We start from the raw sequence: 259276 nt of genomic DNA on the forward strand, positions 1-259276 counted from the left end.
CAGGTGGGCCGCCTGTCACAAAGCAGGCTTCAGAGATGTATATATGTATGTCCGAAATCAGAAAACGTGCCTACTAAACGCATTTACCTTGAAGGCCTTCAACTAGATGTACCCTTCACCCAGGCCTTCACTCAGGTGAAGGCCTGCCAGGTATACACACATGGAAGGTCGCCCACAACCAGGTGAGCCGCCTGCCACAAAGCAGGCTTCAGGGACATATGTACGTATGTATGTATGCATGCAAGTATGCATGCATGTATGTATGTATGTATGTATGCCCCAAATTGGAAAATGCGCCTAGTAGTGCCACTGCACTGAAATACCATTAAGCCACACTGCCTTTCACAGAAACACTTATGAGAAAACTGCAAAGTGCATATCGCCTTGTGTCAATCAAACCAGTGAAACTCATAAAAAACTGATAGAAAAACATTAGGGATCACTCAGTTATTCTCAGTTTACCACCTTTCAATTTGTGTTAGGACAACATACTCTGCAGTAATCTTCTGATGTAGAAAATCCTATGCACAGAAGAGCGATTCCGTGACAGTCCTAAAATTGAGGACACCATACCTACATTACAAATGTGCTCACACAAAAAATGCTTCCTCTACATCAGTACTTAGAATTTGGAAAAATAATAACTGACCACGCTATAAACTTTACCCTGTGTAACAAATGCACCTTTTTAGTCAGCACTATTTTTTTTAGAAAAATAGTGCCGTCATTAATCCACTAATGCTAAGTCTTTATGAGAAGACAATTGAGCTTCATCCACTGAAAAGCTGTTCAATGTGAAAAGCAAGAAGCTGTTTACCTTCAAGGCAACAGTGTGAAAACGCTGCACACACAGAATGAATAAATAAAACAGACACTTCATTTTCCATGTGACAAGCTTCTGTGCTTTTGCTAAAGAAATAACAGGTAACCAGCTCATTAGCTTTCCATTCATCTCAAAAATCGAATCAGTATGCAGCTGTGGAAGTGAGCAAGGAGCATGTGACTGAATGAACCTAAAAGAATGATGAGACATGCAGTGCATCGAGCAATACAATGTCGACAGGTTTTGTTGCCGCAGCTAGGTAGTATCTTGTGCTAAGATAGGGCCAAATAAGTAGATGAAATCTGCAAGCTTCACAGTGAAGAATATGTTACCTTGAAATCCAAAAAAAATTTAAAGTTACCAAATCTCTTCCTTTTGGTCTTACAGGTCCCTGCACCTGTCATGCCAACATGCCAAAGCCACTACTTTGTTGCTATTATACCTCTTCAGAAATTTTTAAAAGATATTTTTTGCTTTAGTTGCATAATACAGCACCTGTACCTTCACACCAACAACCTTTTTGTTATATATCAGGAAAGGAACGTTCAGGCAGACAAAAGCCAGAGGAATGTATTACTTGAAGCAAAGAGTGCTCAAAGGTCCACTGAAGAGGATTCTGAACTTGTCTTTTTGCCACGGGAACTCGATCTACACGTTCCTAGCATTCTTAGAAACTGCAACTTATTGCCCTGTATGGCCGATTTCCCTAATTAAATCAAATTAACGTCCGGCTCCCGCCCTTTCTTTTTAATTCTCCCTCGTACGATGGGCGGAGTCGACCAACGCTTGAAGTTCCTTTCAGCCAGCTCCGTGAAGGCTTTGCTTTTGCTTTATTTTGTTTTTTAGTTTTCCATGAATAAATAGTTTCATTCGCAGATAATAAAGCCGCAAAATAAGTCCGCAGAAATAAAAATACGCGCGGACTATTTGCTACTACAGACTACTACGTATTACTTCGCCGATGGCAGAGCGGCAAGCCCCAACGGGACTGGGTGAAAGGCACTCCACGCGTTGGTCGACTACACCCACCGTACGAGGGAGAATTAAAAAAAAAAAGGGCGGGAGCCGGGCGTTAATTCGATTTAATTTGGGAAATCGGCCATACAGGGCAATAAGTTGCAGTTTCTAAGAATGCTAGGAACGTGTAGATCGAGTTCCCGCGGCAAAAAGACAAGTTCAGATTCCTCTTCAGTGCATTAATAAGACATAGCAACATTAAAACAGCAACAATAGTTAAAAGGACAGAATTGAGAGCTTTTTGAATTTCAGAAGTGTTTAAGAATTCTGCTGGTGTTTTCGCCACACCACACTAAAACTTACATCAAGAATTCTCAGTGGTATTTTATTCTTTGTCACTTTTCACACCAAGCATGCCAAAAATAAATTGTGCTTGCATTGCAGAAGGCAAGAAGAAGCATTAAACTGATTTCGAGACAAAAATCAGTGCCAGGCTTTCTTTGTTTAATGAATGGAGGCTTGAGTTTGTAAAATAAAATCAGCTGGAAGACGTGTACATGTCATTTTCATCTCTGGTGCTGCTGTCATTTATACTTGGCATATGGGGTTTGGCTGATGGGGTTTAACGTGCCAAATTGACTCAGGCTATGAAGGGCACCGTAGTGGAGGGCTCCCGACGATTTCAACCACAAGAGGTTCTATAAAGTAAACTGATATCCCGCAGTACACGAGGCTCTAACATTTTGCCTCCATCGAAATGTGACAGCAGCGGCCGGGATCAAACCTGCGATTTTAGGGTCAACATCCGAGCACCATAACTGAGTCACCACGGCGGGTTGCTATCATTTATGCGCACTGTATATTTATTTCAGTGTGCTGAATCACCTCGTCCAAATCTAAACCCACAGTCAACAACCAACAGATTCTGGCTTCTGTCCTTTAGCACGGCTTTGATTTTGCAAGCACAACTTTCAGTTCACAATGCTGGGAAACTGAAAAATAATATGATTCCCAAATCAAGCTGGGTAACAAGACAGAGGCAGCCCTTCAATACACCCTAACAAGCAAGAAAAAAGTGGAACAAGACAAAGGACAAAAAAAAAAGTAAAATAAAGCAAGATGTTAGGTCACTGAATTATTAGGTAGATGGGTTATTTTAAGAATAGGAATACAACCCTTCTTTGAGACAAACAGACAAGAGGGGAAAATTAATTCTTAAGAACCAGACATGTGGTCATGCTATCAACTGCACAAATTTTTACTGTAAATGTGTGGTTCAGTAGTGCCATTCATAACAGTATGTCTAACATGATGTTGTCAGAATGATGCTTTGATTTCAGCTTGCTAATTTCCTGGTCTTTTCAGCTACCTTTGAAATGCTCACACGGTGACATTACATGGTGTAAACTCTGAAAACGGCGTTCATTTGGCATCAGTCGATTCAGATAGTGAGCACAATGGTTAGCTGAAATATGGGCGAGGAGGAAAGAGAGCTGGAAAAAGGATAAGGCACCGCTATTGGTAAAACAAATTCCATGATTTCAGTACAGATAGAGGGCAGACATTGTGGTGCAGTCTGAAGCTGGCGATGCAATCTCCCGACATCCGCCGATAACAGGCAGCACTATGAACCCATGGTACAGATAAGATCGGCAAAAACAAATGTATGAGCGTTGACAAAGAGAATTCATCAAAGCCCATTGTTTCTGCACAGACCTGTTTTATAAAGCCAGCAACTGAAATGGCAAATCAGTGCTCATGATATAGTGAAAATCATACTCTCCTTGAAACAAGCACATAGAATGGTTCTCATGGCTGACTACATCAGGAAATAACGACTGTTTTACTCAAAGCTGCATGGCCAGCAAAAGGGGCGGAGTGAAGGTGGAAATGTGGCACACGTTCAGCATCATTTGCAATGCACTCTTCTCGGCTACAATGCTGGCATGGCCCTACTGGCGAAATATGAGGCAGATGCGGTGACATGTTCAGCACAATGTGTGAATGGTGTAGTGACATTTGTCAGTGTAGGTCTGAAAATATTGAAGAGGCATCCAATGATGCGACATCTGAGGCATCTTTGACAAATTTTGACCAGAAAACACCTTTTTTTTATTATTATTAAAATTATTGTGCCTGTAAAAGGAACAACTTAGGCATGTAACACAACTCATAAATAAAGCAGGGCAATAAAGCATAAGAGCTTCATTTTCTAGCTAACAGCATGAACTAGCAGTGGGACAAAGAGGAAGTGCTGAAATAAAATATGTTCTCACTATAAGGTTATATATCTCTGCGTATCTCCTTATGTATCTCCAGCATGATTACACTTTCATTGTGCAACTCAGAGCACAATTGTACTCAAATTACAATGTAATCTCCAGTGGTCACGAAGTGGGTGCCAAGTAGAGCAGAGCACCATGGGTGATGTATTACTCCACATGCAGACTACTCAAAGGTTTCAAAGATGCGATTTAAGAAAAAAAAAAGTATGAGAGCACTTAGCAAGAAATCTTTACAAATCAAATTACTCTTTTCTTTACACAAACACTTATCAGTGCAAGACATGATGAGTACAGGATGGTGGGGAATCGATGCAAGAGCTTACAACACAGCAATACCCAAAAGAGGTCTTGTGCCCCCACCCCCCCCTCCCCCCACCCCCTTTATTGGTCCTGACAAATGCTACCCTGAATGCAGGGTGCCTTAGAACTGATTTCTTAAAATAATTTTTTTCTTTTTCAAAAATACAACAGGAGCAGGGAAATTAGGTGTACGATGCTCAGGTTTTTGCTGCTTCTCTCAGTTCGAATTCTCTGCTCAATTTTTCCTCAACCTGCACCTACCAAGGCTGTGGCCGGAGTCAATGTCCACAACAACCCAACTCCTGCCACTGTTTAGTGGTGGTATTGCCACTGGATGCATGTTATTGCAAATACTGATCCCCTTCCCCTAATGATGGCTGCAGTATTATGTCATTATGATGCAATAAAGAAGTTCTAATGAAGAACTCCTTACTAAGAATGAGTCCTTACTTCTATACTCCATATGTGAGTGTGTAGGACTGTTTAACTTGACCGAGGTGCTAATTAATAGCTGTAAAGTCTACCCACTGAATGCAGTAACTTCCCAACATCAAGGAGGGGTTGGGCGCCTCTTTAATAACTTGCATCACGTGCAACATCTACAGCCACATATTGAAGTGCATTCAAACAAGAAGTCATCACACTGTGCTGCACACTCTAAAGACCTCAAAGAGTGTAGATACATCAGAGCAGCAAGGTTAAGAAGTTGTTTTGGTTGAAAGAATGCACAGTAATAGAACAATTAGGCATCGAAAAGACACCCTTACAGCTTTTGCCTGTGTCCATTTTACTAGAAATTTTGAACTCCTTTACACCACCATTCCTTTCACAGGCGTATGAGGAGATGCGTCATGCAAATAATGAGGTCTTTACAAAGCTCATAACTTCACAAAGCACAGTATCTTGAAAGCCCCCTTCTCAACCACTGCCAAACAGTTAACAACAAGACCCTGTCTGGCTAGTTTTGCCACATGTCAGACAAGTCTGATGAACCATGAAGTCCCCATGTACACAGGGCATCTTTTCACTGGATGGCCACCCTGACGACATCCCTGGCTTGGTTTCTAGAAGTTAAGAGACCTGCATGGCTCCAAAGGAAGCTAGCAGTATTCCTCAACGGTAACAATTTTGGGTATCAGTGTATATGCTTCAGGCAGTGCTTTCATGAGAAAAGCCAGCAAGTGAAATACAGCTGAGTACCAACACATATGCTTGCCTACAGCCCCAGTTTTAAACCAGAGCCTTGAAACACAGTGCAAAGCTCGAGATCCACAACGCATAAAAAAAAGCAGTCAATTACTTGCAATGTTTGTGCATCATGAGCTGCTTGACGTGCCCCTGCAACGAGTGCCGCTCTTCACGGCAGGCACAACCAACCAAGTGGAGGGCATGGTTTGAGGTGCAGGCTGTGCCACAGGCAATATATAAAGGATAACTATTCTCCAGTGTGAGATGGTAGTGATGTCGATGATGTGGGAACACCTAATGTTACTACTGCGGCATGCATGCACGCGCTTCTGGTCTTGTCACGCTGTGATGAGGCTCTTCTCGATGAGGTTGTGATAGACGCCCTGCATCTGTATGAGCTCTGCATGTGTCCCCTGCTCTACAATGGCACCCTTGTCCATGACTGCAATGCGGTCAGCCACCCTGATGGCAGATTGTCGGTGGCTCACAAAGAGGCATGCACGTTCTCTCAGGCCATGTTTCACTGCCTCGAGGACAGCCTGTAATAAGAAATACCAGAAGTGCTTGTATAAAACTGAGAAGTCTAACTGTTAAACAGTGCATGCAAGTCATAGAGTAAAATGGGAAACAGTAATTGAGTTGGCCTGTGAGAATATGAGCTCTCATAACTTATGCTTCTTTGAAATCTTAGCTGGCCCACCAAGTTTCCACTACATTTTGCAATTGTTTGAAGAGTACTTTAAGTTCTTGGACTTTTTGTTTCCTTCTTTTCTGCACAGAATAGTGCCCAAAAGCAAGATCTCTGCAACTACAAATATATAGTGAACATTAGTCTGGCTGGGCACAAGCAGGATATGTCAGGCTTGACATATTCCATAAAGAGCATTTCAAAGGTGCAGAACAAGGCAGTAACTACTGCCAAATAGTAGATACAAACTTAATTCTGCTTTCTGGAAAAGGCTAGAAAAAAAAAGGGGGAAGAAGGGGACTTAGTTATGTATTGCAAAATCTCTGAACTTCCCATCAAAGCAGAATGAAAGAAAAATAACTCGCGGATTTAATGCTCTACTGTGCTCCATTCAGGTGAGTACTTCAGGTGTATGGACGTGGCTTGACACCACAGCTTTCTTCAACGACTAGTTTTTCACACTTTTTTTTTTTTGTCAACTGCGTTGAGGAATTGTTATGACGCCCATGGCTGCCACAGCTAGGCATGCTATTAGGGAAAGAAAACAGTTCAGTCGTCACTACTGCATTGCTGCATCTCCTTGTGTCAGCCCATGTTTTTATGGTTCTTTGTTTCAACAAAGTATGCTGCTTGCTCACAGACCCAAGTGCCTGAAATAAAAGGCCGCATACACCTGTAAAGGAGGAACCACAGCTAGAAGTGCATACCAGTTCAGCATCCGCATCCAGGGCAGAGGTGGCTTCATCCAAAACCAGAATGGCAGGATTGCGCACGAGAGCTCGCGCAAGTGCCACGCGCTGCTTCTGCCCCTCTGAGAGCTGCATCATGGCTGAGTCACCCAGAGGAGTGTCATAGCCCTGCAAACAGCAAGAGTTCTACGCTTTATATTCCACTACAGACATGAACTGCAGCGATGACATATTTCACTACATACATGAACTACAGTAAGCACAGAAGTTGAGCCTGTCCCTGTGGCTTCAATTCCATCATTCATATAGTATTTTATCGCGATAGCGTTAAGGGTTTCATGTTCCAGAAAAGCTAGCATCCCCGTCGTTGGCCATGGGCGAAAAATCCACGAAAAATCCCCAGAGAAGCAACCTACATGGCAGGTGGGCCAATTACATCACATAATCTTGTGATGGTTCAACAACCTGCTCACCGGGTTATCAGCAAACTGTCCACCAAGGCAGGATGCTCTTCAGTTAATGACTGGTCATGAGAGGTTGCTCGGGAAGAGCAACCTGGGTCTCACAAGTCCGACCAGTAGCAACACCTGCCCCTGCAGGGCAGTGGCGCATCGCTTAACCGCTGCATCACTGTGCCAGGAGTATAGTATGAGGACTCCCAGGGATCTATGACTGTTAAAGGGCCACTGACCAGGGTCCGGACATTTTTGAAAAACAAGCCCACTGCATAGATGAGGCATCGAAGATAACCTCTGCAAAATACTAGAGCCATGCGCGCCCCGAAAAGCTGCGAAAATTCAAATCAAAGCCCGTTCGTTCTTTCCTTCCTTCAAAAACGGGCCCGGCCCACTACTCTGCACCCCGCTGACGTCAGGGGGGGCTACTTTCGCTAAAGGCACTCCATTGGTGCATCGTTCTGACTGACGGGAGAAGGTTGGGCGTAGCCTTGGCGTCGCGTCGTCTGCACAACGCTTTCCGCAGCGCCTTCTGTTCTGGCTCATGCCTACAAACCCGCATGAAGGAACAAAAAAAAAAAAACTGCGGAGGGAGCGTGCGGCGACAGCCTTGAACCCTAGCCATAAAAAGTAAAAAAACAGTAAAACTGAGGGAGTTGGCTCGCCCCCCCCCCCCCTCCCCCCCCCCCCCCCCCGCCGTGATCCCGTCACGAGACGCTCTGCGTGCGCGCTCCCTTCTCAGTTTCTTTTCTTCTATGCGAGCCCCCCAAAACAAGGTTTTAATTAGTAGTGCAGCAGAGCCTTTCCCTCGCTCGCCCACTTTACCGCTCCGCACACATACCGCTTATCTTTCGTGCATCTTGCGTACGCCTTGACTCCAATGAATGACATATGCTTTGGAGCGGAGAAAAGACACAAACACACAGAACACAAACACGCATGGAGAAAAGCAAACGGGCGGTTGCCGGGTCCGCGCTTCGCCGTGTGTTTCGAACACAACCGACTTCCGCCCCTCCGCTCGTGAAACGGTGGGGAGGCCTAAAAAGAAAATGAAAAGGTGGCTCGTTAACTGGGAATGACAAACAGATGTATGAAAGGATGCGCTCGCTAACAAGTCTAGGTGGTCGAGCCGATCGCGCCTCTCGATCGTTCAGTGTGCGGAGAAAATGCAAAAACCAAGAAAAGAATTCTATTGAAGGCGGGGCCATGACGTCGCCTGTGACGCACTCCACAGACACCACGCCTCCGGCTTACACCGGAGAAGGAAGGGGTGATTTTGCCTTGCCGAGCCTACTCGACGAGGAGCGGGAGAGAAAAATTTCGAGGAGGGAGTGGAAGGAGAGGAGGCTCGCTGAAAGAGAGGTAGAGAGTGTCTGCTGAGCTGGGGTGGTCCGTGGCCCTTTAAGAAAGGCCTGACCAATTCCACACGTATAAGTATTAACCTATCAAAGCTATCGTGTCATACCATTAAGGTGCGGCTCAAATGTCCCCTGCAGTTTTTATCACACTCTTGTGCAGCAAAACGCAGGTGACAGACAGACTCAAGGCATTGTGTGTCAGTATGAAGACTACCCATCATTTCACGTGTGGTTCAGACTGAGCCAGCACTGAGGTGTAGACGCACCAGTGGCAGTTGGCTGACAAAATCGTGCAGCCGTGCCGCACGGGCAGCGTCCTCGAGCTCTTCTTGGGTGGGCACTCCCGAGGACGGGTCAAGACCGTACACCACGTTCTCCCCTAGGGTGCGATCCATCAGAGAGAGCCGCGGCCCACAGGCCACCACACACTGGCGCAGGTATCCTACATTCACCGCACGCACGTCCACGTCGTCCAGGTACTGCATGCAACAACGCAGGGAAGATAGGACTCAATTATGATGCACTGAATCCAATGTCACAGGGCAATTTTTAAAATATTTTTCGTTCGTTAACTCATTTGCCACATGAATTCTGGCCTCTTTTATTCGCATGCATACCAGAGATGGTGCGCATAACTAGGACCCCAGTGGCTCCATCCCCTTTCTTCAGCAAAATGTTGCCTAATGTCTTGGACATTATCCCAGACGCTGTCAAGTAAAATTTATGAATGCAGTGTCAAATGAGCTTGTCAGGACATGAAAGCAAAAGGGAAGGTACTAATGAGGTACAAAAAGATGACAAGATGACTCATTAGTGTCCACCTGAGCATAGGCATAAGGCTAATAAGAATGCATAGCATGAAATAGATTTCATGCATAATATCAGCGCAGTCATTATGACTTTTGTACTCTCAGCTGCATGGCCCATGTGCGCAACCTAGGAACAGGAGGCATCTCCCACAATACACTTTGGTGCTCTGCTGATTTATATTACAGCAAAAGATTGATATAAATTGGTTGCTATTGTGTAAAAATTATCCATTGAAACCAGTTGAATTGAACATACCTAATTTCCCATTCCATTGCCCATGATGCTGAACCACCTAGTGGCAAAATCTCAGGGTAATTTGTAAGCTCAGGTCTTGCCTCAATTCCCTGTCCTGCATGCTCTCTATTCATTGCATGGATGTGTGCATTTAAACACTATGCAAAAAGCCAGTCAAAAAGGTGGCAAAGGGGTTGAAGTGCAACTCACCACTTGTCCACACTGGGGGTCATAGAAGCGAAGCAGAATGTCCACCACAGTGGACTTGCCACATCCACTAGCACCCACCAGCGCCAGCATTTCACCGGGGCATATTTCAAGGTCAAGCCCCCGCAGCACTGTAACCTGGGGTCGGCTCGGGTAGGCAAAGGTAACACCTCTGAGTGACATCCGGCTTTTCACATCCTGCGGCAAGTTTGTGAAAAGGCAGGGCATGAGTTGACGCCTTGTCTACAGTTCCTTTGCTATCATTTTAGATGACTTGCACATAGAACTAAGGGCTGCACCAGAATAACGCAGGGCAGAAAAAAAAGTACTGGCACAGAATTTCTTTACTTTTGTTTCTCTGAATTCATTACTACCAATTATCTATTCACCAACTAAGCTATCATACCCTAATTTATGCAGCACAGCATTGATAACTCTCCACAACAACCCTGTCTTCAAATCGAGCACCACAACAGCCCTCACTATATATTACCCTCTTTCTGCTATGGTTTGAAGTCATTCACACACCTGCCTATAAGCGTGCTGTCACAGAGTGAATTGTTCTGTACCAGAGGAGCTGGGCAGCCCGAAAAGAGTTTCATGCAGTGTTGAAGCTTGCAGGTTCCTTGATGATCATTTGGTAATTTTGCTAAAGTCATCACTAGATGCCACTATTGTAACTGACTCAGCTGGATTTCAAGCACTTAAAAGCAGTAATTTTTGTACAGCACCTGCATATTTACTTCCTGCTGCTGTTCCATCTGCACTGTACCTGTATCTGCATTTTGTAAGTTTTGTGCTGTTTACAAAACTCACATCCAACCTTCAGGTTTTCACATGCATTACACCCTCATATCTTGCTTTGCACAAAAGTTTCTTGCTATACTTCTCACATTTCACTTTAGTTAAATGTACAGCTTTTCTTGTGGTCTCTTCTTTTTTTTTTAATGTACAATTCAATACTTGTCACATAAGCTTTGATAGCTGAACCCCCAGTTATTCACAGGAAATAATTTTTTTTTGCACTTCTGCGTAAAAAATGCATGCGTTTTTCTGCCCACCACCAGTTCATAACTGCTGTAACACATCTTTACTCCACTAGCTGTGCAAGCACTGTTGGTATTCCTGAAATTACAAAGACACCGTGCCTGTCGAGCTTGAAAGTGCAGTGACCATTCAGACTCACAGGCCGCATGCCCCCATCTGAGTAGCCATCAATCTCGGACTCTGCTTCAAGGAGGTTGAAGACTAGACCAGCTGAAAGCCTGGCCCTGAGGTAGTCAGGCAGCATGGAGGTCCACTGCCCAACAGACACTGCACTGAATGCCATCGTGAAGAACACCCTGGAACATGAAACACATGCACAGTGTCACAGCAAGAACTGTTTCCCAACGGCAGCTCATTAATAGTGTTTTAATACATGACATGCAAAGAATGATAAGGTGCTTGCTGTGGCAGTAAACAATTTATTTCCATAAATGCAGCCAGCATTCAAGAAACATTATCTGCTTATGAGGGCAGGAAAATAAAGCACAAATGCAGGAAGAGAAACTGGACTATCTGCCATGGCACAACAGAGTCTCTACTGTCATAGACACTACGACTGCACATGAAAAAACAACTATTCGATTTGCAATGACTTCATGGTGGTTGTTCTTACAATGCTGCATTTTTATTACTTCTTAACATACGTAGACCCAGAAACAGACCTACTAGCGGTCCATAAAAATAGTTCAAATACTTGTGGAGAGTATCTGATTGCTTTAAAACCCTGGTTTTACAAATTTTTCCAATTCAACAAACAAACCCTAGCTCCACTGCAGGTATCTGTGGGGCTCATTGGTTTCGTCATTCCAGAAGGACAAGATAGATCAATATAGATCAATTCAGCCTCATTTGATTTAACTTTCTGAACGAAACTTCTGGATGAGGAGGTCCCTGCAGAGCTGCATTGCCGGAGAGACTGGCCAGTTCAAAAACACTGGCATATGTACAATACACACAGTTAGGTATTGAGTTTCATTTGTATGAAACTCTGTGTAATGATGGCATCAGCTCTCCTGAGTTTTGAAACAATTTTGACTCCTAACTGTTCGCACAGACTACACAAATGCACATACTCAAGCTGCTGCTAAAGTCTGCGTGGGAAATAATTACAAGTTGCACCACGAAAGACTTTCTGTAAGCAAGAGCTTTTGAACTACTTCTCTGTCTGAATAAAAAGCTTTTCAGTATAGCGAGATGGGTTGTGCACAAGGGATGTTCACAAGGGAGGCAAGATGAGACGAGGCCAGAACGTTTGTCCCATCTTGTCTCTCTTGTGAATGTCTCTTATATGCAACCCATCTTGCTATATTTAATATAACCGACTTGCTCCACAATGCATCCGGCTGAAAAAGGTTTTAAATTTAACGAAGCTATTTTCATCGCATGCAATGCCTTCACCATCAAATAAGCGACCATTACTCAAGAGCAAACAGGATGCTAAGACTTTCTCTTCAAGCTATCAATGGCATGTATGTGGTCCCACGTGCCAAGGCAGTGACGCACCAGGTATCACAACAAGGAATTTCACAGTACTTTAGGCTGCCTTCAGTTGTTTACACACTAGCCACTGAAGCAACACCAAAACGGCCTAAATATGTTTCATTCTGGAGCTCCCAGCAAGGCAACTCATCGAATCCTTGGTCACGGCATTTATGTATTAATTTTTTTATCAGAAATTTATCAAGCTTTGACTGTGGGAACATTGTGGCTTGTTTTTTTCACATAGAGAACTGTATAATCAGGTTAACCGCATAAATTACAAGAATCACTTCAAAAGGCACAATCTTTACAAATGGCAATGAATATTGCAGGGTAAGGTGAAGTCATCGTGAACGAGAAAAGTAATCGGGATTGATGACAATTTTATTTTAGAACGCTCTTCCGTAATTCACATATAGCGAACTATTGAAACTCAAGCTTGCTGTTGCCTTCAGTATTACACATAGCACAACCCATTACGAGGGCAAAAGAAAGGCAAGGTATATACACAAGTGCTATCTTCCAACTTTTCTTTTTTGCCATCTTCCAACAGTTCATTGTGAAATTTGAAGATAGAGATCATGAGCCTTGTCTCTCTCAAGTTCTTGTATTGAATTGAGCTATAATTCTGAAGTCACGTCACATCAACGTTACCAAGCTGCTGTATTGGTGCTACCGCACAGTGTACACTGCATCACTCACCTGTAAACGTTTGTGGCGTCCATTTCTCCCCTGGTGACCAGAAAGGCACCCAGGCGGAAAGCACAGCCGTACACGAGAAACATGACGCCTTGTGAGAAGGCAAAGGAGAGCGCAAACAGGATACTCCGTTTCCTTGACTCTCTGCACAAAGCCATGCACAAGAAGCAGTGGTGACCATGAGTACCAAGAAATCCCACACGAGCTGTAATGTGTGCATTCTAGTTTGCAGTTACAGTGGACTCTCTTAGATTCATTCTCACTTAACGATGGCTTGGTTTCATTAACATCAAGTGTATTACAAAGGCTTCCTCAAAATTCACATAATTTGGACAAATTTTTGGCCCCCTTTAAGTTAAGTTAGAATTACCGAAAGCCAGCAGTAAAAAAAGACGATTACAAGTTATAGCCATGAAAAAATTGTTCTTAGTTTTGCAATCTTATGCTGATTACGTAAGTGCTGGGGGTAGTCTCTCATGTGTTTTCTGCCCTCCTGTCATTAGCACACAAAATACCGTATAATCTCATGTAAGGGCCCGTGTAAGGGTATCTCGCGTAAGGGTATAATAGGGTATAAGGGTAATCTCGTGTAAGGGTATAACCTCGTGTAGTGCATACCTAACCCGTGTACGGGCTGGACCCCCCGTTTTGGACTAGGTAGTTGAGAAAAAAAAAACATGGATACACATTTTTTATTAATGTAAGGGCTGCACCTTCAAAATTCATATCTGAATTTTAAAAAAAAAGTGCGACCCTTACACTAGTTTAAATGGTCTGCATGGTCTGCATCACAGTGGGTATTGTGATGTTCAGGGTGTTGGCAAACTTACCGCATTTATTCGAATCTAAGTCGATAGTTTTGAAAAGAAATCCTGGCTCTGAAAATAGCATATCAGCTTAGACCAGAAGATGCAGCTCATTAACATAATCCCTGCACCTTCCTTCAGTGTGGAGCTGTCGAAGTAATATGTAGCAATGTAGCTTTGCGCCATGAGCCAATGACTAAGCAGCCTCACTACACTAGTGCTTTGAAGCATAGTAACGGCGGAGAATTCATCGAACCTTTAAGCATGGAAAACAAAGTGTGAAGAAAACAAATGTATTTTTTTAAAGACACTGAACCTAATCAATGTTGCTGCAAAAGAAAAAAATCGCATTCTATATACACTACAAAGAGGCTATCACTATGCTGTAGAATCCAAAACAGCAAAGCTTGAATACTGTAGTATAGAGGACAGCGCGTTGTGGCACAAGGAAATGTATCGAGAAATATCCTGTGACAATGGTGAATGAACATTCACCCCCTAAACACATTGTTGCGGTTCTGTTTTTTTTTTTTTTCTAACAGCCTGCTTTCAAAAACACGTTCCTTTTTATTTGTTGGCTTTACAATTTTTCCAGGTTTTTTTTTTTTCTACCAGCCTGCTTTTGAAAACATCTTCCTCTTTAGTTTTTATTAGTTGACTTCGCGATTTTTACAGGTTGGCTGATATTTGAGGCCACCTTAGACACAAGTAAATACGGCAATCAAACAAGTCAGCCAGCCACTTAGCTCTAAGTGCCACTGCAGAGTACTGAAACTGATGGTCCATTTGACTAGCATGCACTCCCTAAACTAAGTATTCCATGTGGTGCTGCGTTCTGTCCCTCATTTTATCAATGCCTCCATCACATATTCATTCGTTCTGCAAAGTGAAGGTGTCATGCGAAGTCAGTTTGCAAAAATCTGCACTGCCCACAGAGTTGGTTCTCTCCGAGTGCAGCACCATCTACTACGTAGCAGTACATGACACTGACGGCATTGCAGTGATTGACAGAGTGGGCAGAAACAGACAATGCTGCTAAAGATACCATTGCCGGCCATTGTTTGCTGCTGTTGTCAAAGCTGGGAAGTGTATTCACAAAAGAAACAGCTACAGGTAAGAAATGGGTAGAGGGTCCACCAAAAAGCAGATATATATGCACAAATGTGTGTAGTGCGTTGCTTTGAGGCTGTCAAGATATCATTTGCTTTATGTGCACTTCGGGGACCAGAATGCTCACCGACAATAGCTGCCTATGACATACCTGTCCTTCATTTCTGACAGCATGCCTCACTGCTGTTTTGTTTGCTTAGAGATAACAAACGTGCACTATGGCATCCCACTGCCAAAGTTGGCAAGTAGCATTCACACTAGACCCATCGCGGCGGCTCAGTGGTTAGGGCTACCACAGTTCAAACCCAACCCTTTCCATGGAGGCGAAACACAAAAGGCACCCATGTGATGTGCAATGTCAGTGCATGGTAAAGATCCCCAGGTGGTCCAAATTATTCCCAAGACCTCCACTGCAGCACTTCTTTCTTTCTTTATTATTTCCCTCCCTCCTTTATCCCTTCCCTTATCCCTCCATTCGGGTGTCCACCAAGAGATATATGAGACAATTTCCTTTCCTCAAAGCCAAGTTTCAATTTCCAATTCACACTACATGCAGCGTAAAAATACAGAGGTCACTGATATACTTGGATAGCTCCAAGAGTCAGCCAACTGTTCAGCAAATTATTTTCCACACTGGCAGTGCTGAACACAGTTTGTAAATACTACATATGCTAGCATTCCCTTTACTTTTTAGACAGAACTGTGGCACCTGCAGTCTTTAAGAAGGCCTACCATGCATGGGACAGCTCAACTGCCAACAGCTGTGCAGACTCCCTCACCACTGCCTTAGTGCTTGGAATGCAATTCCTCTCGACTGTAACTAGCTTCATTACTGTTACCATAACTATGAGCCATTGAGCAGCTAGAGGCACATCACTGTCTCCATTAGAGTCCACAAGCATAGCAACTAGAAAAACGGCGGTTTCAAGTGTCTATTTTTGGATTCATGAATATTTAAATCTGCGAATGGCTACTCGCATCAACATTTTCTACTAGATTCAATCTGAGCTGAAATTTAATGATTTCCACAATTTTATTCATTGACAACTAAGCTTGCCATAAACTGTATTATGCAATACCTTCCCCACTACTTTCTATCCTTTCACAAGTTCTCTGGACTGGTACAGCTGACTGCGAAGTTGGATTCAGTTCATTAAAAGTAGTTTGCAAAGAACACATGCATATTGCAAGCACTACATTCAGAATAAGCCATAAGCTGATTCAGAAAAAAGAAAAAAAAAATGTCTTTCAGCGTTTAACTCACATGAATGGCACCAGGAGATGACTGACAAACAAGCCAAAGAAAGTGGGCTCCAGATTCAACTCTTGGACAGCCCTGATGTTCTCTATGCTCTCTGTGGTAACCTGCAGGACAATGACAAGAAAAAGGACAATGACTGTTAGACAAGGACGGTGCATGCTTTCAAGACTCCCAGGGCAGTACTGCTGTGAACAAAGCCTCCAGGCCATGGAGGGTGTTGGTCAAGGATGTAAGTGCAATATATCTGTGCAGGCTGGCTTCTCTGCTGCATTTTCTGTCCCTTCCCATCCTTTTTTTCCACGTCATTGTAGACAGTCAGCAAAAGATTTTAATAGGGCGACAAGGTATCGAGCAGACCTGAGACTCTTCACTTGCACATACATAATAACTTCACTACCACAAACAGAGAGGGTAGCTCTCAGTCAATGCATTCGTGGAGAAAATTACTATTTCTTTTCACGAATTTGGAATGCAAGGGCTCAGGAGCAAAAAGTGATTTTCTTTTGCTCCTGCTGCTTATATTTCTAGCCTACTTGGCCATTACCAAGACAGACGAACAGAAGATCCAGAGAGCACCTTATTAAGTTGCTATCGGTTAACCCATAAGTGGCTTTCAGGTTCTTCCCGGACATCATCCATCACATTGGTGAGGCTGTCAGGAAGGCAAAGTTTTAGGAGGCTGAACAAGTCATCTACACATATGAAAATTTGGATAGTGCACCCGTTTTCCAACCAGCCACATAGTTTCCCCAAAAAAATTGATAAAGAGAAATGGCATAGAAATGGCTTGATGTCCCTTCTCTCTGGTCCCTTGAAGTTTGAATTAATGAGAGCCTACAGTAATTCACCCACCTGAACGGCGTGACTCATCAGGTGTGCGTCACGGCGCTGGGAGGCCTTTTCAACGCGCAGCTGCAGACCACCTGCCAGAGCCAAGATGGGCACGATGGCCACCAGGGCCAAGGCTAGCTTCCAGCCAAAGGCAAAGGCTAGCGTAAGGCTCGTGCCGAGGGTCACCAGCGCCGTGAACATCACGGCCAGACGATAGCCGGCAGCCTGTGAACATACAGTGAGCTAGCGTCAGCTACCATCTAAAGGCAGCCTAATCGCATGCACTGGCTTTGTTCAGCTTTGACACACACAGAGTATATCACTGTGTTTCAGAATCAGAACGTAATGCCCTGCTGTTTGTTGACAGTGATGCTGTCATGATGGCCACCACGTCAGCTGAAATGTATGGCAACGCCTTTAAATGGGCCAGATTTAAGCTAAGGTTTGCTCTTGTTAGCTCTGTTTGTCATTTTCTTTGCTACACAGTTTCTTGTCTGATTTGAAGGTAAAAGTGTGCCCTGTAAAAGAAGATTTTGTACTCTTCATTCATTCTTTGCCACTGCGCTGTTACTCCCACATGGCAGCACTGAAGAATAAACACAGAGGAATTTTTTTGGCATGCTTTCAGCTTTCTTGTAATAACGAGGCTAACATATGGACAACAATCAAGATCGAGGAAACTTAGGTTTAAACATTATGGGCATAAGGCTATGAAAGACATGGTGCTCATAAATGATGATAATGGAAAACACAGCTCCTATGAGTTGAAAAGCATGTGAACACATGAGCAGCCACCAAGAATATTGCTTGAACAGGTGTTGCTGTAGCTCAGTTGCTCAGTAGAGCACTGTATGAGGCCATGGGTTTGGATCCCACTGGCAGTTGAATTTTTTTCTACTTTCTTTTAAACTGTCTCCCATCCAGAGGATCATTACATTACTAATTCCTCACTTTTATCAACACCACCAGTAAAAATAAACATTCCTCCAGGCTTTCCTTGGTTTTAATGACAGCAACTTCTTTCACATGTATATTATATTGTCACATAGTGGTGACTGCAGTCTGGAGAGCCTGGAGTCTGGAGGAAGACAGCGAAAATGGCTACTAAACAAAACTATTTATTTGGGCTGACTTGTACTTGCAAAGAACTGAACGAGTCAGTGGCGGCATAGCAACAAGTGTGCTTTGCAGTGGTCAAACCGAATGCCCGTCGCGTGCTCAATTTAAAGCTGATAGCGAAGTTTTGAGATAAAGCGTGGAAAGTTACTAGAACATTCTGGAACTACATAGAATCGGCTCCACCTGAATGCGATCAATCAAGATAAATCTGGTCGTGTCTTGCATCACAAACAAAGCGATAAAGCGGCGTGCCGGCAGCTTTGAAGAATGAACAAACAAACACTACAAAGATTCGCGATATAACCAGCCCATTTCCCAACCCTTGTGTGCTCAATCACCTCAAATTTTTAACAGTCCATAAGCGATTTTGGATTTCATCTGTATGGAAATAGTCCATAGTAGCCAGGCTTGAAACCACAACCACATGTTCGGTAGCAGGATGCCATAGCCCCTGAGCAACAGCAGAGGGTGCCATTTAGCCTAAGGTGTATTACTGGCAGTAAACACTGTAAAACACAGGAATTTTAGTATAAATATATGAGCTTTCCACCATTTAACATTGTTCTTCACTGCTTGAAGAATCAGGAAAGGGTACTGCACTCACGGTTTTGACAACAGGTACATCAGTAGCGAGCCGGGATGCCAGTTTGGCCGACGAGTGGGAGTCTTCATCAAACCAGCCAATGTGCTGCCGCAGTATATTTGCCAGCACAGCTACCCGTAGGCGGAATGTCAGATTTTCCCCAGCGATGCCCACACCAAGTGTCTGCACAACGCATAAGCCAAAATTCAAACACTGCTTCTTGCACGCTCAACATCAGTAATAATAATGCACAGTTTTGCCAAAATCAAGCCAGCAGGCATTCAATCGAATAATAAAGTATCTCACGATAGTATAATAATACCAGCTACTATGATCCAACCACGGCTGTGTAAAAATCTGTCTGTCCTAGGTCACATGGAACGGAAAAATTATCACACCTCGGCTGCATACAAGTAGGACAGCTTATAACAGGGCATAGCATACACCTGGTATGTTGCAATTTCAATGCACTGAGAAATGAAGAACTAAGAAATATGACGGCAACAAGGTTCTCACCCTGAAGAAGTGTCCCAGGCCACTAGCTGCCGCCAGCACCAGAAACATCATGGACCAGAAAAAAGCAGCATCTTTCATCTCCTCTCCAACCAAGGTGAAGGTCTGTGACAAGAGTGGAGATAAGATGCAGTAGCTAGTAGTGTTTTTTTCACTATGTATTATCTCACAGATCACAGCAAGGAGAATTACATCACACTGTCTACGTATTGCTTTGCATGTGTTACTGAAATAATTTCAAGAAAGTAAGGATATGTAAACATAGACTGACTGGCATCATGTCCTTCCCTCTTTTCTTCCCCTTCCATTGGTTAGAAATGCAAATATATTGTCATGTAGTGCTAACTGCAGTCCGGCGAGCAGGAAAACAGCGAGAATGGCTTCCAAGTGAACCTCTTTATTTGGGCTGACTTGCGCCTGCAAAGAACTGAATGACTCGGTGGTAACGTAGCAACAGGCGTGCTCGCGGTCTTCGAACAGAATGCCCACCGCTCTCAGCCGTACTAATTTTAAAGCTAATAGTGAACTTTCAAGATAAAGCGTGTGAAGTTACTAGATCATTCTGGAACAACATAGAATCGGCTCTGCCTGGACACAATCAATCTGGTCACGTCTAGCATCACAAAGCGATAAAGAGGCGTGCCAGCAGCTTTGAAGAGTGAACAAAACAAACACTACAAAGAATCATGGCAATATTACTACATATAATCTTCAGAGAAGAGGTAACTGCATTATGAAAATATATGGGACTTGGGTGTCCAGGCTAAGAAGCCCTAGAAAAGCACTGCTCCATTTACACAAAGACACAAGAAGAAAGGATGGTCAGGTAAACCAATTCCAGAAAAACATGCTAATGGTTGCAACAAAATGTACGATGAAATGTGGTTATCTTAGACTAAGAAATGACTTTGAACTTGAGAAAACTTGACTACATATTATAAGGTCACTAGCACCTTTTGGAAATGTTCGATTTAAAAGAATTTTCAGATGCTCACATGAAAGATTTCACTGTAGAAGACCGCAAACACAGGCAGGGAGGCTCCGACAACAAGAGACGCCAGAGAAACGAGAAAAAACCAGCCACAGTCTGGCCTCGCCTTTCGCAGAATCTTGCGGGCTGATGGCAGCTCAACATCCTCCTGCAAACAGCACCGCATTTGTGAAATAAATCGCAAAGGATTTGGAAAAGCACCATTTTCAGAGCATTTTGGTAATGTAAAAATTAAAAAGTGTTCACAGAGACAAAAATTAAAACTTAAGAACTAAAACAAGTACTAAAACATTTCAAGTAGGAGCCGTAAAACAAGAGAACACTTTAACAATAGTAATTCTGTAACAGCAGAAGACAAGGTAAGCAGATTGACCTTTCTGTTTCATGCATTCTGCATAAACTTTCAAAAGCTGGAGCTAGAGACAGTTTGAGATAGCAAGGAACAAATGCGAGTTAATGACATTCTAGTCGAAATCAAGAGGAAGAAAGGGGCTTGGGCAATGTAATGCCAAGGCAAGATAACCGCTGGTCCTTAAAGGTAACGAAGTGGATTCTATGAGAAGGCAAGCATAGCAGGGGGCGGCAGAAAGTTAGGTGGACGGATGAGAAGAAGTTTGCGGAGGTACGGTGGCCGCAACTGGCAAAGGACAGGGTTAAATGGAGAGACATGGGAGAGGCCTTTGCCCTGTAGTGGGCGTAGTCAGTTTGATGATGATGATGATGAAAAAATGTTCGTGGACAGGAGGGGAGTGAAAGGTCGCTAAAGGTCATGCACACCTAATTCTCCGTGAAAAAAATCAAACCACATTTCTCGAACTTAAGATTTGGAGATGTGCAACAAATAGCAGAGTGCTTACCTTGATGAAGTCATCAGCCAGACGGCTGCATTCACGATCGAACGGCGAGATGCTGTCCAGTAGCAGCGCCTTCCTCCGTCTCCGCAGCAACTCTTCTTCATCGTCTTCGTCCAGTCTTGCTGGAAGAGACTCGATGTCAAAATGGCTGCGTGCACAACAAAAGGAACAGCGTGTGGAGGGGATAGAAGTGCCCACTGATAAGTGATGTGTGAAGTCTTCAGCACAGATAGCTTTGGTCTATAGAGCTCCAAAACACTCAGGTGACAGCAAGAAATTATAATCTGCAAGGTCACAGGTCCAACTCATGCACTGCTTCTCAAAGCAGATTCAGAAAATGTGTCCAGGAGGCCGTTTTCGTGATTAGAAAAGGTAGAGTAATCAGTGCAGCTGAACCAGAGCCTTCCACAGCACTAGTATACATTTTTAAAGTAGGTGTAATCAATGGGTGCACTAAACTGTTAGTTAAAAAAAGCTACCTAACAAAGATATAGGATCGTCACAAAAAAAAATTGCAAGCTGAATAAAATCATTTGGCCAGCAAAAAAGAGGTTGCTGTTTCAGTAGCATTAAGCACCCTCATCTTCTCACCTGGCTTTTCAGGAAGAAAAAATAAAGGAAAGAAAACAAAGTTTCTTAAATGAGGATTTGTAAGCAAAAATGATTTCGACAAGTGAGTATATATAAATGGGTGAGTGGCTCTGGAGCTTCGGAGAACAGTCACGCAAACAAGAAGGTGGTTCGTTGGTTGACAGGGCACACTCAAATACTCAAGCGAGACTGAATGACTGAAGTGTACACAAATAAATGGCAAAATGGCTCACTTTCAACTGGCCAGAAAATGCCCAAAGCCAAATTAGTGACGCGCAACACAAGCCGTATTCCCAAGTGACCATTTTTTTCATGACGCAGTGTCTGGCATGGTGTCTTGCTCAACACACTGGCATGTTCTGTTAAATGTAACATACCAGCTGGCATGTATATAATCAAGCAAGCGAGCTTACCGATTGGAGGACAAGTTTCTGGCGGTGTGGCTGGGGGCTCGGAATCCTCGCTGTCTGATAGCTGGCTGAGCATAAGCTGAAAGTAGAATCCCTTCTTGGCCACCAGGTCATCGTGTCTGCCCTGCTCCACGATGTGGCCTTCATCCATCACATACACCATGTCTGCCTCCCGTAGCGTTGACAGCCGCTGCGTTACTATCAGCGTTGTGCGCCGAGGACTGCCCTGAAAACAGATACACCAGTTGCCTGCCATCCTATTCAATGACGTGTTTCCATGTTTTACGTTTTAGGTACACTTGCCAACTTTCCAACCATAATAAAAAACTTTAATTTGTTATCCTTGTGCAGGTCACACAAGTAATTGCAGTTGCTTTGAGAATGCACACAATTAATGACTCATATGGACTAAAGGACAAGGGAAGCTGACCTATGTTAGTTCCACTATGTAAGCCCTACATTATCAGAGGTCAATACAGTTAGTTTGTTGAGAAGTTTGTACCTCGATTAGAAATTCATACTTATGCAATAACGTAAAGGGAAGGACAAAGTAAAAAGACAATGGGGCACAACTAGCAACTGCCTGCTCCACTCCGCCACTGATGACGGCAGCGCGGAACACAAGAAAAACAGAGAAAACACTTAAAAACATACGATAAAATGTCCGCCGAAGTCCTATCAGTCAATTGCGATTAGTTGGTGCTGTGTTTTATTGTGGGGCTCTGTGTTCTCAGTTTCTGGGCTGGTTACTTGTGTGGCAACCGGCAAATGAACTCAGGGTTTCCATTTCCTTATTTATGAGAGCAAATTACAGGATGTATGCACTGTTTTCTAGATCGCATGCTATGAGGTTCTAATATCTCAAGTGTCAGCCTGTCTTTCGAGTACGCAAAACTGTTTCTTGAAACTTTGAAATACACTTCCTGCAACTTTTACAATGGTTGGCCAAATTTCCTGGTCCTGTTAACAACTTGCATGTGTTTTTCTGCTCTGCTAGCCTTTCAATGAAGAATCTTTCAACTTGGCTCATGTAGGCCTTTCTGCAAGAAAGCAGAATCTTATATACAACCCCAGCGGTGCATGGGATAAACTGATACTTGTGCTTAATGTTGAATGCCTTTGCATGACTTTGTGTCTTTTCTTGTTCACATACTCGCACAATCCTTTTAGCTTCATTGGGTATGACATCACGACTCTGACTTCGTGGTTTCCCGCTATGTTGCATCAACTAGCCCCCGCACAACCTTTGTCAATAAAGTGCACTCTCATTATTTCAGACTCACTTAATTCATACATTCAGTCAATTTGAACTGAAGCACTCTGCTGACATTTTGGTCCTGTCAGCATCAAATATGATATAAATAGGGGTCCGATTTTTCAGTTTTTATGTTTTGAAACTATGGTGCACTTTTTTTCTGTGTTTGTTTCAAAACATATAGCTTTCATTTATTTTTGCCTGCCAAATATTAATCTCTATGGATGAATTACCAGTATTTTTTCAGCAATATGGTGTGGTATTCCTGTGTAGTCAAAAGTCATTTTTTTTGCAAGCCTGAGCATTCAAATCACCAGTAATTAACACACAAAAAAATGGTAATTAATTACTGGTAAAGCACATATAGATGTACAAGCAGAAGGAAATGCTGACCCCAATAAAGAAAGGAACAGAAGTGAAATGATAGAACCGTCAGACAAAAACACAACTGGAAGTTGATGTCTGAAATGCGGTTTGTTATGCTGTCACTAGGCTGTAGTGCTAGGCTGAGCTAGAGGGCGAGGCATCAAGTGCTGTGTGTGTTCACAACAGCAATGGAACTGCTGCTTAACCATCGCAGTAGCCAGAACATGACACTTTTTCGTGATGCTTATGCATCGTTCATAGTATCCTTAGATGCAGTGAAGAAACCCACTTAACTAAGTAATTAACTGCCCTAAGCTAGTGATGACAGCAAAAAGTGCTACACCAGCAGACAATGTTTAGCGACGAGATGGTGCTTCCTAGTCTGCAGAAGCATGCAAGGTATTAGATGAGCAATACTGCAAAACGCACAATTGTATAATCTGATCCAATGGTAAGACTGTCTCTCCACTCCCCTGGCTTCTACACTCTGTTAATTTTTTGCTTTGACCGAATGTAACTCCCATTCAATAGCCAGCTGCTTATGTAGCATGCTTGTCAAGGATGCTGACCTTTTTCGGTTACAACCCAAATTCAAAAATTGATTTTAGCGAACTTTTATCACATTTTTTTCAGTTTAAACTTAAAAGTCCATCTCCTAGTTCTAAACATTGCCTTAATTCGAGAAGTCAAACAGATCTTTGGTCCCCTTCAAGTTCGAATTGTTGAGTTTATTTTCTTTAATTTCCATCTAGAACAGATGTGTTAAAATATTAGCTAGGTTAGATTCTCAACCAAACTGCTGTCACATTGAAATATGCATGTTTTAAGATGCTAGCAAAGCAGTTCAAGACTTTGGGAGAAGGATGGGGTTAGTTATGTGCATGCTACCTTAAACAGGTTCCCACGCACAAGAACTTCAGTGCACGTCAAACATAAGGTGGACAGAAATAATTTTCGCAGTACATGCCAGGAACAAACTTACTGAACTGGGGTGAATAACAGACAGATTTCAGAACAAACAACACGAGGCTTGGTTGTAGCAACCATCTGATACAAACAAATGCAGCATGTTCCATTGTACGTTCTCACCTTGGCAAGACACCGCAAAAGGTGGACTTCAGAGGCAGCATCCAGCGCACCCGTTGCATTGTCCAGAAGCAGAACCCTGGGAGTCTTCACGACTGCACGGGCAATCGCTATTCGCTGACGCTGCCCTTCACTTAGCTGGCAGCCCTGCTCTCCAACCTCAGTCTCATAACCCTGAGGAAAAATGAGTAAATAAAGAACAGGCATCAGACCCCATGTTATTCTCTAAAAAGTAAATATGTGCAGCACCAAGGAAGAGGGTGATTGCCATTGAAGAGCATCTTCAGGAGAACATGATGCATTACGCAAGGATGCATTATGCATTTGCACATCCAGACTGTTTTACAATGGCAACCTTTTTAGCCTGGAGAAGTTATCTAACAGCTCTCATGGAGAACTTTTTTTTCCTTTCTGCATGTTCCTATGCTCTCTGCCTGTATTTCTGCAAATAACATTCTAGCGATTCCAGTTAGTGTACCATTTTTTCGAGTGGCAACCACTTCTCTGAACTGTTTTGATAATGCAGCACCTATTACATTGCTCTTGCCATTTCTTCAATGCTTTCTAACCTCAATCACACAAGCACACTTCTAGGACTACAACTGCCATATGCTTCTCCCGAAACAGATGTGGACGACTGAGAGAAACTTTAACTAAACTCAGTGCTGATCTTTCCTCATAAGTGTCTGAGCCATGCCTAAAGCTCTGAAACAAAGCATATGTGACACATGCTGGACAGACATGCAAGGGCACTGAAGCAAGGTAAGATAAAAAGTGGTTAAAAACTAAACAAAAATGCAGCCAGGTCATTTGGTATAGTGTGCATCAACAAAAATAAGAAATGTTTAAAATGAAAGTGAGACTACAACAAGGTGCCGCAATATTAATCGTGAGAACATGCGAGGCACCCAGAATTCCATCTTTGCACTTGAAATAAAAATCATTAAAAATGGTGGTAAAAACTAACTGTTTATAGTGAGTACCAGATCATTTCAGCATTTGTCTCTTTTTTTTTTTGCAGAAAACAATGAATTCTGCTTAATGAAAACCTTTCACAGTATTACTGTAAATGTACAGGCACCAGGATAACTCGTATTTTCGTTGAGCCTCATGATAATGGACCTGTAATAACCAAACTTCCAGCCCCAACCATATAATCCGGTGTCCCAGAAATTAATTCTTCGACCCCCTTTTCCTGGTCAGCGTATGGAGACACCTAGCTGCCCTAATATAAAACCCCCGGCACTGCAAACTTGGCCTGTGATGTCGCACACCAGCTCCCATGGTGCCACATGACATGCCTTCCATTGCTGCAGCACAATTTGTGCTCTAAGATCTGGTCTATAGTGACTGTGCACATATTCCCACACCATGATTCGAGAAGGACCCTCTTCTCCTATGCTAAAACAGGGCACAGTGCATTCCATCACCTGCAGCACTTCTCCATGCTTTTCCTGAGCAGGTACTCTACATGGACATTTGGAATATGTTCAGCTTGGCAAAAAGCTCAGTCAGCCTTGCCTGCTGTTGCCAGCAGTCTTGTGAGAAGTTTTTGTCAGTACCAACATGAGGAACATAATTTTCTCCTTTTTGCTGCTTGTGCTATAGACAAGCTACACCATTATCACTTTTCATGGCAGTCTGGCTTTGGCACCGCTATGCTTCTTGGTTTCGGTGACTGTTGGCTTCTGTCATGTCTGCAGTACTTCGACATTCTGAACCATACATGTCAGCACATTGTATTTCATGGCAGTAAAAATCTCACAGAAACGAAAATTTTCACCTTCCCAGAAGACTTCATTTTTGAGGGGTTCGACAACTGTCTGTGAAGAAAATGGCTACGCACAGAGAACAAACAAGGAAAATTGACATTTGTGGGAGAAGGGTTGCACCAAACTACCAGCTATTGGAAAGCAGAGAGAAAAATTTACAAGACACGACCATTTTCGTTTTCATGTACATATCAAGGGAGCCCGTGGTAGACTTTACCTTTGGAAGGCTGATGATGAAATCATGCATGCCAACAAGTTTGGCTGCCTCGACTACTTCTGCCATTGTGGTGTCCTCCTGGCCAAACTGGATGTTCTCGGCGACGGAGTAGTTGAACAGAGTCGGCCTCTCACTCACAAGGCTCACCTTCGAACGCAGCCAACGTACACTCAGCGAGCGCAAATTCACACCGTCCAGAGTGATCTGTGTTGAACAGAGAGTAACAAGAAAAGCATTTCTTGTGCACTGACTTCTGACTGAAGCAATTTGTCATGTTCAGATTTATTCACCAAACATAATCAAATAAAAGCAACACTCAGTTTGACCATGAAATGGCACATGCAACCCACATTTCGAAACAAAAGTCATACTTTAAAGTAGTTCCCAACATGCACTGATTAGCCAAGGCTGAGAAACGATACAAAGAAAAGTTTTTAAGTGGACTCATTTTGTTTCTACATAAATTTGACATCACACAGTGCTCTGGCACAAATTGAAGATTAGAACAGTCTTCCGAGAGTTTCTTCCAAAAGAGATCCAACCTGAGTATAATTTCTCTTTCTCCAAATCATGCATATCCTCATGAGAACCCTGCCGATGAGAACTACGCTCAGGTGCAAATGCAATCCATCACTGCTACACAATCCACTTCTCATAGCAAAAAGTATACTCAATGCTTTTGAGCTCAATGGGTGTGGCATGTTTGATTGAAAGCACAACACAAACATAATGGTGTCGGGAAATACCCTAGGCTCCAACAAGATACCATACCAGCTTTTGCATCACATGAAAATAGTCATAAAACCTTCAAAGCTAACCTTCTTGGCAGTGATCACAGCACGTGGTGCCCTGGTCACATCTTCAAGGTGAGGTTTTCCAATCCCATTGTTTGACAGCTCAAAACTGACAAGAATAACTTTTTGGTCCTTTAAAGTAAGGACTATTATGTTGCTAAGGTATTATGACTCTTATGATGTTGTTAAGGTAGAAGTGTATGCTGCTTGTGGTCTCAGGCATGTGCTGCATATATCTAAAGCGTAGCTAAGGGCACAACACTCAGAACGTTTGTTTCTAGTCTTAATTCCTCGTTCTCCTTTAAATGCCTTATTGAGCTAACTACAGCCAGTTACTGTATACCTCTCCAAATAAAAATTTTACACTGGTTATCTTTCACAATTCCAGTGATTAATTTTTACAGCTATATCCTAAGCGCAACTTTCAGGTGAGCCACAATATTAATGAGCATGAGCAAAACAGTAATGCTCAAATGAAAACCCAAACACACGGCGCGCATGTCAACAGCATACTAAAGCAACTCTTATCAATGTGAGCCTCTCAAACTCTAAAAGCGTCATAATTACAATATGTTCGTAAAAGCATAAATGACAGCAAAAGTACAAAAAACAAACCACTACTTTATGATATAAAGTTCTGCATAAGTAATTCTAAAATAATGCCTGCAAATTCATGCCGATTTCTAGGAGTTTTTTCCAGGTCAGACCTTAGCTGGTCTGAGCACGTAAATCACACCCGAGTGAGGTTATGCAGATCCCTTGCCATGATATACAGACAAAAAGATTTTTTGCCATTGCATGTTAGGAAACAATTGTATTTCTGATTTATCCACTCTCACCAAACACACTGCCTGCCAATCCACTCTCACCTGATATACTGCCATCTAGTCTGGCGAACGTGCAACAAGGTATGTCCTGATTACCTTTCTTCCTCACAAAAAAAAAGAGCCTCAGAAGTTATATCTTCGCATTAATGCTCATCAATAAACTTCCTGTAATAGAGTTTGAACATATTACCATTTCTACAACTCTATAATTTTTTCTTTGCCACATTGATTTTCCGCAAAGTTAAACATGATCATGCCACCTTTTCAAACACATATTTAAACAAATATGTGGTGTACAATTTACGCACCATTTCACTGAAGGGGTTAAGAGCAAGAATGAAATATGGTACTAAAACCATACATAATCGAATAACTGCGCTCTGTAATGTATATCCATACTTAACTAAACTCGCCAAAGAAACCGTAACTATGCCTAATTTTAAAAAACTAGTAAAGCTACTCCCACTTCCCTCAAATGTATCACGGCTTTCTCCTGATGTCCCATCAAAGTATCCACAAATTTATTCACAATTTATATTGCATGATTCAAATTGGTGATTTGTAGCCTTGTGAAACACTTGCAAATGATTGTTATAGACACTGTATAACTGTCTTCACAAATAATTCTGTTCCAGTGACTTTATATGTGTTCATTCTTGTGTGCCTACCTGTGTAATTAGCTCTGGAATTTTCATTGTGTCTAAACATACAGTCAAGCCCACTTATAACAATATTCAAGCGCCATGGAAATACCATTGTTATAACCAATAATTGTTATAACAGGGTTGTGCCGAAAAAAAAGAAAGGATGACAAACTTCAGAGCATTTATTGACAGTAAATGCCCAGAGGGGTTTGATAATTCTAATGCCTGTAAAAACTCGTTAAATCGAACTTCAGGGATCCGGAACAATGTTCACCGTTCACCGATAACCAAAGCACCGCCATCACTGCGCCACCGGGAGTTGCGCACCTCCATGTTACAGGAATCAAGCCGGCTTTTTGGAAGCTATTCTTATGAGAAATTCAAGAAGTATGCAGAACCAAGGGTGCGGTGACAGCTGACAAGAGAACAACCGCGCTGGCTGCATGCACACGCGCTGCACTGACTGATTAGGGGTACGCATGGCGTGCGTAGCCAATGCACCAATGCAGCAGCTCTCCTGATGCGATGACGCCTGCCTCTTTTGCTTTCGTGGCGTTGCTGCGCCAGCTTAGTGCATTGGTCGGCCCCACACATGCACGCTTTTGTGTTGTAAGCATGGTTTTGCTGGTGTGGTTGTAGCATTTCTTTTCTTTTTCTGTAATGGTTGACACTCAATTACCAGATTTAATTGTTATAACCAATAATGTGCCTTGACAGCATTGCTATAAGCAGTTTATTTTACCATAGAACACATGGCAAAGCTGATGGTGCCATGACCGACCATTGTTATATCCGATATATTGTTATAACCAGTATTGTTATAAGTGGACTTGACTGTACATCTAGTGATTTTTTGCTGGCTGTCAGATGTATACGTCTGGGGTGAAGGCCTTGTCAGGAGACATAGGAGTCTCCTTTTGCCCTACCTCGTAAACATATTTCACATGTGTATTCACATCCAAAATAAAGTGATATTGAAATTGAGTAATGTCATGCCCTGCTATACAGCGTGTTACTTGTGCACACTGCTTTCTCTCCCCAGATGACTAGACCTCACTTTTATTTGGCCATCCCAGAGGTATCAGTGAGCAGGGCTTACCTCGCCATAGCAAGGGTCGTAGAAGCGGACAATGAGGTTGAGCAGAGTGGTCTTCCCTGAGCCACTTGTGCCACACACGGCCACCACCTGGCCCTCGCTTGCTTCCAAGCTGACATCACGCAGAACCTGGCAGTCATGGGGCAGCAAGTGCGAGCAAAGAATATAAGAACTAGGAACACCACTTTCACCAAGTGCTTTCCATAAAAATGTATTGGTGATCTGACATACCCGATAACTTGTACCTTTGTGTTTGTATTCTCAACAAAACTCTTTTGCAAGTCATGACTTTCATATGAAAACTGGCACAACTGATGGTGTTTCCCAATGGGTCAGTGAGTGGCTGTCAGTGTGGTGCTGTACATAATTTCTATTTGGCACAATATATTAAGGCACTGTAATTTCTTTTGCACTTCAGTGGCTTTCTTTGCACTTCCTTGACTTTCTTTTTTAATTGTTGGATTCTTCTGAATTTTCGAAGCATCCACAAGTGTGGCACCTTGTATCTACTTAAGAGAATGATTGTGATGAAGCATTTTATTATTCTGAAAGGGGCTAGGCAACACAGCTACAGTGCTGCTTCCCCTGAAGACCTCAACTGTTAATGCAATGATATCCATTAAAGCAAGCTGATTACCAGTGTAGAGTGAAGGGCATTTAAGAAGGTGTGATCTGAATATCTTCTCTTGTAAGATGAAATCGTCGAAGAGCAGCTGTACAGGAATGCAACTCAAACAATCCTTGTTAGATAAAGCAAAACCTTCCCAACCCACCATTGGTGACCCCATGCCAACCTCACAAATGAAGATATGCTACAGACTTCAAAGCCATGCAGTTATCCCTCATTCTTGTCATTCGTGCAGCAGGTAGCACTTGTAGCAACCAGTGTTAAAAAAGATATGCTATGCAATTAATACAAGTTCTTTCAACTGTGGGGACTTGCCCTTTTTCTCAAACCCACACAACTTATACAACACCATGCTTATTACAATGTTCTCATTATCAAAATGTGGAATATTGTTCAACACAGCATGCCAGAACCATTTTTTGCTCATCTGTTGAATGCTGAACAGTAGTTCCAAATGGCATGCAACTAGAATGTCTCTAGCTCAGCACAAAATCCTGAAATTTGTCTCTTGCAGCTCTCCAATTTTCATCTTGCTGAACCATACATGCAGACAGAAAAATTCTTTCTTGTAACTCTTTTTCCTTGGTTGCAAGCCAAGTGCATCTCTGAGAATTGTGATAAGATTTCGCCCATGTGCAGGTGAAACGTTGCTCAGTCTAAAAATATGAGCGCAACGGCTGCTTTTAGTATCATAGATCTTCTATATTCCGATTCCCTCAGAGGAAAGCACAACAACGAAAGTGGGAAGCACACAGATGATGCCTCAAAAACAAGATCCAAGTTGCTCTTGGTAAAACCTACAACAAAACTAATATCACACTGTAATATCAGGTTGAATGGACAAAGCAGAGGATACACTCTATTGATAAAGCAAATTTTGGTTAGGTCATCAATCCCTAAGCAAGCCAATGAAAAAGCAATTTATTTTTTATTTCTTTATGCTGAAATTACAGTATAAAGAGTGGCAACAGAGTCGCACAGATACCAGATGCCAGATATACAAGCAGAAGCATGCAAGTTAGAATGGGGAGACAGAGTGAAAACTTTTTGGCTTGGTTTTGTTGGAAGAGTCAAGCTTCCTCCTTACCATATGGCCGGGGCACCTGGGATAAAAAAAGCTGACATCCTTAAAGGATAAATCGGATGTGAACTGCTTTAGCTGCAATCCAAGCTCAGAGTATGAGTCAATATCAGGCCTCTGAAAAAGAAAAGCATACAAAACTTACATTAAGAATGTGACTTGGGTGTTGCCTAATAAAAATATGAATCACAGTCCAAAATTTGACATCAAGTACTGCAGTTAGAAATGGCAATCTCAGTACTCAATAATAAAAAAAAAACTAAATCTGAAATTTTGATGCCTCCATTCTTTTTGGCCAAACTTTGCTGTTTTTACAATCCTATAACCCATGCAGTAATCACTTGTTTGCACTAATAATGAGACGAAGATAAACATGAGAAAAACGTGAGACTAAAAGAAAATACGACACAGAGGGTACTGAAGCATCCAGATGAATGACTGAAAAGAAGTGCTCATAATAAGCAATGTATATGAATATAACACTAACTTTCTTTGACCTTTTGATTTGCATCTAATGATTTATTTGCTCTCTTTGTCACATACAACCAAAGGACAAAAAGGCCAAGTGAGGGAGTTGCAATCCAAGAATGAACTTCTGGATCAAAGCCGCTTACATCGGTACAAGAAAAAAGAAAGCATTCAGTTTAGTCCACGAACTTTGTCTATATCCCATAACATAGAGTGACATTTAATGCTTTCACAACAACAGTCCTCTGCTCTCAAGTAATCAGGACTGACTGATAACACCGAGTAAAGGCTGTTTTTTTTTTTTCAGCCAGTGAATTTTCACTCTATTCATTACATGGCAGAACTGTCACTGCAATGGAGGTCAATATTTCTTTTTAACTTCTTCAGCTGTTTCGGTTTAGCCAGAACCACTCTTTCAACACCGTTTACTCTAGCCATGACTCGTCTCGTCAAAGAGTTCACACCAAACTGACAGCCGCACAGTCAGCCAAAGCACATCACTTCCTAATGCAACATTTCTGCCCTGCAAAGGGGTCATTCTTGGTCCCAATACCATGTAAATAGGACTGCCCACATCTTTCATAAGCACTTGAGCATAGCATAAGCATTTGCATATACCTAAACTCCTGCTTTATTAAAGCTGAAACTTTGCAATGAAAGCATGTTGCAGTTCACTTTATTTGTGCAGTCTGCAAACACACAACAAATACACATATTAATTATTGTCTTGAAGAAAGAAAAGTGTCGTCGTTCACGCTACCAATAGTTAGGATTTACGTTGTCTGAACACAAAGCACAAAGGGAGACAGGATACAACCACCAAGGTTTCGTAACATTGTTCTTAATTTTTATTCTTGTTTGTTCAGTTTACTAGTAGTTTAGCGTCTCGCAAGACAGGTTCCCTCATACACACCTCCTCAGTTAAAAAAAATTGGCAGTGGTTTAGCTCTGGTTAAACCTGGAGGATTGCGAAAGCAACGAGGAGAGAGAGAGAGAGAGGCGATGGAGAGCGCGCGGCAGCAGTGGCAGCCCCAGCACACTAGCTATGCTCCGCTACAGTGCATGCGCAACTGGCGAGCGTGGCGGCAGCATCTATGAGTCACCCGCGCAGCCACAGTGGCAGCGTGCCAGCTGCGTGCCGTCCTTGCGCATGCGCAGTATAGCCTTGCTTTAGCTCCGTGAAATGGCTCGGCGACTCGCGTAGCGTTGCTTCCGCAACAAAAAATTGGCAATGGTTCAGCTCTCGTTAAACATGGAGTGTTGTGAAAGCAATGGGGAGAGAGAGAGAGGCGATGAAGAGCGCGTGGCAGTGCCGGCGCCCCGGCACACTAGTTATGCGCCGCTACTGCACATGCGCAACTGGTGAGCGCAGCGGCGGAACCTCTGAGTCACCCGTGCAGCGACGGCGGCGGCGCGCCAGCTGTGCACCGTGTGACGTCACTGCTCTTTGTGCATGCGCAGTATGGCCTTTCGTCAGCTCCGTAAAATGGCTCGGCGACTCGCTTAGTGTTGCTTTTTCAACAAAAATGCTCTTATTACTTTTCAAATATCGAGCTATACTCCCGCACCAATTTACACCAACAACTGATGAATCTAAATACAAAAAAATGAAGGGGAATGCTTTAAGCAGCTGTGCAGGAAGTAGAGGTGTCATCTTTATACTTGGAGCAGAATCGCTCTGGACCAGTCAACATTTACACACTTACATAAAGGCGTCTTTGAAAACTTTTTGTTGCAGGAAAAATTTTTAAGGGTCACAATCGAAGAATGAATTTCGCAAATACTTTTGTGCACATACACAAAGGATGCTAACCACATATATATACACAAATACATAATAGATACAACATGAGCATACATTACAAATATAAAACTGTGCACACAGCTACGTGTACTGCCACGTTCAAAGCAGCCTGCAACATGAGACCTTTGGCCTCAGCTTGCTTCACGAGGCACTGCATGCCTGGTACAACCCAAGGGTGATAGATTGGCTAATATATAATGGGAAAGGTTATCTCCAGGGTTTCCAACCATTTAGTGCAGTGCATCATGCAGCATTAGGCTATAAACCACTACACATGCCCTGGCTGCAGGTGGTAAATTTTCACTTTACATGCAATAAAATTAAAATGCACTTTGTGTACGTTTATGTGAGAGGTATCACGGGGTGCCAATCACCACCATTATTTGTTCCTAAAGCTGACAGATCTTTTAATGATAGCATTCAGTCTTCATTTCGCGGCTTATTATTTGTGCACATGGAATAGCGGGAGGTGTGCAAGCCTTCAATGGGCCATACCATGACTAAGCTGCCTTTTTATCCACTGTAAAGTTTTTGATGACCTCCTGAGTAAAGATGCACGAGTTAAAATTGATGGGAGGCTTTCGCACCTGTTACAACCATTTCTGCCAAGCCTCCAAGATTTTTTTCATTGTGGTTTTACTAGGGAGTAATAAAAAAAGGGAATAAAAGCAGCAACCCTCCTGAAAGCCTATGAAAATCAATACCAGCCATGCCATGACATAAGTATAGTACCTGCAAGAAGGAAAGGAAAGAGAACCGCGAGAGAGAAAAGGCAGGAAGGTTCAGCAGATGCGTTTTGTCAGCTACCCTGCACAGGGGAGAAGAGGATGAGAAGAGAGGAATGAGACATAAGCAGAAAGGAGAACAGGTACAGTGAACATGCAATGACGTGCATAGAGTTTATAAATGCCTGAAGACTGTGAGGCCTGAAGACTTAATTTACTGCAGTCACAGTCAAGCGGCCTACGGGTTGTGGACAAGTTGGGCCATGGTCTACGTATCCTAGCTTCTAAGAAAGATCCGGTGTCAGTTTCGCTTAATGATGTCCACAGGGCCCAGCATGGGGTGTAGAAGCAAGGACAGAGGCACAGGATGCTGTTTATGGTTTGTGGCTTATGGGGTTAAACGTACCAAAGTGACTCAGGCTATGAGAGCCGCCATTGTGGAGGGCTCCGGTAATGAATAATTTCAATCACTTGCGATTCTTTAACATGCACCGACATCGAACAATACACCGGATGTCGGTGCGCAATGGTTTCCCGATGCAAAGGTTTATCAATGTCAGGCTGAATTGCCTGCAGTAAATTTCTTTGGCATCGCCCGTCCAAATGGGATGTCGTAAACCTGTAGTCCTGTATAGGACAACAGCCCCTATTCCAGTAGGTGCTTGTTCATATAAGACTGTGGTAATCCATTTTACAAAAGCAAAGAAATCTTTCAATACCACATTCCTTCAGCCAAGTATAACAGACTGGGCACGCTTGTTTCTAAGCTAAAATCGTCTTGGTGGTGGTATCAGCCTTGCCTCCCAGGCTGTTTCAGGCATGAGGTTCACTTGTGCGAGAGGAGCTGGGTGTTAAATTGTCTCGTAACTTCCGTACAGACTACCTGCCCAAGCAGACGCAGCACATCTTAGAGAGCGAAGTCAAACTGTTTTGCTGTGTTGTGATACGGAAAAGCAACAATGCCAGCAAGCACACTTCTAAGCTCTTTTCATCATGTGTCCTTCACAGTTTCTAGAACTCTAATTAAGGGCTGCCGCGGTGGCTCAGTGGTTATGGTGCTCGGCTGCTGACCCAAAAGACGCAGGTTCAATCGCGGCCCCGGCGGTCGAATTTCGATGGAAGCAAAATTCTAGAGGCCCATGTACTGTGCGATGTCAATGCACGTTAAGGAACCCCAGGTGGTCGAAATTTCCAGAGCCTTTCACTATGGTGTCTCTCATTGTCTGAGTCACTTTGGGACGTTAAACCCCATAAACCAAACCAGAACAGCTTATTTCAGACCAGCACACAGACAGACATGACAGATGGGCGTTGACTCCAACTAAGTCATCATCATCATCATCATCATCATCATTTATTTACCCTTAAGGGCCCTTGGCTTAGGGCATTACATAAGGGGGGGGAAAGGTCGTTTCATAATCAGTGGTCAGTGAAATCAACAAGAAATACAAAGTACAGGGTACATGGTCAACATTAACATTATCAAAATATTAACATGAGAAAGACACAGCAGCTCAAGAACAACTTGAGATAAGAAAAAAAAACAAAAAACAAAAAAAAAAACAAAAAAAAAACACATGCACACACTCAAAAACACGACAAAATAACTCAGCCCTTGAAATGTGATGATAATAACTGCCTGAATTTAATGGGTTCTGTTTCAATAACTATGAAATCGGGTAAGTCATTCCACAGTGTAATGGAGCTAGGTAAAAAAGATTTATTAAATGAGTTTGTGGAGCCGTGAATGCGCTGCAGACTTAAAGAGTTAAAAAGTCGTCGTGAGGTGCGAAGCGGCGGGTGCAATACAGAGTTTCTTAGCTGTGGGAAGGTGTAGTACAATTTGTGAAACAAACAGAGCTGTGAAATGTTACGCCGGAGTGCCAGGGGTTGCAGATCAAGGGATGCCTTGATAAGAGTTACACTGTGTTGTCTGCCGTACTGCGATGTGATAAAACGGGCCGCGCGATTTTGGATGGCTTCAAGCTGATCGATTAGATATTTTTGATGGGGATTCCAGATCGCCGAGGCATATTCGAGTTTGGAACGGATGAATGTTACGTAGGCGAGCTGTCGGACAGAATGGGGTGAAAAAGCAAGGGATCGTCTGATAAACCCAAGCATTTTGGAAGCGTCTGTACAAATTTTTGCAATGTGCTCACACCAGGTTAGTTTGTTGTTTATGATGATTCCAAGATACCGGTATGATTCTGTTTCGGAGAGTGGTGTGGAACTTAATGAATACTGATAGCTGAGGTTATTTCGCTTTCTCGATACATGCATGAATTTGCATTTCGAAATGTTTATTGAAACAGACAGTCATATGTTGATTTAAAAAAAAGGCAGTGAGCACAAGCACATTTATGACCATAAAAACAAAACACATTGTAGATTAAGGAGACTAGAGAGCATATTATCGCATATCTTTAGTAATTTGAATTCACTTCCTCGCAGGGAGCCTAAAAAAATGCTGCTGCATGTGTCGCCTGTCTCTTTGATAAAAAGTGCTATGCAACAGCACTACTTCAGTCTCTCTGTGAGCAAGTGAATTCAGGTTACCAGAAAACAGGTGATAATATGCTCTCTAGTTTCCTTTATCTACAATGTGTTTTTTTTATGGTCACAAATGTGCATGTGCACACTGCCTTCTTTCTAAATCACTGTAGAAGTGTGTTTTAATAAACTCACGTATAGCCAGCGCTCCTCTTGTCACATCTGTGTGTGCTCGTCTCAGATAGGTAGCACTGAATTGCTCTTCTAGAAACCATTAAGTTTCTACACAGTTCTTAGCCTATCACCTATTGCGCTGAAACTTTTTCTGGCTTCCATCACGGAAACACCTAATGTTTGCTTCTATCCATGAACAAACTTTCAAGCACAGAGACTGGACATCTTAGTCTCACAAGTGACTGTCTTTTTTGAGACTCACCCCTTCAAGAAACATGCACCAAAGCTCATCTTGTGAACTAACCCCTCGCCACCATTAACCCCCATGTTTAAGGCCGACAAGGAAGAAAGTATGTTAAAAAATAAAAGGCGAATTGAATAGTGCAAACAAAACTAGACAACACAGGGTACATAGTATGTTAAAAAATAAAAGGCGAATTGACTAGTGCAAATGAAACTAGACAACACAGGGTACATAAGGCAAAAGTCAGGGAGTTTGTTTGTGAAAAAGTGATGCCAAACTAGGACAAACAAACACACACAAGATCAAAATCACGCAGACACAAGACAGTCATATACTTTGTCCATTCTCCAACTTCAGCGAACCAAATTCTGCATTAGCTAAAGCGCTCTACTTTGTCTTGTCATTCACTTGTCTTAATGGTAGGCATTATTTCTCGCTTCTTCAAATGTTAGTGATTTCTTATTAAGGTCAGGTTAAACAAAAAGTTAAAATAAAGTACTTTGTTTTATTACTCTCAATACTTGCTACAGCCACTGAAACTCACCCGGTCAATCACCTCGAAGGCACGCCCAGCTGCCATCTGTGCCACTGCAATGCTGTTGAGCTGTGGCAGTGCATTGCCCAGTGAGAAAGAGCCCACCATGACCGCAAAGAAAACCTGCACCAAACGCCAATGTAATTCACAAATTCCAGCATTTTTGTTTTCTGCCAGCAGGACAGGACAAGTCAGCATCTTTCACAAAGCAGAAAAGAAGCAATAGCAAGAGCCAGCACTCACAATAAATGCCCTGCCAGGGTCCAGCCTCGATGCTGCCACAAGGACAGAACTGTACCTGAAAGCAAGACAGCAAGCAACATGAATAAGAATGCAAAGCCTTCCCAAGTGCATTGTACCCACCCAAGTACACATTAAAATATCCCCCAGAGCCTGGTGGCAGATAATAAAGAATGAAATAAGAGGAGTGCCTGAGTAGAACGTAGAACGTAATTTCACTTTTTAGCTTCTAATGGTTTCTTTCTCCAGCTCATCAAAGGATGTTGCACTTTTCAAAATGACAGGACATCAATGCCTTGAACCAGGAGTTCTCAAACCGGTTTCCACAGAACCCTTGCGCTTCTACAAGAGCTTATGGGTTCCCCACACACCTAAATCCACGCATGCCTGAACCCCCAAGTTTCTTTTAAACCACTTTATCTCGGATTAATCATATCCAGGCACATGGAAGCTCATAGCTGACTATCACTTTACAGCCAGACATTATGAATTCAATTTAGACATCCCTTGAGCTTCCGTGTGTCTGCATGCTTCTTTTTGTGCACATGTCGGCCAGTAAGGAATGGAAACCAAGGTACATGGGGTTCGTCAGCACCTTGTGAAAGATGTTAGGGTTCCCCGAGTCTAAAAATATTGAGGATCCCTGCTGTAAACAATATATGTAAACACTTTACTTTAGTACTAAGACATTAGGAGCTACACGTATGTTGTCTTTAAAGACTTCAGCTGTTCAAGAACATTTCTGTTAAGAGGTTTTAGGAGGTTAACTAGTAAATGGACACCATGTTTCCTTGCATAATGAAAGCACCCACTATTTTATTTGTCAAAATACAAAATTTCCCTAATATAATATCCTGGGCTATTGATGCAGCTGCAAATTATTGTATACTTTGTTAAAAGATAAGCGCCTTTCATTATGCTTTAAATATAACATATTAACTCCACATAGGATGAAATGAAAAATTTGCAAGAGGCATAAGCAGCCTTGAAACAGCCTTGACTGCCAACTGCCCGCACATTTGAAAAGTTTGTAAAACGTCCATATTTCACACTCAGGCTTACCAGAAAGCAAGAGCATAGGCACCGTAGAGGACCACAAATGTGAGGCCAAATCCAAACGCCATGGCAACATACTTGCGTCGTGCAGCAGTCTTGCCTGCTTCTAGGGCAGTCATGTACCTGGGTATAAAGAGAGAGTTCAGTTGACGACAGCTTACACCAGCAATGCAAGACAGAAATCATGTGCTACTAATACTAGCATGCATGAGGGTACAGCAGCTCAAACCGAAATCTGCATTTGTTGAGATGCAAACTTCAGTGCACTGCTTTGCTACACACACTTTGTCAAGTGCATACGCCAGTCTGCACACAGCCTCAAAGAAAGGCATAGAAATGCTTAGGCACACATGTCAAACTGGCTGTAATTGTGATGCTACTGAGAATTGGATGTATACACAAACAAAAAAGATGGTGAAGAATTACAATTCCTGAAGAGGGGACACAGAGTAGTGGAGGCGTAAGAGAGAAGACAGACTGACCGTTGCAGCTCACCATACTGAGCGCAGAAGGCAGCGACCGTCCGGATCTTGCTGAGCACCTCCAGGGCCACGCCTCCAGCCTGTGCATACTTCTCTTGCTCCTTGGCTGCTGACTGGGACACCATCTGGACACCACACAATGTGGCACCATGGTAAGTTCCAGGGCACACAAGCTACACCATGCAACTAAAATCTCCTTTCGGTTGGTACTGCTAAAATTTGGTCCTATGAAGGAATTTCAGAGGTGTTGTAGTTGAATAATGCTAGTGCTCATTCACCCATCACGTCTGAGTCTGGCGACGCTTTTCTGGACCAGCACTCTTTGAGTGCTATTCCTTAAATATACTTAGTGCTGCAGTTTGATAGCACCATGAAGCGTTGACAAACTTGGAGAACAAAGTGACGAAGTTATTGTGTGTCAATAATTCACACTTTTGCAAAGTTTCTCCCCAGAAATTGAGTATTGTGGACGACACACCAGGTGCACACTGTAGATCGAAAATGCGGGTACATCACCCAACTGAATGCAGTTTTTACGTTTCACAATAATGGGCACAACTTCTCTTTCCACTGTCTAATATTACCACAGTGCTGCAGGCATTGTATTCTTCTTTATGACCTCGATTCCATTGCATGAACCTGGAGTGTATCTCTCCAGCATACAGTAGACTTCGCATCGACGCTAAAATGATATATATTCTTAATGGGTCCAAAGCACCACCATGTACGCAGATCACCCTCAGGACGTCGAGCTCATTATCAAAACGGTATCAGCTCGGGTAATGTGGGGACGCTGGTGCTCAATGGCATTTCTCCATCTGCAGCGACGCCGATTCGAGTGCAGCGCAATAAAACACACAAACACGACATAAATGTAGACGACCAAGCTTTGCGACGTGCATGCTACTTCGCATTCATGATAAACAGCACTAAATGAGCTTGGTCACGACATAGTCCTTGGCCGCCAAGACAATGGCACTCGTCAGAGTCACCTGATGCAATGCGAAGATGCTAAACACTCTCTGGCATTTTCCCTTTAGTTCAGTGATGTGATCAGAAAAGGGCATAGCAAGGATGCGGCTACCACAACTTCGTTACAAGTATATCTCATAGTATTCATAATAAATGGCCCAAAATACACACTGCAAACTATGAGCGGTCATTTTGAAACAAGTCCGTCACTGTGCTGCAGCGTCAGCTCATGAGGTTGCCGCATTGGCGGGTGGATGCATAAGAACACAAACACCAATGAAAGAGAGAAAAAAAAAGTAGTTTCTGTGCTCGCTCGCCTGTTTTCTATCTACAGGCCCAGTTCTTTAAGCGGTACCAAAACATAATGATATCTTAGGGCAAAAATAAACAAAGATGGAGCGTTCCAAGGTAACTTACGTTTCCTAGAAAGGCTGAGGCAAAGGCAAGCAGTGGTGTGACTGACATGATCACCAGAGTGAGCTCCCAGCTCTCGACGAACCCCGTGGCAAAGCCGGTCACAAAGGTGGACAGGTAGTGGATGAAGAGGCCTACTTTGTCGCCCATACCCTCGCGTAGACGCTCCATGTCCCTGAACAAGCAGGCAAAAACAAAACAATTTTCTATAAAAAAAACACAGCGTTCTAAGTTTGCATATATGTACGACAATTTTACAAAGCCATGAACAATAGTAACAAAGCATCAATGATAAAAGCAAATCGGACCTTCCAACGAGTGATGTGTACAACAAAAGCAAAAACACTGTGCAGTTCTGCCTTATTCAAATGTCATGCCTGCAGAGCTGTCCATCTATCCAGCAATCTATCTCATCCACAATCATGTTTTTGCCACTCTTTTCTCAAACAAGAAAGGTGCAGCACGTATGGCTTTAATTCAACACTGAAAGGTGACAGCGAATCTCAAGGACATGAAATACCTCATGATGCAATGCAATGAGGGAGAATTTCTGGAGGTGATGGCCTTTCCTTCTAGCCCTGTTTTATGTATAAAAAACAGTTTCCATTCTAATAGACAGAAAAAAAACTGAAGGGGACACTTAAGCTCCACTTGAAGGGTACGACGCGATAGCGTTAAGGGGTTAAAGAGCAACTGCAGCACTTTTTTGAGAATTTCGCGATATTCAAGGATCCAAATCTATATAGGCTGTAGGTAAAGCATGCCAAGTGTTTTTGCACTAGAATTTAAAATAGTGACGTTATTGACGATTAAATTTTGCACTTCTCCTCAATGCACTGGAGGAGTGCAGAAAAATTCAGTGTGACGTCACAGAAGGTATGATTTCAAATTACCGCTGTCGTCAGCCACACCCTACCCTGACTCTTTAGACGCTGCCAAACAACTCTCGGCAGGGTTCGGTGGCGTTGGTTTTTTCCTTCAAAGCAGGCGTTTGTGTATTGGAAATGTACTGACACCTTCGATGATGTCATCATGCGCCCCCCACTAGGCATTGTGCGCTGTGGAGAAGCTTGAAGGGCCTTCGGATTTTAATCAGCGATTACTTCACTATTTCAAGTGCTAGCCCAAAAAGACTTCGCACGCTTTACCTGCAAGTTTCACACATTCGCCCTCTTAAGATCGTTAACTTCTAAAACCTATGCAGTTTCCCTTTCATGCCCATATATGCGGAATTGGTCATTCTCTACTTTATATTCATAGACTGCAGGGAGTCCTCATACCACTCCTGGCACAGTGGTCTAATGATTAAGCGATGCACCACTGCCCTGCGATGGCAGATGCTGCCACTGGTGGGACTTTTCAGACACAGGTGCTCTTCCCAAGAAATCTCTTGTGACCAAACATTAATTGAACTGCCACCTGCCACGGTGGGCAGCTCGCTCACTATCCGGTGGGCAGGTTGTGATGACACCACGAGGTCACGTGACCTAAGTGGCCCACCTGCCACATAGGTTGCTTCTCTAGGGATTTTTTATGAATTTTTCACTCATGGCTAACAACGTCAACTTTTCTGTGACACAGAGCCCTTAATGACATTGCATTAATATTCACTATACTATTAGATGCGAAATGTTAAAGATGGCACCTCTGGTGGCACCCTTGATATTAGGTGCATGTAGGACAGCAGCTAATATTTATTCTCCCTTCAATACCAGGAATGGCCCTAAGCATTTTGAAGAAGGCTCCCTTTATAGTATTTTCTAGCAGAACTCCAATACTAAGAAATAAAGCACACAGGAATTTTTACTTTCCCAAATACAGATCCCTCTTGCCTGCAAGCAGAACAGAAACCTCACGGCGCTGATAGAAGTTATCAGAAAACTAAGTGCGTGAAGAAAAGCATTTTGGTTACATAAACCAGTAGTATCACAAAAACTCCTTGCACTTCTTCAATGACTATGACATATGACAATGACTATGACTTGCCACCATTCTGTCTTCTAGCTTGAATTCTTACTGCCTGGCTATTCTCAGTAACTGGTTTCTTTCAGTTTCATATATCCTGACTATAATCAATTATTATACAGTCCTTGACACGCATTCCCCCTCAACCGACTCCCCCACCACTAACGCAAAGACTTGAGATGCATACACAGTGTACACTGAACTTAAGCAGATGCAAGTGTGCAATGGCAAAGCTGGACTGCTCGCTGTCTGTCACGCTCATCACCCTTTTCATGATGTATATATAATTAATAAATGCACACGTTATGCTTTTTACATCAAGTGGCAGCTCCCACTATCTGGTGGCGGCTGTGTCTGCAGTTGGACGTTGGAATATCACTCATCAAAATCTCCATTCACAGCAGTGTGTAGCAGGTTTAATACAGTTCAGGCAACTGACTTTCGATTCTGATGCAGTTTAAAGCAGTTTCTAGTTCTAAAGCAGTTCGTATTTTAAAGCAGTTTCTAGGAAGCTGAGTTCAATGGACATTATTCCCACCAACACTTACTCATTCATTCTTGACGCGACTTCAGTAGCACGGTGCCTGTCAAACCAGGCTGCATCTTGCCGCAAGAGTGAGTAGAAAAGCTCCTGCCGCAGTCTGTAGAGCTGACGATCACAGGCTCTGGTCCAACACCACACCTGTCAATGGAAATGTACGCTCTCTTACAAATAAATGCCAAAAGTGAAACTGAAGCCAACAAGACAACTTGCCAACCAACAGTGCATGCTGAAACTAAAAATTCAAATTTAAAAGTACAAAAATCAAAAGTACAGGTTTTAAAAAATGGCTGCAACTTAAGTGAACAGCATCAACAGCATTAAATGCTTCTCTATAACAGCACTGTCTTGCTTAGAGTAAATCTCTGCACTTAGAGTAATACCTGTCACAACTTGATAAATAAAGAACAAAAAACAAAGGGCACCTTAGGTAACATGCCAATAACAACATTTTCCAAAGGTAAATAATTTAGGACAACTGTCTGCTTATTGGTTTTGAACACTACCCTGAAATGCCAAAGAGCAAGTGAACAATAAACCAAATTCTGAGGGGCTGGATTTGAACCCCGCGAATTAAGTATCGTATCAGCAGTCAGCTGCTTAAGAACATGTTGGCAACAAGTACAAAAGAAAAAAGAAATGAGAAGAGAAGAAAAAGAAGCACACCTTCCCGTTTTCTAGCACTGGTTATGAACATTTGGCTATTCTAACCTGTCCGGCTTGCAAGTTAGAGCAATGTGAAACATGCCAGCTCACTGAGATTAAAGTTTTCACGAACTAATCTTTCATGACCATTTTCCACACTGAGCGACTAAAAAAAAGGCAGATAAAAAGTTAATGTGAGAAACCGCTCAGCTGTAACAGACAAAAAGAGCTACTTTTTAAGAAGGAAGTAAACTGGCGTACATGAATAAACGAGGACACAAAGACGACCGCAGCAATGATGACATAGGTGAGTGCAAACTTGTTCATCGTATTGTTGTACTCGAGGATGGTTACGGGGTCAAACATGGACATTGCCCCGCTGCGCCGTATTGCTTCCCCAAAGGTCTCGGCAGGTGGCAATGTGGTAAAGTTGCTGCTGTCACCATCGTAGAAGCCTGCTTGTTGCTGGTGGATGAAGGCATTTGTCATGTGACCGAACACAATGGCCAATAGTGGCCAGCCGGCGCCATGCAGAATGGCAAATATGGTGCCCACGAACAGCAGGACGATGTCTTGTGCGGTGGCATAGCGAAACTGCGGTGCAAATGCAACAAGTCAGAGGTGAATCCAGGTGCAAGTTCCAAACTGGTTTAAAAACAATTGCCTGTTGATTCCAACCTAAATCAATTGATCCTAGCTGGAATCAACTGGGAGCTGTTCCATAAACCAGTCTGGAACATAGGAACGTAGATAGAATGTTTTCACCTAATGAAGTAATATGGGAAGGCCACACATCAAAATCCAAATAGGAGAAAATGTACACTCTTTGAGTATGTATCATGTAATATGCACTACAACGTTAGCATTACAACTTGATCTTGTGTGCGTATGCATGCAGTACGTAGAACAAGCCTGATAAACACTATTTCAAAGCTGCATCTGACAGAAATAATTTTTGCCCATAATCAGATATACCTATTACAGTTACCAGCTCGAAAAGCAAGAACAGCTTCTGGCTCGAGCAATTATGCCACACCACGTTGCATCCCCGGTACACTTGAACTGCCTGTGGCCGAGAAGCATCCACCTAGCAAACCAAAAACCTCTCAGAGGCGTCTAGCTAGACGTCTCTGAGAGGTTTTTGGTTTGCTGGGCAGTGATACAGAAGGGCAACACGGTAATTTATCATATTTCATTCAACGAGAATCAAGTGCTTGCGACGAACTCATGGAGATTCCACACAATCAGAGGCATGATCGACAGAACGAAGGCGACATAATGTGCACGCTGAAACCACGACCGTATGTGGCTCATGACTATCGCTGCTAACCAGATCGAAGTTTCAAGTTACAAAAGTCATTTCCTGCAACCTGCATTCACTCGCAGGACAAACTTGTGTCCAGATACAACAAATTCAACTTTGTTTAATTTTGATCGAGCCGCAGTTCGTGGCAAAGTTTGCCCAAAGGAAACTGCACAGCACGCGCGAGTATTTACCTGATCGCAAATGCTTGCCATGCCATGTAGAGTTACAGAAAATAAATATTAAACGGTCCATGGAGCTCACCAGTTTCCAGTAAGAGACCTTCTTTGGTCGCGGCCACCTGTCATTGTTCCTGCAAAGAGCACAGCACGGAACAGCTGCGTTACACTTAATCACGCCGAACCAAAACAGCTGCCGCTTTATTCCCCTCCACAGCCGGCTCGGTGGCGTCCTTCGTTGCCATGCCGACACCACTCTAGTACGAAGGGGCCTATGATATAACACTGCTGTGAAACCAGCAATATGTTGTAAATACAGCCATATACAACGCATCATATATAATTTAACAAAAATAACTTGGTGTTATCAACTTTTCGGGCAATGTTATCGTCGCGCTGGCAGAAACAGCCGACGGTGATAAGGCGGCGGCGCTATCGTCGAGCCGCCCGCGAAGTTTTGCGCGGGAAACAGCGTGTGGCGTGTTGCGGCTCCTCGCTCGCCGGCTGTTTTCGCGTGCGTCGGTGTTCAAAAATATTTGCGAAATACAGTTCACTTCGCATAAACATCATGGGCAAGATGAAGACTGTAAACGCGGCACCTGTGTCACCGGTAAAGATGGATACAAACGGCAAGTGCTCGTCGGACGAGGAATGCAACGGAACGGGCGGCGCCAGCGACGAGCGCGAAGAGAACGACGACAAAGAGGATCTATCGCCGCCGGCCACGAAACTTAAAGGCGGCAAACGCAAGCGACCAAACAAGGACGACGGCAAAGGTCAGCGCACGTTGACGGAGCTGTTTGGACAGATGGCGAAGCGTGTCAAGAGCGAGGACGGCCAGGCCGAGAAAAAACAGCAGCCGGTGTCGGAGGTGAGCTACGCCCGTTGCACGGACTGCCGCCAGGTATTGGATGCGGCGGAGTTGCGGTTATTCGAGGGCGACCCGGCGGACGCGGTTGACGAGTTTTCGGCGCTTACCGACCCTCGGTTGAGTGTGTTTAACGATGGAGAAGCCGACGACGGCGGCGATGACGTGATGGACACGCCGCAGCACAAGATCACGCAATTCGCTGTGTACGATCGGCACACACACCTGTGCCCCATTGACGCTGGCCTGATCGAGCGCGACGTGGAGCTCTACTTCAGCGGCTACGTGAAGCCCATATACAACGATGACCCGTCCCCCGAAGGGGGAATATGTACCAAGGCACTGGGCCCCATCGGAGCTTGGTGGACGGCCGGTTTCGACGGCGGTGAGAAAGCAGTGATCGGGTTCACCACTCCGTACGCTGACTACGTGCTCATGGCTCCCAGCGAGCAGTACGCACCTTTCATCGATGCCATCAAGGAGAAGATCTACATGAGTAAGCTGGTGATCGAAACTTTGGTGCGGGACCCGAACACCACGTACGAGGATTTGCTCAACAAACTCGAGTTGACGCCGCCGCCCCAAGGCATTGCTAAATTCACAGAAGACTCGCTGCTGCGAAATGCCCAGTTCGTGATCGACCAGGTGCAAAGCTTCGACGTTGGCGGCGATGACGACGAAACTCTTCTGATCGCCACTCCCTGTTTGCGGAGCCTGGTCAATTTGGCTGGTGTGACGTTGGGTCAGAGGCGAGCGATGCGCCGGGGTCGTCGCGAAGCTTTGCCCAAGAAACCCGTCTGTACGCTAGCCACAACAACACCGCTCGTGCGAGACGTCTTCGAAGTCCTGTTCGATGGTCAGATTGACGATAAAGCGACCAGCTCAACGATTCGCCGCAAGCGGTGCGGCGTTTGCGAAGCCTGCCAGTCGGCTGACTGCGGTAAGTGCAAGGCGTGCAAGGACATGGTGAAGTTCGGGGGCACAGGCAGACAGAAGCAGTGCTGCGTGGAGCGGAGATGTCTCAACAAGGTCTTCCAGGAAGCCGAAGAGGACGATGGCGACACCGCGGAGATGGAGGACGCCCTCGACCGTAAGGCTGTGGAGGCAGAGGCACCCGTTGCTCGCAAGACGACGCGGCGGGGCGGCAGCGACGTCCGCTGGGTGGACGACAAACCGGTCGCGTCTCTTGACAAGAAATCCTACTTCTCGCGCGCCGTCGTCAACGGCTGCGAACTGCGCTGGGGCGACTTCGTGCTCGTCACGCCCAAAGAAACCGGCACACCACTGTATGTGGCTCGAGTCGTCTACATGTTCGAAACGCCGTCCGGTGACAAGATGTTCCACGCGCACTGGTTCTGGAGGGGCTCGGATACTGTCCTTGGTGAGTCTTCTGACCCTCGCGAGGTGTTTCTCGTCAACGAATGCGAAAACCAGAGCCTTAGTGCCGTGAACGATCTGTGTACCGTGGTGCACAAAGCCGCGCCGCAGGACTGGTTTACGCGTGGTGGCCTCCACAGTTTGGAAGATGAGTGCGTGTTGCGTGGCGAGGACGACGGGAAGTCGTTCTTCTACCAGAAGGCATACGAGCCAGAGACGGCACGATTCGTTGACCCGCCTGAGTTGATCTGCCCTGAGGAGTGTGACGTGACGCAATCCTGCACCTCATGTCGTCACGCCGAAGCCGAGAAAAAACTGGAGACCCCAATGCCCGGAGAGGTCATCGAAGAAGAGAACGGCAGGTGCAGCTACGCGAGCATCTCATACCAGGGCAAGTCATTCTGCATCGGTGAATGCGTCTTCCTGGAACCGGATGCTTTCCAGTTTGACCTCAAGGCTACCAAGAGCAAGAACAAGGCAAGCACGAAGAAAGAAGATGTGGACGAGGATATGTATCCTGAATACTACCGCAAGCGATCCGAATACATCAAGGGTTCGAACGCCGACGTGCCTGAACCGTTCAAGATTGGCAAGATCATCTCTATCTACGGAAAGATGAGCAGCGGCGACAGTAGTGACAGCCCCGATATGTTCAAGCTGAAGGTCAAGAAGTTCTACCGTTCGGAGAACACGCACAAGCCCAATCATGATGCAGACCTTTGCCTGCTTTACTACTCCGAAGAAGAAGCTGTTGTCGAGCTGAGCCAGGTGCGCGGCAAGTGTTACGTCGTATACGGCGAGAACTTGGCGGAGGAGGTTGAAGACTACCTTCGGCGAGGTCCCCATCGGTTCTACTTTACAGAAGCATATGACAGTGAGACCAAGACCTTTGTGGAGCCTTCATCAAAGGCTCGCATGATGGGCTGCCTCGGAAAGGGGAAAGGCAAGAAGGGCAAGAGCCAGCACAAGACCATCAATATCGAGCCGCCCGAGGAGTTCTACGTGACGCAGCGTAAGCTACGCAGCCTGGACGTCTTCGCAGGCTGCGGAGGCTTGTCCGAAGGCTTTCACCAAGCGGGCGTCAGCGAGACGTGCTGGGCCATTGAGCGAGAAGAGCCCGCGGCCACTGCGTTTCGGATGAACTTCCCCGACGCCACCATCTTCACCGACGACTGCAATCGCCTCTTGCGCCTTGTCATGGATGGAGAGACGATCAACGAGCACGGACAGACGCTGCCGCTGAAGGGAGACGTCGAGCTGCTCTGTGGTGGGCCTCCATGCCAAGGCTTCAGCGGCATGAACCGCTTCAACTCGAGGCAGTACTCCCAGTTCAAGAACTCGCTGATCGCGTCATACCTCAGCTACTGCGAGTACTACCGCCCACGCTTCTTCTTGCTTGAGAACGTGCGCAACTTCGTCTCCTTCAAGCGCAGCATGGTTCTCAAGTTGACCCTGCGCTGCCTCATCAGCATGGGCTACCAGTGCACCTTTGGAGTCCTGCAGGCGGGTAACTATGGGGTGCCGCAAACCCGCCGCAGGGCGATCATCCTGGCGGCGGCACCGGGAGAGAAGCTTCCGTTATACCCAGAACCCGAGCATGTGTTCGCGCCGCGCGCTTGCCAGCTCACCGTCATGGTGGATGACCGCAAGTACCTGTCCAACTGCAAGTGGTCCTCGTCTGCGCCGCTCAGGACCGTCACCGTTCGTGACGCAATGTCGGACCTTCCCGAGATTCGCAACGGTGCCAAATTTGACGAGATCCCCTATGGCGCGCAGCCCTTGACTCCCTTCCAGAAGACTCTTCGTGGAGGAGGCGCCGTGCTTCGGGACCACGTCTGCAAGGATATGGCTCCTTTGGTCGAGGCACGAATGCGTCACATTCCCCTAGCTCCCGGTTCTGACTGGCGCGACCTCCCCAACACCGTTGTGCGGCTCTCGGACGGCGTCACATACACCAAGAAGCTGCGCTACACACACCACGACGCCAAGAACGGCAAGTCGTCGACGGGTGCTCTCCGAGGCGTCTGCCCGTGTGCCTCGGACAAGCCGTGTGATCCGGTGTGCCGCCAAGACAACACGCTCATCCCCTGGTGCTTACCGCACACTGCCAATCGGCACAACCACTGGGCGGGGCTCTACGGCAGGCTCGAGTGGGATGGCTTCTTCAGCACCACTGTGACCAACCCGGAGCCGATGGGCAAGCAGGGCCGTGTTCTGCACCCCGAGCAACACCGCGTGGTCAGCGTGCGAGAGTGCGCGAGGTCGCAAGGTTTCCCGGACACCTACCGGTTCTTTGGCACAATCTTGGACAGGCACCGGCAAGTCGGCAATGCCGTACCGCCGCCCATGGCACGGGCAATCGGACGCGAAATCCTCAAGTGCCTTGCTGATGGAAAGGCCAACTGAACTTGCTTGCTGTGACAGGTGCCTTTGAGATGCACACACCGAAACTGCAGAACGCGTGTTTGAAATTCAGTGCTTACTGTTTTAAGACTGTTTACAAGTTGTTTTATCTGCCTTGGTTTTGGGGGATGTGAGGGCAGTGTATCTTGATGTCATGGTGCCTTTTATAGCCATAGAGATGCATTTTTATAGCTGCATATACTGTGCCTTTTTTTTTATTATTGAATTTGTGGGGTCATGTATGCCATCTACTTTTACAATGAGCATTTTTTGTGCCATTTTAACTTTTTTAGGGTAATTTACAGAGACGTCAGACTTATTGTGCTGGCTCCTCTAGTATAGAAGGGATATGTTCCACTAGCGTTGAGAGCAATATCGTTATTTTATACATATTATTCACTCGTATTCAACAACATGCCATTTTCTTGCACAGCAACTCTTCAAGTGCTGGCGACTGCTTTCATTGTGTTGTTGTAGCGTACTGATATATAGTCAACCAAAGTACAATGGACCAGCTCGCTTATTTTTACCATGGTTCAAAATGTTTAGTGCCATAAAAATGCACAAGCCGTTGTGAGCAAATGCCACTGAAATGTTTATCAGCCTGTGTGTATGTTTAGATTTATATAACTTCCTGGAGTTTTTTTCAGTTGAATCTGCTTTTAACTGCTTCGTGTGCTGGCCTGAGTGGAAAATTGTTGCAAAGTTCAGCAAGAGTCGTGTTCACTGTTTTAAAGGTGCCAACACAGGCTTCATATATGAATATTTTGTGCATATTGACTTATTAAATGATCTCTAATTTTGAATTAGCTTTTGTCTTCCTTATCTTCTGGCAAAGTGCCAAGCTGTGCATTTCTGAACTTTCCAATACGGTCTAGTTTTTCTGCGTAGCTTCAAAGATGGACAGGAGGCGAAATGCACGGCTGGTTAAGGTTGTACTGTATCAGTGTCTACTGCAGCAGAAACAGAAAGAATAAAAAGGGACAGCTTTGATAACCCAATACTATATCATGACATATGGCAAGGGCAGGGATGTGGTGAAATGTTTTAAAAGGAAATTATGAAAAAAATTCATTGTGATGCACATTGCGCAGGAAAAAGCACTTTATTAGGGTTGCATATCACGCTCCCAGATGTCTTAGTGTGCACACACACACACACACACAAAAAAGAATTCATTTTCAGAGAAAGGGTAGAGAAGTCAACCTGAGCCATGACACTCTTTACCTGCTACACTACACAACTGGAGAAAAAGGGAGGCAAATCATTTTTATTCATTAAGTTTCAGCCATTTGTTTTTCCGACCATGTGTTGCTCGGCGACACCGTTAGGTACGGCAGGGAGACGGAATAATGGACCAAGCAGATTTATTTGTGCAACTGCTATTCTGCAGCACTGCTTCACGAACGAGTGGCATTGTGTAGATGCAAAGGAGAGTAGGCTTTGTCCTTTTTACGTCTGCTATGCTGACAATGGGCAAGCATTCTGACTGTTTCACTTGCTGGCACTAGCTTGTTTTTGCGTTTTCGTACCGTAGTATTGTTTCTCTTTCTCCCTCTCCCCACCTTTTTTTTTCCTCAGGGACGAAACCGAAAACTGGAAAGAATGGTTATCGATTTGACTACCTTCTTTTATTGGCACATGTAGGGATGAACAGGTTCTAACTCATTAGGAAAAGGGGAATTAATTGGTGCACTTGGTAGCCTGTGATTTTAACGATAGTTAGATGAAGGCCAGATATGAGGTGTTCAAATCAGTGGCTTCAAAAAGTTTTGACGGGTTTCACATTCATTCATATAATCATTGAAATGAGAGTTCGTTTCCAGGAATACTACGTCCGTCACCTCACAGGAAAAGCTGCTTTGCAGTCAGTCTCCTGACTCAATCCTGTTTGCCAGGACTACGGACTCTTGGGGCACTGATTGCACAATTGGTGATGACATAAATATCTCGTGCCCAAAGAATGTCGCAAATGCATTATTTGCGTCGTTTCTTTGTGTATCTGGTGCAGCCACAGACGCGCGAAGCAGTCACGAGAAATAAAGGAGTAAGAGATTCCCGAGAATTGCTCACTGCACCTCAACAAACGTGAATTCCGAAATGTCGGCATCATTCTTGCGTAGTCACAGCCCATAACAGCCACCTTAATTGTGCGCACACGAAAATTCAAAATGGAAATTGATTTTTGAGGAAAGGAAATGGCGCAATAATTGTCTCTCGAACCGCGCCATAAGGGAAGGTGGGAGTGTAAGAAGAAAGTGAGAAAGATATGCGGTAGTGGAGGGTTCCGGAATAATTTCGACCACCTGGGGTTCTTGAACGTGCACTGACACCGCACAGCACACGGGCGCCTCTTGCGTTTTGCCTCCATCGAAACGCGGTCGACGCGGCCACGCGCTGGGGCCCATGCAATGGTGCAGTGGGTTGGAAAACCCTGGTACTCTCAAGTATTTATAATTTTGAAGGCCCTGTATGGGATGCGGCCTTGTTCAATGTTCCGGCAGGCGCTCCGAGAGTCGATGATGATGACTCGAGACTCTGGATCCGCGGCAGCCAACGCGATGGTGCATCGCCTCACCTACAACCAGCGCAGGACGAGGAATTCACTATTACTTTCCCGTGAGATTTCCCTCCTCTACTAAAATTTGCACGGTCACGACCCCACCCCCTGTAAAGGCATCAAAAAGGCAGAGGAGCGCTGGCTTCTCCGTCTATACACGAACACGGTACTGTGCCCAGCAGTACATTTCAATCCGACATTCTCAGAGGAGTGCCCACATTGCGGGGAGGTGTTTGCGGACACCTATCACATGGTGTGGACTTGCCCTTCAAATCCTTCCTTCCCACCCGATCCCCACCCCACCCGAGAGGACTGGGAGGCTACCCTGCTCAGCTGCTCCGACCGTTAAAGTCTGACCCAAACCCTCTCTGTACATAGTTTAATAAAAGTTTACCACCACCACCGGCCACGCGCACGCAACTCCTTTTCCAGAAAACGACATTTTTTTTTTTTTTTGTCAGTAGGTGTACGCCAAGCGTTTCGGGAAGCCTGAAATCAATTTTTTAAATAGAGGCTTATATATGGCTTCCGCTGCATAATAATACCGGTGTTGGCGGGCATTATAAAAAAGTAAATCATGCTTGCTAGTGAGCTGGTTAACTAATTTCTAATAGTTAACTTTTACTATCACGGTTAGGCGCCTGATCGCTATTGAAGATTTGTAGCTGGCCGTTAGTAATAACCATATCAGTTTTTGGAATTTCGGACACGCGGTTACCCTCGGTGCTCTGGCTCAACAAATGTTGGCCATCTGGCGCCAAAAGAGGCGGGCTTTCGCTTTTTGGAGAGCTCGAAACAACGTACCGAAGTGGTCCGATTACGTATCACGCCGTGGAGCACTGCGGACGGCACAGTAAGGGCACATCGAGTCACGTGCGCTGGGAAGTGTTGTTTTGCGCACGCCAAAACGCGCGCCGATGTGTCCATTTGTTGATACACAGTAGCGAGGGTAATCGCGTTTTCGAAATTCCCAAAACTAATATTCACAATGTGAACAATCGGTGGGAAAGCCTCAGAGCGCTTGCCAACATTTCGAAATGAGGACTTGTCTTCACGATAAACAACCTATAGACATCATCATCATCATCAGCCTGATTACGCCCACTGCAGGGCAAAGGCCTCTCCCATGCCTCTCCAAGTAACCCTGTCCTTTGCCAGTTGCGGTGACCGTATTTCCGCAAACTTCTTAATCTTGCCCGCCCACCTAACTTTCTGCCGCCCCCTGCCACGCTTGCCTTATCTTGGAATCCACTCCGTTACCATCGGTTATCTTGCCTTCGCATTGCATGCCCTGCCTTCTTCCTCTTGATTTCAACTAGGATGTCATTAACAAGCGTTTGTTCCACTCTGCCCGCTTCCGATCTCTTAACGTTACACCTATCATTTTTCTTTCCATAGCTCGCTGCGTTGTCCTTAGCTTAAGTTGAACAACCCTCTTTGTTAGCCTCCACGTTTCTGCCCCATAGGTGAGTACAGGTAAGATACAGCCAGAAAATACGCCGTTTATAGTACAGGAGGATGACAGCAATGTAGTTGACATTTATTTCATAATCGCTAAATGATGGTGACAAACAGATTCCAGCTGAAGCGTGGCCTCACATTTTGCCCGACTAACAATAGTTTTAACGAGTATGAACTTCGCGATCTTAAAGAATTTCCGCGAAGAATGCGTATTAAGGAGCACATCACAGAAAAAAAAAGCGCAAAAAGAACTCGATTCTTAATTTATCTAAAACCTCTAACACGTGGTCAACACGTGTTCACCAAACCGAAGAGGCCAGCCTTAATTCTATCGCTCTCAGAGACTACAGCACGTGACACCGGACGCGGAACAGTCCCCTGAACAAGACTTGTATATTAAATTTGCTTCCAGAGAAGCTAAAAAAAAAACGAAGCAAGCTCGAAAGCGAAGAAACCTTTTCTTGATAGAACAGGCTGCTCTAAACCAGTTAAAGTCGGATACAACTTAAGTCTGCAGTGAAGCTCCGCCCACATTCAGCCTCTGCACACAGAATTCCTCCACGACAAAAAAGTAGTCCGCTGCTTAAATGTTTCGTGTTACCTAAACAAGAAGCTTATAACAAGAAAAACAATTATGAGCTCTATTATTTTGATACGTGGATTGTTTGATATAGTCAAACATTAAAAAGCTGATTTCGTTTACAGTTGCAATTGGCCGGCGGAGTAATACAAGACGCCACGGACCACGGCCCAGTGTTAGCAACTGCTGTTTTTTAAAGTTGTATCCTACTATAGCTTCTATAACAGATATAAGCCAATAAGCCAGCAGTCTAAAGTGGTAGCATAGTCATCGTGCCAGCCGAAAAATCCAAAAAAGAGGCTAACAGGCAACTATGCAAAAAACAGGTCAACGGGCAACTCAACAACCCTAGCCATTATAAGAAATTACATTCCGATTCTAATATAGTGTTCTGCAATGTAATTCTGAGCAAACTGGCAGACCTATAGCTATTATCCAGGGAACTAATAACGCAATCAGACTACAACTTCTTAAATCCGCCAAACAAACAAGCAGGACGCTTCTACATACTTCCTGAAATCCATAATGTTTCCGCAGAAGTCTTGTTTACAGCATCCCGGGCAGGCCTATCGTTTCGAACAATAATACGCCTGTAAAGTACTTGCCAATTTTTCTGGACTACTATCTTGTGGACATTCCAATTCCGTCCTTCCTTCCTTTGTTCAGGACACACCATACTTTCTTCTAATAATAGAGTCGCTTAACGACGCAAAAATTCCCAGCGGATAATGGTTACACTTGACGTCGCCGCTTTGAGCACAAATATTTCCATAACTGAAGGGATCGACGCGCTCTCGAACGCTCCAACTCAACACCTACAAGCATTAAACTGAAGTGTATCTCCTTCTACATCAGTTGGTACTCACGATCAACTGTTTTGAGTTCAATTTTTTTTATTACCTCCAAGTATTCGGAAGAAGTAAGGGCACTCCCTTCGCACCAACTTATGCAAGCATTTTTATGGGTTAATGGACTCTAAACCCCTAAATTAAGTTTTAGAAAAATTGCTCATATACTGGCGTTACATAGAAAACATTTTTATGATATCGGAACACAGGTCTGGGACCACAAGAGTTTTCTTCTCTCACCTTAATTCATTCCACTCTATAACGTTAAATTTACCTTTCACTACTCTAAAACGCGTTTATTTTCTCGACATTACCGTCCGTTTAGAAAGATAGACCGTTTAAAACAACACTCTACTGGAAGCCTACAGACCTACAGTCATCCAACACACTGTAAGCAAGGAATTTTTGTACGACAGGCAACGCGTCTGAGAAAAATTTGTACCGGCGACGACGACTATTTGAAACACCTCCACTTACTAAAAAACACCCTATTTGATAAGAACCAACCCTATAATAATGCCTAATAATGCTTCCCAACGAGCAACCACTCTAAAACGAGGCGATGTACTTCAAAAACGAACAAAAGTTAACAGTGAGCGTACCCCTGCACTTATAACAAAATACTCGAACGCCCTTCCGAACATAAACAGTATTCGGCGGAAATACCACTGTATTCTAACTATCAACGATCGTTTCAAGAAAATATTTCCCGACGCACCAAAGGTAACATACAGACGCAACACAAACCTGAATGATATAGTACACGCTAGGCTCAATAAGAAACCGCCGGTGACAGTAAGCTCATGTTCTCGACCTAGATGCAAGGCATGCAAACATTTACAAAGCAGCACTAGGTTAAAAGCACAGCAAGCGACTTCCTCTTCGAAATGAAGACTAGCCGTAACTGCGCGTCGTCTAATGTTATCTACATGCGTCAATGAATGCTCCTCTTGTTAGAAACAATACATCCGAGAAACTGGGCAGTCAATGAGCGCCAGACTAAATGGCCATCGAGCTCACAAGCAAAGAACATACGAAGACAGTGTCGGAACATTTTAATAAATGGAGTCACAACTTCAGTGAACTATTCATTCTTCAATCAGGCTTCAAATCTGCAAGGGATATATTTTGCAGGTGAATCAGTTAATCCTCTTTAGCAGCCGTCATGCCTGGACACGACTCACGCTCCTCATACTAAAACACTTCCCACTTCACCCCCTCCGCCCCCCTCACCGAGCCGTTCTGCTTTGAGTGAAGGCCCTATTTAAACCCCGCCAATGATGAACGCTTTGCCCAGACGTAGACGAAACGTTGGCAAACACCTTGAGGCTTCACACTCCCTTGTTCATTTTGTGCGTATCAAGAAACCATCTACCTAGCCCTCTCTCTACCATGGACTCAAAATCTAAAATGGCTATTACAAACGGATCGCTACACATTTTTAATTGCAACCAGGCGCGTAACTCTAATAGCTAAAAAGTTAATTACTAGAAATTAGTTAATCATCTTAGTAGTTAACGTGATTCAGCTGTTTTCTAATGTCCACTAACGCTGTTATTACTATGCCGCAGAAGCCGTCGTTATACCACAAACACCCTATTTAAAAAAAAAAAATTAGTGTCTTAGTTCCCTGAACCCCTCGTATAATGCCTACTACACGAAATGGAAGCACTTATTCTAGCCAGAATAACACATTTACAGCTGCACCCTAAGCTATGACGTTTTCCAGTTGGAAGCAAAAATCGTTTCCGGTTCAGTAATCAAGCTGGAAATAAAAATTAAAAAAAAAAATCTCGGATCTCTCGCCTAAAATCTAGGACGTCAGCTTATTGCGATTATATGAAGTGTTTACCCACGTGAGGAATAAAACATGCGGACAAACGTCCTTCCACGGTCTTCCCGGTTTGGCGCTATTAGTACATAGGACAAGCTGAAGATAAGGCCACAGTTTCTAAACGAGTACGTTATCTCTACAGCGAAGCTTGGTGTATTCCCCTCTACATTTGGAGACAGTCTCAGTGTTCCGGTCGTCACAGGCGTTCAGATCATATATATGCAGCGTTCGGCAGGGGCCTGACTCTATTTCAACGTAGCATATAGCTGCAGGTGCGAATTATACACTGTTTGGAACGAAGATTCTTGTACCAACCATTATATTGCAAAACAACTGCAGACAACGATCATGGGGCCTATATAGCAAATTATGCCAATATTTCAATACCCTATAAAGTAATAAGCAAGCTAACTGAGCGGATACCTAACTAGTATATTGAATAAAAAACCCTCAGGCCAAATAAACGCGCGGGAAAACAGGACGCGCCTAATGCTTTGATGATTACATTCCGAAACTAAAGAATCTACGATGAGGCTGTGACTAGTGCTATAGATTCTTTTTTAATACCGGATTTACGGGCCACAGATTTTCCTTCTCCCGCTTAACATTGTAAATTCCAGTATACAGCCTGTCAGCTATACACGTTTAAAAGTTAAAATTTTGGATCTTGCGGACTAAGTGTCCTAAGCGATTATATGTGCCGGGTATACGGGCTATTCCTCAGGTGCGTACAATTAGCAACAAAACATGGCAAATATATGGCAAGACTATGGGCATGTAGGCAGAACCTATAGGCGAAGTGACACGCAGAGGACCCCAGGCCGCTGAAGGGACCCATTAACACTTTCGTGTCACACCCTTACCTCCCCTTTCATCATCATCATCATCAGCCTGACTAGGCCCACTGCAGGGCACAGGCCTCTCCCATGTCTCTCCAATTAACCCTGTCCTTCGCCAGCCGCGGCCACCATATTCTCGCAAATTTCTTAATCTCATCCGCCCACCTAATTTTCTGCCGCCCCCTGCAACGCTTGCCTTCTCTTGGAATCCACTCCGTTACCCTTAAGGACCAGCGGTTATCTTGCCTTCGCATTACATGCCCTGCTCAAGCCCACTCCTTCCTCTTGATTTCAACTAGGATATCATTAACGCGCGTTTGTTCTCTCACCCACTCCGCCCGCTTCCGATCTCTTAACGTTACACCTATCACTTTACTTTCCATAGCTCGCTGCGTGGTCCTTAACTTAAGCTGAACCCTCTTTGTCAGCCTCCACGTTTCTGCCTCATAGGTGAGTACCTGTAAGATACAGAACTCCTATGTATACTTTGCATCGCTTCGAGTTCATTGGTAATTGATAGATTTCTAGTTTATATGGGCATGGTGACTGGCTGCTTGTGTGAACCAGCCCCCACCGCCCCAAAGCCCTCGCCAGTCGCTTCCTTACAAATACGGACGTTTAGTCCTTGAATTCCTGGTCACACCACTGAGATCATGAAGCACAAACTTGCGCACGTGAAGAGCCGACATTCGGGCCGTAGCAGGCCCGTTGTGCTTTGATCGGAACAGGACACATTTAGTTTTGTCTTTTTTTTACTAGTCCCACCACATTATTAGTCGGGCTGTAGCAAGACAGAGATTGCTCTGGATGACTTTTCTCAATCACTTATACGAAGACTCTATCGTTTCTGGCTGTTCTATAGGGTACAACATCATTTCAGTCTGTACGGTACAAAACATGGTGCAAAATACACAGGGGCATACACGCAGTTCGACCGCAATCTTTTTCTAGCATCCTGAGCTTAATTTATAGGCTACAACTCGTACCAACCAGGAAAGGCAAGCACACGCCCGGTATCGTGCACATCTGCGCAGACATCCCAGTGTTCCACGGAAAGATTAAGAGCTTTTTTTTTAATTGCCACTCCAATGCAGTTTCAGCGGCGACGAGCTTCTCATCAGCTTAATGATTTCCTTACATAATCTGTCGACCTCAAAAGTATGGGCAAGATGTGGCGCACGTATACCTCACTTTTCCTGGGAAAAAAAGATCGTTCAGCCTGGAAGGTCAATACAATATTGCTATAATTATTTTGAAACTTTAGGCTACCAAATTTCCTATCGTGCTCCGACACTGGCAGCTGAATACTGAAATCGAGAGTTGGACGAAAGCTCGTCTGGTCGGGGACAATCATATTAAAACGTGAAAGTGCAGACAGGAATCATAAAAGCAAGAAAAACAAAATAAAGAGGTTCCATCTTTTTCGGGCCGGTCGAAATCGTACTGCGGCGATTGTCTACATCGCTTGTTGGGTCTTGATTGATTCACTGTTTGATTTCTGACGAGATGCGAAAACGCCACTGTGCTGCGCAATGTCTAGTGCATCAATAAAACTTGGGTTTGGCCTAGTTGGTACATGGGTTTCTGTGTCTTTTCTTCGTGGTTCGTCCCGTGGTTGCGCAACCTACACCTTCACAAAATGTCTAGTGCATGGTTAAGAACCCCAGATGGCAGAAATTAATCCGAAGCCATGCACTATACGGTGACCCTCATCGCCCATGTGGAAAGTTAAAACAATGCAAACCATTTCACACGTCGAAACAGTGGGCTGTGGGCTCCAGAATAATTTCGACCACGGGGGGTCTTAACTGCGCCGAAACCTCAGCCACCACCACCACCACCATCATCATCATCATCAGCCAAGCTGCGGCCGCTACAGGACAAATGCATCTCTCATTGCTGTCCAACTGGAATTTCAGTACACAGGGGTTTTCGCATTGACACTTCAGATCGACATTACCCGCGCTATCTTCAAAGCACCGCTTGGCGCGAGTTCGGCGCATACGTCTCGAGCGCGGCGTATCTTGGTCGAAGAGCCGCTCCTTTCTCGGAAAGATGGACGTAGTTGTGTCAGCAGTCAGGCGTCAACAGTGAGTGTCAACGGCGGAGCGAAGTTGCCTTGCATAGCGATCAACGAGGGCTCCTGCACTGAGGAGGACAGCAAACGATAAGAGGAAGAGGGCGCGCGCACTTCGACCACCACCCAGGTTATCATTACCGACTCCCGGGAAGCCTGTCGAAATCTACAACGAGGACGCATATCTCAAAGCGCCGCCAAAATTTTGCATAGATGCGAGTACCAGGATCGCCCGAACACACGTGTCGTCATCTGGACCCCAGCACGTGCGAGACTAGAGGGAAATGAGGCTGCACACGCCTCAGCCCGCGCGCTCAACCACCGGGCATCGCCTCGACACTCGCCGCCTGAGGTATCGGAACCTAATCCGGCTATCACCTACAAAAAAATTATCCAATTTTATCAAACGCAGCACAGCTGCTTTCATCACCATGCGAAAGGGCTAACAAAAAGCGAGGAGCGTTGGCTCCTTCGCTTATATACTTGCCCGGAAGTGGTGCAATATTTTGATCCGGCTTTTAACGGGGAGAGTGCTTGCATTGTGGTGCGTGTTCTCGGACGTGTACTACATGGTGTAGGCATGCCCCTCTATCCCTGCTTAACCCCCTTTCTACTCATCTAGCCGAGAGAGCTGGGAGGCTGCCCTGCTCGGCTGCTCTACGTTAGAGAGCCAACGAGCCCTCGTCGATAGGGCCCGAGCTGCAGCGGAAGCCACAGAGGTGCCGGAATAGGGACCTCTCCTAGAATTTGTAAGGCCCTTATGGCCAGTCCTCACTCTCTTTTGTATATAGCCTAAATAAATGTTTCCACCACCACCACCACCACCACCACCCGGTGCATGCATCAGGACGCTTCTCGCAGACTAATCCCAAGCTCTAGACGGATTTCAACCGTCCGTGACGCTTCTTGTATCGTGCGACGACGCATCTGCGCATGCAACACTTTTTAAGACCTACTTTATTTCGCGTTCTGAAGTTCGAGCGCCCCCTGTGACCAAACATGGAACGTGCACATCGTGCTCGGCACGTTTGCAGAGCAGTTTAACAAGGAGCCTTTGCCAAGAACATACAGCCTACCGGGTTCGCACCTCGGTCGGGTAGCATGGCTCGTTTTGCATCGCCAGCGTTCTAAATTTCTCAGATGGGAGCCGCACTCGTCCTCACCCCTCCGAAGCTTAGGAATCCCATAGCCGGGTGCTGAGAGTTCCACACGCACGATTTAGAAGAAAAAAAAAAAACAGTACGGTTTTAACTAAGCCGAGCAGACGTGTGAAAGCAAGTGTTTAGCCTAATTGGCTCATGCTTTTGCTTTGCTGGGTCGTCGGCACGTCTGGGGACGATATTAGACTCAGGTTAAGCTCTGATAGGTTAAGCCGATCTAATCTGTTCGCGCCGGAGGTGGAATTTGATGAAGGCGATGATGTGCAGTGCGTAGCGCGAGAGTGTGTTGTCGTTTAACAAGAGTCCTGACCGGCTGCGGTGATAGCATAGAGTTCTCGTGCAGCGGCCAGCGAAGCTGATATCTTCGCGTCGCCGCGGGTTTGAATCCCAGTCGCAGAAATATTTCTTTATTCAAGGTAAAGGCTGAAGCGATGATCTGGATTTTGCAGCTTTGGTCGTTATGTAGAGCTTTCGCTCTTAAACCCTTTGTGGCCCGGTAATTTTTGAACTTCTTTGCACGCAGTGCTTAGTATTTTCTCAGTTTCTCAGTATTTTTTAATTGGTTACTCGATTTCATGGTAACAAATAGCGCAGTAATAGACGCGGATAGAGGAGGTACAGAATGACAGCGCTATTGCAACCGTAACGTAAAGTTTAGTCTTCTCCTTCCTCTGACCGTGTCTTTTACTGCGCCATTCGTTGCCTGAACTTAGCGGTTCTTGCCGACTGAACTGCTCTGGTTTGAGTACACATGAAGCCTCTACTGTCAAACATGGCGGCGAGCAGCAAGAAGACAGCTATTTAGCAGGCTTACTTGCATCCCGCTCCTCCTCCCGCTATGGTGTTCGCACTGGTCGACTCCGCAGGCGCGGTGCCTTCGGCCGCCATGGCGCCGCCGGCGCTGCTGTCGTAACGCGTGCCGTAGCTCTGGTGCCTGGGCCGGGTGGCGCTGGCCGTGCCCGGGTCTAGCAGCAGCAGCCGCTCCTCGTCCTCCAGGCCCATCCTGCCGCCTGCGAAAGCAATCAATCAATCAATCAATCAATCAATCAATCAATCAATCAATCAATCAATCAATCAATCAATCAATCAATCAATCAATCAATCAATCAATCAATCAATCAATCAATCAATCAATCAATCAATCAATCAATCAATCAATCAATCAATCAATCAATCAATCATCAATTAATTAATTAATTAATTAATCAATCAATCCGCACAGTACGGGCCTCTAGAATTTCGCCTCCACCGAAATTCGACCGTGACACTGACATCGCACAGTACACGTTAAAGAATTACAGGTGGTAGAAATTGCAAGTGTCTTTCCCTACTGTGTCCCTCATAGCCTGAGTCGCTTTGGGCAGTTAAACCCCCATAAACCAAAGCATCGTCCAATTTCCTCAGGCGTTCTTCATGTAATATTTTACTCTGAGCTTCCCGTGCCTCGAACGATGCCCAGCCCATGTCCCCCTGTACTACCTCGTTTGAGGTTTTGCCGTGCACACCTAGCGCTCATCTTCCAACAGCTCTCTGAATTATTTCTAGTCCCGGCTGAACTTCTGCCCTTAGGAACAAAACCATATTCTCAAAAGTAATGCCTGGCACCATTATTGCTTTCCAAATACATATCAGTACTTCCTACTTGTTTTAGCCCCATAAAACCATGTTTCATCATCACGGTATCTCTTCGCCCTTTCGACCTGACAGTCTATTCGTGCTTTTTCATGCATATCTGTCCTTCGTTTACCAATACCCAAAAATATTTGCATTCTGCCAGTCTGGCTATTTCATGTCCTGTATTGTAAGCACCTGATCAGTGCAATTGTTGAAAGTCATCAGACCTGACTTATTTGTGATAAAAGTGAATCCCAGAGCGTCTCCTTCGTCTCCACGAGAATTATCCAGATTCTGCAAATCTCCGTGGCTAACAGCTAATAGCACAATATCGTCCGCATACCCCAAATCGGGGTGCTTAAGGATGGCGACGACATGTGGAAGTGGCAAATAAAAGCTGTTGCGATATGTCGCCATTGTCTTCCGAACGGCGCTCTTTTTGCTTCTTTTACCTCTTAATTTATCTGTTGTATTCTTAAATCAACGGATCTTTGTTAATGCGTCTGTTTCACTAATTTTGTTGCCAGGCGGTTGTGCGTTTATCAGCAGTCTTAAGCACAGTTTACGCTATTGACCGCGAGTGGCGCGGCAATCCGTAAGCACCCGGATATTGGCCACCTCGGACCACCGTTTTTTGATATATGGATACTATAGGAAGTTTTGTAACTAGAAATATCGAAGACATGTGTATAAAATGTTGATACAAAAACATATGAAAGTTTCTCAAGAAGACCAGTGTCTAGACTACAATGTAATCTTGACTGTAAGCACACAAAAATCTCAATGTGTGGTGCTACTGCGAAGGGCTAACGAAGGGACGTGTAATAGAAGCGCAGAGTTTTTCATTATTACCCAGAGGTAAATCTGGCGCCACCGTCCATGCGAGTTTCTTAAAGAGCACTTCATCCACCGCGGGAATGCCGGGAAGACGAGGTTTCTTATTAGGCTTGGTAAGTGTTGAGCTGAAAACGTGGATTCTGCCTCGAAATCTGCAGCTGCTTCGCGAGGCTCTCGTCTGCTCACAGGTGAAATTAATTTAATATTGCGTTTTTTGACTTATTAATAAATTTAACTCATATTAGGCCGGATTGTAAACTTTCACTTTTAGGTTTGCCACGAGAAGAGTCGTATTGCTACGGCTGAATCCACATTTTATGCCAACAATAGCCTCACCAAATCCGAAAGCTCATCTTCCCGCCATTCCTGCGCCCCTCAATGGTGCATGAGGCGCAGCGCCGGTTCTTCCTCTAGGTAATATTAAGAAACTCCATGAATTAACTATCGCTGAACTTCATTCGGTGGCATTATTCTCACTCATCTGTCAGGCATATCCTCAGACGCGGCAGCTCCGGACAAAAGGGCTCCCTAGGCGCTGCCATATTGTTCCCTGGACTGCAGTGAGCACCTCGCGCTAGCACGGTGGAAGCGGCGAAACGCCTATCTGGACTGCCGGAAACCGGTTCCGCCGCCGCTTCCACCGTGCTAGCGCAAGGCGCCCACTGCAGTCCAGGGAACAATATGGCAGCGCCCAGGGGCCCGGGCCCTTTTTGGAAAGGTGTATACAAGGCGTATAATGTCTGGATTTGTCTGGTCGCACTCACGAGACCTTTCTAATGAGCGACAGATGCGAGCAACGTTCAAACAAAACACTTTGTTCGTGCTCAAGCAGTATACATTAAAAATATCACATGCAGAAGTAAGGTACTTAGAAAAAAAAAGTTTGCTTATGAATCTTACTAACGAAATATTTGTTGACGGCATGATAATAAAATGCTCCCGTTCGCATTGCACCAGCGTCATACGTCCTTGCACAGTTACACGTTTTTGCCCCTGCGTAGCATCTCTACCCTGTGTTGCGAACGGGGATAGTCGGCCAGCCTTTGGTGAGTAATGAGCGCGCGGCGCATCTAAGCGTCGCACATATGCATCGAGTTTCGTTTTTCACCAGCCTTTATCGACTCCTCCACAAGATCGATGACTCGATTCGAGCTGCGTACTCACTCACCGCCGGCTACCGGAACAATGGCCCGGCCTCTCGCGAACCACGCACAGAACGGGTACAAGAGTGGAGCGCTTGTGTTAGCACCGTGCGTGTCAACAGATGCTCCGGGAAAACATGTGCCACGTTTGGTGTGACGTCATGGGCGCCCCTGACGCCACGGAAAGCACCGAGCGGGAATTTGTACGTCGCACTGCAGGCGATTTTATCGAGTGAACAGACAAACGGACAAATAAACTGGGTGTGCGCAGAAGTCCCTGCTCCATACACCCCGTGCTATCTATACCCTCACCCGTTTAGACTGCGGTGCACACGCTTGCGGCCTTTGCCGCTCTCCGTCCAATACGTTTCCCCCCCGCTCCAACGGTCAGCTAAAAGGACCCGGTACGCGCGTCCTGCACTCTGGTTGCATAGTGCACATTGTTGATCGAGGCACGTGAAATACAGTGCGGAATACACTACACCGGAGCAATGAAGTCATGCTTGTTGATATGTGAAAAAATAAAACAAATAAATTGTCTCTACAACCGTGTTTTCTCATTGGAGACTTTAGAATAGCTTGCCCCTCAGGGTGGCCAACCGTCCCGGCTTTACAGAGTTCCGACTAGGACTAGTCGGGGCAGGAATGTGTTCTTGATTTGGCCATTTTTCCCGATGGCGATGAACTGTAATAAATTTGACGTGCTCTGCATGGCACATTGCCTAATCGAATGCTAGAAATTTCCTGATGACGTGGAATAAGTGAGTTTTGTTTGAAAGTCAGAGCACTGCAAGTTAGAGCACCGAAATTCAGGAACTGCCGGTTAAAGAACAGGTTTTTCGCTATTGTCGTTTTGCCTAAGCGCAATTCAAAAGAATAGCCTGGCTGGCTTCGGTTCTCATCATCCTTTACACGACGGAAATATTCTAATTCTGAAGTATTAATTCTTTAATGTTATATTTTTTTCACGTGCGAGGAAATCTTATTTCGCGACAAGGAACCATCAACTGAGGAAAGAACAGACTCCGTAGAAACTGTGAAGAAGGAAGTAGTTGAGGCGTCATGGGGATACCTATATATCCCCGGGGTCTTTGACCCATATAGTTTTCAGTATTGGTGTAGGCGTAGAGTCTGTGTTATACTCGTATACAACTCCAGGGAGTCGAACTAGAGTTATTTTGTTTACGACAAAAGGCAAAAAGGCTAGGGCTTAGATCTAATCATCTGGACAGTGTTAAATGGGCACTGAGGGCAAGTTGGCATGTATCGACAGGGTACCGCATTCTAATCACAAAGCGACAGCTCTGACTGAAAACAGAGCTTTCATAAGATAGAAAAGAACAAAAACAAAAACAGGAGGCGCCATCAGTGGCCGATTTCGCAAGTAAAATGCGTGCGTCGATAGCGTTTTCTTTTCGCCGCAGATTTCGGAGGCTACCCTACAGGAGAGGCAGTTACACCACATTTTGTGAAGCCGAACGTGAAGTCTCCCCCTCCTAGCTGGCCGCCGTCTCAACGCGTTTGCGTAAGCGCAGCAGACGCAGACGACGCTACCGCGCTCAACGCTACTATTGGCTGTGCCATAGGCCAAAGACTCCCAGTGGTCGTTGTGAAATCACGTGACTTCCGGCAGATTTTTTTTTGTCATGCAGCTCGAATAGCGAAGGCCTGTCATTGGCTTTATTCTTTCATGGCTACACAGAACCATTCTCTTCAAAACCGTTCCTTTTCGATAAGGACGGCACGAATTTGAACCGAATGGCGGGAAAAAATGTTTAAAATCCAGTTTTCCCGCCGATAAATGCGTCTTCTGCTGCCGGAAAAACGTCGACGTAGCTGTAGAAAGAGTCAGGTAATTAATTTTTGAAGATAAAAATTATTGGATAGAGTTGTGAAGATTCCTGACGATGTGTAACGACCGGTGGCTAAAAGATCCACCGAAAAAACAATTTTTTTTTCAATTTCTGCGCTTTAGCTCTTAGTTTGTGTTTTGCGTTTTATGTAGCAGCTTTGTCATTGTTGGGCTGCGAAAATTTGAGTCGTATACAAGACAGGGAGCGAACACAGGAAGCAAAAATGAGGGTAATCTCGCCAAAGTAATTACTATAGCAAAGACAGAAAGTAGGTCGCTTTGACGTACAAAAGAATGTCTACGAGGCATGCTGTGCTTTGACCACCAGAAAGGTGGCGTCGTTGTCAGCGTTGATCAGCTGCTTGAAAAGAACAATGGGCTGAAGTGAAGATGCTTGTTAATTTTACTTTTGAAGTGTTAACCTTCTGATAACATTGCCACTGCTTACGATTAAACTTATCACCAGACTGCATGCGGCGTCTTTTGTCGGATAGCTCTCTTGAGCGATAAGAAACGATTCGTGTTCGATCTTTACACCGCAACTGTATTCGTACAGCGAGTCAGTTCTTTTTCCCTTTCAGAAGAGAACTTTGAGTACACCAGAAAGCGCCTCTGTGTGTCTGGTGTAAGCTCTTACAGAGGTTCTTGGTGCTTTTTTCAACATATCTTCTATGGGCAAGATAAGATAACATGAGGTTGCCTAACACGAAAAGACCAACTTCTTTTCACGTCGCAAAGGGCAACGTCTTGTCGTAAACTTTGGACAAAACCAAAGTGCAAAAGTAACGATAAAAACCATACAGTACAAGTGTTTTCAAGAGATCTTGAACTGATTATTTACATGCCGAGATAAGGGGTGTCCGAAATTTAAGTCATGGTTATAAGCGACTATATAACTAGCCGAAAACCGTTAATTATCTTTTTAATTTGTTATGCCGCACGTTGTAATCAGTCTTGATTACTCTATTAAATCAAGACTCATCCAATTAACAGAACTTCGCAAAATGCAATAGGTCTTCAGATATTCATCAGTCAATTTCCTGTTTTTTATAGCACTTATAGTTTCGGAATGAGGTGCGAAAAAGCGCGAGTTTCGTGCATGAAAACAAAATGCACTTTACGGCGACCATGTCTCACGCATATAGTCGATAGAGAGGCTTTCATAGTTTCATGAATATGAAGTTGTGGGTGTGTTGTGTATGTCAAATGCGAGTTAAGGCGACACAAAAAAAATTCAGTAAAACGTTTTTGGTGTTTACATAACTTCCACTCGCCAAGGGCGTGCTTTACACAATGAAGTTTGTTGGTTTTATTACGCCACAGGATGTGCTATTTGCTTGCCGCAGTACACCGCGATACGCAAATGTTGAGCATCATTCAAGGTATACTCCACAGTGATGTTTCGAGGCTGCGTACGGCAACAACATAAGGGTGAAATCTTATCCGACGTGCACCTGAACGGCCTCCGCCAGAGAATGTCAGCAATCGGGTTTGTTCGATTATCCTAGCGATGCGCCATTGTTTTCTGTCCAGGCCGTCGATAGCTGAACGGCATGACGATATCCACATGTGATTTTATGTCGTTCGCTTGCTTTTTGCACTAGCAAGTGTAAAAATTGCGAGGACACTTTGGCATCTAAAGTGTTGAGAGGCGAAAGCCGAGGACACTATGCCGTGACGACTTCCGGTGGATGTGACGTCACACTGTTCCCGTGGCTATATCGATACCCAAATTATACATCTTTCGAGGATATTCAGAGTTAATTACGCTTAATTGCACATTTCTTCATCTAATTTGACACGAATCTGACGTTTTCCCGACCATTCTGTAACAATTTTCACTATGCCGTGACGACTTCCGGTGGATGTGACGTCACACCGTTTTTGTGGTTATATCGACGTCAGCGCTTTCGACATTTTTGCCTATAATTAATTAACTAATTAATCTACAGTCATCAAACGTGGCTTCTATGTTCACTGTTTCCTCCTCTATGTGAAGCAACCATTGGTTTTCCTGTATCGTTTTTAGTTCCCGAGTTAAACGCGGGTGACACGCTTTGTTGACGGACGGCAGTATGAGCCATTAAAGGCTTTCACCTTATAACGATTCAGTAAAGCTGAAATTTGGGCGAGTTGGTACGTGTTCGTTGTGCTCAAGCCGCGCATCAAAGACGAGATGGAACGGTGACAGAGAAAGTATGCTAGCCACCATAGAGAAAGAGCATGCCTGTGTATGCCCGTTCCGTTCCGTCTTTGGCGCGCTGTTGGCGCGCAGTATAAAACGATTCCTCTTCATCAAGAGTGACGAGAAGTTCTTTACTAGTTATAACGGTCTCCCTTAACAAGTCGTATGTAAAATTATACAAACATTTAAAAGAATTAAGACAACAATTCAAGCTTTACTTGTACAGTCATGACAGGCACGTGGAGTCCCCCTTAATCAATATTTTGGTTCTGTTTTCTGTCGACATAACAGCTGTCCGATGATGTCCTATTATACCTATATCGCCGAGGTGAATGAATCTGTCATTGCAGGAATGTTTTCCGACCGTCTTTGGGCACAGAGAAGGAGGAAATTGAATTTCTCTGAAATTGCACATTGATGAATCGGTGTCGTCATTAATAGTTTGCTAAATGAACTGAAGCAAGATTCCTTAAAGTCGATCGAGCGCACCTAGTTCAACCGCGAGTCAAAAAATTATTCTAATGTCAGCATCATGAAAATGCTTTCCCGACAGCATCATAGATACAGAGGGCTCAAGGATATGAGTCGATTATGGGAATCGCGATAACATATGCGCAAGTTGATTATGAAGCGCGACCTTTGTTACTGGTAACAGCACATAAACTCTTATAGTTGACAGCGAGCACAGGATCTTGAATGCCAGAGGTGAAAGTGCGGAAGACAGATGTAAGCAAGCGCAACTGCACCCTCCTTTGCACTCTTAAAAAAAGCTAGTAAAAAAGTTAATAATAGCGGGTGATTACTAAAACGGCTTCTTACTGCCTTGCTAGGGTTTGTTTTCTAACTTGAAATAGAGTCAATAAAGCGGTAAAGTTACTAAAAAAATACTAATTCTTAGTGCTTGTTCCTAACGTGTTAATAACGATCCGGTAAACGTTTGAAGAGAAGTTTATAAAACTTCCACTGTACATTGACTGATGCGCAAACAAACAGTTTTTTTAATAAAAGATGTTTGCAGCTTGATTGAAATTTTCTGCCCTCAATTCTGAAATAGTTGGCAGCTGGTGTAGATGGAGATCGAGCGTACAACGTTTGTAACACCCAGGTAGTATGAGGCCCGTAGTAGGCAATGCAGTATGTGCGCATATCGCCGTTTCTTTGTTCTTACTATTTTGTAGCGTTCGCTGAGGCTTTGTGTGTGCCGCGCAGGGCGCGCCTTCATCGATTTCATAGTCTCAAAAAAGTTTTATGCCCTTAATTCCCACCCTATGGGGGGGGGGGGGGGGGGGGGGGCTCATGTAGCAACGCGGCCTCCTCGTAGAATTTGTGGAGGGATCAAACTCACGAATAATAACTGCATTGACATTGACAATGTCGTTGTGTATTAGATAACGCTACACACTGTCTAGACAAGTGAAATATGTATTTTTTAAATAAAAGAATGTATTCGTACGTCTTAAAAATCGTGGCAGACATAACTGACACCAATGCTTCCATGTTATTGCGTATTTAATAAGTAAAGAAAATATCACACGAAGTCTAGAGCTATATCAGTCCGAAATCATCAAAGCAGTGCACGCCGCTCATATGAAAAACGTAAAGGCCATGAAATGAGCAAGTAGAGGACAACTACTTTAATGAGCGTTTGTCGTTCAAGTACTTTTATATTTTTGTGCATACGCATCGGCCAAAGAAAAATTTCAATGGCGCTGTCCTTCGCTCCAGTGTACTGTGCAGCAGCAGTTGTCACCGGTCATGTATTGTGAGTAACTGCACTGAAATTTTAGTTGCAACAGCGAGCGCATGAACAAACGAGGAGTTCTACAAAATATTTATTTATTTATTTATTTAGTAAGGAACCCACAGCGCCGTGGCATTACAGTGGGGGGGGGGGGGGGGGGGGGTGCAATGTACAACAAAGAAGCACACATGACACCTCCGCTCGCAGGCAGAGTTACAAGTATAAAACTTTCACCATGTACATCTCACTTCAAAAGAACACATCACAATCGCATCACATCATTAAAGAACGAAAGAACGCATCATTTGATGTCACACTCACAACATCGCTCGGTAGTCTGTTCCATTCTCTAATGGTTTTCGGAAAGAAAGACATTTTAAACAATTCAGCTTTTGCCGCGAATTAGCGGACTTTAAAAACATGGTCAACACGGTTGGATCTATAAAAAGGCTCCTGCACATACCTTTCGCGTTCAACCCGAACAGTTGAATAATAAACAGCATGAAACAGCTTCAGACGCAACTTCTTTCGGCGCGTGTCAAGCAATTCCCAGTTGAGTGCATCCTTCGTACGCGATGCACTGTAACTAGCCCCGCGTGTGCCAGACACGAAACGAGAGGCAATGCTCTGCACCCTCTCCAACTTATCTTTATCTCTAGCAGTAGGCGGGTCCCAGACAGTGCACGCGTAGTCCAGAACCGACCTGACATAAGTCTTGAATAAAATGTCACGACATGACAGTGGAAAAATGCTTGCATTTCGGCGAAGAAAGCCCAAGTTTCTGCATGCTTTAGCAGAGATATAATCGACGTGACGACGCCAGCTCAAATCAGGAGTAAAATAAACGCCTAGATATTTAAATTCGCATACCTGTTCTAACATTGTGTTCCTAATAACATATGAATACACATCAGGGTTTTTCTTTCTTGTAAACTTCATATGGACAGTCTTGGACAGTTATGATGGACAGTTATGATGCATTAGGAGTGCGAATATGAAATGGAGTATTAGAAATGCGAATATACAACTAAATAAGGGAAAAAAAGTGTCGCTGGAAACAAAGTCACTGTATGTATACACAACCTCGCAACAAGATATTCAAGTACACGTATGTCTCCATTAAATTTACGCATCTAAGAAAAAGTCACTCTATATAATACGTCAAAAGAGGCAAATAAACATCTTGCGCCATCACAGATAGTAAACTTTACACATGGAAAGACAGACGATCCAGGCAAGAACAAAACTATGACAGCAGAAGTCGCGATATGTACTTGGGCTATGCAGCGGTCGGTGACAGTTCAAAAAAAATTTCGGGGGGGGGGGGGGGAAGGGGGGTTGCTGGAGCCACATAAGCCCCCCTTGGCTACGCCTCTGGCTGGCCTGACAGTTTGTATTGTTGCCTATGTTGGTAGCGGTCATAGTTGTTCAGGCGAATATGCTCGACGTTTGTAACTTGTAACCGATTATTCCCAAGTGAACACTCCACATACTTTTTCTGGACGCAGAAAATGCACAGTGGTCGGAAATTCGGTTGGCTTTACATTTTTCTCAGACAGCCGGAACCAAGAGAAGAAGGGATGAAAAGTTCGAGACTTCCTTGATGCGCGTTCCAGGTTTGCAGCTTCTCATGATCAGTGATTAAAGTCGGATATGCTCCCTTTTCCTGTATACTCGTTCACTTTCATCCGTCGACCGCTTTCCATGCAGGCGACCCGATCCGTAGGGGATTGTCAACATTCTAACAAATAATTAACAGTAACAAAAAAAAATGCGGGTAAGTCCTCTTCGATCAGACTAGACTGTTGAGCGCACCGAACTCTTCATTCGCAAAAAAATATGCTGCTCAGGTTATCCGCGCATTTCAAAAATATTGCTTCCTGTGTCTTACGGGCGGCGAAAAAGAAAGACAAAATAAGAAAAGAAACACAGGGATGGAAAGAATCGAATGGGTTTAGTGAAGTGCCTGGGGTCGTTTTGATGATCGTTATTATAATCTTAAATTCTTGTCGTTTCTCGTAATAAATAAGACTCTCCTAATAAACTATGCCAGATTCAAGGTAATGGCCCGTAATGTATAAAAAACGAACAGTTTTGCGTTAATGGCAGACATCGTTATGAAAGCCGGAATTAAAGTGACAGTCCGCTGCGTTAAGTGTTCACTATCTGCCTGGGCCCATGACCTGGGGTGAGGGTAAGCAGATTGTCAGCGACATCACTTCTTGAGTACGTGCCTGAAACCTAACCTTTAGGAAAATTGGGTGCGAAGAAAGGAAAGGCGCAGTAACTGTCTCAACTAAGTGGACACGTCAACTACTTTGGGAGAGAAGCTATCAATGGAGGAAAGAAAGGAGGAAGAGAAAGAAAGAAAGAAAGAAAGAAAGAAAGGAAGAAAGAAAGAAAGAAAGAAAGAAAGAAAGAAAGAAAGAAAGAAAGAAAGAAAGAAAGAAAGAAAGAGCCGCTGTAATATGCGTGGTGGCCTCCGGATTAAATTCGACCGCCGGGAGCTCTTGAGCGTGCACTGACATCGCACAGTTGCAGCTCAATGGGCAGTGAAACTCCCTTAGATGTACTGTGGACGTTTAAGACGTCCACGGAACGCCAAATGTAGCTTCAGTGCCTGTAGTGGGAGCACTTGAGCGCCTTACGGATTTCGCCTCTATCGAAGCGCGGTCGCCTCAGCCGGGACTCGATCATGAGCGTGTTCCACGATAAACAACAGCGGAGAGAAAAACGTGGAAATAAAAGGAAAAAGGAAATCCTCGAGGAAGCTTTGCACGCGCCGTTCAATCTCTCAAGAAAGGTAAAATAAACAACGAAGAAAAAACAAACGGAAGCGTCATCGTCACATGTGTATTGCAAAACACACGGGAGTGGATGAATGTCGCGACGCCACCTGCAATACATCAAGCTCAGAGGTATGCGAACAGTCACAGGGCAGGCATTTGAATCTCACGTGGGTTCCGTACATCGGGATTTTGCAAATTAGTTGACTATACGCACTAATGAGTCACTAGGGTTCTAGACCCGTGCGGGTTTTGGATCACGGCTCGAGATCTCAGTTCAATGAAATCGAACGTGCACACTCTACCTTTCTATAGCGTGACGTCGAGGTTCTCTTCAAGTCGACACTGTTGTCACGGTGGCGGTGGAAGGCCGATGAGTTGCGTTGCCCAGGACACACCCCCAAGTCAACGCTCGTTCTCAAGCAACAACGTCTCGTGTTGTGACAACGTTCCGCGACACCGGCAACAAGATCCCAACGAACGGGGCGTGAAGAATACCGGACGTTTCTCCGCCAGCTACAAATGCTGCCCCCTCACCACCGGCGCGCAGCTTGCATGCTCGCGAGGAGATCGCGACGGCGGCGTCGACGTCGCAGTGGAGCCGCTATTTGCGCGGGTCGAAGATAAAACGGGTGTCCGATATCGGCGTTTTTCCCTTATCGGACGGCATCGAGACTTGCGCTTCTGGTGGAGCGAGGTTAGCGGATAAGGGGGGAAAGGGACGGGACCTGGGAAACGATAGGAAGCCGGACTTTTCCCCCTCTCGGTTTCTTCCGTTAAGCGCTGCCGGTGTGACGCGGATTTCGTCGGGAGAGGAGGCAAATAGCACGCGGTGTTCAGAAGTGGCGTAACGTGGGTCACATCGCGTCTCAGTCACGCCTGTGAGTCATGAGCGCGCCGCTCGCTTTGTGCCGTAGCAGGGCGCACGCGACGAAGACGGATGAGGTCACGCTCTGCAATGCGCGCGCACAGACCGAGCTTGCAGAGGTAAACGACGCAAATGGGAACAGCTGCACTGCTATATGCGCGGTGACTGAGGACATTGGCTGCGTACGTGGAGTGAGGCATGCTTCAAAAGGGAATTGAACTGGCTCCTTTTGGATGCGCTATGGCTAGTGACTCCTGCAGAAACGATCTTATAGGCCTCCATTGTGACGATTTGTGCTCAGACTGAAATGGAAAAGATGATCATTCATTGAGGCACTGCTGATTGCCAAAACCGGGCACCAGTGTGTCAGCACCCCTTCAGTTTTGCTGACTGACAAGGAATATGGTTTCCAAGAAAGATGTTAATGCTGACACAGCTTTTGCGTTTATGTAATGACTTTGCCTATGCATCACTCCTTTTTGCTCGTTTTGGTAGAAAATGCCCCGTGTTCGTTGCTTTAATTGCGCAGTTCTGACTCAGCTTTCGCTCCGTTCTGTTATCCTCGTTAGAAATGCTTTTGCTTATGTTATCTTTTCCGTTTGACTTTATGGTACGTTTTTGTCCATTTTTACTTTTGACTTTGCATTTTGTTTTTGGCACTGCTTTGGCTCGCGCTTTCAATTTTGCCAGTTTTTCTTCTTTTCTGTTATCCACCGGGCCTGCTGTTTATTGAATTCTTGCTGCGCACGTGCCAAACTTTTGATAAGCAATTGATGGATGGTGTCTTGATATGAAGATTTCTGGTGCCACGCGGGTCTTGGATTGCATTTAAAAAGCTGCTCGTTGCTCTCAATAAATTGTTGGTAGTTTGGCGCCTGTATTGTCAGCATCTGTGTCTGTCCTCATCTTTTGGCTCTGTTTCCTCTAGCCATGAAACGAGACCTACAAGCCCAAACCTCTACTTTAGCCGTCCCGCTCACTGCTGCTTTCTAACAGTATGAGTATGAGACAGTTTGTTCTTCCATTCAGTCATTCAGTCGATGAGTCAGTCAGTCAGTCGGTAGGTCCACAGATCCACAGGTCCACGATAGATCCACATATCGGTCGATCGATCGATCGATCGATCGATCGATCGATCGATCAATCAATCAATCAATCAATCAATCAATCAATCAATCAATCAATCAATCAATCAATCAATCAATCAATCAATCAATCAATCAATCAATCAATCAATTGAACCGCAACTAACTGCCTGCTTTATTCTGTGCAGGCCGCCGCGGTGGCTCAGTGGTTATGGTGCTCGGCTGCTGACCCGAAGGACGCGGGTTCGATACCGGCCGCGGCGGTTGAATTTCTTTGGAGGAGAAATTCTAGAGGCCCGTGTACTGTGCGATGTCAGTGCACGTTAAAGAACCCCAGGTGGTCGAAATTTCCGGAGCCCTCTACTACGGCGTCTCTCATAGCCTTAGTCGCTTTGGGACGTTAAACCCCATAAACCAAACCAAACCATTCTGTGCAGATAAGTGTGTAAGCTCTCATTTATTTCTAGCTATATTGCGGCTGTTGGACTGCTCCGTGCGTGAATGAAATGATGAGAGACAAGGCATCCTAGACTATAAAAGAAGTCGCGAAAGTACTCGCTGACATGTCAGCACAATTTGAAGCCAATCAGGTAGAGCTGAAAAAGGCCCTAACTAAGGTGATTTAAGATGAGCTCCAGCCAGTGCGCACATCCGTGGAATTCATTAACACAAACTTCGAGGAGCTTAAGGGCGAAATAGTTGAAATGAGAAAGGATCTGATAGACGTCAAGGCTGAAAATACAGAAATAAAGAAGGAAAAAAGTCGCCTGACGAAAGAGCTAGAGTCGATGAAGAAAGAGATGGTTGACTTGCAACAGTACAGCAGACGAAATAATCTGGAAATCAAGGGGCTTCCGATAGACCAGGATGAAGACTTTGTCTCCACTCTGAAAAACATATAACCCCATCTGCAAATTGATTTCAATGAGAGTGACAGTGATGCCGTACACCGAGTACCATCGATGAACAAAAAAAAAAGAGTGAAATGTTGTGATCAAATTTCACTCGCGTACCGCTAGAGACAAAACGCTGAAAACAGCCAAAAAGCACAGACTAAATGCATTTCAACTCGGTTTCATAAGTTCAGAAGAAGTCATACTGAACGAGCATTTGTGTCCGGCAAAAAAGTGCTGCTGGGGAACTCTCTGAAGAAAAAGAGAGAGAAGGGTTGGAAGTATGCTTGGGTCACAGATGGAAAAATTTTGATGCCGAAAACTGAGAACTCGCACGTTCTGCATATAACATGCATAGCTGACCTCGCCCAGGTTTTGTAATCAATTTTTCTACCCTGTATCTTTGCATGACTTGCACTTCCGGTCAAATCGAAAACAAATGGCTTGGGCGGGGTCAGGTATCCGGATTACACTGTAATATCCGGAGTGCAAGGAAAAATCTTGATTACTTGGTTGCTTATCTGTCACACTACTCACACCGTCACGATGTTATCGCGTTGACAAAGACTTGGCTTAAACAAGATGAAAGTGCTGAGCTTCCTGGTTACATTTTTCTTTCGCGACCACGGGGTGGTACAGCACGTGGTGGTGGCGTCGCATTTTGTTATTCGAAATGAGCTCGGTTACTGTTGCCATGATAATGCCCATTTTGACGAAAGCATTGCCGAATCTCTCTTTATTCAATTGAAGTGTGGCATCACTACTGGCGCTGTTTACCGCCCACGCAGCGCTTGTTTGGTTTATGGTTTGGTTTATGGGGTTTAACGTCCCAAAGCGACTCAGGCTATGAGAGACGACGTAGTGGAGGGCTCCGGAAATTTCGACCACCTGGGGTTCTTTAACGTGCACTGACATCGCACAGTACACGGGCCTCTAGAATTTCTCCTCCAAAGAAATTCGACCGCCGCGGCCGGGATCGAACCCGCGTCTTTCGGGTCAGCAGCCGAGCACCATAACCACTGAACCACCGCGGCGGCCCCAGCGCTTGTCTAAACACATTCTATTCAGTAATGGAAAGTATCCTGTAACCACTTGCGACAAGTAAAGCTGTGATTGTCTGTGGAGATTTCAATATTGATTTGTTGAAAGATAACTTCTGTGAATATCTCCTTCACTTACAGTCTTTTAAGTTAACAAATGTTATAGCTGAGCCAACTCGAGTCACTAATCAATCCGCCTCATTGATTGACCATGTGCTGTGAGACAAGGACGTAAATGTGTTTGTTAGTGTCTGCGACGTTGCCATTTCAGACCACAATCCAACATTTGTGCTTTATCCCTGTGACCCTTTGCGCTGTCATTCCATACCGCCTAAAGAACGCGCTACTCGAATCGATTACTCATACGTGCGATCGTTGCTTCAGTGCACTGATTTTGAAGGCGTATACGATAACGACGAAGATAATGAATGTCAGAATCTAGACGTAATTGCGACAATCAATCAATCAATCAATCAATCAATCAATCAATCAATCAATCAATCAATCAATCAATCAATCAATCAATCAATCAATCAATCAATCAATCAATCAAAAAGTCCTGTTGAACCTTTGAAAAGGCCCCAAAAATGTTCCGGCTTGGGATCCAACTTTGTTTTGTCATTCAAAAGCCTTCGGGAAGGGAGGTGCTATAATAGAGCACAACTTAAAAAAAGTAGTACTAAACAAATGGTCTGCACTGTGCTGCATTACTCCTCAAACCAATCGCAACACAAAATAATATCAATATATTAATGTACTGCTCAATTAAACATGTCCGAGACATAAAAACTGTTGCGCTTATAATTTTACATTCTGGTTAGCGTTCGATGTGGTTTGGTTTGGTTTCAAGGGGTTTAACGTCCCGAAGCGACTCAGGCTATGAGGGACGCAGTAGTGAAAGTCTCCGGATAATTTCGGCCACCTAGGGTTCTTTAACATACACTAACATCGCACAGTACACGGGCCTCTAGAGTATCGCCTCCATTGAAATTCGGCCTCCACGGCCGGGATCGAACCCGCGTCTTTCGAGTCAGCAGCCGAGCACCATTTCAAGCATTTCACCCCCGATAAGCCGAGCGGCGAGCACTAAGCCAGGGAAAAAACTTGCGCCCAAAATGTATATCCCGTGAGTACCAGGCAGCACTGGGGATCGAACCCCGCACATTCCGCCTATTCATTTTAATAGTAGTCTGGAGATGCGACAGGTAAGAAGGAAGCCTGAGGCCAGGTTAACCTGACAAATAAATTCACGTAGTGAACTCCAGCTCATAAAAGCGTGTGAATGAAACTTGGATGCTATTCTTACTCAGACAACACCAGAAACCTGCCAGTTAAAGAACTGACTTTTCAGGTAAATAATAGCTTAATATATTGATATAAGAAATAAATCACAAATATCCTAGCTTGCCGATTCTTACCAGGCCGCATGGTGCCGTGTCGCGCCATAACATGACATGAAAGCGACAAACTATTACAACAGTGAGTAAGCTGTGGTGTTTCCGGTGTTGTGAACAACCTAGAACATGAATATCAATTTGAAACATATCGCTTTCTTTTCTCTCTGAGTTTGCAGTTTTGGTGACATTTTTCAGTGAAAGCCACATTTACTCAGTCACCTCCCAGCCCTCATACGATAACGCCTTTCCCTTCCACCGTATCTGCAATGCTTATACGATCTTTACTCAGACAATCTCTTCTAATCCTCATTTTATTTAGTTCAAGCGAAGTAAACTTCAAGTCTGCTGCAGCTAATTGCAACTGTGCAACCGCAACATATTGCCGCGAATGTTTGCAGTATTTGTTCATTCTTCAAAGCTGCCGGCACGCCGCTTAGTCGCTTTGTTTGAGATGCAAGACGCGCCTGGATTTATTTCGATTGATCACATCCAGGCGGAGCCGATTCTACGTTGTTCCATAATGTTCTAGTAACTTTCAAGCTTTATCTCCAAAGTTCGCTATCACCTTTAAAACGAGCTCGACCGAGAGCGGCGGGCATCCTGTTCGACGACCGCCGAGCACGCTTGTTGCTACGCCGCCGCCGTGTGATTCAGTTCTTTGCGGGCGCAAGTCAGCCCAAATAAAGAGTTTCGTTTAGAAGCCATTCTCGCTGTTTTCCTGTTCGCCCGACTGCAGTCACCACTACGTGACAATATCAGGCTCTATCCCTGCTCCAAGCACAAAGTTTGCTTTGAGGGGCGGTAAACTGTTCGTCCATTACAGGGAACCCATGTTGGGCTGATGTCGATATTGCTAATTGGACCAGCATCGAGCCACTGTGGACGGCACTCCGGCATATTTCATTGGTCTTATTTCGGGCAGAGGTTGAGAGTCCATGAGGGGATAATGTTGGTGTTAAAATTCATGCCTACAGCAGCCCAATGCCCGCAGGTCCCTGGGCTCCTTATCGGTAGCCCGCATGATCCATATTTGGTCCACTAATACTACTAACTGGTCCGATCTTCGGCCCATGTATGCAGTCTAACTATAGTTGTCAAGTGGGTCAGATGTCGGGGCAATGTGGGCAGTCCACATGGGCTCCTGTAATTGGTTCCACACCGCGTCTGTTTAGTGCGAACCTCAACGTAGGCTGCCAAATGGCTGCCATGATGTGTGCCACTTCTTACAGTCTATAGTGCGTCCTAGTTGCGTGTCTGGTTATGTCCTGTGTCTGCTCGGGTAATTTCATGTGTTTAAAATGGCTGAGCTCCGAAACTATGCCTTTGTTCTGTTGAGTTGTTGAATTCATTACTTGTTGAAATTCTTACACATACGAACTTACAGAAGTCACTTATCGACATGCACGTATACAGGTTGGCCAGTGGACTTATGCAATTCACTGTGCGGTACAGGCAAGAAGCCTGATATAGGAACAACAGGGCTTTGACGTCGTCGGTCACACTTAGGGTTGCTGAAGAATTCCCTGCAACTGTATCTAGTCTGCTTTCACAAAGGCGACAGGGGACCAATGAAAGAGTTTGGAGCGAAAACGTGAGTCCGGTTAGGTCTTTGAATACCGAAATAGGACTGCTTGCGGATGAACTGCCAAAGAAAAGCCAAATGAGGGCTTGCCCCCCTCCCCCTTTCACACAAACGTTCTCTCCAGTGAGTCAGCGTACGCTTTTCTGGAGGATATGCCCCAGTCAAAGCGGCCCAGTAGCACCCATAGATTTCCAACATCTTGTGTTACCGCGTGTTAGTACAGCCAGGGTCCTTCAGTTGACATAGGCGTACCTCTCCCGCACATGCGCGTTTCGAACGACATCTAAATATGCATTGCCAAAGCGAGCAATAATCAAAAAGCTGCCACTGGCAGATAAGCGCGAATGCAGGCGCTTACACGCCCCTTTGTACCAGACGGGCGCTCATCAATAAGGCAGAGCAAGTGGCGAAAGCTCCCGAAACGGGTCACCGAGATACGCGACCATGCGTTTCCTGCTCTACTCACTAGATGGAAGCGCTGCTCTTCATTACCGGAAGAGCAATTTGCATTTCGCGACACACTAGCAGACGGCCGGCCTTGCGTAGATCGATTTTCGATGTCCGGCCGCTCAAATATTATCGATGCCGGGGATAGGCTGACGCAAAAAGTAGGGGGCAGTCTCTCAGTCTGGCTAGGCGTCGGCGGAAGCGGACGCGGCGACGGTTGGTCAGTGGCGTCACCTGGCGTCACATCCCTTCACCCGGCCATCGGTCGCACAGGGCAACACGATGCCGGCGCGGGACAACATGCCGTAAGGTGAGCGAGCCCGCGTCTTGTTTCACAGATTTCACGAAAGTTAGGAACTATCACATTTATCTCTGTATTGACAGCCCACCAGACTGTAGCTGACTGCCATTAACTGTGCAGCTCTCGTACCCTCGGGAGCAGGCGTCGGAGACGGATCCAGCAGACGACGCACGGCTGCGAAGCTAGCAAAGAAGTCGTCTGCTTTCAGAGCGTTTACTTTTAGAAAAATATCGCTTTGACTTAGACAGTAACTATTTCATAACTCTGTCCGTGTAGTTCGACCCCCGCAATATGCGTCAGGCGCGTTCGCGGCGCAACAGGGATTGCGGAACGTCCAAGTCAAACAAATTCGTTTTATCCTTATTATTCGCTGTGAAATAACAGATTTCGACGTTCATATGTTCCTGTAGCACTGTCCGAGATGTTCAAAATGTCAGTGGTCTAAGCCACCTGAGGAAAACATTGAAATCAATGCGTGTTCCGAAGAGCCTCTCTTCAGTGATACTCCCAAGTTTGCCACAGCGTCGCGATCCAAGTTACATGAATATACGTTCATACATAGTTGTTTCCCGGTTGAAAATGTACACAGATGCTTGTCAGTGTATTAGAAGTGATAAACGGAAACCTAATCTGCATCCAGAGCATTGATAAAATATTAAGCTGTGACAAAAAAAAAAAAAACGCTCTTTATGCGTACTACATGTCTTATGCTTAACTTTATGACTTACAAAAGCTTAGCGAAGCTTAACCGAATAAATGAACTAATTATGAGTCATAAACATGATGTGAGACAGAAAACAAAAACAAAAGAAGCATTTACTGCAGAACTTGTTCGCCATTCATAAAAACCGCTTGCAAAGCTACGTTTGAAATCGCGTTTTCGGACTGATAGACGAGTAATCTTAACATGCGAACGATAGATAAAAACAAGCACTCATCACGAACTGATATCGAAACGAACGTTAACTAAATTTTAAGTCAATCCTACACACTCTCCGCACTTAATATGCGCAGAATTTTCAAAGCTTCGACTAACATTTCTTTCGGCCCAAGAACTTTATCCCATTTTCCGCGACTCCTTTCCTATACCCTCCGTAGGAGTATTATTTCAGCATCGCAACTACCATCACAGTGTGTTAGTTGCTTGTTTTCTGTCGACGCCGACGTTTTGATGGCGGAGGATGGATGAGAAACCAATGCAACCTCACGCGAATAACGTGTTTATCAAGTTTCCAACGCCAATAATTGTGAACATAGTCGTTGTGATTAATTTACAGAGAACGCTTGGCAACGCAGACTGCGTTACGAAATTGATTTCAGTAAAAGTGATTGGCTTGTCGCACTCGGTTGGTTGCGACTGAGAGAAGAATGAAAAGGAAAGTGCACGGGCCTGCCAACTGGCTCAAGCCAAGCCACCACCACTGCCACGTGCAGATTGAAGTGAGTTGAAAGATAAGAGAGAGAGAGAGAGAGAGAGAGAGAGAGAGAGAGAGAGAGAGAGAGAAAATCTCGCAGTGCGCAAATGTGAATAGCAGCAATGAAGCGCCCAACGGTGTTGAAAAGCCTCGAGTTTATAGTCCTCTTACAATCCTAGGACTTGACCGAAATTAGACTTTCGACCAATGCCGATGGTTCTACTAAAACATCAGTCATAGAATACTTAAACTATGGAAGCACTATTACGCAAATAAACTGCGTATTTGTGTTTAGTGGCAAGCTATATACTACATGCAAATCTCGCCAAGTTTTAGTTGCATGTTACGACGGTTTCGTTCGCGATAGACAGCAACTCTAGTAACACGTTTCAGTGACCTCTTACGTGAGCACAGCACGCAAGAATTTTTGCCAGGTCGACAAACTTTAAGATAGTAAGGGCAGTAAGGGTAAGGGAAATGAGGAGAGGGAATGGTGGCGTTACTTGGGTGAAAGACGTGTTCTGGATCAGCCCTTATTTCCCGACAGCTGGGAAAGTGAGCAGTTCTACGCCATCCGAAGTTTCAGAGCAGTATAGTCAAGCGAGGAGAGAGTCTGAACTCTGGAGATTATGCGAGCTTGTTTAGACTTGAGGGAGAGTGGCGGGCTTCTCAGCTCCTTGATCGTTCGAGCAGCACAACCCAGGGTGATTTTTTTTTTAACATTTGTAGTTTTTTATTTCAAAACAGTGAGAGTTACATCAGTGCAGTCTGTGCAGGTGGATTTTACAGCAAGGCGGACGTTATGTACTCTCGCCGTCAAAAGAAAATGGAAGGCGACTTTGTCAAAAAAATTTTTTTTCTTTAAATCTAAAGCTTGTTGGTTCATGTTTGTTGATGCACACTGCAAATAGCACAATCACAATCAGGCTGCACTTTATTCAAGGATGCATGCTTTCAGGGGGCTGTGATTAATTTTTTTCGTTAATATTGCCTTCCATTCACTTCTGACGGCACCTGTACGTGATAGAGTCCAATTATGAGACGAATGATTAACATACACAATTAAATTTTTATTTTTACCTTAGGAGGCAAGATTATATTGCGAAATTGAAGGCTGTCAGCTACGAAAGGTGGACCCAGTTTATAAATATTCTTTATTGGCAATGCGGTTCGAAATACTGAAAGTCAAAATTATGCGTTTGAAAGCTCGTTTAAGTGGCTTTTCAGCGTTTCACATTTATAAAATTGTCTCGCTCGCATTTCTAACGTAGCAGATGCAGACGCCGTTCGTGTATTTTATGACTTACAAGCCGTTTATGTGATTTCGGCAAAGATACTACGCGCAACGACACCGTTTTATAAATATGCAACGTGCGAGAGCCAGCACAACGAGCTTTGAAACGCCTGAGTTTGATCTTAGATACTTCGAACCACATTGTCGATAAAAAAAAATTATAAACCGAGCTCACCTTCTATGTTGACTGCCTTCCATTTCGCAATATAATCATTTCCCCTAAAATAGAAAATAAAATGTTGATTAGTCACATTCACAGAGAAGAACAGCGCGGGAAGACGGGACACACGCAAACAAAGATGCAACACAAGCGTTGTTTTTCGCAATGAATCATTACCAACTCTCCCAAATTGCAGCATTACTTAAGTTGATTAGTGAAATTTATTTAAATAATCGTCTAATCATATTGTCCTCCGCGGTGGCTCAGTGGTTATGGTGCTCGGCTGCTGACCCGAAAGACGCGGGCTCGATCCCGGCCGCGGCAGTTGAATTTCTTTGGAGGAGAAATTCTAGAGGCCCGTGCACTGTGCGATGTCAGTGCACGTTAAAGAACCCCAGGTGGTCGAAATTTCCGGAGCCCTCCACTACGGCGTCTCTCATAGCCTTAGTCGCTTTGGGACGTTAAACCCCATAAACCAAACCAAACCAAACCAACCATATTGAGCCCAATTAGGCCTTGCAGTACAACTCTCCTGCAGAGACCGTACCGACGTATCTCTCACAGTGTTTAAAATAAATATCTGCAAAAGTGTACAGAAATCACCCTGTATATTAACGACAGTGTTTAATGGCACATCTCGCATTCTCACGTTGCTCAGCGATGTTAGGCGCACGTTATGAAAACATGGACGCACTATGAGGAAATGCCGCACACAATACACGTCGGCATATGCGACGGGAAACGCTGAACCTTGTGGAACACCAGGCTGGTGCGCAGATCGAGTCGGTGCGCAGGTGATTGAGAGAGCGGTGCTTTTTTTTCGATGGAACACGGGTAGAACACACGGGGGTGCAAATGCGACCCATTCATTACTCTCCCCGGATAAACCATCTCTTTGGACACGCGTTCTATTTCAGTGCGGGAAAACGTGAAACAGGGGGGTAAAAGCGGAAATCCGTAGCACAGAATTCAGTGCACTCAATCTTTTGTGCGTGTGTTTGGCGTGCCGTGACTTTTACGTGCTACAGTACTGCTTTTCAACGTTGAATTACGGCCACAGATTGTTTCCAAGCAAAAGTGTTACTGTACGCGTTTTTCAAATATGTCATACAGCATAGCGAGCAACGCAGTAGGGAAGGGGGAAGGCAGGAAAAGGACGTTGTGCCGCAGTGGTGATAACTTACGGGCATTTGGTATATGCATAAGGTGGTCGCAGCTGGCACAGTACTATAGGTTATATGGAAGCATATGGGAGAGATCTTTGTCTTGCAATGGGCGTAGTTAGGCTGACGATTATGATGATTTTGTCAATAATGGTGAGAATTTATGGAGAATGGTTAATACGTATTCATATTTGCTGCGCTACACCAAACTTTACACGATGTTCAAATTGTTACCGTACAGAAATCAACAAGCAGCTGCAGTTTACGGCAACGGAATCAGGAGTAAATGCTCCCGTTTTTCGAATGCACACACGGCTGCGGGAGTCCGTACGCTGACGTCATTGTGTGTCAGACTAAATGAGTGTAATCTTTTTCAACGAGCATTCTCGTGTATCTGCGAGCTCCATTACAGGAAATCAGTACGCTTGAGATCATCATCATCAGAATCATCATCAGCCTGACTACGCCTACTGCAGGGCAAATGCCTCTCCCATGTCTCTCAAATTAAGCCTGTCCTTTGCCAGCTGCGGCCATCGTATCCTCCCAAATTTCTTAATCTTGTCCGCCCACCTGTCTTTCTGCCGTCCCCTGCTACGTTTGCCTTCTCTTTGAATCCACTCCGTTACCCTTAAGGACCAGCGGTTATCTTGCCTTCGCATTATATGCCCTGCCCAAGTCCATTTCTTCCTCTTGATTTCGACTAGGATGTCATTAACCCGCGTTTGTTCCCTAACCCGCTCCGCCCGCTTCCGGTCTCTGATGTTGATCATAGAAGCTCCTTGGCGCAAAGTGAAAAGCCTTAATAAAAAAATACAGCATGAACTGCAACAAAAAAGTGTGAACCTTTTAGGCTGGACTTCGTTTTACGAAACTTCGAGAAACAAAAAAATTCGCTTCCGCAGAAGGTACACCCCCCGTCAGAATTATACAGCCCAAAGAATTTGCCTGCAAGGCCTTCAGCGTTCCTGGTTATGCATACTCAGTGACCGTAATCTCTCGATTGATAAATGGCTTCGAGTTCTCATTGCTCCCAAGCTTTGTATTGCTAGACGTTCCAGGGAGCCCCGTTAATGCACTTGGACTATGGTGCAATGACCATCTGTTTCTTATTATTCTTAATGCATAAATGCTTTTTACATACAGCTTGCACGCCACATTCTCAAACACTTCTGAGTCCTCACTGCAGACTTCGCGTGAATAACAGTCCAGTACCAATGTAGAGTGAGGGCAAGTGGATGGCTTCTTGACAACATAAAGCGAACAAGGGAGGGGAAGGCCTCAGGGCGCTTGCCGATGTTTCGACTAGAGGGCTTGTCTTCGTCCGGACAAAGCATTCATCACTATCGGGGTTTAAATATGGCTTAACTCCGTGGAGAAAACCCCAGTGAGAGGAAGAAGGGCGTGAAGTGGTAAGGGTGTTAGCGTGGGCAGCGTGAACTTGAAAATCGTGTCCTGGCAGAATGGCTGCTGAAGAGTGTGCTAAAGAGAACAACGAAGAGGGCTCAGCTTTAGTTAACGACAACGCAGAGAGCTATGGAAAGAAAAATGATAGGTGTAACGTTGCGAGATCGGAAGCGGATGGAGTGAGTGAGGGAACAAACGCTGGTTTATGACATCCTAGTTGAAATCAAGAGGAAGAAATGAGCTTGGACAGTGCATGTAATGCGAAGGCAAGATAACCGCTGGTCCTTAAAGGGACCATGAAAAGAATTAAAAGCCGCTTGTAAATGTTAGAAGTGATGCTCAGAAGCATTGACACCAAGTATGAGCCTTCGGAACTGAGCCGGAAATTTATTATGAATTTTTGAAAATCGTGTTTTTTAAAATTCGCGGGCCGCTTGGTGTCTTCGTAGGGAGCAATTCTGAAACCAAAATCGGGAAAACAGACGTCACTAGTCCCATGACGTCGGCAGGCCACCACACGCTGTCATTCGCTAGAGCCGCGGCAGCTTCGACGTCACGGGCACACTTCCGGTAGCGGTGAAAATCGTCTGCTCGAGCTGCCGCGCGACCCACTCGGGCAAGCGCGAGCCAGGGCATTGCCTTCGCGCATATGGTTTTAATTTACCTCTGCCGCCTCTTTCTGCCGGGAGTTCGGGAGCCACTCGCAGTGCCTTTTTCGACCGCCCAAGATGAATACGCCTTGCTGTGTCGTCGGCTGCAAACCCAGTGACTGGCGAGGTGTTGAACTCAGGCATGTTATTCCTAGAGACGTGCGTGAGCGAGCAGCCTGGATGGAGCGCATCGGACTGCCAGCGTCGCAATCCAAGAAAGCGCCGAGACAGGAGAGACGCTGCCGACGCACGCTGCTCCTCGGGAGTGCGACAACCGGAAGCCGTGAACCGAACGTCAACGAATGACGTATTCATGGGCGGAGCCCAGTCCCGGAGCTGTTTTCTTAATTTTTTTATGGTGCCCCGCGCGTACGAGTTGAGGGGGGAGAGGAGGAGGGTGATATTTAATCGCCTATAACTTCGTTGTTATTGATGGTAGCTCAAAAATTCTTGCGCTGGAGTGACGAGTGATGGATTGCCTATCTTTACATAATCTCAATTAATTTGTTTCATGGTCCCTTTAAGGGTAACGGAGTGGATTCCAAGAGAAGGCAAACGTAGCAGGGGGTGGCAGAAAGTTAGATCGGCGGACGAGATTAAGAAGTTTGTGGGGATACGGTGGCTGCAACTGGCAAAGGACAGGGTTAAATTCTAGAGACATGGGAGAGGCCTTTGCCCTGCAGTGGGCTTAGTCAGGCTGATGATGATGATTATGTGAGAGACCAGCCATTCTGCTTGGTCAAGATTTTCAAGTTTATGTTCCCTAAGCTAACACCATCCCCACTTCAAAAACCCCTTCCCTTCTCTGTGGTTTTCTTTTAAGAGTGAAGCCTATTTAAGCACCGCCAATGAAGAACGCTTTGTCGAAACGTGGATAAATCCTGTTGTCGAAACGTTGGCTAGAACTGGGCCCTGAGGCTTCTCCTTCCCTTGCTGACTTTGTGTAATCCAGTACCAAGTTCACCTCGCAGGCCTAGGAAATCTGGATTGGATCGGAATAACTTTATTGACCTATAAGATTAATGGGGTGGGATGAATGGCCCCCTAACGGAGGGCGACCATTCCCACCCAGTCCGCAAGCTTGGCTTGCGTGTTCTTCTCAGGCTCCCTCAGGAGCCTAAGCCAGGCCTCCCGGGAGGGAGCCTGTAGGTCTTTTGGAGATGGGTACCAATGGCACGCCACAGGGGGCAGTCCTCTCCCCCTTCCTCTTCCCAGGAAATCTGGATAAGAGCTTCTAGTTTGCACGGCTGCCACTATGCGCTGCTTGGCGCTGAACATTCAGAATCAGCGTTGAAATTTCGAATATTCAGTACATACCATAGATATTTCATGGCTGTCGGAAGTACTCGGTATGAGAACAGGAAGCATTTTATAGGTCAGATAGTCAGTTATAGGTTCGAGCACCGAGCAAGAGTCGGTCATGATAATTACCATGTTATCGCAGAATCTCTCCGGGCTCTCTAGTTTATCAAAATTTACAAGTTTAAAACATACCCAACAATTCTGGACAAAAGCGTTTTTGAACGAAAAACTGTTTATGAACGCAATTTTTTCACGTAATATAAGATTTCACTAAATGAACATATCCGCAGATCACCCGACGGCAGTCTTGAATTTGTTTCTGTGAACGTTTTTGCTATCGTCAAAAGCGTTGCCCATTGGTTTTCTATGGCAGTCTTCTATGGCAGTCTTTTTTAAATTTTCATTTTTTTCCGAGAATGTTGGACATGTATCCGGATATAGGATAACAGAATAGGACGATGAAGAGGAGGAAGGAGCAGTGGATTAAAAGGGGGGCTTCTATGGTCAATCCCAGGTAACTCTTTCGTGCAGTAGGTCCACCCAGCGCGCGGGTGTAAGCATGTTTTACCCTTACAGAAATTTTTCAGACAGTCTATAGACTTCTGTCTATAAAGTCTATAGGCTCTCTATAGACAAATACTATAGAACAGTATAGACAATCTGTGTTGTGTGCGATGTCAGTGCACGTTAAAGAACCCCAGGGGGCCGAAATTTCCGGAGCCCTTCACTACGGTGTCCCTCAAAGCCTGAGTTGCTTTGGGACGTTAAACCCCAATAAACAAAACCAATAAACCAATCTATAAACAATCTATAGATTTATGGCCGTACACGTTTTGTAGAATTTTATCTATAGACTGTCTATAGACTATAAATAGACAAAAAGAAATTTTTATAGGAAGGAAATAGTCTATAAGAAGTCTATAGACTGTCTATAGACCGTTTATATAAGGGATAGTGCTTTCAGCCTCCTTCCCCGCCAAATCAAAAGGTAGATGTGAGGCCTCTAAGAGAGTCACGAAAAGAAAGAAAGAACGGCGCATAACTGGCTCCCTGGCTCAGTGGACACCTCAACCGCGCTTCGAGGTACGTGGCGGTGGTGTCCACCTACAGAAAGGTTTGGTTTGGTTTATGGGGTTTAACGTCCCAAAGCGACTCAGGCTATGAGAGACGCCGTAGTGAAGGGCTCCGGAAATCGGAAATTTCTAGCACGTGGGGTTCTTTAACGTGCACTGACATCGCACAGTACACGGGCCTCTATAGAATTTCGCCTCCATCGAAATTCAACCGCCGCGGCCGGGATCGAACCCGCGTCTTTTGGGTCAGCAGCACTGTGCCACCGCGGCGGCTTCCACCCGCAGAAAACCGTGCTTTCACACAATATTTCGTGCTCAGCAATGCTAAACCATCAGCCATTTTTTTAACCCTTGCTGATGGAGGCAAGGCGTCCAACGCAAACACATTACTGACGTCGCGTTTACCGCGACGGCACCTACAGCGGACACACGCGAAAGCATACGGAGAAAGCGGACCGTCGGGTCGGTCGAATTCCGCCCCGGCGCATTAACCCGGGAGCGCGGCGACAGTTCCAACGGTGCGTGGCCCATAAAAGCGTTTGGCCCCTGCGTGTCGCCGCACTCGTACTAATGGTCATCGGCGCAGGAAGGGAACGCAGCTTGCGAGTCGACAGCCTATAATGCACCTGCGCGAAACGATCCCGCACACAGAGTCGCTACTCCTCTGCACCGCACAGAGCCGCGAAAGCCCTTATATAGACTTAGATTTGGGCGTGATATCACGCGCGGCGGTGCGATGCATCTAATTAGGCGTGCATACTGTTCATGCAAGCACTGCATCTTGTCGCACTCTCTAGACTACGGGTAAATAGTTCATTTCATTTCAATTCTTTGTTTATTTATTCATACCGCAGGCCAATACCTTGACTTCCTTGTCCATGTAGGAATTTAAGGCACCTTTTGTCGCTGGTCAGTTCTTTCGCACCTTTCGATATAGCGAGTTATATTGTCGAAGAGCTACAAGCAGCACTTAACCTGAGGCTTGGAAATCTCTCCAGGCAGCTCGGAGGTTCTTTAGCTTTAACCCAATGAGAGCCTCGACTCGCCGTGCTGATTACGCGCATTGCTAGTGTCTATGGGTATACCATTGACACTTCTGTTACCTTCGTCCCCCCAATCATACTCGGCTTTTTTTTCCTTTCTCCTTTCTCCCTTCCCCATTCCTCTCCTCTGTACATAGTAGCAGGCCAGAATAACTCAGGCCAACCTCTCTACCCTTTTTTCTGCAAGATGAACCTATCTTTCGCTCCTCCATTGCGAATCGTATCACCTCACGCATTCGAAATCCATCTCTAGCCCCCCGACGCAAAAGGCGCCCGTATGCTGTGCGATGTCAGTGCACGTTAAAGATCCCCAGGGGTGGTATTCTCCCGGTGTCGCCTTTTGCCATAGAGTTTCTTACTATTACCTAGAGGGAAAGCTGGCAGCCCGTCTATGGGAGTTTGCATGGCGACCCCTCGAGACCACTTCAGCCACCATGGGCGCTCAAAGCATCATGGGGCGGTGAGCTACTTGTTGCGGAACTGCAACTTTTGGCCAAAAAATAATAGAAAAATTAAGCTGTTTGATAACTACAAACGTCCTAATATTCAATATCTTGTATAATGATTGCAACAAACGAGCAGAAAAGCATTTAAGTGCAAAGTTTGCCCAAAATAAGAGACGACTCGCTCTCCTATAGGTGAGGTGCGTTTCCGCCGTCAACGCAAAGAGTCATGGGAAAATCGTCTGCTAGCTACTTCCGGTTCCAGATTGCTCAACTGATTGCATGCATCGCCCTATTCACCGCGTAAGTTGACGTCGTTTATGCGATAAATAACTCTTGGTACTAGTCACTGATTGCACTGAAGCATCGAAAGAGAAGCCCGTACTACGTATCTGCATGACCTGAGCGCAGAAATGGTCAATCTAGAGGGGTAAGCGTATTTTTTCATGGTTGATATATGCCGGCCGCCGTAGTCCACGTCTGTTGTGCATATGCGCTGAGGGTGATTTCGTGTGCGTTTCGACATGTTTAGCGCATAAGTCATTATACAGCCGTTTTTTGCCGTACTTTGGTAAACTGCAATCTGTGCAGCTGATTAGACGATGCTCGTATTTTCCTGACAGCGTGTAGAGCCGCCAGTGTGCTAGCAGACGACCCATATATGCCACTGCGCCATTAGGCTTGCGCGCTCCAGAATCGAGAGCGTATCTCAAAAACTAGGCTGAATTGCAGCTTAAACTTTATCGTCGAAGCAAGGTAAGTCATAGCTAAAAGCAACAACACCAGTAGTTGCTGGTAAACTTGCCGAACGGAATCGCAAGGACTGCTGAATTGGCTGAAGCGGGCGGCTCTCGCTTGGAAGGACGCCGCCATGTTTTTACGTTAAGGGCGCAAAAGCCGCAACTGCTGATTGCGTTCGTACACAAGCGCTATTTCCCCATTAGCGCTCTGCGCATGCGCACTCTGGACCCGTTATTCCGCTATGCACGCAATTACGCAAAGCCCGCAATACTAAAACTCTCTAATGTTCCGTTGTAGGTTTGTAAAAGTCGTCACATTGCTTTAAATCCTCTTTGGTTCGAGCAGACATTGTTTCGTTACACTAACGTGCATTAAAACGCCTTGAAGGGTCATATGGATGCGAGCGCAAGCGCTGTCAAGGCCATCTCGTCGCAGCGGGCAACGTCTGCTTTGTCGTCTGTTTACGACGGTGCAAAGTAAGTTCGCATGGCGAGCTGGCGAGTGGCAGCCCGGCTCAGCAGACGGTAGCCACGGTGCTGTGCTCGTTAGCAGCCGGTAATGCCCCCGAAAAGCTTCGTCGGTCAAGGCAAACGGGTCGCGATGTCCGCGGGCACACCACTCTTCTTCGCAACTCATAAACCAGGCAAGGAGAGTGGGATCGATGACGTCTGGTATCAATTTCGTAGCCCGTCGCCCGCGCGAACCGCTTCAGCACATTCCGTTGTTCTACTAAGCGTAGTAAATTGGGGCGACGTCACGATGACGTAGCAGGAAGGCGGATCCGTGTCGTCACGCTGCCGTCACCACGGCTCGAGCCAATCAGCGAAGAGCGAATGCGACATGTCGCAAAAGGTGACACCGGGAGAATACCACCCCAGGTGGTCGAAATTATTCCGGAGACCTCCACTACGGCACTTCTTTCTCTCTTTCTTCTTCCACTCCCATCTTCCTCCCTTCCCTTACGGCACCGTTCAGGAGTCCACCGTGATACGTGAGACAGATACTGCGCCATTTCCTTTCCCAAAAACCAATCTAATCTAATCTAATCTAATCTAATCTAATCTAATCTAATCTAATCTAATCTAATCTAATCTAATCTAATCTAACCCCCGATAGGGCGCCTCTTCTTCTCTTTTATCTTTTACTCCCTCCTCCACCCTTTTCCTCACGGAGCGGCTGAGGTGTCCACTGAGAATTGAGACACCTACTGCGCTTTTCCCACCCTTATAACCAATTCTTACATGCGTTGCCTACTATCCATGAGAACTCAGCTGTCGCGACTTCTCTTGACGCAGAATCCTTTCCTGTGTAGCAGGCGTCTGACATAACGTTCACACCCTCTGAGCCATCGTTATTACTTCCAAACATAGTATCCCATATAACATGTGCGCAGGTAAACAAGCACTTACTCATAACCCCTCGGATTCCGCATTGCTGTACCGACTGAGCCAGGCGCCCTGCACTCTTTGCATAAATTTCGCCACCAACCGTGGCTTCAGGCAGCAGCAGTCCGGCAGGCAGGCAGGCTATAAATAGGCCAGCCGCGGCTGATTGCTTCGAGCACGACACCATACCGCCGAGGGGCCGGTGAGAGAATGTCGTCGTGATTGTGGCCTGCTCTGAGACGGACGCAGTGCGCAGATTGAGGTACGCGTCGCCATATTCTGGTTGTGCAGGGTGTCCGACGTGACGTACAGTCGGGGACAAAAGTCTCTGGACCACGTGTTTCTCAAACGAAGCCGATAGCTCTATTATTTTCATGCGGCTGGAGACCATGCTTGTGGAGATGAAAGAACGAAATTTTGACTTTCACCTCCACAAGTGTGGTCTCCGGCCGCCGGCTAATAGAGGAGCTATCGACTTCGTTTGTGGAATACCCGGTCCAGAGGATTTTGTCCCCGACTGTACACACTAAACACGAATAGTCCTATATGGGAGTAAAAAAGGGAGTAAGGTAGTCTCTAGCGCAAGGGAGTGCGTTAGAAGACACACCTTACTGCCTTTTTACTCATTTCTGTTTTAGAGTGTAATGTAGCGTTAAAGAGCGAAAGGGATTGCGGAGAAGGGTAGTGTACGACGGCAAATCAAGTTTACTTATGTGGAACCGCGCACTTTAAAAATTGTTTAGAAGGAAAATGTCTCACGCGCGGCGCAAATGAAAATCGAATATTGTCTTTGTTAGTGGAAAAGGGTGCAGCAAAAGGGTCACTTCTGGGTGGACACTCGAACTGCACAGCGAGAAAGGGATGATGGAGGGACTGAAGGAAGATAAGAGTTGCTATGGTGGACAGTTCCGGAATAATTTTGACCGCCTGGGATTCGGTTTGGTTTATGGGAGTTTAACGTCCCAACGCGACTCAGGCTATGGGGGACGCAGTAGTGAAGGGCTCCGGAAATTTCGACCACCTGGGGTTCTTTAACGTGCACTGGCATCGCACAGTACACGGGCCTCATTAACGTGCACTGACATAGTATATAGCACATAATCTATATAAGAGAAAAGTCTATAAAAGCTGTACTTTGAGCCGGTACTCACCTATGGTGGAGAAACGTGGAGGGTAAGAAAAGGGCTCAACTTACATTGAGGACAACGCAGCGAGCTATGGAAAGGAAAATGATAGGTGTAATGGTGACAGGTGTTAAGAGACATGAATAGGGCAGAGTGGGCGAGGGAACAAACACGGGGGAATGACATCCTAGTCGAAATCAAGAATAAGAAATGGGCTTGAGCAGGGCATGTAATGCGGAGGAATGATAGCCGATGGTCGTTAAAGGTAACGGACTGGATTCCATGAGAAAGCAAGCGTAGCAGGGGGCGGCAGAAAGTTAGGTGGGCGGATCAGATTAAGAAGTGTGCGGGGATACGGTGGCCGCAGCTGGCACAGGAAAGGGTTAACTGAAGGGATATGGTAGAGGCCTTTGCCCTGCAGCGGGCGCATGCAGTCAGGCTGATGATGATGATGGTGGCGATATGGGGGCGGTGAGGATGATTATGACGATGACATAGCACAGCACACTGGCGCATTTTGCTTTACGTCTCCGTCGAAACGCGGTTGTCGCGGCGCGGGTCCTCCGGCTCAGAGTATAGCCCAGGGCCTAACCATTGATCCATCGCGGCGGGGCGCGGCCAAATTCTTTTGGCACGAACACATTATCATGAAGGGGAAAATGCGGTGTCTCGCTTTGTCTGGACACTTCATCAACCGCACTACACAGAAAGGTGTGAAAGGGAGGCGGAGAGAATGATGTAGCGGCACATATACCACGCACGGTATAGAACATGCTTCGAAACCGAACACCTAATGAAAATATACATGACGATTCCACATTCGTGGCAATGCAGATATTGAGCTCTAGCTGTTTTCCTTTCGTGATTTTACGATGGAAACTTTTGAGATTCATGCATTTGCGTAAATCACAATCTTGATCTATGCGTATTTCACCGGTGGTTTCTGCCTGACGGGCAAGAAGGTCCCGGCGACTCTCCCGGAAGGCTTCTGCTTGGCGAGCCCGTGCTTTAGGATCTTGCCATCTTTCACGGGGGGCTTGGAGCTCGAGCGCCCGCATCTTGCACGCTAAAAAAGAATGCGTCTATAAAGGAATAAAAAGAGAGTAAGCAGTACTCCCCTTTTAATCCTTTCTGTTTAGAGTGGGGGGTCCGCAAGCGCTTACGGTTGGCCTCGGACCACTCCTGTCGCGAGATATATTATGCATTGAATGTTACGGCCTTTGTTCCGCCTGCGCCTCTTACGACTTGCGAGTGCTATGCGCCTGTCCTTCACCCGAGCTTCTGCACGTTTGTTACTCTATGCGTGTGACGCAAGGTTAACTGGCACACGGCAGCTGCGGGACTGGCTTGCTGTAAGGCCGAGACATGGATGCTGGCGAAAGGGAATGAAATTCATCTGAGAGGAGCGCGGCATGCAACGGAAAGGGAAGCGAATGAGGTAACAGCAAGTTAGAGAGGGCAGGCTGGGTGAGGAGAACAAACAGTGTTTAATGCTAACCTAGCTGAAATGCGTATATACAGGGTGTGCTATGCGAAAAGAAGATAACGAATGGTCTTTTACAGGGTAATGGATTTGATTCCAAGAGAAGGTAAGCGTACGGGGGCGGCAGACGGTGGACGGATGAGATTAGAAAGTTTTTGGGGATAAGGAGACCGCCGCTGGCACAGGAGCTCAGGGGAAGAGATAAAGAGAAAGAGGGAAGGCAGGGGTGTTAAAGGGGCACTGAAGAGGAGTCTGAACTCGTCTTTTTGCCGCGGGAACTCGATGTACACGTTCCGAGCATTCTTAGAAACTTCCACTTATTGCCCTGTGTGGCCGATTTCCCTAATTAAATCGAATTAACGTCCGGCTCCCGCCTTTATTTTTGAATTCTCCTCGTACGGTGGGCGGAGTCGACCAACGCGTGGAGTGCCTTTCAGCCAGCTGCGTGGAGAATTTGCTTTCGCTTTATTTTGTTTTTTTTTTAGGTTTCCGTGAATAAATAGTTTCATTCGCAGATAATATAGGCGCAAAATAATCCCGCAGAAATAAAAATACGCGCGGACTATTTGCTACTACGGACTACTACGTATTACTCCGCCCATGGCAGAGAGGCAAGCCGCCACGGGACTGGCTGAAAGGCACTCCACGCGTTGGTCGACTCCGCCCACCTTACAGGAAGAATTCAAGAAAAAAAAAGGCTGGAGCCGGACGTTAATTCGATTTAATTCGGGAAATCGGCCACACAGGGCAATAAGTCGAAGTTTCTAAGAATGCTCAGAACGTGTAGACTGAGTTCCCGCGGCAAAAAGACGAGTTCAGATTTCTCTTCAGTGTACCTTTAAGCAGAAGGGTACTCTGTTCGGGTCGCGTGTACAATCGTACACGCAGCGTGCGAAGAGGCTCATGTTGAGTTTTTGGCGCCAGTCCGGGTTGGCACGGCAAAAAAAAAAAAAAAAAAGAAGAAGAAAATTCGAAAGCGCAATTCATAGAGTAGCGAAATTGTGAGCAAACCGAGTTGGAACAAAGTACGTACATATTTGATGCGTCCTGTTCAGTAGGGAGGAGTAGGAGAGGTCGCGTCGGCAACGCTAGAGTGCGCTGCCTGAGCTCAGAGGGTCGGTTAACGGTTCGCTTAACGGCTGGGGGGAACCACCGGCCCCACTCTGTAACTGCACGGTCACGCCTGCGGTCACGGCCTGGCCCGCATTCGCCGACATTACCTGCGCCACCGGTCGCGAAGTAAACACCGCAGCGGCCGTTAATTAGACAAATGGTCCAGGCTGCGGATGGGCGCCGACTGACGAAGGTGACTTCACTGGCCCGCTGAGCTTTGTCGAAAAAAAAAAGTAAAATTAAATTTGAGAACTAGCGGCTGTCCCAGCAAGTTGTTCAAATGAGACATTTATCGCAGGCGATTTTTAGGTGGCATGAGCCAAATTTATCGATTACATATTGAACATTTCACTCTCAGAGCAAAAATATCTAGCTCTGCAGGGAACTAAAAGAAAGCACGGAAAGAAGCTTTTTGGGCAGGCTGCTCGGAAAAGACTTTTAACACTCGCGTTTTGTGAGCGACGTGAATAAAATTTATTCATGGCACACGTTTTGCTCATATCGCTGTCAGAGCGGATGGATATTGAACTCGAAATTCTCGAAACAAAGCCCATGAAACCGGTCAAGAGGCTGATACCATATGGACTGGTGTGAGTATTCTACAAGCGAAATGTTTAGATACGAAATTAAACGAGTGCTTAAACTTCGTCACTTGTATCTGAAGCTACCGCCGTTTAATTTGATGCTTTGAATAACACTTTCGTTTTTATAATTATCAACTCAGTGTTTGGCGCCGTACAATTGTGTTAGTTTCATAAAATTAGTGATGTGCCCAGTAACACGCCTCCGGTCCAAACCCAATACCGTGCCCTACACTTTACCTTTTCTTATTATTTAGCAAGGAAGACCGCTAGGTTATTTTAAGTCATCGCTGCCCGCGACGAAGAGGAAGGACTACCTCTTGTTTCCGCTAAAACGTAAATGTAGAGTGTGCGACGAAGAAATAGGCCCATGATAGAGATGGAACATCGTATTGTCGCGGTCGACCAGAAACGCAGTGCGGATGCCTTGAGTTTTCAGGATGGCCCTGAGAGGAACATGACATTACCTTGCGCGAGTCAACAGGACAGGAGAGCTGGCTGTGTGGCATACAAAACGAAATAACTAGGTGAGAGACTTCTGCGGGTAGCCAACTGCAGGACTCGTTCTTCATTCGCTCGCTCGCTCACTCACTCACTACCTCACTCACTCACTACCTCACTCACTCACTCACTCACTCACTACCTCACTCACTCACTCACTCACTCACTCACTCACTCACTCACTCACTCACTCACTCACTCACTCACTCACTCACTCACTCACTCACTCACTCACTCACTCACTCACTCACTCACTCACTCACTCACTATTGGCTCAATCTTTCACTCACTCACTCTCTCTCTCACTCTTTCTCTCACTCTCTCTGTCTCACTCTTTCTCTCACTCTCACACTCACTCTCTCTCTCACTCTCTCTCTCTCACTCCTCACTCACTATCACACTCACTCCTCACTCACACTCACTGCTCACTCACTCACTCACTCACTCACTCACTCACTCACTCACTCACTCACTCACTCACTCACTCACTCACTCACTCACTCACTCACTCACTCACTCACTCACTCAACATGACAAAATACTCCACTTTTTACTCGATGAAGGTCACGCGTACTCTTCATACCACCAGAGCGCAGTCTCAACGTGCGCCTATTAGAAGCGTCACCGAGGCTCGGAAACTGCTGAACGGAGTGAAAAACATCGCTACAACTCATACATACCGCCGCCCGTAGCGTAGCTCTCGAAGCGCGCTATGTGCCGCCGCGGTGGCTCAGCGGTTATGGTGCTCGGCTGCTGACCCAAAAGACGCGGGTTCGATCCCGGCTGCGGCGGCTAGAATTTCTTTGGAGGAGAAATTCTAGAGGCCTGTGTACTGTGCGATGTCAGTGCACGTTAAAGAACCCCAGGTGGCCGAAATTTCCGGAGCCCTCCACTACGGCGTCTCTCATAGCCTTAATCGCTTTGGGACGTTAAACCCTATAAACCAAACCGAAGCGCCCTATGTGAGGAGACAAGGGATGTCCTGTTCTGTTTTTTTTTTCAACCTATCTGCATGCCCAGCTGAACTACATAACCTACCCGCTTGTCGCGAGTGAGCTCAACCGTTTGCTTCCACGGGGCTTGAACCGGGGCCTTTCAGGGCGGCCGGGACGGTTGTCCTCGCTCGAAGAAAATAGCAGGTAGCCCACCCACATCTCAGCTAAACCAAGGCGAAGAAAAAAAAAGAAACGCGAGAGAATTGCAAAAACTAACCAAGGAAAGCGGCCATGGCTCGGCACGCGATGTGAGTCACGTTACGATGATAACCCAGACGACGACGACGTTGCGTCCCGGTGATTGAAAAGAGCGGAGAAAGCAAAATGTCGCCAGGGAAAACCAGACCTCTATGCATGACGGGGAGGAGATAAAGAAATAAAGAAATACGCAGGCACTCCATGAAGAGAAAAAATGGAGGGAACAAGAAAGCAGCTGATACAGAAACTATAAGGCTAAATGGATAGGTAAAGAGAGAGAAAGAAAGAGAGAGAGAGAAAGAAGGGGACGATGGCTGCGTGCATGTTGCTGCCGCGCAGAAATTACCCGTGCGTGAATGGCAGAAAGCGACGGAAGAGGAGAGGGAGAGGAGGAGGGAGTGGGTGTGTGTGCTTCCTTCACGGGGTCCTGCGTGGGCGTTGTCCGTGTCGCAGCAGCAGGGCGGCAGTGTCAGGGCCGCGGGCTGCGCCGAGACCCAGGCCGACGTGACCCCGGCACGAATCCCTCCTGTCTCGCGTCGCGTGGTGTTATACGTGCTGTACGCAAGCGGAGGGGCAGTACGCCCTGTCATCCAGAAGGGACTCGATGTACAGCAGGGGTCCCTTACGGAGCAGCAAATATTCTTTCAAGAAAAAACTTTGACATCGCTGCGGCGATCCGCATTGGAGCAATGAGAAAGCAAAACGTCCACATAGTTTATCGACATCAGTGGCTGTCCTGACGTCCATGTACTATATCGACGTCCAAGGCTATTTTGACGTCTAAGCGTATTTTTTCGCGTTTTTTCGCGTTCAATTAATGAAGTAATTATACCTCATGAACCAAATTTTTCCCACGTCAATCGCATACTATCACAATCACAATTTCACACATTTATCTTCAAAGAACGACGTAATCGGGTGGACAAAATTTGCGGCCACTTTTTGCTGACGCGTCAGAGCCATATAGTGCTTTCGCATTAGTAATCTCAAATGGATCTTTAACTGCAGTTACAGTCTTCCCCACGGATTAACCACTCGTGGCGAGGCTTAAGTGCTGCAGTTAGTCAATTCAGGTCGAAATGACGAGGTACAGGAGAAGAAGCATTAAGACAGCGTTACCCTGGAATTGTTTGATTGACACCGACGCGGCTTAGCGCATGATGGAAATGAAAATACGCATGAAAATGCTGTCACGTAGCTTTGACTGCACACACGGACGCACTCATGGTTCCCTGAAAAACGAACTATTTATTTGAGCGAACTAGTGTCCTAAAAAAAAAAGCATAAAAACACGCAGCTTGCTGTCAAGAAAAGCAACAAACGCACTCGGCGGTTCAGAAAGTACCAGTACTTTTGGCCGCACTGTAACTAAATATGAAGGGGGGCTGTCCAGATAACGTATCTACCAAACTGTGGATAATCTTGAACATCGCAGAAGCTGTCAGTCCTGATAGTGATCTGATGAAGAGGTGGAAGTTCGGGATAAGTGGCTAATTTAAAGAGGCAAAGCAGCGCTAAGAACACGGACGACTGAAGAAAGACAAGTGACCTCTTCGGAGCAATTTGGTCGCGCAAAGAATACTTTTTATCAAAAAGAAACTAAACATAATAGGGCATTGCAGCAATACAAACTCGACAGTGAACGGGCCGCTGCTATAACACTACGCTTTTCCTCGCAATATCACACTACTCACTGAACCATCAAGTGCTGGTGGGAGCAGCGCCTCCTCGATTTCAAATCCTGCCAGATCAGGCGATTTCCGAAAATCAAACCATCTCCTGCTACCCTTCCTCCCTCTCTCCCGTTCTCCCGTTGCACGTCAGTGAGAGGGAGAGAGCTCCCGTGACTAGCGACGCATCGTGGGTGACTGGCGAACTAATTCGTGCTCTATTTTCCTTCGCGAGGCGTGGCTTTACAGAGGAACATTCGCCAGCCATGCCAACAGCTCGCGCTATGACACAAGCCACCGCTCCCTGTAGGTGGCGCCACATGGCGACCAGTAAACCAACAGACTGTGGCGACCAGTCAACAGACATGGCGACCAACAGACATGTCAACAGACATGGCGACCAGTAAACCAACAGAGTCGTCACAGGGTTCCATTGCGAAGTGGGCAGAGTGGCTGGCATTGAAATGGAGGAGGCGTTGATCAGATTTTTTATTTGGAACATCCGTGCGCTCTCCGCCAGTGCGTCACAATGCGTTACACTGATCGCGAAGACGCGGCAGGGTTCCGAGGGGTACGGATACATCTTTTATCGAGGACGTGCACGAGAACAAAGATGACGTAATCACGCATGAGTGCTCTTGGTCACTTCCTCCCTGTACGCTTTCGAACGTGAAATATCATCAACTAGCTCAGGCTTCTGTTAAGCTGGCTGGAGCACGAATAGCAGGAAATGACAAGCTATAAAAAATAAAAATACAGAAGGGAGATATTTTACAGGTTGGCGAGTGTGGTGGACAGTAGTTGAACCGCGCCTTCGCCGCGGGTCGGCTCACAGTCACAATTCCCTCACACGTCGTGCGTAAATATATCATGTTAATGTGGTGTCGCAATGTTTACGAGTTCATGTTCGTTCCCGCATAGAAAAAGCCAAAGCCGCTACATATACCGGGTGTCCCTGCTAAATGTAACCAAACTTTTAAAAAACACGAAGTGTCCTTGTCCAGTGAAACCAACACAGGGTTGTTCATAGTCGCGTGGCCTAGTCTTGAGTATTTTTTTCGCTCTTCAAAGTTAATTAATTGGTTAAGTTTAATTAGCTAACTTATTAATTATTGATTTCAGGAAGAAAGTGTCAATGCAAAAGTTTTAGATCGCCTCGAAAAACCGCTAGCAGTGCTGTTTCCGTGAAGTTACGATTTACGTCGCTTCATTTATTGACCTTAAAAAAAATTGTCACGTGACCAGCTGCTCGCTCACTTCTCTGCCCCACTGTGCACCCAAAGTCTCATCGAGGAGAGGACTTCAGAAAAAACGGATTTTGTTATTTAAGGCGCGTCTTGGGACGTTGAAGTGGCACAGTTGTCATGTGGAAGCTTTTTCTTATTGTGCGGGTTATGGTTAAAGGCCGGTAAAAAACTACTTCACGTAAATATTACTTTACTGCAAATGTCTCAGTAAGCTGTTTCTCAAAGCGACCTACAACTTTTCCATTGAAACTTCGTTCCTCAAGGCGGAAATAATTAAAAAGTTAGTTCATTAAGCTTGACTAATTAGTCCACCTTGAAGAACGAAAAAAATACTGCAGACTAGGTCACGCGACTCTAAACAACCTTCATTTAGTTTCAGACGGCTAGGATACCCCGTGTTTTTTAAAATTTTGGTTACATTTAGCTGGGACACCTGGTATATCCGTAGCCGCATCCATGGATTCTGTGTGTATCCCACGTTGGCTGCCCGTCGTCAGCAAAACGCCGTCGGCCCCGCACTAGAAAGGCGGCACCTTTCATTCTGCGCGGTCACGCGGCCACCGGGAACGGCCAGATCGATGGCTTCCGTCTAGCGCGAAATGCGTGCACGTCATAGCCGCTGTGGGAACGCCCCCCCCTCCACGGGCACATGGGGGTACGCGGAGACCTCGAGGTGCCTCCCTCATGCAGCGGCCCGGACTTGGCCCCATCTTGAGGGACCGTCGTGTGGGTGGTGGCTGACTCGGCCAACGCGTCAATACCGAAAAGTGTGCCCTCCCTGTTTTTGCCTGCAAGACAGATTAACTGCAACTATATCATGGTGATAACCTTGGGGATCAATATGAGAAAACATGATTTGGCAGCTTTTTTTCCTTTACCTTTCAACGTGAACGAGGGGGGAGGAGAAAGCCACTTTCTATTTTCGAAACTTTCGTTACCGACTCGAATTTTTTTACAACATTGCAACTTTAAGTGTTGCACTGCACCGTACTGTGTGCTGCGTGTGGCAGCTTGCAGCTACATGTCATGCCGTGTTCTACGTCATCATAACCGGGACGAAAAACCGCAGAAAACACGGGACGGAAGCAATGCACAACACGCAACACAAACTACGGTTTATGATCTGGGAGGGTTTAACGTCCCAAACCGACTCAGGCTATGAGAGGCGCCGTAGTGAAGGGCTCCGGAGATTTCGACCACCTGAGGTTCTTTAACGTGCACTGACATCGCATAGTACATGGGCCTCCAAAATTTCGCCTTTATCGAATTTCGACCGTCGCGGCCGGGATCGAACCCGCGTCTTTCGGGTCAGCAGCCGTGCGTCATAACTGCTGAGCCACCATACGGCGCTCAACAACACAAGCTACCTTGTGTTGTCCACTGCCTCCGTCCGGTGCCTTTTGCGGTTTTTCGCCCCTGTTATAAGTTACCAACTGGCCTGTAACTATCCCCTCCTATGTTGTCAGTTTGTGCACGTTTTCGGACACCTGTGCTGTGTGACTATGGGAGTAGCCGGCGGCGTTATCTGGCACCAACTTCAAGGCGGGCCTTGCGTTCTGCGCATGCGCGCTCAGACACCCCAGACTTCTTGGGGGCATCAAAGCTTGGGGCCCGTGTTCTAAAACTCCCCAGTGACTCGCAGGTGCGCCAAATGTATAAAGCGTCGGGAACGCGAGACGTGCAGTCTTTGTCAAAAGTAACCAAGCTGCATGGTTTGCTTCTCATTCGTATAACAGAGCCCTCATGGCTTCCTTAAAGATTAAAAAGATTAAAAGGGCTTTGAAGGTGAAAACAGGGGTTCTTCTTAAGAGCTTTAAGGCTGGCATAATAGCTTTAATATACGACTGAGAAGAAAAATGTGCAGCCTGGCTACTTTTGACAAAGACTGTACGTCTTGTGCGTTTTATAACTCGCGCCGTGCCGGTTCCTCGTCAACCGATGTTGTATTTCGCGCCAGTGTCGCGTGTACCCTAAATTCTGGTACACAGCCCGCGGTCTATGCATGCTGAAAAGTAAAAGATTTTGGGTTTGCGACTATACAGAATTTTCGTTTTCAATATCGCCCATATACACTCTAAAGAGAAACACACCTGTACGGGAGTGAAAAGGGAGAAAGCTGTCCTCTAGCGCACACATTTAAGGGAGTGTGCTAGAGGACAACTTACTTTCTTTTTACCACTTTCTGTTTAGAGTGTAACATGAAATTCCCAACGTGATTTGTGCACCGCTTGCGACCCACCGCGATGGCTCAGTGGTTAAGGCGCTCGTCTACTGAACCGGAGTCCCCGGGTTCGAACCCGATCGCGGCGGCCGCGTTTCGATGGAGGCGCTGTGCGATGTCAGCGCACGTTAAATATCTCTAGGTGGTCGAAATTATTCTGGAGACCTCCACTACGACACCTCTTTCTCACTCCCACCTTCCTCCCTTCCCTTACAGCGCGGTTCAGGTGTCCACCGAGATATCTGAGACAGATACTGCGCTATTTCCTTCCCTCAAAAACCAATTTACACCGCTTGCGCGCAATGTTGTCAGTTTTTTTTTCCAGACAAAATTGATCTTTTCGGGTATGGGCGTCCCTTCTATGTAGACGTTGAGTTTTAGGTCCTCGTTGGTTGGGACGGTCCGGTTTTGCTTGCCTCTCCAGACTCTCAGCAGTTCCGATTTCTCGGTCGAGCATGAGAGTCCTCTTTCTGCGAGGTATTGCTCTACACAAGAGGCCGCTTGCTGTAGCCTTTCTTCCTTCTCTCCGAGACAGCCCGTGTTTGTCCAGACTGTTATATCGTCAGCATACATTGCATGCCTGATGCCTTCGATGTTCTCTAGTTTTCGAGCTAGGCCTATCATAGCTATGTTGAAGAGTAGGGGTGAGATAACTGACCCTTGGGGTGTTCCTTTGTTTGGAGTGCGAATTTTTTCCGATCGAAGGTCTCCTATGTCGATGGTGGCAGTTCTATCGGACAGGAAGGCTTTGACGAAGCCGTGGATTCTGCGTCCGCAATCCAGGTTGTCTAGGCCCGTAAGGATCGCTTCGTGGCTGACGTTATCGAATGCCCCCTTGATGTCCAGGACCATTATGACATTTTCTCCCGTCCGAGGTACGTTTCGCAGGACATCTTCTTGTATTTGGAGGAGAACGTCCTGCGTCGAGAGCTTCGCTCTGAAGCCGAACATGGTATGTGGTACACAGTCGTTGTCTTCCATATAATTTTGCAGTCTGAAAGTCACAACCCGTTCGTAAAGCTTGCCAAGGCACGACGTGAGTGATATAGGCCTGAGGTTTTCAATTTGTAGCTTTTTACCAGGTTTAGGTATCATTATTACTTCGGCGTGTTTCCAATCTTCGGGAACCGTCTCCGCCTCCCAATGTTTGTTAAGAAAGGTGACGAGCTCTTGTATGAGGTCGTCGCTCAGGTTGCGGATTAGGGCGTTGTCGATTCTGTCCGCTCCGGCTGCCGTGTTTCTGGTGGTGTTTCTTATGGCCGCGTAAACCTCTTCCACAGTTATGGGGCGGTCGAGTTTCTCGTTTTCGGCTCCTGGATACGTTCCTTGGTATCGCGGGGGGTTGTGATCGCCGAAACATTTTTCTCGTGCCTTCTCCAGTAGGGCGATGTCTGATCCCTCGAAGGAGTGGATGAACCGGTGGATGGCTTTATTGTTTTCTGATTTTATTTTGGTCGGATCGATTAGTGCTCTTAAGAGATTCCAGGTTCTGGCCGTGCCTAGAGTTCCCCTAAGTGAGTCGCTGAGTTGTTCCCAATTTTGTTTCGCGAGTTGCGTCGCGTATTCTTCCGCCTTTGCCGTAATTTCTGCTATCTTTAGTTTTAGTTTCGTGTTGTGTTTTTGCTTCCGCCATCTTTTGGTGAGACTGCGTCTCGCTTCCCATAGTCTGAGGAGGTGGGCGTCTACTTCAGGCGTTGCTGTCGTTCTCCTTAGACTTTTTGTGCATCGTTGTCGCGTTTCTCTCAGCATGCCGCTCCATTCCTCCAGTGATTGGATACCGCCTTCAGATTTGTTGCAAGCCCCGCGAAACGCGTTCCAGTCAGTGATTTTCGCCTGTCCAATCTGGCGTCTTATGGTGTCGGATGCTATTCGTGTCCGGAGGATAAAGTGATCGCTGCCTAGATTTTCCATCATGTTTTCCCACTGTGACTCCCTGCTGTTCCTTACGAAGGTGAGGTCCGGGCATGTGTCCGTGCTCACGCTATTCCCGATTCTCGTGGGGGTCGCAGGATCTGTGATTAGACTGCAGCCAAAGTATTCCGCTACTTCCACTAATGTTCTTCCCTTGATGTCTTGTTTCTGGTATCCCCAACTCCTGTCCATGGCGTTGAAATCTCCTACGATGATGAGTGCATTTTCTTTGGCCAGCTTGTGCGCTCCATAAAACAGTTCGAAGAGTTTGGCTTTTCTTTGTCTCGGCGGGCTGTACACGTTCAGTAAGAACGTGCTGCGTCCCTTTCGCTTTTTCGGAATAAGTTCAACAAGCGCGTGTTCAACGAAAAGACAACAATAAGACAACAATAAGAATTTTGGGCATGTGGGTTCAATCCAACCAGCGCAGTACTCACACTTTTACTTTACTGAAAGCAACAACGCTACAAGTCGCACGCATGATCACCCGCATCACCAACAGGCGACATGGCATGCGTGAAGAAGACACACTAAAACTAGTCAGAAGCCTAGTAGTTAGTCGAATCACGTACAGCCTACCCTACCAGTGCCTCAACAAAAATGAAATACAACAAGCGGATGCCCTGCTACGCAAAGCGTATAAGACAGCGCTCCGACTACCACGCAACACGTCTACAGAAAAACTCATGGCCCTGGGATTACACAACACCTTTGAGGAGCTACGAGAGGCGCAGCTTGAGTCGCAAAAACTCAGGCTGTTGCAAACAACGACAGGAAGAGCGCTCCTGCAGAGGCTCGGATACCGCGAGCAGATGCGAGAAATGTCGAGGACGGCAACGATCCCCGACGAGCTTCGCAAGACCCTCAAGGTAGCGCCAATACCAAAAAACATGGATCCCAACCTCCATCGAGGCAGAAGAGAAGCGAGGGCCGAATTCATCGAGAAAACATACGCTCCTCAAGCCACGACCGTGTATACAGACGCGTCTTGGAGAGGAGGAGATACCAAAATCGCTGTAGCGGCGGTGGTCGATTCGTCTTTACGCGAAATGACCAGCGCGTCTCTCCGAGGCTGCACAGCTGCAGAGTCCGAGGAAGTAGCCGTTGCTCTAGCGGTGGCGGAGGGCTATAGAACCGGGCGGTCACTAACAATACTTACGGACTCTCAAACAGCCTGCCGAAATTACATGAATGGCAGGATAGGTCGTCACGCGCTCCGTATACTCCTCGCAGCGAGTGACAGAATTAAAAACCGGGAAGAACAAAACGACAAGATCCGACACAAAATTGTGTGGGTACCGGGGCACACGGGGGTGGCAGGGAACCGAGAGGCCGACAGGATAGCTCGAGGATACATTACTTTCCGAGCTTCCGACGAGACCGCGGAACTCGCGCCAGCACCCAGGGAATACTCGGCCATACTACAAAACTATAGAGGCAGAAGAATGCGATATCCTCCACCGCACAAATCTCTCAGCAAAGAGGAAGCTGTCACTTGGAGACAATTACAAACAGGCTCTTTCCCAAACCTACATATACTAAACAAAATGCACCCTACGATATACACGAACAAATGTCCCTGGTGCGACAAAAAACCTACACTATACCACATCACATGGGCCTGCCAAAACATAGACGTGCTCCCCAAAATACAAAACCCGAGTGCGGAGCAGTGGGAGACTCTGCTGTCCAGCGACCGCTGCGAAGACCAACAAGGTCTGGTACAGCGAGCTCAACGGGCGGCAGTGGCCAGCGGAGCCCTGGACTGAGGGCAACCGACCACTGATTAGAGGCGGACGACTTCGACAGAGAAGGCTCCTGGGGGTAGAACCAAGACGTCTCTGAAGATGCCCCCAAACCGCAGGAAAAACCATTAGTGTAAATAAAGTTTTCCCTTCCCCAGACAAAATTGAGCCCTAAGTGCGGACTATATGCCAGAAATTACGGTACGTCTTCCTCCGCGTGTGCACCTTTGTGTTTTTCATCTCTTTCATTGCTGGTGTCGTGCCTTTTCGTTAGCAGCTCCATAAAAACGATATACAGAAGCTTATGTCTCACATATACGTCCCTCCAAGCAGCTCCGTAAGAAAGAGCAAGGCCGACTATACGTTTGCATGAACGACCGGAACGTCAAGAAAATGAAAAGGCATTGTCGCAAGCGCCGTGACAGCGTGTTTCGTTCAGCGACATCGCATCCGACGACAAAGAACGAGAATTTCGAAACTGCGGCACTTGACGCCGTGGGTTGCGTATTCAGGCTCAGTGTCTGTGTGTGCCAACATAACTGTGAGAATTTCTTGCAAAGACCTCGTCATCCGCAGCTGTTTACCGTCAGCGTCTTTCAACGTTGGCGGTGGACCTGTGTTGCTGAACGTAAATTCTAGTAGAGTTCGATACACTGTACTGCAGCTGCTACGTTTTGTTATAAAAGAGTAAAGAAAAAGAAAACAATGTCTCTCGTGTTTAAAAGTTTCATTGACCCTAAAAGAACGCTAGGAGATGGAACCAATTTGGAGCCATTTAATTATTACAGGTTATAAGTGGGACCAACAAAACCACAATTCGTTTACTTTTCGGCGACAGAAGTGTGCCTTTTAAACGAAATGGGTGTGTGTAGTCTAAACAACCGATCTTTCACAGATTCCGGCAAACAGAGGAAATTATTCTGTTACTGTTAAAAATATCCTTTCCTGAAAAGCGGTAGTGGTTGTTCGGTATAATTATTCATGTTAAAGCAGGTTTCGTTCCACAGGGAATCCGCAACACAGACGGTACAGATTGAAAACGCAGTACCACAGAGCGGGTGTTTGTTCCAGGCGCATTCTGCCAGCGAGGCGACATGACCTCGCATGCAGCTGCCGACCACGGTGTGCGCATGTATGAACATGTGCGGCATGTGAGCGCGAAAGCACAGCTGCGGGGTAAGCAGGGGACTGGGCGCCTGAGTTCGTTCGGTGCGGAAGGCGAGTGTAGATGAACTCACCCACTCACTCTGCTCCACTCACTCATTCACTCTGCTCCACTCACTCACTCACTCATTCACTCACTCTGCTTCACTCACTCACTCACTCACTCACTCACTCACTCACTCACTCACTCACTCACTCACTCACTCACTCACTCACTCACTCACTCACTCACTCACTCACTCACTCACTCACTCACTCACTCACTCACTCTGCTCCACTCACTCACTCTGCTCCACTCACTCACTCTGCTCCACTCACTCACTCTGCTCCACTCACTCGCTCGCTCACTCACTCACTCACTCACTCACTCACTCACTCACTCACTCACTCACTCACTCACTCACTCACTCACTCACTCACTCACTCACTCACTCACTCACTCACTCACTCACTCACTCACTCACTCACTCACTCAGAGCCGCCGCGGTGGCTCAGTGGCTATGGTGCTCGGCTGCTGGCCCGAAAGACGCGGGTTCGATCCCGGTCGCGGCGGCTGAATTTCTTTGGAGGAGAAATTCGAGGCCCGTGTACTGTGCGATGTCAGTGCACGTTAAAGAACCCCAGGTGGTCGAAATTTCCGGAGCCCTCCACTACGGCGTCTCTCATAGCCTTAGTCGCTTTGGGACGTTAAACCCCATAAACCAACCAACCAACTCACTCACTCACTCACTATGTAGCTATTAAATTGTAGACTAAGTGGTTTATATTTGTACGAATAACAGGACGTTAACTCATTTACTGCTTGGCCGAGCATGGAGTGCCCGATAGGCTGAGTCATTGACTTGCGAAATTATTCTATCCTTTCCTGGGACTGCTTGCACCGATATGATTCACAGTAATGCACAATTATATATGAATTCGATTCACAAAAACATGGATGTGACCGCAACGTACATTTCAATTACTGACGTCATATACTTCCCTCCTAGGAATTCTCCATAATCGAAGCTGCTATGTTTCCTCGCTTAATGGTCGTAATAAAGATATTGATAACGGGGTATGCTTGGGCCATTATTTTTGCCCCTTTGAGAGAAAATGATGTCGTCGGGATTCTTTTCAGACTCAGCTCTTATTTCTCATCAATTTTGGCGCAATATATGCGCTCTTCCATGACCTGAAGGCGCGTGCTTTCAATGTTGCATTAGAGTCCGTTCCTAGCAACACCTTTAATGATATGCCGCAATACGCAACTTGACCACCGCGGCTCAGATCAAAGGCTTTCCATTGGCGCTTTGTTTCAACGCAGGAGAGTACATAGCTGGTCGTGACACGGATTTCCTGGTGATGTGGTAATTCTGGCGGAACATGGACGAAGCGTGACGGTCAGGCAGGGCTTGTATCCACACAATTTGGAGGAGACTGTGTGCAATACGTAGAAACAGCCGCTACATTCCTACGGTTCTCGACCTGTGCCGACATACGCACAGATTGCGTGGAGGGGAACCGCAATGAATTATTCAGTCGGTGATACGGCGGTCCCAGACTCTGTGCGTGTTACGGACGGGGTGGTTTCATCGAGGTCGCCCTTTCACTTGAACTGCTCCCTTTTTCCCGTATTCTCTGGTGGGGGGTCACTTCCGAGAAATTCGAGCTACACGAATTCGCCGCAGTGTCTATACCATTCATACAAAGCGCCATTATTTTGCTTTCTTTTATCAGCCTCCAGAAAGGGAAAATGGAATTCACTTGATTGCTGTACGCAGTGAACAGATAGAGCCAGCCTGTCATGTGATCGCGATGGTCGCGATCTATGAAGCAGGCGCTATTTTGCGGCCCAGTAGACTTGGACTTAGACAAACTTTATTATATCAGATAATCAGAACGGCGGCCTCGCCATCCCGTCCTTGTCAGACGGCCGAGATCCCTTGGGACCGGGCGGCTTCGAAGGCATATCTGATGGTTTCTTTTTGTTCTTGGAGGTCCTGGCTGCGTAGCAAAACCTCCCATGACTCCTTGCAATTCACTAAGCAGGCTTCATTATGATAAATTCAGGAGAAGCTTCTAGTTACCTTTACTGCCACCACGTGGCGCACGGCTTTAAACGCTCAAATGATGATGATGAGGGTTAATTGGAGAGACATGGGAGAGGCCTTTGCCCTGCAGTGGGCGTAGTCAGGCTGATGATGATGATGATGATGAAGGAGGCCCCCTACTCCCCGTCCCCGGCACGCAGGCCTGGGTGACGGGGGCCGAGACCTCCGCGATTAGAAGCAGGCAAAGAGGTCTTGACTCCTCGCGGCTTCTTCCGCCAGGCGGATGGCTTGTTGCTGTGGAGCAGGGGCCTCGCTCCACAGCAGGGCTTCCCAGGTTTCTCTACAACTTATATTTGCTTTAGCCCCTGGGGAGCTAGCGCATTCCCAGATTATGTGCTCAAAAATAGCGCGTTGACGTCATTCGTGACGTACGAAAGAAAAAGAATGACCGAGTGGCTGCAGAACAGAAGGTGATAGGCCGCTAGGCTTAGCGACATTGGCTGGACGCCGTCCCTAATTTCCGGTAATGGATGCTTCACGCTTTCGGCCTACGTTCAAATGGAGTAAAACGGAGATTATAGTTAGTAGTGAAGTCGGATGAAGAGTAACCGAACAGTTAATATTTCTGAAACCTGAGTTTACAGACCTTGCGTAGTTTAGCAGGGTGGAGTTTGGAGGAGTTCCCCAAGGAGTTTAGCCGACTGCGAGAGACGCTTAGGTGCCGCCCCCCCCCCCCCCCCCCCCCTTGTGCACCTGCATGCTACATCATGAACGCAGCAACTGTCTCACATATCTCGGTGGACACGCGAACCGCGCCATAAGGGGAGAGATAAAGGAGAGAGTAAAAGAAGAAAGGAAGAAAGAGGTGCCGTAGTGGAGGTCTCGGAATAATTTCGACTACTTGGGGATCCTTAACGTGCTCTGACATTGCACAGCACACGGGCGACCGAGACTTCGGCGGCCGCGTTTCGATGAATTCGAAACGCGGCCGCCGAAGTCTCGGTCGAACCCGGGTACTGCGGCTCACTAGAGACGACCACCTTAGCCACTGAGCCATGCACCGCGGCGGGTCAACTACATCTTCGAATTTCCATTATCTCCGACGACGACGCGGTTAGTAGGCAAGACAGCGGTGTTCCGTCTAATGTAGGCGTAACTCGTATATGACTTAGTGAGGCCACGCGCTGGTCGTTGCAGCCGAACGATCGAAACCTCGGAGGACAGGGTTGTTCGAACAAAAACAAGTTATCTATGCGCTTCCGGTATGACTGTGCCGTTAGTGCGCTTTCTCATTTATATTTTTTTCTTTAAGCGGGTGGGGATTTCATTGCCCTATGCAAGGCAATGAGGAAAGCTGGAGGTTGATATCCGGAGAATGGTGGCCGGTTCCTATCGTTCTAAACAAAGCATGTTAGCGTGAGCCAGGAACGCTGGGATTGAAGCAGTTTGTCGGTTTACCTACACAATCGAGTCCCTCTATTCCCGGCGTGGACACAGCGTACGCCTTGAAGGCACGGAGAAAAGAATAACAAGTGAAAAGGAGACTTTCCGCTTCGCATTGAATGAAATCGATACGCGACAGGCGACGTGTAGGACGGGAAAGGCCGCCGCCACGAGACACGTCTATTCCCAGCGCGAAAGAAGAACGACATGAAGCAAAGCAAACTCAATCGAAGTTTTCCACTCGAAAGCCCATTCCGCGACTATTCTAGTCCATGGGCGGCGAGCGCGTGCTCGACTGTTGTTCGCTTGTTCGGTTGTGAAGGTCGCATTCTTTTATCTCCGGCGGAAAAAAAAAAAAAAACGTTGTTTGTCGCTGGACGCACCTGCGTATAGAGTGCACTAGGTGTGTTATTTAGCTGCCTTGCCCTACTTTTCTATAGCTGCCTTGCCCTTGCCCTGTTATGATTGTTTTACGTTTAGACTATCGTGACAAAGGTTGAGCTAAGGTGGCAGATACACTCTAAACAGGAGGGTGTAAAAAGGGAGTACAGTCTTCTCTAGCGCACTCATTTTTATTAAGAGAGTTCGCTAGAGGACAGCTTATTCAGTTTTTACTCTCATATAGGCGTATTCGTGCATAGAGACTACGTGCTAGGACTCGCAGTTACGCAAGGTTTTGCTACTAACGGGTACTTCTCGGCAAGTGTCAAGGTCGTGAGTTTGATTCGTGGTCGCTCAGGTGTACGAAGTTAAAGAGAGCGAACCACAGAGGATCCACTTTTATGGATTCGGGTACTCTGCCCCGTGTGGCTCCAGTGGTTTTGGAGTTCGGCCGCTGATCCCATGGCCGCGGGTTCGAATCCGGCTGTGGTGACGACTGCGTTTCGGTGGAGACGAAAAGTAATGACGTCGCTGGGCTCTGCGATGTAATTGCACGTTAAAGAACCCCAGGTGGTCTACATTATTCCGGAGCGCCCTCCACTATATACGCCGTCCCTAATATCCAATGTGCTGCTTCGGGACGTTAAACACCACATAACACATCTTCAGAAGGATTTTTACTGAAATCGATTGTTATGCCCGCCGTTGATTAACCGGATAAGCCTCGAGAGGGCTATGTTAGGTCTAAATTAAAACTGAATTGAGCTGTACGGAAGTTCGTGTGTGCGGAGTGTCTTGGCTGGTTAGTCTGCTCTATATCGAATGGCGTCTATAGCACTTCGAGAAAAAAAAAAAAGAGACGCTGTTGTTTCTAACACAGACTGAAACACACAGCCTATTTTTCACAAGCAAAGCGAACTGAATCCTGTTGCGTGCATGTGCGCACGCACGCACGCACGCTCGCACGCTCGCACAGAGAGGGAGTCTGTAGACTATCCATAGACTTCTGTCTATAAAGTCTATAGACTCTCTGTAGACAAATCTTTGAAAACAGTCTGTAGGCAATACAAATGCTATATACGGTCTACAGAAAATCTATAGATTTACGGCCATACACTTTTTGTAGACTTTTATCTATAGACAGTCTAAAGACTATGAATAGACAAACAAAAGTATCTATGGGAAGGCAATAGAGTCTGTAAGGAGTCTATAGACTGTCTATAGACCATTTTTACAAGGGGAGGAACATATAGCGGTTTGTGTGCAATCAGGGTTTTGGGTGCTATTATGCCAAAACTTTGTTAGTTGTGAATAATTAAATCATTTTTCTGTTCTCGAGCTGTATCATGGGCTGCGACTATTAGCCACGCAAAAGGGCTCTTATAACGCCCACCCAAATCTCAGCAAACGGCTGTTTCCGCATATCGGCTCCATACATAAACGCGGCCGTCCTATAGCCTCGTAACTAAACAGTGCCGTAACGGTACGCCGGAGCAGCTGAAACAAAGCGACGAGCAATGTACTCGGTCAACAGACGGTGCAAAGCACACGTGTTATCTGTAGCAGGGAACCTGCGCGTAGCATACATTATGCTCTAGCGCATCGGTCAATGAACTCATCCTGCGTTTCAACGTATGCGAGAAAGCACGTTAGGATTGTAAAAGCTGCTGACAGCGTTGATACAGGCGGCATTACAAAACAGCTTGCAAACAAAAAGGATGCTATTAAACGCTGCATGCATTTTACAGGCGGCGATTGACTGAAAACTTTATTTAAAGAATGACAATTATTGAAGCCTTCGGTGGTCCGCCTATTCCTGCAGCCCTCTGGCCTGCGCCGCAGCGTGGGCCCTGCGAACCAGTCCTCGTTGCTGGTCAGGGTCCTCGATGTGCAAAATGGCCTCCCACTGCTCCATAGTGGGATTCGGAAGTCTGTCTATGGCAGGATTGAATTGGCATGCCCACACCATGTGAAAAGCTGTAGCTATTTCTCCACAGTGTAGGCACTGTGGTTTGTAGAGTGAGCGGTACCATTGGTGGGGTTTAAGTGGTGTTACGAGAGTGTCTGTTTGTAGTCAGCGAAGGGTGTGTTCTTCCGCCTTGTCTAGAGCTTTGTGAGGTGTGGGACGTATGTCTGCCTGGACTGTCTATAGGATTTTCAGAAATGCAGTCCTGTTTCAGAACATCAGCATAGAATTGACGAAGAAGTAGTGTCCCCTGAAGCTCACAACATTAATTTAGCATCGCGTTCGCTTCATTTCACCTTTTTGCGGACTTGAACCCGGTGAGACGTTCAGAAGAAAACTCAGGCAAACGGCTTTGAATGCGCAGCCATTGTGAGGAATACGCAGGGCACCAGTTTTGTTCACACGGACTTCTTATTCCAGAGGGCTCTTGTCGCCCTTTGGAACTTGTAGCCCCTTGGAGTGGGGAGGGCGACAATTTTCACCTTCCACAGGTTTGGAGCGCTGGCGATACAAGCCACACTGTACGATCCATGACCAGTGAAGTCTACTGGTGGCCGCTAAAAAAAGTGTACTTGACTAGTTCATAGATCTAAGTGCACGCGGTTTGGCATTCGTCGTTCGGGAATCGCAAAGCACACGCTTGGAGTGGCAGGTCGTGTGAAACGTAGAGAAGATAGTCGGTTGTCTCTTACGTAGAGGGCCAAGATTGATAGCAGAGGAAATGAGAGGTGCATTATCGAGGGCGCTATAAAGGTTCAGGTACACTCCAAACACACGAGTGTACACTATAAACACGAATACGCCTATATGGGAGTAAAGAGGGAGTAAGTTGTCCTGCAGCGCACACTCTTTTTTAAAGGGTGTGTTCTAGAGGACAACTTTACTCCCTTTTCATTCCTTTCTGTTCAGAGTGCAGAGTGATGACCGAAGTTTGGAAGATTTGCGGCAGGACGATGAAGATGGAGGCAGAAGGAGATTATTGTTGTGCCGGCAGTAAAAAGCCTATAGTGTCTGTCGCCGGAAGAATGCGCGTATTTTGTAACGAGATCTACATTACCCGCAGTCTCGCCGTTTCGCTGTGGGCCTTCGGCCCCACTTGTGCGCATGCGCGAGGAGCCGAGTGACGTCACAGCTGCAGGCGAAGCTCGCCTCCGACCGTAGCCATGACGATAAGCAAACCAACTAGACGTAACCAGGGATATACCGTACCTCTCGCTACATATATCCTGGCATGGCTGAGCTAAGCCACTGCCAATATTTTTTAACTTTATTATTTTGGCATAAAAGAAAGGGTGGACAGCGCTAGATGGTGCGTCAGTCGGCGAGGCATATATATTCACAAACACGCTGCGTGAAGGAAGCTCAGGCAGCTGTGTACTGCTTAGCTCGCTGCAAACTTCAATGAAAAAAAACAACAACAATAGGTTCGAGTAAAATAAGAAAATAAAAAGCAGAGATCGAAACTGCAGGCTTCTTAAAGCTTCACTATATAAAGCTAACGATTAGACTCGATGGCATAGCGTAAAAAAATAGACTACCACATCACAGAAATAGTAAAAAAAAATGAAAACAAAGTTCGACCTACGTATAGCGCACATCTATAAATGAGGTCCGAAATCAATCTGAGTACAGGCCGCAGTAAAGAGTGCTCATGAATCGTGCACGCCTATAAGGGGCACGACCCAGGAGGTTTTCGTTTTCCCACCCATATCCGTCATAAGTTCATGGCAAAAGGTCACGAACATTAGCGCAAGAATTTATTTCCGTTGTATCCACGGCATTATTTGCTTCGGATGTAACGGTGCGTTGCGTAAAAGGCGCACTCAGAATTAATAACAATAGCTTCTTTTAGTTCCATCACTGATGGAGGAGACTGCGGGTAAAAGTCGCATTATAGGCAAGTGACTTGACTAGAGCCCGCAGCCTCCTTTTGCAAGGCAAGCAACTATTGAGCAGGGAATAGATATGCGCAGCAATTGACTTCATATGAAATATGCACAAAAACGATGAAGAAAAAACGCAAATTATTTGAAGTATGCTCTTCATTTATATATTGTTACGTGGCGGCCAGCCGAAGAATGAGACGTGGTGAACCATGAGCAAGAGATGATTTAATGGCCGCTGGCCTAGCGCGAGCGCTCCGTCCCGCGCCACTGCCAGCTTCGTCTTCGTCACAATATGAATGGGTGACAAAAAGTTAATGTAATGCTTGACAATAAGTTTGACAAAAGTTTGCAAAATGGTTTGACAAAAAGCACGCAGAAGGACGCAGATAGGTGAAGATTATACAGACAAGCTGTTTTCTATCGTCTTAACCTGTTCAGTATCTTTCTGCGTGCTTTTTGCCAAACATGTTTTGCGAACTAGCCCAGACCTCGCCTCCTTCTCTCGTTCTTCTTCAACTCCCTCTATCGCCCCTTCTCTCACGGGAGGGCGAGGTTGAGGTGTCCACTGAGAAGTGAGACAGTTACTGCGCCCTTTCCTTCCTTCAAAGCCAATTTTCGTTTTTCAAGCCGACGGCAGCGTCCCTACTCTTAGCCTTGCGACCAAAGGAAGCATTTTTGAAGCGGTCGCTTCCTTAGAGTGCCCAGGCCCATACTTTTCAGAATTCGGCTACATATCTCTCACTCAAGGTTGCGCGCAAAGACGGAGATGATATAAAATTTCCTTGCTAACTTTGTGTTCCACAAGCTTTCTACGATGACGGGGCACCAGTTTTAATCAACAACGTGCTTCAGTAAGTTGAAAGAAACCAGCGATTTCAAAAAAGCTATATCCTAACTAAATTATTTATTACTACTCTCTTCAAAAGCAACGTTCGGTGTCCATATAGCTGCAGCTGATGTGCTCTGTGCGGTGACCGCCCTCTCTCAGCGTTCATTTCACAGCATACGCCAAACACGGCAGGAAACCCGCCTGTACCATCTGCTGGAAGCTTTCAGCAACATACATCAGGGTCTTCGACCGCGCCCACTTGGAGCGAAGTATCACCGGTATTCCCCCTGCGGACTGAACAGGCTGAGTTTAGTTAAGTTCAGGTTGTTGTAAGCTACTGACGGGATTGACCTCGTGGTTATTCTGCTGTTATACAGCGTGCAACCAATGAACTCGCTGTTACAAAGCTCAGATGCAAGTGAAGTAAGCCAGACAAACTGACCCAACCAGTTTCTTGTGCCAACGTCCAGTGCTGCTGCGCTTAGTATTATATATTTTTTTTCCAACTTGTCTATCTTTGTGCTCTGTGCTGTGAGGCTCCTGTGGCTGCATTGATTTCCAATGTCTCTTGCTCCAGCAGTTAAGAAGGCGTACGGGCTTTGTACACTTCGCTAGCAACCATGTTTGGAATCTAAGGCTCAAGGACTGACGACGCCGATCTCTCGATCGGAAGGCAGGAGATACACTGCGCACTGAAGTCATAATAATCATAGTAAAAAAAGGAAAAAAAAAACTGCCGGAGGCACTTAAGAGTCCTTACGTGCTATGAATGCAAAAGCATTGTGTGCTACTGCTGTTTCCGTTGGTGCGCTTGTGCTTGATGACGTCGGTGATATTCTGTGTGCCTGTGTAACTTTGTTCGCGTTGGCCGCCAAACCGCCCACCATTCGCAGCTGCGCGAGTTGACGCCCGTATAGGCAGAACTGCGCATGCGGGTTGTAAGTGCGCAGGTAGAGCGTTCGATGGTAGCGGCAGCGTTTACGGTATGCGGTAACGTTGCGCTAAAACTCTCTATTACTCCTCAAGGCGCACTCTTGCGCTTTCGGCTCACGGGCGTTCCTAAATACAGAGGATATGATTGCAAGCTTAATTAGCAGTGTGTGGATTTCTCCGCTCCATTATACTTGGCGGATTGGTGCTGGGCAGTCTGTGTTCAGACTCTGAGAGAGCTTGGCTCGATAACTCCTTAGCACTTCTTATAAGCATTCTGCACCTACGCACTGCCCCTCCCCCCTTTCCCTTCTGCCCCTAACCGATAGCGCCACCGTATTCTAAAACTCCCTAACGAAAGAGAAACAAAAATGAAACACTGGTGCGTATAACTTGTTTTACACGCATATTTTAGTTATTTTACTGCGTCAATATTTTTCCCAAGTTCTGCTATTGCAGCACGTCTTTGGCAGTGCGACATGAGTATACCGTCAATGCCAAAATTCACTAGGCAACGGGGCTTGTTCCGTAACCGTATGTAGCGGAGTGTGGCACTCCTTAATCTCTAAACCTGTGTGAGGTAACGAGGCTTGTACTTCATTTTTGCTCACAGCCCACCAAAGACGGGACGGGAAGGTGTAACACGAATAAGCGCTATTACACCTTCGTCGTTCTTCCCGTCTTTGGTGCGCTGTGAACAAAAAAGAACACGTACCAACTAACCTAAATTTCTGCTTCGCTTCTACTCCTACTTCTACCCTCGGTGTACTTCTTGTAGTTCTCGCTTAGCGCATGCTTTTACTACTTAACGTAGCTTCAATGCTGGAGACCACAGTTCTCTCTTTCGCAATGGACCTCACCTTCTCCAACGACGTCAATGCTCACAGCTGGGCGTGGATATTCTCTCGCGATGCTGATAGTTTAGCCGGCGTAAATGATTCACATGGCGGCACTGCAGCATATCCGCAATACTCTCGCGATTCTACCCCGCAGAGTTTGGCTAAAGCGCATGCGCACAGCGGTGGGCGTGGCATCGTCAGATGCCTACACGTCAACACCAAAGCCCATCTAACCGCATCCAACTGATGCGGCCGGTTATGAACCCTCTCATTCTTTTTATACTCGGGCCACAGGCATCACCCCCCCCCCCCCCCCCCTCATTTAATCTGCGTTCTTGCTCCCTGCAGATGCTGATTAGGTAACAAAACAAATATGAGGAAATAAGCAAAACAACGAGACCGCCGTAACGAGAACGTTACAACTCCGTGTGAAAGAAAAAAACAGATTTTCTCTCTTTGGTTTTCTCTCCTTGTCTACGGCCGCCGCGGTGGCTCAGTGGTTATGGTGCTCGACTGCTGACCCGAAAGACGCGGGTTCGATCCCGGCCGCGGCGGCTAGAATTTCTTTGGAGGAGAAATTCTAGAGGCCCGTGTACTGTGCGATGTCAGTGCACGTTAAAGAACCCCAGGTGGTCGAAATTTCCGGAGCCCCCCACTACGGCGTCTCTCATAGCCTTAGTCGCTTTGGGACGTTAAACCCCATAAACTAAACTAAACTCTCTTTGTCTACGCGTGATTTTTTTTTTTTAGTTTGCTGGGCGCGTTATATCTCGTTACGTCTCGGAGTCGTAAATATCGTGCATAAGAACTTACCGTGCAGCGAGAGTTCATGTTGGCGATCTGACGAGCTTTCTATTCCAAAGAGCACTTCGAAGTCCAGTTAAGCGTCGACCACGTGTCGTGTACGGTACTCCGAAGACGAGCCCGCTGCTTTGCAGTGCAAAGTCTGCCTCGTTCCGTTCTCACCGTTGTGGCACAACTGAACTCGCGAAGCGCGTTGATTCCCGAGCACGCGACGTTTAGTCGCGATCGCAGGTGCGCAGGGGAATAGCGATGGTGCGCGCGTTTCATGCGCTTATTTCTGTTTTGTCCCGGAAACGAAGCGAATAAAAGCCGGGTCCTTCAAAACACCTGCCACGTCCTGGCAGGTAGAGATACGTACACGCGTCATGTCCCGCCTGCGGATCGAGTGCGACTCTGTGTACACGGCCGTGATGACCCTGACGGTACTCTCTTTTGCCGCGCGCGACACATATTGTACGCGTCGGTTAGGGTCCGGCTGATTGAGGACAGAGAAAGGCGTCATCTATCGAGTCACTGGAAAACAAAAAAATAGTCTAATAGAGTCTAATAGAGACTTTTCACTTCGATTACGAGTTTTTATCAGTTTTACTGTTTAATCTCTGAAGAAACATGACTGTATACACACATTTGACGTCATATCATACACAGAAGAGGGTGGAACGCACGCGCTAACAAGAATGAAGGAAAAACAGGTAGAAACTAAGTGCGCTTACAACAGCCGAAGATTACTATTCTTGAGATAGTCTTCTTGAGATAGAAGCGCTTCGTCTCCTGTGTGTTCGTCCCTTTTCCGCGTTTTTATAGCGCTCACCAATTCCTTCGAATTATCAGATTTATAGCCCCCCAATTCGAAGTGGATACCACTGCAGGCAAAGAAAACACGCTGAAGCAGCGTTAGAATATTGAAAGAATATTGCGTCATTAGCCGCCTTCGTTATTTCCGGTGCAAATTTTTCGTTATATCCGGAAATCTACTTTTTGATGGCAAAGTATACGTTTGATACCACTTCGAGTGCCCTACGTCGATTAGCAGGGCCGTAATGAACGTTTGAAATTTCAAGAAGTCACGGTTTGGGGAACCAAAGGTCGTCGGTGCGAATCCCTGTGATATGCTACGCTTTGAATCGACTAGTAATGCTATGCTCCCTAACACGCTTAATCTTAACGCGCTTAATCGCTAATTAGGTGGTTCACAACCTGTGCACCAGGGGTACCACCCATTGCTCTCACTTGAATGATTGACCTTGTGTTTTATGCTAATACGACATTGGGTAATGCGAGTATTAGAGCTAACGCTCAAAAAATTATATCTTGACCTTGTGAGGAAACGGGCTTTGCAAAAGCTATCTTCCTGATTGAGAGCACAAAACTGCGTGCGTGTGAGAATGACATGCAAAATTGTAGCGATAGAGATATTAGTACTTTTCTTTGTTATACGACAACAGAAAAAAATGTAAAAAAAAAAGTTTGTGAGTGAGGGGCGGGGGGGGGGGGGGTAGCTTATAAATGCATAGCGAATGTGCGGGTTTAAACACGATAAATGCGTCAGTGTGTTTGAAAGCGTTGTAATTAACTTTTATCTTTTTTTTACGAAACAAATAATTGTAGCCGGCATTTATGTTGCTGCGGCCTCACATGTAACGGAAGGGAGATGGGGCGAGGGAGACAGACAGCGGACATGAGTCATCAGCTCTGACTGAGAGGTAAAAATAAGGGAACGAGGTAAGGAATGCGGCAAATATAAATGGCAGGTACGAAAGAGTTTCTCGTACACAACGCATCACAATCACATTGGTGTAATTGCCTCAGGTACGGTACAAACGTGAACTGATTGGTGCATATTGAACGGCATTGCTGCTTCATGGTATTTAGGGGCGAGCTTATTTCGTCTTCTTATGGCAAATTTGCACCGCCTCCACCCTCCTCTCCCACTTAAAAAAAAAGCTTCACGACTACTTTGAAGATATTTCGAGTTTGCAAGTTTAGTATGATTCAGTTTCAAGTCGATGCAGGTTCCGTTCAGTAATCTCAAAGCTGGAATGTTAGCGCACGCACGCACGCGTACATTAGCAAAGTACGAATAAACCCCGCGATACGAATACAGCGACACGAATATAATATCGCTTAAAACATTTTTTTTTCGTATGTCGTGTTCTTTTACAGGTGATACCGGCGGGGACGGGGCCTTGTTTGTCTTCCGGTATCGTCCCGTCCCGGCACTAAATTGCTCCTCTTGCTTTACGAGGTGCTCCAAAAAAAGTTCGCTCCGCTCCTTGTTGCTATCGTCTGACTGGAAAGGACGGAAGGAATTCAACGAGGAAGGCTGACATGTCAAGAGATGACCGATGTTTGTTCGCAAGCGCAATCGCGCCTTGCGCAGGCACGCAGCCAGTCACTCTGGACGAGTGACACCTCTCCTAATTCTCTTTTCACAAAGACGTCAAAGCGCGCCGCCTTTTTCGACACTGCACTGCATGACGCACCTTTCGACGCTTCTGCCTAGAGCAGAGAAGATGACAAGTACGAAACTCCCGCACAGTCTCCGTACAGAACTGTCTACAATTTGTCCCAGCTAAAATGGATCCAGATTAAGAAGAAAACGACGTTCTTTCGAATTAAAATTTGCATTCAGCAGCCGCTTTCGCTTATCTCAGAACCAACTGCAAAAAATTCAGGGGGCACTCTGGCTCTCTAAAGTGCTGTAAGGCGAAAGCCTTTCCTGGCGCACTGTTTGGCAATGACTGCCAGTCTGTTTGTGCTGTACTATAGTGCTTTATTTGACTACACATTCCAACCACACACTTTGACTGCCGACTTTGACTGCTTCTTTAGCACGACTCTCTCTCTGCTTCGATGAGTTCGGTTTTATCCATGGCTCTGTTCGCAGTAATGAGGTATGTAATGTGGTCACCCATGGACGCCTTACGCCCCCTGTCGGAGCGGACAACTATTTTATTAGTTGTCGTGTGCTCCAAAAGGGGGCGTCAGGCATCCATGGGTGACCTCATTACTTCGAATCCGCGCACTCTGACGTCATAACCATTTCGACCAACCGAAAAGTGTGACACCTCTGCTGACAACCTTCTATCGACAACGATGAGGCATTAAAGGCTTTCGCCTTAGTACAAAGCTCTGTCGTGAGCAGCACAGAAAGCGAAAATCTGGCAGCGCGTTTCCAAGTTGCAGATGAGAACGCTGTAATCGCGGCGCATTCGGGCGCACGGAGTGCGCTGCCACTTGATATTTTGTTTAAAATTTCGTGGGCTTTAATTTTTCCTCACAAAAATGGATATTGAATTTCTGATATCATTATGATGGTGAATCATCACAAATTAATCACAACGGCCACAAATGTGTTTTCGCATCAGCCCGACATCATATATATTCTTAATGAGTCTGTGCATTAATTTTCTGTACCTGAATGACACCATAAGTTCTTGATGAATTTTCTCATTAACTTTTAAGGACCGGACTGACAACATAAATTCTTGATGTCTTTTTGCATGAACTTACCTGATGAAAAAAAAGGAAGTTTTTGTGATGCGCGAAGACATCAGAGCAGTATTTTTGTCAAACACCGCCCGAGAAACAACTGGTTCGAGCTGCGTCATTGACACTTCAGTTTTGCTTTATGAGGCTGAGCGGATATTTCTTTCACACCTACTCTGATCAGATTGGTGATGGTTTTCTTGGAGCCTTTTACGCGTGCGCCTCAGCAGGGAGGGCTATATACGTCGACTGCTTTCACCTGATTAACCAGTTGTAGTAAGCGCCCTTGTTCTCCTCTTTCTTGCGTGTGTCTACGTTGCGCTGAAAAACCCGATAATATGTCTGAAAACCAACTAGCTCAGCAGTTAACTCGCTTAAAGATGCCCAGACATGGCAGACATACCAGCCGCGATGCCCCATAGCGAACATTCTGGAGCGGCTAAGAAATTATCCTGAATGAAACACCAAGCTCATGCCATGACGCCAGGACGGCTGTCATGCGCTTAACCAGAGGAGGCTCTCATGTGCGGAGAAGCTGGGTTGGTGGAGTTAGAGTTAGCCAATTAGTCATCAGCAAGTTAAGCCGCTTTCGAGCGGGAATTTGGTATAGAGGCGTATCGAGAGTAATTTTATTGCGTGGACGTTCCTGAATGCGGGAGTGTTATCAAGGTATCCCCATATGTCAGCAACAGTGGCAGCAATTCCACGACTTGAACTCGTTACTGTCTCCTTTTCTGGAGTCCGAAGCGCCTACGGTACAAGCTGTCTGCCCTGCATATACCCGCATAACATTCTACAAGGTCGATCCTTAGTTCTGTGCAGCAAGTGCACAGCGGAGGCTTCTCTATACGTTTCCAGTGCGTACCTTCGCACGTAGGTGTCTCGGACAACGAGGTGGTGGACAACCTCGCCTACGGAGCCTTGTTTGCTGAGCCGTCAAGAAAAGCCCCTCAAGATGCAAACGGATTTTTCAAAGAGTGCTCAGCCATTTTAGATACATGCGGTGCCCTCCCAGTCAGTCGTGTGTGACCAAGGGATTAAAGAGACTTCGAGCCACCCTGCTGCACCACATTCGGACAGGTTCTGCTCGTACCCCAGCGTGGAGGCATAAGACTGGGCTGGTATCATCACCGCCGAATACATTGTGTGGTGTGCTTGTGCATCTAGAACATTACCTTATGTGCTGCCTGGATTACAACAAGGAGAGGTGTGCCCTACTCGCTTCCCTCAAGAGCCCCACATGGTTCACTTCACGTCATTGTTCATCCGCGTACAGTCCGTTTTTGTAGGAAAGAGGTCTTCTGTCTTCTCAATTTCCGTCGAGACTCTGATCTGGACTCGAAATAGTGACAGCAGCAGCTGACGGCTATTAGGGGTGTTTTTGTGCGTGGTGGCGTAGCCCTGTTAGGTCGCAGATCTGGACCCAAACTCTTGCATTTAATTAATATTTAAGTGTCGCTATGCTGGAGCAATTGCCGTCAGAATAAACGAAAGGCTAACCCCACTAGTAACTTACAACAACGTTATCTCAACTTAGCTGAACTATGCCACCATCCTACCGCTTTAGACATGACGTATAGTGCGTGGATTTTGTGTTGTAGCAGCAGGTGCGGTGCGTTTCCTAACGTTCAGTGTTGTTGTGAACGACCTCTTCAGTTATGCTGCGACCTCCATGGAATGGTATGCACTTCGAGGTCACAAGCCTGAACTCGTTTAGGCCCGGGGTTTAACGTCCCAAAGCAACTCAGGATATGAGGGACGCCGTAGTTAAGGGCTCCGGAAATTTCGACCACTTGGGGTTCTTTAACGTGTACTGATATCGCACAGTACACGGGCCTCTAGCATTTCGCCTCTATCGAAATGCGACCGGCGCGGCCGGGATCGAACCCGCTTCCTTCGGGTCAGCAGACGAGCACCGTAACCACTCAGCCCCCGCGGCGGCTTAAACTCGTAAGGGATTATTCCTTCAGCCTTCATGAATGGGAACGAACTGTATAGCAGTTTCGTGCGGCAATATTCTCAAGATGGTAGCTGTGGCAGTACAGCAATGAATATTTCTTTTTTTGTAAACTGCACCCAGTTATCGCTCAAGAGCGCCTTACAGTTGAGGTAAATACGACGCCCGCAGAATTTATGCCTGCATATGGCGTCATTTCAGTCACTTTCGCTTGAGCAAAAATGAACTGGTGCAGTGGAGAGCTCTTTGCCACTTGAATTTTGATTAAGTGTTTCCTCTGATTACGCTCACATTAGCCCATGAGGTGTGTTCATTATCGGTTCACGGCTTGGCTGTCGTTTCGACGGCTACTTTACGAATTTGGCCAGTCCGAAGCCTGCTGACAGAAAAGCACCCTCACGTATACGACTAGATAACAAGGATAGAGAGTTGAAGGACCCGTTAGGATTTATGTATGCAAAAGAAGCTAGCAGTCTTTGAAACCAAAGGAAGCATCTGGGAATGTTACTTTTTCTTATGACAGGGCTATTTATAATAAAATTGCATAGTTGTTTTAGATAGCCGCTAGTTACACAGGCTGAAGAATAAGCCAATGCAACCGAACCCACGGCATTGATCGTGCGTTCGTGGGGCCACTGGTGGGTTCTGTTTAATGTGAAGTTATATCCTGTATCTCCTATTATAACCCATTTATGGCCGCTCCTAGCTCATCATCATCAGCCTGACTACGCCCACTGCAGGGCAAATGCCTCTCTCATGTCTCTCCTATTAACCCTGTCCTTCGCCAGTTGCAGCCACCGTATCCCCGCAAACTTCTTAATCTCATCCGCCCACCTAACTTTCTGCCGCCCCGTGCTACGTTTTCCTTCTCTTGTAATCCACTCCTAGCTAGCACCAGCATAAAAGCAAATGTAGCGTACCCCATTGCTTTCCTTGCTTTTAGTGACTGTTGGCGTCTTTAGCATGCGTACGTAAGCGAGCAGGTTTTTGAAACACACTGTTTCTGAAAAAAAAAAAAAAAATGTCTGAAATTTCTGAAATACGTAAAATCGAACGGAAGTGAGCGGCGCGCGCGTAGGAACGAGTTCTTCGGTACCTATACAGCGCACAGGTGTTGGGGAGATTCCGGTTTCAGTCAGCGCATATGCCTCTGGCTGCCTTGTGGCCTCATTTATCTATTTACCCACAGCACCATGTACAGCTGATGCCGGAGGCCCGGTACGTGGGACACCGAATATACTCGCATTATCGCTTAAAAGGCTGTTTGGTGCAGTAAGTTGCCGAATTCAGCCTTAGTACTGAAACATTTCACTTTTTTTTAATGAACTATACCAAAGGCAGCTTATTAAAACGAATCCTCATCCTCGCCGCCATATAGACGGAACTCGTGAGAGTATTTAGCGTGAGCAGTCACAGCCATGCATGATTGCCACAACACGTGGAAGACTCAGGCGATGCGCTTTTAGTACTTGCGGGCGCTAGACTGACGCCCCTGATCCCTATAGTCATTTTTTTTACACAGACTTGTAGCAGAACACTTCAGAGTGGTGCACCTGCAAGAAGATTGAGCATAGAGCATACGCGGTGCCTACAATTCAAAGGGTATGTGTCTGTGTCTGATTCGTAAACAGAGCAAATGCCGGTGAGTAATAATTGCGCGTCGTGGCAATCGTCGTCGCGCTTTTTTTTAATTTTTATTAGTGTACAACACCTCAGAGCCTCACTCACGACCTTCCTGCATTGAATTTCAACTGGCAAACTCTGGAGAAACCAAGAACACCATGGCAACAGAAACGAAACAACATTGATTGGCCTCTCGGTTCACCTTTGTTCGCGTTTTGCAGCTCTGTAAAGGCGTAAACCTTTTCTGTTAAGCCGGGCGCCGCGGCGCCGAGGATTTACCGATGGGGGGTGACAGAAGAGATCAAATCGCAGACATATTCTTTCATTAAACCTAGTCGCCTCTTCCTTCCTGCTCTCTTTGCAAATCTAGAACATTGTTCTTTTCCCCCGTTCTCCATATATATCACCCTGTCCACTCCCTTCGATCTATAGACGACAGCATTGCAGTCGTCGGCGTTTCTGGAAGACCAGCTCGTCTTAGTCAACCAGGAACAAGTTCTACTGAGCGCTTGCTCTGTGATCCCGAATAAAATGATTCCCTATTTTTCTCTCACTTCCTGCCATCGCTATCGCTTCAGTCTACCAGGCCATGGCATGAAAAACGCTGCGAAGCGTTTAGTAAGTTTAAAATAACCGGCCACAAAAGACAAGGGACAAAAGAAGGAGTGTTCACACCACAACGACTGGTCCAGTCGTTGTGGCGTGAACACTCCTTCTTTTGTTTATTTATTTATTTATTTTAATGCCCTCAGGGCCCGAGGACGTTACAGAGGGGGGTGGGGGTTACAATGCAGAAAAAAAAAAACACATACAAAAGTACAACGAGCAGATTTGTTAACGATCACAATGGTGCAATTACAAAACAAGGTCAATAAGTGCTGATTTGAAGGATGGCGGATCCACAATTGAGACAATGGAGGGGGGAAGGCGGTTCCATTCTGTGCAAGTTTTGGGTAAAAATGAGTTGAAAAGAACATTGGTGCGGCAACAGGGAATGACCGGAAGTCTTTTGTGACTGCTTATTTTCAGTTTACAATGTACCAACTGGCTTCAACCCTGAAGCGTTCAGGTATAGGCGGCGTCATTGACTACTCACTGACCATTGATGAAGTACACCGGATTGGCCCCCGCCGAGCTCCGTTGGGCCATGGTCGGGCCTGGTGAGTGACAATCCGAATCCATGCAACAAAGTGGCACACTACTGATCCAACCGGGGCTTAGACGCCGTCCTGATCGTCGCGGCCGTCCGCCGAATCACGCCGGTTGTACCGACGGCGCGTGCTCACACGATGGGGCCAAGGCCGGGGCAGCAGCCGGCAGTCCTGTCACGGGCAACGGCGCAGAGAGCAGCAGCGCTGCAGTAGTACACGCTGAGTCGCAGTCGTCCAGCGGCGGCATCCCAGCCGCATGATCGGTGTTCCCGCTCGCAGACCCACTGGCGCGCTCGCTCGGATGCACGCAGCCGTCGCAATCCCCGCCGGCGCAGACACGATCGCGGTAAATAAGATGTCCTCGCGGTGCCCGGGAAACAGCTGCTGCTGCGGGGCTCGGTTTGCCGCGAGTGAAACAGCAGCAGCAGCTATACGGCGGGGATGCGACGGGCGGTCGTGTCGAGCCGGCACATGTAGCTTAGAGTCCGACGGGTTCAATTATACAGGGTACGTGTTTCATCTAAGACTTTACACAGCTTTTAAATATAGGCTTTCTCAGTTAGAAGAGCGCTAAAGCGTGCCAGAATGCATGCGCTTTCGAGAAGCTTGCAAGCAGCCTCTCTGCACGTAACTCGTGTTATTTATTGGTGTTCCTGTTGTCATTGTGTCGTCTTTACCGAAACCGCCGGGCCCGGTCCCTCGAGCCGCTTGTCCGCTTTGACGGTCCGGATTATTGTATTCTCCACAAAGTGGCAATAAACATTTATTATTATTACTATTATAATTTTCGTAACTGTTGGTTCTCTTACATAACCTTTCCGTATGTCGATGCTTACTCTTGCACCCTCGTCCGCTGTCTCTGCTGGGCCTAGTCCCTCAAGCCATTGGTGGCTTTGACAGGCTCGCTTCTGGAACTTTGTATAATTTTTGTGCAATAAAGCATTATTAGTGTAATTATAATTATTATAATTATTAACCACAATGATAGAGGTGACAATAATAATAATTATTATTAATTAACTATAACATTCTATTATTATTATACTTTATTATACTACATCCACATTATATTGCGCGCGCACACACACACACACACACGCACGCACATTCTTTGATGGAAATAGCTTAACCTGTGTAATAACTCAAGCAAATACATGGCTTAGAGGTCTGTCGTCCTGGCTCTGTTGCAATCAGCTGACCTTGAATATTGCGAAAACAAACTACATGTTATTCCGTCCAAAAAACATAGCAGCTGATGCCTTTGTCAATTTCGTTTTTCAAGCGAGACCGCTGAAACGAGTGAGAGCAGACAAGTTTCTGGGAGTTTATTTTGAAGAATATCTGAACTAGACTTACACGTCGCGCTTAACTATGACATTTTAATATGGGGCATTACAACCAGAACCAATCCTGAAAGACTACACGTGGTGCAAAAGAAAGCTATAAGAATAATTGCAAAAAAAAAACACGATATGAACACACCAAACCAATTTTTCAGAAATATAAGGTATTGGCACTTTTCAACATGTTTCGGTAAAGCCTCGCTGAGTAGGTGCACCATACAGCGACAAATCTGTCGGTTCAATATTCCTTGCATCCTATAGATATCAGAATTGTACTTATATTTTACATGAAGGCAATTATGTTAAAACAAACTTCGGAGAACGTACGCAACACAGCTAGCTAGCCATCAATTTCCCGAACTACTCAATGCTTACTCCCAGCTAATCGACGCCTTATCCGAATCTAATTCACCGTCTGGGTTCAAGAAACGGACGAAACATTTTCTTAGTATATATAAAGTATATATAGTATATATATGGGAAGAGTATATATAGGAAGTGCTACAGTTTCGCTGTGTGCAGTGTGTTCCTGGTCCTGTAACCATGCTTAAAATCACGTCAACCACAGTTTCCGGGAAAATCGTGATCTATAAAAAAACTGTAAATCATAGGTCATTGTACTCTCTAAGTGCAGATCACTTGTATGTATTCGTATTTTCTGGTCGTCTTGTTTTTCTTAGTGCGTGTACGAAATCATTTGCTAGTGAACCCAATCAGGACAAATCAGCCTTTTTTGCTTCTTTATTTTGTCCCATCAGTGCAGAGTATTTCTGATCGTCGCACGGTTGTCTGAAGCGTTGTGCAGGTTCTGAGGCCTCGTCAGGCATTTGAATACGCCTTTTACCTCGACTATCCAGGCAGGATGAACAAAATAAATGTATATATATGCATGTACACCCTTAGCTGATTCTGTCGAAAATGAATGAATGAATGAATGAATGAATGAATGAATGAATGAATGAATGAATGAATGAATGAATGAATGAATGAATTTGTAGCAAGGCTTCAATGGCGTCTAAAATCGGGAGGTCGCATCGTTCCTGTTGGTATGCCATCACCTGAAAAAAAAAACATTGCTCGGCATCCAGATACACAGGTTTCATAACATGCATCACATGACAGTGAGCTTTGAATCTGCGCTGGCACATAGAGAGGGCAATGCTAAAGGATAAATAAAGAACTGAAGCTTCCTGCTGCGGCAGGATGCAGCCGACGTTTCCCGCATGAAGGTCGAGCTTCGTGTTATCAACCTCGCCTTCCGTTTGTTTGTTTCCTCGGCTGTATAAATATGACGCACTTAGCGGCTATATAACATAACGTATCACCGGTCCTGCATTGCCTTTTCACTTTGAACAGCGAAAGCAATGACTTTCTTTTGAAGGTGACCTGGCGGCTTTGTAAAGCTTCTGACAGTGTACTCGCTGAAGCAATAAAGTCAAGAACAATATCGCCCTAAACCGCAGTACTGTTTGCAACTTATTTCTTACCGCGACTGTGGCGTGCGGCTCATATTTGCTAATATCTGATTGCGTTTTTGTGTGTGTATGAGAATAGTGGATATCGTCACGCACAGTGCTATTAGGTCTTTAAGCCGGACACTTGAGCGCTATACCAGGGCTCTGCTTTTTGCAGGCGAGAATCGCTCTTAAAGCACTCCGACACCGAACCCAAGGTGAGTATAGCGGGTCAGGACCACAGTTCATAGCTTTTCTTTCATTTTATTCAAACACTTGCCATATGAACATGTTGAATGTACTTATGTACTACAAACATTCGTGTTCAGGGCGCAAGACCGAAACACGAAACCTACTCACTTGAGTAGCATACGCTGCCCCTTAATGGGAGTGCGCTTTAGAGGACAGCTTACTCCCTTTTTGCTCCCATAGGCTTATTACGGCGAAAGTCTTTACTGCCTCATCGTTGTCGACAGAAGGTTGTCAGCAGAGGTGGCACGCTTTTCGGTTGGTCGAAATGGTTATGACGCCAGATTCGAAGTAATGAGGTCCCCCACGGATGCTTGATGCCCCCTTTTGGAGCAGACGACAACTAATAAAATAGTTGTCGTCTGCTCCGACAGGGGGCGTAAGGCGTCCTTAGGTGACCACATTACATAAATCATTACTGCGAACAGAGCCATGGATACAACCGAACTCATCGAAGCAGAGAGTGAGTCGTACTAAAGAAGCAGTCAAAGTGTGTAGTTGTAATGTGTAGTCAAAGTGTGTAATCAAATAAAGCACTAGTACAGCAGCACATACGGTCTCGCAGTCAATGCCAAACAGTGCACCAGGAAAAGGTTTCACCTGGCAGCACTTAGAGAGCCAAAATGATCCCTGAATTTTTTCTTGTTTAGGGAGCAAGACCGAAAATACTTTCCGTCCTGTGCCCAACTTTTTGCTCAACGTGATCATGCGCCATGTTACAGGAAGACGTCTGCAGCAAGGTGGTGCCCGATCCGGCTCCCTAGCCTGCAAGACAGCGGCGGCGGCAGCAGTGTAGGCTGGGGACATGTCCCTCAGCAGCGGGCCTCCTGCTCCTCCCCTTGCCGGATGGCTGCACCGTCTCAAGGCATCGCCGCCAGGGCCATGGCCCAGAGACCGCGCTCTTGCTGCTCGGCGTCCCGCAGGCCCCGCTCGGCGGACAGGTCTCGGCCGGAGGCTGGGGACCCTCTTCCGGCGGCCGCGGCGATCGAGGACCACCGGCTGCCGGCGTTGCCGCCCCAGGCACGGCCGCTCTCCTCTGCCGCTGGTCACGGTCACCAGGGTGAAGGACGCAGGCAGAGGTCGAGGTTTGTTCGCTTTTCTAGAAGAAGTAGAAGTGTGAACCCATCACCCGGGCCAATCCCCCTCCGTGGGTGCGTGCTATCTCTTCAGAGGCAACAACAACTGCAAAACGTTGCTCCTAGACGTTTCTACTGCCACTAAAGCGGTGGGTCTGAACTCGTCGCCAGCTTAAGACGTGATATCGATGGTCTTCCAGACCTGAGTCCTTTTTAGATTCCGAGGGCTAAGCTACAAGAGCGCTACAGCTGGGACATAGACGTACCACTTCTTGCTTTGGTCGATTTCGCCTTCTCGCCCATGAACCAGGCTGTTATCATTTAGAAATTTATTCTAGCAGAGAGAGAGAGAGAAAGAGAAACTTTATTGTCCACCGATATAGGAGGCACCCCTACCTTCCAAACTCAGGTACGCAGACCCGGGAGGGAGTAGGGGGCTCCGCGCCTAGAGGCCTGTGTGGCGAACCGCTTGGTTCTTCGAGGCCTCAGTCGCCAGGCGGATGGCTTCAAGTTATTCTGGCAGGACGGTGGTCTAAAGTGATAAATCATCGCATTCAATGCGACAATCTGCTGCTGTGACTCATGGCGATCAGTGCATATGAGGGTTTCAGAACCCTCCGTCCTGCTCCCTCGGGAAGGAGAAGGAAAGGCGGGGAGGTTAACCGGGACAAGAAACCAATTTGCTACCCTGCACTACGGCAAATGGATAAAAGCATGAAGAGTGCGCTGGGAAGAACTCCTCCCAAATAGCAGCGAACCATAGCCAGACATTCTCAATAAGCTCATTTTGCTCATTTTTCAATGGGCAGTTGTTTGTGAACGCATTTTTTTTTTCATGTATCGTACGATTTCACTATGACAATCAATATATATATGCGTAGATGTCCCCTCGGCACGCTTTCATTTTTTTTTTGCTATGTGAGCGATGCGTAAACTTAAAAAGAAAGATTTTGCTAAGCATCGGAAGACTGGAGCATTACATTCAGTACTTCCGTAACAGTACTTTATCAAATTCCAGGGTTGCCTGACAATTAAAATGTATGTCCAAGAATCCTAGACTTGTCCGAGTCTCGTAAAACCAGGCGTCACCTTCCTTCCTTCCTTCTTTCTTTCTTTCTTTCTTTCTTTCTTTCTTTCTTTCTTTCTTTCTTTCTTTCTTTCTTTCTTTCTTTCTTTCTTTCTTTCTTTCTTTCTTTCTTTCTTTCTTTCTTTCTTTCTTTCTTTCTTTCTTTCTTTCTTTCTTTCTTTCTTTCTTTCTTTCTTTCTTTCTTTCTTTCTTTCTTTCTAATTCTAGAGGCCCGTGTACTGTGCGTTGTCAGTGCGCGTTAAAGAACCCCTGGTGGTCGAAATTTCCGGAGCCCTTCACTATGGCGTCCCTCATAGCCTGAGTCGATTTAGGACGTTAAGCCCACATAAACCAAAGTTTTCTTTCTTTCTTCTTTTTTTCTTCCTTTCTTTATTTATTTATCGCTTTTTTCCTTTTACTCTCTCTTTCTATCCTTCTTCCTTCCTTTCTTTCGTTTGTAATGGCAGCTCTATCGATAAACAGCAGTCGGCAGGGAGCCCGTGAAAGGCAGTAACAGCTGCTTTTGGCGCACACGGCCTTATTTTTCACTGCCGCCGTGCTGTCCCTGCCTGAATGTGCAACGCGTCGTTCGCGCACGAGTGCTGTTTGGCCCAGGAATAACAAGGCGGTCCACCGGCCACCGCTCGCACGCTCTCCAGTCCGGCGGTCAACGGCTGACTGATTTACGACAGCTAACGCTGGCTGGACATGGCGCCTGTGCAGCTGTGAATGGCGTTTCCTCTTGACGTAGGCGTTGTACTCGATGCTGTGTGATATAAACACAACAGCAAGGTGGCTTTCCTGCCAGACGTCGTAGAAGAAAAAAGGCAGTTTGTGTCAATCACTGCCTGAAAGGAATGGAGATTAAATTTGTAGGCTGCAGAACGCTTTCCGTATGTTTCCTTCGAGCGCAGGTAAATTACAAAAGGTACGCGATGCAGAAAAACATACTTTATTTCGATTAAATTATACACTACTGCCCGAAACTACTGCATAGACGCTATGTCATGTTAATTAGCGCAAATTAGCTTTGAATGTTTGTTTTAATTTGTTGTTTGTTTTTGTATAGGAGGGCAGGCCTTAGTCAGGTGTTGTTTAACGCCTTTTGCCTGCTCGTCCTTGGTTTACGTATGCATTGTAAACCAAAAATAAACCAAAAAAAAAAATAGTTGTCGTTGAGTAGCCCTGGTATATTGTCTTCCAAGGTTAATCACACCGTAAGCTGTGATTAGAGCGAAAAAAAAGGCCACCCTTAAATCTGATGTCTCGAATTGCTGAATTCGAGTGCCTTCCATCATTTGAAAGAAATTTTGTTGGCTTTTTGTCTTTCTTTCTTTTTGCAGTTTCTTTAATGACTCGTTTAACTCATCGTTGAAATGAAAAACATCCATGGGCATATCTGCTGCAAGTAGCGACAACTTGCATCACAAACTAGCCCCAGTAAGAATCGGGCACGACGTGCTTTCAGCTCCTATCCTTGGCTATCTAGTTGAATATCGTCCCTAAACTAGAATGAAGTTAGTGACAAAAGCAACGCCCAAACTGGTTTCGAAATTTACATCCCAAGTGCATTCATCTACGGTATAAAACTTTTCGCACCGAGCTGTATTCAACACTCTGGTGCGGAGCGATCAGCGGGTGTGACAACGCCCTCGCCGCATTTGTACGAGTAATGTTTGTAAGTAGAATGGACCGTCCAACTAGCTAGACACTAGATGGGCGCACTAGCATTTGCTAGAGCCACATGGACTGCGTCCATGCTCTTGAGATGCTAGACACTTGGTTTGTAAGCACTGAATGATGACTATCGTTTAGTGACAACGTGAGACATAGGTGGCGACACCTGTCCCACTGGGGCAAAGGACTAGCGCAGAGAGACATCATCATCATCATCATGATCATCCATTACCACTCATGTCCAACGCTAATACTTCTTGTAACGTATGTTCGTTCGAGAATCGCGAAGCGTTTTCAAAATGCGGAACGCTACGCTGGTCTAAGGACGGAGCTGAGAAGCGCTCGTCTGGTCGGCAACTGTAGCGTTTAACCGAAAGCTCAACGCCACAGTTTTAAATAGATATCGTTTTAAATAGTTTTAAATAAATATCGGGACGTGGCTTCAATGAGGCTTTTTGTCAGCTAAAATGAACGCATTACTAAGAAAACTTTGGTTACGGTAGGGTTAATGAAAGTGCATGAAAAAACAGTTCTGTAACGATGAAAAAATTCCTATTTGAACGAACGCTTCAGTTTAATACTACGATAGACGAAAAACGCTAGCTAATCAGTTTTACGAGGTTCGCCGTAAAGCTGCACACTTTTTTAGCATTCATACTCTACTTTCCTCATTCAACGTAACACAATACTCTTCGCCCACTTTTTGTACACGCATATACTGTTGGGCTTCCCCTGAGTCTCTCTTTTCCTGTGACTCGCACGTCCTTCCTTTGCGCAGTGTGTAAAGCAAACCGGATTTTACCCGTTTTTACCTTTCCTCATCGCTGTTGACTCTCTGCGTCTCGTGCAATGGGCTGCCAGAGGATTATAGCCCAGCGGAATACTCTAATACCCTTGCCACACGGGAGCGCTCAACCTTAGTTAAGCTATAGGTAACCACTGTAACCACGGTCTTCGCTAATCGTGGTTACCTTAACGAAAACCGTGGCTACATTAACCGAGGTTCTCGCTAAGCGTGTGGACTGCTGTCCACATGGCAGAATTGGGTTAATTCTGCCTGGTAAACAGCAGTAACCACGCTTAGCGAAAATCATAGTTACCTTAATGAAAACCGAGGTTACACTAACTGAGGTTAAGCGCGCACGCTCGACAAGGGTGTAAGTCAATGATCTTTAGCTTCACGTGGTTATAACTTTTCTTGCCGCTCCAGAAAACTCTGGAAGCGAAATGCAATGCTCGTTGACGATATACTTGAGCGGCTAATTTGTTTCGTTTTTGAGATTACGCTGCACAATTTGCAGAGCTTTCCCCTTCCTTATTTTACTTCCAGGAGCATCGAATTGCAGGAGCTGACTCTTGTTCCCCTTCCTCGAGATGAAGCGCAGAGGACTAATTCCTCCAACCAAGAGACCAAAGGTAAGTGATTGTTAGCGTATCGATGGCACATGCACATCAGTGCTTCATATGAGTGTGACATATACCGTTGCCGACACATACGGTATCGATACACGCATCACACCGTCGCGTGGAGCGTGCGTGGTCTTAGGACAACGCCTACCTTTATTCATTTAGATCGCTCGCTTCGCAATGGGACCGATTCGGACGCATTGGCTCGGTTACTCGTCACGATGCGGCGCCACTTACACGAAGAGGTAACTGGCATAGCGCGATCTGCTGGAATTACTGCCAAATTTTGTAAGGGGGTAAAGGTCTCGTCAAGCAGCTGAAACGCAGCTTTTAAGAGCGTTCGCTCTTACTCATCACGTTTCGGGATTTCGTGGGGTCTGCTACCACCTTGAGATCACAGCGCCATCTGTGGCAGAAACTACTCATCACGTTTCGAGATTTCGTGGGGTCTGCTACCACCCTGAGATCCCAGCGCCATCTGTGGCAGAAACTAGAAAACAGCACATCTCGCATGGTGACTTGTAGCGCCATCTAAAAAGCATTGTAGAAACGTTGCAACATGTACAAGTGAAATGTTCGTGAGTGTGTTTATCATATGGGGAAATAAACGTACAAATTCATATTTCCATTGGTGTACTTCCCTTTAATCTCATTCATATCAATTCTAGTAAACCAAACAGCTAACGCTCGTTACTTCAACGTCTTCCAGATGGTGGCGGTATTTTTTCTCTGATCCTTCACGTCCTTATGAGTAAATGCAGTAAATGAAATGAGTGCTCCTCTTTAAGGAACCGTCTCACGAACAAACGAGAATAAAGATTTGTATGCATGTTTCGTTGTAAGCAGGGTCACTAAGCGAAATTTCTCTTTTAATTGTCTGCAGCAAAAAAAAGAAAAATGAACAGCCACTGCGAAGTTTTTGTTTTGCTTCTTAAAGGGCCTGTGACCACCCCCTGGAAGCAAACACTCTCTACCTCTCTTTGAGCGAGCCTCCTCTCCTTCCATTCCCTCCTCGAAATTTTTCTCTCCCGCTCCTCGTCGAGTGGGCTCGGCAAGGCAAAATCACCCCTTCCTTCTCCGATGTAAGCCGGAGGCGTAGTGTATGTGGAGTGCGTCACATACTACGTCATGGCCCCGCCTTCAATAGAATTCTTTTCTTGGTTTTTGCTACTGGGTCTGTTCGAGGGGGGGGCGTTGCGGGTTTCCTAACACCCTCTCTGTTTTGCTCTTTGGGTCTCCTCGCGGTGTTTCGCCGCGTTTTTTTTTTTATCTGTCCTTCCTCTCCCCAGTTGCTGTTTTTTTTCTGTTTGAAGCTTTTTTTTTCACCTTCGCCACTCCATTCCCTGCCCTTCCTGTTTGGGGGTGCAACAAAACTGCTCGACCCCTGTTACCGGCCTGTATTCGTCCCTCGCTAGACTTGTTAGCGAGCGCATCCTTTCATACATCTGTTTGTCATTCCCAGTTAGCGAGCCACCTTTTCATTTTATGCGAAGCATACTAAAATAGCCCAACCCAGCTCCTCGTGCGCGGCTGTGTCGTTACCATTGACCTTTCGTGACCTCCATGTCATACCACGTGATGCGTGACGTCACAGCAGATGAAAAACGAGGGAACCAACTCCCTCAGCTTTACTATTTTTTACTTTTTATGGCTAGGGTTCAAGGCTGTCGCCGCACGCTCCCTCCGCAGTTTTTTTTTTTGTTTCCTCATGCGGGTTTGTAGGCATGAGCCAGAACAGAAGGCGCTGCGGAAAGCGCTGTGCAGACGACGCGACGCCAAGGCTACGCCCAACCTCCTCCCGTCAGTCAGAACGATGCACCAATGGAGTGCCTTTAGCGAAAGTAACCCCCCATGACGTCAACGGGGTTCAGAGTAGTGGGGCGGGGCCGTTTTTGTTGAAGGAAAGAACGAGCGGGCTTTGATTTGAATTTTCGCAGCTTTTCGGGGCGCGCATGGCTCTAGTATTTTGCAGAGGTTATCCCTCATCTATGCAGTGGGCTTGTTTTTCAAAAATGTCCGGACCCTGGTCAGTGGCCCTTTAAGACACAAACTTCCGGCGTGAGCCACTTCACTGCGCACTGTTCCGTGCCTGACGCCGATGTTCAGTCTGGTTCCGGCGCCGATCGGCTTCCCGCTCTGCAAACCGCATTGCAAGGCAACGACGGCTTGAAGCTGTTGGGCGCGGCGGCGGGCGAGAGCTTCTTTGGTCATAGCGTTAGCGGAAGTACAGTTGGCGCGGGCTCCTCGGTGGTTTTATAAACATGACAGCGACATTTCGCAACCTTCTCCTCTTAGCGCTAACTTATGCCATGCGATGGTTATACCATCGCGCTTGCTGTGTCGTCGGCTTACACTGAAGCTCGGCTCAGGGAGAGCTCCGTAAAAGGCTCTCGCCGCGGAAACGAAGCTTTCCCGTTTCTGCAAGCGGGAGTCGAACCAATGCCGAAGAAAGACGAACAGCTTCTTTTCCTGATATCAGACCAACGAGCCTTCACTGCAAGGTAAATGGTTGTATAGACAGCTCTACTTGAAAGTGCCAAATTCGGCTCGTGTCGAACAGATGGCGCCACTTTGAGCTCCAACGCGAAATCACCGCTCGTGTACCGTAAAGGCTCCAAAAATACAGGTGGTGCCCTATAAGCCCTGTCTATTAGTGTAACCCACCGCACTGTTGTTGAAAATGATCGTTGGTCAAATTGAGTATGAAGCCCGTGGTTGGAGCCCCCACCGCACTGACACAAAGCACATGGGCTTTGACCTTGATCGCCCTTGTCGACGTCATCGTTGTCCTTCATGCCCCCGATCTGCACTTCCAAATGCTCGGCAGCCGTAGTCTTGCAGCCGAACGAGAGAGAGAGAGAGAGAGAGAGAGAGAGAGAAAACTTTATTTCAACAGGAATTCGGGGCACGTCCCAGGGTCCCCGCACGACCCCACTGCACTCAAGTGTTTATGTTCCTAAGGTCCATAACACTGGCAGCCCGGCTGGTGGCGATGGTCTGCACGGCCGAGTCTTCCGAGCGCAGCAGGGTCTCCCAGTCCTCCCAGGTCTTGAGGTCATCTTGGTCCCGCGGGGGAGGGTCTGCCGGGCAGAGGGAAATGATGTAGAGGGAAGAGGCGAAGGGTTCTGGGCATAGGGCGCATGCCGGAGTGGGGAAGGAGAGATGATAGTGGGCTAGGTTAAGGGGTGACGTAGTCAGATAATTTTAGAGCGATATGAAGCGCCTTGTAGATGGGAATCCGACGCAGATTTTACCCCCCCCCCCCCCCCAAAAAAAAAAAGTAAAGAAAAGTGTGTGGGGGGGGGGGTTCGACTATGTCTGCTATAGTAGCTGTATGTGTTGAGATGGCAGCAGATGCAGCCGAACACGTCAGTAAGGCGGATGAAGAGTGACCGAATACTGCAAGGCGTCAAGGAGTAAGGGACGCTGAGGGCACTGCTCAACGCGATAGAGAGGAGCGACTAAACGTGGTGCGACGCCAAGTAGCGAGGGACCTTGAGCGCGCTGTCAATTTGGAAGAAAGGTAGCGCTCGTCAAGCCACGAAATAAGCCGGTGAAGCCAAGCACGCTGGCCAGCTCGAAGAAGCGGACGATGAAGGCGACACTACAAACCACCAAGAGCCACCAAAAGGAAAGTTCGAATGTGCTCTCCGCTATTCAAACTTTCATTTTAGACACGGAACGGCTGCCATCCTGGGATCTTTCTCATTTTCAAAATTCATCTGTAACCAAAGCTTCCAAACATGACACGTTTAGCCCCGTTCCCACTTTCAGTCAACGGTTTTACCCTGTTTGATTTGTTTATTTAAATCAACAAACCAGCATTCCTTTTTAGTTACAAACTATAATTATTGTTTTATTAACTTTTTATTTTTTATTTTATTTTTTAACGTTTTGAGCACGCACCTGTCAGTCACCGCCTGTGTCTTGCCCAATCAGTTGGGCTGGGCTCCCCCGCTTGCCTGGCGCATATTGGAATATAGCTGCCGATGCGAAGATCCAACTCCACGCAACCTGATTTGGGCCCCCGGTCACCAGGGCCTCCAGGGAAACGAACAGGCCGATCAGGCCGATCAGGCCGCCCGCGCACTCTCTCCCCGGGCTATCTCCCTGTCCTTGGACGCCTACTCCCAATCAGACAATCTGGCCCTTACATTCAAGCACATCACCGATTACTACAAGGAGGAGCACCGGCGCTACCCGGCCCCTTGTAAGGGACTGGATCGCGCTGACGAGCGCCTCCTCATCAAAATTCTTACTAACACTGTACTGTGCCCGGCGGTACTTAAACATTTCAACGCATCCTTTGATGGCGCGTGCCAGTTCTGTGGGCAGGTGGCTGACACCTTCCACATGGTTTGGGCGTGTCAATCAAACCCATCTATCCCCCCCAACCCCAACCCCACCAGAGAGGACTGGGAGGCGGCCCTGCTCGGCTGTCAGGACCTAAAGACCCAAAAGGTCTTAGTTCACCGGACGCGGACGGCGTTGCTTGCCAATGGGGCCCCGGAATAGGGGCTCCACCTAGTATTGTTAGGGGAAAGGGCCAATAGGGCCTACCCCAATCACCTCTCTGTAAATATTTATTGCACTATAAATGTTTTTCGCCACCACCACCCAGAGAGGGTATGCGTCATTTACAACCTGAGGATAGCAACAACTATAGGGCCGACACCTATACAAAAGTGGAGATAGTACCATCTATGAGTTGTCCGATAGAATGTACTATGCCGGTCTTTTAATTTATTTCATGCCTACATCTGTTGTCGACGTCGAAATAGACTGCACATTTCTAAAATTTCTAAATTGCACTTCGGACGCTTGTTTCTTCAGTACGTTTTCTTGTTCTGCACTGTGTGTTTCTTTTCCTTCCACGCAGTCACTCCTAGGTGTATAATAGTATAAAGTGGAAACAGCCAGCTTGGATCGTGCAATGAGTACCACTGTGCGACTGCCTAAAACGTGTGTAGAAGTGACTTCCACTTGCAGTACGAGAAATCTGTAACGCAAAGAGCCCCACCTATAGCCAGACACCGCACGACGACTGCCATTTTAATGAAGCGCCTTCGAAGTAGGCTATACAACGTGAACGTCCTGCGCACGCATTTTTCGGCATAATTGCTACCTCCTATCAAAAAACGCGCCCGGCAGTGGCAGCATGCTCATATCGGTAGAGACAAAGAAGAAGGAGAAGTAGGCGTCAGTGACAGTCATCGTAAGTCCCCCGTAGTGGGTATGTGCCATTTTATTTGAGGCCAACTAACCAATTCAATAACAAATGCGGCGACTGTTGGCGGCACTGCTTATCGCGGCACTGTCGACGGCGGGGGGTGCCCAGGAACCCCGCGAGTGGTACCACCACAACATGAGCCTCGTACCCGACTACCGTCTAGTGGCGAGGCAACCTCTCAACGCTGTGGACAAGCCGCTGCTCTTCGCTTGCTCGGCGGCCGCCCAGGATGCCGTGCTCTTTCACTGGCATGTCGATCACCCGGACGGAGTCAGCGTGTCCTACGGCCCGCGCGCCCGCTCGCTGAGCGTCCATATCGACGGCCGGGATCTGTACGTCCGCGACTCCCTGCTCAGCCTCCGGTCCCCGAGTCCGCATGACGGCACCGTACACTGCACCGTACTCGGCCCCGGCGGTCGAGAAGCACGGGCACGCATGAGCGCCAACTACTCCACGGTGACGTCGTTGAGCGCCGAGTCATGCGACGTCTTCTGCCTCCAGGAGCGCACGCGCTGCGTCCCGGACAATGCCGAGGGTTTGGAGTGCCGCTGCGTCGAGTCGTTCCCACGCCGCGACCCCTTCCACGGCGTGTGCTTCGCTCCTGCCAAGCTTGGCCAGTTGTGCTTGTTCGACCACGAGTGCGAACCGAAGGGTTCCTGGTGCCAGGGCGGAGTGTGCTCCTGCCGTCCCTCGTACGCGCCGTCTGGGCCGTTGTGCGAGCCGATGGCGCGCCTGGGTGATCTCTGCCCTCCGGCCCGGTGCGCTGGGCCCTGCGCCGAATGCAGGGACGGACGCTGCGTCTGCGGCAAGAGCTGCGACGACGTGGATGGCGTGTGCATAGCGTCGGCGGCGACAACGGCCAGGATCGTCGGTCACCGACCTGCGCCCGTCTTCGGCCCAATGAACCTGAGCGGGTCCACGGTACTCATGCTGGTTGTCTTCTGCGTCCTCCTCGGACTCATCACGATGTACCATACGCTCATGGACTTCCGCTACCGCCGGAGGCCCTGAGGGCGGCCCACTATACCCGCGTGCTAACACGGGCGCGGTCTTAGGCCTTTGAGGGACTCGGGCTGAAGACCGCCTTTGTTTGTTTCTAGCTGCGGAATACTATAGAAGTGAGCGGAAGTGCTGCTCGCATTGCAGCGAGTTTGTGCTTTGATATCGTGGCTCTCTGCAAATTTTCGGTGAAAACGACCCAGCAGAAGACATAAATCAGTGCACTGTCTTACATTACTGCGAACTACAGCTGCGCATGTAGCACACACGCGTATTTGTTTCGCACTCTGAAAAAAAAAAAGCATGGTGAGTGCACAGGTGCGATATTATAGAGATGCCGCTGAACATTTTTCACCCGTATGTCAAAAACAATGCTTTTCTTTCTATAAAAAAAAATAAACTAATGTGACAATCACCCGAAGCTGAGCCGGGCGTTGTTTTTTTTATAATGAAGTGCCCCATGTCGGCTATAAGCTTGCATCCGCCGCGGTGGCTCAGTGGTTATGGTGCTCGGCTGCTGACCCGAAAGACGCGGGTTCGATCCCGGCCGCGGTGGTTGAATTTCTATGGAGACGAAATTCTAGAGGCCCGCTTACTGTGCGATGTCAGTGCACGTTAAAGAATCCCAGGTGGTCGAAATTTCCGGAGCCCTCCACTACGGCGTCTCTCATAGCCTGAGTCGCTTTGGGACGTTAAATTCCATAAACCAAACTAACAGCTATAAGCTTGCTGACAACGTTCGAGATTGCTTGTGTTCTGCATACGACGCAGTCATTTACGCATGACGACAAACAGCATCGCCGCCCATCGTTCATCTCTGGTCGCTGTTGAGGTCGTCTGCCATGGATTTGATGTTTGCCGAACATCTCCTGCTGAGCAGCGAATCGGAAGAGGTAACAGGAGCCAGAGTTTTTCTTGGTAGTGAGCATTCGATGAAGTTTGGGAAGTTTTGCTCTCTGCCGACACGAGGAAGTGGTGGCGGTATCTGCGAGAGGGAGCCGCTGATCGCTACTAATTCGTCTCCAGGCTTCAACGGCTCCTTGTGCGCACAGTCATGTTCTTCTCATAAGGCCTTGAGGAAGGCAGCGTTAATGACATTGCCACTGACTTTGGAGAGGTGTGGAACAAAGCGAGATGTTCCTGCACGTTTATGTTTTGGCTGCCCAGCGCCTCGGAGAACGCGCTAATGAATTGTGAACACTTTAAATGCTCGTGCTGGTCGCCTTGAGAAAACAGTGTTGAGCTTCGAAAGCTTGAATTCTCACTTGATGAAAAAAAAAATGCAGCGGTTCAACTCTGCCGAACCACGTTTCACGTAGCGAATGCTACATAAGCATGATTAAACATGGTTTAGCTTTGGTACATCTTTTATTGTTCCTTAATTTCCCCTCACTACTTTGCAGCCGCTTATTCGTCTTCATCGATTGGCTTGATGGAGACAAAGACCGATCGATGGTCAGGTCCATGCCAAAGACTAAGATCTTGACGCCATTACCACAGCCTGACGAAGGGAGCATGGATGGCTGCACACGTAGAAGGACTCTTAAGCGCGCTGTCCTTCTCCAATAGCGTCTAAGTTAAGCGCACAGCTCTGGCTATACACACCCCATACCTGACGTCACAACTATGAATTGAATCACGTGACACAAGGTGATTACCACGTGGCTTTCTTACTGCCTCTGCCGACAGCTTGCAGGGTCAAAATTCAAGGTCAAATTTTAAGATCAAAGGTCAAGGTCAAAGGTTAAAGAAAAAAGTTGAAGGTCCACTAAGTAGACCACACACGGTTAGGTGTATGTGCGTAGCAACCCTAGCCATGACTTATATCAAGGCTGTTTCAAGGTAATTCGGAGGCTCACGGCGAAATGCGTCCCAGCTATAGTAGTGTAGCTTTCGCTACAAAAAAGCTGTCTGCGTGTCCACTGCTCGCTCTTCTCACCTTTTCACCGTGACTGTCCAGCTTTCGAGCAACGCACAGAAGTTGAATGGTGTGTTCCTTCTCTCCACCTCAAGCAGAGTCAGCATGTGGCAGGTGCCCGACAGTTCGCCTAGCAGATAGCATAATTAGACGTAATCAGGTAGTTGGTGAGTAGGCCAAGATTAAAGTACCCTGCACCTACAGTGCATATTGGAGCGCCAGAAGGAGGTCGTGAGTGGCTTGCCCAGGATATTCTGCAGTCTTTTTTTTTTTTCAATTCTTTTTCTTAGTCCCATCATAGTATTAGGTTATTTGTCTGCAACGGTACGTACTGGCATGCTACTGTCTCAGGGCGCGGCTCACGTTTTACTACCCTTATAATCTTGGGTGGCGCTCCGCATCCCGCACTTAGGGCTCCCTATTGAAACTTCTTTGCGATCTAACGTCAAAACACAGAGTAATCTCCACCGCACCCATACCGGAGCTTAAAGTTGTAAATTGCGGAGTTTAACTGCCCGAAGCGACGAACTAGTTTATAGGGACGCCGTACATGGAGGGCTCCTGTTAGATTTAGACCACATAGGGAACTTTAACGTGCGCTGACATCACACATTACATGGGTATTATTGTATTTGGCCTACATTAAAATACGGCCGGCGTGGCCGAGATCGAGTCCGCGACCTTGAGATCAGCAGCAGAACACCATAGAAATCGAGCCACAAGGGTGGTTCGAGCTTAAATCAAGATAGTTAAGTAACATTTATGGCCGGCACGGTAGCGTTAAGAAAATCGCTCTTTATGCGACATTTCTAATTATGCGAAAAATGCATAAAGGAGCAAGATGGAATTCGTTTTCCTCATTGCAGGTTCGAGCCATACATCGGAAAATTTCAGCGAGCTGTCTGCAATTTCCAACAACGAGGTAAGCTGTGGAAGTACGGCCAAGCTTTGCAAGACTGTCGGCAATGATCTGTTGGGGTTATAATGGGGGAATGAAAGGTCGACGTAGCGGCCTCGATTTACCATATCGAGAAAATAAAAGAATAAGGGTCGCAGATAACGTTCACTTCGCGAGGCCTAGGTGCATCGCTTACGAGAATCTCTCCAGAATACTTCAAAGTGGTACTGCGCTTCCAAAATGTGCCTCACCTTCTACGACGTTGCCGAAACATTTAGAAGAATCAAATCAGCTAGCGTTTGTAGCCTGCAAGCAGGCTTTTTCTCAGTCCTGACGACTCTTGCAAGAAAGCTGAACTGCGAAAGAAACAGTGAGTGCATAGCTCGGAGCGTTCAGACTCCTATTGTTATAAACTCTATTCCCTCGTGCTGGATAGCTTTTTTGGTCGCTGCTTTGCTGTTTTTGCCGTCGCCTCGTAGCCTCGTCGTTCCAAGCAAAAACAGCCACGGCACTGCGCGCGGCCTCGATGCTATGTGGCGAAGCTAGCTCAGAATAGTAAATGGATGAGATCGAATAACAGTGACCTAGGGGGAAAGGGAGGGGGGGGGGGGGGGTCAATCAGAGTTTTGAGCACGTAACAAGGGTGAGGACTGCCACTGCGAATGCTAATAGTCTGAGGAATACTAACGAAAGTGCAAGGTAGTACTCGGTTTCCAGACTGATTTCTTTTCTGACCACGGTGGCATGCTAACGCAGTTTGTGCTTTCGCACTGTTCTAGGTCTTCAGTGCCTTGTCATTTGCCATTGTACAGAAAGCGGATCAGCTTTTAAGCAGCCTTGGCGATAACTCAAAGCAGTTTTGTAACGCGCAAAAATTAGCGGGAACTGCAGAGAATTACGTACTGTGAAAACAAGGAAACTCAGCATCGCATGAAACCCATTGTTTCTTCACTTTTTTCACAACTTCATCAAGAGTTTTGATTGTCTTTTTTACGCGATAAAATTTGCTTGCAACAAGTATCACACATGCCGCTTTCCTCAGCCTCCGAGCTCCACTTGTGTTATCTTTGCCGGAGTGCGCGGCCTGTCAATTCCTAACGCCACTGGAAGCAAGCAGGGAACTATTCTATAGACAAGTACTCATTGTGCTAACTTTTGAGATTACATTTGCTAGTTGCGCTCAAGTGTTTGTGTCTCGTTGATGTTCGTTTCGGCGTCTTGGGTCATTTATGCTTAGTGTCGGGCAAGGTCTTCAGAATCTCCGAATTCCTGTCACCTTCGGCGTGCAGAACGGCACCACCGCCAACTTTCCAGCAAAGAACGGCGGCAGCGTTGCGACGGCAAGCCTTTTCCAGAAGGTTGAAAGGCTGGAGCGTGAGCTGGAGTCGACGTCCGAGCTGCTCCGCCAGGCCAACCGGGAGTTGGCTCGCCGAGAGGCCTCGCTGGCGCAGCTGGGACGCCACAACGACAAGCTACGGGGCCGAGTGGCGCGTCTGGAGTCGGACGTGGCCGTCTACAGGACGGCCTCTTCGGCCGCCACGTCCTCGTCTTCGGGTGAGGAGGACACCGTCGTCGTCGCTGCCGGGTCGCTGCACCCAAAACCTCCCCGCTGCTGCTCCGCCCGCGACAGGGAACTCCTGCGCACCCTGGCAGGCATCTACGCCAAAATAAGGAAGATAGACTCTAGCATGAGCAACACTGGGGACCAGTTAGTCGGAAAGGGTCAGCACGCTGACCTGACCCACACTCTTCCGGACGCCCGCGTTCTGGAGCAAGTGTTCGCTAACTTCTGGCAGGAGTACACGAGCATGAGCGGAGAGCTGGACAGCTGCAAGCAGGTCATCGCCAACCAGGAGCTCAGGATGCGGTACCTCGAGGTGCAGGCCGAAGCGGCCAACAGGATTAAGGCCGCCGACCTTCTTCTCAAAGATGGCGCGCTGAAGAGGGAAGATGCAGTGAGCGCCTGCGGCGCTGGGGGGCAGCGGAGTGTTCAGTCGTCCTGCGTGTACGACGGTGATGGTAAAGACTGTGATAGAATGGTGATTAACGGTGGTGACGCGTGCAGTGCGCCCTCTGGCTGCTGCGCCGCGGTGGCCAACGTGGAGCGGCGCGTAGCCGAGGAGAGTCACTTGCTGGCTCGCCTCAGCCGGCTTCAGCTGGACAACAACAAGTTGCAGGTCCTTAACAGGGAGGCCCTCACCAGGGAGGCGGCCGTGAGGAAGGAGCTGCAGAGAGTCCAGAACAAGGTATGGGATAGTCGCTAAAGGCTCAATTCTCGCGTCTTCTCATTTTATAATGAGCCGCCGCGGTGGCTCAGTGGTTATGGTGCTCGGCTGCTGACCCAAAAGACGCGGGTTCGATCCCGGCCGCGGCGGCTAGAATTTCTTTGGAGGAGAAATTCTTGAGGCCCGTGTACTGTGCGATGTCAGTGCACGTTAAAGAACCCCAGGTGGTCGAAATTTCCGGAGCCCTCCACTACGGCGTCTCTCATAGCCTGAGTCGCTTTGGGACGTCAAACCCCTCAAACCAAACCAAACCAATCATTTTATAATGAGGCAGCTATAAGGTGAACGCTGTCAGTCAATGCTTTTTGTGTTGCTTATATCGCTGGTCAGATCTTTTCCCTTAATTTTTGTTTCACTTATTCTTTCTGAGCTTCATCTTTTACCGGCGCCATGGTAGCAATGGTGGCCCGGTTAGTGCACGGAGTCTTTTTCGGTGTTGACATCACGACTTCGAATCGATTGGTTAAAAAAAACAAACATTGTTCCATATTTTAATTCCTGTAAGCAACGAATTAATTTTACTACAAGAAAAAAGCATCAGCATTACCAAAAAGCACCACACAAGCAATTTTCACGGAGAACAAAAATTTAAACGGATCTGTTCTCAGCGCGCCTTTAAAGCCCCATTTCTTGTTCTCTGCCTCGTTCCCGTCACTTTTCTCGCGGCAAAGTTTAAAGGTCTTTTGAATGCATTCAATGCTGTTGCGGTGATTAATTGCTGTTTTTCTGTACGGCTCTGATTTCGCAAAGAGTACAACGACCACAAGTTTCGCTTCTTAGGCAATCGACTGTTGACGCCTACAAATCACGTGTTCCGAAGCGAGTGCCTTGAAACTTATTGATCCGGTTGGACAACGCCGTTTAGAAGCCTATAGTGAATGTTCCTTGAAGACCGTTTGTTTGCCGTCGGTGAAAACGAAACAGAAAAGATCCTTACTGCTATACTAGGTCGACTGACTACGAAGTCGAGGCTTATGTAACTGCTTGTCTGTGGTCGCCTGTGAGCAAGCTTCTTCGCTGCTTCTATCCTCCATTCTTATCTTTCCTCCTCTCTCTATCTGTCTTCAGCTGTCCAGCTTCAAGGTGGACTTGGCTCGCGCTACCAAAAAGATCCTTGGCAGAGAATCTAGCTGCACATTTCCGGCCGAGGTAAGTCTGGCCCCGCGCCCCTGACGGCTGCTATGGAATCATGTCCAACATTCTTCGGCAAAAAATTTGAATATTGGAAAAGTGTAAGGTACTGTTATGAAAAGATTGAACGTAATGGTCCTTTCTTTCTTTCTTTCTTTCTTTCTTTCTTTCTTTCTTTCTTTCTTTCTTTCTTTCTTTCTTTCTTTCTTTCTTTCTTTCTTTCTTTCTTTCTTTCTTTCTTTCTTTCTTTCTTTCTTTCTCTCTTTCTTTCTCTCTTTCTCTCTTTCTTTCGCTCTTTCTTTCTTTCTTTCTTTCTTTCTTTCTTTCTTTCTTTCTTTCTTTCTTTCTTTCTTCCTTTCTGTCGGTCTTTTAAAGTTTTTTCATCGCTCGCGTCGAGCAGAAGACTACCATAGAAAACCGATGGGGAATGCTTTTGGTGGTAGAAAAAACGTTAATAGCAAAAAAAATGCAAGCCTGCCTACGGGAGATCAGCGGATATACTGATTATTATAGTGAAAGCTTATTTCCCGTTAAACAAATGCATTTGCCAAGAATTGTTGGGTATGAGCACCCGCGCTAACACACTTTTCGCTTATCTTTCACATTTTTTTTGTGTACCACGCGTATGATGCACATGCTTGACTGACATTCATCCACGCAGCCGTTGATGATGGGAAGACATGTACAAGCCTTATTACTTATGAATTTTAAGCGTCTTGTCTTTCTTGATTTCTCGGCGCAAGTTTTTAACATAAAGGCAAGGCAAGAGAACACCCATGAAAACCCTTTAGAAAACAACAAAACTGTTACCTTCTCAGTATTTCCAGAAACGATGTCTTCATGTTATTACTGCGGATGAACCACGACATCAGCCACCTTTTTTTTGGTTGCGAAAGCAACACTACGCCAGCCAGATCGGCTCGTCGCGTGGTCGCACTTCAGCCGCATGCCGTGGCCCACGAACGACCCTGAGCCGCCGTTGCCTAGCAACGCCGCAGCCGCGCTCTAACAGATGGCGCTGCCGTCACCGCTCGCCCCACCAGATGTGCTCCGCTGGGGTAGCGGGAGAGGAGGTGTCGCCTCGCGGGGGTATATATATATATATATATATATATATATATATATATATATATATATGCGCTTCACCTCAGTGGATTCTAGTCGTTATGGAGAGCGCGAAAGAGAGGCAACAAGGAAAGAACGAAGCGAGGAAGAGACAAGGCGCTCAATTGATTTTGCAATTCAACTAGGGTTAACCAGAGCTAAACCACAGCCAATTTTTTTCTCTTGAAATTTAACTCAAGACATTGCACTACACAGTTTCCCTTCCCATGTACACCGTAGTAGCTTCTTGTGTGCTTGCGTCAGTATCCTCACTTGTGACAACGTTCCTCTTTTTGAGTTTCCTGCACATTTTTGATTATTTCTTTAAAACAGCACAAAAGACAGGGACACAGATAGAAAACACACACACAGCGCTGAGTCCTGTGTCCCTGTCTTTTGCGCTGTTTTAAAGAATCATGGTTCACTAACTAGCCTGCACGTCTACCCTTGTGACCTTTGATTAGTTTTCGCACACATGCTGGTGTAATACGATGGGGGTAAACGCGCAGGTGTCGCTACGCATCCTGCTGGAGGAACTGGTGTCCCTCCGGCGCCAAAACGGCAGGTTGCAGATGGTCCGCCAACACGAGGACCATCATCGTCAGCAGCAGCAACAGCACAAGGCCAAGGGGCCCGCTAAAGACGCGGTAAGAGGGGAGAGAGAGAGACATAATAAGTACTTGCACTCGTGCATTGTCAGGTTCCAGACCACGCCATTCAGACAGATACAGTATTTGCTAAAAGTAGATAGCCCGAGCGGTTCGCCTCTGGGCCGTATTGCGTTGCTCGTTACGTGTCACATACTCTTGAAGAAGAGACGAACGCCCGTTCTCACTTTACCCTTCAAGAGTTAGGGCTTCCACGGATAGTACAGGAACCTTACTACGTGGCTTAGGAGCAAACTCTTTGGGCGTTTTACTTTTGAAAGAGATTGTCTATGCATGCAACGATAATTAGCAGCCCCCTTCTCAGGGACGATGACAGTTGTGAAATAGCTAATAAGCAAAACTCGTTGGATGCTTTTTCATTGAAATTGCGGCAGTTCTCTCTTTCTGGCCGAATTATTCCGTCGCCAGCCTATATTAATTCTCTAATATTCTTATTCCCGCTATATAAAAACTGCCTCCACATTTGCGGCCTATAAAACTGAGAACGTCTTGGATTGTATTTTCACAAACATATTAGGAAAGTATCCCGTACCGACTCATGTGTTTTTGTTACGTTTCTTGTTTCTGTCGTTCAGTAATCACGCGTTTTTCTCACAGTCTGATTATACGCGCATTAGATGAATGTACGCATCCGTGATTCTAAACCTGCCGTGTCTTAGCAAGTACTTTCGCTGCAAAATGCATTCAATGTCGCCTTTGAAATTTGGAACGAACCAGTACTTCTGAGCAGCATCAAAGACCCTGCTCGTGAAAAAAAAAAAAAAAGAATCTCACACTTTCTCGTCGTCGAGAGTAAATGTAAGCATGAATTGTTTTGCACTAACTGGCTATAGTCGGATACAACTTAAGTCTGCAGTGACCACCACACTGAATTCCTCCCTCATAAAAAAGTGGTCCGCTGTTAAAGCGTATCTTTTTTCCTAAACAAGAAGCTAACCACCAGAAAAAAATTTATAAACGCGAGAATTTGAATGCCTGTGATTTGTTTGATATAGTCAAACATTAAAATCTGACTTCGTTTACTGTTTGGTTTGGTCAGCGGAGTAATACAGGACTTCGCAGACTATATTCCATTGTTACCAACTTTTTATCCTATTACCATTATCATCATCATTATCATCATCATCCTGACTACGCCCACTGCAGGGCAAATACCTCTCCGATGTCTCTCCAATTAACCCTGTCCTTTGCCAGCTGCGGCCACCGTATTCCCGCAAACTTCTTAATCTGATCCGCCCACCTAACTTTCTGCCTCTCCCTGCTAGGCTGCCTTCTCTTGGAATGCGCTCCGTTACCCTTAAAGACCAGCGGTTATCTTGCCTTCTCATTACACGCCCTGCCCAGCCCATTTCTTCCTCGTGATTTCGAGTAGGATATCATTAACCCGCGTTTGATCCCTCACCCCGATCTCTTAACGTTACACCTATCATTTTTCTTTCCATGGGGTGGTTTGTATACAATGCTGGCCGAATTCTTGAAATAGGTCTCGCATATGTGAGTAAGTCACGTGCATCATGACACGACGTACCGCACCACGAATCGTTTTTGCCGCCGACATCGTTAAAGCGCAGAACGAGCCAGAGACGCACGAGCTCACCAAGCAACCACACAGGCCTGTAGCTAAACAACCACAGCATCCGCGGCGCCGCATCACCTCCTTTCCACCGCCCTCACTCTTTCTCTTCGTGGACACCCCGCGCATTACAGCTTGCTAGCGAGCATTAAAGCTGCGAAGACCAGATGGAATTGCTGTAGCCTACAGTGTTACATCGCTGTCATCGGCAACCCGATGACGCCTTGACAGCGTAGCCGGCACAACGCGCTTCCGCCCCAGAGAGCTCGGACGGCAAGTTTGGCTAAGTTCGCTTTAGGTACGGCGTCATGTTCGCCCTTCGGTTCGCCATGGTTCCCGGGCGATGTTCACCAGAGTTTATCGAGAACGTTAGCTAAAAGCATTTCATGCCTGAAAACATGTGAGAGTTAGAGAGGTCGTTTTGCATGCTTGGTGACAACTTTCTGCGGTTGTGCAGCTAGAGTTACTTGTGCAAGGCCATGGATTCCAGACCTGTGTGGTAGTGTGACTCAGAATGTTTGATAGTGAAGCACTATACGGGTTATTTCACCGAAGACTTTACACAGTTCTAAAAAATAGGTGTTTTGAGTTAAAAGAGCAATTTTTTACGCATAGCATCGTCAGCGGTGTAGTACATCAGAATACAGCTAAGACGTGGTAACTAAGAACGCTGGTTAACAATATTGAACAGTTAACTTTTTAACTATTGCAATTAGGCTCCTTAATTACTGAGAGGCGCGAAGCCCACCGTAAGTAATATTGATATCAGTTTCTAGAATTTAGAAAACACGGTTACATTCGGTGCTTTGGCCCTACAAATTTTGGCAATTTCGACGTGTTACGTGCACTGGACAGGTTGCTTTGCCTGCAAGCTTCTCCAAATCGCACGTATCTTGGCGCGATGTAGCCAGCATTTGTTGAGCCACAGCGCCGCGGGTGACCGCGTTTTCTAAGTTCTAGAAACTGATATCAATATTAATTACGATGGGCTTCGCGCCTCTCAGTAATTAAGGAGCCCAACTGTAATAAAAAACTAGCTATGCAATATTAGTTCACCAGCCTGATAGTTAGCACGCCTTAGCTGTATGCTGCTGTACTACACCACTGATAATGCTATGCCGAAAAAGCGCTCTTTTAAGTGAAAAAAGCCTACTTTGAAAAAATGTGTCAAGTCTTAGGTGAAACACCCTGTATTCGGACCTTACCGTAAGGTATACGCTAATGTCAAAGCAACTCCTGTTTGTCTGGGACGTTGTGAACAGCTGCTGGAAGTTCGTGCTACCTCTTCCAACGTGCCTGCTCTAGGTGCACAAACCAGCCCAGCTAGCAATATGGCGATATCCAGGGAGCACTTATTGAGAAAGTCTATACAGAGTGCTGCATTTTATTCATTACAGAATCAAGGCATGGCTCATGAAGCGTCTGGTCAGGCGGGCATGTTCCGCAGGATTTTGTAAATGATTATTAAGGCGAAAGCCTTTAATGGCTCATACTGTCGTCCGGTAGCCGAGGGTGTCACACCTTTGGCAGCGTGTTAACTCGGGAACTAAAAAAGATAGAAGAAACCGAATTGTTGCTTCAGAGAGAGGAGCAAAAAATCAACCTAGAAGCCAAGTTTGATGACTGTAGATTAATTAGTTAATAATTTTAGGTAAAAACTTTGCAATTGCGTCGAAATAGCGCGGACGTCGATATAGCCACGAAAATGGTGTGACGTCACATCCACCGGAAGCTGTCAGGGCATAGTGAATGTCACAGAATGCTCGGAAAAACGTCGGATTTGGGTCAAATTAGATGTGTAATTAAGCGTAATTAGCCCTTAAGATCTCCGAAAGATTTATAATTTGGGTGTCGGTGTAGCCACGGGAACGGTGTGACGTCACATCCACCGGAAGTCGTCACGGCATAGTGTCCTTGGCTTACGCCTCTCAACACTTTAGTTGCCAAAATGTCCTCGCAATTTTTTTATTACGTTGATATAAGACGGTCTAATTGCCTTTTAATGGTCTTTTAAACTCCTTTTTTGAAGCCAAATTTTTATTGAAGGAAAATAAATGCCGTCGCCATGCGCTCGCAGCTTTTACTGCCTAGCTAGGTAAAGTTGTCTGCGAGTACGGAGTGGCCAACGGTGCAGGCTAAATACAGACGAAGCCATTCACCGCGCCAGCTGCTCCTAATAGAGAAACGACTCGTTCAAGAAGAGAAGGAGTTCCACAAAGAGAAAAAAAGGGGCCCCGTTTTGACTAATGACAGCAGAGCAGAGTGGTTATGGTAAGCTGACAGACCCGGAGTGCAGAGATTGAAAGTAACCCAGCTTCCAGTTGCTTTCTTTCACTTTCGGCTTAAAAAAAAAGAAAACAAAAGTCAAGAAAGGCAATGGTCCTGTCACACTTCCTTGTGGTTCTCGTTGTTCATGCGCTCTTTTTTTTTTTTTTTTTTTAAGTCTGCCATCTGAACAATCGTGCGACGGCTGGCCTGGCAAAGTGTCCCCCATAGCGAAGGAGTCTTTATCCGTTTACTGCCGTTATTTTTGTAGTTTTTTTTTTCGCAAGTCTTATACGTCGCGAAGAAAACACGTCAGGTCTGCGCGACGCCGGACTGCGTATCGCTTTTGAAAAGTGCTCTGGACAGAACCGGTAGCGGCATTTCTCAGCTTCTTCTTCGGCGAGCCCTGCTTAAGAGGAGGAGCGCGCGGAAGTGAAACGACCTCGAGTGAACCCAGAGACTTCCGGGCAGCTTTCACTTTCACTACGTCCACAGAAGATTGTGTGTGTATGTGTGCGTGCGTGTGTGTTAGTACCGGCGGGGCCTGCGCGGTTTCACGAAGGCGAGAGGGATCGGCATCTGCCGCTATATCGGTCAATGCCGGACCGGTTTTTTACGCCGCTGAGGCTGCTTTCACCGCTCCGCATCTGCTTGGCGACGGCCTTCTGTTTTGTGTGTATACTATATGCATGCACGGGATCTTCTCGCCTTCAGCGGTGTGATATCAAACGTGGACGTGAAAATGCGATCGAGGCGAGGAGAAGTTCCGTTTGTCTTTCGAGTTAAGCGCAGTCTGAGGGGGACTCGTCTGTCTGCGCTTTTTATTTTCTTGTGGGGATCCCTTAGCGCGCTGTGGGCGAGAAAAGCGTCGGCATGTCTCGAACGGTCGCTCATCCGGTAGTTATTTCGTTCTGTCGCTCCCTCCCTCCCTCCTCCCTCCCTCCCTCCCTCCCTCCCTCCCTCCCTCCCTCCCTCCCTCCCTCCCTCACTCACTCACTCACTCACTCACTCACTCACTCACTCACTCACTCACTCACTCACTCACTCACTCACTCACTCACTCTCTCTCTCACACACTCACTCACTCACTCACTCACTCACCCATTCACTCACTCACTCACTCACTCACTCACTCACTCACTCACTCACTCACTCACTCACTCACTCTCTCTCTCACACACTCTCTCTCACTCTCTCACACTCTCTCTCACTCTCTCTCACACTCTCACTCTCTCTCACTCATTTTCTTTAGAAACATTTACTGTGCTATGTCAATGCACGTTAAAGAACCTAAGGTGGTCGAAATTATGCGGTGCCCTTCACTACGGCATCCCTAATAACCTGTGAGTCGCTTCGAGAGGTTAACCCCCTTTCTAAACCAGATAGGGCGAATATGGCTTATTGTCGAGTAGACTTTCCAAAAGCTAACCTGATCCTTTGGTTGAATGAAGTATAAGGTTGATCTAATATCGATTAGCGATTACCTTAGTAAACATTTTTTAAACAACGGACAGGAAACTGATCGGCCTTTCATTTTTCAAGTCCTTGAATCCCCTTTTCTTATGAATTAAGAGGACGTTAGCGTTCTTCCGAAATTCCGGTACTGTCAACATCGTAAATTCTTCCTTTAGGGCAGTATCTCCACTATACATCAACAATACTGCAGTTACTTGATCCTCACCAGCCACTTCCCTCATTTGCATTGCATATAAAACTTTAGTTAGTTTATGGGGTTTAACGTCCCAAAGCGACTAAGGCTATGAGAGACGCCCATATAAAACTTTACTGATTTATAAAACGTTACTAAGTAAAGGAACTGGACACCTCATCAGTAAAGCATATAAAACTTTACTGATGAGGTGTCCAGTTCTTTTACATCACTTGCTTCGTCATTAACACCTGATTAATCTGGCCGTGTAGAGATCTGTGTAGGCACAGATATTCGGATATTTTAGCTATTTTATCCATGCAGGTTATGATAAAGGCCTTTTTGTCTCTTAGGTCAGTCATCTGAGTTTCTCCAATAGCTAATTACTGACCGAATTGAACCTATTTCCCTTCTTTACAGCTTGCTGGATCCCCTCCATGTTGTACTTCCTTACTTTATGCTTGCTTGTAACATTTGGCAGTTCTGCCAGCTATAGTCTGTCTATGGGGTTAAGGGCATTCATACTTTGCCATTTCTTAATCATGTCTTATGTCTCCTGAGAAAGATTGCCAGTATCCTGGCCACCTACCCTACCTTTACTTCTATTGCGCTCTCCATAATGATATTTGTGAGATTATCATTAATTTCCTAAACACGTTCTCCGTTGTAGCGGAAATCTTGTTCATGAGCGAGGTCCTAAATTCTTCCACTGTCCCCTTACCGCTAACTCGCTGATGTACTGCTTCCTCTCTATCCTAGTTTCCCCCGTTCCTTGTTCACACGCTGGCTAATTCGAGACCTGATCATCCTACACCTCACTTGGCCGAGCACATCTACATCCTGCACGATCCCAGGATGCGCGCACAACACGAAATCTATTTCATTTGTTTTGTCGCCGTTAGGGCTCTCTCAATTCCATTTCCGGTTCTTCCGTTGGCGCAAGAAGGTATTTATGACCCGTAAATGCTTCCGTTCAGCGAACCCTAGTTCCTCTCCCCTGCTATTTCTAGAACCTAAGCCGTAGCCTCCCACTGCCTGATGGCTTGCTTGCTTCTTGCCTACCTTGACATTGAAATCACCAATCAGGAAAATGTACTGCGTTTTCACTATACTCATTGCCGATTCCACGTCTTCATGGAATCTTTCGACTGTATCCTCATCTTGACTGCATGTAGGTGCGTAGGCCTGCACAACCTCCAATTTGTACCACTTATTAAGCTGTAGTCCGATAACTTCCACCCTCTTGTTACTGCTGTATAGTTCTTCTGTGTTGCCAGCTGTATCCTTATTGGCCAGGGATCACAGACGTAGCTCTCGCCGGTCTGCTAAACCACGATAGCATAGTAAGTGACCACCATTTGACACCATATATGTTTCATCTGTCCTTGCAACTTCACTAACCCTATGAGACCTCATTCAATATTCACCGGTTCCTGGAACAGCGTTCAAAAAGGTCCTAGCATTGTAGTTTGTAGCTATACACAATACGCAAGACAGCGCAGTATACAAATGCGAAGCGCAAAGGAACGAGTGACGTTTCAGAAAATTTCACGGATAAAATGTATAGCAAGTTTACCTGGACATTGCATTAGGTAAATGGTTTCGCCATCCATTTTTGCCTCCTTTTGGTCGCAGCGTAACTTTCGTTCGTCACGTCTTGTTGTTTTTCTTCTCTTTAACTAAGCCACCCCGGCGGAAACGATTTATGTTTTGCATTTTTCGTCGCCGCCACTCGTTAAACCGAGGTCGTCGTCTGTTTGCTTTATTTTCCTACTTTCGTATTTAGTCTGCAAAAAGTCCGCAGAACTGTGCAAACGCCTAGGGTTCGGCTGAACAGTTTCCTGCGAGTGTTTTTGCTCCCTGGGTTTTCCATTTCTTTATCTCTCGTTCATCTTTCCGCTGCCCGGCTGCCCTTTCCCAACCTTCCTCCTTCTGGTATGGTAATATAGCTAACCGGATATTCTGTCTCGCTGCCTTTTATTCTGCGTTGTTGACTGCGCTGCCCTTCTGTAGACCCTATTTCGTCATTGCATGCAGATCTGTATAAGCTCTTTAAGCCTCTTAGCCGACGCCGCCTTCGCACTTTCCGATCGCAGAGCCCTTGTGTGACTCATACGGGCGTAGTACGTGGCCACAGTCGTTGCGCCCGAGGGCAGAAAATGTAAATTGTGAGCGGGTGAACTCTGCCCGTTCTTCGAATAAGCCGCAAGTTGCTTAACTGCGTGTACAGAGCACTGCAGCAGCAAAATTAAAATTTATAAAAAAAGAAAAGGTATTTGAGGAGCGTTCGTGCTGAGCACAGAGAGGCATATACACGGCAATCTGCGTAGTTATAGTATTAGTAGTAGCAGCAGTAACAGTAGTAGTATTAGTAGTAGAAGAAGTAGTAGTGCTAGTAGTAGCAGCAGCAGTATTAGTAGTATCAGTATCAGTAGCTGTAGTAGTAGTAATGGTAGTGGTGGTTCAAGAGAATACAAAAACGTAAAGAAAAGATGTTCCTGGCCGTGCCAATTGCTCTCTCATATCTTAAGCACCGATGCTCTGGCTGGCGGAAATAAGAGAGACAGGGAGAGAATGGCGAGCTAAAGTACAGCGCTTAGCGATAGCGAGAAAGGAGAGGGAAGGGTCATGTACACTATTCACAAAATATAAGAAATGAAGGTCTTCTGCCACACGTGCGCGAATGTCCAAGCACCGTTCGGAATATTACTGCGGACGAGCGGTCATTGCAAATATTTACTACACATAAAACACTGTACAAACAAAGCCGAGCGCACGTAGTGTCCCATCACTAATGAATCAAACACGCGGCACCCTGCACCAGCAGCCAGGGTGGAGCTCCCTTCTGCATATCGTTCAAGAGCAGCACACGCGAAGCGTATACTCGCCAGTACGCGCACTACCTGGCAATGAGCGAACGGGACGCCAAGCCTGCCTGCTCGATGAATGCACAGGCTCGCCATTGTTCTGTCACGGGTGCGCGCACTGCCTAGAGATCACAGGAGCGTCGTAAGGTTGTCCGGGATAATTCCCAGCGTTCTGTATAGGCCGCGGGCATCTCACGACGTGGCTTTGCGAAAGCGGCACAGTGTAGGAGCCCGTGCTCCACTGTACGCGTCGCTGAACGAAAGTCCGTGGAGCACCCGTCTTTGCCCGGTCTACACACACAACCGACACGCAACAACACCTATAGCGATAGAGTCGCGTTAGTGAGCGCTCGCCGACGACGAAGATGCGCTTTTCTAGCGTGAGGTCCGGGTGTTGTTGACGGAGGCGGTAGTCGTAGATCACCGAACGCACGTCTTCCAGGGCGAGCGGGGGGACGTCGCTGGGAGAAAGCTGACGAGCGGCAGTGGAGAGGTCGTCGGCCTCTTCGTTGCTCCCGATGCCGAAGGGACCGGGCAGCCACTGTGCACGAACGCTGCACCCGCGCTGTGCGAAACGCTCAGTGCCTTCGAATATCGCGCACAACAGCAGGGTATACCACGGCCGGGTGTTTTTGAAGGCGGCTCGGGAACCACACAGCAGAGCACACATTGCAAGAAGCTCGAGTTGAAACTTAAAAAACGTGTTGGTAGACCGTTTCCCTCTATAGTCAGATACAACTCAAGAACAAAGCGGAAGATGCCCCTCGAAGGAGCCCGTCCAGCCAATGGCGTCGAGCGATTCTCATGACGTTATGGCTAATCCATGGTGATCCTCTTTCACACTAGCTGAATCCCCTGTCACACTAGCGAGAAAGAAGATTATGCACGGATTTACCAGAGCGTCATGAAAATCGGTCGACGTCATTGGCTTGAGGGGATCCTTTGAGCAGCGTTTGCTACTTCGTTCTTGAGTGGTATTCGACTATAGCCATATTATCGGCCAGTCGAATCTCGATAATCTTAACACGAAGGAAGTCAGAATTTTGTTCCCATTATGCGGTATTCGAGCTAAGGGGAGGCGATCGGGCTCTCTATAAGTACGTTATAGTGACGGAACTAAAACACCAGTTTTAATAAAGTGGAAGTTAGAAATAAGCGAGTTCGAGTTATTGAGGTGCCCGTGTACCGCCCGCGTTTTCACTTGTCGGCCACACGTTTTCTCCTAGTTTTGCCCTCGTTTATATAAAATTCCTCATGTCCAGCTCGGCGTATCTGCAGGGCGCGCGAGTTTATTTCTTCTAATTTTTTTTCGCCACCGACACGTTCGTCACGAAAACCTTATTATCACCGCCGTCGTGGACTCCATTAAAACTTTCTCCCGTTTCTCTAGCGTCCTATCGCCTTCACTGTTACGAAATCCTCGTGCTGGGGTTGACGTGGGTTCATAATGCGATTCGAGGAGCGTTAACGGGGACGGGGCCTCACGACGCGTGAAAAATTATTGACCGCGCCGCCGCAGTATGTAGTCGTCGGTGAGCGCTTATTTCGACGCCTATAGCCGAGCCGGCTTCACGAAAGCATCGAGGCATGTAGGCAGGCAACCAAACAAAGGCCGAGCATTGTCCGTAATCTTGCTTTCATATTCTTTACCTGGCAGACCGCGCCTGTAGTTATAGGCTGGTCAGCTGGAATTGAAACGATACCATTGTCCTAGTACGCACCTACCTACAGTGCCTGTCGTGACGAGCGATAGCCTTTGTATGAGTAAATCAGCGCGTGAAATTACCGACTCTGGTTGATAAAGGGGCAGTGGCAGATTCTTTTTTTTTTTTGTACTGTGAGATCTGGTTGAATATAGTGGTGCTGACAGTTTGTGTAGACAGATGTACATTACAACAAGAAGGACACGCGACAAGTACTAGTTCTTATAATACTAGTGCTAGTTCTTATAGGTACTAGTGCTCATATTTTTTTTTTATGCTGTAAAGTTCGATGTTTTCAGAGCGTAACGTGTGCTACTGTCGTTTCTAAAAGAGAGCAGGTTGCTCTGCAAACCCCGAACACCGGATGTTTGTGGTGTAAATGGGTTTCGAGCGAAAGAAACATTTCGATAGTTCGTTTTCCAAATGCCTTTAAGATAATGGCAGACCTGTGTGACATGATTTCATAATTTTTTTCAGGGTGCACGTTATATTAACAGATCTTGCATACCAAGAAATCGCGGACAAGCGCATTTAACGTCTGTGGCAGTGTCACGTTTAACATTTATAGACCACAGCCGGTACTGCTTGTTTTTATCACTCATGATTCTGTTTTTCTGCTGCCATAAAATACAAAGGGCCGCCACTATATTTAAACAAAGGGTGGGAGGAGTTTCTTCTGGCGACATTTAAATATATATTTGACTTTTTTTTTTCTCCATTACAAAGGTTTTTTTGCGAATTCCATTAGGCTGTGTTTACCCGGACTAACTGACAATAAGTTAGGCGCGAATAGATTAGTGTATTATAGAAAAGAATTTGAACCTTCGATCGTAAAATATATCTGTCCGTTCACGGTTGTCCAATTATTCGCGACAGTTCTAACATATTATGGTCTACGTGGTGCCCAAGTCAAGTTTTTGCCCAAATAGACCACAAGTATTCGAAGCGTGTTCAGTATGGTCCGTATCGATGCTATCAATGTATCCATACCAAGCGGCACAGGGTAGCATTCGTTTTCTAAGGTTTATTATTAGTTTTTTATGTTCAGCCTATATGTCTAATTATACAAGCGCTCTATTCGCTTTGATCAGTTCATTCAGGGTTTCCACAGAGGATAACGTCGCATCATCTACGTGAATGGCCGATTTCATCATGTGATAAATATTAAAAATGGGATTTAGGGACAAGTTAAATGCAAAGGGGCGGTGAATACCGCCTAGGGATTCACCTGCATAAATAGATAATGCCTCAGAGTAGTACCCTTTTAAATACACGTATTGAATGTAGGGATTTACATGTGATGTCAGTAGCGGTAACGCCGTTCCACCGAAACCATACGTTTCTAGTTTCTTCTTCAGCAGAATAGAGTGATTTAAGTAATCGAACGCGTTTGTTACCAAGCATTTGTCGGCCAGACATTTTCGCAATGCAAATTCTAGCGCACCCCTAACAATACCTCTTACCATTTTCATGAAATCGCTGCCACACCTTCAGCAACAAAGAACCCAGACGCAAGCGGAAGCGACATGAGTAATGCCTGCTAGACGACCTGATCACGGCCGTGCTCGCACTGGAAATTTACCTTTAAGAACAGTTTCCAGTCAGACAACTTTCTGCGCTTCGCCCCGTTCGATTTCCTGGCTACAGAGTCTGTATTACGGGCTTCTATTTTGCATTTATTCCTGGCTGCAAACTTTGCAAGTCTTGTCTCGCACTATTTAACTTGGCTTCTTTCTATACGTGCGACCTGCGTCCATCCTTATCCCAAGCGATCGCTTCCAGTCACGTTCGACACCGTTACTCCGGACCTGTGGCTGCGGCGAAGAGTGCGTAGTAGCGCGCTAGGGGTGGTAGAAAAAGAAAGTAAAGAAAAAAGACTCGAAAACGTACTACGTAGTGCTCTGCAAAGTATATACGGAAAAGAAAGTGGTGCCGCCAGTAGAACCGCTTTCTTGCCGTCTGCCCGACGCTCTTTCTCCGTATACTTTGCACAGTCTCCGCAAATGCATTCCGTGGCACCTACGATGCGAAGCGCGCACTGGCGGACAACTCGGCGACCGTCGAGTGTTTGGGTAGGCCCGTTGTCCCCGCGATCCTTTAGTTGTTGGCGTGTTTGTCTCTTTCTCCTTCCCTCCCCCCTTTCCAACTCTCCCCTACGTATACGCGAACGCTGGTGGTGGCTGTGAGTGTGGTAAGCGCAAGAAAGCTCGTGCACGCCTTGGTGGACTTCAATTGCACCGGGCTCAATTTTCGCCCGGCCGGCTTTGCCCCCATTCCTGCGAGGCTGCGAGAGTGCGTGGACCACCACGACCGAGCGGCGGGGTCCCCCTCGTCCTTGCTGGCTGCATGCGAGAAGCGGGATCGCATTGTTCCCCCGGAAGAGCGAGGCGGAGGTTATGAAAGCGGGGAGTGACTCAGTGTTAGTGCGTAACCCGCTACTGCGAGAATGAGGCGAGACCGAAACCGTGTACGGAAACCGTAGCAGACGGTTTCCGAAGACACCGCTGTGGTCTGTTTTTGTCGTCTGCACGGTCGTCTGCTTCAAGCGGCGGCTGCCGGCAGTGCAGTGAGGGAGCGGCGACTCCGTGGCAGCAGCAGCAGACGACATCGGCTGCAAGCGCAAGCGAGAGCGGCAGTGTTTTGTCGTCTGCTACAGCGTGGCACACGCGTGGATGATCCTCGGCGCAGGTGTTTAGCGCTGCCTGAATCGCGCGTCATCATCGCCGCCCCCGCCTCCTGCTTTGCGCTGCGTCCGCTGCTGCTTCAAGTTTCGCCAGTTTTTTCAGAGCCAGCGATTGCAGCAAAGAGCAGCGTTGTCGGCAGGTGCCGTGAAAGGCCGCGTTTATTTGCCTCCCTTCCCCCCCCCCCCCCCTTCCCCTCTATCTCTTCTTTCTTGCCCTTTTTCTCTCACGTTCGCACGCGCGGACACTGGAAGAGCACCGCTCAGTCGTCGTGTGCTTGTTTGGTTGCGTTGGTGCGAATCGCCGTCAGGTCTGCGTCTGGTCGTCTGTCAAACCGACCCGTGAGCTCGGAGTGTGTAGACCATGAAGACTCGGTGCCGGCTTCGAGTTTTCCGACGGAATACCGATTAGTGGTGTTACTGTGTTCTGCCGATTGTGTTTTGCACTTCGCTTCTGCTTCAATGAGCAGCTGCAGCAGTGTTTGACGCAACAGCTCGGCCTTTTTGCTTCTTGCGTGTCTGTGTATGTGCGTGCACGCTCGCGCCAGGTGCTGAAAGGTTGCCTCAGCGTCTTGTACGACTTGTTCCGCACGCATGGCTCTCAACCGGCTGAAGGTTGGTCGCGGTCTTCAGCCGGTTCCCGAGGAATCTGCGCCCAACGGGACGCAGGCTGACAGCGGCCAGGATGACGGAGCCACTCCGGTGAAGCCGACGGAACAGCGCCTCAGTCGTGAGTGCCTTATGTTTATCTCTACAATGCATGATGTACATTATACAATTACCTTTTTACTTCCCTGTGTCCGGCCTACGATGTTCTCTCATTTTTGTTTGTCCCTTCGTGCGCCAGTCCGCACAGGTGCGCACCTGTGCAATGATCAATCTAGCTAGACTGTACACCAGTGCAGAAGTCGAACGTCTCGAAACGGGCCAATGTCGCTTATACGTTTAGCACTAATACGTGAATTTTTTGTGGGATCCCACATTTCCAATATATATCTAAGGTCACTTGGACAACAGAGTAGCATCAATGTATTCACAAGTGTAGAGGACAGCCTCGAAGCATACATGAACATCTATAACAGCTCCGGTAAGGGAAGCTAAACAAGACTTCGTAACGACTGCGTAAAATAATTTCCTAATCCAAAAGTAGCACGGATTAACCTTCTACGATTTTTTGTTTGTTAATTTCGAAATGAAATGACAGCGCTCCGAAGCTTCTTAACATTCTTGGAGAAATAAACTTCTGCAAACCTGCATAATGGTTCGAAAATTAGTCATTTCAAGCGCGAACTGAAAACTGTCGAGTGCTGAACAGTCAAGCGGAGTGTACGCAGCACCTTAATCTTTCCCCAGCAAACAATATAAGGTAGAAACCTTGCACGAATCTACTGACACGCAGTCAGGCTTGCTGCTTCTTTCGGCTATTGTGAAAGCCCTGACGCTATAGATATTCAAACGCAACTGCCGGGATAGGCGGACCACCCAAGGCTCCGGTAATCGCCATTCTTTAAATAAAGTTTCCAATCAATCAATCTTGATGGCTTCGCAGCATTTGTTTATTAGGTTGGGCCATGTCGGATGACAGCCTATATACGAAGCAATAAGACCCCGTGTGGGCCCATTGTGTCGATCGCAGTGGACTTCTCCGTTCGGCATTCATCATTACAGAAAGTAGCCATCGCAACTACTTTCTGTAGCTGAGAACAGCTGTGACCTACTTCCAGCTCCCAGCGCCGCCGGCATCTAAAATCTTTTCGCTCGCACTGGTCGCATCTGCGAGACACAAGGTTTAACTGTCAATCAGCGTTATTAACACGATTTTTATCCCTAGTTTGGCGCAGTGTTCTGCAGATAAGTTCCTTCTTACGCGCCATTTCTGTTCAAACCAACTGGAGAACGCGCCTGATTAGTGTCAACACGGCAAGCATGTCAATGTCATCGCGGAATGCGCGGTATTGCAGCGAGCGAACTAACTCTAAAATTGAATTGAATACTTGTTTGGACTGAATGCAGGGGCGGATTTTTGGACAATTCTTTTTTTTCTTTTGAAGGGGGAGGGAGCGTTTGGGAGAAGGAGGTGTGGAGGACGTTTTGTACAATGAATGACTTGGTTTTCTAACTGAAAAAAAAAAAAGAGAACGCGCTCAAAGCGGTTTTTCGAGACAAAATTTCTCCCTCTGCCTTCTTAAATCCGCCCATTTCTGAATGTACGAGTGGCGATGTACGGTCTGTGAAGTTTGCTTTATTAGTGCTTGCTCTCCGTTATTTAATTTTGCTTTACAGACTGACATTATTTTGTTGTTTTATTTTAGCACAAGTATGCTAACTGCTTTGCATATACTTAGTGTATACATTTCCAATTCTAGTAGTATCCGCTTACTGTGCATAATATTTCTGCTTTGTATGGAAGATTACTGATTATTTGAGAGTGCTACCTCAGTACGTTTTTTGTACAATGAGTTGTTTAGCTTTGAATGTGATCATTCTTTAGTTTTCGGCGTTTGCTGCCGATTCTGTACACGAGGGGGCTGGGGCCTCCGCAGGCATTCAAATGCCTTTAGTTCCAGCCTATACTCGTACCTCAAAGGTAGAGAAAAAATTGAATCCTGAAATCCTAAGGTGGCGCAGCCCAGAGCGACTAGTGGAAGCTTTTGCAATAGCGGACACTAATCTGTTCGCATGTTTCGAGAAATTTGCGCATGCTTGCACGTGAGGGCGCGGCGTTTAATTTGCTGCAGTGATTTTTGGCAACTGCATTTGTCTCGTTCAGGTGTCGCGTGTTCCCTCGATTAGAGCAGCCTCGGTATACGTGTCGCTCCTGCTGCCCCACGCTGTCAGGAGCCGGATGTTTTTCCCATATACCAGCAACACCTGCGCGTCGTGTGGTTCTGACCGCGCATGTCGTGTATACAGAGGGCTTGTGCCGTGACAGATGATTCGGCGCATGGTTTCACTCCGCAGCGCACAACATGGGAGCTTATTCGCCGTTAGCACACTCTCGTTTCAGTTGCACCAATGTGGAAAGCATCTCAGCAATAGAGAACGAGTATATAGCAAGGATATTTCAATGGATCTTGAGACAGCCGATCGCAAAGCGCTATAGTTTGATACAACTCAAGAACCAAGAGGCTTTTCCTCTACAAAGCACCCCCTTTGCAGCCAATAGTGTCGGCCAATTCTCATGAGCCTGGTAGTGTGACAATGCAGCCCCCCCCCCCCCCCCCCCCCCCCCCTCCTTGCTATAACGCCGCTCCCTCTATGCATTGTCACGCTAGCAGGCTCATGAGAATGGGCCGACTCCATTGTCTGGAAGGGGGTTCTTTGACGGGGAAGAGCCTCTTGGTTCTTGAGTTTCATTCTAATATAGGCTACCGCGGCTGCCTGGTCATCTCTCGGGCAGCCATATTGGTTTCTTGATGGCGCCCTCTGTAGCCCGTGAAACTTGCGAACAGCCTACAGATTTCGTGTAAACCAATTACTCATGCAATGCTGCGTACGTTGCCGGGCTAGTTGGCTCTGCATGTTAAATTCTGAAACAAGGCGCTACATTAGCACTCACAAAAAGAGAGGACGACAGGCGCCCGTGCTTGTAGTCCTGTCATTTTGTGTGTGGCTTAATGTAGCGCCTTGTTTCGCAAGTTAAAAACGCTGCGTCTTTTAACGCGCGCAGTCTGTGAGCAGCTCACAGCAGCTGGAATGAAAAGTGCCACCGTTAAGGGCCTAGCGTTGAATGATACCGGAAGTCACCTAACGAAAGATGTCTCTGTACAGACGCGATTGCTTTGCGTATTCTGTATTTGGAGATTGTTCACTCAGGAGCTTCGTTCCAAGTCAAATAATGAGTAGAAAACAAACCTCTATTACTCCAAAAACAAAAAGAGAAAAATTCACTTCCACAACATAGAGCCGTTTTATCCTGCCTTGATTCTCTGTTCCGCTGGAGAACGATGAAACAGTCTTTCGCTCGCGTACAAGCAAGGGGAAGGTGCTAGGTCAGTTCGGCGAATGGTGACAACTGTCACTGGCACCGCATCTGCTAAATGCCAGCACGTTCACGAGCGAACGACCTCTCTCGCGCGCTGTAGAAAACGTGAAACGCGCATTCCTTGAACTTAGTCCGCTTTGAAGTGTTTTCTAAAGAGGAAGTGACTTTCAAGCCCTCGCAGCATCCGGAAGAAAGGCCACCGGCGAAGGAACTTTAAAAAGACAAGGGTACATCACTCAAACCTTGCTTTAAAATGAGCATTTTCTGCACGTGTGTTTCGTTCATCTTTATTTTTTACCCCCTCCGGAGTAGCCTGCCAGATTGACTACCAGGCGAAAATCTCCAGTAGACATTAAAGTATTTTTTCTCCTCCTCCTCCTTGCCGCATTGATGTCCCGTTAGAAGAATTTTTCCTCTTTCAAAGAATGTTCGGTCTTCTAAAATTGGACTTAAAAGCAGCCTTCAATGGTTACCCTGGAGCATCAAGAACTTTAAGATTGAAATTGTTTTCTCCTAGATGTAGTACAGAGCAGTGCGAAACGGCTCGATAAATTGTGACCGATAATGTCCTATACCGATGATGCTGCCGACGTTCACGTTGTCTGCAGAACGTTAATAGAACAAAAAAAAAAAAAGTGAGGGGTGAGGCGCATTCCTTCGCGCTTCTTTACTCTCGTTTTTTTTTTTTTTAATTTGCTAAAATGCAGGCCTATATGCGGTGATGCGTTTCCGGTGGCGCCGCCGCATCAGCGATAGGAGATACGCTGTGGCGGTAACCTTAATCTCGCGTTGGCGTGGCTCATAGCTTTCGTTGAGCTCCCTACACGACATTCAAAACCTCAACTTGATTTTTAATTTCCAGCTCTCGATGATAGGGCGTAGGCCTATTTATTTGCGCACCTTGGGTGCCCACAAAAAGCATTCTTTCTCTTTTAATCCGGTCTATACCTTAAAAGATGTTACAACCTACTATCAAGATAGTCATCGCCTTTACCATCGCCCATATAAAGTCCTCAAGAAGGCGGATGAGCGGCTCTTTCTCCGCCTTCTCACCAATACATTGCTGTGCCCTGCAGCAGTAAAACATTTTGACCCCTCCTTTAACGGCACCTGCGCGCACTGTAGTGCGGTGTCTTCGGACACCTATCACATGGTGTGCGCCTGCCCCTCCAACCCGGCTATTCCCCCCATCCCCAACCCAACCCGGGAGGATTGGGAGGCGACCCTGCTCGGCTGCCATGACTTGCAGGCCCAACAAGCCTTAGTCGGGCGCGCTCGGGCGGCGGCTGCCGCCACTGGGGTCCCAAACTAGGGACCTCCACCTAGTGCTTGTAAGGATTGGTCTCTTACGGGCTGATCCAAACATACCTCCTGTCCCTTCTAAATAAATGTTTTCACCACCGCCTGCATCACTATACAGCCTATAAAAAAAATTTACATGGGTACCTAATTAAATTATATGTTGTCATTGCGATAGCAGTAGAAGGTGTTGATGCCTTTACCGAAAGTGACGTCGCTTCTGTCCAGCCAATAAGAATTGTCTGGTCTGGTGACGCAACTTCCCTCCAACCAATAGAAGTTATCCGGTCCGGTGACGTCAGTTCTCTCAGCCAATGGGCGAATTTTATGATTGACCCCGCATTTTGGCCCCATTAGGCTTCTATTGCGATCGCATTAGAAGCCTGCTCCAGTCCTGCCATGGTCGGACAAGCGTGAGATACTTGTGACCATAACATAATATTTTAAACACATTGACACAACACCATGTCCTTCGAAGCTATTGCGAATAAAAACATCTACAGCTTCATTGTTGAGCAAAGCATTAGTATCAAGTCTGTTTTGAATGTACGAAGAAGGAGAGACACATTTCCGGCAATCAACGTGCGAGGGCCGATGCTTTCTTCCACTTTGCTTGAGCACTGTTTTTGAGTGTAGCGGTCAGATCAGAACAGAAAAGTGGTCTGTATTAAAACTTTTGTTCAAAGGGATCGGCCAATTTGGGAGTAAATACGGCAGCCTTGTTGAGCTTAGGCTCACACGAACCTGAGTTCTAAAAGTCACGAACGATACGAGCCTGAGCTAGTCACTTATGTGCTTGTTTCTGTGCTTCTATAACAGGAAGTTTAATCTGATTAGGAAGTGCAGCCTAACTGAGAAAATCCTGAAACTAGGATCTTTCTTTTTAACACGTATCCTTAGGTGGTGATGGCAGGGAGCTTTTCATACGGGTCGCCCCTACTCTCAACGTGTACTACTTGGCAAATTCCTGCACTTTGATCTTCATTAATTCCGATGAACGGCAAGAACGAATGAAAGAACACTATAAAATGGCGCAAGGAAGATAGCAGGGTTTTTTTAAACTACTGCAGGAAAAAAGTGCCCGAAAGAGGTATTTTTTTACCTATACGTAAGAGGATTTTTGTTACGGCTCGAAGTGTAACTGCGTTGCTGGCGTGGTCCACAATTTGTATGAACCCGTAAAATGCTAAAACAAGCTATGGTGGTGGATTTAAGGATTGAATGAATTATACTGGAGCGTTTCGCTCTGTGTTTGAAAAATGCTAACATTGATTGTAGTCTTGCCAGCTCTGAGCAAACCTTGTGGCAGCTTACCCCTCTGTTGACACCCTTTGCAGATGCTGACAATGTGGCCAGGAACAAGACGACCACCACCGACCGTCAGTTCCGAAGTTGGAGCTTCGATGACGTCGCTTTGGAGCGGCCAGCGGACGGGGTCTCCGAGAAAGAGTACCGCATCTGGTTTCCCCGTACCGAAGTCGCCGACGGAGACCCCACCAGCCGCGCCTCGAGCGACTGGCGAACCTTCCGCGAGTACCGGTACACCGAGTGCTCCCGGGAAGGCCTCCTGGAGAAGAGCCTCTCGGTGGAGCAGATCCGCACCAGCGGGAAGGACTCTCCGGCGACCGATGCCCAAGAGCCGGCATTTCCGTTCCACTGCGTCACTTGCTCCATGAGCGACGAGGACAGGCATGCGAAGCTTGGAGGAGGAACGTGCAGGATGCTGTCTTCGACCAAGAGCCAATTGTACAGGGAGCATCGGGGACGACTGCTGTCCGGGCTAGAGGACGACATCTCTTCGGCAGTGCCACTGCCGAAGACCGAACAGAAGCCAAAGCTCTCGAGAGCCTCAGGGGAAACGGGTTGGGAAGAAGGGGAGGAGTCAGAGTGCCAAACGCAGTCCGAGAAGAATGAACTCGCGGGCAGTAGCGATGATGCGAATAGGGGTGCAGAGGTTTTGCACCCTAAAGAAGGAGCGGTTTCGACGTCAGCGGAGTATTGCCTTTCGGGCGACGAGAACGAGCCCAGTTACGTACCAGGGAGCGCGGGCTTCCAGGACACTAGTCTCGTGTCCGAGGACGAGGACGATGACTTCGACGACCGGAAGTGCACTTACGTGAAGGTGGACAGTGTGGACGCGGAAGTGGGACAGGGGGATCGTGTTGGTAAGGAAACTGTGATAGGGGGGCCGTCGCTGGATGATCTGGGTTACATAGCCGAGGAGCCGGAAGATGAGCTTGAGGAGAGTGCCGTCGATGATCCTGGAAGCAAGACATTGCCCGGCACCTCGACCAAGAATGCGGATAAGGAATTCGAAACCAAGCGCACCTCATCTTTAGAGTTGGAAAGACGTCACCAAGAGCAGGTATCTTCCCAGTCGAGTATAAAAGAGGAGTTGAATGCAGCTGGAGAGCGGACGGACGCTTCTATATGCGCTCTAAATGGGCAGTACTCTGCTGCCTTGGTCGATATGGATGAGCCTGCTGTTAGGGTGACCTGTGAAGCAGTAGACCCTTCGAAGCGTCTGGTCGGAAACATAGAAGACGCTTCAATCCAGGACCAAAATGCGAATAAAGAAGGTCACAGCCCGCGAGAGGCGAACGGTGTTACTGAAGCAACGCCACCTCTTGGTCACTCGTTGCCTGACACAGACACCAACCAGCTTTCAAGTGGAACAAGGTCGGTTAGATCTGTGATTTCACTCCAGGATGAAACCGTCCCCTCAGCGAATACGCGTGAAGAAAGTGTTGACGAAGAGCTTACAAACACTGCTGTTGAGACTGAAGGTGAGAAAGAAAATGGTCTAGGAAGACGAGAGTCATTGGCTACCAGCGAGAGTACCATCCAAGATTTGTTTTCAGGCAAAGTTATTACTCAAGGTGCCTCAAAATATGTATTAAGAGCAGACGAAGAGCTCGTTGAAGCTGCAGAAAATGGTGCCACAAGACAAGAATACAGCATAGAAGACCCAAAAGAAAACTCGAAAGGCATGTCAACCTTCGGTAGTGACTCCGTCATCAATAGCGACGCCTTTGATAAAGTGACATCCAGTACCGTGCAAGAAATCACGCAACTACGAGAAAGCGCAGCCAAAGTTGAAGAGAAAGAAGAGTTTCGAAAGGATCCCCCCAAAAGTCTTGATTTTGCGGTAATTGAAAACAGCGAAGTCCTAGAAGTTAGCCCCTTGTTGCATCACGACGAGGTAAAAACGCTAGAGCAAAGGCGGGAATCTGTAGCATATGCAAGTACGTGCGTCGTGGAGCCCAAGGAACATCTAGAGGAAACAGCGGAAAACATTTTGTCGAGTCTAAGCGATTCAGTGACACAAAAAACCGTCCCTGACGTTGAAACAGGTGTCGGGGATCAAAAAGACAAAAAGCAAACGGAAAAGAGTGCAGAACGAGAGCAAAACAATACCCAAATGAGCAAGGAGCAGCGTCCAGAGATTATTACAGTCAATAATTTTGAGCGTCTGCAAGAAAATAATTCCGATTTCTCAGCAGTTTATACCTTGACAAAGAGGTTGGCAAATGGGGATCATAAATCTACGTGCTTGACGGATGTCAAAGAAATTGCACTTACCACACAAGAATGTAGATCAGCGGCCGTGAACGACCCAATTCCTGTCAACGACGTAACTGGCGATACAACGGCCAAAGTTCAGGAAGAAAGCGAAGACCAGCCAGATAATGTGAACGTTCGCTTTAATGTCAATGAACATCCGGGAAATGCGCCAAAGGTGCCACTTGAAGACACTCCAGAATCAGTTATCTTGAAGGAAAACAAAGTCCAGAGGCTCAGTATTCTTAAGCGTATTACAGGCGTCGAGGAATTTGTACGAGAAACAGTCGAAGTCATTTCATCGACCCTCACTGATTCGCTGTCAGAGAAGAACATTGTCGGTGATCAGTCGCTCCGTAAAGTGAAAGATAATGCTAACGAAGAGGAAAATTTAATAGAAACAGAACTGCATAATCTTAAAATCGACACTGCCGAAGCTACAGAGAGCCGGTTAACTAAAACCACTCACGAGGTTCGTGAAGTGGGGACAACTGACGATATGCAGTGGTTCGAAGAAAGTACGGCACAGCCGCCTGGTATAGCCTCATCTGTGCCGAATGAAGAAGCAGTAGACTATACGGCAAATGTCTCCCATTCGTTGCCGACCGATAGTCAGCTTCTTATAGATCTTGGGAACCCTAGTGCACAAGACAAAGAAAACGCAGAAGCTGCCGAAGCAGCTCATGGTGTTCCAGTGGCAATGAAAAGCGTAGAGCAAGACGCTCTGTACTTCCATCCACCGATGCCGAACGTCGTCCTTTTTGAAGAATCGCTATCGGCATCGATAGAACCCGGCATGCTGAGGGACGTCATCGCACTCACCAAGATCGACGACGCGACGAGTGTTGACGCGTCGCTTCAAGATGACAATGACCAAGGTTTTGAATCGCTTCCTTGCGATCAGGCACTTGAACCAGAAGACTTAAACGAAGCGCAGTCAAAGGATGAAGTAGGTGATAAGCAAGAATCGCAGGTTGATAACTCCAACAACAAAAATGTGGATAATTTGGCCACGCTTTTAGACAACCTCATCGGTGGCGAAGAAGACACAAAGCTTATCTCTTCGAGCGAGGTAAGAAATATAATAGCTGACACAACTGGTCAGAATAGCGAGTCGTCTCTTACGCAAACTGTAGAGCCGAACTATGTAGCAAGCGCCGATCATTACGACAGGCAGGAAAAAAGTGGACAAGACGCTGAGAGTAGACATGTGGAGGAAGTTGAGCGGATGATGTCAGCAAGCAACGCTGACGACTGTACCGTACACAGAGACAAAGAAACGACAGAAAGCAAATCTACTGAGGGAATTCTTCGAGCGCCTGATGAAGCAAGCAACGGTTCTGAAACTGAAAATTTTTGCGAGGCCAGCAAAGCCATTGCGGATGAAGGCCCAGAAGACACTGCAAGCGAGAAACCGCAGTGTTCCATCATTGTGCCCAGTGAGGCTGATGAATTGCGGCAAAACGAAGGACTGCGTGAGAAAGGGGAAGAAAGCACACAAATGGAAGAGTCAGAAGATTTTGCAACCGAAGAATCGACAGGCCAGGGAACTATCGATAACAAGGCCACACGTGTGAGTACGGATACTTCAGCTAGCAAAACCGTAGAAAGTGCAGAGGCTGGTGAAACGACGACAGGTGGTGAGACAGCCGACATAGGCACCGACACCGAAGTAGCCTCGACAGTGCAACCACAAGGCACGAAAACGTCCGTCACAGAATTAATTATTTTTGATGATATTGTTGCACTGGAGAAATGGAGAGAATCAAGCGAGGAAACAACATGGAGACAAGAGACGGCAGAGGAACTTGCTAGTGCGGAACATCTCCTCATCGACGCAGAAGGTAACGAGGCCCCTGAAACACATGCGGATGCATCTGGGAACAAAGAACCAGAGATTTCAGAACCTGATGGAGCCAACGAGCATCGCGAAATTGAACACGTTGACAAGGCAAGCGAAGAGCTCAAGGAGAGCAACCTAGACGAAGAAAAGTACGGTGATAGTGAACATCCAGTCGACTCCATTGTTGAAATTATTTTGACTAAGCCGCAGGATTCACTTCAAGAAATAAATGCTGAGACCACAATGGACAATCTGCATGCGCATGAAGGTTCTGTTTCCAGTGAGGCCACTAGAAAGGATGCGAGTGAATTTGAAAGCAGATCCCAAGAATCTGCTGAGTCCTGTCCAGCAAAGAGAGGTGTCGAAAGTGAACAGGCTGGAAACTTTAGCAGTGCCATCGTTGAGATCGAGGCAGAAGAAATCACCGGAGTCGCAACACCTCTGATCGAATTGCAAAGTGCGGATACACTTATTGTGCACGAACAGTCGCTTCACGACACGTGTGTCGCAAGCACTACCGTTGCTAAGCTTGCAAAGCAAGAGACTGTGAACCTAAGTACCGATGATAACGGTAATACGACTGAAGACGCCATGATTTCTGAACACGAACCACTACCTGAGGTTACTGCTGGTATTGACGACGCAAGCAATGATTGCAATACTGCAAAGCTTGACAAAGACGATGAAAACCTCACAAACTCTTCTCTAGATAATATTGGAAGTCAGAACCCGGAGATAATTATAGACGATTACAGCAACCAGTCACCAGCGAAGGACACAGATCATCTGTATGAATCGAATTTATCCGAGGAAACGATAGCAGAGACTGGAAATCAACAAAACATAGTCGAGATAGAATTATTTGAGCCTACTAGCATAGAGTTGAAAACAGCCGAAATCATAATGACCGGCGGCAGTGATACGGCATTTCACGATGCCGGCAACGATAGCGAAAACAGCTTAGCCGAAGCATATAATGAGCAGGTTACTGGTCTTTCAGAGAATGTTTCTGTAGAACGTGAAGATGAAGACACTGAGTCGACGCTACGAGCCTACGCAGAGGACATCGTTGCGACCGTGCTCAATAGTTGCGTTACGCGTCTAGAAGAAAACGAGCAGAATGCCAGTGGCGTTGTGGTGGCGGAAAGCAATGACACCGAGTTGGACGTTAATGCCGAAAGCACGCGCGAGGAGGCACTGATCAAGGCTATTACCAGGGTTGAAGAAGTGGAGCTAAGAGCTTCCGCCAAACCGGAAGTCATTAGTCAAAGCTCTTCAGGTGGCGTCTTCTGGCCGATTGCCACAAGGCAACCTGCATTCGAGGAAGCAGTGGCGCCTGCTGAGCGTCCAGATCAACTCGTCATCGCTGAAATGAGCCAGTCTGTCCTCTCGAGCATTTCGGACGAGAACGAGGAGCCGGTTGACGAGACACCTAGCCCTCCGAGCGTGAAAGAGCGGCAGGTCGAATCAACCGGCAGCGAAGAAGCGGACAAAGCTCCGGCAACAAGCTTGGACTCAAAATCCTCGACGATCGGTGGTATCAAGGAGAGCGAAAGCCTCGATGGACCGTTCAGCCCAGGATTGGTTAGCTCGCATGCAGTGCAACTGACCACGGATCAGCTTCACGTGGACAAAGACGATGTGGGCGGAACGGTACCCGACAGTAGTAGTACTAGTTCGGAGCAGATCGAACCGGCAAGCGCCGATATTGTGCCCGATGCGCTGAAAACAAGCATAGACTTGGTTACCAAAGACGTTGCCCTGAACAACGCTTTCGCCGATGCCCCGTTGAACTCAAGACTGGAAAACTGGCACGCTCTACAACAGAACAAAGAGCAGCTTGATGTGGACAAAAGAGAGAGGTGCAGAGCAACACCTGACAATATGAGTGCTGGTGCTGAGCATAGCGAACCGACCAGCACCGATAATGTGCCCGATGCTCTGAAAACAAGCGCAGATTCACCTCCCCAAAGCGTTACCCTTGGCATCGCTTACACCGATGCACTGTTGAATGAAGGACTGGAAAACTCACACGCTATGCAACAGAGCGAAGAGCAGCTTGATGTAGACAAAAGAGAAGGGGACGGAACAACACCTAACAATAGGAGTGCTGGTGCTGAGCATAGCGAACCGACCAGCTCCGATAGTGTGCCCTATGATCTGAAAACAAGCGTAGACTTGGTTGCCAAAGACAGTGCCCTGGACAACGCTTACACCGATGCACTGTTGAACTCAGGACTGGAAAACTCCCGCGCTATGCAACAGAGCAAAGAGCAGCTGGACGTGGACAAAAGAGAAGTGGACGGAGCAACACCTGACAATAAGAGTGCTGGTGCTGAGCAGACCGAACCGACCAGTGCCGATAATGTGCCCGATGCCCTGAAAGCAAGCGCAGATTTGGTTCCCAAAAACGGTGCCCTGGACAACGCTTACACCGATGCACTGTTGAACGAAGGACTGGAAAACTCACACACTGTGCAACTGAGCAAAGAGCAGCTGGACGTGGACAAAAAAGAGGCGGACTTAGCAACGCCTGACAATAGGAGTGCTGGTGCTGAGCAGAACGAACCGACCAGCGCCGATAATTTGCCCGATGCCCTGAAAACAAGCGTAGGAACCAGCTCGGCTACCAACGACGATATCCAGGACAACGCTTACCTCGATGGACTGCTGAACCCGAAATTAGAAATCTCTCGCCCGTCGAAACTGAGCGACAAGCAACATGACGTGGACAAATGCGAAGTGGACGAAACGCCTGACCCTCTGAGTGCGAGCAGGATGCAGGGCGAACCAACAAACGCCGAGGACGTGCGCGAAACGCTGACATCGAGCGAAGATGCTCTTGCTGTGGCTATGGAGAGTGTCCTGAGTAGCCCTATCCACGGCACTCTGCTGAACACAGAATCGGTGAGCGCGCAACTCTCGCCACTCACCAACGAGCAGAAGCAGGGGTCCGAAGAAGACGCGACCGAGAGTGGAAGCGTCTCCGAAGTCGTCACAGAAGAAGTTGCATCAAGCGGGACTGAGTCAAACCACACCTCACATACGTTGAAAAGAAAAGGAGAAGCTTCAGAGGTGCACGCCGAGGGCGCAAGTCACGAAAACGGGAAGGCAGGCGAACGAGAACGAGAGACTGATGCAACTGTCGGCGATGATCAAGAAGACACAGCGACACATCTCCACATCGAGGCTGAGAGAGGTGACGACGAGAGTGAAGTTTTGAACAGTACGGAAGAAGCGAAACCTAAAGTGCTTCAGGAAAGTGAATTAAGTGAAGAAATGCCTTCTAAGGTTACTCCTTCTGTCGAGAGAAAACCGGAAGTCCTGACATCTGACACGGAATTGTTGGAAGAGGACACTGTTCGAGATGGCGAGGACGTTGGCGACGAGATGGCTGTCAACAGTTATAGCGAATCGTCAATAACCACCGTATCGGTGGGCGCGAAGGAATCGGTAGAAAGTGTTTCGGAAGTGTCTACTAGAGAGAGCGAGCAAGCATCAGAAGCCGTTTCGTTCGAAGCAGTTACAATAGACCATGGCAGCGATCGAAGGAAAGGAGAGGCAGAATCTAACAATGAAGCTGGTGTAGTAGATCCATCAGAGATGACAGCTGCTGTCGCTGGGACAGAGGGAAACGTTACAGCTGTGATGCCAGAAAACATTCGAGAACAGAAAGAGGGCACCCGGTTTGAGGAAGAGAACGGGGAGCGTGACGATTCGAACCATGTTCAGAGGCATCATAACATTGACCTCCAGGAGTTGAGGTACGACAGTTCTGCTTACAAGCCCGCTGTGTTGAAAAACGGAGGGAGCTTTTCGCGAAGCAAATATACTGAAGCATTGTTAAAGGAAGAAGTAGAAAATAGAACAAATAACCCGAACTTTGACAAGGATGCAGAAGAACCTGCAAACTTCGATGACGAAGACGATGATTACATTGCCAAACACGAAAGTACAACTGTAGCGGATAACGAGAAAGACAGCTTAGGAGCTCTTAGTACAGTATATGAAAGCTCACTAGAGTACGCTAGGTCTAGTATTGAGGAAAACTTCACCACGGCCGACGTCAGCCACACCGTAAGCAGCGATCACGAGGCTCTTGGCACCACTGTGCCATCTTATGAGCATCTTATTCGGGATAATGCTATTGTCGTTGGCGGTGTTTTTAAGCAGGACAACTACAGTGACGAAAGTGATGTAAATAATACAAAATCCACCATTCACGAATCAAATACTCGTGATGAAACGCTGCCAGTTGAGCACACCTCAGATAGAGGGCGTCATGTCGACGGTGGCCGTGAGGATTTGGAAAACAAGATAAACGATCCAGGGAAACACATTTCCTGCTACGATACTGGCGAAAGACCGCCGCGAGAAATCGATACCCTATGCGAACAAGGTGGTGTTGCTACAGAACTGGACGGTGAAACAGCAAAATGTGCCATAAGAGAATCAGAAGCAAGATATGTACAAGATTTAAAAGATCCTCAGTCCTTACTAGAGGATTTGAGCACGCATAACTCAGCGGAAGCTGGTCTGAACAATCATTTGCAATCGCGACGCCAATCAGATGAAAGTCTTAGTCATCATCAGAGTACTGGCGAGAGTGTAGCTCCAGGCACTGAGAACGTAGCAGACGAAGAAAGACATAAAGGTTCAGGAGCAGAGGTCCCCAGCCATGAATACAGTAACGGCAGGGAAGCGGAAGTAGCGCATCTTGTGGAACAGCACGAAACAGGGACTGGTAGCACGCATGAACAGTTTCGTCAAAGCGACCACGTGCTAGAAGAACAAGAAGAAGTGGCGGCCATGGACTTCTCAGATGAAGAACTGCATTCCTTGGAAGATATGCACCCACAAAACTACACCGTTGTTGCCGATGTCCACGTCAGCGCCCACCCCGAATTGCACGACAGTCAAGATGGAACGCGGAAAAGACAAAGTACTCGTGACGCAACCGTGCTGACTAAGATGACAATCGCTACCGACGACGACAAGGAAGTTGCAAATGAAGCTACAGTGACAAACGAGACAGGCACAAGAATGCAAGAGCAAGCGGTAGAAAACGAAGCCCAGGAGCCAAAAGACGTCAGCACAGCAGGCCATCCTGAGGTCCCAGGCGCAGAAGATCCGCCCGACAAGCTACAACCGACAGTGGGAGCCTTAAAAACGGCAGTGATGGTCCATGAGGAGACGAAGTTAGAAGCGCTGGAATGCAGCGAAGAGCTCCTGCACAGCGTAGCCACCGAAGCTGACTTCTCAAGCGACGTCTACGAGCACACAGACGATGGGCAAGAAGGTGCTGTTATTGCCGAAGTTAATGGTGAACAGCCATCAGAGAAGATTTCGAGCACGCAAGGTGACCAAGAAATCCCGCTGGAAGAGCCGGAACCTATTGACAGTGGAGAGGCAGCAAGTGAAACCAAAGAGTCAGGTGAGAAAAAGGAGGTGCCATCACTAAAGGGAACGCCATCCAGCGATGCTGTTGAAGATGTGATTGTCCCGGAGCACATACCAAGCCAAAGTGGAAAATCAAGCACCACGGAAAGCGATGAAGGATCCGGGAAGCGTAGCACCTCAGTCAACGGTGACTTGAAAGAAGCCGTCGAAAAGTTTTCTACCTTGGTCGCCTCTGACGATGCCAAAGGTAGCGCTACAGTCGTCACGCCCGATGGGCCTGTATCCCCAGAAGTGACGGACCAGAAGGTCGTTTCAGAAGAGTCGAATGATGAAGTTCAGGACAAAGATCGTCCGCACACAGCTGCTAACGCTGAGCCGGACGGCAGTGCAGAAAACGAAGACAGCATAAAGACGGATTCCAGTGAAAGCGTCCAGCTCCCAACCACTGGTGGAGAAAACGGCTTCGGGGATGCAGGCACCAAACAGGTCAAAGAGGACACAACGCACAATGTGACCGAGTCAGTCGAGCAGTCGGAACGAACCGAAGGAGGTGAAAACAGCGCATCTCGCGACACGGTCAGGTCTACCAGGATCTTCCAGAAGACTGTGTTGCGCACGGAATCTACGCGTACCGTGAGGAAAACGCGGTCCTTCCTGCCGTACTTGAGGAACAAGGACCGGGACTCCGCGCGTCATGCCTGGCAGGACTTCAAGAGTGAAGCGGACGTTGAGCCGGTAGAAGAGGCAGTCGTGGCCCGTCAAGCCTTCGACGCGATGTCCATTCCTCGCCGCGGGCTGTGCCCGATGTCGGAGTCGCCCAGTAACGTATGCAGCGTGGCTGTCCAGGCGTTGCCCAGCACAAGGGATCAAGAGGTGCAGGTCGAGTTCGACGAGCACGACTGCATCACCAGGCTCGTGGAGCTTCAGATTGTGAGTACAGAGTTTTTGTCTTCGAGAATTCTGTGTTCGAATGGTTTGCCCGTCCAGGATAGCCTACAAAATTCGTTGCTGTTGCCATCAAACGAAAGATAGCACTTACATACTGTGGGGGTTTGGCCATGACTCGGGTGGCGACACCCATGTGCTCAAAATGCCTTGCGAAAGTGCAGTTAGAAGGGGGAGACTGAATTATTGAAGTAGACATTGATTTCATTTCTGTGACAGAGATGAGTAGTCTAATAAGAGACGAGGACTTCAGGTGCCGAAAAATTGAAAGGCTAGAAAAGAAAAATCAGGATTAGTTCTGGTTCAGCAGTCTGGTTCACTTTTCTCTCAACGTCCTCTTTCTCTTGTTCTTCTTGTTTGTCTGAGCGCTGCTTCACAGGAAGGAAGGTAGCTGCCTGGATTGTGTATGTTGTTGCTACTTTATTGTCAGCTGTGAAAAAAAAAAGTTTCGGTAAAGGGAGCACTAAGTCCACTGTATGACGGGATTCCGTCTGGCCGTGGAGATACAATAAAGGAAAAAAAAGCATCTACGCCGTTTTGACAAACGGCATAAAAGGAGCCACTTTGGTGACCATATCATTGTGAACAAGGCAGCCGTGCTGGGAGCTGAAAAGCCATCCTTTTTAACTCAGCTGGCCGGTTTCCGTGTTTATTTCGAGTAGAAGGGATTTTGAGTTAGTGCAACGTCGCGGCAACATGCTCTAGGGAACAGTCAAGTATTTCTTATGTTTCACAAGTAAATATACTGAATACTGAATCAGCGATTGTGGCCACAACCTCCGCTGACACACACATTCACTCTAGTGTCAGCAAGTGAAGACGAAATGTTTGAGGTCTTGCTTAAATCTTATGACGTCAGGGTGCCGAACGTAACTTCACGAGACGTGTGGTCTCTAGCGAGACACGAGGCTGATCTTGGTTAAGTGTGGTGGTTCTGCCGGCACCACCACTCATTTGAAATTCCGCTGAGCTGAAATGAGGCGAAGAAAACGCAGGCATTCGTCTTGCAATGTTACAAGTGCAATTTTTAACAACAGAAGCCGACTAGCCACCCATCGTCAGTAAGTTGCACGTACTAGCTACCGTCGTAATTGGTGGTGCGGAAATTCGCCCATAAGTTTCTCACATGGAGCTTTCCACTAGAGCAGAGCTGGCCAAGCAGTGAATGTTACAAACGTGTTTATAGATTGGGAAATTGTCTTTCATTCCTCAGGCCATGAACGAGCAGGAGGAGGTCCGACGCCAGGACATGAAAGCCGCCTGCGAACTGGTCGAGAAGCTGGAAGCGATGCAGCTCTCCGAGTCACTCATGAGGAGCCAAGTAAGCACGGCTTTCTACACTCTTCCTCCCAGCCTTGCCGCTTTCTTCAGAAAAGCTAGTTGCAATCGCAGTTGGAAACGTTCGCTTTGAAACGAAATGTGGCTCTGGGCCAGCGTACCGAAAGCATGCAATGATTCATTGGGGAAGCTAGAGAAACTTATGTAGTTTCTTTAAAGCGAGAAGTATCTCATTATTCTTTCTTCAATGCCTTTTAACTGAGATTTCAACATTTAGCAACAGACAAATACACGCTGGGAAAAGAAACTCGCAAAAATACCTCTCACATTTGCCGCAGGCATTAGAGCGCATTTTTTGTCGCCTAGCAAGGAAATGTTAATTACCAGTATTTTTAAATTATAAGGAAAATTTTCTCCTCTAAGAAAAATTACTCACCCTTGCGGTGAATTATTTGCTATTGTTGACTGCTTTGTGTCTTACAGTCTCGCACCAGCATGGTGCTGCAAAGTAACGCAAGAGAGGCTGCGGCTAATTATACCGCTCTTAAAGGTAAATTGAGGACTAACTGAAGTTGGCTTGTATCGGTAGTCTACGGCATACTAACGACAAGAAGACCACTCTAACCGAAAACGGAAGCTTTTATAGACCTTTTCGCATTTGCCTTTTTGAGTGCAGCCGTATTTCTACCGGGGCTGTGCGAGCAACGTTCTCATAGGCACATTTCATACAGGCATCTACTGCGCATCCGCAGCACATTCCAACACGCATGCGCGTTCAGTCAAGCTTTAAACCACGAAAAGGTCTATAGAAAGTAAAAAAAAAAAAAACTGGAAACAGGTGTCGCCACCAGCGGCCGATTTTGCAGGCTATGTTACATCGCCCTTCACTTCAGAACAGCGGCCACCAGAGGGCGCCACGAGTTTGAATCGAGTGGCTGGAAAATTTTTAAATTGAAATTTCTGAGCCATAAACGGTTTTTATCTTTTCTGCCGGAGAAACGTTAACATACCTAAACAAATTATACTGAGAACAATAATTGAATGCAGTTGTCCTCAATGCCCCTTCAAAGGTGCACTAAAGAGGAATCTGAACTCGTCTTTTTACCGCGGTAGCTCGATCTACACGTTCCGAGCATTCTTAGAAACTTCGAATTATTGTTCTATGCGGCGGACTTCCCTAATTTAAATCGGATTAAACGTCCCGGTTCCCGCCTTTTTTTCAACTCGCCGCTGACGGTAGGAGGAGTCAGCCAACCTTTCAGCCAGTCCTGTGTCGGCTTGCCTCTCTGCCATCGGTGGAATGATACGTAGCGATCGGCGAAAGCAGAGTCCACGCGCATTTTTTATTTCCGTGGCCTAATTCGCAGCTGTGTTGTCTGCGACTGAATCTATTTATTCACGGAAACCTAAAAAAAGCAAAATAAAAGCGAAAGCGAAGCCGCCACGTGACTGCCTAAATGGCACTCCACGCGCTAGTTGACTCCTCCTACCGCCAGCGGTGAGTTCAAAAAAAGGCGAGAGCCGGGACGTTTAGTCCGATTTAAATTAGGAAAATCGGCCGCACTGGACAATAATTCGAACTTTCCAAGAATGCTCAGAAAGTGTAAATTGAGTTCCCGCGATAGAAAGACGAGTTCAGATTCCTTTTTTGTGCACCTTTAACAGTTTTTTTTTTTGTCGCCAGATCCACACCTTGAGTAGCAGCAGCTAATGCATAGCAAGGTATTACGTAGCTGTCGCTTTATATGTAAAGCGAAGACTAATCCATACGCGCAGCTGCGTGCCATGGACGCCGAGCGCCGCGAGCAGATGGCGCGCGAGGCGCGCCTTCGGGACGAGCTGCAGGCGTGGCAGGAGACGGTGCAGCAGCAACAGCTGCTCCTGCAGCAGCTCAAGGAGGACCTGGACGACACCGAGGACACGCTGGCCGCCCAGAGGCAGGAGGCCAACAGGCTCAGGGAGCAGATGCTCGGTGGGCGAACACTCCTCTCTTTATAGCGAAGCCCCGATTTTACGAATTGCCCCGTCTGTAGTCGCATACACACTAAGAACAGCGTCGCCTGATTACTACTTCTTGTTTGTTTGTTTAACGTCTTGAAATGACACATGAGTTACGAGGGACTCCGCAGTAGAGGGTTTCGGATTAATTTAGCCTATGGTCGGATACAGCTGAAGAACGAAGAGGCAGATGCCCCTCAAAGTAGGCTCTCCGTCCTTTAACAGAGTCCAACGTTCTGGGGCTTCGGACACAACCTTCCTCACACAGGAAAGCGGTGAAAGCACTCCTGAGATTTTTAAGGGACTCGGGGTTGTATTCCCGTCTATAATCTTTAAGTTTTCAGTGCGCGCCCTCTGTCCCCGTGACATAGTGGTCGCTCGACACTTAGAAAACTCATTTCATTGCTGCTCTTTTTCCTTTTTTCCCCTTTCTTCCCCTCCCCAAGTGTAGGGTAGCCAACTGGGCATCGCCTGGTTAACCTCCCTGCCTTTCCGTCCTTTTCTTTCTCTCTCTCTCTATCTCTCTCCAAGCAGTGGCCCCTACCAATTTTTATGACTCCATGGTTAATCGGATTAAACCGTGGTTTTTCCCCTTTAATCTGCCACCCACTGAAATTTCAGGCTAGCAGGTCTAAAGGGATTGGTCAAGGGGGAGAATCGGACGACGCCATTATCTGGAGCGGCTCCTTAGTGGGGAATCTGCCGCTTCATTCTTGAGTTGTATACGACTATATCTTGAGATTTAAGAAGGAGAGAGGGGAGGAGGTGACGGGTTGCCAGCGGGACACCGCGGTCGCCAATCAGAGACCAGGGGGGGGAGAGCGGGGCGTGTCACATTGTTGTATTGGATCGAGAGAGTGGAGCAGGATATGGCGAGTCACACGGTGATTGACTGACTGGATTACGCCACCCGCTTGAACGTACAGAGCCCTTCAGTGGCTGCTCCATGCGGTGGGAACATGTATTCTAACGCATACTTTTCCGCATGAATCGCATTGATCATCTGTGAATTTTGTAGTTAACGGAATTCTGATTTTGACAAATATATTGTATCTTTTTATTATGTTCTATCTTGTAATGTATTCTGTCTATTCTCTATCTCTATCTCCTAATCTGTTTTATTTTATTTCTATTCCCCGTGCAAACATATCAACTTGTGTTTTAGCGTACCCATAGCGCAGGTGTGACCACAATGGAAATGCTAGACATGCGCCAGCAGTAATTTCATCGCACGCTACTGCGGGGAGACTGCAGATGTTGACAGGAATTGTAAGAGTTTCCCGAAAGCAGACGCCGTGGTTTCTGAAATAAAAGCCACTGCTGAATAATGGAGAGGGCATTTTGAAATAAGGATGGAGCCATTACGGACTCTGTAGGTTGTACCACACAGCCTGTTCAAACGTGAACACGAGAACATTGTTTTATTTGGCGGTACACCTGTCAAATTTATACCAGCATCAGATGGGACTTGATGATACAAGCCGACGGCATCGGTGGCACAGAGGTTATGGTGCTCGGCTGCTGACCCAAAAGACGCCAGTTCGATCCCGGCCGCGGCGGTCCAAATTTCGATGGAGGCGAAATGCTAGAGGCCCGTGTACTCTGCTATGTCAGTGCACGGTAAATCCCTGGTGGTCGAAATTATCTGGAGCCCTCCTCTACGGCGTCCCTCATAGCCTCAGTCGCTTTGGAACGTTAAACCCCATAAAATTAAAATCAAATGAAGTTATGAGACATGTACCGTGCTTACTAGCTGCTATGCTGTATAATGCGTGAGCGCAAGGCTTTGTGTCTACAGTGACGTATCGTAAACATCTAAACCATGGTTCTCAATATCCATGAGGCATTCGCATTGAGGAGAATAAAAACACGCGCGTAAATATTCGCGTCAGCAGTTTTATCGGATCGGTGGGCTTCCTTTGTTCTGCCTTCCCCGTCGCCGCTTTTCTTTTTTTTTTTGCCTTTCATCCTGCTCATGTCACCAGCTGTGTAAGTCGTATCTGACGCGAGGAAACAATGGAGACTACCTGTTAACGCACTCTGTCGCGCGTGCTTCTCTTCTGACGTTCAGTGAACTTTTTCAGTGCTTAGCAATTCGAGCTCAGTACTCAATGCAGGCGGGTTGTTTGGCATAGTAATAACTGAGCTAGTAGAGGTAGCGTAGCTGTCAGAAATGTTTAAACCGAGAAACAAAACTAAATAAAACCTATCCAGACTTGCTTTCCATCATCCTTTGTTCGTCCTCATTTTTGTAACATTTGGCACATTATTGTGCTTTTGGGGCTAAAAATTTTGCGATTACACCGGCAGCGGCTTTAGACGAAATCTAAGACTAAGATCGAAGGACTGTTAAACGAACAAGCACAATGTAACCAGCAAAGAAAACTTTGTCTTACGTTCCCATCTTCGTTGTTAATTACATTATTCTTGATCCGCACTAACTATCCCGCATAGTTACTCTTACACGTCTTTTTTTGTGAGTTAGCATTAGAACCCCCACTGCAGCGATTTCTGCAAGGCGTTGGGCTCTGAAGTCTCCGAGAAAACATAAACAAAAAAAAAACTTACCATACTTATGGCTTCGAGCTTCGCTTGCCACTGCTTCAGACCACTTGGCTGCCTCCGCAGCCTTTCTCCCCGTGCGTTCATGCAATTCGACAACATCCCAAATTATTTCAAAGAACTGGAAAAACTGCAAATAATTTGTCAAGCCGAAACTTTGTCATTGGTGCGAATGAATTCAATTCGCCAGCACAAATCGGTCACTAAACCGGAGCCCACATGCTAACGCATTTCCCTTTGCATCTATGGCATTGGTAACTTGTAAGATCTTTTTATTTTAGACGCTTCCTATCTAGAGGCGCATGCGAAAACACCCGTGTATTCAGATTACGTGAATACGTCAATTTTTCATTTACACATTCGTTGCGATGTGCCCTGTGTTTGACTGAACGATTGATTTAGCGCTTGGTCCTGTGCCTTTATTTTTCCACTCTTGTGCCCCTAGGCAGAAATGGCAATTATTTTGGGATGCAAAAACTAATATTATTATTAGTATTCTTAACCTAACTGTTGTATAGTCACGTGCATGTATCTATGATCGTCATTTACTTTTTTTACTTGTATAGATGTGCCATCACCAAGATCTACTGGTTTGTTCCGAACACTTCTAAGAAAACTTTATCGACTGATCGGTGGACTGATTGAGATTGATTGAGTGATTGATCAATCAATAAATCATTTATCTGACATGCTCTTTGCACCCTCGTGCGCAGTGCTCCAAGAGAGTTGCGATAGCGGCCTCCTCATGGTGGACGTACTGGGACGAGCCGACAAAGAGGTCCAGACGCCGGACGGAGGGCAGCACCCACTCTCCAGTTCTTCCTCCGGCAAAGGAATCAGGTATACTATACGTACACTTCGAGAAGCCACGCCGCGGATGGCGTTGTAGTGTTTGGGATTGGCGTTGTAGAGTTTGGCGTTGTAGTGCTTTGACATGCTTTCTCTACACAACACTTCATTATACTACAGCAATAAAGCTTTGTCGTCACCGAGTTGCGCGAACTGATTCTGCACAAGCCACGCTTTTACTGTCGGCGCCTCTTGACGTACAATGCTGGTCTCTGGCGCAGGATGGACGACTCCTCCCCGGTGTACCTCGACCAGCTGGACCAGCACCGGCGGCTGTCGGCGCTGGTCAGCTCCCAGCTGGAGGCCACCGCCAACAGGATCGCCCAGCTGCGCAGGGAGGCGCTGGCCAACAGGACCACCAGGGCCGGAGGGGGAGGCACCGTGGACGACTACATCCAGGACCTGGCTGTACGCACCGACGCCCCGCCCACGTCCTAGGGCGCTTGCACACACACACACACAACGCACTTCGCAACCACTTTAGACAAACACCTAACAGCAGGACGTGCATTGTGTAGACTGGGACCAACAGCTACATGCCAAACCAGCAACGCTTTGAGACCAAATGGAAACATCTGGATAGAGCCGGAGGACTGTGCCAGGCTTACGTAACGTTCAGCGTTACACTTGACAGCACTGCGGAGGATCGCAACATTGAGAAAACGCACGCACACACACGTGCACTCGGAAGCATGGGCGCAACAACGAGGGAGTCAGTAGCGAAATTGTCATCCAGGCTGACATTACAAAAGGGATGAAGCCTGGTGGTGTTCCGTGTCGTCATCTTCTAGGTTAATGCGGCAAACAAGGGTTGATCACAATTCAGGGAACACCGGTGATCATCTCGGAAGGTGCCTCGAGAAGAACTGCAGAACATTCTATAAAAAAAAATACAATAACATATGGCGTGCCTTTAAATCTCTGATTTTTGACTGGCTATGTAATTTAGAGGAACGAGGGCAACAATTAACTGACTTCAGTAATAAAAGCAGGCAGGATCGCAAGAACAGAAAGCGAGGATGACGAACGGAGGCATGGGGCAGCCAGCTTAAGGTAAATAAATGTGAGGAAGTGCTTTTCTGTTTGAGACTGAAAACCGCTTCATGTTGAGTGCACGCCTGAGCAACTTTTATTTTATTTGTAGACTTTCGTACGATGGTGTGTAAGTAGGCAGTGCGAAGTCGACGCGCGTAACTCTCGCTTTGGCTTCGAGTGATTTAGTCGCGTCACTTACATAGCTCTCAAACCGCCAAAAGCTGCACCCAGGCAGTGTTTTCGTTTACTCAGCAAGTCTTCATTGACTGCTTGTTCGCCACGATGATTTCAGTTTACAGTTTTTGTGGAGTGGCGTCTGGTGGCAAATTAATGGTGCATGTTTCTACGGCGAAGTCGATCGCTAGTAGTGCAGCCGTCATAACGTGAGATTATGTTCCTATTGCGAGTTTGTGTGCTCGCATTATTTCCTTTGGGTGATAACCTAGTTGCACACGTTGTCCGTTATCTTAATCGCGTGAAGGCCCGCCCAATACACCGTGTTGTTATTTGCTGCCATTGAAATGGGCTTTTAACAGCACACTTGCAGCCCCGCTGCCATCGACAACTCGCATTTATTTTCACAAAACCAGTTTAACAATAAAATATATATAGGTAAATCCGATGAATGCTTAACTGCTGCAAAATGGAAAGCAATGCAGGTTGGGACAAATTAGCCTAAAATACTTTCTTGCGAGGATACCACTACATTGAATTAAAAAACGCATTGTGTAATAGCCCGAATCTGGCTCCGTGGCAATATTTTTAGCAGCATGACGGCCATCAGAGAAGGGGCCTTTTTAGTTTTGTGTTTGAGTAGATGAACAGTTGTTAGTTGAAAATGTTTACATATGATATTTATCAACTGGATAGTCTACGATATGAATATTGTTGATTTTGAAATAAACACCTCGTTTCAAAAACGTGACATAGCAGACTGGCTTGAGTAGAGTGTTTCTTGCCGCTGCCGTTGTTTTTCAATGCTGTGAAGAACTGCGCCAGTGGAAAGTGAGGCTGCCATTGTGATTGAGTCGAGCAACTTTCTGTAGCAGTATGGAATTTCACCTTATCTTTTGAAAATCTTGGATAACATACCTCCTGTCAACTTATCGAAGTAGCTTATCCACTGCAATGGTCTGATATCCGGCTCACCGTCCAATAAAACCTCCAGGTAGCTCAATTCGTGGTTCAAAGAAGAAGCCACATCTATGGCCACTTGTGCTGCTGTGTCTAAAGAATAACGGGATAACCCTGAATGTGTAGTAGTAAATGCACGTTTGCAGTGGCGTAGCACGTATTAACGCTTTATTCCTCCGATTTTGCATACACGTAAAGGTACCTCCCCATCTCATCCATGACTGGATCACGGCTCAAGACTGACATTCTAAAATTCCACCCTGACTGAAGTAGGGCTGAACTTTAATTTGTCAAGTCATGTATTTTCTGCTTAGCGGCCACTGATTTCGGTGCAAGCGTAACTTATGTACGAACCTATAGCGCAGCCCACAAAAAACCCTTGCGGACAAGAAAGCTACTTGCACCACTTCGCCTTTATAAGGAGGGACGGTTTTAACAACGACCAGTACCCTCTAAAAAGATGCGGATAGCCTTGGGACCACGGTATCAGTGAGCTAATTTTTGAAAGCTTTCTTATAGACATGAAGCCACCTCCGTTGCAGAGAATTGTTCCCTGACACAGGAAACCACGGCCGCTTCCTAATGCCGCGATATTTCAATTTCATTAGTCTAATGTAATATCAGTCCTACGTCATACAACACAAGATTCAGTGCCAGATTATGTGATTTAGTTATTGTAGGTGTCGCTACAGTGGAGCAATTGCCGACAGAAACCGCAAGGCTAACCCCACCTGTAGCTTACAGCATCTGAAGTCATCTCCACAACTCCAAAATAACACTCATAATAAGGTCTTCGAACTCAAGTTTTAAGCAGCTTGCCTTATGTGTCGCTCTGATGTAGCGTTCTTGTTGCTGCGTTCTCCGCAACAGCTGCCAAGGAGACTTTAAAGCGCATCTTCAGTTCCTCTCTCTCTCTTCTTTTTCCTGCCTGCATACGTCACCACGCAGGAGAAGGAGGCGATCGTCAATCAGCTCCTGCTGGAGCAGCAACAAATGGACGAGCTCCTCTCGGAACAGTAAGACACGCTCACGGCGCACCATAAATCCCGCCCAGGCACCGGCACCGCTTCGCTCGTCAGACCTCTCTCAGCCCAATTTTGACTCCGCAGCTGCAATTTGCACACGAAGCAAAAAAAGCACTGTTCAGTTCCGCTTGTCTGCCACTCTTGATTTTCTCCGCACCGACACTGTTCACGCCTCTGCCGTCAACAGAGAGCACCCGCTCATAAATAGCACCGGAGCTTTTTTATGCCTTGATAGATCTCCCCGCGCCCGCGTTTGTATATTTTTGTTGCGTTCGTTCGCGAAGCTATTTTCGTCCACAGTAGATAATGTCTTCGCACCGAGGGCATTGTTCTCCAGACACCCATGCCGCTTCAATTGTATACACTCGGTTGGTCCATTATCTCAAGAAATGAGACACCTATCTACAGGCACAGCGACCAGCATGCATCTTGGTTCTATCCAGCTCTATTTACCAGCTTGTCAATAGATTCGATGTAAACTTGATGTCTTGTGATAGACAACTCTTGTAGAATGGTTGCTTATGCCGCCGCACTGATGACTGCATGCACACCATGGATGATACTCGGGCAACAAAGTCCTAAAGTAAATAGGCCTTACCCAGTGAAGAAAGCATATATGGTGCGCGATAACGGAGGGACCACACGAAGTTAATTCATAGCACGCATAAATTATCTCTGAGCTTTGACTGCATGCGTGGAACTTTTTTTGTGTGTGTATTCCGCCCCCTTTTACACACTCCATTCTGGCCTACCCTATATAGTTGTGCAAGCTCATAAGAAAAATTATTTAACGGTCAACGTCTCGACATATTTGGCATTGGGGCGTTACGCTCAAGCTCAGTCGCCGGCGATAATGCTTACAGCGCGATGAGCGCTACCTTCAGGTTCTCCGATATCTTATCAAGGATACTCCCTACATTAGTATTGTTTTCAGCGTTGACATGACACCGTGATACATCAATATGATCCGACGAAAGCTTACTGCGGCTTCCCATGTGTTAGACGATCTAGACGGTTTTGCAGATATGGTTATTGCGATGCGAGCTCCTTGGACGGATAGGGATTTTGGGCAGGCTTACTTTTTCCACAAAGGACGCCCTAGAGCCTTCCCTTGGGCGCAGTACCCTTTATTTCGATATCTTAGCAACTGGTTTACGAGAAGCGCTCCTCGGATGTACTGTTAAAACCTTTCCGCTGGCAGCGAGACCTCATGTAAGTCTTCTTCAGACGCCTCGCCAGTGTTGAGGACCCGCTGTTCGCCCTTGCTTGCTTTTCCTCACCGAATATGCGAATGCAAGTACATAATCCTGCCACATACACAAGTACTGCCGCAACGAACTTCCGCGCGTGGCTCCCTGGTAACCCGTCAGATAGGGACCGCGATTCATTTACCTCATGACTTCTTGTGGTATAGGACGAGAAGGTCTTCGCAAGGTTTAAATTCCCGACCGCTTAGGGGACATTTTTATCGAGGCGAAATGACAAAACGCCTCTGCGCTCAGCTTGCGTAGTGTAAGGTAAAGAACTGCAAGTGTTCGGAATTAATTCTGAACCGTTCACCGCGGAATGCCTCATAGCCCTGGTGCAGCCCTAGGAAGGGAGACGCCGATAAATTTTTTGGTCTATGTTGAACTTCTTCCATGTCATCCAAGACACCTGTTATAACTCTTCGTCGTGATGTAAGCAGGCTCATCTTTTCTGAATGTAAGACCTCTGGTCTATGTTCCCAAATACTGCTTACAGCCCGCAAGAAGACTGCATAGTGCTACGGGTTGTTAGCGGCAAGAACCACAGCTACATCTGCAGTTATGGGGAGGAAGCAGCTGTTTGTCTCCACATTTGCCTGTGAAGCCCGCTGTGCAGCGAACAATGCGCCGCATGTGCTGATAGCTACAACGCTTCTCTGACTGCCTGCGACGCGCATCGACTTTTTTTTTCACCCTCATGGCACATTAGAAGCATGCTGGTGAACGGTCCAAGAAGACATTTGTCATTAATGGGGACTAGTAAAATGCACATTAAAAATAACCATTAAAGCCAAAACCTTACAGAGACGATGCCCTCTTTCTAGCCCTCTTGCTCCGCTTTGCTAGTGCTGCAGGTAACTGAGGGAGTTATGAAGGATCGGTTACGGAAAGTTGTCAAAGACAGATCAAAATATGGACTAATTTTAAGAATGGACTAAGAAGGGAAGTTTCTAAGAACGGACTAATTTTAAAAAAGGAAAAAAAATGGGCGGAGGGGGCGATACTTTTGAGGAAGGAGAACTGCGGAAAAAAGCCAATGACATTCATCTTCCTAACGAATTTAGGTAGCGAACAAGGAAAGGAAATCTGGGAGCTTAACTATTCGGAGATCCGGTTTGCTACGAAGGACTGCACTACTTTAAGGAGAGCCCCGGTATGTTTAAAACCATATCCGAAGTCTTTTCATAAATCCGGCCCGTTTTGAGGACTCCGACAAGTCATATTTGTGATTTTCGACGTACATCATAGTAAATTTCGTAATCATGCTAATGTTCTGCAACTTACTCGACCTTTATAAACAGTAATACAAAGTCTTGTCATTATTGCAAATGAGAAAGTGCGACCAGTACTGTCACGATAGCTTATTCGGTGCCGCTGCGACATAGCAAAGAGGAACTTGAAGCCAGATAATTCGGCTAAAAGTAAAGAAGACGGGGAAGGGCCAGAAAGAAGTCATACGAGGTGGCTCGGATTAACTTGACGTGGCCGCCAAGAATGACGGTTTCTTCGGGTTCTGCAACCTCGCTCAAATCAGATTAATTTCGTTCTTATCATTGTGTTTCACTACGTCAAATGAATTATCTTCAATCGGCATGTAGTTTAATTCTGTATTAACTAAAGTTTGCTTTAAATGTGCACTTTCTCATAGTTTTTATCTAACGCCCGTGTAAGGAGGGACAAGAAGATACGGCGAAAAATCCGCGGCCGAGCCCAGCATGGTCATAGGATCGAATCCCACCAACGGCAGCTGAGTTTCTTTGATGGCGAGACACAAAAACGCCCGTGTTGTATGACGATTCCAGCGCACATCAGCAGTGGTCGAAAATAATTTATAGCCCTTCATTAAGGTGGCTTTCACATCCGACACGCAGATTCGGAGTTGTAATCCACATACCCCGTGCCACTAAAACAATGGAAAGTTCAGGATGAAGATGGAAATGTAACCACCTAAATGAGCGGATTTTTCTGAAAGCAGACGACAATAAACGTTCGTTCAACTTATTAACTTATTAGTTTCCTACATGAGCTTGCTACCCCAAGCTAGCTGAAGCCGTATCCATGAACACCCGACGGCCTCCTGGCCTGTCGTGAGAACACGGCTACAAGTGCGGGAAATGTCACACCACCGACTTCAACATGACGTCGCTATTAAATGAACGGACGGATGACACAGTGTGGAAAGCTTGTACGCGGGTTCTTTTCACCCATCTAGCGACAAGATCTTGACTGACGGCCGGAGGGCAAGCCTGAAGACCAAGGAAGGCGACATGACTCCCACCTTGCAGACAGAGGTGAGATGTCACATAACGTGGCGCCTTGTGCATCGAATGACTTCAAAAAAGACCTCCTGGCGTAGAAAAGTGCATATGCCGTGTGTTTAACTCTAAGCGCATGGAAGCTGACACTTCAGCACTCCAGGTGTCATTATTTAGAGGGGTGCCGCGTAAATTATAAACGCTAAATTCGAACTATCTGAATTTAGCGTTGAATTGTTAAATTCACACTCTTGTTGCCAACAACGGAAAAAAGAAGTGAATGATAAGGACGCAATGCGGGTACATGAGTGCGTTTGTATCCGCTATGCACCCTGGCCAATACCTCGCCGTGGGTATGTGCCATTATCCTGAGGACATCATCATCATCATCAATACGGATTTCGCAGATGATTGTAACCATTAACCATTTTCTCTGTGTTTTCTGCACTCATTTTTGTTGGAGAGTAAGTGATAATCAAACCAGAAAACGTTCACTGTTGGATCGAAACGAAAGAGAGAGCCTTAAGATCACGCAAATCGTACATGCCGGCCTGGTCTTTGATATTTTTTTGGAGTATGACAATTGCTAAGCAACAAGTTTTTTTGCTCCAGCAGGTAACTAGACTACTAGCAGGCACAAGTTGCCGGATTGATAACTTCCCATCAGAGCTCAGATAAAAGCACATTAAACAACTGGCGCCGAGGAAGGTCCATTCTGAGGCAACACCAGGCGGCACGAAATGAAAACCTCCAGCACTTTCATATACCAAGGGAATGTGGGCGAGGCTGGCCGTCAGCTCGTTGCCTAAGACACACGTGTGCGAAGGTACCCACTGGAAACACACAGAGAAGCCTCTGCTGCGCAGTTGCTGCACCGAGTGTACAGAAGTAAGGGTCGACCGTGCAGAAGGGAACCCACGCTCTAACTTTTGAAGGGAAGATTTCGAATCCTTCGAGGAGACAAGTAGCTGGGGCGTAAACGACCTTAGCTTCTGTGAGGCAGCCATAATGACAGCGTTTTAAGCCGAAACTGCGCGAGTAAGGCCTGCATACCAGGCAGAATTAAAAGATGGAATATGGAACGCTGTTACGCTAGCTCCGCTGACCTTGTCTACTTAACCATCGATGAAAGTTTTCGAGCACAAACTAATGCACTTCCGTGAAAGCTGTGTTTCGGTTAGCATGAACGTGTCTTTCACGCGATTTAAACCAGAGCGGCGGTAGTTCTTCTACGCGCTCAGCAATATTTCTTTGTCATGCGCGTGGCAACAAAAGTGATCCCCGACTTGTGGTCCCAGGCTCGTGGAAAATTCGTCACTGAGCTGCAGGAAGTTCGGCCTCAAGATATTTGCATCTCTTGGGAGTTGTCATTCCTTGAAAGCCCAAAGGCGCTCTTGGCCCATCTCCACACGAAAGCATAAAACAGGCCTGATTTGCATGCGCTAACTAGCGCACCGGCCTCCACGCATCCGCTACTCTTCACAGTGCCTCGCGAGGACGCGCGCCGTCCGGACAGAGTCTGGCCTGCGCTAATTGTCACCACGTTCCAGATGGCCTGACCTGAAGGCGCGGCGGCCATTGTTTCCGGCCGGCCGCCATTGCCGTCATTGTTTACTTCCATCAAAATGAAAAAAGGAAGGAGCAGCTGACGAGGCGACTTCCTGGACACGCCTCCTCTCGAACCTCACACGCCAGTGTCATTAGCCGGGCACTGTCGAGTATGCCCACCTCTTGGTTTGATATCTGCCTGGAAGCCTTGCGTGTGCAGAAAGGCCTTACTCCTGAAAGGTTGTGTCCTGCTTCGATGGGCGGCGATCTAAATCTGTCCTCTACGGTCAACGACCCTTCGCGTCGTGTTTGCATATTAGGAGCCCAGACAACAGAAGCACTTCCAGCATGTCAACGTGTAAAGTCTCAAAAGATCGCGAGGCTAGTGCGCAGTAGGAGAGAAGAATTGGTCGCCTTCAAGCGGCGGCGTATTCTTTAAACTGCGCAGGAAAGTGAAAGGTCTTAACTGCACAAACAGCTACAAGTGATGAGTGTGCGTGGACGAGAGCCGCGCGAAAAACTGATATCGAGTAGCTCGCGATGTCACGTATGCTGTTTTTTTCTGCGGATGACGAAGAAAGATTCAGCACTATGTCACTCCAGACGCTCCACATCGTGAAAGCATTAAAATAACAGCAGGCAAAAGAACACGATACGTGTTAATTAACATCAAATCATTTCCAAGAGTGATGATGACGATAAGGCTATGCAAAACTTAATTGTAATACGCAGTCTTTTTTTTTATTGTGACTGGGGTTTTTTTCTCTTTAAATGGCAGGCTGCGTGACAAATGCAGTCTTCCTGTTGTATGAGATGAGTGTCAGATGAGTGTTAGATGAGTTCGATCGCTAGATGTCGGCTGCCCTCGCCATCATCGCCTCCTCTCTGCTGGGACGCAGGAAGAGAAGCTGTGCTTGGTGGGTGCCCGCTGCCTCCACGAGAACCACCCCGAGCTGATAGCGCGCCAGGCTCGGCTGCTCCATCGCCTGCAGGTGGACAGGATCGGAGGTAAAACACGCACATGCATAGGCAGACTGGGATGCTCTTTACCGTCAGCCCACGATGCGAAATGAAGAAGGCCGACAGAGAGATACTCAGGGGCTTTTATTTAAGTTTGCTCTTTTCCAGGTCTATGCACATCATTCACCCATCAGGCTACGCATCCTCATCCGCGGAATAGAAGCACTTTCATTTTTCGCTAAGCCTACCAACATGGAGGGCTGCTATTGTTTCAGAAATGTTTATTGGAAGATTATCTGTTAGAGATCGACAAACACGCGGTAATAGTGGCACTTATTAAGGGAAACAACGCAAAATATTAAAAGCCTGTAGTTATACACATCTTGATCCGCAATCTAGTGCCAGTTCCTGCCAGTTCAAAAACGCTTGTTTTGGAACGGGTCATTTTGTCGCAGTTTCCAAGCGGGTTGTGCACCAGACCCGCTCCTGGAGCGGCTATTTCCTAATGACCTGGAGAGACGTTTTAGTTGCTCCGCAACGCAGTGATTAGTGTGTCAAAGAGATGCGACGCAAAGGTAGGTGCACATCATTACATCATTACATCATGTCTGGCTGAAATGTGCGTATCAACAAACATCGTGAGGATTGAAGCGGAACACTGTGACAGTATACAGTCTCGTTCAACTATAAAGTAAATACACTTGCTCTATAAACAGCAACTGCGCTTCCATGCATGTCCACTCCCTCCACCTTCTCGCTAACCGGAGTGCTAGCCATTATGGTAACGCCTTTCGATAGCCAGCCGTTTCTTTGGGGATCAAAGGGCATACAGATCTGCCAGCAAATTTTATCCAGATCACGTGGTTCTAACCGGCACCATCATGGCCGCTATACCATGACACTGAAACTTGCAGAGAGAAGTCATGCGATGTTTTTTAGCTCAGGGCGCTTAGAGGCACATGAATGTTCTCTTAAACAGATTTCAACGCTTGTTGAAGCAGGTGGTTGTTAATTTGGTTTGGTTTGGTTTATGGGGTTTAACGTCCCAAAGCGACTAAGGCTATGAGATACGCCGTAGTGGAGGGCTCTGGAAATTTCGACCACCTGGGGTTCTTTAACGTGCACTGACATCGCACAGTACACGGGCCTCAAGAATTTCTCCTCCAAAGAAATTCATCCGCCGCGGCCGGGATCGAACCTGCGTCTTTCGGGTCAGCAGCCGAGAACCATAACCCCTGAGCCACCGCAGCGGCCCCAAGGTTGTTAATTTAAGTTCCCGTTGTGTGCAAGCAATATTGCCAGTACCGTGCTAGTGCCGCAGACACTATCGCGGCCTCCACAGCGAGCTTTATCCCTCTGCGTTCTACAAACAGAAAACTTTGACTAGAGACAATAAGCATAACGACGCTGATTACTCGACGATGCAAATCTTTTTCTCAGTGTTCCGGTCACCGACCCCCCTCGACCGGTCGTCAGCGGGTTCAGTGCCAAGGAGACCTGAGCCACCGCGAAGGCCGTACCACGCGCTTCTTACTCAGTACCCTGTGAGTCTCTCTTTTCCACTTCTGGATTGATTCTCATCAGATGCTTCATCCCGTCGCGCAGGCAGACATTTCAATAGAATATTCACTCTATGAACACTTTAACCGTTATGTGCCTTCGTTGTTTTTCTTTGTTTCTATCTCATTTTTGAGGCTTAGAAATGTGCTTTTGAATAGACTTTCTATGCACCCCGATTCTTGGCCGATGCTTCAGAGTTTGTATGCGCCATTTGATGTTAGGACGAAAAGAACAACTAAACGCGCTGTAGTAACGACACTATTAACTGAACACTGGCGCTCTAATGTGCTTCTGGTAGATAACCCAAAGGTCGTGGTTTTGTTCTGTTTTTTTTTTTTTTGTGTGTACATGGTTAGATACCACGGACAGCAGGAAAACTTTCACACTTTTTCCAACTGCTGGAGGCGACGAGGCAGCCGTAGTTGCAAATGTCTGTGAATGATACCTGTCAACTGCGCATGTCGCCAGTCGTTGAATCCTTGGCGTCACCGAAATTCATGAAAGCCCAGGACAAGACTGTCATATGTCAAAGCTGTTTCAGCTGCCCTGCCGCGGATGACTCAACAGGCGTATTCGTTTGCAAGCACTTTCTTTTATTATGTGCACCATCAACTGATAGCTCAGTGAAGTATTGGTAGATAAGTAAGGACAGAAATACATTTGCGACACAGACGACAAATTTGAACTAAGCATTCATATAAAGCGCAGTAGTAAGATTAATTGAAAAAAGCATACGCGTAGAAAAATTTTTTCACTTCCTTTTACCTTTTTTGAGCAGAAAGCATGAGACGATGGCGTCTCCCGGCGAAATCCGGTGATACCAAGGAAGCATGATTAACGCAGTGCCACGTGTATGTGTCTTTTTTGAAGAAGATTAATCGACTTATTTTTTTTTTGTCATAGCCAGAGAGCTCAGACAGGAATCTTCCATCTTATGAATGCAGAAAGCTTCGAAGATTTCACCTGGTACTTTTGGCCTCAGCAAATGGGGCTTGCAACCACCAGCTCATAACAAAGCTACACGCGTTGCCTGCAGGTCGCGTGTCCTGGGGAATCTTGCTTTGATAGTACGGCAAGCCCTCACAAAACCCCAAACGGTTGCGTGGAGGCAACTCTAAACGAAGACCTTCCCCAATACCGCGATATATGCTCGCATCTACCCTGGGGTGCACTCCCCTTCCTGTAAACTATGTGGCCAACATGCCACTCTATCCAACATACTCTGGACTTGCCCTCGGGACTCCCCTCCTCGAGGTTTGAAGCTCTCGAATCCAGACCAGTGGGAAGCAACATTGCTCAGTACCGACTCTGGCACACAGATCCGGGCTGTTACAAGAGCCCTAGAAGGCGCCGAGCGCCACGGGCTCATGACCACTTAAAGGGGCTATACCCCCACACCATCTCCTATTTTTGTTGACCAAAATAAAGTTTATTCTTCCTCTCCTTCAGCAATCAATTTTGTAGCAAAGGGTACACTACTACAGCTGCAAAGCATTTCGCCGTGAGCCTCCGAATGACCTTAAGACGAGCTTGAGATAAGTCATGGCTAGTGTGCTATGCACGTCTACTACCTAACCATATGTGGTCCATTTAGTGGAGAACCTTTGACCTTGAGCTTCAACAAACTACACACATTTCGGCGTGAGTCTGAGAATGATCTTGAAACGACCTTGAGAAAAGTAATGTTTGCCCATCTTCCTTAGCATGTGTGGTCCACCTTGGTTCTGCACCACTTGACCTTTGACCTTTCAAGCTGTCGGTAGAGGGTTGTAAGAAGCCACGTGGTAATGGCGTGGTGTCACGTGATTCAATTTAGTGTTGTGACGTCAGGGTATGGGGTATATAAACCGAAGCTGTGCGCTCTGCTTTCGACTTCAGAACTCGGTTCAGCAGAGTTGAAGCACTTGTATTTTTTATTATAATTCTCAGGTCAAAAGTGCAAGGTGAAATCTTCGAAGCTTTTTGCATTCATAAGATGGGAAATTTCTGTGTGAAGTCTAGTTCTGTGGGTGTGACAAAAAAGTCGGAGATCTGGAAATTAATATTCAGAGAAGGACATTTAAGCTCCGCCTTAAGGGTATGACACGATAGTGTTAAAGACTCCCTTCAGCATCCTGGGATCCTCTTTGCATATCAATTCGCAGGCACGGACTCTGTCGGACAAAACACACGATGCATCCCTTTAACGAAGCCGAACGAACGCGCCTCGGTGACCTAAGGGCACGGGTTCGATTCCCATCTTACTGCAATTTTATTTTCTGTGCAATGAATTTATTGTACATTCTTACACGTCGTAATGACGTTTGAATCATGTTGAGACCTTATATCCACAATTTATGTCATGTGTAAATCACTTTTCAAATCCACCGTTCCACGTGATATGTCATAACCTTTTTGCTCAAACCGCACTTTCTCGCCCGGGTGGCGCCGGCGCCGTACATATTTCAATACATAATTACATGTAACAGGCATTTCATTTTGCATGCAGTAATTGAGGGTAGAGACACGAGCGAAAGGAAATTACTCGGTATCTTGTACAGTGTAAAGTATTAAAGAATACATCGCGACCAGGACGTAAACCTAAATGCATCAAACATAAGCTTTTAATACAGGACAGAAACCTAAGTTACTAATACAGGACACGATCTCCAACATCAACACGCAAAGTTTTTCCTGTGACCTTAATTCCACAGAACCGAACGCGCCGTTCATGTCTTAGTTTTTACTGAAGGCATCGGGGCTTATCCGTGTTCAACGAACAATTCTCGCCTCCCTTTCCTCTCCGTAGGCGCATCGCCTCGGGCCGAGGCCTAACGCAAGGCCCGCTGGCGTCGGAGGCTCAGCAACCGCAGCTGGGACCACCAGCAGTAGTGTCGGTGGGTCGGACGTGTCTGGCGGCAGGGGCGGCGGGGTTGGACGCTCGTCGACAGACCCGCGGCGCATCTCTTTCTCGTCGGCCTCGACCGCGATGACCTCGAGGAGCAGCAGCCACAGCGTGCTGCGGTTCTCTCTGCGCCAGCAGCACCAGCAGGCGCGTCAGCAACAACAAGCATCTACCATCACCACAGCAGCAACGACGACTGCAGGCCGCGGTGGTCCAGCTGGACAGCAGCAGGGAAGACAGTCGCAGCCAGCGGCCAGGAAGACCGAAGCGGAGCGCGTCAACCGCTTCGTCACACCCTCGCGCGGCGGTAGTATCTCCAAGCGATGACTAGTCGGGACGTTGACGCTGAGAGCGAGGTTCATGTGTTTCTGGGCGAGCACCTTCGGAAGCGATTTCGTCAGGGTCACGAGGCATGTTCCAGCTACAGGCACTCTGAATTTCGTCCGTAGCAACAATATTGGTCCATGAGTGATTGCTGTAGAAGCGAAATCGTGCGCGTGATTATGCCTATCACTGCGGGATGCTACCATAACTATTGACAGTTGACGCATAGTGTACGTCGCCGTGAACATTTCAAATCTGACGGCCCTGCGTGGTGCACAGCGTTCGCGAACTAGGAGCAGAATAAGGTATTCGTTTCGTACGGCGTGCCCTGGTTGCTCTACCGCCGCCATTGTGTAGTCGTAAGGGGAACAGATTTATGGTGGAAGCAGCGCACCCGAAGCACCCGCACTCTGGCACCGCTCAATATAGGGGCGAGAGAAAGGTTGCCATAGTCTATGGCCCCTAGACCAGCGACTAAAAAGGAGGAGCAAATAAATATTAGAGTTTAAAACATTTTTCAAACACTGCACTCCAAATTTCTCCGCTCTTGAAGACTGGTTTCGGGACCCCATTCCTCGATAGCCGTCTTGCATCTATTCCAGGGTGCTGCCGAAACAAATAAGTGTTTCACGGCGCCTTTAAATTATTATTGAACAGAGCGATAAGGAGGAATAACTTTTTTTTTAGCACGCAGTACCTTGCGCTAGCTACATGCATAACCCAACAGTAATAAAAATCATTCTGCTCCGCTTTAGGGGATTCCCCTAAACTCACTGAACTAGCACCGTTTTTGTTGCGAGGTTTTGACCAATTTGGCCACGCCCTGCGATCTGCTATTAGTGGTGATTAGTTTAGTTATAAAGCGACTGCCCAAGACAGGTGATGCCCCCTTCCACCCCCTCACCCCCCTTAAAGCCCCACGCCTAAGATAACTTTTTTTCTACTGCGCAGTTTCTGAGAAAGCTGTATAGTTTTCCTTTCTAGCCATAAGGCTGCGCTTATGTCGATATTACTAAGTAATAATTTCCTTCCTTGAATCATACCCCACCTTGGAGGATTCCCCTAAACACATTGAACTAATAAAGGTGCTTGCAAGAAAAGGGCATTGGTTACAGAAACGATTATGCCAGACGGAATAAATAATACGCTTTATTTTCTTCGTATATCTCACGCCCTGCCTAGTGCCTCGTGAAAGACTGTGCGAAACTCTTCCGCTGGTTCCCTCTCCAGTTTCCCATGGATGCCGTGTCCGGTGCCCATCGTCCTCCGTCTCAGGAAGTTTGCGGACGAAGTCAGCGCAATTTCTCCCTGTTGTCTTCCGAAGGAGTCTCTACTGCCCGCAATTCTGGATTGTCTCTCTCATAACTTTCGGCTGTTCTGCTTGCGAAAACTGTTGCCAGCAACTTATAGCTGTCGTTTTCGACGAAAGAGCAGTAATTTACCGACAAGATACCTTTGCATTTTCAGAACGCCTCTGTGTACAATGACCAGGAGAGTCACATCAGCTGGAAAAAAGCAAACCAGAAGAATCTGGTTAAAATCTCTGGTCGAGTACACATTTTTTGCTGCCATCTCTGATTAAAAAAGAAGAAGAGAAATGTACAGTGGCAAATTTTGAGAACATTATTCCGTACCCCACTTCACGTCAATTACTTAGTCATCGCCACTGCGACAAAACTTTCTCTGATTCAAAGCTTGCCAGCAGCATAGCTCCTGCCAGCAATCAAGTCTACGCCCACAAGGACTCAGTTTACAGCAAATATTTCAGTGGTTCTTTGCAGGTCGCTGAAGCCGTACCATCTAAAGTCCCCAGATACGCTTTAATACGACTATCACTGAGGGGAAATAAAACGGCTGTGATCACTGCTATAGTTCACAGCTTTTTTTGTCCATACTGTCAGAAACATACCCGCAGATGCCTTTCATAGAAATAAGTTGATGCATGTCGTGCGCCACGTCGCCAATCATGTATAGGCAGTTGTTGTCGTCACCAAACACAAATACGCCTTTATGGGAGTAAAACAGTAGTAAGCTGTCCTCTAGCACAATCCATTTTATTAAAGGGAGTGCCCCAGAGAACAGCTTACGGCTTTTTAATCCTTTCTGCTTAGAGTGTAGGCAGTTGTTGACGTGCCTTGTTCAGCACTAAATAGATAAATAGCCAATTGTGCAGCGCTAGAAAAAAATAAACGCGCGATGTATGTCGCTCAGTTCTTGCCTTCGTGTCCAAGCATTTTCAGTGCTGTACTCCGCCTCAGACACGTGTGCAGCGCGAGAAAATAGTGCACTGTACACCGCAGAACGGACCTAAATAATGTGAACGCTGTTTGAGAGATTTCGACGTCAACCGCAATTGTAACCTTATTGTTGATATGTCGCGAGTATGAATGAAAGCCCTATTGCTCTTTCAGGATAGTTACCGTTCCCATTGCACTTTCGCCAACACATTCTTTGCTGGAAAGTTAAGGGGGAAAGCAGAAAAAGAATGCGAGTGCATTGCCTGAGGCCAATGCACTCCTGCAGACGACAGGAGTCCATGCTTGCACGGACCAACCGTAGTACCCCCAAACCACTGGTGGCATCCTGCAGTGTCTTCAGAGAGCATAGTGCTAGCTCCAACAAATGGCGACTTGTCACATTCCTTCCGAGTGAATCTCGTCCGGACTGACGTCAGTGTCTTTCGACATCTTTGTACCTATCGACACCGGTGACTTCTTGCTTTTGTATGCGACACACCCACGGCTCTTTGTCTAGCTGAAACAATGCAGCTGTGCGGAGGAGAGGACAGGTGCCGGAAAATTGCAAACCGTTCTTACGTGCCAGCAGCGCAGTCAGTTGGGCCTAAATTATGCCAACGTGTGTCGCGGAACATGGTTCATTTCCCCAATGTGGCATCAGCCAGCCCGAGAAATGGCCACAGTTCGCGCACTTCGTCTCGTAAGCCATCGTACTGTATACGAAAGGGCAGTTTACGTGTAACATGAGAATGCGGAACAGAAAGATACGGCAGCTTCACCTCACGGGCAAATGAAACGGACCTGCCTGCATTCTAGAGCACGTCACAAGTTTTATGTCACAAGAACTAGGACACTGTAACTCTATAACTTGCATGACTTAGACTAAACGAAGCGTCCGTTATTAAAAACTACGTTTAGTCTGCGAAAGTTGCGATCACAGATGGCAAGATGTGCCCGCCGTGCATGGCGATACATTTTGCAACGAAGCCTAAAAAATAGGCATTGTTTGCTTACGAGATGAATGCAACTTTCGAATCAAACAGCCGGGAGTTTTTGAGCGAAGACGTGGCTATAAGCGAATGGCTGAAACAATTCCGTTGCAGTCAGGTTCTCCTCCAAACCCCTCCTGAACGGAACGAACAGAATTCGCAGACGTTAATCTCAGCCGCAGCCCGGTGTTATTAACCAAGTGACGGTGCGAGCCGTGCATTGGAGAATGCTTGCCTTCACCTCACGCGCAGGTGTGCTCTTCGGATTCTTAGAAATGCTAACGAAGATTACTGCAGCGTGTTTGGGCTTGTGGACAACCCCATCATCTTCGTTTTCATTATTATCTGCCTTTTCTTGCTTGTTTGTTTTTTGCTTGTTTGCTTTTCCTGCTTGTTTTCGACGCTTCTGAGCCGTGATTGTGTAGTTGTGTAAAATAAAAAGAGGCTTCGTCCCCTACAGACAATAAAAGTGGGATGTGTTTCCCCGGAAAAGCAGTTCGCGGACGTGAGTCGCTGCTACGCAGCTAATTGCCTCTTATCTCAAGGTTGTGCGAAACGAGGTTGAGTACCTCTGTGCGATATAAATGTTAATAAAAGCTTGTGAAAAACAACACGATGCGCATGACTGAATTTACAAGTTCTTGGAAATTTTCCTTCTACATAATGTAGTGTTGTTTCGCCTTCCTAAATTTGGTAGCCCGGACAGCTGTGAAGATATTAAACCCGCAATGGCCGACGTATTACCTGTGATAGTGCAAAAATGTGAATAATTTTCATTTCCGCTCCAAGAATTGCGCGAACTGCTAACACGGTTGTGGAAGCAGTCTTTCGAAACATATTTATCAAAGCATAATCGAAGTGTCCGCTACCAAAGCTACAGGAGACGGGCTGAAAAATACATGCGCAGCAATGTATGCACATTTTCACACAGTGCCATAGGCGATACGAGGGCCATCACAAGACCAAGCATTATGTGCTTTAAGCTTCCATTGTGGCAAAAATCAGATGAACATCGTCCGGACATAGCAGCGAACCTGAGGCCGAACAAAAAGCCAAACTTTTCCGAAAACTTCCGAACTTTGCTGTCAGAATGCTAGCCAGCAGAAAAAAACTTGCCCCACTACAGCGCTGAGTGAGATTATAAATAGCGCTGGGCAAACAGAGCAGCTTTGTTTTCCGATGTCTTAGACCGCTTGACAGCCGCCATGTTCTGGCGTGTTCGTGATGATGATGATGGGATGATGTAGCCGTGTTTTCTGTTCTTCCAAACAGTAGCGCCAGCAGCGCTGCCGCTGTGACCGAGCAGTTGATTCTGTTGGGCCAAGAGGTACAAAAAGGCTCGGCTATGTCCCTTATAAAAATTATATATAGACAGTCTATAGACTTTATTGCCTTCCTATAGATATTTATTTTTGTCTATTCGTAGTCTTTAGAGTGTCTATAGACAAAATTGTACTAAAAGTGTATGGCCATAATTCTATATATCGTCTTTAGACTGTCTATAGCATTTGTATTGCCTATACGCTGCCCATCACGAAAAGCAGAAGCACTTGAACGCGGTGACAAATACGGAGAAGGAAGCCTATAAGGAAGTCCAGCTAAAAAAAGCGACTGATTCTGAAGGCTCCTCAGGCCGCTGAAGCAACCAGGCACACCATGCGCGCTCCCTAGCGCGGGGAACAGGAACGGCCGAGGACAACGGCACTTTCAGCAACCAAAGACTGTTGTGCAGCTGCCACAAACTATGAGCCTCTCTAGATGCACCACACCCTTTCTGCAAAGTATTTCATGCTTACGCTTACTATGGATGACTAGACCGGCTAGAATTTTTTTTTCGAATATTCGAAAACTTCAACACATGATCGGTTCGTTTCACATAATTTTGAACATCCGCTATACGGTTCGTTCAGCGAATCGAATAGAAGGTTATCCGATTCCCTATTTGAAAACTTCGAATATTCGCACACCCCTACAACAAACCATTGTAAACCTACCAACCGTAGCAAAATACAACCGTTATATTGGAAGGTCGTTTAAATGCTACACTGTAACCGCACAGGTCGATGTAATGACAGAGGGGACCAATCATGAGCATGAATTCAGCAAATTACTTCCCGAAGCGTGAGTGAAGAGCCTTTGTCTTGATTTTTCTGCGCAGTTTTCTCTCTCCTTAGCACCTTTATCAGTTCGATGATGCAGAAATAAAAATAGATCTGCCTCTTGAGAGCTGACTGCTCTAATTGATACTAGTGGTTCCTGAACGTTCAACTTGTCCTATAAAATACACTGCTTGCGAAGTTGTGAGCGAGGACTGTCATCAGTGAAATTTTGTACCAGTTGACAGAGCGTCCATTCTGTATCTAGTCTAAGTGCATATGCATATAATAAATAAACAAAGTATTAAAGCGCAAACTTTTAAGCGGAACACAATTTTGATACGGAATGAGTGCGATAATGAAGACATATAAGGCACGGCATGCAGAAAAGCGCAATGCTAGCTTTACATTACTGGTCAAATTTCGTTTTGCTGCCGGTGCTTTATATCCCAAACGCCGTGTCGACTACCCCTCTAAGCCACCATGGTCGTTGTAGACGCCTTGTATGGAAGGGATTTCGATCCCAGGTTGATAAGAAGCGCTTTCGTTGAACCTGCCCGTGATCTGCGCTAAATATCAAACGCTACGAGACGCTGTTTAATCAAAAGAACGACGTCACAGCCAACGTGTGAGGGTGTGGCTGAGAAAAGCAATAATTCATTATTCCAGACACCTACAATTAAACTGCGGTCAACTAACAGGCATCTGTGTATGCAAGTTGCATCTGCCTTGTAGTGGAGGGGGGAGGAAGGAATATATATTGCTGCTGCGGGCGCAGATGGTGTTGGGATGGTAAGTTGGGAAATACCCCCCCCCCCCCCCCCCTTGAATTTGTAATTGCTAAGACGTCCACATGGTTTTCGAGCTGTCATCTGCCCCAGCGCCAGACTAAGACGCGAAGGTCTTAATTGATTCTCTATAAATTAATGTCATAGAAAAGCTTACAAGACAACGAAAAAGCATCTCGGCAGCAGTCTGTGAGAAAGGAGGCTGCGGGGAAAGAGGGCTGGTACAAGGTGAGAGAAGGGTTCAAGAGACGGTTCATATGTATAAAATACGTGTTAATTCGCTACACGATGGAAACATGGAGCAGTACGGTTTAAATGCGAGAGTCACTGTCTGTGTTTGAATGAGCCAAATTGAGCGCAATAAAGCACTGTTTCTGCTGCCCAGTGCAGTTGATTTCTGCTACTGCCACCTAGTATAATACCTTAACGGCCCGACACTCCTATTTTTTTTTAACGTGTGGTCATGCTGTTAGTTCATGTTCGCTACACCAGAGCCGCGTACGTGAACATTCAAACTTTTTTGACGGAAGGTTAACTTTATAAAAGGCAACAGTTTTGAAATGAATGTTAGATGGAAGGTTCTGACGGGCTGCCTGTTGCTCTCCGTCTTGAATAAATCGAAGCTCAGCTCATGCGAAGATGTGGGCTTGACAAGCGTCGCAAAAAGATATAAAATGTGTTAAGGAAGCAAACAAGCCGTGTTCACATTTGTTCATGCTAACCAAGTCCAAAACCAAAAGATACTTAACATAAAAGTAGCGCAGAACCAGGACGACGGACAAAAGGGGAGAGAACACACACCAACAACACAGGCGCTAACTTCCGACTGACGAAGAAAGCCAAAACCAACCAAGTGAACAGAACCTGAGCAAAAGTTGTGTATGCGCTGACCTAAGAGAAAAAATAAATTGAAAAAAAAAAAAAGATGCGAGAAGAAATGGGAGATTACGGATGTTTCGAACCCAAGAAGGCCAGCTCTCGTTTAGACAAGGAAATGGACGGAGTACTAACGTCAATGGAGGGAGGTTTTGCTGTATTTTCCCATGATACATTCAATGAGAAAGCCCACCGTGCTGTGACAGAGGCTTTTATGGCTTGTAGAAACGTCTCCCTTCCCAAGCTTAAGGCACAAGCCATGAAGCTATGTGACAAGCTAAATTTAGCAAAAGTGGCAAAGAGCATTGAAAATAGCAAGCGTCTCTTCTTAGAAGTGTTTTTCAGCGCAAAGACTCATAAGGTTGATGCTCCCTTTAGGGTAATAATTTCTGAACAGGACACTCGACAGAAGTCAATAGCTCTGTTTCTCCAAGAAAAACTTCGTATTTTGCCTGTCAATGACCCGTTTCTTGTAAGAAATTCAGAAGAAGTTGTAAATGCTGTAAAATTGTTTTCCGACAAGAGCCTTCTCGGATTCTTCATTGACGTTAAAGACATATTACTCCTTGCCTCATGAGAACCTACTTATCATAGTTGAGAATCGTCCCGCCGCGGTGGCTCAGTGGTTACGGCGCTCGGCTGCTGACCCGAAAGACGCGGGTTCGATCCCGGCCGCGGCGACTGAATTTCTTGAAGGCGAAATTCTAGAGTCCCGTGTGCTGTGCGATGTCAGTGCACGTTAAAAAAGCCCAGGTGGTCGAAATTTCCGGAGCCCTTCACTACGGCGTCTCTCATAGCCTCAGTCGCTTTGGGACGTTAAACCCTAATAAACCAAACCGAACCAAGAATCGATCCTTTATTACGGTGCGGTGGCATTTAAAAATGAATCAGGGCTGTCTGTTGATAGTTTTTTAGAATTGCTGCTGTTTTATCTGCGCTCCACTTTCATAAATTTTCAAGACGCTCCGTACATTCAAAAACAGGGAATATGCATTGGGTCCTGTCTGGCTCCCGCACTTAGTAACCTATACCTTACACACCTTGACAGGATACTCCAAGAGCGACTTGCTAATTCTTGCGTGGTTAGAATCTTCAGATTTGTTGGTGATTTTCTCTTCTTTGTTAACTGCACACCATCGAACCTCGAGGCCGTTACTTCAGATATTTTTACCATTTTACAAGGGTGTTTTCACCCGCTACTATTGACTAGCGAAATGCCTACTGACTCAGAGATAAGATTTCTTGATATTCGGCTTAAATTCATGGACAACCACGTTTGCTGGTGCTATTAACCTCGCGCCAACAAACCGCTTCTACCATATACATCAGCTTATTCTAATCTCGTGAAACGAGGCATTATTAACCTATGCATGGAAAACGCCTTTGAAAAGTCATGCCCCCATCAATCCGCATCTAGCTTTCATGAACACGAGGTTCCTCGAAGCAGGGTACCCTAAAGATTTCGTGGGTTCAGTCGCCGAAAACCTCCTGAAAAAGAAGCTTCGGAAAAAACGTGACACCACAGAAGAAACGAGGAGCAAGGTGGCTGTCATTCCGTACGTTCATTGTCTCGCGCACAATCTCAAGAAAATAGGAAAAAAGGCAAACGTTCGCGGTGTATTTTAAGCTCCAGATAAACTCACTGTGTTATGCAAAAGATCTCTGCCCTCCGCACATCGCTCGCAAAAGCAGCAGTGTGCCATCCGCCACAGGAAAAGATTTGTTAAATGTACTGAGGGCATTGTGTACAATATTCCGCTCTCTATAGTGGCAAGCCGTATATTGGGCAATCTGGTAGGTGCCTGAACGATAGGCTTCGGGCGCACATTGACAACATGAAGACATATACCGGCAGCAATCTAGCTTTGCACTGCCAAGATTGCAAGTGCGTGCCTTTTTTGGATAAACGCTCAGTCGTTGCTAAGAGTAGAGATAAGCTAACTCGCGAAATTGTGGAAGCTGCACAGATTGCTGCCTTACAAGATAACTGCGTTAGTACTCCGTCCATTTCCTTGTCTAATCGAGAGCTGGCCTTCTTGGGTTAAAAACAACCGTTATCTCCCATTTTTTATCGCATCTTTTTTTTTCGATTTATTTTTTCTCTTAGGTCAGCGCATGCGCAACTTTTGCTCAGGTTCTGTTCACTCGGTTGGTTTTGGCTTTCTTCGTCAGTCGGAAGTTAGCGCCTGTGTTGTTGGTGTGTGTTCTCTCCCCTTTTGTCCGTCGTCCTGGTTCTGCGCTACTCTTATGGATCAATACCGACTTGCCCAAATTTCCACCCTGGTGAATCAAAAGATACTCCGCTATTCTGTGTTTTTGTAATGAAAGTGAATGAAGGATTACGTTGTAGGACAAACACAGGACACAGGCAAATATGTTTGATCAGACAGTGTCAATCCTATGCTTTAAGGACGAGCTGGCACCGAAACGAAGAGGAAAACTGGTATTACACTTCGCCACACTCCATTTCTGCAGAAATGCATATGTAGCCCATTAATCCCTATCGCACATCTCACAACAGATTTGTGAAGCAATCCTAAATCTCTTTGTTTCTAACTCGTCATCAATATCAGACTACCATTGAGTTAAACAGAGGCCTTCACTAACTGAGAACAGATGACAGCAGTGAGATAGGGTGGCATTTTGATGTATTGGTTAAACTTCACGTCCTAAAGCGGTGTATGGGCTATGAGAGACGTCGCAGTTGTCTCTGGATCATTTTTGACAACATCTGGTTCTTCAACATGAACTCATATCGAACAGCACACGGACGTTTGTCTTATATGTCTTCATTATCGCACTCATTCCGCTATCAAAATTGTGTTTTGTTTAAAAGTTTGTTTCCATACTTTAGGTTTATTTCTTGCATGTATATGCACTTAGAGTAGATGCAGAATGCACGCTTTGTAAACTGGTACAATATTTCATTGACAACAGTCCTAGCTAACAAATTCGAAGGCAGTGCATCTTATAGGACAAGTTGAACGCGCGGAAATGATTAGTATGAAGTGGAACAGTTTGCTCTCGAGAGGCAGACCTAGTTTTATTTCTGCATCGAACCGATAAATGTTACAAATAACATGTTACAAACGACATGTACGATCTAAACAGCCCAGATGCGACAGCGTGTCACTAACAAAACGAGATAATTCTGGACAAATCTGCATGCGGCGAGCAAAGCCATAAAGCCGCGCTTCAGCGGCTGTTAGCACAGGAAACAAAGTTTACAATGACGAATTACGGTAGTATGGCAAACATTTCATTACACTTGCGTAGTTAGGCGAACAGTAGCGCTTTTCTGTGCTGTAATGCAATTAGTACAGAATTTTCGATCACGGGAAAGTCTCAATTCTTTGTGGCTTGATTCATAAAAATGAAAAATAAGGCAAGGTAAAGGCTTATATCATTGTAGCTCTTATTATGATTCGCCTTCTTACCCAGCCATGCAAGTGCAATGCGCACTTTCGACGGTTCCATCCTCCTTCACAATGCGCCACGCCTTGTATGACTTCGACTTCGACTGGCTTCCACAGTCGCAACGCCATCTCCATGCGTTCCCGCCTTGAAAGATTTCACTTGCTTCACCTTCCCGCATATGAATGCGTGGTACGCACCTTCAAGTTTATAAGACTTAAACTGTTCGTTCGTGTAAAAACACACGCCTTCCACAAGATACAAATAAATATATGCTGCTGTCACAGGCGGCAGATTTCGTGGGCCCGATGTAAAGGCGAACTGGACAACGTCGTCGTCGAGAGTCAGGCAGCTCCTCGCCTCTGAACGAAAGTTTCGCGCGGTACCGCACTTGCACCTCGGTGTCCAGCTTCTTAAAATAATCGCTTGGCATAATTTTTGTACAAGCGACACACGATGAACGTAAGCACAGCCTCAAAACACGTGCGGATAGTCGGGGTCTCCGTATCTCGCCGCCTGAAAAACACTGCCGGAAGTTCTTCGCCGGAAGTTTAGTGGGAGCAGTCAATGAGCGTCAAAATTAATATTTCACGCAGATCGGGAGATATTACGTTCTTGAGTGTACATTAACGAACACTTGTGAAACGAAGTGTTCATGTCTAGCTTGTTTAGCTCTAAAACGACGTGTCTCGTCGAGTTAAGCACGAATACGTGCATTTCACGCAGATCCCGGCCGCGGTGGCTGAATTTCTTTGGAGGAGAAATTCGAGGCCCGTGTACTGTGCGATGTCAGTGCACGTTAAAGAACCCCAGGTGGTCGAAATTTCCGGAGCCCTCCACTACGGCGTCTCTCATAGCCTTAGTCGCTTTGGGACTTTAAACCCCATAAACCAAACCAAACCAAATCACGCAGATCGGGAGATATTACGTTTTTGAGCGTACATTCACGAACACTTGTGAAACGAAGTGTTCAAATTCACGCAGATCTGAAGATATTACGTCTTTTGAGTGTACGTATTGAGTTATTATTAATATTAAGTTATTGTTAATATTATTAATATTAATAATAATTGAGGTTAAACATATCTAATATTGAGGTGTATTGATTGAGGTTTAACGTCCCAAAGAGACTCAGGCTATGAGGGACGCCGTAGTGAAGGGCTCCGGACATTTCGACCACCTGGGGTACTTTAACGTGCACTGACACCGCACAGTAGACGGGCCTCTAGAATGTCGCCTCCATCGAAATTTGGCCGTCGGGGCCGGGATCGAACCCGCGTCTTTCGGGCCAGCAGCCGAGTAAGAGAGGAAGAAGGGAGCAAAAGAAGGACTGGAAAGATTAAGAGGAGCAGGGTTCTGGCTAGTTGGTGGTCAACATGAGGATCCGTAGCGGACAATATTCAAGGGTCACAACAGCGCTAGGGTCACAACGTTGTGCGCTATAGATCCTCATGCTAAAAGGAGGAGAAGGCAGATCTTAAACTAATAATAAAGACAAAAATGAGTTTGCGTTCAACTACCGTTCAACCTGGTTAGAGACCGAAAGTTATGGCGTATCGGGCAACCATACGCGGCTTGGCATCTGCAGCATTGAATGCGTACAAGAACTGGATAGGCAGCCCGCCCACCCTGCCACCCTGGCAGTTGGCAGCTAACTGTTGATCCCGTGAGTTTGCTAACCGAATGAACACTGCGGCCTATTGCTGCCGCGCCGCGTGTCTGGCACAACGTTGTCAGTGCTAACGCATGCAGCCCACATCTCTCTCTTACCACCCCACCTACCTCAAAGCACGATTCAGGTATCCACTGACCCAGGGAGGCAGTTATGCCACTTGCTTTCCTTAAAATCATCGCAGTCTAAAACGCTGTTAACGCCAACGCCAATGAACGCAATGAACACCGATGGCCTATGGCTTCAGTGCCGCGTTTCTTGCCATAACTTCGTAAATGCCAATGCATGGTTGGTTGTGATTTGTTTGGTTGTGATTTGTTGACGGCTGTGAAATCTGGACTGCAAGCGTGGTTTGAAAGTTTCAAAGAAAGGAAATACTGATTTGCTTTGTAATTTCTATCTTGTTTTTAAATTTGTGTTCCATTTATTAACTGCAGATTTTCTTTGCTTTACATAATTCTCAATCGCTAAATTTGTTGACTGAACTATATGTAATATTTCGACTTTGTGTTATTGCTTTTTTTTCCTTCTTTCTTCTTCTTCTTCTTCTTTATGGATTGTAAAGTGTGCACTTTCAGCGTTTTGTATTCACCGCATGCTGTTGTGACTGCCGTGGCCCGCCCACAAGCGCTTGCGCTTCTGCGGGCACACGCTATGTGCTGTGTATATATATATCTTGCAATAAAATTCCTGTATGTATGTATGTATGCATGCAGCGCGCATCTGTCACTATGGCCACGTAGCTTAAAGGACGACTGTGGTGGATGGATGGATGGAAACAACTTTAATACAAAAAAAGGAAAAAAATCTTCCAGGGTGGTCCCCTACTGATCCAGGAGTCCATGGGCTTGTGCTTCACGTAAAGCCCGATCCACCAGCCATTTCTGGCCATTGGGCTGAGCGGTCCGTAAAGCAGCCTCCCAGGAAGAATGAGTGGGATTGGGGAGGGGGGGGTGCTGCCGTGTCCACTGTCGCAGGGAGCCAGTTATGCGCCTTGCATTCGAAGCTGCCGCAGCTCCCGCTCTTCATCGGTACCGTAGCTTAAAGCGCGACTAAGGTGTCCACCGTGCCAAGGGGCGAGTTATGCAACATTTTCCTTTCCTTTGCTCTATCTGAAGGTCAAATGAAGGGGAAATCCGCAAGCACGGTGACCTTGGCTTCACCCAGCGTAGTGAAACTTTCGCTTCCGAAACCTTTCCGGGAGTGCCTTCAGTGCGAGAGAGAGAGAGAAAACTTTATTTCAACAGGAATTCGGGGCACGCCCCAGGGTCTTCGCCAGCTTAGCCTGGTCAATCGGCTTGCGCTGTTCACTAGCTCGTGTGGCCAGGAGGGCGGTTGTCCTGGAGGCTGGTGTGTGAATGGACGGTACACAAATGTGGTGTGGGCATGCTCAGATGTAGTGACAGCGTGTGAAAGAGGCGCGCATCGCAACCATCGCGATTGACGACGTGACAGCGAGAGCTTAAGTACCACACGCCCTGGGACAAGGAGGTCTTTCCATAATGGCGAGAGGCCCTGTTTGGCAGCCCTGAAGGGCCAGTAAAGCGTCCTTACTTGCAAATTGCATTATTGCGAAAGCAATACTAGTTGCACTTTCAGCCCGTCGAGTAGCGAGGCCGGTAGCTACCATATTAGCATATTGGATTGGATTGGATTGGTTTGGATTGGATTGAATTGTATAACCGATGCATCACCACAAGTTTAACTACAAGCACCACCACCAGCTACACTACCAGCTGAATCATGGCGTAGCTACGGATATTGCTTTCGCAATTACCGGGCTTGACCAAGCTAAGCCACAGCCATTTCTTTTTTGATGGACACCTCAAGAGAGCCGTGGCAGAAAGAATTCCGTGGGAGCGAATGAATGAACCGAGAAAGGGTGTCAGCGGAATGCGCCTTTTGCGTTTCGCCTCCATCAAAACGCGGCCGCCGCGGTTGGGTTTGATCCCCGAGTACCCGGTCCGGGTTCGAACCCGACCGTCGCGACTGCGTGCACTAAGAAATATTCAGTGCACTAAGAAATATTTTCGGATCAACAATGTTTTAAGCATGAAATGCTTTTAGCTCCCGTTGTCGGCAGTGGGGTGACGTCACGCCGAGACCGAGAGCCAACATTCGGACACTGAATTCCACTCATCCGGGCACTGAATTCCACACATCCGGGAGCTGAAACGTGAGCATCCGGGCACCGTACGGGATTTAACGAGATTTAACGAGACTCTCTAAGCCCTCCTACAGGACCGGCATACAAGCGGCGTTCCTCCCTTCCTGTACGTTGCGGTTCGGGTGTTCACCGAGATGACAGAGAATTACTGCGCCGTTTCCTTTCCTGAAAAAGCGTTGCTGCGTTCAAAGGGCAAGGCATCGCGCCGAACGGGTGGTGGCGTTCCGTGGACTGCCTGGCAGCGCTACACGCTGTCGCGTTCTACTCCTAAAGGCGAAGCTTAAGCGTCATTAATTAGCAGTTAATTAATATTTAGTCATTAATCAGTAATTAGTCACTAATTAGTAATTTGTCATTACTTCGTCATCAGTTATGTGTGACGTAATTTAGTGGTGACGTCACCAGTGTCATATAGGCAAAGTGGTGCGGAAAACACTTTCGCCTCTACGCACTTTAGACAGTTTCGAACGCGCTGCATATACATTATTGTCAGGCCTGCGTCTCGTCGTGTCCGCGTACGCTTCTGCATCGTCCTGCATTTCGTGCTTACTCTACTCTCGGTGACGGGAGAGGCAGAGATTTTTTGTGTATAAAGTATGCGACAGTTGCTGCGCTTTCCTCTTGTAGGTGTTAGTGGTGTTTGGGGAAAGCATATTGCGCTATGAAAGTTTCACTTCGCAGTGGACACCACAACCGCTTGGTGAGCGAAGGGATCAATAAGGGATTGCAAGAAGATTGGTTTAATGGGGTTTAACGTCCCAAAGCAACTAAGAGTATGAGAGACGCCGTAGTGAAGGGCTCCGGAAATTTCGACCACCTGGGGTTCTTTAACGTGCACTGACAACGCACAGTACACGGGCCTCTAGAATTTCTGAGTGAAGTTATTTCTCGACTGACGTCGCCAGCGCCGAACTGTTTAATAGAGCACGGTTGAAGGCAGACCAGCCAATTTCATAAAAGTTTGAGGCTTAATTATGAGTGCAATGCGTGTGTGGAAAATGAGAACGGTTTCCTCCTTTGTTTTGCAAATAATCATTCAAAACAACTCTGTTACCTATTCGGGCTTTCTGTGTGAAATATCATGGTGTGATTGAGAGTATGCACATTCCTAGTCACCGTCATCAGCAATCACTCGGACTTATGGCTGACAGCGTGCTTCCTCCCGCGATGCCTGGACGTTATAGACCCTTTGAACATTCTGTGCTGTGAATGATTTTGTGTGAACGGCGACAGCAGTCGCCGTCGTGTTTTTGTTTCATAGCTTGTTTGTACCGAGCGACACTATATAGTCGCTGCCTTGTTGTTTTTGTCTTTGTGAGGGACTATGGTCCCTTTGTATGAATAATCAGTCCAATAAACTTCTCTTTGAAGCGAAATTTTGTTTTCGGTTTTAGAGTTGGAGCATGAATACTTTTAAAACTCTCCGCCAGCTGACGCCACAGATGTTTATATCGCTTCCATGCTAGAGATGAACAAAGAGGTAAAGATCAAATCGTAAGTTGTGGTGTTTCGCACCATGGATTGCCACATCTGCTAAAACACCTAGCACTATGCGCGTGCCTTTTACTGCGAAAGCAATACTACTCGCACTTTCAAGCCTTCGCGTGACCCGGCCGCAGTTACGTTTGACCTTTAGCGGAGTGAATATGGGCGACCAACTCGCTCCTTCAGATAGCCCGGCTGCAGTTACGCCGCGCCGCTCACCTGTGGCGCTGATTAATTGATTGATTGATTGATTGATTGATTGGTTGGTTGGTTGGTTGATTGATTGATTGATTGATTTATTGATTGATTGATTGATTGATTGATTGATTGATTGATTGATTGATTGATTGATTGATTGATTGATAACAACTTTTATTTCCACCGATGTAGGAGGCCCCCTACTCCCCGTCCCTGGCACGCAGGCCTAGGGGACGGGGGACGGGACCTCCGCGACTAAAGACTGGCGAGATACATTGTTTCTTCGCGGCTTCAGCCGCCAGGCGGACAGCTCGTTTCTGGTCGGCGGGGACCTCGCTTCGCATAAGGGCCTCCCAGGCTGCTCTACTCTTAATATTGTCCTCAGCACCCGGGGATCCAGGGCACTACTGCCGCTGTCACGTCATACCAGCTGTAGATTATGGGCGACCAAATCGCTCCTTCAGAGAGCCCGGCTGCAGTTACGGTATGTGTTTGCCGCGCTGCGCACCTGTGGCGCTACTGCCGATGTGACGTCATACCAGCTGTAGATTATGTTTTATTGAGAAAGGATTACTACTCGCCCTTTCAAGTCTTCGCGTGACCCGGCCGCAGTTACGTTTGACCTTTAGCAGAGTGAATATGGGCTACCAACTCGCTCCTTCAGATAGCCCGGCTGCAGTTACGTCGCGCCGCGCACCTGTGGCGCAACTGCCGCTGTGACGTCATACCAGCTGTAGGTTATGTTTTATTGCGAAAGCAATACTACTCGCGCTTTCAAGCCTTCGCGTGACCCGGCCGCAGTTACGTTTGACCTTTAGCGAAGTGAATATGGGCTACCAACTCGCTCCTTCAGATAGCCCGGCTGCAGTTTCGCCGCGCTGCGCACCTGTGGCGCTACTGCCGCTGTGACGTCATACCAGCTGTAGATTATGGGCGACCAACTCGCTCCTTCGGAGAGCCCGGCTGCAGTTACGGTGTTTTTTTGCCGCTCTGACGTCATACCAGCTGTAGATTGTTTTCTTTCTCTCAGTCGCAACAACATCAAGAACAAAATATAAAAGAGTGGTCGCGCGGCGGCGGCCGGTAGCCACACGTGACCTGTACACGCGGCGCGCTGCGTTCCAAGACGCTTTGAGTCGTCGCGCAGCGGCGGCCGGTAGCCACGCGTGACCTGTAGACGCGGCGCACTGCGTTCCTTGAGTTGGAGGCGCTGCGCTTTTGCTTTCGCAACCTACCTGGCTTAACCAAAGCTAAGCCCCCGCCATTTTTTTTTAGCTTCAGCGCCGTCCAAACGAGGCCACCGCAGCTGCCATCGAATGACGATGAATACGAAGTAGGCATGTCCGAATCGCGATTGTTCTGCTCGACGCAATTGCGAGGCTAGTAAATATAATGTTCGAGTAAATTCTAAACAAAGTCAATATTTTTAATTTCAAGCTATCACTTTGTGGTTGCAAACGTAGTAGTTTAAGAAGACGGAGTGTGCCAGAGCTCAGTTGCAAGCCCTGAAAGATTGCAAATTGCTGAAGTGGTAAATTGGTTTTTTTGAGGAAAGGAAATGGCCCTGTGTACCTAGCTCACATATCTCGGTGGACATTTGAAGCGTACCGTATAGGTAGGGAAGAAGGTGGGAGTGAAAGAAGAAATAGATAAAGAGGTCTGAATGCTTTGCAGAATTCATTAACTGAATTTTAAAAATTGCAGTAATGAGCAGCCGATTGAAATTATTGCGGAGCCCTTCACTACGGCACGTCTTTCTTCTTTCACTCCCACATTCCTCCCTTCCCTTACAGTGCGATTCAGGTGTCCACCGATATATTAAATTACTGCGCCATATCCATCCGCCCCCCCCCCCCCAAAAAAAAAAAAATCGGAGGAGACGATTAAGCTCCGCCTTAATGGTATGACGTGATAGAGTTAATGGATTAATATATATGCGGAATTTGCCATTCTCTGAACGTGATGATGCTGATGCTACATACGGGGAAACGGACGCGCGGAGCGGCCAACCACGTAGAACCGCAGCCAGGCGCCTTGCCGAAACGCGCGGGAGTCAAGTTGCAGTCGTAGTTCGTCGGCACATCGTCAGCATAGCTTCCGCGCCGAACGAACGGACAGCAAGATGCCAGCTTTGTGGTGAACGCTCCTTGGATGTACGCTGCGTTCGCCGCTCACCGCAATATAGTTACGGATTCCCAGGCCGCTTATAGAAACTGTATGCGTGGCAGAATCACGCCGCTAGCTTGCAAAATTCTTAGTCAATGTAGGACTTCAGATGAACGGAAGGAATATGGGCACCAGGTCACCATGGAGTTGAAGGAAACGAGCGCGCAAAGCTTCGGCCCGAGCTTTTCTTCCCCGGAATCCTTCTACGTCCTCCCTTACTGATTCAGGTTCCCCCTCTCCGTTAACAACATATTCAGAAATATTACAACATTTGCGCCTTGAAAGGCAGACACTCCCGAGGCCCGCTAAGGGTCTTAGTAAATCAGAAGAATGTCACCTTCGCAGGCAACAAACTATGTCTTTCAATAATCCAGCTACGCTTCACGCCACTGAGCCCGAGTCCTTTTCAGCACAGTGCAAATTTTGTGGCCAGAAGGCAAACTTGTACCACATGGCTTGCCGGAAAAATGACAGCATTGACATCGTAAATCAGCCAACGCGGGAGGGCTGGGAGGCGGCCCTGTCCAGCTCGGACCTCGAGGAACAATGAGCCCTCGTCGCCAGAGCACGGGCAGCGGCTTTTGCCAACGGCGTCCCGGACTAGGGACCCGATCAGCCATCCCTTCAACTAAGGCATTGTGGCTTTAATAAACGTTTTCATCATCATCATCTCTATTCTCACCGCGTGATTCCTGCGTCCCCGCACGGCCCTACTGCGCCCGAACGAGACGAGCGGAAGGCGCTGCCGTTGCGCGCTATCTGTTGGGGCAGTGGCGTACATTGCAGGGAGGAGGCGGAGGGAGTGGTTTTAGAGGGCGCCACCTGATCGCGCTACGGAAATGTACTTTGCTACTCGCTTAATTGCGACTTCTGTATTTTCCATGCTCATAATTTATAATATATATGTATACACCGCAGTACATGTCTCTAAAGACCCTTCTAAGACAACATCGTATTCACTAGACGCGCCTTTGTTCATTCCAAACCATCGAGCTGGCGTGGCAGTGAGACACATGTCCGCTCTTGATATTTGAGTGTGCAGCGCAGACCATATGTTTGGGATCTGTTGTAATCTGTTAAAACAGGCAATAAAGACAAAAGAAGAGCTGGCGTGGCGAAGTGGTCAGCGTGCTCGTCTCGCCCTCCGGAGGCCCTGGATCGATTCCCCAACTCAACCAATTTCCTACTCGGTTGAATTTTTTAATGCTTCTTTTATTTCTCGCTCACGGCCAACGCCGCCGACGCCGACACCAGCATTTCTGCCACACAGGACTCTTAACGCTATCCCTTTAAAATTACAGCCAATTTGTGTAGTTAATCAATCAAATGCGAAGTAGGTGCGCTAGCACTGCTTACCTCTGCCATGCTTTTATAAGCGACGCAAAGTGCACCAGGGTTCTATGGGGCCGCTCCGCCTTCTCATCCGGTGAGACCCGCGACGCGGCGTAGCCACCGTCTCCGCGCTACATCTCATTTTACTTCAAACAGCCGTCTTAAGGACCTTGGGGCGGTGAATACTTTCCGCGCACTTTAATAACCAGTTCACGCGCATGTTGCAAACGGAGTCGGTTTGCCGCGTTTTAAGGCGGAAGCCTTTAATGCCTCATCGTTGTAAGCAGGAGTTGTCGACAGAAATGTCACGCTTTTCAATTGGTCGAAACGGTCGTGACGTCACAGTGCGCGAATTTCAAACGGGGCCAATTGTACTTTGGGGCCAATTGTACTTTGGCTAGTAACCATGCAACCAATTAAAGGAATCGTATAGTGATGATCCAAGTAAGTGGGACTGAGCTTAGTTAATTGCTTAATTGCCCAATTAGCCTAAATAACTCTTCTAGTCAGGCCAGATAAATAAATAAAACTGAGTATAAAATTGCTCGAGTTCGGGAATCGAACCCCGGTCTCCGGAGTGCGAGACGAGCATGCTAACAACTCCTCCATGCCAGCTCGATGGTTTGGAATCAAACAAAGGCGCGTCTAGTGAATACGATGTCTTCGTTCACTCCGATCTTCCTCCTTTCCTGTTACGGCGAGGTTCAGGTGTCCACCGAGATATGCGAGACAGATATATTTCCTTTCCTCAAAAACCAATTTACCGACGAGCAAGGCGTGGAGCCGAGCGGGCGATGGCGTTCTGTGGACTCCCTGGCAGCGTTGCAAGACGCTGTAGCGTTTCACTCTTAGAGGCGAAGCCTAGGATGGATGGAAAAAACTTTATTGTCAATAAATTGGTGTTCTTGACCCTTACGGGTCACTGGGCGCCGTGGTCGATGCTTGGTCCAGGATGCCGCACTTGACTGCTGCCATCGTGGCTCGGCGCACAAGGAATCGTTGCGCTTCCTCGTCCTCGCTGGCCAGCAAGTGCTCCCACTGCATCACACTCGGGTTTATTCTTGGCTCTAAGTCTGCCTTAGGGCAGGTCCATGTGATATGTTCTAGTGTAGGTTTACCCTGACACCACGGACATTCGTCTGCATATTGTGTAGGGAGAATCTTGTGTAGTTTGTGCAGGTGTGGGTAGGTACCGGTTTGTAGTCTGCGCCAGTCTACCGCCTCCTCTTTGGTGAGCCTTTTGTGTGGGGCTGGGTAGCGTTTCCGCTGACCCCTATAATGATCGAGTATATCTGAGTGCGTGGGGGTAACTGGGTCAAAGGTGCCTGTGGTGCAAAGTGCTGAGTCTGCTCGGTTGACGTGTCCTCGAGCTAACTCGTCTGCTGCCACGTTGCCCCTCATCCCCTCATGTCCCGGAAGCCACATTATACAATGTTTACTGTTTTTGTGTCTTCATGTCGTGTGTAGAATATGATTGGCGATGCTGTCGATCCTGCCTCGTGTAGTTTCTACATGCTTGTTCGGAGTCCGTCACTATAGTGAGGTTGTGTCCTGTTGCGTTGCCGTGCGATATTGCCAGAGCAATGGCGGCTTCTTCAGCTGCTTCTATGTTTGGGTTGTTTATCGTTGCGCTGGTTATTTCTTGCCCTCCTTCGCCTGTTACAACGGCGATCGTTTTGCGTTGGTATCGGTACTTTGCTGCGTCCGTGTAGACTACGTTGGGATTGTCGCTGAGTTCCCTGGTGAGTGCTCGGACTCTGGCTTGTCGTCTTTCATGATGTAAATTCGGATCCATGTGTCGTGGTATTGGTCTTACCAGGATGTTGTTTCCTCACATCTTATCAACGCATCAGTGACACAAGCAGCAACACCGCGCTTAAGGCTTTCTCCTCACCGCACATTAGGTCAGCAAAGTGCCCCCCTGAATTTTTTTCTCGACTCTATGGTCGTGATTTTTCGCTCACAACGGCGACAATGCCGACGCTTTTTTTTCTAGGTAACGGGCAATTTAACGCCGTCCCGTTAAAATGCAATGCGAGCATTAAAGTTGCGTCCAGAAGCCCCAAAACAATGGAAGCCGACAGCGGCGGAGAGCTTACTTCAGGCAAGTTGTCCGTTCGGCGTGTTTACCTTTTTTGTCAACATTAGTCTTCGCTTTTCGGGCTCTCCATACGCTGGGCATGGCGCACTTCGGCCGCAGCAGGTCGCTGTTGGGTTCAAGCATTTCCCCATCACTTAAGCTCGTCACCGATGTTGCGAACACTGCAGCCGGTGATGGCGGAGCTAAAGGATGAGCTTTGAGTGAAATCACAGGTTTGCGGAAAGCACCAATATCTAGAGTTATGTGATCACACGTAAATGTCCGAGCGTGCGTACGACCATGACCTGGTTTTTTCCAGCAGCTTAGATGTATACAGTTGGATTTAATTTTTTCTAAAGCTTGCTGTTCTCGTTTCCTGGATCACGAGTGTTTTTCATAGGTTCCCCATCCTATTGTTCTACTTGCTGGTATATATTCCTGCGCACTCGAGCTTGAAAATGCTTCAGAATTATCGTGGCATTAGTAATAACTATATTCCCTTTGAAGCCAGAATGAAATGCCGCATATTTCGTCTCGAATTTTACAACTTTATTATATTCACAACGACTTAAGATTACAGCGGACTTATGCGGAATATTGAGTTGAGAACTTTTGCGTCCGAACAGGAAGGTGCAGAAAATACCTGACAGTGCTTACAACTTTATGCCGCACTGGGACCGGCGAGGCCGATGGGGAGCGCCAAGGCCTATGAGAAGCGGGAAGGCCTGCCAGGATTGGCAAAGTCTATGAGGACCGCCAAGACCTATGAGAAGCGGCAGGGCCTATGAGGAGTGACAAGGCCTATGAGAAGCTGCAAGGCCTGAGAGGATTGGCAAAGCCTATGAGGACAGCCAAGACCTATGAGAAGCGGCAGGGCCTATGAGGAGTGACAAGGCCTAGGAGAAGCGGCGAGGCCTGTGAGGATCGGGAAAGCCTATGAGGACCGCGAAGACCTATGAGAAGCTGCAGGGCCTATGAGGAGCGACAAGGCCTATGAGAAGCGGCAAGGCCTGTGAGGATCGGCAAAGCCAATGAGGACCGCCAAGGCCTATGAGAAGCGGCAGGGCCTATGAGGACCGCCAAGGCCTAGAGAACTAGCACTACCAATCATAAGCTGCGAGGTCTATGAGGGGCGGCAGGGCCTATGAGAAGCGGCAAGGCCTGTGAGGATCGGCAAAGCCTATGAGGACCTCCAAGGCCTATGATGACCGCCAAGGCCAATGAGGATCGCCAAGGCCTATGAGAAGAGGCAGGGCCTATGAGGAGCGACAAGGCCTATTGAAACGGCACAACCAATCATAAGCAGCGAGGTCTATGAGGAGCGACAAGGCCTATGAGAAGCGGCAAGGCCTGTGAGGATCGGCAAAGTTGTCTCTGGATCATTTTTGACAACATCGGGTTCTTCAACATGAACTGATATCGCACAGCACACGGACGTTTGTCTATTTCGCCTTCATCAAAATACGGCAGGTGCGGCCGGGATTTGATCCTTGGGCTCAGGAACCCTCATGAGACTTGCGTCGTCTCGTCGTCTTCCGCGCACGTGATCACGTCAGAGGTCTCGTGAATGAGTTTCCACCGAGTGGCTGGCAGAATTGCTTTTCATGAGAACACTGAAGAGCTACAGAAGATGAACAGGGAAAGAAAGAAAGAAAGAAAGAAAGAGAGAGAGAAACGAAGAAAGAAAGAAAGAAAGAAGGAAAGAAAGAAAGAAAGAAACAAAGAAAGAAAGAAAGAAACAAAGAAAGAAGGAAAGAAAGAAAGAAAGAAAGAAAGAAAGAAAGAAAGAAAGAAAGAAAGAAAGAAAGAAAGAAAGAAAGAAAGAAAGAAAGAAAGAAAGAAACACGAAGAGCACAAGCGCTACTTTGTTCAAAAGATTAAAAGATTCGCATCATAAATAAAACGCACACAGAAGACTAGGAACAAACAAAAGAGGACGGTCCTGTGCCCGTTTTATTTATGCTGCGATTTTTTTCTGTGTTATGGATAGCAACCAACTGGCCCAAAGCATCGTGCTACTGCTGCTTTGTTACTTCGGCTTTTTGCTGCGCTACATTGATTTCATGAATCACGCACCAACAGGTTTAAAAAGCCATGTCACATAAGAATTACCGTGTTTTCGTAAGCATGGCTTTACCCATTTGTCTTTTTTTTTTTTGAAAACCTGTGAAGCTTGCGTCTTCCACTTGGAGACGGCAACCATCATGCAGCTTTAATCGAAGATGAAAACACCAGACACCGCAACAATGAATGCGAGTTTTAATTCTACATTGCAGGCACTGCACGTTAACCTTGGCCGCCAGAGTTTAAAGAAACCTCCACGAAGACTCGAACCCTCCTCCCTGCGGCCAGCACATTTCTTTCAAGCTCCCTCTTACATGACATAGTGACCTTGTGCAAGCAGTAAAGCTCCCGCTGAGTTCCTCCATCAACATTTGCTGTAAAAACATGCAACCACCTACAGTACGGACAGGAGGAAAGTGAACCTGTTTCGACTCTTTCAATAGAGAGAAATGAAATACGTGTTTTTCGCCTCACATTTCACACTGAGTGGTTCGCTACGCAGTCTTCCTTCCACTGAACACGTTGCACCCGTGTTGGCTCCCAGGCTACAATTCAGCAACCACTCCTCGCGCGAACGCCTCCAGGAGTCTCTCAATTTAAATGCCGTTGCCCGGAGCTTGCAGACGATAACACAGGTCTTCTTTTAGCAGCGTGTAATCGAAACTGGAAGGCGGGCTGAGCGGGGCGGAGAAGGGACCGGTCCGTCTCTTGTACATTCGCTGCACCTCATAGCTCACACGGAACAGTGACTAAACAAGAATAACGAATGAAATAAAACCAAGGGAGCGATGCGGACGAGCGCACGCTGCAGAATATTAAAGAAACTGAGGAGCCAAGCGCGCTACGACACAAGCAAGCAAAGAAACCCGTGGGATAATAAAAACAAGCGCTCGCAGACAAAAGCAGCAGATTCTCTCACTCGGCATAGCGGATGCGCTCCTCACACGGATGTGCCATTGACCTCGGTCACGCCCAGGGCTGGCGCGCGAGAAGTGTAGGCCACATCTCATGCGCCCCCACAACCCGACGGCTGCGGCTTTCGTCTTAATATTGCGTATACGGTCCCCTCCCTGGCTGCCCGCGGGAGTTGCATACAATGTGAGCTCGCTGCCTGTTCCGAGAAATTTATCGAGTGAAACGCGCTCCCACTCGGTGTAATGTCGACTCAGCTCTGCGAGCAGTTCACGGTCACGAACGAAGACAGCGCGCTTTATAAAGTTTTCCTTCGCTGTTTCTTCCGAGCAGGATGCGGCCTGGGATTGCGCAGATGCGCGCGCGTGTGTGTGCTGTGAATAAGCGTCTGTGAAAGTTGGCCTCCGCGCACGTGCAGCCCTTGGCTCTCGCCGGTTGTCTATTCGCTCTGAACCAATGCGATAAAGCGATCCTCCTCCGATGTTGCGTGATTTATAAGCGCGAATAAGGCTATGTATGCGACTGTGACAGAGAGAATGACCTCAGCGACAGCCGAAGAAAAGGTGATGGCGTCGAACCCTACTCTATAATCTCTCCCCAAACCTCTTCCACGTTTTTTTTTTTTTTTCGGACGGCTCGATCGTAGGGACTGTTTATCAAAGAAGGCCCGCTCATTCGCCCAGTTTCGCCGATTCCGGAAAAAGAAGCTCCGCTTCGAAGTAAAGCTTTACAGCCGGCGACGGGACAGACGAAGGGAGAGGGAAAGATGGGGGGGGGGGGGGGGGTAGTTGATCGGATGAAGGCGGCGGCGAGGGAACTCGCGTCGCTTTTGCGAAACACAGCAGGCTATACGCGAGAGATGTTGATCGGTGAGGGCTTTAATCCCGACGGTGGCGAGGTTCCGCTTCAAAGAGCTGACAGCCGCTGTGGCAGCATTTCGGGAGCTATAGCAAGCGTTCGCGTCTTTTTTGAGACATTCAGCCATACGCGACTGGAGATTTAGGCTATCCGTACGTTAGCGTTATGATCAAATAAGAGGCTATACGATTTACGGATCGGGGTAGAACAGGATACGCAATTGTCGCCTCGTGTGTTGTGTACTTTTTGACGCTGCCGTCGTAGTGGTAGTTGTTTGTTTCATTCGTGTTGAATCAACTCGACCATTTTCTGATTCTGACGAATTGTTAGCCATTCATTGTTGTCATATACTCCGCTCATTGGTGACGTGATATTCTGGAAATTAAGACCATGGAGTTCAAAATTCGATTGCTTTCTTGATGTGTCTTTTTCTTTTTAAGCCTCCGTCGCCGGAGCACGCTGGAGGACGAAACACCCAGAAAATGCTAAAGACTGACAGTCGACGACTGATGAACAGGCAACAATGCGGCGAACATCCAAATAATTCACACCCAAAATTTGTTAGAAATCGCTAGAATAGTTTCTCAGCAGGTCGGACTAAACAACCCTCAATACGACGGCAGATCGAAGAAGGTTCGTCGACGTCGTATGGCTGGAAGCAGCCGCGATTGCAGCAGCATCAGCCAGCTGTCGATGTGCGATGAGTCTGGATCACCCTCGGCTTTCTATTGGGGAGCTGGGAGCCCCCCAGCACCAAGCCCGGCAACGAACGGGGAGGGGTTGAACCCCTCCGGGCTGGCTTGAACCCCTCCTTGCATGGGAGCGTAAACCGACCGACGGGTGGCAACTGAGATCCAGATGGGGTGCGCCCTCTTTTTCTCCAAGGCCGTGACAGGATCTAGCTGCCAGCCGGGAAAACGGCTGTGGAGGAGACGGCGGCGGCATGACGGTGCGGCGCTTTCCCTTTCTTTCACTCCCTCCCCTCAGTCTCCTCCGAGACGCTCCCCCTCTCCCCGCTTACTCGGCTCGGGCAAAAACAACAGGTAAAAGAAGATTCCCACCGGTGCACCCCTCCTCTCTTTCCCACACTCTTTAACGAATCCTCTCACTCTCACCCTCGCTATATTCTTTTTTTTTTTTCTCTCGATCCCGGCACGGGCAACCCGACTGCCGCTACAGGAGGAGAGCCGTTCGCCGGCCGTCCGCCGGAGTACTTCGTCGTCCGTATCGGAAGGAACATGTCTACCGGTCCGAATCCTGTCTGCCGCCGCTGCTCCTGCATCGCGCTCCTGCTGCTCATCAGTCATGCAGCGAAAGGTGAGCCTCTGCTACGTGAGAAGTTGTTTTGCTAAGGGGGCCGAGGTACTGGAACGTCCGTGAAAGTTGGGTGGGCTGTTTTGTCTGCAGTGCGCGCACTGAAAGCGACAACGCGGAGGAAACACTGGATAGGTGGGCTATGCACGGACGCGCTTATATTTTTCTCACCTCTCCTTCTTGTTGTCTGGGCGGTCATCCTGTAAATTTTTTTTAATACTAACAGTGTCTTGCCAAGTGACAGCTTTAATCTTACGTCTTGCAAGGTCGAGTGTCTTTGAACGGTGCAAACCCTTTGGCTGGCAGTCGTAAAACACAATGAAATCTCGCTTAATTCGCATATCCGGTTTATTCGAACCAGACGTTTGGTCCTGCCATTATCACGTGCGTTAAAAAGGCTCCCCTTAATGCGAATTCTGCATAATACGAGAAAATTTTCGGCCCCCCTCTGCAAGTACAAAGTTTCTAGTCTGAACTTAAAATTCAAACCTAATTTTAGAGAGATGCCAGGCTACCGACCCGTGCAACGCCAGGAAATCTCGGCGCACCGCATCATCATTTCTGAAGTTTTGAAGCGACTATGAGCACTATCGGCCCGACCTTGGAAGCCATTCTCGACAAATAACAACAGAAATAGGCGGAAAGGGAGAAAAGAAGGGTTTTTAAGTGCAGTCCAAACTCCCAGAAGGGGGCTGAAATTCTGTAAGCTTTTGAACTGTCCAGCAAAAGATGGTGGAATTCTGTCATTCCTTTCAGCAATGCACGCAATGCAGACATTTCGGCAGGCCATTAGAGTTGAAAGTGGTGGCGCACGTTATCGCTTCCTTCTATAGTTCTTTCAGGGCCGGGGGATTCCCCATCACACCTAACCCTCCCTTTCTGTGCGTAAAAGCGTAGAACCGCGATAAAAAACAACAAAAAAGAGGCAGATCTTGATCCGGTCTTGCGGCACTCGACGGGTTCAATATTCGCGCCGTAGATTTGAGAGTTACTCTAGAGACGGTGGCGGTGTGCTGTCAGGAAGTAAGAAAAGATGTTTCTTTGTGCATTTTCTAGCTCATAGAGAATATGAACAGTGATGTTGATACCGTAGGCGGAATCGATTTGTTCCATTAGCATACTAAGACAATGGCAACAGAGACTCTGAAAGATTACTATTAAACCTGCGATGAAACATAATTACGGCTTTTATTTGTCCATGCGCTTGCTTTGAGATTGAATACTCAGGCTGTTTTCCGAAAACTAGCTAAGAAAATTAGATTAGGATGGTGAGCTGGTTTTTAGGAAAGAAAGCACTCGTAAGAAAAATTATTCTTGAAATAATAGGGAAGGCAGGCAAGTAAGTGAATGTTCATGATGAAGAGCATATAGCGCGAGATGAAGACGACGGACGAACAGAAGCACCAGGGCAATAGCAAAAGAATCGACTCGTATTTGCCTTCATTGATTTTGAGTTTCAAGGCTGAAGAGACGCTCTGAACCACCCTCGTATCCGCCGTTACTATGTCTTTATATTTCAGCAGAATTTTCCTGCTGCGCAATTCACAATTGAGCAATCTTAAGGTTGATTTGAACTTAACGACTGTAGATTAAATGCTGAAGAGATAATTATGCAGGACTTTATAATCCAGGCGTGAAGCCCGCTTTCGCGGGCTGCATTTCTTGATATGCTAGTTGTGGTGTGGGTGCGGAATTAAGTTAAAGCATATTATGTCGTTTAGCGGCATCTATTCTGTATTACTCCTCGCCAGTTCATGAAACCTTGGCGGCAAGACAAGGAAGGACTTACAAGTATATCTAAAGATAACGCAGCATTCACAGGATGAAGGCCAGTTTCAGCATCACATATTTGTTCAAGCTAAATGGGAGTTATGATAAAATTTCTCCTTATCCTCTTCTCCCATGACAGAAAATCATAAATTATACGAGGGCCCGCATGCCGGGACTATCTATGTCATTCTTACGATGCTCTGCGAGTCTCAGCAGCGATTTCCTCTAAAATAGTTTCTTCTCTCTTCTAAAAAGAAGCAGTTCTTGTGCCATTGTGACTTTAGCAAATATACTTGCAGGGTATATAACATGGTTTACATTAATTCACCCTTACTTTTCATTTCAATGCTGGCAGCAGAAATAAAAAAAAAAGGGAAAAGTACCCCAGTCTACCTCGTCAGTGGAATGCCTGGAAGTCATTGCCTGAGAAACGTACAGGAGATATTCTTGACAGTTGCAGTAGTTTTCGTGACGGCATATCGCCATGGGCATTCCGAAGCCTCGATTGGATGCATTTGTTGCACAATAGGCATTTGTTGCACAATACAAGGTTGTCTTGCCTTTCCCACCAAGCTGCTATATAGAGAAGTGTTACGCTGACGACTATCTATGCAAGTTCTGAGGAGATTAATGCGTCTCTCCATCGTAGTAGCTGCCGGTCTGTCGTACCAAAAAACAAAGAGAAACAAATGACATCATCATTTCCATGTCACGTGATCTCCTTCTGGCCAATCGGAATGGCGCACTTCCGTTTTCACTCGCTGACCAATAAGAATGCGCTGTTTGTAGATCCTCGACTGCGGGACTTTTTTTTTTTTTGGGGGGGGGGGGGGGGGGGGTGAGAAAGGGGTGCTGCACAGTCATCGCCGTCACATCACCGCCCCGGAAAATGAATGCATAAGCGATAGCTGTTCTATTTTCTCGCTTTGTTACGCAGCGCTTTACGCATTCACCGTCGCAGCATGCCCTTATAAAAATGATCTATAGACTGTCTCTACACTTCTTGTTGACTCTATTGCCTACCTGCAGATATGTTTTCGTCTATTCATATTCCATAAACAGTCTATAGACAAAAGTCCACTAAAAGTCTACGGCCATACCTCTATAGATTTTCTATAAGGTTTGTATCGCCTTAAACTAGTCGATAGGATTTGTCTATGGAAAGTCTATAGATCTTTAGACAAAATTCTATGGACAGTCTATAGACTGTCTAAAGAAATTTTTGTAAGGGGCTGCCTCCTGCAGGCGGCAGCGAGGACACAGAGACCATCGCAGCACCAAACGCGCACAATCATTCGGATCATTTGTACTATCTTTTTAACATAAGCTGCGTGCGTTTTTCTTTCTGTTTATGCGCCGTCAACATGTCGTGGTGCCTTCGGCGTTGCATGCCTCGACCAAATGCTTTCACGCTCTCCTGGTGGCCGAAGGGGATGTTATCCACATGGGCCATGGCCATGCAGGCCTGGTTTTGAATGCACTTGTGGCGATTGAGGGAGGCGTTCCGGAAAGCTACTGCTGAGGTTGCGCATCTACATCATAACGCTTACACTGTTCACTCTCCTCAGCGGGAAGTGCAGAAGATCACACTGAGTTAATTTGTTATACTCTTTCTTATGAGAACTAAGTTTCTGGCTTGCCGTCCACTGCAGGCACACGAAATTATCGCGAAGTTTTGAGTACCGCCCGATATGTTTTGCTCATGATGACATTGTTATCGTATTCCACGAATTTATTTTGTTCCTTAGGTTGCTTGATAATCTTGCTCTTGTTTTAGTTTGTTCCACACCAATAATCGAGGTTTGCTAAGAATATTGCAATAAACAGAAGGCGCGTGCGGGCACAGAGACAAACACATAAAACTATCTTACCACTCGGCACACGCTGGTTTGATGCAAGGCTAATTTCACGTATGTGTTGCTCGTTCAGAGTTGCGCTATTTTTGCATCTTTTCTCCGTCAGCGTCCAAGCCATAAGTGTGCATTTTTGGGCATTATCAAGGGACGGCTTTTTTTTTTTACTTCAGATTATGCTGTTGAAGACGAGGTTTGTAACCGATGTAGCCCAAAAGGCTGTCTTCTCGACGGCAACTCAAGAGACTCCTTCCAGTCATTAATTTGATATTGTTACCGGTGAACTGGTTCCTGAATAAGTGAACGAATCATGAACGAAGAAGTGGCGGTGCGCTGGACGACGACGACGTTGACACATCCCCCGCCGTGGGTATGTGCCATTCAGCCTGAGGACATCATCATCATCATCATCATCATCAGCTGGGCCCTTGGAGTCTGAGCTGAGTGCTGGCCATCTCAGAGCAGCCGCCAATATAGACTTACCATAACGGTAATACCGTAACATCCCCGTAACAATATTATCTAAAAATTTCAGCAACGTTACCGATGTATTCTCACTTATGGCTGGCGAAATAGGCGGCAGTGACCAGACATCCTAAATATTAACGCTTAGTCCCGTAATTGAGACCAAATGCATTGTTTTTTTGTGTTTTAACAATGGAACAATTCGCATGCATGTGACGCTCACTGTCTTCTTCATTCCTTTCCACACAATGCACAGCTGTACCGACGACCACGCTGCCGCCGACGATAGAAGGAGACAGCCAGCAGCCAGGTACCACCACCGCCTTCAGCGCAGGTAAGTTATGAAAAGCGCGCGTACATATCTTCGTGGGACACAAAGAAAGAGCGTGCTCAGCAGCCCGTGACAGGATCACGTGGTTACGCATTACGCTCGCCGCGGAAAAAGGGAAAGTTTTGCGTAGTACTCTCATCGCTACGCGCAGACGCCGCTATTAGCCCCGTCAGCGAGAGGCATGCCTCGTTCCAAGCCAGTGTGATTCCGCGCCGTGGCTATGAGGAAGACCAAACACCAAAGAGAGACGAACTGGTCGCCGAATTACGAAAAACTTAATCAACAGCGACCTCTGCTTCTTTACTTAATTACACTTGTGTTATTTGAACAACCTGCAGACAAAACAAAAGCCCTCTTGAACTCGTTTCTGTGACGGAGAAGCAGCCTGGACAATTTGGAAAAAAAGACCGTGAGTTTAGGGCCTCTGAGATGCAAAAACCGGAGAAGGTTTTGCCCAAACGCTGGTTAGAAGTGGAAGGCATGGTAGACGCTTCCGGTTTATCGCATGGTACAAATGAGGTGAAAATTGGGAACCTCTTTCCCTCGCGAAACCATGAATCATGTAAGAGGGAGAAAGCGTCATTATGCTCCATTAACGACACTTTGCAGTTGCCCAGCGCTCGCCTGCGCTTCGTTGCGCTCTTGGGTAAAAGGATAACCGCTTAATCATCTCCGGTTGCTTGCAGCAATAAACAAGCAAGCAGTCGCAAATGTTAATCCCCCCCACAGAGGAGAAAGCGCCACGTCATAACCTAGGTCGCGGTATTAACATAGGCTGATATTTATTCAGATATAATTATGCACTTCATCGACGTCCCCCTTCCGGGTTCATGTAATAACAGTCTATGTGAGTGCACGTTTGTTGCTTGATTTGTTCTGAATGCGCATTTATGTTACTGTACTGCATGTTCTTACTGAGTTGTAATATTTTGCCTCTGCTGTCTCTAACAAAAATATCTTCAGACAGTCTCAAGACAATCTGGAGAAAAATTGGTTTTTGATGAAAGGAAGTGGCGAAGTAATTTTCTCTCATATCTGTGGACATCCGAACCGCGCCTGAAGGGAAAGGAAGAAGGTGGGATTTGAAAAGAGAAAGAGAGAAAGAGGTGTCGTAGGGGAGGGCTCCGGAATAATTTGGACCCCCTGGTGATATTTCACGTGCACTGACATCGCACAGCACACGGGCGACTTTTGCGTTTCGCCTTCATCGAAACGCGGCCGTCGTGGTCGGAATTAATCTGTGGGCTCTTTAATGAAATTTTTGTAAGGAGTAAGCATATATTTTCACACCTCAAGGAGTTCACGGTGGGAGTGACGTACGAAGCCCATTCATTTCTTTTATATTCTGCTGTGCACAGGACTGCACAAGTGGAAAGAGAGAGAGAGAGAGAAAGAAGGAAGGAAATATTAACTGTGAACAAGTGGAGAGGCTGACTCCATCATTGGACCTGGTTATCTAAGTACTAGTGCTAACCTTGTTTGTTTCAAGACAGCCCAAGAACTGCTTTGGACTGTCGCAGCTATAAATGTGTTTGCTGCCTTATTCCCACTAGTAAATATAAATTATTCGTCACTTATTTTGTGCACTTATATGTCACAAATGAGCACAAATGGCAATAATTACCGCAGACAGCAACAAGACGCTCAAGACTGCGGTTCGCACACGGCACACCAAAATCGCCGCGTCACTCCGTCACTAATTTTGATCGATAGGGTCTATTTAGCGATGCTCCATCATCTCTCTACAATCACTTCTCCTCGTGCTGCAACGATAATCAGAGGCGCTATACAATAAATAAAGTGGAAAGGGGGCGACAGGGGTCAACAGTTTAGACGATACAGTGAAGCGTGCGCTCTCTGGCCTGTAAAAGCCAAGTTCCTTGTTCGAAGCGCTCATATTCTCACGCAGAAACGCCTACTCGCCACCCCATTCCACCGCCTTCTTTTGTCTGCCCTTGCTACACGAACACCCTGATAAATGGCCCCGAGCCATTTTAAAACGGTCCGGGATAAAACAAGCTGCGGCCATTAGCCCTCCTCATTAAATAGCGAAGAAGCGGCTGCGGAATCAGCGACCGCCGCGTAGCCGCCCTGCACGGAGTGTACGCATAATATCCACGAGAGGGCAGTCTACCGCCGATGAGAAAGGGAGGAGCGTGTGTGCATGGTGGTTTGCAGGGGGGACCGCAAGGTCAGGTTCATTGCTGAAGAAAGTGGCTAGCCGCCGCCGCCGCTGGGCCTTCTCTTTTTCTTTTTTTTCTTCTCTTTTGTTCCACCAACCTCCGCTGCTGTTCCCGGCAGCCAGCTGACTCCCCTTGTGCCCTTCCAGGAAGCCACGCAATACGCCCGGCGGAGGGCAGCCAAATTGTCGGCGCAATTAAACGGCGCATTCTCCCCTCCCCCCTCTCTTTATACCCTCTATCACGAGCGTCCGCTCACGGCGGGATAAACCCTTTGCTCCTTCCGGTGCCGTTCTCCCGCAGGTATGACCCCACGCGGCTGCGAGGCTTGGGTGTGTATACCGCAGCATGTCAAGTGCAGCGCGCGTCGTTGTTTGTGTTCCCTGTACGACTCATTGTTCAGCCTGTAATATTGCGAATACTCTGCGGTAATAGCTGCGTAAACAGATTTCTTCTGAGATTACGTCGTAGTGTATACTCTAGACAGAAAGGAGTACAAAAAGGCAGTAAACTGTCCTCCAGCGCACTTTCTTTTATAAAAGGGAGTGCACTAAAGGACAACTTACTCTCTTTTTACACTCATATAGGCGTAGTCGTGTTTCGAGTGCATAGTCCATTGGCGTAGTGTGCCGCTGCCGAAAGCAGCTCGACGCTCACTATCTGGTCACTGAGATTATAATCCGCGTCGCCACGTGGGACACTGATAGGAGGTAGTTAACGCGGACAAAGGCAAGCGATAGTTCCTTCGGGCGACGGAGGGAACTCTAAGAGGAGGTAAACGAGGCAGTGCTGGTTGGTAGGAAAGTGGGCGGATGGGATTAGGAAGTTTGCTGAGATAGGGTGGTCGTAGCTGGCGTAGGAAAGGGATTGTCGCAGATAGCAGGAGAGGTCCACATACTACAGTGGTCATATAGCCGGAATCAGTGTGACGGTGCTGTCAGTTCTTCATCGTAGAAAAGGGCGAAAAGTTGAGGTGTTCTTTTTACGCACCACGAAGTGGATTTTTTCGGGCACACACTGAGAACGAATAACCAAACTATTTCACGTTTCTCCTTGTCAAAGGCCACCAGACACGACTTGTCACGTTATGTCAGTTTTTCCTAGAAACTTAGTTCCAATCTTTGAATCACACTCACTGCTTTTCTTTTTATGTCTGTTTGAAGGTATTTCCTTTACGGCCAAAGCGGCTTCAGTGTGGCCGGTTGTCTTAACCGTGTGGTCGCTTGTATTGTGATGGGTGGCGCATGATAGCCTCAGTCGTTTATGCGCCATTAAACTCACCTCAACTCAACTCAGCTTGTATTATGAGCAGTACAACCGTATTCGCTACGAAAGAAAGGAATTTAGATTGGTATTCATAGCGATAGACACCATACGCTTAGTCATATCAGCTTGCTGAGCGACGTGGCCTGCTCATCGGCACGATTACGAACCAATATGACAAAATGTGACGTGCAAGGTATTAACTGATGCAAGAAGAGTTCGCGCTACCACCGATAGACGCGCCGTGTGGTTTCTCAAACTCTGCACTCGATAAACAAATTAAACTTGTAATTCAGGGCTGAAAATTCTCTTTTTGTTATATATTTTGGCTCATTCTGCAACACACGACAGTCACAGACATTCAGTTTCATGTCTTTTAAAAACGGCGGTAATGTGTTACCGGGCCCCATTTGTTTGCGCAACACAGTTTCACAATTTTTCGTATGCGTAAGCAGCGAAGAAACATATTCAGTGATCTTACGCGTGTGTAACGGTGTATGTAGCAGTGAATTTCATGTACGATGACCCGTTTCTTTTTTTTTTCTTTCGCCTCGTACCAGTCCCCTCGCATCATCTTCACGAACTCACTAAAATTGATTATTCTTGATATAAACAGTATACGTCTTCCTGTTCCCTTTTATGCATCTTCCCTGTATGGCTGCACTAAAACATTCGGTCAGAGAACAGACTAGTTTCTTCGCGCATACTATAAGAACACTTTGAAGACTAAGCACCTCCATCTTTTTCGCTTTTTTTTTCTCCTGCCATTCAGACGTCGTGTTAACGGCGCTGTTATGTGCTCCAGGTCCGGGCGTACAGACTGCGCTCAAATCTATTCACATCTTTCTTTCAGACTTCACCTAGGATGTACAATGTCGCAGCTTGCATCACCAGTTCCCCAGCCCCTCCACAGCGTGAACGCAGCAGCTAACATTTGGAGGGCATCGATACAAGAACCCCTGGAGCGTTTTATGTGCGTCCAACTGCACTGCAATCATTTCAAAGCACGGAGCTCCAAGTGGCATTCAGGGAACGATTAGTTAACGTACGCACAGCGTACGCAGAAAGTATTGCCTTCTTGCGCGAGACAAGCCGTGTTCGTGCACTAAGGCAGCAATGCATCTCGCAGTGGCTCCTCTGGGACCCTTCAGATCAGAGGCTAGGCGAACGTGCACGGTCCATCTTCGGCGAGATACAATCTCGACACACGGCGGCGGGCTCGTTCCCGCACGACGTATATTCGCCTGAAAACACGGCACACCAGGTGGTTGTTGCAATCGGTTGCCGTCACCGGAGGACACGGCGAAAGAGCGGTCCGCCGCGTCTCCTTCTTCGCCCCCCACGGGCGTGCGTATGAATACACCCGCGCCCATTATATGCGCGCGCTCTCGTAGAAATTACTTCGCGCTGAAATTGTGAGCCACGTCCGCGTTGGACGTCCGCATCATTTGTTTTGCGATCCCCTCCTCCCCCCTCCCCCTCCTCCCTCCACCGTCACCGCCACACACGCCTGTGTTTGCGTGCGTATAAGCACGCACATGCCACGCCAAGGGCATCTAGGGTTATCGCGCCAGACGGTGAGGCGGCGACCAGCGCTCCAGGCTCACGGTGGGCAAGAAGCAACAAGAAGTCACGCTTATATGCGTGGCTTATTTATTTTTTTTCGAGAACTTTTTCTCTTCAAGGGCGCGCCCGGACTCCGTGGACACCAACCCCCACTCTCTTGTCCTCCAATCTTGGTTGTTTTTCCCCCGATGAGGCCCTTTTGTTGCCCACATAGGCGCGGTCGTTTTTAACCGTTGATGCACGTTAGGTGTCAGGCGCGCGGTATGTATATCTAACCAACTGCGCGGGGGGCCTCCCCGCAGGCCTATAAGAAGGTCCGTGCCCGGAATGAGTTATAGGAACGCCAGCGATGGTCGTTTCGCCACCTCCACCTCAGACTTCTTCTTGTGTAGTCTTCGCGGGAGAGAGACCCTGCAGTTGGAGCACGCCCGTATGACGAAGCAATCTATATGCTTATCCTCCCCCTTTTTTCTTGTTTATTTTTCTCCTTACCGAGCTTCTGCAGTTTGCGCAGTGGTGTTTGCCAACTTGATTTCTCTAGCGACGTCTTAGCGACGTCGACAGCCGCGCGCCACAGCCTTGAGACACAATGCAAACGGAGGAAAACGTTTAAAATAAAAAAATAGAGGGCTGTTTTGACCGTGCACCGATCGCCAATGCGCCTTTCAGCTAGGCGCATACTTTCACACACTTTCTGTGTCCGTCTCTGGCATCGTCACTCTACCTGAATCGCCCTTTGCACGTGACCGGCATGGAGGAACCGCTTTGGCGTCGAGTTCTCGCTAAACGGAGCTTCGCGACGCAGGAGGAACTTGCGTGCCTTTGCGCGTAAGCTCGTCATTTCTTCTGCATTACGTCACGCGTTTGGGCTGTCTTGCTGCAGCTGTTGAGGACGTAAAGCCCCCTCCCCCCGCCTCTTCCCCTTCCCCTCCAGGCTTCAGTTGCGAGTAGCAATCAGCAATGGACGATAATTTACTGCAGCAGCTGCCTATCTATTTTCCCGAATCGTTTACGTGTTGATTTCGCGAAACTATGCAAAGGAGGATCAACTTCTTGCGAAAGGGTGAGATAATTTGTCCGTGGCCTCGTGAGGCGACCGGAGAATGGAAAACAGCCTGAAGGAAGAAAAAAAGCGGAACGAAAGAAGCTCTGGATGGGGCGGGGATTTGTGGTTGCATTTCAAGGCAACTGAAATTGGCTGCGTCGAGTGAGAGACTGGCATATAGTAAAAAAAGGTTTCGGTGCCGGGCATGGATTCTGAATTGCCATCATGCGGCTCACAAAACTTGCGAAAAAAAAGACAGTCATTCTTTACTTGGCATGACAAGCAACTGTCGACATTACGGGAATCCTGAAAATTAATTATGTTGCATTTATTGCTGCTTAACTAACTGAAATATGTGGGTCAATATGAATAGAATGGTGTGCGTGTGGCCGGCACTCTTAGGTCAGGGATAGCAGGAGAAACTATGCAAGAGGTGTATCTTGCTAGTGCTCACCTACAAGGTGGGAAGTTTGAAGCTAACGAAAATGCTCGAAATTAAGTTTCTTGACACCTTCTCTCCACTCGGCGGCAGGTGGCGCGTCACTCTACTTCCACTGGCTACAGCTAGAGCAACGCCCCTCCGAACTTATCCGAGCTTTCTCCCATTGTCTCCAGCTTTCACTGCGCTCGTCCGAACTAACCCGAGCTTATCCCAGTTACTCCGAGTCTTCACAGAATACTCTTGATTGAGTATGACCGTATGAAGTAGTGCTTTCGCGCTAAAAATAATTGTGAGAGGATTGGGGCTTAAACTGTGGAGCCAAGTTTCTCTGGGCCTCCGCACTGATGGTAAGATTTCCTTGACCTCCGCATTGATGGCCTGGACCTGAGCGTCCACCTCGTGTAAGGAAATAGCGATGGATGGATGGATGGATGGATGGATGGATGGATGGATGGATGGATGGATGGATGGATAGGAGCGCCCCCTTTGAAACGGGGTGGTGGCAATTGCCACCATGCTCAGCTTTTCTTTCTTTATTATTTTTTTGTTTACTGTGTTGGCAATTCTCATTAAGATTCTCCATCAACTTTGCCTACGGTTTCCTACTATTCTAACCTTATGCCACATCTCTGCTTTTCAGCCACCAATCCTCCAATCGCTTTTTGCTGACTTCCACTGCAGATTTATTTACATGACCATTGTTATCTTTAAACCCTAGGGCCTCAGAAAGAGTGACTGTGCCTGCATCGACATCCGGATGGATACCATCACATTTGATTATGAGGTGTTCAATTGTTTCCACAGATCTACCACACACTGCACATGTGTCATCTTCTTCGTTAAATTTCTTTTTGTAGCTGCGCGTTCTAAGACACCCTGATCTAGCTTCAAAAAGTAGGGCACTGCCTCTTGAGTTATCATAGAAAAATTCTTTCCTGATCTGCCTTTTCCAGAATCGATATAGTTCTACACTATGTTTCTTTTCCATTGAATTCATCCAATTTTTAACTTCCGCGTTTTTAACCTGTCGTTTAATGCTCTTTCTTTCTCCGTCCTCATGACCGGCATATTTACTGGTTAGTTTTCTAGTTCTTTTCCGCCACTGTGAGTCGACGTTCTTTCTGTATAAATATTTAAATATCTTAGCTGCCCATCTGTTATCGTCCAATTTCCTCAGGCGTTCTTCATATAGTATTTTACTCTTAGCTTCCCGTGCCTCGAACGATGCCCAGCCCATATCCCCTTGTACTGCCTCGTTTGTGGTTTTGCCGTGGGCACCTAGTGCTAATCTTCCAACAGCTCTCTGATTTACATCTAATCTCGACTGAACTTCTGCCCTTAAGCACAGAACCGCATTGCCGAAAGTAAGTCCCGGCACCATGATTCCTTTCCAAATACCTCTTAGTACTTCATATTTGTTGTACCCCCATAATGCCCTATGTTTCATTATCCCGGCGTCTCTTCGTCCTTTTGCCCTAAGAGCCTGTTCATGCTTTTCCGTGTATATCTGCCCTTCGTTTAGCCATATCCCGAGGTATTTGTATTCGGCCACTTTGGGTATTTCGTGGCCTTGTATTGTAAGCACCTGATCAGTTGTATCGTTAAAAATCATCACACCTGATTTAGTTGCGCTAAAACTGAATCCTAGAGCGTCTCCTTCGTCTCCACAGCAATTAACCAAAGTTTGTAAATCTTCCTGGCTATCTGCTAACAGTACAATATCGTCCGCATACATTAAACCCGGGAGTCGCTGCTCAACTACATTTCCGCCTAATCTGTACGATAGATTATAACCCAGATTACTTTCTTCTAGCCTTCTTTCCATATTTATCACGTAAAGCATGAACAGCAGCGGTGATAGAGGGCAACCTTGCCTTAATCCTTTGTGCACCCCTACAGTTGTGGTACTTTTTTTCCCTTCCCATGTAATTTCAACTTCATTATCTCGGTAGATTTCCAGCTTCGCTACAGCAGTGGCGCCTGGTGGCCATCTTTTTCCCAATGGAGCACAAGCTTTCGCGTGGTCTGGTGCTCGGCTCTTTTGGGGTGAATGGTTGGAAAATGGGTCTCTGACCCGACTATTCGTTCAGAACAAACACATTAGTCATGACACTATTGGTACAAGCTGTCCTAGTTGCGCCATAAAAATGAAATCAACTCATCATCATCGTTTTGCGTTCGTCGTCAAGGCTAGCCGATGTACAAGGCTTGCCAAGAATAGCATGATGTTAGAGGTGGCTGATAAAAATATCAGGTATCCTCTGCACGATTACATATGGAGCCGAGTGTAGGTTTAAGTAGGACTCATATTGGGCTGGTGAAAGCGACAGTCGCGTTGTACGTGCTGCAGAGGTCCTTTCTGTGAAGGCTGAATACACACCAGTTCCTCTATTCTATTACTGTGCTGACCTGAAGGACTTGAAGTGGTTGAAAAGGAGCCCACGAATTTTCCTCGCGTTGTTATATTTGGTTTTGGCTAGTAGTACTCCAGTGTCTAATCTCTCAAGCGAAAAGGACAGAGTGGCCTAAAGGTGTATGTTAATTTTGTTGTCCTGCTGGAAATCATCCTGGTTTGCCTTAGCAAGTGTGAACTTCGAGTCTAACCACAAACGGGCGCACGTATTTTAGCGAACGCCGCAATAACCAAGCCCTCAAGAGCAATTTTCCGGCCTCGAAGACACGAGGTGCCCTTGCCTAAGGCTTCGTAGCTAAACCATTAAAAAATTATCCTCTTCATGCAAGGTCGGTTCCGTTGTTTGAGAACCTCGAAGGCGTCGTCGAACGGAGGGCGTGTGAGGATACACTCAGCGTGGTTGAGTATGCCGTCCACGTATACAGAAGTAGCCCGGGGGCCAAAGACAGCCGAGGCGTAGCGGCGATAAAACTCGTCGCTCCGGTAGGCCCCTTCACACACACACGCATACCGACGAGGACGCCTTTGAGTGGCGCGTTCTACGTATACGCGCACTCGGAGTTGACTTTCAAATGAGCCCCTCGTTTTAGGGGGGTCGGCAGAAGCTCTCAGCAGCTACTATACAGGCGTACGTGTACCCTGGCTGCCGGAACACATTCAGCGTGCGGATGCCTCATACCGAAGAACTGCGTCCGTCTGTGCGTCTGAGTCCGGATAGGAACGTTGTTGTGTACGGCTTGAGGGCAAGACCACGGGACCTTCCTTTCCGCCTGAGAGAAGCGAAGTGCGTAGTAGTGCGGAAGTTCATGCACGGTGTTCCTGCGTGCAAGCCGTGCGAATACTGGGCGTGATTCACGCTAGAATTCTCCGTGCAGCGCATATATACGGGGTGTGTCTGTCGTGACCTCTGGGTCAACGCTTCCGGAACATTAATGCATGAATGCACAACACGCCTCACATTTGGGAGTATGTTCGTTTACGTTGTAATATTTAGAAGGCACGGGCCGCTCCGCGGTATAGTCGGGGTCGGCTAAAGAATAGAGAGATTTAGCATATCGGAGACTTACTAGCGGAGACGTGTACCGGTTTTACGTACGCCTGTTGCACACGCGTAGGGGTCCTACCTAGCCACACACTTGGCACTGCGCATGCGCAGTTCCCGTACGTCAAAACGGTATACGCCTCCGATAGTACGTCTCCGGTATGGTAAATCTCTCTATTATCCTTCTTTGCCTCTTCAAAACAGCGTGGATTCAAGGAACTTGATGCTCGGTCAGGAGGGATCTGACGTACCCTGTAAAAGGTTCGAACAGCAAAACTTGTCATTTACCTGGGTAACATCACATCAACTAAAAGCAGAAGTTGCTTCCCAGCTTTCCATGCGCCATGCCCAATGCAACATGACTCCCCTGAACTGTCCTGACCGAAGCCTTCGAGTGTTCCTAGTTCTCGACTAGCAGGATCTCGTGTCGGTACCTGCAGCTAGCTGGTTAGGTGAAGAAGAAAAGAATTAAGTTCGTTATCACATTTCATTTTAAGTCACATCTGCACCTTCATTTAAGGCGGTTTTGTGCTTCATGTGGTAATGGCTTGTACTTTATGGTCGCCTTGTAACACCTAGTTTGTGTGCGTTGTAACCGTATATGCGCGGACAGCAACACATACCGTTACTGTGTGATTCAGGAGCTGGGCACGTGGAGTGGTATGGTACGTGACCAAAATGTGTGCTGGCTATATTCATAGCCTCCTCGCGTGTTGCGTAGCAGCAGTTATGGTTCACCTTGAATTTAGTGTGTAAGGAGCTCCAGTGTGCAATTCCGTAGATGTGCACTTGCCTGATTAGTGCCGTGCTCTCGCAGTTGAGTTTGCCCGGTGCGGGAGAGATAATGGAAGCAGTTTCCATTATTTCCACTTTCCAAAATTTATTTTCCAGCGATAGACATAGTTAATACTGAACCCGGTAGGCTGGAAGGCAAAATGCATTTTGCAGTTTTGACTTCGCCGAGCGTACACTTGCACCTTTTTTGCAGCCGTTTAAGCTCTTTTCTAATTCTATTTTTCCTTCCGCCCACAGGCACAACCACAGAGCAGCCATCGTTACCGGTGGATCAACCACGAATTGATGGCAGCCCCGGCGTCTCTGCCTGCGGAGTGCCTTGCAATGAATCGTTTCCGGTTCCGGTGTGCGGGTCCAACGGCCGCGTGTACAACAGCGAATGCTCCCTGAGGAACGCCAACTGCCGGTAAGGGAAATCTTGGTACCCTGCAGGGTGCGACTTGACAGAGGAACACAGATGTTCATGCACATACGAGGGGGTACCCAAAAGAAACCGGACTTATTTTTGTTTGAACTTATTTGTTCACATTTTATGCACAGACCTTGAATCTCCTTCAAAGTATTCCCCACTTGCAATGATACGCTAGTCGGATCTTTCATTCCATTTTTCAAAACATTGTTTAAATTCATTTTTGTGATGCTTGACAGTGCCTCCGTCGTTTTTTTTCTTCACCTCAGCAACATCAGCGAAACGCTTTCCATTCACCTATTTTTTCATTCTAGGAAACAAAGAAAGTGGCACGGGGCAAGGTCGGGAGAGTATGAGGGTTGAGGAATAGGGGTCATGCCATGTTTGGTCCAAAATTGTCGTAGAGACAGGGCTGTGTGAGCAGGGGCGTTGCCATGATGGAAAAACCAGTCACCCGACCGCCACAAATCTGGCCGCTTCCACCGCACACTGTTGCCCAATCTTTTCAAAACACCCAAATAGAAAGCCTGGCTAACTGTCCGACCCTGCGGAACAAATTCTGAATGGACAACTCCTCCCACGTCGAAAAAACAAATCAGCATTGCTTTGAGGTTTCGTTTCACCTGACGAGCTTTCTTGAGGCGAGGTGAATTTGAAGTTTTCCATTGGCATGATTGTTGCTCTGATTCAGGATTCGATTCAGGAACACTTGACTTGTCCTCATAGCATCGTCCTTGTACGTCTTTCTTAATATTTCATGAGTTTCCATTCAACTTTTTCCGAGCAAAAATCAGAATTTCACCGGCGTACGCTGTTCACGAAAATCAGCCATTGCAAAAACGACATTCACGCAAAACAGCCGTCACTCTAAAACTATGCCTAAACTAGTCTGGCCTCCTTCAACGACGGCACTCGGCTTACTGACTCTGGAATGTTCGTTCTATGCGCTCCTAGTGGCAAAACTCGGGAACACAGAAGCTTTGCCGACCAAAAAATTTAGTCCGGTTTCTTTTGGGTACCCCTCGTACATGCAACGGAATGGTGCTTCTGAATAGCTTGCGAGGACTGGAAATAGAGTTGGCGCTGCAAACCGCCGCAGACACAGCCTTCCCTATTGTTCTCTTCCCTAGACGCGAATTACACGAAGCAGACGTGAAAAATGTGAGAAAAGGTTGAGGATTCATTTACTCGTATACCTTGCCATTTCTGCGTGCAAGCATGTCTGCGTCTCTTCTTGTCTTAACTTTCTCTTTCTCTCTCGGTTGTGTGGTGTGAGATTTTATTGATTTTAGGAGGCTTCTGCTAACAGTTTTCCTTTTAGCAATTACCAAATGCCTGCGCCGCCTGTATCAACTTCTCGCTGAGCTCAATAACTTTTGATCAGGTCTGAGCAGTTCAATTAACTAGTTTGTACGGCTCCAAATATTGGCCCAGTTAGCTTTTGTGTGCATGTGTGTGTGTGTGCGTGTGTGCGTGCGTGCGTGCGTGCGTGTGTGTGTGTGTGTGTGCGTGCGTGCGTGCGTGCGTGCGCGCGCGCGCGCGAGTGCGTGTGCGTGTGCACGTGTGTGAGTGTTTGCGTGCGTGCGTGCGTGCGTGCGCGCGCGCGCGCGAGTGCGGAGCTTTGCAAATACCACGGCTGGTACACACGCTGCGTAGATGCGAGCAAACGCAATTACAAGAAGAGTTTGTGCAGTGGTTTGGACGTGCCGAGGAAAATGCTTTGTGCAATCTTTCGCCGAAGACGGTCCTCTGCCAACGCTGGAAAGACTCCTGCTTGTCAGGAATAAGACTCAGGTGTGCACATAATTCAGATAAACAAAGGTCAACATTCCCGAGTCTGCACATACAGGAACGAGGAGAGAGTGAGGGCAGAGCAAACCTCTCCCGCAGCTCTTACTGAAAGCAGCAGCTATAAGAGGCTTGCGAGGAGAACATCTCTGTCCGTCTGCTCAGGAGCGCGCACGTAAAAGTGCCACCGCGGCTCTCGGAAGGGAGGGACGCCGTCTTGAATTCGAGAGTGCGCCTTGGGCGACCTCCGAGGGAACGAAAGCACACACGGAGAGGAAATTCCAAGAACGTGCCTCACGTCAAGGGGTCAGGGGCAGCGGTGCTATCCCCACGACGCTATCGCGCGGTTCCAACAAATTACCACTGCCGGAGAAGGAACACTAAATTCACGTGTCGCAATGGAGGCCAGGTAGCTGCGGGTGCACGCAATAAACACATCAGCCGGAAGAAGGAAAGCCGTTACGCAGTAGGAGACGCCGCTCTGGATCTGGTATTGGTCGTGCAATTAGTCGCGCGAATTGTGTGCATCGCTACGGGAAGCTGAGAGAGCGATGCGGCTCGCGTTTTCGCAATTCACTCTACACAAAGTCCCGCTCAATGTGCTGTGAATTCGACGCGTGCTGCGCTTAACGGGACTTGTTGCTAGGTTAGGTTTCATCCATCGGAAACGTAACAGCGCAAACACAGGAAAGATGGACGACACTAGGCTGTATCCCTGTTTTGTCCGTTCGTTTGTGCCTCTCTTGCGCAGCGTGTCGACGCTATATTGCTTTCCATTCGACATTTACACCCGTACAGCCTACTGAATAAAAAACAGAGTGACTCCGCCATGTCTATATACAAGCCGAATGGGCCGATAAAAGCTGCGTTCCGAAAGAACTTCGAGGAAAACGGAAGCACGCGGGGTACGGTTGTTGGATGTGGACGTGCAACAATTTGGTCCCTGCTATTTCCATTGCACGCAATTTGTAAGGAGGACTCTTATTTATGGCAAACGGTTTGTGGTAATTGCAAGAGTGCCGCGAAGACGCATTTCCAGCGCTTGCAGTTCCAGAGAAACCTCTAGGCACGTTGCTTCACAGCGTGATCGTCAGCAGCGACGCGGTGGTTCATTCTACGATTTCGAAACCACCGCGGCCCTTTTCCGCGGTTTCAAAAGCGGCCGGCTGAATTATACCTGATGTTTGTCTAGAGAGAAGTGCCCGTTCGATGGTTACTGGTCGGCTTTTGCTTTGCCTTTTTTATTTTTTATTCACATCAAACAAAAGCCTCCTTCAGCGAGCCGCCTGGCAGAGACATCGTGTATGGAGGAAATATGCACACGTTAGAAGGACGTTGAGGGAGAATCTTTCACATTTTTGCACTAAGTAAAAATGAATTTCTCGGCTCTTTCTGGCTATGTTGGTGCTTGCTCCGCAGCGAAACACAGGTTTTTCTTTCTTTTTTTTATTCCACTTATGTACGGAGCATTTATTGCTGCGAAAGCATTGCTGCTTTAACCGCCCCCGGAAATCTGGTGTCAGTTGAAGTAAAGCCTCCACCCTCCATCGCCACCCTGCGGGAAGCACCATCCACCTCCTCGCCCCATCCCCGTAGCTTGGAGACAACCGACACACCCACAGCCATCTTCTATCGATGGATCCACCCTACCCATGCCGACATTCATGTTCCAGAAACGCCATGCGCCCCATCGACTCTACCCTGCAGAAACGGCACCCATCATTAACTCACCTACCTCCACCTTTAGAAGGGCCTCCACTCACTCACTAGAAGCTTACGCACGTGCGGAACGAAAAAGCGACAGCGAAATCGAATTCAAATACGTAGTGGGAAAGCCAATTGCACTCGAGAAGCACCACCCAACACCCACCTCTTTACACCACACCACTACCCTACTAGGGCTGCTCGCCCACCCACTGCCACTCTCGACACACCTTCGCCCACCTTCCCCCCGCAGAAAAGAATGGTACCTAGGGATTTAACGTAGTTAAACAGAGTAAACCCAGTTAAAAAATTCAGGGGGCACTTTGGCTCTATAAAGTGCTGCAAGGTGAAAGCCTTTTCTGGCGCACTGTTTGGCACTGACTGAGAGACTGTGCTGTACTAGTGCTTTATTTGACTACACACTTTGACTACACATTACAACTATACACTTTGACTGCTTCTTTAGCACGACTCTCTCTCTGTTTCGATTAGTTCGGTTGTATCCATGGCTCTGTTCGCAGTAATGACATATGTAATGTGGTCACCCGCGGACGCCTTACGCCCCTTGTCGAAGCAGGCGACAACTATTTTATTAGTTGTCGTCTGCTCCAAAAGGGGGCGTCAGGCATCCGTGGTTGACCTCATTAGTTCGAATCCGCACACTCTGACATCGTAACCATTTCAACCAACCGAAAAGCGTGACACCTCTGCTGACAACCTTCTGTTGACAACGATGAGGCATTAAAGGCTTTCGCCTGAAAGGTGCACTGAAGAGGATTCTGAACTTGTCTTTTTGCCGCGGGAACTCGATCTACACGTTCCTAGCATTCTTAGAAACCGCAACTTATTGCCTTGCATGGCCGATTTCCCTAATTAAATCGAATTAACGTCCGGCTCCCGCCCTTTTTTTTTTGAAATCTGCCTCGTACGATGGGCGGAGTCGACCAACGCGTGAAGTTCCTTTCAGCCAGCTCCGTGGAGGCTTTGCTTTCGCTTTATGTTGTTTTTTAGGTTTCCATGAATAAATAGTTTCATTCGCAGATAATATAGCTGCAAAATAAGCCCGCAGAAATAAAAATACGCGCGGACTATTTGCTACTACGGACTACTACGTATTGCTCCGCCGATGGCAGAGCGGCAAGCCGCCACGGGACTGGGTGAAAGGCACTCCACGCGTTGGTCGACTCCGCCCACCGTACGAGGCAGAATTCAAAAAAAAAGGGCGGGAGCCGGCCGTTAATTCGATTTAATTTGGGAAATCGGCCACACAGGGCAATAAGTCGCAGTTTCTAAGAATGCTAGGAACGTGTAGATCGAGTTCCCGCGGCAAAAAGACAAGTTCAGAATCCTCTTCAGTGCACCTTTAAAACCGAAACTTACCCAGATGTCTAGAGGCATCTCTCTCTTATCTTCCTTGCTGTGTCTCTCTGCCTGTTAATTTCCACCGGGACTGACCGAATGAGCATGTCCGGTTGGACCACATCGCGGCATGCCCTGTGATCATCACTGTGTACAGCGTGCATACGTATTTCTAAGGAAAGGCGATTCGGGCTCGGCTCTCTCCCAACAGTGCGATAGAATGGCAGCCTTTAACGATGCAGATAGTTCCATTGATCGATATGGGCAGAACAATATTTCACGTTAAAAATCTTATCATAACTACGGGTGCTGTCCGCGGCATCTCTAGAACGCTAGCGAAGCTTAGTATGCCGCACAGTCGTCGCATCCCGTTGTCGTTACGCGCTTACGACTTTCGCGACAACGAGGGCTTTGCTGCAACATTAGTTATAGTGCGGCGGAGCCAACTTCAAAAAAAAAAACTGTATGTTGATATGTTGGTTTTACCGCTAGGCAAAAATGTACTGCCAGCAAGTCTCATTTCTCTTCCATTTCTTTTTTTTTTTTTCCTTTTTAAATCAACAGACGTTTACAGTTGTGATAATGCGAATTTCAGCGAAATCTGGAATGGTGCGAAACACTGATGCCAGTCTGAGTGTTTAGTAATTCTAGGTGCGTGATTTCTGTCGCGTCTATGCCGCTGTACTTACTCTCCTTTGCACCACAGGTATGTTCTAATGAGTTCCGTCTGCTGAGTGTTGGGGTAGCTTGGTGCAGTAAACACTCAAAAGTTGTGGGGTACGGCCACATAGTGTGTGAAGTATTGGGGTTGGGGGTGCGCTGTCCGCGGAAGATATCGGCATCATTAACGACGACGTGATTTCGCCTAATGCCCAATGCATAGCTGTTTCTGTAAAAAAAAAAAAAAAAACTGTCATTTCTTTGCAGCGAAAGCTGCTAGCTCAATTCAGCGGAATGAAGAAGCGAAGCGTGCTTCGAGAATAGTCGTTATGACATTCATCGCGCGCGGGAGATAATGAGAATCCTACGCAAGGGGCTCTAGAAGCACACTCCCTCAACCAACCTTGTGTTATAATTTCGATCACTTGCCTTCATTCGTAACTTCTGGAATGTTGCTTCCTAGTGGATTGAGCATCCGCCTCGCATGCGGGAGGTGCGGGGTTCGATCCCCTGTGCTGCCAGGTGCACCCCGGTGACACAATGGGCACAAGCTTTACCCTAGCCTGGCGTCTTCTTTGGGGGAGAAATGTTTGGGAAATGGGTCTTTGACTCCGCTTCGAGTGCACAAAAACACCTTGTGCCATGGCGCTGTTTGGCCATAAAAATTCATAAAAGTCATCTTATGCTGCCACAATATTTCTTCTGTTACGTCAGTGAAATTGAAATTGACCAGTTGAGTGCTTCCTGCGTTCAGAGAAATAGGGTCAAAACGGGATGGCTTTTTTTTTTTTTCATAAAATAAGCAATAAGCATCCAGCACGTGACGAGCGTCGAGATGAGATAGAAAGTCTCCAAGGCAGAGAAACTGCATCATCAACTACGTCTGCTGCAGGAATGAGTAAGACGGTTGTGTCCGCACTATGCACACAGTAATAAAATAATTACTGAGCCGGTTCAAGTAATCGTTTAGCTCGTAATGGTGCTGCTTTTAACAGACTGGTTGTAATGCCGGAGGAAGTACACGGGGTACTGAACGAAAACGTTCACTAAGTGTTGGAATGCTGCATGCGCTATAGGATTTCCCGCTAATCAGGAACAGACAAGTCAGCGCTTTGAAATCACTTCTGAGCGCTCTTTATGGCTCTTAAATCACCCTTTAACAGCCGTTAAGGCCATCGCGACCGTAAACCAACCGTGACAGCGAACTGTGAGCACAGGGGTCGAGCCCACGGCGCATCTTGGCTGTTCACGCTGCAGCAATAGAACGTTCAACTAAAAATGAGCGTCCACAGGTGATTCTTCGTTTAGCAATAGAAATGAAGAAAATGTTGAAGCAGCGCTCTCGTAATGAGACACAAGTTACATCTTAAACTGTGAATGGAGTAATGTGGTATAAGGATGTCATGGGATTCGTGTGTGAGGAAGGAGATTATGGTCAAAAGTGAGGGCTTCAACGGATAACGTGACAGTTAATGAGTGACATATAACCCTTTAATGAGAGCACCGGGATTAAATCAGTCATGCGACTGATGGCAGTCGCCACTGATGATGGTCACGTGATGAGGACATCATTCCGTGCGACTACGCAATCTCCGCACAACAAACCTTCAAGAACAGGTGACGCTGTGAAACGCAGCTGCAGAATGACTGGGAGAAAGATGTGATTTATTTCCGGTTTTAAGGCGAAAGCCTTTAATGGCTCATGCTCGCGGTGTCCGTCCGTGCGCTGGAATCGTACCAACTGTGGCCTCTCCTCCGCGCAGCGGCGCAACCTTCTCCCCTCCTTAGCAACCAGCGCGCCGGTAGGGGGCACAGCTGTGCACAGCAACCATGACGTCAGACAGTGGCGGTAGAACGAGTGCGCGCGCGTCGGCGGTGGCAGCTGCATCGCCGCTCCTTCTCCAGACGTCTCGTTGCAGTCGAGTGAGTGAGATGCATGGCTCCGAAGCAGCCCAGTGATTCCGCGCCAAGCGGTTCGGGGAAGCGGAAGCACACTTTAGAATTTCCAAAGTGTCTTCGGTAATTTTTCAATCCCAGAAATAACTAAGGGCCCTATACACACTGTGCCTCCTCCTCCTCCCCTGTGTCCGCAGGAAGCAGCGGCGGCTGCGCGGAGGTGCTCTGGAGCCCGTTCGGGTGGTGGAGTGGGAGCGCTGCCGTGGCCGGCACCCTCTCTGCCCGGACAAGTGCCTCGACATCTACGACCCGGTGTGCGGAAAGGACGGCCGCTTCTACCCTAACCTGTGCATCATGCAGCGACGAAATTGCGGGTGCGCATATTGCTTGTGTGCTATTCGTAGGACCAAGACATACCTGGGGCCGTACTATGTAACGATTCATTTCATTTGGCCCTCTATCATTAGTTGCTGCTCCATGTGACGTAGGCCGTAGGAGAAGACGTCACGCTGCCAGCTGAAACACGCTCGTGATGCCATTTACTTGCTTAAACGAGTTGCGCACCCATGAAACACTGGCGCGCCATGTAGGCGGAACACGACGGTGCGTTTGACCGTTTGACACACCTCACGCACTTTATCGGCGCTAATTTAGCATCGGCAAAGATACTCCGCGGTTACTGTGCGACATACTGGCGCAGCATGGTTCGTGTGACTCAACCGGAGTGGATACTGCAGTAATAGAAACAGAATAGTGGATGCTCACGCAATAAATGGTAGCTACACTCTAAACACAAAGGAGTAAAGAAAGGAGTAAGCTGTACTCTAGGGCACTCCCTTTTTAAGAGCGAGTGCGCTAGAGAACAGGTTACTCCTTTTTTTACTCCCATATAGGCGTATTCGTGTTTGGAGTGTAGCAGCGGTGCCGCGACAAGATGAACCGTGTTTGTGATTGGTCGTTTTTGCCGCCCTACCTCCGGTCGCTTTCGCCACGGTTGATGTCGCGGCCAAATGAAATGAATACTAAATGAATCGTCGCAAAATACGGCCGCTGGGTAACACAATTATTGGGCAGCGATAACCGTTTTATGTCATGATATACGACGGCGATACCAACGCTGTTTACGCTATGCAGGAAGCCTATATAGTTATCGAGGTGAAAAAAGGTAAAAGGAAAGATATATTCTCATAAATGCGGTACGTATCCGATATAGCGCTTAAAAACAGCTCAGAAGTGAAGTGACAAGAGGGACAAATACACAGGACCTGTAAGTAGTGGAACAACACCAAATCACCCAAATTATTTCACATCCATATATTTGGGTCTTTATGGCTCACAGCAAAGCCGTTGTGGTGGTCTGAATAAAGTGAAAAAGTTTAAGAAACGAGCAAGAATTCGACTATACTAGGGCACACTCTAAACAAGAATACGCCTATATAGGAGTAAAAAGGGGAGTAAGTTGTCCTCTAACGCCCTCTCTTTTATAACAGGAAGTGCGCTAGAGAACAACTTACTCCCCTTTTTACTCCTTTCTGTTTAGAGTGCAGTTAACCCACATGCAGGAACTATTGACCAAAAAAATGACTTGACGAGATAACATTTATCAGCGGTCGCGAGCTCGCGAAGCTTCTCCCTGTATCCCACTTTTCTCGTCTTTTTTTTTTTCCAAAATGTATATTCGTACTCTTAGAAGCAAGCATTTATGAAATTTGGGTGAATGCTTTTTAGCATTAACCAGTAATTATTCCAAACACATGCCATTTTTCCTTTCCAGGAAGGTCGTCGGAACGCAAACATTGGCTGTCTGCATAGCCAGCGCCAGAGGTGAGCTCTTCTTTCTGCTCTTGCCGCCGAAATTCCTCAGATCGTAACAATGAAGCTGTACGCATCCGGGGATTCCGTGGCGAGCCTGCAACGCACAACCTCCAGAAAAAAATTAGAATCCGACGTATGATCCTCCATTTCACTGTCAATAGAATTAGCCGCTTCCTCTAATCGAAACCAGTTATACATTTCATTCGCGCCCGTGTGGGCGTAGGAGTGAATGTTGTTGTATGACATTAGGAAAAAATGGTATTGACTCCGCGAGGAAGTATTCCGCAGAAAGCCTTGGCCGATGGTTCTTAAGGGTAACAGACTGGATTCCAAGGGAAGGGAAGCGTAGCAAGGGGTAGCAGAAAGTTAGGTTGGCGGAGCAGATTAAGAAGTTTGAGAGGATAGGGTGGCCGCAGCTGGCACAGCACAGGGTTAATTGGAGAGACAAGGGAGAGGCCTTTGTCCTGCTGTGGGCGTAGTCATGCTGATAATGATGAAGCAAGACGAAGAGTGGAAAGCGAAAGAGACAGGTTTATTCACAAAGGAAGTCATACAGGAAGGCCTGAATGATGGTTCTCTGGCCTGCTGTACTCTGCACTGGGGAAGAGGAGGAGGGGAAAAAAGAGTGTTATGATAGGTGAAGATGGAGGAAAGAGTCTACGGGACATATCGCCGCAGCATATTTCACGGCCCAAAGAACTTCAGCCATATACAACATACACATACAGCGTATATACAACTTCGAAAAATAAAGATGCACTAACCGCTCGCGCTGTATAGCTTTTCACCGCTCGCCCGCATGTGCGCAGAGGCCCGCAAGCTGGACTCGTGCCCCCAGGATTGCTCGGAGCTGTACGAGCCCGTGTGTGGCTCCAACGGCGAGGTGTACCTGAACGAGTGCTTCTTCAAGAAGGAGACCTGCGGGTTCGTATTCACATACACTCGCATCACTTGTACATACGTGCACCCATGCACAAACTAAACTGACTGCGCTCACAAATCACTAACGTGCTCGCTTGGTGCTACTGAACGCTATCCTTGAAGGCGAAAAAAAGGAAAACGTTCTTGGTAAGTTATGAAGTAATATTTCTCGTAAGGTCTTGACTTCTGGACGCTCTTAAGATCACCATTATCAGATGCTCTTCATCCCGATAGGGATGTGGTAGAACAACGTTGCAACATGCGTACGATGGGTTCGCCCGCATAATTTTCGCACTGACTATAAATCGAGAAAAGGCACCAGCAGAAAACTGGAAGTTTCGTACACTCTAAGCACGAATACACCTATACGGGAGTAACAAGGTAGTAAGTTGTCCTCTTAAACACTTTCTTGTATTAAAAGGAGCGTGCTAGATGATGCTTTACTCCTTTTTTACTCCTTTTTCTTTAGAGTGTAGAGCAGCACACTAGCGACAAGAGTCTCCATTACCGTGCTAGCATATCCTCGTAAGGCACTGCGTACATCACAATGCACATCTGTCGTTAAAGGTGTTTAAAAAAGCCACAGGGACACCTAACTACGTTATGTGTTGGCAATGCGATAGCATTAGAAGCTGTTGATGCCTTTACCAGAAGTGACGGCACTTCTTGTCTGACAACGTCACTGCAAATCCGGTGACGTCCCTTACCTCCAGCCAATGGAGATTACCGGTTCTGGTGACGACACTCCTCTGCAGCCAATGTGCGAATTTTATGACTGACGATGTAGTTTTTCCCCGACGAGGCCTTTAATGCTATTGCATAATTAAAAGCGCGTCCCTTCTGTAGCCTAAGTGTAACTGGAAGCCAGGATACTCAGTGGGCTCACACATAGCGCACATTTCATGAACTGTATCGTAGGGGCGCTCTGAGCAGCCTTTCACGTTAGTTACTTTTTCTAAATCAACTTTCTGCTTCCGAAGGCTTCTTCGCAAGCAAGCATCATCTGTGAGGAAAGCATGCTTATCCACTTTTTCTTTTTTTACGTTAAAGAAATGCATTGTATTTACGGACGCGCACCACAACCGCACGAGATAAGTGTTGCCCATAAAACTGCCCCTATACCTCCCCACTATTATAAACGTATGCACCTTCCTCAATTTCGAGAAAGGTTCCCTTTCCTCGATGTTCCCTAATGTTGAGGAGCATGCAGTTTGCTCACGTTCCGCGACGTTGGGGAAGGTTCTTCAAGGTTGAATTCGGTTAAATTTCATGATATAAGTAACAGGCTGTATGGTGGGCACACCTGTGATCCACGGGGTGGTGTTGGTGTTGGTCGTGCAGGAGCAAGGAGCCCGTTCAGCTGGTGCCTCTGAATCGGTGTCTGGAGCCCCCCAAGTGCCCCAAGCGATGCCTGCCCATCCTGGACCCCGTGTGCGGATCGGACGGACAGCGCTACCTCAACCACTGCCGCATGCAGCAGAGAAACTGCGGGTGGGTGGGACATTTCAGTTGCTGTTCATCATGGACGTCTGTCCACTGTCATATCAGGACAGCAAAAGTGTCTTGCGTAGTTACCTGCTCTGCACGAGCGCATTAAAACAGCTCAGCCAATGGCAGCTGCGACGAGCAAATTCTTCTGCATTAACAGGCACCCAATTTTAGGATAGCTGCGCCCGTCGCCACACCCCCCTCCCGAATGTCCACACCCGCATGAGACAACTATAGTCGGGTGCAACTCAAGAACGAAGCGGCTTCCCCCCCCCCCCCTTCCAGCCAATGGCGTCGGCCGATTCTCATGAACCTGTTAGCGTGACAATGCAGGGAGTGGCAGATGAAAGGGGATAGTCCCCTCCCTGCATTGTCATGCCAGCAGGCTCGTGAGAATCGGCCGACGCCATTGGCTGGAAGGGGGGGGGGGGCCGCTTCGCTCTTGAGTTGTATCTGACTATAGTGAAACTTTTCCATGCCGGCAGTCGACACAAACGTGCTAGTTGATATATGGCAACACTTAGCGGGGCACGTGGTGCGAATACGAAGATTTGGGTAGGAAATGACAGGAAGGAAATGACAGGAAGCCCGCTCTCTTGTCTCACTCAGGAGACTTAAGCAGGAAACGGCAGGACAGAACGACTGTGCCAGCCTTCCTACGTAGTGCTCTCAGCATCACCGCACCCGGCGCAACGCAACTGGAACGCATCCGAAAAGAAAGATTGGCTCGGTTTATAGGTATTTAACGTCCCAAAGCGACTCGGGCTATGAGGGACGCCGTAGTGGAGGGCTCCGGAAATTTCGACCACCTGGGGTTCTTTGAGGTGCACTGACAGCGCACAGTACACGGGCCTCTAGAATTTCGCCTCCATCGAAATTCGACCGCCGCGGCCGTGATCGAACCCGCGTATTTCGGGTGAGCAGTCGAGCGCCATAACCACTGAGCCACCGCGGCGGCTTAAGTAATCACAGGGCGTTATTGGGACCGTGTAATAATAAAGCACCGCTCCTCTCGTGCGTTATTATTTATTTATTGATACGGGAGGCCAATAAACTGGCCCTAGCAGGAGGGGCAATACAGTAAAAAGTGTGACAATGCAAAACAACAATAAACAATTATTCGTCTTCTTAGTCTTATTGGGTTATTGGTCTTCTTGTTGCGCCATGATTTTCTTCGTGAAAATACCCTGATTCTCCTGAAGAACAATCTGACCGTCCCTCCTTAAAAACTAGACTACACCAGGCCAGTGTACTTAGTCGGCTTCAATTATCTGCTTCAGTGGCCGCGAAAAATCCGTCGCGATAAATATTTTGTCTGATTATCTGCCGGAAAATTTACATTTTCGGCGTAAACTATGTATTCGTCTTTTCTTTTTGCGCATAGTACGATCATTTCAAACGCTTTGGAGCTGTGAAAAGTAAAAAAGTAAAAGTAAAAAAGTAAAAAAGTGACCAACCCTGTGCACTGCCGGATTCGTATTCATTTTGATGCGGTAGCATTACAATTTTCACGTCGGAAAAATTCGTCCGTCCGTCCGAAGCCTCTGTTTTCAGGAAGACGAAAAGATGGTGTGAGGCTATAGTGAGGCGACGGGTGGCGAGTGAAAAAAGGAGGAGGGAAATCTCTCCACTTGCAGGGGAGAGGAAGATGAAGAGAGGATGAGAGGAGACGGGTGGCGCGTGTTACCCGTGAATGATGGGCTGATTTCATTACATGTCATTTATTTTTTTCCCTTAAAAGCCTGAAGGCATTACATAACGGGGAATATCACGACACCTGCTCACGCGGTCTGAACCTGTCAGCCGCAGCGTCTTTTCCTTAAGGATGAAACATAAATGCTAACGCATACTCGGCCGCATCAATCGCATTGATCGTCTATGATTTCGTTAACGTACTAAAATTTCTTTCTTTTCATTTGCAGCCGGAATATCGTCGTCATGCCAAAAAGCTTCTGCTCGTGATCGTCGCCGTGTCCTCATTGTTTTCATTTTTGTTTGGTTGCCATTTTACGAGATTCAATAAACTTTTTTCGGAAAAAAAAGTGCTCTCAGTACTTGTTCTGGTGTCCCCGAAAAATGCTCATGTGTTTGGAGAATATGCTTTAGGCAGCGGACAGGACATAAACAGCATACTTCTGCAATACGATGTAGTATCTGCATGCATGAATAGTTACTGTTTCACCCTTGTCCAATGCTATATGCGGTTCAATTCAGCGCCATCGTTGCGGCACGGGACCTAATAAGCGCAATAATGGAAGCTGAGCGTATGAAAATGGCAACTAGGAGTTTCAGGAAGAAAAGAAAGAGAGGGAAATGGTAAGATATAGAGCAGCAGTGAAAGGACCATGAAATAGGTGTGTGCGCTCTAGCTGTGCGAGACACATCTCAGGGATCTAGAAGATCCACCGTTAATCGATGGCTATGTCTGGGAGGGGCAGCAACATAACAACGGAAATGGAAGATGTATACAAGAGACCGACACGTGCGGTAGCCGATCCCACTTCTGACACCATGTATACAAGAGACCGACACGTGCGGTAGCCATGAAAAAACTGACGTTTATTGCCCGCTCACCGGAAGTGCCCGAGCACGTTGCCAGACTGGCTGGCGTGCACCGTACAGTTTTAGCGGTCACAGATACAGAAGGAGGGGTAGGTTTGCTGATACTACCAGGAACAAATTAGCAAATAATTAAATGAACTGCAAATAACATAGGTGGGTGTCAGGAACAATTGTTTGTAACGGACGTGGCGAGGGGTAGTTTATTTAGGGACAGGGGACAAATGCAGGCAAGGAAACAAGGATCTAGTTAAGTGACTCAATGACAATATAAAACATCTGGGAGAAGCTATTGGGGGACATTAATGGCCAAACCGGGTATCTGGGCGGATACGCAGTTTGTAACGGGAATTTAATGCTAGACTTCTGTGAGCGGCGCAGCCTATAGTTATTGTAAATAGAGAACAAAATGTAAGGGACAAAAGCGACTCACTGGGAGCTGCGGAGTTCGTCTACAACGCAAACAACTCACACACTCCAGAGCCGTGAAAGTCCCTCCTGCG

The 259276-nt window shown here is 47.0% G+C and overlaps 4 protein-coding genes across 7 annotated transcripts; 3 read left to right on the forward strand and 1 right to left on the reverse strand.

Moving 5' to 3' along the window:
• Positions 1-3868: 3868 nt before the first annotated feature.
• Positions 3869-129714, reverse strand: LOC149363918 (ATP-dependent translocase ABCB1-like). Of its 4 annotated transcripts, none has more exons than XM_089573902.1 (27): positions 129378-129714; positions 63116-63311; positions 46380-46428; positions 45074-45406; positions 44175-44308; positions 41665-41836; positions 40276-40400; positions 39800-39916; positions 38741-38795; positions 38507-38620; positions 32061-32171; positions 30349-30474; positions 26985-27188; positions 24999-25169; positions 22292-22514; positions 21291-21409; positions 20438-20581; positions 19446-19547; positions 18951-19112; positions 17249-17452; positions 16400-16500; positions 13223-13363; positions 11181-11337; positions 9998-10192; positions 9010-9222; positions 6949-7098; positions 3869-6092 (listed from the first exon to the last, which is right to left on the reverse strand). In XM_089573902.1, exons 1-27 carry the CDS (start codon positions 129457-129459, stop codon positions 5892-5894), a joined length of 4101 nt encoding a protein of 1366 aa, XP_089430028.1. In that variant the 5' UTR covers positions 129460-129714; the 3' UTR covers positions 3869-5891. The 4 variants fall into 4 exon arrangements, with proteins under 4 accessions (XP_089430028.1, XP_089430030.1, XP_089430029.1 ...); XM_089573904.1 differs by lacking the exon at positions 129378-129714 and adding an exon at positions 121218-121430; XM_089573903.1 differs by lacking the exon at positions 129378-129714 and adding an exon at positions 74764-75200.
• Positions 46721-51742, forward strand: LOC149363919 (DNA (cytosine-5)-methyltransferase PliMCI-like). Its single transcript, XM_089573901.1, has one exon. The coding sequence runs from the start codon at positions 46863-46865 to the stop codon at positions 50943-50945; it is 4083 nt and encodes a 1360-aa protein (XP_089430027.1). The 5' UTR covers positions 46721-46862; the 3' UTR covers positions 50946-51742.
• Positions 81770-202756, forward strand: LOC149363920 (uncharacterized). Its single transcript, XM_089573900.1, has 18 exons — positions 81770-82080; positions 133197-133559; positions 137624-137709; positions 146714-146769; positions 148035-148991; positions 150099-150179; positions 151775-151912; positions 165285-165399; positions 171291-181687; positions 182916-183023; positions 184757-184952; positions 188254-188380; positions 188611-188797; positions 191507-191574; positions 195043-195121; positions 197533-197641; positions 199034-199137; positions 201942-202756. Exons 1-18 carry the CDS (start codon positions 81881-81883, stop codon positions 202362-202364), a joined length of 13794 nt encoding a protein of 4597 aa, XP_089430026.1. The 5' UTR covers positions 81770-81880; the 3' UTR covers positions 202365-202756.
• Positions 202757-228834: 26078 nt separating this feature from the next.
• LOC149363921 (uncharacterized) lies at positions 228835-258256 on the forward strand. Its single transcript, XM_089573912.1, has 8 exons — positions 228835-229012; positions 233354-233431; positions 244412-244580; positions 252188-252364; positions 253765-253814; positions 254615-254729; positions 256068-256217; positions 258137-258256. The coding sequence occupies exons 1-8, from the start codon at positions 228934-228936 to the stop codon at positions 258174-258176; spliced, it is 858 nt and encodes a 285-aa protein (XP_089430038.1). The 5' UTR covers positions 228835-228933; the 3' UTR covers positions 258177-258256.
• The last annotated feature ends 1020 nt before the right edge of the window (positions 258257-259276 follow it).

This window comes from Amblyomma mixtum, chromosome 2, assembly GCF_055824585.1.
Source record: "Amblyomma mixtum isolate Tamu chromosome 2, ASM5582458v1, whole genome shotgun sequence".
NCBI classification, from domain to species: Eukaryota; Metazoa; Arthropoda; class Arachnida; order Ixodida; family Ixodidae; genus Amblyomma; species Amblyomma mixtum.

Coding starts and splice junctions, on each gene's coding strand:
- LOC149363919 (XM_089573901.1), top strand. CDS start 46,863: ATGGGCAAGATGAAGACTGTAAACGCGGCACCTGTGTCACCGGTAAAG.
- LOC149363920 (XM_089573900.1), top strand. CDS start 81,881: ATGTCCGGCCGCTCAAATATTATCGATGCCGGGGATAGGCTGACGCAA. Junction 195,122..197,532: donor CTCCCACCTTGCAGACAGAG/GTGAGATGTCAC, acceptor GCTGGGACGCAG/GAAGAGAAGCTGTGCTTGGT. Junction 199,138..201,941: donor CGCTTCTTACTCAGTACCCT/GTGAGTCTCTCT, acceptor TCCTCTCCGTAG/GCGCATCGCCTCGGGCCGAG.
- LOC149363918 (XM_089573902.1), bottom strand. CDS start 129,459: ATGGATTCGGATTGTCACTCACCAGGCCCGACCATGGCCCAACGGAGC. Junction 27,189..30,348: donor ACGACCCTTGCTATGGCGAG/GTAAGCCCTGCT, acceptor TGTTCAACACAG/ATCACTCTGGACGGTGTGAA. Junction 20,582..21,290: donor TGGCTGATGACTTCATCAAG/GTAAGCACTCTG, acceptor TGCTGTTTGCAG/GAGGATGTTGAGCTGCCATC.
- LOC149363921 (XM_089573912.1), top strand. CDS start 228,934: ATGTCTACCGGTCCGAATCCTGTCTGCCGCCGCTGCTCCTGCATCGCG. Junction 244,581..252,187: donor CTGAGGAACGCCAACTGCCG/GTAAGGGAAATC, acceptor CTGTGTCCGCAG/GAAGCAGCGGCGGCTGCGCG. Junction 256,218..258,136: donor ATGCAGCAGAGAAACTGCGG/GTGGGTGGGACA, acceptor TTTCATTTGCAG/CCGGAATATCGTCGTCATGC.